Raw genomic sequence first — 288,358 nt, forward strand, 5'->3', positions numbered from 1 at the left:
TCACACACTAGGGACCCACGCCCATGTTCCTGTTTCCTTTTAACCCTCCTTTCAGCCTGTAGGGAAACAGAATTAACCCCGGAGTGGAGTTACTTTCTATCATGGAGTGAGCACAACCTGGGCGAGACGTACCGGCCGTCATAGATAACCCCGGTCACAGTCTCACATACCCCCCCCTCAGTTCAAGCGAGCGGGGTTGAACTACTGCCATCAAACACGGGCCGCGGGACAAGGCATCGGCGTTGCCCTGCAACCTACCGGCCCGGTGTTCAACCGTAAACCGGAAGTTCTGCAGAGAAAGGAACCACCGGGTAACCCGGGCATTCCGTTCCTTGGCGGACCTCATCCAGACCAGCGGAGAGTGATGAGTCACCAAGCGAAACTGCCGTCCCAGCAGGTAATAGCGTAGGGACTCCAAGGCCCACTTGATCGCCAGGCACTCCTTCTCCACTACGCTATAATTCCGCTCGGGAGGAGTGAGCTTCCTACTTAAGAAGGTGACGGGGTGTTCCTCCCCCTGAACCACCTGAGACAGCACTGCCCCCAGGCCGACCTCCGAGGCGTCAGTCTGTACTATGAACTCCTTCCGGAAATCAGGGTTGACCAGAACGGGCTGTCCTCACAGGACCCCCTTCAGGGCCCGGAAGGAGTCCTCGGCCTGCGGAGTCCAGCGCACCATGACGGACTTCTTGCCTTTGAGAAGGTCCGTCAAGGGGGCTGATAGTCCCGCAAAATCTTTTACAAACCTCCTGTAGTACCCCACGATACCCAGGAAGGCCCTAACCTGCTTCGTGGTCAGGGGTCTAGGCCACTTCTGGATCGCCTCAACCTTGTTAATTTGGGGCTTAATCACTCCTTGGCCTATTACGTAGCCCAAGTAGCGGGCTTCCGTGAGCCCCAACGCACATTTCTTGGGATTGGCTGTCAATCCGGCTGTTCGGAGCGCATTCACCACCGCTTGTACCTGTTCCAAGTGGGTCTGCCACTCAGAGCTGTAAATAATGATGTCATCAAGATACGCTGATGCATACGCATGGTGGGGTTCCAGCACCAAGTCCATCAACCTCTGGAACATGGCCGGAGCGCCATGTAACCCAAAAGGCAAGACAACATAGTGGAAGAGACCCTCCGGCGTAACAAAAGCGGTTTTCTCCTTGGCGGACTCCGTCAGTGGCACCTGCCAGTACCCCTTGGTCAGGTCGAGCGTGGTGAAATATCGCACCTGTCCCAGCCTATCAATCAGCTCATCCACCCGGGGCATGGGGTAGAGATCGAACTTGGATATTTCGTTCAATCTCCTAAAGTCATTGCAGAACCTTAAGGAGCCATCGGGTTTTGGTATTAGGACAATGGGACTAGCCCATTCACTCCGGGATTTTTCGATGACCCCCAGGCGTAGCATTGTCTTCACTTCCTCTGATATGGCTTGTCTTCGAGCCTCCGGCACCCGGTATGACTTCAGGCGTACCTTCAGGTGAGGCTCGGTGACAATGTCATGTCGTATCAGACTGGTCCTACCAGGCAGCTCGGAGAAGACATCGGGGTTCTGCTGAACCAGCCGTCTGGCCTCTCACCTCTGTTGCTTGGTGAGGGCTTCTCCAATCCTTACTTCCGGTTCGTCCTCTCCGGAGGTCGCTGGAGCCGGGTTTGAATGACCCGAAGAGGAGGGAGATGGGGAAAAAGCAACCTTCAGGCTTTCCCGGTCCTGCCAAGGTTTTAATAGGTTGACATGGTATATTTGTTCAGGTTTCCGCCTACCGGGCTGCAATACCTTATAGTTGACCACCCCGACTTTTTCCTTTATCTCATAGGGGCCTTGCCACTGAGTCAGGAATTTACTCTCCGCCGTGGGGATCAATACCAACACCCGATCCCCGGGTTTAAAGGTCCGCACGGTGGCTTGTCTATTGTAGCGGCCGCTTTGCGCGGCCTGAGCCTCCTGTAAATGCTCCTTCACAATTGGCATGACCGCGCTTATGCAATTCTGCATTCCTAAAATGTGTTCAATCACACTTTTATGGGGGGTGGGCTCTTGCTCCCATGTTTCCTTTGCCAGGCCCAACAATCCCCGGGGATGTCGCCCGTATAACAACTCAAAAGGCGAAAACCCCGTGGATGCCTGTGGCACCTCTCGTATGGCAAACATCAAATAGGGAAGCATCATATCCCAGTCTTTCCCATCTTTGGAAATCACCCTTTTGAGCATGGTTTTCAGGGTTTTATTGAATCATTCCACTAAACCATCCGTCTGAGGATGATACACAGACGTACACAACTGCTTGATCTGGAGTAGCCGGCATAGCTCTTTGGTCACTTTAGACATGAATGGGGTCCCCTGATCCGTAAGGATCTCCTTGGGCAACCCCACCCGGCAGAACACAGCAAACAACTCCCGAGCTATAAGCTTCGCCGCAGTATGTCTGAGAGGTATCGCCTCTGGATACTGGGTGGCATAGTCAACGATCACTAGGATGTGTTGGTGCCCTCGAGCAGACTTTAGGAGGGGCCCCACCAGATCCATCCCTATCCGTTCAAAAGGGACTTCTATAATGGGTAACGGTACCAACGGACTGCGAAAATGGGTCAGGGGTGCGGTAAGCTGACACTCCGGGCAGGTTTCGCAGAACCGTTTTACCTCCCCAAAGACCCCGGGCCAATAGAACCTTTGTAATATTCGCTAATGCGTTTTCTTGACCCCTAGGTGGCCACTCATCAGGTGTTTATGAGCCAAGTCGAGGACCCGCCAGCGATACGGCTGGGGCACCCCCACGCCCCGTATTTCATCTACCCGGTAGAGTAAATCCTGCTTAAGAGCGAAATGGGGGTACCTTACCTGGGCACCGGGCAGCTGTGCCACCCCGTCAATTACTGTCACCCGACTCCGGGCATGTATTAATGTAGGGTCCTGGAGTTGGGCAGTCCCAAACGTATCCGGGGACGCCTCCAACTCCGGGATGCGTTCGACCGTCTCAGCCTCTCCTGCCAATACCTCTAGGTGTGAACAAGGGGGACTTAAAGAATGAGAGCGATGGCGCCAAAGAGTATACTGTACAGTTGCTAAGGTGGGGCCCCGACATGGGATATTCACCACACTCGGGGATATGAACACACACACAAAATGCGCCACACACTACCACGTGCTTGAACACATATACCACCCTCAGCACACAGCTCACCACACATACACCAACCTCGCCACATAATCGCCCTAAAACACACACAAGTCTGGTATTATCCTTCAAAAATAAAAATCTGAGTAATAAGCAGCCAAACTACAAGAACAACAAATGTACCACATAGGAAATACGGCAGCTGTCAGTCACATGACCTGTCTATTTTGTGTATGTGTGAGCTAATATATACTGTCAGGGGGGAGGGCTTTCTGTTGCCTGGAGATTTATCAGGCTGCCAATAGCAACCAATCACAGCTTAGCCTCTACTTTGCTACAGTCAATTAATCTGAGCTCTGATTGGTTAATATAGGCAATAATTTAATAATTACATTTCTATCTATTTGTTTTGTGGTTTTTGTGTGCAGAATACATTTTTGTTAAAACACTCTATTGTGTTAACAGCAGTTATTAACCTGGGCGAAGCCGGGTAGTACAGCTAGTGTATATATATATGTGTGTGTGTGTGTATATATATACATATATATATATATATATATATATATATATACATATATATGGAATGGAGGATTGTTACTATATAGATCAGATGCCCTAGAACACTTTGATAGAAGACACCCTCGTGCCCACCTTATAGAAAATGACAATCCCCCCCTTTCACATAGTGTGCCGCCATTGCCACCCTTTCACATAGTGTGCTTCCGTTGCCTGCTGCTAGTGAACAAGTCGGCAGGCACCTCCACAGAACAGGTCACTGGTCTGTCTCCACTCTTCAGGCTGCTGGACTCCAGCATGACCTGCAAGAACGCCGTCTGCCGTCACCATTATAGAGGTCGCTCCTCTTCAGCAGACAGGTGGGCAGGACTCCCTCAGCCACGCCGCACCGTGTATGTTGCTAGTACATCCTACCTAAGGCTGCCACCTGGAATTTTAGAGCCCTATACTGCCAAAATGTTCGAGCCCCCTTCAGACTCCGCCTCCACCACAGCTCCGCCTCTACCCCTCAAAACTTTGGCAATAGACAAAAGTTGTTTCCAGCATATCACGTCCAAGAAATAAGGTTAAAAACAAATTTTATTCCATAAGGTTAAAACCAACACTAGCATGGATGGACGTCCACGAAGTATAAAACAATGTCTGACACGTTTCACACCTAAAAGAGGTTCTTAGTCTTAGACATATCCTGCTAGATTTGCACAAGTTATGGAATAAAATTTGATTTTAACCTTATTTCTTGGACGTGATGTCGGAAACAACTTTTTTCTGTTGCTGGACTTTGCCTCTTTGAATACGGAGCTGACCTCCCTGCACCATCCCCCAGACAAAATATTCAGGTGATGCATTTACCGGATGAACTTAGATCCTCCCTCGAACCTTCCACAGTCCCACCATCACTCTTGGAAAATCTCCAATTCTGCAAACACTAATCAAACATTAATCGCTAGTCGTCATTTTGACAGCCTGAAAAAAGCTGCATGCACCATTTCTCAGGTCATCAAAATGATGAGCCCCAGTCAGAATTGTCAGCCATATGCGTATAGCTAATATATAAAGCTGAGTGTGTATATGTGGCGCCCTGGACTAGCCAGGTCGTCACAGGTAACACACGCACACCCCCACCCCCACTAGACAGTAACATTAGCCAAACACAAAACCCTTGTTGCCTCCCTCCAGGGTCTGATGTCCACACCAGGTGGGGCGGAGCCAAGCGGTTGGCCCCGCCCACCGAGGAGTTCACAGGCCTGGAGGTAGGAAAAGTGACAGTTGAGTTGAGGAGTTGAGTGGAGGAGGTTGAAGTGAGAGGAGCAAAGTGGAGAGTGTCTGGGTTTGTGGCCCAGGCACTGACAACAAGGTTGGCAGACGGTGGTGGCCGTCTGCAGGAGTGGTGAATCAACGCGGAACCGTAGGACCGGGGTCGGGCGGTGGCCCACCGGTACCGACCGGGGAGCGAAGTGAAGCCAGCACACACAGGCAGGGCCATCGGACCCCGACTAGGCTTGGAGTCGCCATCAACAGTCAAATCTGAGTGTGACAGGAACCCCAGGGGATTCCTAACAGCCAAAGACCCGTTAGAAGGCAACCGTCCGCACCGTGAGGATATACAGCTACCGTCTAACACTAGAGACCCAAGGGCCAGCGCCTGCGGGCAAACGGGCTCCTCCGGCACCCATACACCGGGGAGTGGACTACCGTTGGGGACCCATCGTAGTCAGAACAGTACACAAAGGTGCAGGGAAAGACAGCCGCCATCACCTGTCCGGGGAGAGACACAGCAGCCGGCTGCGGAACCCATCCATCCAGCCATTTGGTTTACCGAGGACTTTGTGCATCTCTTGCTGAGTGAGTACAGTCATGGCCAAAAGTTTTGAGAATGCTACAAATATTCATTTTTACAAAGTCTACTGCTTAAGTTTTTCTAATGGCAATTTGCATATACTCCAGAATGTCATAAAGAGTGATCAGCTTAACAGCAATTACTTGCAAAGTCAATATTGGCTAAGAAAATGAACTTTAACCCCCAAAACACATTTCAACATCATTGCATTCCTGCCTTAAAAGGAGCAGTTAACATTGTTTTAGTGATTGTTCCATTAACACAGGTGTGGGTGTTGATGAAGACAGGGCTGGCGATCAATCAGTCATGATTAAGTAAGAATGACACCACTGGACACTTTAAAAGGAGGCTGGAGCTTGGTATCATTGTTTCTGTTCAATTAACCATGGTTATCTCTAAAGAAACACGTGCAGCCATCACTGCTCTGCACAAAAATGGCCTAACAGGGAAGAGTATCGCAGCTACAAAGATTGCACCTCAGTCAACAATCTATCGCATCATCAAGAACTTCAAGGAGAGAGCTTCCATTGTTGCCAAAAAGGCTCCAGGGCACCCAAGAAGGACCAGAAAATGCCAGGACCGTATCTTAAAACTGTTTCAGCTGCGGGATCGGACTACCAGCAGTGCCGAGCTAGCTCAGCAATGGCAGCAGGCTGGTGTGAGTGCTTCTGCATGCACTGTGAGGCGGAGACTGCTTGAGCAAGGCCTGGTTTCAAGGAGGGCAGCAAAGAAGCCACTTCTCTGCAGAAAAACCATCAGGGACCGACTGATATTCTCCAAAAGGTACAGGGAGTGGACTGCTGAGGACTGGGGTAAGGTCATTTTCTCAGGTGAATCCCCTTTTCGATTGTTTGGGACATCTGGAAAACAGCTTATTAGGAGAAGAAGAGGTGAGCGCTACCACCAGTCTTGTCTCATGCCAACTGTTAAGCATCCTGAAACCATTCATGTGTGGGGTTGCTTCTCAGCCAAGGGAATCGGCTCACTCAGTCTTGCCTAAAAACACAGCCATGAATAAAGAATGGTACAAGAATGTCCTCCAAGAGCAACTTCTCCCAACTGTCCAAGAGCAGTTTGGCGCCCAACAATGCCTTTTCCAGCATGATGGAGCACCTTGCCATAAAGCAAAGGTGATCACTAAATGGGTCATGGAACAAAACATAGAGATGTTGGGTCCATGGCCTGGAAACTCCCCAGATCTTAATCCCATTGAGAACTTGTGGGCAATCATCAAGAGATGGGTGGACAAACAAAAACCAACAAATTCTGGCAAAATGCATGCATTGCTTATGCAAGAATGGACAGCTATCAGTCAGGATTTGATCCAGAAGTTGATTGAGAGCATTCCAGGGAGAATTGCAAAGGTCCTGAAGAAGGGTCAACACTGCAAATATTGACTTGCTGCATTAACTCATTCTGTCAATATAACCTTTTGGTACTCATAATATGATTGCAATTATATTTCTGTATGTGATGTAAACATCAGACAAACACAATTAAAAACCAGAGGCCAACAGATCATGTGAAAATATAATTTTGGTGTCATTCTCAAAACTTTTGGCCATGACTGTACACCCGTGCCATTCGGCACCGCGCCGCGCTGCCCCTGCAACCCTGCACCTCACCAACCCTGCCTCCCCGTCTCTCCACCGGGCCCTGGGACCACCGACCCCTACCCACGGAGGGGGCAAAACAACATCCCAGCTGCTCCCCATCATCGCTCCCGGGATCCCCGTCACCAGCAGCGGTGGTGCCCATCTTCACCACAACCCGTGGGTGGCGTCACGGACTAAATCCCCCAAACCAACCACCCCTTTTCACTCACGGGCGAGGAGTGCAGCTCGAGTCCCCGGATCCGGCCCACCGCTCGAGCCACCGAGCAGCAGCAGCGCCGGACCTGAGCGTTAGCGAGCGCATCCGTTGGCGTCCTCCCCGCCCGCGACGTGTGTGTGTGTGTGTGTATGTGTATATGTATGTATGTGTATTGTGTGTGTATATGTACAATATGTATTTCCACTAAAGGAATCCGCACCGTCGTCACATTTACAATCACGATATGTTGCACAGACCCCCCATTTAACTCAGGGAACGTCATAGACTATGTTTTGAGGGAACTATTTCACACCGCACTATAGTTATTCGCCAAAAAACTTTCTTACATTAAAGTCAACGGAGCTGGAAGCTACAGGTCATTAATAGGAGCTGTGATTGGTTGCTATAGGCAACGAAGGACATTGTTAGTATAAGAAGCTTAGGTGTAAGGTAATATGATATCAGTGGAGAGAAGGACAGAAAAGGAAAGAGAGAAAGTGAAAGAGACCGAAACAGCCAGGGGAAGAGACAGACAGACAGAGACTGCCAGGCAGGTAAAGAGACAGACAGAGACTGCCAGTTAGGGAAAGAAACAGACAGACAGCTACAGCCAGCCAGGGAAAGAGACAGACAGCAAGGGAAAAAGATACAGTGACAGCCAGCCAGAGAAAGAGACAAACATACTGCCAGGCAGGGAAAGAGACAGACAGACTGCCAGCCAGGAAAAGAGACAGAAACTACCAGGCAGGAATACAGACAGACAGACAGAGACTGCCAGCCAGGGAAAGAGACAGACAGCAAGGTAAAAAGACAGACAGACAGACTGCCAGGCAGAGAAAGAGACAGACAGAGATGGCCAGCCAGGAAAAGAGACAGAAACTGCCAGGCAGGAATAGACAGACAGACAGACTGCCAGGCAGGGAAAGAGACTGCCAGGCAGGGAAAGAGACAGAAAGAGATTGAGGGAGACAGACAGGAAAAGAGACAAACAGACAGACTACATGCACATATACACACACAGCTCTACAACAGGCACATTTCCTTACACACACTATACATTACCTCATCTTGCAGCTCTTGATCGATGCGGCAGGAGAGCAGACACTGGGAGCTGCATGGAGGCTGCAGTAGCTGAATAACAGGACATGCGAAGTCACTGGTCATGTGATCAGACAAGGTCCTTCATCTCAGCCTCCTTTCTGCTCCAGTACATTTCCTGTCCTGCACCGATCATTACATAGATCAGTGCAGGAAGAGAGAGGGCAGCTGTCTATGAGCGACCCGGGCCTCTTACTGCCCTGATGGCAGCCCCGTCTCCTGGGGCCCGGTGAGCAGCAGAGGAATGAAAGAGGAGGGGGCCGGGCTGTCAGCGGCCCCGCCCCCTCCTGGCTCCTGCTCACTGGGCACATACAGGAGTCATGATTGTAGTACCCTAATGGTGGCCCCCGTCCTGCCGATGTGCTGCACGGTGGGCGGATGACCCAGCAGCTTAATGTTTCATGCGGATTATAATGGGGGCAATTAACTTTTCTGAGCATGGGCCCCCTGGAGCCTCGGGCCCCGGGCGGTATCCCAAATTGCCCTCATTATAATCAGCCTATGCCCACAGCCACCCCTGGAAATGGCGCATTGTTTCTTAGCTCCATTTCTAGGCACTTTATCTGGCTCGTCCAGCGGCAGTGGTGGCGGTGGCTCGCTGGGTAATAAAGGGGTTAATACCAGCTGTGTATTCTCAGATGGTACTAAGCCCAAAATTCATGGTGTCACGCCAAAATAGACATGGCCACCATGAATTTCCAGTCAAGATAAAAAAAAACAACACACAGAAAAATATTTTTATTAGAAATAAAACACAACACAATTAGTGACTCCATCTTTATTGAACTAAAGAACCCCCCCACTCCGCTGTAGTCCTGGGTCGAGGGTCCCGCGATGTCCAATCCGGATCCAATATCATCTGATCGGTTTGCTGAAAGGTCAGATGATGTGTCAGGTGTTCAAGGACCTGAATCACATGACACATCAGCTGATTGTATAAGGCTATGTGCGCACGTAGCGTTCTGTCCCTGCTGAAATTTCTGCAGCGATTTGAACAGCACACGTGCGCTTCAAATCACTGCAGAAAGAGTCCATAATGAAAAAAAAAAGCCGATTCCATGCGCTCTGAGTGCAGCCCCTCCCATAGACAGAGCGGGGACTGCATGCAGAGCGCACGGAATAAGTGACATGTCACTTCTTAGAACGCACGCTTCAGGCAGCAGCCGAAGCGCTGCGCTCTAATACGCCACGTGCGCACGTCTCCTGCATAACCTTCATAGATTATGCAGGGGACGCAGGACGCATGCAGTTACGCTGCGGTGCAGATCGCAGTGTAACTGCATGCAAATACGCAACATGCGCACATTGTATAAACGGCTTTTAGGCTATCAGCTGATGCATCAGTAGAAAAAAAAACAAAACTACACACTTCTGTGCAGACTCCGATCCGATTGCTGCAGGACCTGGCGGTAATCAGCTGATGCGGTCACCTGACAGCATCAGCTGATAGATTGTCGGCCGGGTGGTGAAAAGTCGCCCTCACCGCTAGACTTATGCGATCAGCTGATGCCGTCAGATGACAGCATCAGCTGATCACCGCCAGGTCCTGCAGCCATCGGATGTGTCCCTGGAGTCTGCAGACAGGTGAATATGATATTTTTTTTTCTACTGTTCACTTTTGATTTTGCAGCTGCTTCCCCCTCCTTTAGTACATATATCCAGATTTTCATTATTATTAGTTATATGTTATATGCTAGCTCAACCACTGAATACATCAGAAAGAGAACACCAGAGCACTTGCGCATATTCAAATATCCATAATTTTATTAACACACACTTGTATACATAAAAACAATGATGAAAAGCATACATTGACATTAAAAAATGAGGTGTAACAGTGTACAAAACACACACATAGATGCGGGGGTCATTATGCTGGCTGATGTCTAAGATCAGGGAAAACCTAAATTGGTCTTTGTTACATCCCTGTTGTGTTGGGTAACAGACATTAACTATATGGCAAGTGCTACCAGGATATCCAAGATTCAAGTAGGGGAGTACCTCTCCTGATATGGTGTCATTTGGTATCCTAGATGGGATAAATATTAATGGTATATTTATGCATCCTGGCCAACATGTCCTAATGCATTATCCACCTAAAAGATAATTTTAAAGTGCTTAGTGCATACCATGGGAAAATAAGTATCCTCACCGTTCAAGTTAGTGAATGTGGTTACTGTGTCTCATCCTAGTATATGGATATAGTAAAATACAGTCACCATATATATCTTTATAGGATCATGACATTTCAACATCATATATAGTTTGAAGCAGAAGATGCCTGTACATGTGAGTTGAAAGTCATCATTATAAAACTGCAATTCATATACAGCACAGCAATCCACATAAGTAAAAAAAATTTCCCATTAAATATAAGATGGCGAGGATATATTACCCATAGCAGTTTAGGTGGAATAATTCAGCTCAGCAAGACCTCCACCCCAATGTACATTTCGCATTAAGAGAGCTTCCTCAGGGGGCTGCTGTTTAATCGGTGCACCATAACCTTATATACTGCCAAACTTTCATCTAGTTTCACCTGCGCTCCCAATCTGGCGCATGCGCGCTGCCGTCCACCAACCCCCCAGAAGCGCCGCTTGTCAATGCTGCGCACGCGCTCCCTGTGGCCATAGCCTGGGCTCGCGCGCACACCCTGAGACAGCGGCGTCACTCGGGGGGGGCAGGCGGAGTGCAGCGCGCACGCGCTCGGGAGCGCACCTGGGATTACCAGTATCGACAGGGAACAGGGAACACCATCCTATTACAATCAGGATGTGTTCCATTCCACCCTGTGTATCATAGACCCCCGCATCTATGTGTGTGTTTTGTACACTGTTACACCTCATTTTTTAATGTCAATGTATGCTTTTCATCATTGTTTTTATGTATACAAGTGTGTGTTAATAAAATTATGGATATTTGAATATGCGCAAGTGCTCTGGTGTTCTCTTTCTGATGTATTCAGTGGTTGAGCTAGCATATAACATATAACAAATAATAATGAAAATCTGGATATATGTACTAATTGTGATATTTACTGTGTTTTGCACAGCATCCAGTAATAAGAAGATGGATTACAGAGCCAGAGAAAAAGTATGGCTCTCTAAAATGAATGAGGTGTTCGGTGACGAACCTACATCGGTGTCTATGGAGAGTAATGGAGAGATGCAGAATTGTATGTTTAGATATAAAGAGCTGCTGCGCAAAAGAACCAAAATCTGGTGGAATAGTTCCTTTTTAGAAAAATATTTGGAAAAAAACCTCATACCAAGAGGACTTAGAGTACAGGTTTTTCCTGCTTTTGAAGTCCTGGATGAATCATTTAGGGGCAGGTGGGAACAGGCGGCCACCACCTGTTCCAGGAAGTTCATGGAGCTGTTAGTTCAGCTCAATAGACAGTCAGTGATATGGACATTGAAATTGAACAACTGCAGAAAAAACTGCAGGATGGTTTGTCCAGTGAGGCATTGGTTAAATTCAATTTGGAAATCGAGGAGGAATCAACTAAGTGTGAAAAGGAAATATGTGAAACTAAAACGAAAAAGTTTCAAAGAGACACTATTGATCGCAATTCCAATAATGTCTACAAGTGGCATAAAAAACAAAGGGGAAAATGGAAACATGCCGGTTCTAGATCTGGATCATTCACATCCTGCACTTCCAATGAGGAGTTAGCTAACCAAGAGTTGGGATCCACGAGTGGTATGACTCTCAGATCAGTTGATAGGAGACAGAATAACTCCAATAAGAGCACCTCTTCAGGAATATACAAGAAGGGCTATAGGAAAAACAATACTAATAAACTTCAGGTGATTAACCTATCAGATCATGTATTAACAATAAACCAGAGGAAGCTACTTGAGAGGGGGCTGACTTTTGTACCCACTAATGATTTTGACCTTTTTTGCAGTGATCAGGGATGTCAACCTCTTCTCAAGGAAGCTAATCCTGAAGAAACTCCATCACAAGAACTATGATGATGATACAGCCCTTACAGAGTCTATGATAGAAGAGGATGCCCTACGAAATTTAAATTCCTTGTTGGAGGAGCAGGATGGGATGCCCAAAGGTAAATACCCAGAGTACTTATTCCCGAAATCCAAGGTCTTTCCCCCTCTGTCGGCATGCCCTGCCGTGGAGATCTTCGCCGAATTGGTCAAGCGAGACCTAGGGGAGATCCCCACCGCACGACGACCCGACAATCTCACCAGGGCTGAACGCACAGCCCTGAGGGAATTGAGGGCACTTGATGACATCAAGATTGACATTGTCATCAAGCCTGCCGACAAGGGGGGTAATGTGGTCTTATGGCCAAAGACATTATATGAGAAAGAAGCACAAAAACAATTGAGGGATAGAGCCACATATACTAAATTATCATCTAACCCAACAGTGGCCTTCTCAGCGGAGCTTGACCTCATATTTTATGATGCATTCATTCAGGGCATTATACCCAAGAAAATTTACGAAGGTCTAACTACTAAATACCCAGGACACCCACAATCTATTTTGTCCCTAAAGTCTACAAGAATGCCATTGAACCCCCAGGCAGACCTATTGTGTCTAGGATGGAAGGGCTGAATGATCCAGTGTGCAAATTTGTGGACTTTTACCTGAAGCCACTTGCTGAAGCCCTCCCTTCATACGTCCGTGACACCACTGACGTATTGAAGAGGATTAATGGCATAAATTTGGAAGATGACATGTACCTCGTGACTGCAGATATCGAATCTCTGTACACCTGTATAGACCATCAATAGGGTTTGGAGGCGGCCCGTTTCTTTCTCATGAACAGCAACTGGGATGGCTCCACATGTGAGTTAGTCCTGGCGCTGCTCGAGTTCATCCTCACTCATAATTTTTTTACATTTAAAGAACAATATTATCTTCAGCGGAGGGGCACCGCCATGGGGGCGGCCTGCGAGCCTTCGTTTGCAAACCTCTTCCTTGGGCCTTGGGAGAGAGATTTGTGGGGAGACGAAGGCGCGCCGGCAGAACATCATGTGCCCCTCTGGCTAAGATATATTGATGATATTTTATTTATTTGGAAAGGTAGTGAGGATGGACTCCAGCGGTTCATTGGACGTTTGAATATGAATGAGTATAACATCAAGTTGACCCATATGTGCAGTAGGGATGCGGTGGACTTCCTGGATATTAGGATAGAGGTTGACAGTAATAAACAACTGCAGACGGATCTCTTCAGGAAGCCCACCGCTGTGAATTCCCTACTGCATGCTGGGTCTAGTCATCACCACTCAACAATCAAAGCCATCCCAGTTGGCCAGTTCATGAGAACGAAGCGGATCTGCTCCACCCCTCAAAAGTTTGAACATCAGGCAGAGATCTTAAGGGAGAGATTCCAGTCACGAGGGTACAGTAATAGTCATTAAACAAGGCTACAATAGGGTAAAAACCTCTACGAGAGAAAGCCTCCTCCAGCTTTCCAAACAAACCTCTAAGGACAATGACTGCATAAGGTTTATTACGACCTTCAGCTCACAAAGTGAGGATATTAAGAAAATTTTGCAGCGCCATTGGCCAGTTCTTCAAACCGAACCATCTTTGAAAAAGTACTTACTTGATTACCCCCAGATGTCCTATAAGAGAGATAAAAACTTGAAAGATCTGCTGGTTAGAAGCCACTATGAGGCAACTACCAGCATGCCACTTGGCACTCGCCCATCAATTAGGGGATTTTACCCCTGTGGCGGATGTAAGGCGTGTGCCAACATGAGCAGATCAAAGACGTTTAGGTCCTCTGGGGGAGATAAGGAATTTGAGATCAGACAATACATCACCTGTTCAACTATGCAGGTCATATATTATGCGGTATGCGGATGCAACCTGATTTACATCGGGTTGACATCTCGCCAATTACGAGTACGGACGAGAGAACATGTCCGAGACATTTTGGCTGCAAAATCAATTCTTAATTCGGAAGAATTAAAAACAATCCCACGTCATTTCAAACTCAAACATGGATGCGACCCCTGTACCTTTAAGGTTAGAGGTATAGAGCGAGTATCAGTTGGAATACGTTGTGGTGATATAAATACAAAATTGCTACAGCAGGAATGCAAATAGATAACCCTACTGCAGACTGAGTCACCAACAGGGTTAAATGAAACCAATTCCTTTGCATGCTTTCTGTAATTTGGTCTTCTCCTCACTGAGGGCTGATCTATAAGTAATGCAGAACAAAATGTCCCCCTTATAAATCATACAATAATATAGAATAGTGGATTCTAACGCAGCAGGCTCGAGACATGCACATATATGTGCATGTGCATGCTGCACATATATGAATACATATATGTGTATATCATAGCATATAGTATGGCAACTACATCAATCTGCTATCTGAACCATTGCTTTCCTGCACTACTTTTAATCGATTTTAATATGTCATTTATATGTTTGTTGACAGCCACCATCTCTTCGCTACCTTAAGGAGAACCTTGCCTGTGAAACTGATCCCAATGGAATCATACTTAGAACCTGGAAGATACCATGCCTCACCCGGGACAAAGTTACTATAAACATTAATGATCTATGATACACAGGGTGGAATGGAACACATCCTGATTGTAATAGGACGATATAAAGATAACCGTACCTTGCAAACTCCCTGTATGTGTTCCCTGTCGATACTGGTAATCCCAGGTGCGCTCCCGAGCGCGTGCGCGCTGCACTCCGCCTGCCCCCCCGAGTGACGCCGCTGTCTCAGGGTGTGCGCGCGAGCCCAGGCTATGGCCACAGGGAGCGCGCGCGCAGCATTGACGAGCGGCACTTCTGGGGGGTTGGTGGACGGCAGCGCGCATGCGCCAGATTGGGAGCGCAGGTGAAACTAGATGAAAGTTTGGCAGTATATAAGGTTATGGTGCACCGATTAAACAGCAGCCCCCTGAGGAAGCTCTCTTAATGCGAAATGTACATTGGGGTGGAGGTCTTGCTGAGCTGAATTATTCCACCTAAACTGCTATGGGTAATATATCCTCGCCATCTTATATTTAATGGGAAAAATTTTTTACTTATGTGGATTGCTGTGCTGTATATGAATTGCAGTTTTATAATGATGACTTTCAACTCACATGTACAGGCATCTTCTGCTTCAAACTATATATGATGTTGAAATGTCATGATCCTATAAAGATATATATGGTGACTGTATTTTACTATATCCATATACTAGGATGAGACACAGTAACCACATTCACTAACTTGAACGGTGAGGATACTTATTTTCCCATGGTATGCACTAAGCACTTTAAAATTATCTTTTAGGTGGATAATGCATTAGGACATGTTGGCCAGGATGCATAAATATACCATTAATATTTATCCCATCTAGGATACCAAATGACACCATATCAGGAGAGGTACTCCCCTACTTGAATCTTGGATATCCTGGTAGCACTTGCCATATAGTTAATGTCTGTTACCCAACACAACAGGGATGTAACAAAGACCAATTTAGGTTTTCCCTGATCTTAGACATCAGCCAGCATAATGACCCCCGCATCTATGTGTGTGTTTTGTACACTGTTACACCTCATTTTTTAATGTCAATGTATGCTTTTCATCATTGCTTTTATGTATACAAGTGTGTGTTAATAAAATTATGGATATTTGAATATGCGCAAGTGCTCTGGTGTTCTCTTTCTGATGCTTCCACCTCCTGTCTGGACATGGCGCCGGACGGGAGGTGGAAGCAGGGGTGGCGGTACCGGGAGGATCCACTCTTCTGTGTTTACCAACACAAGGAATCCTCTTCCTGTACAAGTGATTGTACTACCCACCCCTTGCGTTTATAGCTGCGTTTATAGTCATAGCTTACGGTAAGTTCACACACTGCGTTTTTTTGACACTGCGTTTTTGTGCGTTTTTTTCCCACAAAATGCGCAGCATCTTAAAGAACGCATCAAAAAATGCGTTTTTTTGCGTTTTTGCTCACTGCGTTTTTATGTGTTCTTAAAGATTGTTAAAAAAAAAAAAAAGGTCTGATGTCATTTCCTTCTTCAATATGTTCTTCATTTTCCACTAGTGTATGCAGGAGGGCAGACAGCTGCAGAACTACAAGGCTCAGCATGCTCCATCCAGGACTGTATGCTGGAGGGAGAGGCAGCGGGAGCAGAACTACAAGGCTCAGCATACTTCATCCACTAGTGCATGCAGGAGAGCAGACAGCAGCTGCAGAACTACAAGGCTCAGCATGCTGCATCCAGGACTGTATGCTGAAGGGAGAGACAGGGGGAGCAGAACTACAAGGCTCCACATTCTCCATCCACTAGTGTATGCAGGAGAGCAGACAGCAGCTGCAGAACTACAAGGCCCAGCAACCTCCATCCAGGACTGTATGCTGGAGGGAGAGGCAGGGGGAGCAGAACTACAAGGCTCAGCCTACTTTTATTTATTATTATAGCGCCATTTATTCCATGGCGCTTTACAGTGAAAGAGGGTATACATACAACAATCATTAACAGTACATAACAGACTTGTATAGGGGGAGCGAGGACCCTGCCCGTGAGGGCTCACAGTCTATAGGGAATGGGTCCACTAGTCCACTTCATCCACTAGTGTAAGCAGCAGAGCAGACAGCAGCTGCAGAACTACAAGGCTCAGCATCCTTCATCCAGGACTGTATGCAGGAGTTTTTTGCCGCTCCAAAAAATGACATGGGCTTCGCCATATTTTTGTATGCTAGCCAGCTACAGCAGGCAGCTACGGGCTGCCCCCAACTCCTAGCTGCCTATTTGTACCCGGCTGGGAACCAAAAATATAGGGAAGCCCTTTTTTTTTTTTTTTTTCAATTATTTCACGAATTTCATGAAGTAATTAAAAAAAAAGTGATGTGGGCTTTGCCCAATTTTTGTGTCCAGCCAGGTACAACTAGGCAGCTGGGGATTGGAATCCGCAGCGCAGGGTGCCCAAGCTTTCTGTGCACCTCCGCTCCGCTGTGAATTCCAGCCTGCAGCAACCCCAGAAAATGACGCTTTCATAGAAGCGCCATCTTCTGGCACTGTATCCAACTCTTCCAGCTGCCTGGTGATGGGTGGCTCGCTGGGTAATAATGGGATTAGGGCTAGCTGTATATTATCAACTGGCCCTAAGCCCGATATTCATGGTGTCACACCAATATTAGACATGGCCACCATGAATTTCTAGTACAGATAAAAAAAAAAACACACAGAAAAATATATTTATTAGAAATAAACCACAACACAATTAGTGACTCCATCTTTATTGAAATAAAGAACACTCCTCCGCAGTAATCCTGGATCAAGGATCCTGCGCCGTTCAATCCGGATCCAATATCATCTGATAGGTTTGCTGGAAGGCATACCGATCAGATGATGTGTCAGGTTCAAGGGCCTGAATCACATGACACATAAGCTGATTGTATAAACGTCTTTTATACAATCAGCTGATGCATCAGTGCAAAAAAAAAACAAAAACTACTCACTTCTGTGCAGACTCCCGTCTGATCGGTACAGGAGCCGACGGTAATCATCTTATGAAGTCTCCTGATGGCATCAGCTGATAGTTTAGCCGGCCGGGCGGTTAAAAGCCGTCCTCACCGCTCGACTTATACTGTCAGCTGATTCCATCAGGTGACCACATCAGCTGATCATCGCCAGGTCCTGCAGCCATCGGACGTGTCCAGGGAGTCTGCACACAGCCGGAGCAGTGGTGGCGGTACCAGGAAGAGGAGCTGGGAGTGGACATGTCGGGAGTCTGCAGACAGGTGAAAATGATGATTTTTTTTTTTACTGTTCACTTATGATTTTGCAGCTGCTTCCACCTCCTGTCATGGCACAGGACGGGAGCGGACATGGCGCCGCACGGGAGGTGTAAGCAGGGATGGCGGTACCGGGAGGATCCACTCTTCTGTGTTTACCAACACAAGGAATCCTCTTCCTGTACACGTGATTGTACTACCCACCCCTTGCGTTTTATAGCTGTGTTTATAGTCATAGAAACGCTTAGGGTCCCGTCACATATAGCGACGCACCAACGATCCGACCAGCGATCCGACCTGGCAGGGATCGTTGGTGCGTCGCTACATGGTCGCTGGTGAGCTGTCAATCAGGCAGATCACCATAGCGACAAGCCACCAGCGACCCGTGTAACAACGCTGTGCTTGGTAACCAGGGTACACATCAGGTCACTAAGCAAAGCTTGGCTTGGATACCCGATATGTACGCTGGTTACCAGCGTACACCACTCTCAGGCTGCCAGCGCTGGCTCCCTGCACACGTAGCCAGGGTACACATCGAGTTACTAAGCAAAGTGCTTTGCTTGGATACCTGATATGTACCCTGGTTACCAGCTTACCGCAGGCTGCCAGCGCTGGCTACCTGCACACGTAGCTGTAAAAAGCTACAGTTACGCTTTTGGTGATCGAACCGTTATCGAACGGTAACTCAAACGGTCGAACGTTAAGCAAATCGTTCAAGTTCGTCGAATGACTCGAACATCGCCAAACACAACTCGAATTTGAAATTGGCGAACGGTTCAATTCGAACATTGCTCATCTCTAGTCCCTAACCATTGGTGTTGCCAAGAACCGCTAATCAAAATTCTAGGAACACTCTGCACCACACCCACCAGACACGCCAGTGAACGACCTGAGTGAAATAGGGTCGCCCACTTGGGCGGGTTGGTTAAGGGGGGGTCAGGAGTGTCAGGAGACAGACAGTCAGTAGAGTGTTGGAGGAGAGAGAGAGAGAAGGTTAGGAGCGGGGCTCCTTGGAACTAATAGGTAGTAGACATTTTTCTGGGCCTGGTAGGAGCTGGACCCCGGTCACAGGGAATCGTGACAAGGGGCGCGTACTGACGAGGAGGACAGCCGGCAGCCTTGTGCCATCACCAGGCAGGGGCCAGGGCACAACAAGGTACGTGGACCTTAGGTCAGGTAGTAGCTTCAGTCAACCTGACAATTTACCCGACGAGGACGGAGCCTTCAAGATCCGTTCTCCACCCACTCCAAAATCGGGGTACTAGCGCAACGAGGCGGATAGTACTTTCCACACATATGGTTCAGAAAATCCCAAGCGTGAACCCTGAGAGCAAGCTCCCTCAGTTAGCCATACTGGGGAGCGGGACCCGATTTAGTTTCAGACTAAAGGAACCAACTAGAAGACAAGGTGCCACGGGAAAAGGTCACATACTAACAGGCAACACCAACAGAAATGGGACCCAGGCGTGCTCCCCCTCAACGGCAGCAGTGTCCAGAACTTTAGTTTACTACATTTGTCGGTGTCAGCGTTATTGGACTGAGTTAATACGCAACTGACCCTTACCGTCCCAATGGCACATCCTCGTCACCATCACCGAGGCATTCCCTCCTACCCGTGGAAGGGTTAACACCTGGCTGCCCACACAATCGCCACCGGGTACTCCAAATCGCAGCGGTGGTACTCCATCTTACCGCGCACCACGGGTGGCGTCATGAACTTTCCACACCATCCCCTGTACATAACCTCCCTTCGTTTGAGGAGCCGCACGACCCCCCGGGTCCGGAGCCCTCTTGAGCCACCGCGGATCCGGATTCGAGCAGCCCGGCTGCTGATGCGGGGCGGCACAGATGGGCTATGTTTTGCCTTAAGCCAGGAGAGGTTTTTGTGTGTTTACTTTAAAGCGAAGTTTATGCTTGTTTTAAACTGCTGGATTTCAAAAGAGACTGTGATACTTGTGTTGCCTAAGCTACCTCGCATCGATGCAAGCAATTGATAACCCCAGATTGCGGTGTGCAATCTCCCACTATACTAATCCAACAAGTCTTAACAATAAATCCTCTAGTGCTTAGTATCCTAGAAATCACAGTGTCCTAAAGCAAAACTTCCAATGGTTCTCACTCAGTAAGATGGACCCCACAGCTCCTAAACCGTGTGATAGTGTGCTGCCCCCGTGTCAGCAGCCAAGCTGCTCGGATCCGGAGCCGCGGTGGCTCAAGGGGTCTCCGGACCCGGGGGTCGTGCGGCCACTCAAATGAAGGGGGTATTTACAGGGGATTGTGTTAAGGCGGCGTTACATGCTACGATTTATCGGGCGATATGTCGTCGGGGTCACGGATTTCGTGACGCACATCCGGCATCGTTAGCGACGTCATTGCGTTTGACACCTACGAGCGACTCTGAACGATCGCAAATAGGATGAAAATCGTGGATTGTTGACACGTCATCCATTTTTAAAATATTGTTCGTCGTTTGGAATTCAGCCGACATATTGGTACATTTGACACTCTCCCAACGACGAACAACATTCACATGACCGCCTTGGGCAAACAATATATCGCTGAACGATTTTGCATCGCTTGTGCGATCGTTATGTTTGACCGCGAATAAACGACCTATGTGCGATCTCGACAAATCGTAACTACGATCTGGGAGTGTCGCGTCACTCATGAGATCACACGATAAATCGTAGCGTGTAACGGGGCCTTTAGAGTTTGACGCCACCCGTGGTATGTGGTAATTTGGAGTACCACCGCTGCAGTTGGGGGTACCTGGGGGTGATGGAATGAGGCAGCCAGGTTTTAGAACCCTCCACGGGTAGGGTGGATGCCCCAGGAATCGGTGATGGTTTTTGGGGAGTGCCGTGGGGAGTGAAGGGGTCACTTGCGTACTCACTCAGTCCATTAAGCTGACACCAACAACTGGATAAACCAAAGTTCTGGATGCCGCTGATGGGAGCTAGTTCGGGTCCCGTCCCCAATGGTGCTGCCTAGTGATTCGTGTCCTGCCTCCTGGCACTAAGTTTACTTCTCTGTTGGTCCCGGTAGTATGGAACTTGCCGGGTCCCGCTCCCCACTATGGCTTAGTGTGGGAGCTTGCACTCACGGTTCACACTTGGGATTTTCTGGACCGCTTGAGTGGAAAGTCCTATCCCCCTCATTGCGCTAGTATCCCTATTTTGGAGCAGGTGGAGAGCAGATCTCGATGGCTCCATTCTCATCGGGTGAATTGTCAGGTTGCCTGAAGCTACTCCTTGACACAGGGTCCACGTACCTCGTTGTGCCCTGGTCCCAGCCCGGTGATGGTGCAAGGCCACCGGCTGTCCTCCTGGACAGTTCTGTGCCCCTTTCCACGATCCCCTGCGACCGGGGGTCCAGCTCCTCTAGGCCCAGACTACCATCTGCTACCTATATAGCTTCCTAGGAGCCCAGCTTCTGACCTCCTCTCTCCTTCACTTCCAACACACTTCTCTCTCTACTCCTGACACTCCTGACCTCCCCTAACCAACCCCCCAAGTGGGCGACCTTATTCAACTCAGGCCATCCACTGGTGTGTCTAGTGGGTGTAGTGCAGAGTGTACCTAGGATTTAATAAACTGATGTAGGCAACACCATGTAGTTGGGGACCCATAACCAAGAAGGAGGTGGATATTGCATGGGAGGGCTGATTGTGCAATACCCTGTGACAACCTGATAGTTCAGGGGCGTCACAATAGCGCTACAGTCCATCACTCAGTATAACATGACACAAGTACTGACACTTCAAAAAGACCTAAGTGTGAACAAAATATCTGCTCCTCAACGAGATGCACTCCCCATGCAATCTGCTCTGTGCAGCATGAGGATGGGGGCACCACACAACTGTCAGGGGGTGATGAGGGACGTCCCCATTTATGGGCTGCATGGTCGGCCACTGCGGAGGGATTGCCACTGCACTCCAAGTGGGAGTGATGAGAGAAGATGGAACTGATTATCCCCCACTCATGGGCCACGTGGTCAGCCGCTGCGGAGGGAACGCCCTTGCAGTACAGGCAAGGGTTGATGAGAGAAGACAGAATTGATCCCCCCCGATTCATGGGCCACGTGGTTGGCTGCTGCGGAGGGATTGGCCCTGCACTCCAGGAGTGACAGCCAGAATCTGAATGGTTAGATCTGATCATTGTATAAGGAGTCTTTGTAGGCTCAGTCATGTTCCTTTCTGTACCAAGTGTTATCAGTATTTTTCACGGGCCCTTATATTCTGTGGAGCTGGTAACATCACAGCTTTGGGGTGACTTGTGGGCCAAGCTCACACATTAATTGACTATTGGTAAAAACCGGAGAAACTTCTATTAGCTTTTTTTTGTATACAGTAGATACAATAGAAACTGATAATATGCTGATGGCAAAAATAGACAGGGCTCAGTCATGTTCCTTTCTGTATCAGGGGTTGTCAATATTTTTCACTGGCCCTTATATTCTATGGCGCTTGTAACATGTCAGTTTTGGGGCGACTTTTGAGCCAAGCTCACGCATTGACTGACTATGGGGGAAAACCGGCGAAACTAATATCAGCTTTTTTTTGTAAATAATAGATATAATAGAAATTGATAATATGCTGATGGCAAAAATAGACGGACGGATTAAAAAAATGGCAATCGGATCTACCATACTAAGGAAAATTAGTTGGTTTTGTGCAGATTAGAAAAAAAGTTCTGTGAATATTGCCTAATAATAAGTCATACAACGAAACTGAGCTCAGAAAATCTAATTCTAAGCTGTTGTTTGTTTTTCAGCTGCAGGCGTCAAGTACAGATAAAAGTTTTTATTCTCAGTATGTAACCGGCCTGCTATAACGCTCAGCCATTTCCACCAGCCCCATCGTTACTGTACAGAGTGGTGGAGCGCATACATGTACTCCGCTCCACTCTATAGAACAGGGGTGGGCAATTCATTTTCCCATGGGGCCGCATGAGAAATTGGGATGGTTTTAGAGGGCCGGACTAATATAATTTAACTCAATTATAATTATTATTATATATATATTATTATTATTAATATTAATTAATAATTAAGTTTTACCCAATACTGTATACAGTATATATACTATCCCTTCATATACAAACAGTAAGTTACGGACTGTGTGACCCCTCGTGGCCCTGCACGCACACATGTCCGTTTTTTCTCCGGCAGCACGGGTGTCACACAGACCGCACACAGATGTGATCTGTGTGACATCAGTGTGACAAGTACCAGAGAAAACACGGGTCTTTTTAATAAAAAGATTTTCTATATTTACCTCTCTCCAGCGCTGCTGTCTCTGGCTCTGCTGCCTCCCACTCCTTATCGCTGGTAATTATACTCACTGAATATTCACTGCGGTGAGCAGCTGGAAGTAGGGACAGCGCTGGGGACCGCTTCGCTGGGTGAATATACAGGTGTGTGTGTGTGTTGAGAACCTGGAAGCCGGAGCATCTCGGGGACTCGTTACAGTTCCCAATGAACTCTGATGAACCCATGAAGCTGTAGCGTGGGTGTCGCAGGGTGGTCATCAGAGTTCATTGGAAACTCTGATGACCTCCTGGAGGTCACTGTGCTTGCAGAATACTCACCTGTCCCTGCGGTGATGTCCTCAACGGTGCTGTGCCCGGTGCTGTCATCACGATGCTCCGGCTTCCAGGTCCTGAGTGCGGTGAATAATCGATGAATGAGCGGGGGTCAGGAGGGGGAGGCAGCAGAGCTGAAGAAAGCAGGTAAATATGGAAAATCTTTTTATTTCACAGACCTGTGTTTTCTCCAGTACCTGTCACATGTATGCAAACAGGTACCGGAGAAACGCAATCAGGCCCTGTAATGGCGGTATGGCACTGCAGGGGGCGGGGAGAGAGCACGTGGTACCCGATGTAACTCCAGTACCACTCGCAGTTACGGGTCTCTCTCTCTCTCTTTCTCTTTCTTTCTCTTTCTCTTTCTCTCTCTCTCTCTCTCCTTTCCCTCCTCAGGCACCTCCGTACGGGCTCCCGCTGACATCCTTCTTCTCTTGTATGGCCCCCCGCTGAGCTGCTTCCTCTCTCCATAGAGGCCCCGGCTGCTGCATCTTCTTCTCTTGCCGGGCGAGAACTTTTCAAATGACACACACGCGCGCCGTACTGACGACATCAGGGCGCGCGTGTGTGTCACAGAGAAAGTGCCGGCAGGCAACAGAGGACAGATTCCTGCGTTCCGCTGCTGCACTGTGCGGCGCTGCAGGATCTGTCCTCTGTTCCCTGCACGCCGGCACGCAGCGTGTGATGAGGGCAATCTGACCACGGGCCGTCCGGAGCCTGGAGCTCCGAACAACAGGTCAGATTGCCCTCATCAGTGACCGGCCAGCAAGGACGCCCGGAGCCAGGTGGGCCGGTCACAGAGAGTAGGCGGGCCGGATGTGGCCCGCGGGCTGCCCCTTGCCCAGGTCTGCTATAGAAGAATTTCAGGGCTGGAGTTTCCACTGGACAGATTCCCAGGAATCAGTAGAGCACTCCCTATACTGTGGAGACGGGATAACTACTATGGAACGTCTCTTTTACTAGTTTAAATCAATTACTAGAGTAAAAAAAAATAATTCAAGAATTAATGCAACAGAAATGCAATGAAATTAAAGAGAAGTTCATAATGATGTAAGTAAGGAAATGTAATGCTCTAATATGAGCAAACCTTGTAAGTTATATAATAATATCGATGTTTCCATATCCCTGATGACTGATTCATTTTATTCAGGCAGAGAGGATGCACGTAAAACCCATCTGCACACACAAAATATCTGTATACATAGATAGTTGTCATTTATTGGGTATCAGTCATGTATCATATTTTACAGTATAAAGATTCCATAATAGTGTTGACTGCAGTATTGTAGAGACTTCACCTAGTACCTCAATTTACCTCCCCTTCAGGTCCATCACCACCCCATACCCGTCTGAAAAACGCAAATACATTTGAACAGGAAGGAAGAAGCTGTGGTCACCGACACCGCCGCACTCCTCAGCAGTGTGTGCATGCCGGGCACACTGTCACACAGCAGGGCCAGCACAGCACAGAGCGCTGCATCCTGGTCCTACTGCAGCTAGTGTGAGTATGACAGGTAATGCAACCCAGTCTGCACACTGCTGAGCAGAGCGCAGAGCGGCGGTGACTGCAGATAGAGCGGCCCATTCCAGGCACCGGCCTACTACAGAGACCAACCCATCTGGCATTTGCCAGAATTGCCCTATGGTCAGGCCGGGCCTGGTCTGTCTCCTACTTCTAATTGAAGCAATATCAGGAACAAAGTAGATGTGGAACTGTTAGGGGTACTTTACACGTTGCGACATCGCTATCATCGGCTAGCGATGTCCGGCGTGATAGTACCCGCCCCCATTGCACATGCGATAGCTTGTGATTGCTGCCGTGGCGAACATTATCACTATGGCAGCTTCACACTCACTTACCTGGTCGGCGACGTCGCGGTGACTGCCGAGCAATCCCTCCTTCAAGGGGGAGGTGCGTTTGGCGTCACCGCGACCTCACTAAGCGGCCGGCCAATAGAAGCGGAGGGGCGGAGGTGAGCGGGACATAACATCCCGCCCACCTCCTTCCTTCCGCATTGGCGGCGGGACCCAGGTAAGGAGATGTTTGTCGGTCCTGCGGCTTCATACACAGCGATGTGTGGTGCCGCAGGAGCGACAAACAACATCGTATCAGTAGCAGGAGTGACATTATGGAAATGAACGACGTGACACAGATCAACAATTTTTGACTGTTTTGCGCTCTTTCATCGTCGCTCCTAGGATTTACACATTGCGATGTCGCTACTGGCGCCAGATGTGCGTCACAACAACCGTGACCCCGACGATATATCAGTAGCGATGTCGCAATGTGTAAAGTACCCCTTACTGTGCTGCTGAAGATATGACATGGATTTCCTGATGAAGAAGGGGCGAGATACTTCAAAAGGCGTTGAATAAAACCACCTTCTTTCAACTTTTCTACATTTATGTCATTTCTTCAGCAGCGCAGTAACAGTTCCACATCAACTTTGTTCCTGATCTGATTTGGCTTTTTTTAGCACGCGGACTCTGCAGATGCTGACTGCATGCTTTAATTCGGGTTGTGTGATGCACAACCCCATAAGGTGAGCACATTCCCTTATTACTCTTATATGTCCATTGGGTAAGACCCTATTGCGCTTTTCCTTCAGCTTTTAATTGAAGCAATAGACATATCTAGCTTCATAAATGCCCTCAGACATTTGATTTCTCTCAGAGGACATGTAAAGCATATCTGTTCTCACTGAAGACCCAACTTTGGTGGAGCTTGTGGTGAACTAAAGATTCCCTCAAAACCTGGATGGTAACCAAGTAGAAAGATGTCTTTCCTAACTGGGTTGCAAGTGGAACTTCAGCCCGTCTCACTCATTGCATAAGTGAGTCATTTGGGAGCACATGATTAGCATTGCTCGCAGAGTTCTCTATTCCATCTTTCTGCAACTAGGCCCGTCGAAGCTCACCAACGAGACTCTCTCTACTTTCATGGCAGAGGTAGTAGCCATTATAAACCGTAGACCACTGGCTCCCATATCCAATGATCCTGAAAACTCATCTGTGCTTATGTGAAGCCCCGCCGTTACCTTCAGGTCGCCTCAGGGTCTTCAGGGACTTCACGTGCTGGGAATCTTCCTGAAACAGGTGGGTCAGGTTGACTTCAATAGGACTCGTGATGCCACTCTCGGTTTTGCGGTCAGTGGGTGACCGCCACTGCAGTTTGGGGAGCGCCTGGGGCTAATGCAGCCTGGTGTTATGGCATCCCGAGAGTGAGGCTGGCCCCAGGGCTCAGGTGTAAGTGTGTAGTGCCGCAGGTCGCAGAGTAACTCACACACAGCCAGCAATGTCTTTCAGGGTTTTTACTCACTTTTCTGCTGGCACAGTGAGACAACCCGGGCGATGCTGTGATGCACCAGGAGGGGAACCAGGTATCTATAGGCTGACGTAGAGGTGACTACTGACTCACCTTCCTAGTGTACCGCCCCGCGCTCGGCTGCAGCCGAGCCGCTCGGATCCGGGCTCGTGTGTCGGTGGCTCGAGCGTCTCTGGACCGGGGGTCACGTCGCTCTGCAAGGGGGTTGGCGCTTTGCAGGGGGTTTTTAGGTTTAAAGTTCGTGACGCCACCCACGGGTTGTGGTGAATGTAGGCACCACCGCTGCGGTTTACTAGGTACCCCGGGGGAGATGGTAGTGCAGCTGTTGGTGTTAACCCCTCCATGAGCAGGGGTGATGGCCCCGGGACCCGATGGGGATGGTGTAGTGGTGCTTGGCAGTGCGCAGCCCGAGGGCACTGTGGTACTCACTCTGACAAACACATGGGAGTCTCCGGTAAACCAAATGGATGATAGTCGGTGCCTGCAGCCGGCTGCTTCGGTCCCCAAACGGGTTGATGGTGTCCGCCTTTCTCCTGCACCTTTTTGTAGAATTGGACAGCCGCGCTTCAGTGATGGGAGTCCTGCTCCCCAGCGTGTACGTCGGGAGAGACCATTTGCCCGCAGGCGCTGGCCCGTTGGATCTCATGGCCCTTGGCGGTGGCTGTTATCCGGAATCGGTGGGCTGTTGCCTTCTTTCGGGACTTTGGGTGAGAAAGGACCTAAAGTCCAGACCTCAATCAGTTAATTAACGGGGTCCGGTAGATTTGGGACCTCGTTTCAGGGTCTGAGTACCCCCACTTGTGCTCCGGTAACCAGTCGGTTCCCCGGTTCGGTACCGGCGGGCCACTACCCTGTCCCGGCTACCTACGGTTCCACCAGGCTGTCTTCCCGGCTCCTGCAGACGGCCACCACCGTCTGCCTCCTTGCCAAAGTGCCCGGGTACCTACCCAGGACACTGACAAATTTTTACTCCTCCACTTCACTGTCAAAACTAGATTGCTCTGCTTTTATTTTCCTGCCTCTGGGCATGTGAACTACTCCGAGGGCGTGGCCAACTGCCTGGCTCCGCCCCCCTGGTGTGGACATCAAACCCAGAGGGAGGTGACTAGGGTTTTGTAGGTTGGCTGCTGTCACCTTATTTGGGGATGGATGTAGTGCAAGGGCCTAACTGTGACTACCTGGCTAGTCCAGGGCGTCACACTAGCCCTTCTAGTTTTTGAGGTGACCTCGACTTGGAGTGTTCTGGGATCACCCAGGGAAGTTACAACTGCTCCTTCTCCCCTTTCTGGCCTGTTTGCTGACAGTGTGGACCAAGTATTGCCAGCTGCTTGCCTTTTCTTACTTATGGGCCCCCTTGTTGCTGTTGATGCTGCAGGCTCTGTGTTGTTCGGTGAGGTACATCCAGCACCCTCACCAGCAGGTTTAGCAGGCCGAGTAGATGGGTTCCTGCTCTGGGGACCGGTTTCCCCGTGCGGGCCTGGCCTACCGGTGGTTTCCTTACTCAGCCACCTCTTCACTAGGTGGTTTTCTGGCAGCACCACTTGGTAGCCGTTCTCCCCCGCCAGTAGCCACTACAGGTGCAGGGTCTGACTTGTGTCCACTCTCTGGCGTCTGCACACCAGACTCTGCTTCTCCACTCCTACTCCTCTGACTGCCACTGCACACTCTCTAGTTTCCAGTTACACCACCCACCACTAGCTGAGACACGGGAGCTCCGCCCCCACCTGGGTCTGCCCAGGGGTCCCCTCTAAGCTGTGTGTGTGTTCTTGAGTACTAAGTGTCTGTGTGTCCACACCCTAGTCAGCCTTTGGGATTACCTGTTTGTACTCAGTCAGCCTGAGTGCAATACTCAGTGGTGCCTGACCAGGTCAGGGGCGTCACATTTACTCCTTCAAGTCTCCTTATCCAGAGATTTGATGCAGTCGTAGCAACTCCCAGGGAGTTTACTACTAAGGAGTTGCACAACAGACCTTTTCTGGACCAAGTAGAGAAAGCAATACCTTTCCACATTACAGGCAAGAGACAAATTGCAAACTAGTAGGCCCAATACAGAGCCTGGAAACTTTGTCTTAGTAAAGAATACAAAGAATACTCTAAGAGAAATGAGGGGCCTCTAGCATTGGTGATGAAAATCTTCCTAAGCCAAGATGATACAGTCAGGAAGGTGGACATCAAGATCCCTAAGCAAAGCGGAAAGCTGTTTATTAGACCCATTTCTGAACTTATTCAGTTACTCTCTATATGAAATTATGTGGTATACTTGGGAAACCAGAAGGTTAGTGCCATGACTTTACAAGAATGTTGATTAACTTATATTTTGTATTGCAATTGAATTTAGTGCCTTGTAATAATTAATCAACAGCGCCATCTGTTGACATGTTCTCTCATTGCGTCTAGGCTATTAAAGTATCTTTTGTAGCCTGTGCAGTTTAACTTTTACTCCTCAGGCTCCGTAGTTTCCCATCAAACTTTGCATTAGCGTCACTCTCCTTTTTAGTAGTAGCCCTCTTAGTCCCTAGGATGATAGACATGCTGATTGTCTCTTGCTGGAGTTCAGCCCTTCCGGTTGCTCACAAGTCCATAGCACAGTCAGCGAGTTATTACGTTTCCCTGGTTAGCTCTCCCTGTATTATCTGGTGTAGCTGCTCTGTTTATGATGATGTCTTGCTTGACAGTCTCTTTTGTCTTTATGGCTATTCCTGCCATCTACATACAAACACAATGTCAGATAGAGGCTATGATCATAGATCATAGAGGAACATAGTGAACAGTGTAAAAAAAAAATCCTGAATCACTGTTTTTCTTGTTTCTGCCTCACAAAAAGTGAAATAGAAAGCAAATAGGGATGAGCGAATGTATTCGACACTATTCGGTATCCAGCGAATAATGGGTTATTTGAGGTATTTGCTATCCGAAGGCTAAAATGGTATTCACTTTAATACTTTTATTTTCATTTCTGACTTCCTGTCACCTTTTTCCAGCCAATGAACACATCTGATGTTGCTTGCCCTCACAGAAATGCCGCAGCCATCTTTGTTGTGGTGTTACTGTGATTAGCTTGGCCGCACAGCGTCATAGGGGCTATATAAGCCAGCGGCCATTTTGGTCAGTCGGTCTCTCCCTCTCTCTTTCATACTCACTGATCATGGGCGCGGAACTGCACAGCTGTCACACTGTGGCATTTTCTCCCACTTTTAAAAGTGCCAGCCGCTCATTATTCCATCTCGTATTCCCTGCTTCCCCTGCCTACCGTCGCCTATGATTGGTTGCAGTCAGACATGCCCCCACGCTGAGTGACAGCTGTCTTACTGCAACCAATCACAGCCGCCGGTGGGCGGGTCAATATCATGTAGTAAATAAATAAATAATTTAAAATAACGACGTGCAGTTCCCCCCCCCTAAATGATACCCAGCCGAGGTAAGCACACAGCAGCGGGCCGGTATTCTCAGGCTGGGGAGGGCGAGGGCCATGGTTATGGCCCCCCTCTCGCAGTCGAGAATATCAGCCTGCTGCTGCCCCGAGAATGTCGCATCCATTAGATGTGACAGTCCCGGCATGTCACCGGCCCTTCTCGATTGCCATGTTGCGGTGGCCTGATAAAGTGCTGAGTGAGAAAATCACATATACAAGTAAGAAAGCCGTTTGCAGCAAAGCATCTTACTACATACACTGAAAAAAGTCAGAGGGCTGCATGCTGCAAGACAGTAAAGCATGAGTATCACCACAGCACTACACTTAAAGTGAGGGAGCTTACCAGGATAAAACACCTTGCATGTGGACACACATGGGGACAAGTCCCAACACGTGTTTCGTGTGACTTCCTCAGGGGACCCTGCAGCCCTCTGACTTTGTTCAGTGTATGTAGTAAGGTGCTTTGCTGCAAACGGCTTTCTTACTTGTATATGTGATTTTCTCACTCAGCACTTTATCAGGGAGCAAGTATATACATTGTCTTGACATGTGGTCCCACATGGGGAGTTTTTCACCTTTTTGTGTCATTTTCCTAGTCATTATATATTTCTCTGTACTTTTATATCCCATGTACTCTATGTTCAAATAAATTTCTATGTTCATTATAGAGCTTTTTCCTGTTTATCTTTGTGATCATGGGATGTATGGATATATTTAGGCAAATTTAAAGACTTCTGTCTTTTCTCATATATCAAGATTAGTAATGGCAGCATCTATGACACGCGATCACTAATCTATAAGTAAAGTAAATAAACACAACACCAAAAAATCCGTTATTTGAAATAAAACACCAAAAAGCCCCTCTGTCACCACTTTATTAACCCCACAAATATCCAGGTCTGGCGTAATCCACACTGATTCAGCGACGTCTGAAACACGATACTCAATGCATCCTTATTCCGTGAACGATGCTGCAGGGGTAATTCCAGGTCATTTCTCACGGTCGGTGATGTCCACACATTACCACTCGCGAGAACTTCAGTGCTGCCGTAAAGCACAACTTAGAGTGATGTCACTGACCGACAGTGAGCCTGCGAGAACTCAGATCCAAGCTCCCGCAGGGCCACTTCTCCATCAAACATACTGTTGGGGGGGGGGGAAACACATACATCACAAATGAAAGCTGTAATATCTATCTATCTATCTATCGGATAGATAATGGATAGATAGACAGAGGGATAGATAGATAATGGATAGATAGATGGATAGCTAGAGGGATAGATAGAGAGATAGAGGGATAATGGATAGATGGATAGATAGATAGATGGATAGATCGATAGATCGATAGAGGGATAGATGGATAGATAGATAATGGATAGATAGATAGCTAATGCATAGATGGATAGATAGAGGGACAGAAAAATGGATAGATAAAAAAGGATAGATAGATGGATAGATAATGGATAGATAGATGGATAGAGGGATAGAGGTATAGATAGATAGATAAAAAAGGATAGATGGATAGTTAGATAGAGGGATAGATAGATAGAGGGATAGATAAAAAAGGATATATGGATAGATAGACAGGCAGATCGATGTCAAACACATATATAATGTCCCACTTCCCTGCATATTCTAAGCTGGCACCCTTTAGTGACTTTCAAGTGCCTTGTATTTAGCTAAAAAAATAAATAAAAAAAAAGTGAAGTGGTTTCCCCACCCATTTTTGATAGCCAGCTAGGGTAAAGCAGATGGCTGCAGCCTGTAGACCCCAGCTGGCAGCTTTACCTTGGTTGGGGATCCAATTTAGAGGGCCCCCAAGCTCTTTTTTTTATAATTATTTATAAATAATTTAAAAAAAAAAGTGGGGTTCCCCCCAAATTGGTTCACCAGCCAAGGTAAAGCGGACGGCTGTGGTCTGGTATTCTCAGGGTGGGAAGGTCCATAGTTATTGGCCCTTCCCAGCCTAAAAATAGCAGGCCGCAGCCGCCCCAGAAGTGGTGCATCCATTAGATGCGCCAACCCTGGCGCTTCGCCCCAGCTCATCCTGTTGCCCTGGTGCAGTGGCAAACGGGGTAATAAATGGGGTTTATACCAGATGTGTAATGTCACCTGACTTCAAGCCCAGTAGTTGATGATGTTATGGCATCTATCAGATACCCGACATCATAATCTGTCAGTAATAAAAATAGAAAAAAAAAAAGTAGACGAGAAAAAAAAAAAAATTATTTTAAAAAACACTCCCCAACCATTCCCTTTCACCAATTTATTGTAAAGAAAAACAAATCCCCTGTAATCCATTTTGGAAGTCTCACGACAAATCTGGACTTTCTAGAATATGGGGGGCACGCTCAGGGAACGTATCCCCCATTGCACATGCGATAGCTTGTGATTGCTGCCGTGGCGAACATTATCGCTATGGCAGCTTCACACTCACTTACCTGGTCGGCGACGTCGCGGTGACTGACGAACAATCCCTCCTTCAAGGGGGAGGTGCGTTTGGCGTCACCGCGACCTCACAATGCGGCCGGCCAATAGAAGCGGAGGGGCGGAGGTGAGCGGGACATAACATCCCGCCCACCTCCTTCCTTCCGCATTGGCGGCGGGACCCAGGTAAGGAGATGTTTGTCGGTCCTGCGGCTTCATACACAGCGATGTGTGGTGCCGCAGGAGCGACAAACAACATCGTATCAGTAGCAGGAGTGACATTATGGAAATGAACGACGTGACACAGATCAACAATTTTTGACTGTTTTGCGCTCTTTCATCGTCGCTCCTAGGATTTACACATTGCGATGTCGCTACTGACGCCAGATGTGCGTCACAACAACCGTGACCCCGACGATATATCAGTAGCGATGTCACAATGTGTAAAGTACCCCTTACTGTGCTGCTGAAGATATGACATGGATTTCCTGATGAAGAAGGGGCGAGATACTTCAAAAGGCGTTGAATAAAACCACCTTCTTTCAACTTTTCTACATTTATGTCATTTCTTCAGCAGCGCAGTAACAGTTCCACATCAACTTTGTTCCTGATCTGATTTGGCTTTTTTTAGCACGCGGACTCTGCAGATGCTGACTGCATGCTTTAATTCGGGTTGTGTGATGCACAACCCCATAAGGTGAGCACATTCCCTTATTACTCTTATATGTCCATTGGGTAAGACCCTATTGCGCTTTTCCTTCAGCTTTTAATTGAAGCAATAGACATATCTAGCTTCATAAATGCCCTCAGACATTTGATTTCTCTCAGAGGACATGTAAAGCATATCTGTTCTCACTGAAGACCCAACTTTGGTGGAGCTTGTGGTGAACTAAAGATTCCCTCAAAACCTGGATGGTAACCAAGTAGAAAGATGTCTTTCCTAACTGGGTTGCAAGTGGAACTTCAGCCCGTCTCACTCATTGCATAAGTGAGTCATTTGGGAGCACATGATTAGCATTGCTCGCAGAGTTCTCTATTCCATCTTTCTGCAACTAGGCCCGTCGAAGCTCACCAACGAGACTCTCTCTACTTTCATGGCAGAGGTAGTAGCCATTATAAACAGTAGACCACTGGCTCCCATATCCAATGATCCTGAAAACTCATCTGTGCTTATGTGAAGCCCCGCCGTTACCTTCAGGTCGCCTCAGGGTCTTCAGGGACTTCACGTGCTGGGAATCTTCCTGAAACAGGTGGGTCAGGTTGACTTCAATAGGACTCGTGATGCCACTCTCGGTTTTGCGGTCAGTGGGTGACCGCCACTGCAGTTTGGGGAGCGCCTGGGGCTAATGCAGTCTGGTGTTATGGCATCCCGAGAGTGAGGCTGGCCCCAGGGCTCAGGTGTAAGTGTGTAGTGCCGCAGGTCGCAGAGTAACTCACACACAGCCAGCAATGTCTTTCAGGGTTTTTACTCACTTTTCTGCTGGCACAGTGAGACAACCCGGGCGATGCTGTGATGCACCAGGAGGGGAACCAGGTATCTATAGGCTGACGTAGAGGTGACTACTGACTCACCTTCCTAGTATACCGCCCCGTGCTCGGCTGCAGCCGAGCCGCTCGGATCCGGGCTCGTGTGTCGGTGGCTCGAGCGTCTCTGGACCGGGGGTCACGTCGCTCTGCAAGGGGGTTGGCGCTTTGCAGGGGGTTTTTAGGTTTAAAGTTCGTGACGCCACCCACGGGTTGTGGTAAATGTAGGCACCACCGCTGCGGTTTACTAGGTACCCCGGGGGAGATGGTAGTGCAGCTCTTGGTGTTAACCCCTCCATGAGCAGGGGTGATGGCCCCGGGACCCGATGGGGATGGTGTAGTGGTGCTTGGCAGTGCGCAGCCCGAGGGTACTGTGGTACTCACTCTGACAAACACATGGGAGTCTCCGGTAAACCAAATGGATGATGGTCGGTGCCTGCAGCCGGCTGCTTCGGTCCCCAAACGGGTTGATGGTGTCCGCCTTTCTCCTGCACCTTTTTGTAGAATTGGACAGCCGCGCTTCAGTGATGGGAGTCCTGCTCCCCAGCGTGTACGTCGGGAGAGACCGTTTGCCCGCAGGCGCTGGCCCGTTGGATCTCATGGCCCTTGGCGGTGGCCGTTATCCGGAATCTGTGGGCTGTTGCCTTCTTTCGGGACTTTGGGTGAGAAAGGACCTAAAGTCCAGACCTCAATCAGTTAATTAACGGGGTCCGGTAGATTTGGGACCGCGTTTCAGGGTCTGAGTACCCCCACTTGTGCTCCGGTAACCAGTCGGTTCCCCGGTTCGGTACCGGCGGGCCACTACCCTGTCCCGGCTACCTACGGTTCCACCAGGCTGTCTTCCCGGCTCCTGCAGACGGCCACCACCGTCTGCCTCCTAGCCAAAGTGCCCGGGTACCTACCCAGGACACTGACAAATTTTTACTCCTCCACTTCACTGTCAAAACTAGATTGCTCTGCTTTTATTTTCCTGCCTCTGGGCATGTGAACTACTCGGAGGGCGTGGCCAACTGCCTGGCTCCGCCCCCCTGGTGTGGACATCAAACCCAGAGGGAGGTGACTAGGGTTTTGTAGGTTGGCTGCTGTCACCTTATTTGGGGATGGATGTAGTGCAAGGGCCTAACTGTGACTACCTGGCTAGTCCAGGGCGTCACACTAGCCCTTCTAGTTTTTGAGGTGACCCCGACTTGGAGTGTTCTGGGATCACCCAGGGAAGTTACAACTGCTCCTTCTCCCCTTTCTGGCCTGTTTGCTGACAGTGTGGACCAAGTATTGCAAGCTGCTTGCCTTTTCTTACTTATGGGCCCCCTTGTTGCTGTTGATGCTGCAGGCTCTGTGTTGTTCGGTGAGGTACATCCAGCACCCTCACCAGCAGGTTTAGCAGGCCGAGTAGATGGGTTCCTGCTCTGGGGACCGGTTTCCCCGTGCGGGCCTGGCCTACCGGTGGTTTCCTTACTCAGCCACCTCTTCACTAGGTGGTTTTCTGGCAGCACCACTTGGTAGCCGTTCTCCCCCGCCAGTAGCCACTACAGGTGCAGGGTCTGACTTGTGTCCACTCTCTGGCGTCTGCACACCAGACTCTGCTTCTCCACTCCTACTCCTCTGACTGCCACTGCACACTCTCTAGTTTCCAGTTACACCACCCACCACTAGCTGAGACACGGGAGCTCCGCCCCCACCTGGGTCTGCCCAGGGGTCCCCTCTAAGCTGTGTGTGTGTTCTTGAGTACTAAGTGTCTGTGTGTCCACACCCTAGTCAGCCTTTGGGATTACCTGTTTGTACTCAGTCAGCCTGAGTGCAATACTCAGTGGTGCCTGACCAGGTCAGGGGCGTCACATTTACTCCTTCAAGTCTCCTTATCCAGAGATTTGATGCAGTCGTAGCAACTCCCAGGGAGTTTACTACTAAGGAGTTGCACAACAGACCTTTTCTGGACCAAGTAGAGAAAGCAATACCTTTCCACATTACAGGCAAGAGATAAATTGCAAACTAGTAGGCCCAATACAGAGCCTGGAAACTTTGTCTTAGTAAAGAATACAAAGAATACTCTAAGAGAAATGAGGGGCCTCTAGCATTGGTGATGAAAATCTTTTTAAGCCAAGATGATACAGTCTGGAAGGTGGACATCAAGATCCCTAAGCAAAGCGGAAAGCTGTTTATTAGACCCATTTCTGAACTTATTCAGTTACTCTCTATATGAAATTATGTGGTATACTTGGGAAACCAGAAGGTTAGTGCCATGACTTTACAAGAATGTTGATTAACTTATATTTTGTATTGCAATTGAATTTAGTGCCTTGTAATAATTAATCAACAGCGCCATCTGTTGACATGTTCTCTCATTGCGTCTAGGCTATTAAAGTATCTTTTGTAGCCTGTGCAGTTTAACTTTTACTCCTCAGGCTCCGTAGTTTCCCATCAAACTTTGCATTAGCGTCACTCTCCTTTTTAGTAGTAGCCCTCTTAGTCCCTAGGATGATAGACATGCTGATTGTCTCTTGCTGGAGTTCAGCCCTTCCGGTTGCTCACAAGTCCATAGCACAGTCAGCGAGTTATTACGTTTCCCTGGTTAGCTCTCCCTGTATTATCTGGTGTAGCTGCTCTGTTTATGATGATGTCTTGCTTGACAGTCTCTTTTGTCTTTATGGCTATTCCTGCCATCTACATACAAACACAATGTCAGATAGAGGCTATGATCATAGATCATAGAGGAACATAGTGAACAGTGTAAAAAAAAAATCCTGAATCACTGTTTTTCTTGTTTCTGCCTCACAAAAAGTGAAATAGAAAGCAAATAGGGATGAGCGAATGTATTCGACACTATTCGGTATCCAGCGAATAATGGGTTATTTGAGGTATTTGCTATCCGAAGGCTAAAATGGTATTCACTTTAATACTTTTATTTTCATTTCTGACTTCCTGTCACCTTTTTCCAGCCAATGAACACATCTGATGTTGCTTGCCCTCACAGAAATGCCGCAGCCATCTTTGTTGTGGTGTTACTGTGATTAGCTTGGCCGCACAGCGTCATAGGGTCTATATAAGCCAGCGGCCATTTTGGTCAGTCGGTCTCTCCCTCTCTCTTTCATACTCACTGATCACGGGCGCGGCGCTGCACAGCTGTCACATTGTAGCATTTTCTCCCGCTTTTAAAAGTGCCAGCCGCTCATTATTCCATCTTGTATTCCCTGCTTCCCCTGCCTACCGTCGCCTATGATTGGTTGCAGTCAGACATGCCCCCACGCTGAGTGACAGCTGTCTTACTGCAACCAATCACAGCCGCCGGTGGGCGGGTCAATATCATGTAGTAAAATAAATAAATAATTTAAAACAACGACGTGCAGTCCTCCCCCCCCCAAATGATACCCAGCCGAGGTAAGCACACAGCAGCGGGCCGGTATTCTCAGGCTGGGGAGGGCGAGGGCCATGGTTATGGCCCCCCTCTCGCAGTCAAGAATATCAGCCTGCTGCTGCCCCGAGAATGTCGCATCCATTAGATGTGACAGTCCCGGCATGTCACCGGCCCTTCTCGATTGCCATGTTGCGGTGGCCTGATAAAGTGCTGAGTGAGAAAATCACATATACAAGTAAGAAAGCCGTTTGCAGCAAAGCATCTTACTACATACACTGAAAAAAGTCAGAGGGCTGCATGCTGCAAGACAGTAAAGCATGAGTATCACCACAGCACTACACTTAAAGTGAGGGAGCTTACCAGGATAAAACACCTTGCATGTGGACACACATGGGGACAAGTCCCAACACGTGTTTCGTGTGACTTCCTCAGGGGACCCTGCAGCCCTCTGACTTTGTTCAGTGTATGTAGTAAGGTGCTTTGCTGCAAACGGCTTTCTTACTTGTATATGTGATTTTCTCACTCAGCACTTTATCAGGGAGCAAGTATATACATTGTCTTGACATGTGGTCCCACATGGGGAGTTTTTCACCTTTTTGTGTCATTTTCCTGGTCATTATATATTTCTCTGTACTTTTATATCCCATGTACTCTATGTTCAAATAAATTTCTATGTTCATTATAGAGCTTTTTCCTGTTTATCTTTGTGATCATGGGATGTATGGATATATTTAGGCAAATTTAAAGACTTCTGTCTTTTCTCATATATCAAGATTAGTAATGGCAGCATCTATGACACGCGATCACTAATCTATAAGTAAAGTAAATAAACACAACACCAAAAAATCCGTTGTTTGAAATAAAACACCAAAAAGCCCCTCTGTCACCACTTTATTAACCCCACAAATATCCAGGTCTGGCGTAATCCACACTGATTCAGCGACGTCTGAAACACGATACTCAAAGCATCCTCATTCCGTGAACGATGCTGCAGGGGTAATTCCAGGTCATTTCTCATGGTCGGTGATGTCCACACATTACCACTCGCGAGAACTTCAGTGCTGCCGTAAAGCACAACTTAGAGTGATGTCACTGACCGGCAGTGAGCCTGCGAGAACTCAGATCCAAGCTCCCGCAGGGCCACTTCTCCATCAAACATACTGTTGGGGGGGGGGAACACATACATCACAAATGAAAGCTGTAATATCTATCTATCTATCTATCGGATAGATAATGGATAGATAGACAGAGGGATAGATAGATAATGGATAGATAGATGGATAGATAGAGGGATAGATAGAGAGATAGAGGGATAATGGATAGATGGATAGATAGATAGATGGATAGATCGATAGATCGATAGAGGGATAGATGGATAGATAGATAATGGATAGATAGATAGCTAATGCATAGATGGATAGATAGAGGGACAGAAAAATGGATAGATAAAAAAGGATAGATAGATGGATAGATAATGGATAGATAGATGGATAGATGAATAGAGGGATAGAGGTATAGATAGATAAAAAAGGATAGATGGATAGTTAGATAGAGGGATAGATAGAAAGAGGGATAGATAAAAAAGGATATATGGATAGATAGACAGGCAGATCGATGTCAAACACATATATAATGTCCCACTTCCCTGCATATTCTAAGCTGGCACCCTTTAGTGACTTTCAAGTGCCTTGTATTTAGCTAAAAAAATAAATAAAAAAAAAAGTGAAGTGGTGTCCCCCCCATTTTTGATAGCCAGCTAGGGTAAAGCAGATGGCTGCAGCCTGTAGACCCCAGCTGGCAGCTTTACCTTGGTTGGGGATCCAATTTAGAGGGCCCCCAAGCTCTTTTTTTTATAATTATTTATAAATATTTTAAAAAAAAAAGTGGGGTTCCCCCCAAATTGGTTCACCAGCCAATGTAAAGCGGACAGCTGTGGTCTGGTATTCTCAGGGTGGGAAGGTCCATAGTTATTGGCCCTTCCCAGCCTAAAAATAGCAGGCCGCAGCCGCCCCAGAAGTGGTGCATCCATTAGATGCGCCAACCCTGGCGCTTCGCCCCAGCTCATCCCGTTGCCCTGGTGCAGTGGCAAACGGGGTAATAAATGGGGTTTATACCAGATGTGTAATGTCACCTGACTTCAAGCCCAGCAGTTGATGATGTTATGGCATCTATCAGATACCCGACATCATAATCTGTCAGTAATAAAAATAGAAAAAAAAAAAGTAGACGAGAAAAAAAATAAAATTTATTTTAAAAAACACTCCCCAACCATTCCCTTTCACCAATTTATTGTAAAGAAAAACAAATCCCCTGTAATCCATTTTGGAAGTCTCACGACAAATCTGGACTTTCTAGAATATGGGGGGCACGCTCAGGGAACGTATCCCCCATTTGCTAGGAGTGCAGACCCTCCATGTGAGGAGTGTGGGTGCACAGAAACTGCACCTACTCTCCTCGGGTCCACACCAGCAGTGTGCGTGCAGCCAGCACAGCTCTCACTGAACACAAGAAGCTGAGCTGACAGCCACTCTCTGCGCATGCGCCCAGCGTTTATTGTGAAGGAGGAGGGGTCGCGGGGGATCAACGCTGCAAAAAGGTACAGACACCGGAGGAACACCGGGGAACACCGGGTGGGTATGGGGGGGACTTAGCTTGACCTGGGGAGGAGGTTTCTGTCGTATGTGTCATGGCACATGCAACAGAAATCAGAAGAAGAGGGTGAATGTGGGTGGCGCTATAGTATGTGCACTGCCATCTTGGATGATCGGGAGGGGGCAGAAATGCAGTCAGGCACCTTCTACAGGCTTTGTCCATACTGTTTCTGCCTATTCCCATCCATTTCAGCTTCTTCCTCAGTCACCACAGCTCATCGTTAGGTCCAACATGAAATTATTCTGGATTCCCATAGACTTACATTGGGGGTCGAATATTCGCGAATACTCGAATAGCGGTGAGGTATTCGCCGTATATTCGGCAAAGCGAATAATAGGGTATTCGATCATCCCTAAAAGTAATCCAAAAACATTGTGTGGCCCAACATTGTACCAATAAAAACTCCAACTCATCCTGCAAAAAACAAGTCCTCACATGACTCTGTTGGCCGGGAAAAAACTATAGCCTTCAAAATTCGGTGCTGCAAAAAACCTTTATATCGTTTCCCAAAGGTCGCAGTAAGGTGCGGTTCACAATTTGCACATTGCACCTTTTCATTTTATATTTTGCATACAATGAACATGAGATGTATATGTTTTATATCATATAACGATGCACAATATATATATATATATATATATATATATATATATATACACATATATATATATATATATATATATATATATATATATATATATACATATATATATATATATATATTTATATACAGGCCTTGCAAAAGTATTCGGCCCCCTTGATTTTTTCTAACTTTTCCCACATTTCAGGCTTCAGGCCTAAAGATAAAAATTTAAATGTTATGGTGAAGAATCAACAACAAGTGGCACACAATTGTGAAGTTGAACAAAATTTATTGCTTATTTTAAACTTTTTTGAAAAATAAAATACTGAAAAGTGTGGTGTGCAATATTATTCGGCCCGTTTACTTTCAGTGCAGCAAACTCACTCCAGAAGTTCATTAGGGATCTCTGAATTATCCAATGTTGTCCTAAATGACTAATGATGATAAATATAAGCCACCTGTGTGTAATCAAGTCTCCGTATAAATGCACCTGCTCTGTGATAGTCTCAGTGTTCTGTTTAAAGCACAGAGAGAATCATGAAGACCAAAGAACACAATGGGCAGGTCCGTGATACTGTTGTGAAGAAGTTTAAAGTCGGATTTAGTTACAAAAAGATTTCCAAAACTTTAAACATCCCAAGAAGCACTGTGCAAGCGATCATATTGAAATTAAAGGAGTATCATACCACTGCAAATCTACCAAGACCCGGCCGCCCATCCAAACTTTCATCTCAAACAAGGAGAAGACTGATCAGAGATGCAGCCAAGAGGCCCATGATCAGTATGGATGAACTGCAGAGATCTACAGCTGAGGTGGCAGAGTCAACAATCAGTTATACATTGCACAAATCTGGCCTTTATGGAAGAGTGGCAAGGAGAAAGCCATTTCTCAAAGATATTCATAAAAAGTGTTTTTAAAAGTTTGCCACAAACCACCTGGGAGACACACCAAACATGGGAAGAAGGTGCTTTGGTCAGATGAAACAAAATCAAACTTTTTGGGCACAATGCCAAACAATATGTTTGGTGTAAAAGCAACACAGCTCATCACCCTGAACACACCATCCCCACTGTCAAACATGGTGGTAGCATCATCATTGTTTTGGCCTGCTTTTCTTCAGCAGGGACAGGGAAGATGGTTAAAATTGATGGGAAGATGGATGGAGCCAAATACAGGACCATTCTTGAAGAAAACCTGTTGGAGTCTGCAAAAGACCTGTGACTGGGATGGAGATTTGTCTTCCAACAAGACAATGATCCAATATCAATCTCCTCCTTTGCTGTGCTTTGTGCCTTTCATTCACTATTCTTGTACCTGGTCTTTTTAATTATTTAATTATTTATTTGATAAAAGTTACATTTTATTCTGGCTAATTGCTTTTGGTCATTCCTGGTTTTGCAATAGCCTTCCATATAGTATAAAGGGTCCCACGTAACCCTTCATATATTAAAATTCACCTCCATGGTCATTCATGTATTATAATGCATTTCCCATAGTTATCCATGTATTATAATTCACCCTATAGTCGTCCATATATTATACTGCACCACATAGTCCTCCATATATTATAATGCACCCCCATAGTCCTTAATGTATAAAATAGCTCTCATAGCCCTCCAAATATTGTAATGAATTTCCCATAGTTATCCATGTATTAAAATTCACCCCGTAGTTTTCCACATATTATAATTCACCCATTAGTACTCCATATATCATACGGCACCACATAGTCCTCCTTGTTTTATAATAGAACACCATAATCCATGTATAAGGTAGCCTCCATAGTCCTCCATATATTGTAATGTAGCCCCCATAGTCCTATATGTATTATAATGCAGCCCCATAAACCTTCATATTGTATTTAGCAGCCCCATACTCCTCCATGCACCCCTATATTCCATGTATAGGGTGTCCCTCATTTTGTATTATGCAGCCCCATACTCCTCCATGTATAATGCACCCCTATAGTCCATGTATAAGGTGTCCTTCATGGTGTATAATGCATCTCCATAAACTTCCATGTATAATGCAGCCCCATAGACCTCTATGTATAATGCAGCATCATGGACCTCCATGCATGTATAATGCACCCCATTTAGTCCATGTATAAGGTGTCCTTCATGTTTATTATGCAGCCCTATAGGGTTCCATGTATAATGCAGCCAGACCCCCAGGCCTCCATGTTTCATGCAGCTAGCCCCCCCCAGGCCTCCATTATCTCTCCTTCAACATAATGTTCAATGTGATCAAGAATATAAAGTTGTTCAAAATGCGTCATTTGGCCACGTTTTAATTTTGAGATGCCTTAATCTTTTTAACTATCGTGTTTTTAACGTAATGGAATAAAGCAAGGCATTTATTTCATCAGTGCTGGATTCAAACTCCTTTTCTCCATGTATCATGTAGCCAGCCACCCAGGCCTCCATGTATCATGCAGCCAGCCCCCCCAGGCCTCCATGTATCATGCAGCCAGCCCCCCCCAGGCCTCCATGTATCATGCAGCCAGCCCCCCCAGGCCTCCATGTATCATGCAGCCAGCCCCCCCAGGCCTCCATGTATCATGCAGTCAGACCATCAGGCCTCCATGTATCATGTAGGTAGACCCCCGAGGCCTCCATGTATCATGCAGCCAGACCCCCCCCCCCAGGCCTCCATGTATCATGCAGCCAGCCCTCCCAGGCCTCCATATATCATGCAGCCAGCCCCCCCAGGCCTCCATGTATCATGCAGCCAGCCCCCCCAGGCCTCCATGTATCATGCAGCCATCCCCACAGGCCTCTATGTATCATACAGCACCCCAGGCCTCCATGTATTGTGCAGCACCCCCAGGCCTCTGGCCACCGTGTACTCACTGATTTATTAAAATAAAAAACAAGTACTCCCCCTCTCTCCTCCTTCCACCACTGCTCTGTCCTCACCACTCCTTGTTTCACCACTGCTCCGTCCTCACCTCTCTCCTCATTTCCCCGCTGCTCCGGTCAGCATCCTCCCATCCTGCGCTCTGTGCTCTCAGCACAGTAGTCGCAGAGGAGTGACGTCCCTGCGCAGGTATGGAGGGAGAATGATGATGCATGGAGCGGTGCCGGACGCTCGATGCTTTATCATTGCTGTATGCGATGATGGGGGCCTGGTGGTGCCGCCGCTGACATCGGGCAGGGAGGCCTGGTGTCAACGGCGGCACTGGGTCCTATAGCAGCTGCATGGTCTGCGACAGAACAGCGCAGCTCCTCTTTCACAGAAAGGAGCTGGCTGCTGATCTGCTGGGCAGCCACGGGCCCCTAACCTCCGGGGCCTGGTCACAATGGCAACCCCTGCGACTGCGGTAGTTACGCCCCTGGCTGAGACCCAAGCTGTGTCAGAGTACATAAAGGAGAACTTGGAAAGAGGCTTCATATAAAAGTTTTCCTCACTGACTGGAGCCAGATTCTTCTTTGTCATAAAAAGGACAGGTCTCTTTGGCCTTGTATAAACTTTAGAAGTCTTAAGGCCCCATCACACACAGAGATAAATCTTTGGCCGATCTGTGGTTGCAGTGAAATCATGGACATATTGTTCCATTTGTACACAGCCACAAACCTGGCACTGATTGTCCACAATTTCACTGCAACCACAGATCTGCCGCAGATTTATCTGTGTGTGTGACAGGTGACTCGCCCACCCCAGGGCTATGGGACACCCGATGCCGGGCCGGACTAGGCCGGGGGACGTCAGTGGTGGCTGGACCCGACTCCGTACCCTGGTGGGGTCAATTAATATGGCTTCAGTGGGGGTGATTAAAGTTTGTATTATTCGTGACGCCACCTGTGGTTTGCAGCTATTAAGCCGCCGCTGCTGTATGGGACCTCCGGGGTGATGGAACGGCAGCAATGGTGGTACTGCTCCCCACAGGTGGAGCTGGGCCCCGGGGCAACAGTTGGTGCTGGTAAGTGTCGATGTAGTGATGGAATAGTGCAGGCGGAATAACGGAGACAACACCAGGGGGTGCAATTTCAAGATGTTTACTCACAGTTCCTGGGCTGCAGCACACTGGTGCCTTTGGACTGCTGGAACCCACTGTCAGGGACGTCCGCCGATCCTGGGTAGATCTTGGAATGAAAGCCGGTGCACCCCTCTATGTGTTCCTTTCTTCAGCTGACTCCTTAAGCCTTGACCTTGTTGGCTGAACCTGGCTCGGCCTCCACTACAGCCTCCGGGCCAGGGGCTTGCCTGTCGGTAGTTTTACCCCCTTTCCAGAGGTTCTGCTGTGGGCTGTGGCCCGGGGAGTTTGCAACTTCCCTGGGCCTCGGTTTTTACTTTTGGAGTTGACTTCTCCTCCTCCGGTTTCTAGGGACTGTCTCCTGTGTGCAGCTTGATCCCTCCACCGATGTTCCTGTGGAACAGGCCACAAGCCTGAAAGCTATCTGTGGCCCTGGAATCCCTTCTTTTCTCTACTTGGTGTCACCTGGACCTTCTGAGTCCCAGGGTCTTCACCAGGAAGCGTCACTTTCTTCTCTTGCTCCTGACTGACTAGAGCTCTTTCCTACTGTCTCTCCTTCTCCTCTGCCTCCCGCAGAACTCCTTCCTTCTCCCTCCACTTCCACTTCGTCTCTCTAACTGCTTACTCCTGACCTTCCTTGTCTACTCTTTACTCGACTGGCTCCTCCCACCCACCCAGTTGCTAAGCTACCACCCTGTGGGAGCAGGGATGGGTCTTACGGCCCCTCCCAGCATGCAGCATAGGAGGGTTGCTGCCACTGTCCCTGGTCCCTGTGTGTACCTCACAAAGGGTGTAGTGCAGATTTGCCTGTGGACAAGTAATTGAGTTCACTCCTTTCCTTACCCAGGATGGGACATCACACCGCTGGATGGGGTGCAATGTTCCTGTGGCGACAGAAGCGTCAGGGGCGCCACACAGGGCCTTTAATCAAATCAAGGTCAAGAACAAATATCCACTGCCATTTATACCAGAATTATTTGACCAACTTCGAGGTTCCAGGTTTTTCTCCAAGCTTGACCTCCATGGTGCATACAATCTGGTCCAGATACGGTCAGGTGATGAATGGAAGATGGCCTTCAACACCCGTGATAACCACTATGAGTATTGAGTAATGCCATTCGGGTTCAGCAATGCTGCTGTGGTCTTTCAGGAATTCGTCAATGACATACTCCAAGATCTGCTCTACACATATGTGGTGGTATACCTGGACGACATTCTTGTATTTTCACTGCACCTGCCTACACACAGGAGTAATGTTCCTCAGGTGCGTCAGAGGTTAAGGGAGAGCCATCTATACGGTATGCCAAATACAAGTATTGTCTCTCTGAGCAGTCCTCTCTGCCTTTCTTAAGCTACATTATCTCAGATACAGGTCTGAGGATGGATCCGGACAGGTTGTCAGTGGTACTGAAGTGGTCTCGTCTTGGCGGTCTGAAAGCAATTCAGCCATTTCCCGGCTTTGCCAATTATTATAGGCAATTCATCCCATGGTTCTCGTTCCTGGTCCTTCCCATCTCACCCGCAGAGGGCCGAATCTGAAAGAGTGGACCACAGAATCAGAAGATGTCTTTATTTCCCTCAAGCAGGCCTTCTCTTTGGCCCTGTAGCTGCATAGACCGGACACTATCAAGCAGTTTATCCTAGACGTGGATGCTTTATCCTCTAGTGCTCCTCAGGCAAATGTCAGCTATGGGTAAGACTGTAACTTACAGATTTTTTTTCCAGGACCTTCTCGCCAGGTGTACGAAACTATTCAATTGGTGACCGAGAGTTGCTGGTGATTTAATTGGCCTTGGAGGAGTGGCGATACCTTCTGGAGTGAGCAGTGCATACAGTCATCTTTACCGATCTTAAGAACCTGACCTATCTCTAGTTGGCTCAAAGGTTAAACCCACGCCAAGCCTGGTGGTCGCTGTTCTTCGCTTGCTTCGACTTCGTACTGTATTTCCGCCAAGCTGAGAAGAACATCAAGGCCAATGCACTGTCACAGTCATTTCTGTCAGCCAATCAGGAGGAGGAGCCTCAGCACATTCTGAAGCCTTTCAGTATGGCGACAGTGGCTCCTGTAGACGTGTCTCAGGCAGACAGGAAGTGAGTTCTTCAGTGGGGTTATTCTCCAGGCTGGCCAGCTGGGCAGAAGAAATGATTGCAGCTGATCTTGCGGCTTTATTGATGGAAAACACTGCAACAAGATGTCCTGGAGTTTCTTTCAGCCTATCCATCAGGTGCCGGCAACAAGACCCCGAAGAGGATTCCTCCTCGGCCACTGCCACCTGTACCGGTGACATCTGCCCCTTGGCAGCATATTGGGAGGGACTTTATCACCAACCTGATGAAGTCCTCCGGTTGCACCACCATCTGGGAGGTTGTACACAGATTTTCTAAAATGGCCCAAGCTGCGTCACTAACCGGATTGCCCTCTGCGCCAATGCTCGCTGAGCACTTCATCCAGCATATTTTCCAGCTGCACAGTCAACCGCTCTACATTGTGTGTGACATAAGTGTCCAGTGTACATCTCAATTCTGAAGTGCCACCTGCAAGCTGCTGGATATCACTCTCGACTTCTCAACGGCCTACCATCCGCAGTCCAAAGACTAAGTGGAACAGATAAATCAGATCTTGATTAATTTCTTGCGGCACTTTGTCAACAAGCATTTTAGTGACTGGGTCAAGTTCCTTACTTGGGCAGAATTATTGTATAGCAATCACATGAGTGAATCCTCTACCCAATCTCAGTTTCACATAGTGTATGGATGTATCAAGATATTCTCCAACAACTCCTCCCTGAAGCATTCCTCCATCTGTATGAGGAGGCATGTGGACAAGTGATGTCTAGACCCTCCTTCATTACGACCCAGAGACAAAGTATGACTCTCTTCCAGATACATTTGCCTCAAGGTGCCTTGCTACAAGTTGGGTCCCCGCTTTATTGGTCCTTACAAGGTGCCCCTGCGGATTGAGGTGTCCTACAAGTTGAAGCTCCAGCCCTCCCTACAAATCCCCAACTTCCATGTGTCCCTCCTCAAACCTGTCATGCTGAGCCATTATTACAGGGATCCAGGTACCTTGCCTCCTCCGGTCAGTGATGAAGACACCTTTGATGCAAAAGCCATCTTTGCTGTAAAAGAGGTGTGAGGTAAAACCTATGACTTGGTGGACAGGAAAGGGTTTGGTCCTAAGGAAAGGTAATGGGAGCCAAGGGAGATTAATGCCCCTCTTTTCCTTAAGAGATTCCTGCAAAAGAGGGGTGTAGGTGTGCCGCCTCTGTGTCAGCAGCCGAGCTGTTCGGATCCAGGTTTTCAGTGGCTCGAGGGTTTCTGGACCAGGGGGTCGTGCGGCCACTCAAATGATGGGGTATTTACAAGGGATAGAAAAGGAAAAGAGTTCCAGCGCCAGGAATGAGAAAATTAAAAATCCATTTTATTGTGCCAATGCATATTAAAATTCCAGCAGGTACAGCATATCAGTCGGATGACAGCAGAACAACGCATTTCGACGCCTCAGGTCTTAATCATGAACATGATTAAGACCTGAGGCGTCAAAACGCGTTGTTCTGCTGCCATCCGACTGATATGCTGTACCTGCTGGAATTTTAATATGCATTGGCACAATAAAATGGATTTTTAATTTTCTCATTCCTGGCGCTGGAACTCTTTTCCTTTTCTATTATTGATTGACTGCCAAGTCAAATCCGTGCGCAGGATTTGGAACACACCAGCAAGGCAGTATGGTGAGCTGGATTACCCCTTCTCCCTCTGCCATTTACAAGGGATGTTAGAGTTCGTAACGCCACCCGTGGTGCGCAGTAACTGGGGTGAATACCGCCGCTGCCATTGGGGAGTACCTGGGGTGATGACTGGGGCATCCAGGTGTTGTAACCCTCCACGGGTAGGGGGGAATGCCCTAGGACTCGGTGTGTAGGGTAAGGCCGTGGGATGCAGGGGTCACTCTTGTACTCACTCAGTCCATTAAGCTGACACCGACAACCGGGTAAACCAAGTCTCTGAACACCGCTGCTGCTGAGGGGAGCTAGTTCGGGTCCCATCCCCAATTGTGCTGCCTGGTGATCCATGACCTGCCTCCTGGCACTAAGCTGCCATGGTACCTCCAGATGCCATGGTACCACAGATCCATGGGGGCTGCCCCATGTTTTAGTTTCTGTGAAGCACCTGAAGGGTTAATAAACTTCTTGGATGAGATTTTCAGCAGGTTGAGAGGTACAGTTAGAATGGTGTCACTTTTTTTTTTGTTTATAACATGGGCCCCTCAAAGTCACTTTAAATGTGATGTGGTCCCTAAAAATTTTATATTTTTTATAAATTTTGTTGGAAAAATTAGAAATTGCTTATAATCTTTTAACCCTTCTAACTTCTTAACAAAGAAATATGTTTCAAAACTTGTGCTGAGACATGTGGTAAATGTTGTTTATTACCTATTTTGTTTGACATAACTCTCTCATTTAAGAGCATTAGAAATTCAAAGTTTTAAAATTTCTAAATGTTCCCCTATTTTCTGATATTTTCACAAATAAACACAAAATATTGTCCTAAATTTACCACTAACATAAAGTACAATATGTTACGGAAAAACAATCTCAGAATCACTGGGAGCTGTTGAAGCTTTCTAGAGTTGTTACCTCATAAAGCGACACTGGTCAGCATTGAAAAAAATCTTCAGGTCAGAAAGATGAAAACAAGGCTCGGGGGTGGAATGATTAATAGGACCAAGGGACCAAGTCAGGGATCAAGCTGCACAGAAGAATAGTCAGAGAGGTGGGTCCCCAATGGCTTCTCTCCGCACACTGCCAGAGGTTGCCAGGTCTCTTACTCCATGTGTGTAGCCGCTGGGAACCCAAATGTCCGACTAGTCTACCATGCGTCTTGTTCCGGAGGCTATTAAACTATGTTTTTCTCTTAAGTCCTGCTGCGTTTCATAGTCAAACATACAGTACCTGGCTGAAATCTTACATGCTGTGTCTGATACCTGCTGCGCGTAGATCTGAAATGTGCAAGCTGTCAGGTTCGCTTTAAGAGCCAAAAAATATTTGTTCCATGTCTATAGAAAAACATCAAGGTAAATCTAATCTGTAAAGTTCTAATCAACAAGCTTTCCTAACATATATTTTTAATGTTCCTTATTAATCTTAGGTATGCAAATATTTGTCAGTTTACTAAGAGAAAGTATTACAATGACACTAAGGTAAAAATAATTTGTTTAGAGCCAGCCAGAGTTTTATGAGGCTACAATGAAATAAGTGGAAAATGGACAGTACAATGTAGTGTCAGTGACCTTATCAACCTTTCTTCCTGCTGCATCCTGCACCCACTCCTTTCAAACTTACATTTTAAAGAGAGTGAGTAAATTGCAGTAGAATGTGTCATAGTCTTTAATGCATGACGCCCATGCAAATTTAACTTTTAGAAGGAGGGGTTTGGGGATGAGGTATTTTTTTTCTCAATGGAAAAGATGTGAGTCAAGATGTGTCATCTTTTGAAGAAAAAAAAAACAACACATACACACATAGTGAGACTAGCTTTCTTCCATCAGTGGAGTATATAAAGCCCCAATTTGTAGTGGTGTGAGTTCAAATGCTGACACATATATCCACTTAAGTCAGTTACACTCACTCTCTCCCACTATCGGACACTGGTAATTTGAATTCTGGGATTATTTTGCTATTTTCTACCTCTGAGCTAAGGAGTAGGTGATTTAAAGTGGAACCCTGATAAAGGTGGGAAACAGTTTGTATAATCCAAGAAAGATATTTGGGAACAACAAAAACTGAAAAGGAAAATTACAGAACAGGGAAGATTTTACTAAAATAACTTATTGAAGCAGCACAAAATATGAAAAGTAAGTATATCTACTTTAAATGTATGATTGCTAAGTTCCTTTTGTGTATATTTTGCAACTATAGTTACTAACATAAATGCTGTAAATGTCAGGATTCCATGGTATGCCTTAGACCTGTTTTACACCTATGAGTGAACATTTTGAATACTTTGATTTAGGGCATCCTTATGAACTCTTTTGCTTGGTACCCAGAGACACCTCTTGAGAAATCACCTCAACAAAAACAAATTTAGAATCTTTATGGGCTCATAGTGCCACCTGCTGTCTAAAAATGAAATTCTTCTATGTATTTCTTTCAAGAAAGGAATTCAAAATGTATGTCTTAATAGCCTTAAAGAATTTGTTATATAAATTTGCACATAGAAAGTAAAAACAAAATGTAATTGAAAAATTACTTTTATACTGTGACAACAGCGTTGTATATTCATAAAATTTTTAATGCCACCAAATCAATTTAGAGGTCTTTAGAATTCAGAAACCAAAGAGTAAAAACATTAATCTATTACATCAGGTTCAAAATAACAGTGTCCATCTACTATAAGCTTCAACATTTTTCAACAGTCCAGCTGGTTTTGTAATTTACTATTATCACCCATATTCTATTAAAGAGAATAACTTTCATATATACATGTAGTCCATAAAATGTATTTAGAACACACAGTGAGTTATCAGGCACTTTCACTGGTAGTAGTTTTAATCCTGCTAATGTGTCCTCTTAGTAATATAATGTGTAGCATTAAATATTGTCATTTTTTTTGTGGCTGTTACTTTCTATTTGGTTAAAAAAAGACAACACTTTTTGGGCATCTCATAAAGTGGTAACAAACTAGCTGATATGGCAACATACTTTTTTGTGGGATTAAAGTTAAAATATCCCTGACAGGTGACAGATGTTGCCTAAACCATGATCACCATGTATCAGTCACTAGCTGAATGATTTCAGCCAGGCATGTTTGACTCTGAAACGCTGCGGAGTTTCAGTGGAAAACATTCCTTAAAAGCTACCGTACCTTTTCAGAGTCTAACATACAAGAAAGAAATTGTGCAGCCAGTGTCTGATGCATATTTTTCCTTGACTGGGCAGAGTTTATCAGCTTTCGGGTTCCCTTTAATTTGAGTAATGTTCAGTTATGTTACATTACTGTACTATGTTTTCATGAACAAATTGAAATTTGTGATAAATCACAAAACATTTCCACTTCTTGCAAAAAAGCCAACAGAATAAATTTGTCTGGTGGTCCGGATTCATTAAGAGGCACATGCCTTAATTAATCAGGTGTGTCTGCCCCACTATAAATCTTACTCCAGTCAATGGCTGGAGTAAGGTTACTGGAGTAAGGAATGCCACAACTCATCATAAATTAGATTAGCTGTGTTGTCATACCCCTGTTGCTCCCCATTATCACCACAGCTGCGTCCACTTTGGGGGAGCTGGGCAAAACTGGCATAATGCAAAAAGTAGTGCTTAGAAACAGATTCTGTAGTAATATTATATTATGCCTAAATTGTGAAGTTTTACGGTACATTTTATGTAATGATTACAAATCATATTTTGTAATACATTTCATTACGGGACTTGTCCTATTTTATAACCCAGAGCTGCATTCCCAATTCTGTTTACTGCTGCTGGAAACAGTCAGCAAAATTGTCAAGAGGTGAGTCCATATATTCTTAATGGAACTCTTAAAAGATGGTCATATCAGATTAGTGTACATTTTATAATTCATCATTACTGCTAATCACTCAGGGAGTAAAAGGGAATCTGACAGCAAAATTTCACCCTCCAAACTATTTATATGTTCATGTAGTTCTTTCAATACTTTTACATGGCTAGTCTGGTCCTCAATTATTAATAAATCAGTATTTGAATTGATAATTTATAGGGAAATAAGGCTGCAGAGCTACTACAGATCTTCCCCACTCAGTGCCACCTTCTCCTGCTTGACTTAAGCTCCTTTGCCTGAAGTCACACAACATAGAGGCTGTCAGAAGCAGCAAAACAGCCCCAGACCATCACATTGCCACCACCATATTTTACTGTTGGTTTTATGTTCCTTTTCTGAAATGCTGTGTTACTTCTACATCACATGTAATAGGACATACACCTTCCATATAGTTCAAGTTTTGTCTCATTAGTCCACAGAGTATTCTCCCAAAAGTGTTGGAGATCATCAAGATGTTTTCTGGTAAAACTGAGACAAGCCTTTATGTTCTTTTTGCTTAGCACTGGTTTTCCATGTGGAACTCTGCCATGCAGGCCACCTTTGCCCAGTCTCTTTCTTATGGTGAAGTCATAAACACTGACCTTAACTGAAACAAGTGAGGCCCGCAGTTCTTTGGATGTTGTTGTGAGGTCTTTTGTGACCTCTTTTATGAGTTGTTTCTGCGCTCTTTCGGTAATCTTGGTCTGCCGGACACTCCTGTAAAGGTTCACCACTGTTCCATGTTTTTGTCATTTGAGGAAAATGGTTCTCACTGTGTTTTGCTGGAGTCCCAAAGCTTTAGAAATTATTTTAAAACCTTTTTGCAGACTGATAGATCTCAATTTCTTTGTCTGTCTTTTGATCCTGAATATCTTTGGATTACGGCATAGCTAGCTTTTAAGAATCTGTTCGACTACTTCACTTTGTCATGCAGGTCTTATTTAAGTGATTTCTTGATTGAGAATGGGTGTGGCAGTAACCAGGCCCGGGTGTGGCTAGGAAAATTGAACTCCGCTTCCCAAAGATGTGATAGACCAGTTAATTTATATTTTAAGGAGGGAGGGGGGGGGTCATTTTTTCACACAGGGTCCTGTATGTTTGGATTTCTTTTTCCCTTAATAATAATAATGACCTTTATTTATATACTGCATTTTGTATTTACTTGTGTTGTCTTTGTCTAATATTTAAATTTGTTTGGTGATCTGAAACATTTAAGTGTGACAAACATGCCAAAGAATAAGAAATCAGGAAAAGGGCAAATACTTTTTTACACCACTGTACGTCCAAGGTCGTTTTTATCTCTTTAATGTGGGCTTGCAGGGCAACTCCACATTATTCCCTGCACTTGTCTACTGATCTGATCTAATCTCATTTGTGTGAGCTTTTTGTGTGTTTTTTCTTTTTTATACACTTTATTTAACTTTTGTTTTCATTTTTTATACTTAGTCCCACTGTGGGACATGAATATTTTTCACTTTCATCATTGGTCTAATGTACTGCTGTACTCCTGCCATACACTGGGGTCATCAGACGACCCCATGGTTCCATGGCAATGATTGGCAAATGCGATTATCATCACAGGAGTCTAATCCTACCAAAAGGGGGTCTTTTAACCCCAGTTAAACCACGTAGATACCGCTGTTGTGATTGACAGCAGTATATAAGGAGTTAATTGCCTCTAATCGATTCCAAAACTGGTCAGGGCCGATGCCCACAGGTGTCAGCTATCATTTCACCCATATGGTAGTGCTATTTACTTATCCCTCAGTGCTGCTTTTAATGGTGCTGAGGAATAAGGCCCCTGAATGATCGCCATTAAAAAGCGTATCAGCGATCGTAAAGTGCTTAAAGCAGCTCAAAGCCACTAAGGGGTACTTCTTACATAGCGAGATCACTAGTGAGATCGCTCATGAGTCACGGTTTTTGTGACGCAGTAGTGACCTCATTAGCAATCTCGCTCTGTGTGACACTGAGCAGCGATCTGGCCCCTGCTGTGAGATCGCTGCTCATTATACACACTGCTGGTTCATTTTTTTGATGTTGCTCTCCCGCTGTGAAGCACACATTGCTGTGTGTGACAGCGAGAGAGCAACGATCTGAATGTGCAGGGAGCAGGGAGCCTGCGTCTGGCAGCCTGCGGTAAGCTGTAACCAAGGTAAATATCGGGTAACCAAGGCAAGCCCTTTCTTGGTTACCCGATATTTATCTTGCTTACTAGCGTCCGCCACTCTCAGGCTGCTAGTGCCGGTACCTTGCTTCCTAAACACGTAGCTGGAGTACAGATCTGGTAAATAAGCACAGCGGATTGCTTATTAACCCGATGTGTACTCTGGCTAGGAGTGCAGGGAGCCAGCGCTAAGCGGTGTGCGCTGGTAACAAAGGTAAATATGGGGTAACCAAGAGCTTGGTTACCCGATATTTACCTTAGTTACCAAGTGCAGCGTTGCTTCCACGCGTCGCTGCTGGCTGGGGGCTGGTCACTGGTTGCTGGTGAGATCTGCCTGATTGACAGCTCACCAGCGACCATGTAGTGACGCACCAGCGATCCTGACCAGGTCATATCGCTGGTGGGATCGCTGGAGCGTCGCTAAAGTGTGACGGTACCCTAAGGCGGGGTTTGCACACTAAGACATCGCAGGCCGATGCTGCGATGCCGAGTGCGATAGTCCCCGCCCCCGTCGCAGCAGCGATATGTGGTGATAGCTGGCGTAGCGAAAGTTATCGCTACGCCAGCTTCACACACACACTCACCTGCCGTGCGACGTCCCTGTGGCCGGCGACCCGCCTCCTTGTTAAGGGGGCGGGTCGTGCGGCGTCACTGCGACGTCACAGGGCAGCCGGCCAATCAGAGCGGAGGGGCGGAGATGAGCAGGATGTAAACATCCTGCCCACCTCCTTCCTTCCGCATATCCTACGGAAGCCGCAGTGAGGCCGGTAGGAGACGTTCCTCGCTCCTGCGACTTCACACACAGCGATGTGTGCTGCCGCAGGAGCGAGGAACAACATCGGACCGTCGCGTCAGCGTAATCATGGATTACGCCGACGCTGCACCGATGATACGATTACGACGCTTTTGCGCTCGTTAATCGTATCATCCAGGCTTTACACACTGCGATGTCGCATGCGATGCCGGAAGTGCGTCATTTTCAATTTGACCCCACCTACATCGCACCTGCGATGTCGCAGTGTGCAAAGTGCCCCTAAGTCATTTTAAACAATTTTAAAGGGAATCTATCAGCAGGTATTTGCTACCTCATCGGAAAGCAGTATGATTGAATCCAACGATGTATCACTTAGATGACTGGGTGCAGCAGTTCAGACATAATCAAAGATTTTAGTTTTAGCAATGCAGCAGAGCTGAGTAATTATCAAAGGGGGGGCTTTGCCCCCCTGTACCTCCCCTACCTGGGGGTCTTACTCCCACACTCCCACTTCTATTATAAATAACTTCATGCCCACGTGGACTTAAAAATATAATGTTTATTCTAGCTGGAAACGTCGGACGGCATTTTGCCTACCTTGAAGGAGCCTATACACTGTAGCATCTACCATCAGTAACGCGGTATAAAAATAAAGAAATAAAACAATTTGAGCAGGGTCTCTGATACCAAGCACAGATAAAGCACATGGCTACAGGCTGCAGCCCCCAACCCTGCGCTTATCTTGGCTGTGTAATAAAAGAAGAGCAACCGCATGTGACTTTTTTTTTTCTCGAGTGCTGAATCCGAATCAAGCACCGGGAATCCAAGGCCTGGGCCCGACACACGGGCAACTTTGAAACCATGCAGATCTGGGCTTTTACAGTCTGGGTCCACCCATCACTAGTTATAGATACTTATATAATTCTAAACTAAAATATGTACAATAACATCCTGTGGAATGTATAACAAAAAATAAACAAGTGAAAATTGTAATTAGAAGCATAAGATGCATGTATATGTTTATAGAAGATTTATAATAATCTAATATATAAAGCTGAATGTGTGTGTGTATGTGTGTGTGTATGTCCAGGATTGGCATCCGCACCATCGCAGCTACAGCCACAAAATTTTGCACACTCACACGTCTGGACCCCGAGAGCGTCATAGGCTATGTGTCGAGGGGAAATTTTAACCCTGCTCTTTACAGTTATTCGCCAAAAAACCTGCCTCCATTAAAGCGAATGGAGCTGGAAGCCACAGCGCAGCCAGAACTTCAGAAGAATGCGCAGCCACACCCTTATATGGAATGTTGGCGTGTCACAATGCAGCCAGGGTAAGAAACAGACATAGACAGGGTAAGAGACAGACACAAAGAGACAGACAAAGAGACAGACTGACTGGGAAAGAGACAGACAGGGAAAGAGAGGGAAAGAGAGAGACAGGTAAAGAGACAGACACAGAGAAACAGACAGACAGGGAAAGAGAGGGAAAGAGACAGACAGGGTAAGAGACAGACAAAGACAGGTAAAGAGACAGACAAAGCGACAGACACAGGGAAAGAGACAGCGGGAAAGAGGGAAAGAGACAGATAGGGAAAGAGAGGGAAAGAGACAGACAGGGAAAGTGACAGAGATAGATAGACAGACAGGGAAAGAGATAGATAGACAGACAGGGAAAGAGACAGACAGACAAAGAGAGAGAGAGAGACAGAGAGATATATACAGAGGGGGAGACAGACAGAGAATGGGAGAGAAACAGAGAGACAGTTACTATCCCGGGCAGCGCCGGGTGCTATGTTGTGAGGCGAAATTTTAACCCCGCACGTTCCAATTTACCAATCAATTTTGCCCCTATTTACATAATGGGGAAAAAATGAAACGAAAAGTATTGGGGGCAAATTGACAGCTGCCAGATGTGAACAAGGGTGACTTAAAAAATGAGGCGATGGCGCCAAAGAGTATATACCGTACAGTTGCTAAGGTGGGGCCCTGACATGGGATACTCACCAGACTCGGGGACATGAACACACACACAAAATGCGCCACACACTACCACATGCTTGAACACATATACCACCATCAGAACACATCTCACCACACATACACCAACCTCGCCACATAATCGCCCTAGAACACACACAAGTCTGGTATTATCATTCAAAAATAAAAATCTGATTAATAAGCAGCCAAACTACAAAAACAACAAATGTACCACATAGGAAATACGGCAGCTGTCAGTCACATGACCTGTCTATATGTGTATGTGTGAGCTAATATATACTGTCAGGGGGAGGGCTTTTTGTTGCCTGGAGATTTATCAGGCTGCCAATAGCAACCAATCACAGCTTAGCTTCTATTTTGCTACAGTCAATTAATCTGAGCTCTGATTGGTTAATATAGGCAACATAAATTACATTTATATCTATTTGTTTTGTGGTTTTTGTGTGCAGAATACATTTTTATTAATACATTCTATTTTGTTAACAGCAGTTATTAACCCGGGCGAAGCCGGGTAGTACAGCTAGTATAATAAAAAAAAGATACAAAATGATAAGTATTAGTAGCAGTATTAGTTTACTGAGGTAGAACCACAGTGCTCGTTGACACCAATATTAATATCCTCATCATCAGCAAGTAGCATAAGTTAGTAACTCCACTGTGAGCAAGCTTTTGTCACCAAGTCATCCTCAGATATAGACTTTTGTCAGGTGATAATGTATCGATATAACACAGATTATATGTTACTCCCAAATGCATACTAAGGCACAGACTTATGTTTCCCTACTCTCCACTAGGAGAAGCTTTCCCCATTAGCCCTTCTGTAAGGGGCTGCTCATCCAGCAAACTCAGATTTCCTGATTTGCACCGATGAAGGGGCAAACACTCAAAAACATGTGTCTGCAGATTAAGGCTATGTGCCCACGCTGCGGAAAATGCGCGGATTTTGCCGCGGAAAAGCCGCGGATTTTCCAGAAATCTGCAGTACAGCTACTCCCCATCCATTTCTATGGCATTTGGGAAATGCTGTGCCCACGTTGCGGATTTTTCCGCAGCAGAAATCGTGCGGATTTTCGTGCGGAAAAATCTGCAGCATGTCAATTATTGTTGCGGATTTTCGTGCGGATTTTGCCTATTCAATTGAATTAAAAAAAAAACAAAACGCAAAATCCGCAACAAAATCCGCATCAAATCCACGTCAAATCCGCACAAAATCCACACCTATGAAAAGGTGCGGATTCTGGGGGAAAGCTGCGGATTTTGATGCAGAAAAATCCACAGATACAGAGTCCCGTGGGCACATAGCCTAAGTGTCTGGTTTGGAATCGTATCTTCCGTCATGTGTGGAAGCTTATTAAAGGGTTGATATTGACTTTTATGACCGCTACATCCATTTGGTGGCACTAGAGTTTGGGCTTTCTCTCTGAAGAAGCTATTTGCATATTTACATTCCCAAAGGCAGATTGCCTGGCTTGGAAATCTTCTTACGCCATCTTGGCAGTTTTACCTTTTACCAACATTAACATTTTTCAGCTGCATTTGTGATGTAGGTTTATAGAAGAATTATAAATTACTCTATAACATTATCTATTGAATAGATTATGTGTATTTTTGTTATTTTCTTTTATTCTGTAAAAGATTGTTCCCATTAAAAAGTTTTAAAAAAAAGGTTCTTCACTATGCAGACTTTAATTTTCTTTATACTGCAGAGTTCTGCTTAATTTTATATGACAGTAACTTAAAGACAACACAACTTTTCTGAAATATTTGTGATCCTCCCACCCTACCACCGGGATTTCACCTTCTCTGTAAACTTCTGTATAAAAGCATTTATTATACTAAGATATTAACTATCAGAGAGCTCAGTGTAAGGTCAGTCTCTTCTAAAAAGCAAAAGCATTTTGCTTATTGCAGCATATTTAGTAGCAGACTTACTGTCTCTACTACTGGAAGAACATGAAGTGTTCCAATAAGATTTGGTTTGGTTGGAAAAAGAATGGCCCATTCAATGGCACCTCCTTCTAAATGCCATTTTCCTTGCTCTTTACAGTCTTCTTTCCATAAAATATTTGACTTCATCCAGTCTCGCCTACTTGGAAAGCTTGAACATCATCAGTGTTTCCGAATTTTACTCTAGCCTTTCTCTGTCCTTTTTTTTCCCCTCTATTACATTGCTTTACCTCTTTTACGGCATGGAGGAATTGCTATGGAGACATAAAGATGTTCTCACATGGCAAGAATTTTTGTTGGACGTCTCAACTCAAATGCTAAACCCATTCACCGGTCAACCCCGCCTTACCTAATGATGTCCTCATGGGTCTGTTCTAATGGGTTTGTTGAATGACTGCCTGAAAAGCATGTCTCTGCCAGTTGAGCTGGCAGAAAAAAAAATATCTGCTTTATTCTTTATGTTAAAAACATAGGAATACATTTTTTTCTAACTATGCTTTAAGCATTTTTAAGGTTTTTAGCATTATCTATGTACAGTCTAAAGGACAGGATTACATGATATTTAAATAGGTCAGGTATATAAAAACATTGAAAGATTCACTGCCACAGTTTTAAAAGTATTTTGTCAGAAATTCAAAATACTCACACACTTAGGACTCCTGTAGACGTCCATGGATTACGGTCTGAACATAGAAGTCTAGCAGGCTGCTGAACTCAGGTCCTGGGTTGCGTGGTCTATGTTTAGACCATAATCCACAGATGTCTGCAAAAGCCAAAATATGCCGAAATTCTTGAAAGGTGGAGATAGGTGAATTTGTTTAAAATTAATTTAATTCGCCTTGAATTTTACAAAAAAAATAGCTGGGAAAATGGCATAAAAAATTAATACTCACCTTGCCATTAACGCTTCCAACTTATTTCTGCCTTCCCACCCATAATGTGTGTCACAATATCAGAGGCTCACTTGGAGCTGGATGCTCAGAGCAAAGAACGCTAAAGAGGATGTTGCACAACTGGGAAAGGCAGAAAGAATAGCCCGGAAACGGGGAGAATCAGCTCGCTTTCACAAAGGCGAAACACTTGAGTGGCAAATTGTGTATTCTGACAAATTTTTGCAATTTAATGAATTCGATTCCCTAAAGATTTGTTCATTACTAGGGGAAGGGAAAAACTGTAATAAACAGAAAGAATAACATATACAAAGGCTGCTTTAAAGCCCCAGCAAATGCAAGTTCATGCTAGTAAAATGTATTTTAATTCTAAATTCAAATTCACAAGCCATACATAGCAATAATATCTTGTTAAAGAGAATGTCACTAGATTTTTCTTACCTCATCTGAGAGCAACACAATCTACGGGCAAAGATATTGATTCCAGCATTGTATCACTTTTTGGCTACTTACTGTAGTTTTGATAAAACACTTTCTTTTATCAACAGATAGTGAATGAGAAGACCAGTAAACCTAAAGTTATCAATATTTATAAGCTCTGTCTATCCTCTCTGTGCCCACCACTGACTTTAGAGATTTCTACCTATGCACAGTGTAAGTTAAAAGCTGTCAATAACTGTTTTGGGCTGGGTTATATAGAGCTCAGCATTCAAAGGACTTGTAGTTTTTAACAGGTAAAACACTGATTATATCAAAACTTCAGTAAGCAGCCTAGTAAATGATAAATCATTGGAATCATTTTCCCTGTCCTTACATTATGTTGCTTCCATATGGCGCAACAAAAACCAGGTGACACTTTCAATGTTTAGCCCCTACTACACTGTACAATACATTGCAAATTAAAAGGAATATTTTGTGTGATTTGGACATGCTTAAATGGCCACCTATTTTGTACTCTGAAACATGGTTTGAAAAGCCAGATGGCTACAATGCACCTAGGATGACCAGTCTGAGACAGCTTCCCAGAAATTGCTCCCTTCCCTGCTCCTGTAGTCTGATAGGTCTCATTCTATACACACACATAGTGATAGACCAGTCAGTCTATGTTAGCGGAGCGGGGAGTAGTCATTAAAGAACTGCTTTGGACTAGTCATCTGGCAAGTATGGTGTTTGGTCACTTTTTCAAAGTATGTTCATTCTGAAATGCCACATAGTTTCAAAGAAAAACATACACAGACCAACCAACCATCTGTGATACACCAGGACAGTACCAAATTTGGGCAACTATCCTGCTGGAGAATCAAGGGTATGTCTTGCCTTTAACTGTAACTTTGTTCTTTGTACACAGATACAGTTGACACAATAGTGAAAAAGGGGACAGACAAATTTCTGCTCCACCATTTCTTGTCGTTGAACACTGCAGGACTTTCAAGGACATTGAGATCATGTGATATTCTCAAGTCCCAAAACTGAACAGCAGGAAACAGATCAGTCACAACAGGAGCAAAGAAATAAAAAAATACACAGGCAAGTAGAATGTTTGTGTTTAGGTCACGGTGGGAAATTCATACCGTGGGTCCATTATACTGTGTGGAAGGTGTTGTGAAGACATGTTAATTTAGGGGACTGTAGAGGCATTGTACTATATTGGAGTTCTGGAAAGGCAGTTGTGGGGGGAAGGGTGTAGTGCCATCATGCTGTGTAGAAGGGACTGTGGGAGTATTGTATGTATTGTACTATCTGGAGAGCCATTTAGGGAATCATACTTTATGAAGGGGCACTGTGGGATTTATACTTTGTGTGGTGGGCACTACTCAGAATATGAAATTGGTATCATACTTTTGTGGAATACTAATGACCTACAACAGAAACAACATTTCTACGCGGGCACATATAAAATAATTGGCGAGGTTGAGGGGTATATCCAGGACTTTTAATAAAAAAAAAAATCACTAAGCACTAACAAGAAGGTAATAGCTTCCTATCTGCCTGTTGTGCTAGGCATCATTCTTCGCTGGCACAGAGTGGTCACAGATTGCTCCTGCCACCGATAAATTGGCTTCATCAATGGAGTGGAAGCTTCTTTTCTGCTCTGCTTTGTAGACAGGGCGGTACTGCCGACATCACACTGATTAACAGCCGGCTCTCCACTGCCTAAATAGGGGAGCCGAATATCAATCAGCATGACATTGGCAGTGATGCCTGTCTACAGAGCAAAGCGAATGAGAAGCCACCTCTCTGTAGTTGCGACATCAGCGGAATCTGCAGACTCACCAACAGTAAGTGGTCTGTGACCGTTCTGTACTAGTGAAGAATAGCACATAGCACAACAAGCAGGTAGGTGTCAACTTCTTGGCTCTAAATGCTTTGGCACATTTTTTTTTTTCTAAAGTCCCAGATATACCCTTTAAGGAAATGTGAGCATAAAACATAAACAGAAACAAAGGGGAGGAAAAGTATAATCCTAGCAATCATTCCAAGAATAAGAAAAAGGCATCCAGCTACATGGGACAATCGTTGTGAAGAAATGTAAAAACAGATAAGAATCTAGAGCATTTTTTGTTGAACAATGTCTATCTTTGGCCTCCTCCATAACCAGGACATTTGCCTGAAGACCTCCTGTATAACCTCCTGACTCAGAGTCTGATGACTTAAGAAATCTGTTATCAAGCTGTCTACCCCCTTCAGATGAACTGCAGACAAAAAGAGAAAATAGACTTCTGTGAGGGAGAAAATCCAAGATGAAATGGATATAGAAAAAAGATGATCTTGTCCATACCTTCCTCTCTATGTACGTTACTGCTGTGGCATAGTCTTATAGGATTTTCACATTTCTCCCCTCTAATTGCTCGAGGAATTTGAACAGGGACAGCAGAACTACTTGCAGTTCCTTGGGTTTCTGAAACTTACTTTCCAGGGAATAATCCCACACTTGCTATATGAAGAAAGATTAGGCTGCTCAAACTGTAAGGTTTATGATGTGATGGTAGTAATTTATTTATATTTTATTTTACTTGTTTATATAGCACCATTAAATTCCACAGCCCTTTACCGACATCATTATCACTGCCCTCATTGGAGCTCACAGTCTAAATGCCCTATCTGGACCTAAAATCCCTGTCTTTGGAGTGTAGGCGGAAACTGTAATATACTGGGGTAAACCCACACAAACACAGGGAGAACATGCTAAGTAATATCAATAGGATTGATATCCTAAGGGGTCCATATGGGTTCCATTTTATGTCAGACTTTAGACCAAAAATAAAAAAAGTCTGCATGCAGAAATTTTAATTCCATTCTAAAAACTGGAATAAACGGAACCCAAACATACACCATAATTATATCAATATATCAATGGGCCCTTTCCGCAGAACTGGCACCTCTCTAACCAAACCCCTAGACATCTGTCACCCCTCTTAACTTTAAGCTTCCTCCTAAACAGGAAGTGCCTACCAATGATATGCATGTGTGAAGCCCCACAGGTGTTGTGTCGGTGTCAGTGCGTTACCTTCAGGGACTCCACGTTGCTGGATCTCCGTCACTGGTAGGAAATCTTCGGTTTTGATCGTGACGCCACTCTCAGATTTGCGGTCAGTAGGGACCGCCACTGCAGGTTGAGGGTCGCCTGGGGCTGATGGTATGTGCAGTTAGATGTAGGAGCCTCCTGAGAGTGAGGCAAGCCCCAGGGCCCTGTGTAGGTTTGTAGTACCACAAGTCGCAGAATGACCACACAGGCAGGATGTCTTTCAGGGTTTTTACTCACTTCAGGTGGCAGGGTGAGTAACCCGGGCGTAGCTGAGATGAACCAGGTAGGAACCAGGTATCCTTCAGGCTGACTTTATGAGGGTGACTACTGACTCGCCTTCCTTAGCCCTTGGTGGTTTGGGGTGACCCCGACTTTGAGTCCCTATGGGGGTCACCCAGGGAAGATGCTGCAGCCTCTCTCCCCTTGTTGTTTGCCGTGTGCTTGTTCCCCGGACCAGGCCACTCCAGCCTCTTGCCTCCTATGACCTATGGGCCCTAACTGCGGTTACGTGGCTGCGGCTTTTGTGGTGATGTGGTGTGGGCTTTGAGAGCCCCACACCGGCAGGTTTAGCAGAAGAAAGCTGGATCTATCTTCGCTTCGGGATCTGCCGCCCGGTTGGGCCTGGTGCTCTCTAGCAGTCTCCTTACTTCCCACTCCGTGCACTCTCTAGCTGAAGCTGGCTTTCAGGCAGCACTCCTAGTTGACCGTTCTCCCCCGTCTGTAGCCACTGCGCGGGCGCTGTTAGACAGCAACAGCCCCACAGGTCTGCTCCTCACTGAGCCCTATGGAGTTCTGCCCTAACTGACTCACTGCCCCTCCTCTCCTGTTCTTGCCTACGCCACCTAACAACCAGACTCTCCACCACACCCCTTGAGAGGAGATGGAGGCTCTACCCCCTCCACTATTCCAGTGAAGGTGAAGGCTTGCCCCCTCCTGGGATCCCCAGGGGTCCTCTCATGGGTACATGTGTGAGACCTGATCACTATGCGCCTGTGTTCCACACCCCTGTCAGCCTTCTGGATTACCTGTGTTGTACTGTCCCCAGCATGGGTGCAGTACTCAGTGGTGCCTGACCAGGTCAGGGGCGCCACATTCCCCCTTAGTTATCACCAGCACGTCCTCGGGCTGCAAGACAACATTTTAAAATGCATAAAACATTAAAACATGTAAAACATTTTTAAAACCACCATGTATCAGAGATCACCACCCTCCACCCACAAGTCCGTTAACCCACCCAAAACCCTCTCAGGAGGCAGGTCACCGGTCCTTTTGGTAACCAGATCTGGGCCATCTACTTCCCCAGACCTTTCCTCCAATCTTCCTCTCCCGTTGGCCGCGACTTCAGCCACTTCTGGCAGGATGTAGAGGCGGCTTACATGGGCTGGTGGTTTCAGGGTATACCTGGCCTGGTGGATCCGCGCCGTCAGCCTCTTCTGGCAGGATGCCGAGGCGGCCTCCACAGTTGGTGCTGACCAGGTACCCTCTTTGTGGTGGTGAGCCAAGGCCCCATAAACAGGCGTGCTCTCTGGTCGCAGGTGAGCCAAGGCCCTATATACGGACGGGCCCCTCCTGGTTGCAGACGAGCCAAGCCCCTAAACAGGCTGGCCCTGGTGGTGGTGCCACTGGTGTAACTATTTACACTGCGAGAGTTTGTGGCTATAGCAAGTTCATAGCCTTAAAGTTTATTTCTCACAATAGTTTTTGTGGGCGCATTTCTTAAACGTTGCAAACAAAACTTGTCAAAACTTCAACTGGTAACTTGCTGTATTTCTTTACTTCTCTCTACTCTACTCCTCCGGTTCACCAGGGCGTGGGCATGTAGGGCACCGGCACCTGTGACTTTCTTGCTCTCCGTCGTCGTCCGTGGTTGTTTCATCTGTAGGATCTTTGTCTGTGGTTGTTTCATCTGTAGGTTCTTTATCTTTCCTTTCTTGGTCTTCGTCTGTTTCCTTTTCTGCATCTGTTTCTTTATCTCTGTCTTGTCTTTCTTGTCTTTCTTGTCTTTCTTGTCTTTCTTGTCTGGGACATGGTGCTACGTCTAAGGCATAGTAGCCCCTTTCTCCTTGATGCAAGGTGAACTGTACTAAGTCCCCAATTTTCAAATTTCTGCCTGAATGTCCTCTGGGCAGGTGGGCTTGAACATCTCTCCGATTTACAAATATGCCCTCTTTTATTCCTTTTACTACAATAAAGCCGTATCCGCTTTTCAAGTTGAAGTCCTCTACTATTCCTCTGTAAAGGGGTCCTCTAGCCTGGGCTTGGGACCTTCTTAGGCACCTTTTCTCCTCCAGGTCTCTGGCTGTGACCTCCCTCTGCTCTGGAGACTGTGGTGTTGGAGGACGCTTTGTTCTGCTGCGCCTTGTCTTGCGGGCTGGGTTCATGCCTGCAGGCTCCCAGGTGAGGTCTTTGGGCTGATCTTCGTCTGCTGACGGTGTCAAGTCTTCCTCCTCCCAGCGGGAATAGGGCAGCATCTCCGGCTCTGGGTAGGGGTCTGCTGCGGTTGGCGTCGGAGTCAGCCCTTCTGCTTCCGGGCCTCCTCTCCCCCTTAGTTCTTCTTGGCACTCCTTTGGTGGCAGTGCTGGGGATGGGCTTTCTTCAGCTGGTCTGGGCGGTGGACTCTCTGGCGCGGCTGCAGGGGTTGCCTGAATCTCCTTGGGGGTATGCGGAGGGAGCAGATACCGATCCACCATCTCTTGCGGGAACTGGGCCTCTAGGTCAGCCTTCAGCTTCCAGTATTCAGGGTCCTCTCCTATCAGGGTCTTCCTAGCAGGGACCTCTCTGGACTGGGGAGCGGTGTCTGCTCTGGCCTTGCAGGCCGGGGAAAATAGTGATGCAATCTCTTGGCGGGCCGCGCCCTGTATGGCGACGGCCTGGTCTTGGCGGGCCGCGCCTGGCATGGCAGCGGCCTGGTCTTGGCGGGCCGCGCCTGGCATGGCGGCGGCCTGGTCTTGGCGGGCCGCGCCTGGCATGGCGGCGGCCTGGTCTTGGCGGGCCGCGCCTGGCATGGCGGCGGCCTGGTCTTGGCGGGCCGCGCCCTGGCTGGCGGCGGCCTGGATCAGTGTCGCTGTTGCAGGGGGCTCTGTGCAGGCTGGGCTGGACGTCGCTGCAGCGATCGGAGCTTGGCGGGCCGCACCCGGCGGGGCTGCGGCCTGGTTCAGCATCTCACTTGCGGCGCGGACGAGTGTCGCTGCTGCGGTGGGGTCTTGGCGGACTGGGCTCAGCAGGGTGGCAGCCTGGGTCAGTGTCACACCTGCGGCACGGATCAGTATCGCAGTGGTAGTCGGACCTTTGCGGGCCAGGCGGGGCATGGCTGCGGCGGCCTGGATTTGGCGGGCCGCATCTAGCGTGGCTGCGGCCTGGTTCGGTGGCGCCGCGCCGGGCGCCTCTTCCGGGACCGCGGGCGTGGCAGCAGGGGTCGGGGCACTTGCGCTGGCCGGGGCATCACTCGACTCACCCATCTGTGGCAGCATCGGGGTCTGCGTCGTCGCCGCTCGGTCTGACATGCGTCGCGCGGCTCCCTCCTCGTAGGTCCGCACCGCCGCAGCCATCTCCAGGAGCTCCGTGCGTTCTTCCCTAAGCTGTCGCACAATCCCGGCCTCCAGCCGGTCGCAGAAGATGGCAAGCTCCCGGCACCACCAGGCAGCAGTGCCTGGTTCTGGGTATCCGCGTCTGGACTCCATTTCCTCTAGCACGCTACTGGCTTCTTCTCTGCTCCGCCGTCTCTGGACGCTTCCGCTTTCTTCATCAGCGAGGTCAGAACTCTGCAGGGGATCTCTGGGTAGCCACACCTCTTCGTGGGCGGTAACTTCTTCCAGCGCGGGCTGCTGTTGTTTTTCAGCGCGCTTTTCATGGTGGCAATATGGCGGCGCTTCCAATTTTTCAAGCGGACCGCCCAGGCACATGGTCACCTGTCTGAACAGGTCTAGTCCTTATCCTGTTCGTGACGCCAGATGTGAAGCCCCACAGGTGGTGTATCGGTGTCGGTGCGTTACCTTCAGGGACTCCACGTTGCTGGATCTCCGTCACTGGTAGGAAATCTTCTGTTTTGATCGTGACGCCACTCTCAGTATTGCGGCCAGTAGGGACCGCCACTGCAGGTTGAGGGTCGCCTGGGGCTGATGGTGTGTGCAGTTAGATGTAGTAGCCTCCTGAGAGTGAGGCAAGCCCCAGGGCCCTGTGTAGGTTTGTAGTACCACAAGTCGCAGAATGACCACACAGGCAGGATGTCTTTCAGGGTTTTTACTCACTTCAGGTGGCAGGGTGAGTAACCCGGGCGTAGCTGAGATGAACCAGGTAGGAACCAGGTATCCTTCAGGCTGACTTTATGAGGGTGACTACTGACTCGCCTTCCTTAGCCCTTGGTGGTTTGGGGTGACCCCGACTTTGAGTCCCTATGGGGGTCACCCAGGGAAGATGCTGCAGCCTCTCTCCCCTTGTTGTTTGCCGTGTGCTTGTTCCCCGGACCAGGCCACTCCAGCCTCTTGCCTCCTATGACCTATGGGCCCTAACTGCGGTTACGTGGCTGCGGCTTTTGTGGTGATGTGGTGTGGGCTTTGAGAGCCCCACACCGGCAGGTTTAGCAGAAGAAAGCTGGATCTATCTTCGCTTCGGGATCTGCCGCCCGGTTGGGCCTGGTGCTCTCTAGCAGTCTCCTTACTTCCCACTCCGTGCACTCTCTAGCTGAAGCTGGCTTTCAGGCAGCACTCCTAGTTGACCGTTCTCCCCCGTCTGTAGCCACTGCGCGGGCGCTGTTAGACAGCAACAGCCCCACAGGTCTGCTCCTCACTGAGCCCTATGGAGTTCTGCCCTAACTGACTCACTGCCCCTCCTCTCCTGTTCTTGCCTACGCCACCTAGCAACCAGACTCTCCACCACACCCCTTGAGAGGAGATGGAGGCTCTACCCCCTCCACTATTCCAGTGAAGGTGAAGGCTTGCCCCCTCCTGGGATCCCCAGGGGTCCTCTCATGGGTACATGTGTGAGACCTGATCACTATGCGCCTGTGTTCCACACCCCTGTCAGCCTTCTGGATTACCTGTGTTGTACTGTCCCCAGCATGGGTGCAGTACTCAGTGGTGCCTGACCAGGTCAGGGGCGCCACACATGCTAAAAGCTTCATATCACTCTAACATTTACCTAGCTAACATATTTCACTATACAGCATTAATACATTTACAACACTCAAGATATTTTATCAGATCTTTATCTTACCTGGCGTCAATGCTAGGTGGCAGTGGCCTCAGCTCTCCTATATCAAAACACCATATCTTACATATACCATACACTTAATTAAGACTTTTCTTAGGACCACAGGGAATAGAAAACCACGATGGGGGTGGAGGTAAATGCGACCACCTCCTTCACATATATGTGATCATCTGATTACTAGATTGAGGAATAGAGGGGAACTGTGACAGTGTGTGATGCAGCCTGTAGTCATACAGAGTGAATGCAGACTATTAATTTCAGCCTAGAAAGCCCTTTTAAGTCCATTAGCTTTCCTCAGCTATCTAACTGCTGTTATGGCTGCAATAAGAAATGAAGTGAGTATTGGAATGGTAGCCAAACCTCAAAGACTGAGCTCAGCATTTTTAATATGTAGTTTGTAAAGAATTTAAAAGTAATTAAAATTTTGTAATACATTTCTTCAAAGCTTCTAAAGAGCATGGTATATTCATAATTATTAAAAAAAAAAAAAAACAGAAAAACCTTCTGGGTTTTTTTTCGTGTACATAGAACTTTTTGATCACTTTTAATTACAATGTTCACTGTTTAGCATATTGACATGTTAACTTTTGCTCTACAAGTCAATATAATATATTGATTTTATATAGAAGTGCTTGCTGGGCAAGTCAGTTGTCACTTCTCAACTTAAGTCTATGAGAGCAAAAAAGAGGCTCACATAGGCTTAAATTAAGAACTTGTGACCAGGGGCGTACATAGAAATCATAAGGTCCCATAGTAAAAGCTCTAAAGGCCCAGTCACACTAAACAACTTACCAGCGATCCCAACAACGATACAACCTGGTAGGGATCGCTGGTAAGTTGCTAGGAGGTCGCTGGTGAGATGTCACACTTAGCGACGCTCCAGCGATCCCACCAGCATCCTGACCTGGCAGGGATCGCTGGAGCGTCGCTACATGGGTTGCTGGTGAGCTGTCACACAGGCAGATCTCACCAGCAACCAGTGACCAGCCCCCAGCCAGCAGCGACGCGTGGAAGCGATGCTGCGCTTGGTAACTAAGGTAAATATCGGGTAACCAACCCGATATTTACCTTGGTTAATTACCCGATGTGTAAGAGCAAGAGTAAGAGTGTGTGCAGAGAGCAGGGAGCCGGCACTGACAGCGTGAGAGCGGCGGACGCTGGTAACGAAGGTAAATATCGGGTAACCAAGGTAAGGGCTTATTGGTTACCCGATGTTTACCGTGGTTACCAGCGTCCACAGAAGCCGGCTCCTGCTGCCTGCACATTTAGTTCTTGCTCTGTCGCTGTCACACACAGCGATGTGTGCTTCACAGCGGGAGAGCAACAACTAAAAAATGGTCCAGGACATTCAGCAACAACCAGCGACCTCACAGCAGGGGCCAGCTTGTTGCTGGATGTCACACACAGCAACATCGCAAGCAACATCGCTGCTACGTCACAAAAGTTGTTCCTTAGCAGCGATGTTGCTAGCGATTTTGCTTAGTGTGACGTGGCCTTAATTGCCCAACCCCTCCCCTTAAAAATATATATATATTTTATATTTGGCTGGGTCACATAATAGCATGTGTCACATAAATGCATATGATTGATTGCTCTCAGTGAAAGAAACAAAATTATAATCTTCTTCTTCTGATAACTTTAAATGGCTAACTAAAATAAAATAAATGATGTTACAAAGCAAGCTTTTGAGACTTCTCAGGTCTCTTCACCAGGCATGGTATAACAAAATATCCAAAGAGACACAAATATATACACAAACAGAGCACATAAATCACACATGTACATCAGTTGTACATATGTAATTTTTTTGAGGAAGGAGATATGATCTCTGAATCATGTAATAAATCATGATTTAACCATTATTACTGACCATCTTCTTTCTACAGGAATCCACTTCTATTTTATCTTTTGATGCCAACTGTATAATTACTTGCATACATTATAATAACCCTCACATAGCCCTCCATAAAGTATAAAGGCTCCCTCATTGCCCTCCAAATATTATAATGGCCCCACATAACCGTCCAAATAGTATAATGGCCTCCACGTAGCCCTCCAAATATTATAATGGCCCCGACATAGCCTTCCATATAGTATAATGGGCCCCACATTGCCTTCCATATAGTATAATGCACCCACTTTAGAACTTCATATGGTATAATGAGCCACACATTGTCCTCCATATACCGTATTTTTCGGACTATAAGACGCACTGGACCATAAGACGCACCCTGGTTTTAGAGAAAATAGGAAAATAAAATTTTAACCACAAAATGTGGTCATGACACACTGTTATGGGGCGAGGATCTGCTGCTGACACTGTTATGGGGGTAATGTCCCCAAATTCTCTACTAAGGTACCCCATCCTAGTAATGATCCTCCTACCTTGTATATGATCCTGCTCATAAACCCCCATCCTGCTCATATACCCCCATCCATCCTGCTCATATACCCCCATCCATCCTGCTCATATATACCCCCATCCATCCTGCTCCTATACCCCCATCCTACTATATGCCCCCATCCATCCTGCTCATATACCCCATCCATCCTGCTCATATACCCCCATCCTGCTATATGCCCCCATCCATCCTGCTCATATACCCCCATCCTGCTCATATACCCCCATCCATCCTGCTCATATACCCCCATTCATCCTGCTCATATACCCCCATCCTGCTCATATACCCCCCATCCTGCTCATATAACCCCATTCATCCTGCTCATAATATACCCCCATCCATCCTGCTCATAATATACCCCCATCCATCCTGCTCATAATATACCCCCATCCTGGTATATGGCCTGTATCCTGTGGCACAGAAAAAAAATAAACGTTTATACTCACCTTACCTCACTCCCTGCAGCACCAATCAGCTTCCTCTCTGTCTCAGCTGCAGCACCGCTGTGTGGAGCCGTCACCGTTGTCTGCAGCATCGCGATGTCTTCCTGTCTGTGCCGGTGGTCAGCTGATCTGTGTGGACACTAGCAGCGCACACAGCGATGACGTCATCGCTGTGCACACCGCTCACTACACAGATCAGCTGACTGGCACAGACAGGAAGACGCGATGCTGCAGGGGGACGGCTCCACACACAGTGATGGGTGAGTACACTGATTCACTGCACCCCGCGCTGATGATGATGCGCGGGGTGCAGTGAACACAGCCACACATGATCACTCCAGGCTGTAGTTGCCAGGGGTGATCATGCGGGCTGTTAATTATGCCACCCCCCCACCCATCCTCCCGCCCACCTGCCAGTGCCGGCTTCAGCGCTGAGATGATGGGCGGGAGGATGGGCGTGCATAAGTAATGAGCGGGCCCACTTGGTCATGGCAGGCTGCTGCAGCCTGCTCGTGCCCCCGGTGACCCGCTCCACCGCAGCACCCTCATTCCCTGCAGCCCTACATTCAGACCATCAGACCATAAGACGCACCTCCCACTTTCCCCCAACATTTGGGAGAAAAAAAAGTGCGTCTTATGGTCCGAAAAATACGGTAGTATAATGCTTTCCCCACAGTCCTCCATATAATATAATGCACAATCCATATTAATCCATATATTATAATGCACCCCGCATAATCTTCCATATAGTATAATGCACGCCTATAGTCCTCCATATATTATAATGCACCCTCCATAATTTATCATATAACATATAATGTACTGCAACCTCCATAGCCCTCGTTATACAAGGCACCTCATAGTCATTCATATATTATAATGCAACCCTTAGGGGTACTTTGCACACTATGACATCGCAGGTGCGATGTCGGTGGGGTCAAATTGAAAGTGACGCACTTCCGGCATCGCAGGCGACATCGTAGTGTGTAAAGCCTAGATGATACGATTAACGAGCGCAAAAGCGTCGTAATCGTATCATCGGTATAGCGTCGGCGTAATCCATAATTACGCTGACGCGACGGTCCGATGTTGTTCCTCGCTCCTGCGGCAGCACACATCGCTGTGTATGAAGCCTCAAGAGCGAGGAACATCTCCTACCGGCGTCACCGCGGCTCCCGTAGAATATGCGGAAGGAAGGAGGTGGGCGGGATGTTTACATGCCGCTCATCTCCGCCCCTCCGCTCCTATTGGCTGCCTGCCGTGTGACGTCGCAGTGACGCCACACGACCCGCCCCCTTAATAAGGAGGCGGGTCGCTGGCCAGAGCGACATCGCAGGACAGGTGAGTCCATGTGAAGCTGCCGTAGCGATAATGTTCGCTACAGCAGCTATCACAAGGATATCGCTGCTGCGACAGGGGCGGGGACTATCGCACTCGGCATCGCAGCATCGGCTTGCGATGTCGTAGTGTGCAAAGTACCGCTTTGTCTTCCAAATAGTTTAATGCACCCCATTGTCCTCCATATAATATAATGCACCCCCCCATAATTCTCTATATAGTATAATGTACAGACCATAGACCTCCAGCGGGAGCTGTTAGAGCTCTGACGTAGCAAGAAAATGATGAAGGAGGGAGTAGACAGCGGAGTGGTCCCTATTTTATACTTTTTCAACTGCATGGGCATCTGTGATGCCCATACAGTTTAAAGAGTGATGACAAGCTTGGGTCCCCTCAAAGCGGCTGCGTGGCCTGCCACCATTAGCAATACGCCATTGCTTAGTTCTGACCTTTAGCTCTGACATCTGGTCAGTCAGAAGCTGCGGTCATAAGATGGTGCAGTTTAAGGTCTAAGACACACGGCATGAAAATTGGCCCGAGTGGAGTGTGATAAAACATCGCATTCCACTCGGACCAATATTAGCCTATGTGTCAGCACCCATGAGCGATTATTTTCTCGGCCCCTATTGGACCGAGAAAACAATCGCAGCATGATGCGATTGTAATGCGAGACTCTTTCTCTCGCACCCTTTCAAGTCTATGGGGCGATAGAAAGATCGCACTGCACGGTGTACACCGGTGTACTGCGAGTGCAGTGCAAGAATGACAATAGCCGGCTACGGAGGAGAGAGGGAGATAAATCCCTACCTCCCCTCCACAGCGCCAGCCCGCCCCTCCTCAGCACTGGCACGCCCCTCCTCAGTGCCGGCCCGTCCCCCGCAGCTGTGGTCCGATCACATGATTGAACCTCAGCCGCAGTGACACCCGCATGACACTCGGCTCCTGCTGTGATGCCAGCGTGAGCCGAGTGTCATGCGAGGATCGCATTAGTTCCCGTGTGGCCCCAGCCTAAGAGGAGAAATGGAGAAGAGAGAATGATAGGGACTAATAAGATAAATGTAAGAACCTCAGTTCACATCAGGATTAAGACATGTATCAGAATTTTGTCTATATTTCTGGTGGCTGAATTTTATGGCTGGTATAGCGCAGTATGCTATAAACACAAGCTATGCAGCTATTGCAAACAAAGTTTTACTTTATTAGCTTACAAAATGTATGGATGCTGGATACCTTCAATTTTTTCTACCATATTAAGAAAATCACTTATTTCATGGGAAATATGGGCTGCATGGTTGCTCAGTTGAAAGCACTTTTGGACAATTTCACTTGGACTGTACAGTATATTCTCAATCTAATTAAATGCAATACCTACAGTATGTCTCAAAAGTGAATACACCCCTCACATTTTTGTAAATAATTTATTATATCTTTTCATAGGACAACACTGAAGATATGATACTTTGATTAGAGATGAGCGAGTACCGTAATATTCGTAATCGCTATAGTTTTAACGAGTACTTTGTAATATTCGTGTATTCGTTACGACTAGCGAGTACAATGCAAGCCAATCGGAAATACGAGTAATTTTCTGCTGGACCCAACAAAAAGGTCTGGGGGCCTGAGGAAAAAGCTGAAATGGATGGGAAAGTGATAAAACTGAATGGGGAGAGCCTGGAGAATATGCCTGCATGCATTTCTGACTCACATATGGTTTCTGGGAATGAGGATGTCACAGTATTATGCCACTTTTACAGATGCACAAAAACATCTACCAAACCTCAGCTAAATTGCATTTTCCAGGCCAAAAGTTTTTCCTGCGTAATCGCTAGTATATAAGGCTAAATAAACCAGGGAAGAAAAAAAATCCCTTTTAGCGTTTCTTCGCAGGTAGTGTTTTGGCTTCTTTTTTACTTTTACAATTGAAAGGGCCCTGACATACATTTTGTAGGTCCCTCTGTCATACATAATTTCTAGTTAGCTATTCCCCAGCACTTTACAAGGCCAGCTACAAAGTGCCTGTTGGTATGCTGATCTTTGACCTGAGGGGCCTCAAGTGGTCCTGTAAAATACATTTGGAGGGACTGCTGTTACTTATACATTTAGGCGGTCCCTCTCTCATTGAGACTCAGATACTGGAATACATACTCCATAGGAGTTTACAATGTGCCCATTGTGGCAGTGGGCTTTACCCTCCTCCTCCACCATGTCATTCTGCGACTGTCAATTACAGTTTTCAGAAGGCTTGCAGGTGTCAGGAAAGCTGATTTTGGTAAGGGCCCTGATGTGGCCCAGTAACATACATTTGGGAGGGACTGCTCTTACTTATACATTTGACTGGTCCCTCCCTCATTGAGACTCAGATGGTGGAATACATATTCCATAGCAGTTTACAATGTGCCCATTGTGAAATTGGGCTTTACCCTCCTCCTCAAATTTCCCGGTCTGGAACGTAAACGTGTGTGTCAGCCAGAACAGCGAGATCAGATTCTGTCTTGGATGGCAGACAACAAGGTATCTTTGCATTTCTCAAGCAGCAACAAATCTTCCACGATCACACAGTGTACTGTGGATTCACGGAAGGCTCGCCCATCCAATCCTTAACCTGGTCCTCCTTCCTCCCACTATCATCAGTCACAGGAGACATATGACCCCAAGCTTGGCCACTCTGTTGATCTGTTTGTATGTATCCTTTCGTTGGCTCTGGCCTCTGACCATGCAGGATTGAACAGGGACATAAGGAGGTGGCGTGCATTGATGAGACAAATATTTGAGGACCTAAGGCCAGAAAAAAAGCCACTGGTGCTCTCTAAATACCTCAACATAGAGCCATGAATGTCTAAACCTCTGGCAACAAAAGTCAATACACCCCTAAGTGAAAATGGCCCAATTAGCCATTCTCCCTCCCTGGTGTCATGTCACTCATTGGCTACATGCGCACACTGCAGTTTTTTCTGCACACAAACTGCAACCAAAACTGCACCCAAACTGCAACCAAAACTGCACACTGTCAGAGAGAGCCTGGAAATGTCCCAAAAAACGCTTGTAATGTAGGTGCGTTTTTGGTGTGTTTTTGGTGCGTTTTTGTCATTTCGTTTTTTTAAAGGAGAAACAAAATATGATAGGAAAAAATAATGGATAGATAGCTACAATAGATGATAGAAAAAATAGAAAGAATAGCTAGATGGATAGATAGATAATAAGAACATGTAGATTAAATAAGAAAGAACAGAAAGAATACATAGTCTGTCGCTCCACAGCTGGAGTCTTCCAGCTTTCACAGCAAACCACCCGAGTGACTGAAGTGAGCAGCGCGATCGGCGGTGTCGTCACTCAGGTGTTTGATGTCACAGCTCGAGTCCTCCACCGCTGATAGAGCGACTCTCTTCAGTGCTGTACAATTTAGACACGCCCACTGGCAGCTGTGATTGGTTGCAGTCAGACAGCTGTCACTCAGCATTGGGGCTCGTCTGACTGCAACCAATCACAGACAGAGGGAGGAGTTAATATGTATGAGGCTAATGAGCGGGTCGGTAAGAAGATGAGAGGTGGGGGAGCAGTGTGACAGCTGGTGATCGGTAAGTATGTACTGCTTGGGGAGAAAGAGAGAGAGCGCAAGAGAGACCGAGACACTGACACGGGCACCGACAATGACACAGCACCGACACTCACGGACACCACACTGACACAGCACTGACATTGACACGGGCACGACACTGATACAGGCACCGACACACGGACATGACACACGGACACCGGCATGTCAAAATCACTCCAGCATTGAGTTTGTCATTCTGGAACTAAGTTGGTGAGCTGCTTTTTTGTTGACAAAAACGCAGGTAATAGGCATGCACAATACATGCCAAACGCACCAAATGTTGACAAAAATGCAAGAAAGAATGAACATGCTGCATCTTTTTTGTCACAAACTTTTGACAAAAAAACCCGCTGACAACCTGCAATGTGTGCATAGCAAATATGACTTCTCATAGACTTTGCTGGGAAGTCAGAAGTCAGAAAGTTCTGACAACAAAACTGCACAAAAAAAGCGGCAAAAACGTGACAAAAAACGCACCGTGCGCATGTAGCCTTGCAAGGTCTCAGATGTGAATGGGGAGAAGATGTGTTAAATTTGGTGTTATCGCTCACACACTTACATACTGATCATTGAAAGTTTAACATGGCACCTCATAGCAAAGAATTCTCTGGGGATCTGAAAAAAAGAATTGTTGATGTATTTAAAGATGGCCTAGGCTATAAAAAGATTGCCAACCGAGCTGCAGCATGGTGGCCAAGGCCATACAGCAGTTTAACAAGACAGGGTCTACTCAAATCAGGCCTCATCATTGTCCACCAAAGAAATTGAGTGCACATGCTCAGCATCATATTCAGAGGTTGTCCTTTCAAAATAGACATATGTGTGCTGCCAGCATAGCTGCACAGATTAAAGGAGTGAAGGTTAGCCTGTCAGTGCTCAGACTATACGCCGCCCACTGCATCACATTGGTCTGCATGGTTGTCATCCAAGAAACAAGCCTCTTTTATAGATGATGCATTATAAAGACCACAAACAGTTTACTGAAGACAAGCAGAGTATGGATTACTGCGACCATGTCCTGTGGTCTGGTGAGAAAGACGTAAACTTATTTGGTTCAGATGGTGTCAAACGTGTGTTGTGACAAACAGCTGAGAAGTACAAAGACAAGTGTGTCTTGCCTACAGTCAAGCATGGTGGTGGGAGTGTTATCATTTGGGGTTACATAAGTGCTGCCTGCTGTGGAGTTCTTCAGTTTATTGAGCGAACCATGAATGCCAACATGTACTGTGACATACTGAAGCAGAGCATGATCTCCTCCCTTCGGAAACTGAGATGCTGGGCAGTACAACTAAGAAATTTAAGGTAATGCTTGCAAATAGTGGCCACACAAAATGTTGACACTTTGGGCACAATTTGGCTACTTTCATTTAACAGTTGTGACATTGCACAAAGTTCACACACTGTTTAATGAGGTTTATTCACATGGCTTGCTTCATAGAGGTAGCACAGGAAAAACTTTAATTTAAAAGTCAGTGAACAGCAGCTCTCTCAGAGGCTCCCTCTGACATACTGTCAAACAGACTAACTTCATCTTAACAGGTGATCCACATCTATGGGCGGAGGTATGTGGATGGCCAGACCTGCCCAGCTCTCCAGCCATCCGTACAATCTGACCCTGATATGCTCTAATAATGCGGGCTTCACACGGTACAATCTATCGTGCGATTGCACGAGTGATCGTACCCGCCCCCGTCGTTTGTGCATTACGGGCAATTAGTTGCCCGTGGTGCACAAAGTCGTTAACCCCCCAGTCACACGTACTTACCTCCCGGGTGACGTCGCTGTGAGCGGCGAACATCCACTTCCTGAAGGGGGAGGGACGTTCGGCGTCACACGGCAGCTGGCCAATAGAAGCGGAGGTGCTGAGATGAGCGTGACATAAACATCCTGCCCAGCTCCTTGTCGGCGGGATGCAGGTAAGTTGTGTTCGTCGTTCCCGGGGTGTCACACGGAGCGATGTGTGCTGCCACGGGAACGATGAACAACCTGACAGACGATTTTTTAAAAGTGAGCGATGTGTCAACGATGAACGAGAAGGTGAGTATTTCTGCTCGTTCACCGCTGTCACACGCTACGATATATCAGACGATGCCGGATGTGCGTCACTACCGACGTGACCCCGACGACACATCGCCCGATATATCGTACCATGTGACGCCCGCATAAGAGTTGTGGCAGGAGCCCTCTTCACGTTAACACAGCTCCCTGGCTCCCACATGGGTAATGGCGATCAGTGTAACTTTGGATCTTTAATCAGCACTGCTTTGACTTTGTGAACACGAACGGGGATTATAACAGGAACATCTATGCATATGTACTGTATATTGAGACACTGCTCTGCTAAGTGATTGCTAATCTGTTCTGTATCTACATGACATGTTTTGTACGCAATGTATGCATATGTATATTGAGACACTCCTCTGCTAAACAATTGCTGACCTTGCATACAATGTATGCATATGCATATGTATATTGAGACACTGCTCTGTTAAGGCCCCGTCACACTAAGCAACATCGCTAGCAACATCGCTGCTAACGAACAACTTTTGTGACGTAGCAGCGATGTTGCTAGCGATGTTGCTGTGTGTGACATCCAGCAACAACCTGGCCTCTGCTGTGAGGTCGTTGGTTGTTGCTGAATGTCCTGGGCCATTTTTTAGTTGTTGCTGTCCCGCTGTGAAGCACAGATCGCTGTGTGTGACAGCGAGACAGCAACAACTAAATGTGCAGGCAGCAGGGAGCCAGCTTCTGCGGAGGCTGGTAACCACGGTAAACATCGGGTAACCAATAAGCCCTTACCTTGGTTACCCGATATTTACCTTCGTTACCAGCGTCCGCCGCTCTCACTGTCAGTGCTGGCTCCTGCTCTGTACACATGTAGCTGCAGGACACATCGGGTTAATTAACCCGATGTGTGCTGTAGCTAGGAGAGCAGGGAGCCAGCGCTAAGCGGTGTGCGCTGCTCCCTGCTCTGTGCACATGTAGCTGCAGCACACATCGGGTAATTAACCCGATGTGTGCTGTAACTAGGAGAGCAGGGAGCCAGCGCTAAGCGGTGTGCGCTGCTCCCTGCTCTCTGTACGTGTAGCTGCGTGCGCTGGTAACCAAGGTAAATATCGGGTTGGTTACCCGATATTTACCTTACTTAGCAAGCGCAGCATCTTCCACGCGGCGCTGGGGGCTGGTCACTGGTTGTTGGTGAGCTCACCAGCAACTCGTGTAGCGACGCTCCAGCGATCCCTGCCAGGTCAGATTGCTGGTGGGATCGCTGGAGCGTCGCAGTGTGACATCTCACCAGCAACCTCCTAGCAACTTACCAGCGATCCCTATCGTTGTTGGGATCGCTGGTAAGTTGTTTAGTGTGACTGGACCTTTAAACGATTGCTGATTTTGTATGCATATGCATATGTATATTGAGACACTGCTCTGCTAAACGACTGCTGATTTGTCCTGTATCTGCATAGCATGTTTTGTACACAATTTATATTATGTAATTTCCTATGCACGTACTTCATGCACTTTAAATAATTTCTGCGCTCCCATTTAGTATTAGCCTAATAGGAAGTAGCATATGGATACCAAATAAAGTTTGTAAGACTATGCACATTTACTGTGGTACTATATGCCATTCCAGTGTGGATCTAGAAGCACATATAATGTTGCCAATTTACTATTAGCTGTGCTATCTGTGAAGAGGGCCCCTATGTTTTCCCTGTATCCATGTACTTTACCGTTGAAACATTATCTGTGAAATTGTTCATACATAAAAAACAATGTTTTTTAAATACTAAGTTATAATAAAATTGATTGCACTTTTGTAAAAGACAAAAATTTGGTGTAATGACTCTAGTTTTCGGATAATATCATGGATGTTTGAGTCTAACCCTATATGTATTTAAAATGTGGGTCTGGTAATTTCTGATGCTATACATATCTAATGCCTGATAGGAGCCACAGACTCAGACTGGCTGTAAGGGGAATCTAGTGAAAAGCCGCTCACAAAGCAGGACCCCAAGAACTCTGCAATCCTTTAACCCCTGTACAGGGATTTGGAATTACACAGAGCCTCAGAGATCGCTACCTGTGGTAGACTGTAATCCGTGGTCGTCAGGCAGGGTCAAAATCCAGGAGATGCATAACAGGAACACAATCGGCAGGCAAGGGCGTAGTAAGGGGACAAAGCAGGGGTCAAATTTGGAACTGGCAGCAAGGTACAAAACCGACAGGCAGGAGGGTAGTCAAACACAAGCAAGGTCAGCACACAGGAATCACAATACAAACAGCACATGAGCCAGGAGAACAGAAGTATCACTGGCAGTGATCATGTGACAGGAGAGGGAATAAGAAGGGTGTGGTGTCTTCCCATAGGCTGCACGTGAATGTTGGCCACTTCAGCCGGGAGACAAACGCCACCTACAGTCAGCCAGTGGTACTGCAGGTTCCAGGGAAACCCAGCCTAGTGGATGAGCGGAGCCTGTGCTCCGCAGAGCCACGGGCACCGACTCCTCTCCCATCACCAGCACTATCCATGGTGGGAACATAGCGTCGTCTGGCGATCGGAGCAGAAGTCGCAGGAGCGGACTCCGATGGGGACGTGACAACATACTACTGATGCCTGGCCTGACCCTTTTGGTGGCTATTTGAGATATATGGGTGTATGGGAACATCTTTGCTGATCTATTATGAATTTGCTTTGAACAATTTTATATTTACCAAGACATGTTATCGGATGGTTGGAATATCATGAGTGTGTAAATCTATCCAGATACTGGAAATTGGTCGGAATAAGTGTGGGTATTGCTTATTATTTACTGTAATTTTTGTAGGCCCTTCATTTAGATCAGCGGCACCTAAAAGATATTGAGTATAGGGTCATAAGGGCTAGCCATCATTGAGCGGGGGGCGAAATAACGCTATATTAGGGTGCCAACCTCCGAGGTCAGGAAGGAAGAGATTAGGGACATTTATCCTGGGCCACTTCCTTGATTTGTATGTGTAGCAACCTGGTTTTTTATATACACTTTTGGTGATTTTGCAAGTTGATAAATAAAGTTTGTAAAATTTAATGGGAGCTTTTTCTTCAATGTTAGTGTATATCAACCCTGTGTCTGATATTTGACTAGGTTTTTTGGGTTGGACCAGATGACCTAGGAGTAGAGATGAGCGAACCGGCCGTGGTTCGGCTCGAGTTCGGTTCGCCGAACGGAGGTCTCGTTCGAGTTCGGTTCGGCAAACCACTCAAACCGCATAGGAAACAATAGGAGGCAATCACAAACACATAAAAACACCTAGAAAACACCCTCAAAGGTGTCCAAAAGGTGACAAACAACTCACAACACAAACACATGGGAAAGTGACAAGAACAAATTCTCATGCGAAAACAAAAAAGCGTTACAAGGAAAAGAGGATGAGACACAGATATAGGCATGGCATGCCTTACTAAAATCATGTAAAACACCGCAAGGTTACTCCAAGCGGAGTCTCCCTTTTTTCCAAAAATTGGGCCACACACACCCACACAGGTAGATTTGCATCAAGCACATTCCAAAATACGCCATACTTAACCATCCCCAGGATGACACCGGGGTAGGTAGAAAAGTCTTTGCTGAACCATGACTTATTCATCTTGGCTCCTTTTTAAAATCACGGCAAGCAAGGGTTACTCCAAGCGGAGTCTCCTTTTTTCCAAAAATTGGGCCACACAGACACCCCTTCAGTGGCAGCACTTGTGCCCCAGTTGTACACTTCACAGGTAGATTTGCATCAAGCACATTAAAAAATCCGCCATACTTAACCGTCCCCAGGATGACACCGCGGTAGGTAGCAAAGTCTTTGCTGAACCATGACTTGTTCATCTTGGCTCCTTTTTAAAAACATGGCAAGCAAGGGTTACTCCAAGCGGAGTCTCCCTTTTTTCCAAAAATTGGGCCCCACACACACCCACCCCTTCAGTGGCAGCACTTGTGCCACAGTTGTACACTTCACAGCTAAATTACATCAAGCACATTCAAAAATACGCCATACTTAACCGTCCCCAGGATGACATCGGGGTAGGTAGCAAAGTCTTTGCTGAACCATGACTTGTTCATCTTGGCTCTTTTTAAAAAACACAGCAAGCAAGGGTTACTCCAAGCGGAATCTCCCTTTTTTCCAAAAATTGGGCCACACACACACCAACCCCTTCAGTGGCAGCACTTGTGCCGCAGTTGTACACTTCAAAGGTAGATTTGCATCAAGCACATTCAAAAATACGCCATACTTAACCGTCCCCAGGATGACACCGCGGTAGGTAGCAAAGTCTTTGCTGAACCATGACTTGTTCATCTTGGCTCCTTTTTAAAAACACGGCAAGCAAGGGTTACTCCAAGCGGAATCTCCCGTTTTTGAAAAAAATTGGGCCACACAGACACCCCTTCAGTGGCAGCACTTGTGTCCCAGTTGTACACTTCACAGCTAGATTTGCATCAAGCACATTAAAAAATACGCCATACTTAACCGTCCCCAGGATGACACCGGGGTAGTAAGCAAAGTCTTTGCTGAACCATGACTTGTTCATCTTGGCTCCTTTTAAAAAACACAGCAAGCAAGGGTTACTCCAAACGGAGTCTCCCTTTTTTCCAAAAATTGGGCCACACACACACCCACCCCTTCAGTGGCAGCACTTGTGCCCAGTTGTACACTTCACAGCTAAATTACATCAAGCACATTCAAAAGTACGCCATACTTAACCGTCCCCAGGATGACACCGGGGTAGGTAGCAAAGTCTTTGCTGAACCATGACTTGTTCATCTTGGCTCCTTTTAAAAAACACAGCAAGCAAGGGTTACTCCAAGCGGAGTCTCCCTTTTTTCCAAAAATTGGGCCACACACAGACCCACCCCTTCAGTGGCAGCACTTGTGCCCCAGTTGTACACTTCACAGGTAGATTTGCATCAAGCACATTCCAAATCCACAAGCATTTATTCTCCCCAGGATGACACAGGGGTAGTAAATTCCTTGTGGATCCATGACTTGTTCATTTTGATGAACGTTAGTCTGTCCACATTGTCACTGGACAGACGCGTGCGCTTATCTGTCAGCACACACCCAGCAGCACTGAAGACACGTTCAGAGACAACGCTGGCAGCTGGACATGACAAAATCTCCAAGGCGTAAGTGGAGAACTCTGGCCATTTTTCAAGATTTGAAGCCCAAAATGAGCAAGGCTCCATTTGCAAAGTCATGGCATCGATGTTCATTTGGAGATACTCCTGTATCATCCTCTCCAGCCGTTGACTATGTGTCAGACTTGTTGTCTCTGGTGGCATTGCAAACGAGGGTCTAAAAAAATTATGAAAAGATTCAATAAAATTGCTGTTACCAGCACCAGACACGGTGCTGCTGGTACGGGTAGCTGCTGGTACACCTCTGCATCTCGTTGGCCCAGGCTATACGTCATGACGTATTGCACCATGGCTCGACTGTGCTGCCACAGTCGCTGTAACATGTGGAGAGTCCAATTCCAGCGTGTCGGCACATCGTATTTCAGGCGATGAACCGGCAGACCGAAAGACTTCTGGAGTGATGCAAGTCACTCAGCAGCGGTAGTTGAACGGCGGAAGTGAGCAGACAGTTTTCGTGCCCTGTTCAGAAGGCCATCTAGTCTGGGATAGTGTGTTAAAAATTGCTGGACAACAAGGTTCAACACGTGAGCCATACAAGGCACGTGTGTCACCTTGCCCAGGCGAAAGGCCGCACCCAGGTTTGCAGTATTGTCGCACACGGCCTTACCAGGCTGCAGGTTGAGTGGAGACAACCATTTACCAAACTCAGGCTCCAGAGCTGCCCACAACTCAGCCGCTGTGTGACTCTTAGTTCCAAGACATTTCAAGCTAAAGACCGGCTGATGCCGTTGCGCTCTGCTGCCAGCATAGTAATGAGGGGTGCGTGATTCCTTCTGCGCAGTTAGAACGCTGGTGGCCTGACCAGGCAGGCTTGGGGTGGAGGTGGAGGACCCAGACGAGGTGGAGGAGGCAGCAGCAGTGGCGGAACTTGGACAGACAGAGGATTGACACACAAGTCGTGGGGACGGCAAGACTTGTGCAGCAGACCCTTCACCATCTATCACCATAGTTACCCAGTGCCCAGTCAGCAACATGTAACGTCCCTGTCCATGCTTACTGGTCCAAGTATCGGTGGTGAAATGCACCCGTTCACACAGAGTTTCTCAAGGAAGCGGTGATGTTGTGTGCGACATGCTGGTGTAGCGCAGGCACACCTTTCTTAGAGAAGTAGTGGCGACTGGGCATCTGGTACTGGGGCACAGCGACAGACATAAGGTCTCTAAAATCCTGTGTGTCCACCAGGCGGAAAAGCAGCATTTCGGTAGCCAAGAGCTTACAGAGGGATAAAGTCAACCTCTTAGCTTTCTCATGGGTCGCAGGAAATGGCCTTTAATTTGTCCACATCTGAAAGACAGAGATCTGGCTGCTGTGTGTAGACGGTGTTGAGTAGGGTGTCCCTGGAAAAATGCAGGTTTGTGAGGAAAGTGCAGGCGTAGACATGATGTTGCCTTCATCCAACGTTGGTGCTATTGATGTCTGAGAGAGCTGTACACACGCACTTGTTTCCCCTTCTAAACCAACTGACGACCTACCAAGCAAACTGCCTGTTGCGGTTACAGTGGTGGAACTTGTGCGTGGAAAACCAGGTGTGACAGCTGTCCCCACAGTCCTAGAAGATGAAGAGCGCGTGGATGCACTGGAAGGGGCAGGCGGTGGATGGTGCGCTCCGCTAGGCCACATTGCAGGACGGTGAGCTTCCCACTGGGACATATGATATTTATTCATGTGACGATTCATGGAAGAAGTTGTCAAACTGCTGAGGTTTTGCCCTCTACTAACAGAATCACGACAAATTTTACATATCACATGAGTTTGCGATCTTTTGCTATGTCAAAAAAGGACCAGGCTAGGCAAAGCTTAGAGGGCATGCGACCTGCTGATCCACCCCGACTAGTGCTCAGAGGCAGAGTGGTGGCTGAGGATGCAGTTGTAGACGTGCTACCAGTACTCCGACTCTGTCCAGGAAGGCACAAGGTAACTTCATCGTCAGTTGCATCCTCCTCCACCGCCTCTGTTGACCTCCTCGAGTGCCTGACTGTGGGTTGACAGTAGGTGGGATCTAGAACTTCCTCATTAATTGTTGTGTTTGCACTCCCCTCACCCTCAGACCGAGCCTCTCCCTGCCCTGACCGCATATTTAAGTTCTCATTCCAATCTGCGTCTCATCGTCATCAGTATGTTTCTCATTGTCTATTACAACAGGTGTTTCAGTTTGTGAATAAGGGTCAACATTATGCTCAGAAACTTGTTCAGCACGGCCTGAATCTGAGTCACAAAGGTTCTGGGCATCACTGCAGACCATTTCCTGGTCTGTACTCACTGTAGCCTTGGAGCAGACCTCTGATTCCCAGGCTATAGTGTGACTGAACAGCTCTGCAGACTCAGCCATCTCAGTTCCACCATACTGTGCAGGGCGGATGGAGACTTCAGAGCTGGGAGAAAGCAAGTGTGATTGGGATGACAACTCAGAGGACTGGTGTTTTTTGGATTCGGTAGTTGAGGTGGCGGAGAGGGCACTTGTTGGACCACTTGAGATCCATTCAAGCATTTTCTTTTTTTGGCCATCATCTACCTTTGTTCCAGTTGTTCGTGTCCGTAAAAAAGGGAGCACATCGGATTGTCCACGGTAAGTAGTAGACATCTTACTTTTGCTGGAAGATGGTCTATCTTCAGCAGATGTTAATGGAGCTTTGCCACCTTTCCCACAGACAAACCCTTTTTTTCCTTTTCCAACACGCCTCTTCCCCTTTCCACCAGCATCTGTCATTTTGCCACTAATTTTGATTGCAACATGATTGTGCACTTAAAATGTGGTAGTAAAAATTGAGAGGTTGTGTGGATTGCAGCGGTGGTCTAGCTTTATTAACAGCAGAATAAACAACAATAACTATCCCTGACAATGCAACTACGGCCCTTAAACTGGCAGCATAGTTTGCTATTAGAATGGCTTAGTAACAATGAGTTTCAGTGTGCAATGCAGAGGTGCCGCAAATATCTTTGCACCAGTGGGACAATAATGAAGTCCAACAGCCACTTTTAGGATGCCACTAAGTTTACTCAGTGTTTGCTAGTATAATGGCTTAGTAACAATAAGCTTGAGTGTGCAATGCAGTGGTGCTGCAAATAGCTTTTCACCAGTGGGACAATAATGAAGTCCAACAAACACTTTTAGGATGCCACTAAGAATCCTTAGTGTTTGCTAGTATAATGGCTTAGTAACAATGAGTTTGAGTGTGCAATGCAGTGATGCCGCAAATAGCTTTGCACCAGTGGGACAATAATGAAGTCCAACAGCCACTTTTAGGATGCCACTAAGTTTCCTCAGTGTTTGCTAGTATAATGGCTTAGTAACAATGAGCTTGAGTGTGCAATGCAGAGGTGCTGCAAATAGATTTGCACTAGTGGGACACTAATGGAAGTCCAACAGCCACTTTTAGGATGCCGCTAAGATTACTCAGTGTTTGCTAGTATAATGGCTTAGTAACAATGAGCTTGAGTGTGCAATGCAGAGGTGCTGCAAATAGATTTGCACTAGTGGGACACTAATGGAAGTCCAACAGCCACTTTAAGGATGCCACTAAGTTTACTCAGTGTTTGCTAGTATAATGGCTTAGTAACAATGAGCTGGAGTGTGCGTGCAAAGGGCAGGAGGGTACAGTGGCAGGGTTGTGAGTCTGTGTAGAGGAAAGGAAGCCTCACTTTATATCCCTCCTAATGGGGAAATGCAGCGAGGAAGTCCCTGACCTTAGCTACACAGACGCTCTTATCTGTTGCTGTTAAAATCTGTTTCCACGGACCTGACTGTCACCTATGGCTCTGAGCCTGCTGTTATTAGCCCTTACAAGGGCTAAAATAAACTTCTATCCCTATTCTGTATAGCGCTGTGTGTAGAGCGTACACAGCAGTATCGGAGACAGGAGCTACGCCAGCGGTGACTGACACCCAGACGCAGAAGGCAGATAATGGCGTCCTGACGGGCAGATACCCGTTTTTATAATGCAGGGACATGTGACATGGACATCCTATCACACATGCCGTTGCTTCTCTGGCTAAAAGTCCACTTAGCTGTGTGTGTGTCTGGGATTGGCTGACATGCTGGCCCGCCCCACTACACGCGCGCGCTTAGGGAAGGAAGACAAGGAAAAAAAAAAAATGGCGATCGCCATTATTCCAGCAGCAGTGATCTGAATGCGCTGTTCCCGCACACTATACGCTGAAATTTCATAATAGTGTAAGTCACAGAGTGACTTACACTATTACAGCGGAAAGCCAGCTAGTAATTAGCTTGGTTTTTTGCTGCTAGAACCATTCTCGAACGTAACTAGAACTATCGAGCTTTAGCAAAAAGCTTGAGTTCTAGTTCAATCTAGAACAGCCCCCAAAATCACTCGAACCGCGAACTGGAGAACCACGAACCGCGCTCAACTCTACACAGGAGGGAACCATCTAAAAAGCTCCTAGATGCCAGAATGGTATAAACACCATTCAAACAACCCTATTATGGAAATGGTATTGATGCCGCATTAACTGTATTGACTGTTATATCTTATACATAATACCCCAGTGTGGATCAATTTGGATCTGTTGTTCCGGGAACTTATATGGAAGAAGAAACATGCTTGGATCCGACTGGAGGTATTGCAGTGGTGGAAAGAGGAGGAAGGCCTGGCTGTACCGAATCCATACGTATATTTTATTGCTTCTCAGATGCAACACTTCTCAGCCTGGGGAAAGGAGGGGGCATATGATGTAAGTGGCGAATTAGTGAGTGAGGGATCAGAATGGAGATACCCACTAAGTCGGGTAGAGATGGGACGGAGACAGGTGAACAGAGTACGATACCCAACACTAGCCATGATCTTTAAGGTATGGGATAGACGCAAATCCCTTTTGAAAGTTAGCGGACCTATGGAGTATTGGCCATTATGGCGGAATCTGGACCTGCCAGAAATTCAAAATCTTGAAGGCTTTAAAGGGTGAGAAGATAGGGGGGTCTGCCCGGTGTCCCAGGTCCTGCACAATAATGTCCTTAAGTGCTTTGAGCAACTGCAAACCAAATTTCAACTCCCACATGCACTTTTCTATCAATATTTACTCAATATGCATTAGAGAGACAGAGGAGGTCAGGGCCCATGAATGTGACACATAACTCTACGCTGTATGCTTTAGCTACGTCTGAGACGACTAGAGGCCTTATATCTGAAATATATAGGAGGCTACTACCTGCACACCAAGATACAGTGCTGGCCAAAAGTATTGGCACCCCTGCAATTCTGTCAGAGAATACTCAGTTTCTTCTTGAAAATGATTGCAATCACAAATTCTTTGGTATTATTATCTTCATTTATTTTGCTTGCAATGAAAAAATACAAAGAGAAGGAAACAAAAATCAAATCATTAATCATTTCAGACAAAACTCCAAAAATAGGCCAGACAAAAGTATTGGCACCCTTAGGGGCACTTTGCACGTTGCGACATCGGTAACAATGTGTTACCGATGCTGCAGCGATAGTCCCCGCCCCCGTCGTAGGTGCGATATCTTGTGATTGCTGGCGTAGCGAATATTATCGCTACGCCAGCTTCACATGAACTCAACTGTCCTGCGACGTCGCTCTGGCCGGCGACCCGCCTCCTTCCTAAGGGGGCGGGTTGTGCGGCGTCACAGCGACGTCACACGGCAGGCTGCCAATAGCAGCGAAGGGGCGGAGATGATCAGGACGTAAACATCCCGCCCACCTCCGTCCATCCGCATTGCAGCCGGGATGCAGGTAGGAGATGTTCCTCGCTCCTGCGGCTTCACACACAGCGATGTGTGCTGTCGCAGGAACGAGGAACAACATCGTACCTGTCGCTGCATCGGCATTATGGAAATGTCGGACCCTGCACCGATGATACATAGCCACGCTTTTGCGCTCGTTAATCGTATCAAAAAGGATTTGCACACTACGATATCGACTGCGACGCCGGATGTGCGTCACTTTCGATTTGACCCCATCGACATTGCACCTGCGATATCGTAGCGTACAAAGCCCGCCTTAGCCTAATACTTGGTTGCACAACCTTTAGCCAAAATAACTACGAACAACCGCTTCCGGTAACCATCAGTGAGTTTCTTACAATGCTCTGCAGGAATTTGAGACCATTCTTCTTTGTCAAACTGCTCCAGGTCCCTGAGATTTGAAGGGTGCCTTCTCCAAACTGCCATTTTGAGATCTCTCCACAGGTGTTCTATGGGATTCAGGTCTGGACTCATTGCTGGCCACTTTAGTAGTCTCCAGTGCTTTCTCTCAAACCACTTCTAGTGCTTTTTGAAGTGTGTTTTGGGTCATTGTCCTGCTGGAAGACCCATGACCTCTGAGGGAGACCCAGCTTTCTCACACTGGGCCCTACATTATGCTGAAACATTTGTTGGTAGTCTTCAGACTTCATAATGCCATGCACACGGTCAAGCAGTCCAGTGCCAGAGGCAGCAAAGCAACCCCAAAACATCAGGTAACCTCCGCCATGTTTGACTGTAGGGACCGTGTTCTTTTCTTTGAATGCCTCTTTTTTTTTTCCCTGCAAACTCTGTTGATGGCTTTCCCAAAAAGCTCTACTTTTGTCTCATATGACCAGAGAACATTCTTCCAAAATGTTTTAGGCTTTTTCAGGTAAGCTTTGGCAAACTCCAGCCTGGCTTTTTTATGTCTCGGGGTAAGAAGTGGGGTCTTCCTGGGTATCCTACCATACAGTCCCTTTTCATTCAGACGCCGATGGATAGTATGGGTTGATACTGTTGTACCCTTGGACTGCAGGGCTGCTTAAACTTGTTTGGATGTTAGTCGAGGTTCTTTATCCACCATCCACACAATCTTGCGTTGAAATCTCTCGTCAATTTTTCTTTTCCATCCACATCTAGGGAGGTTAGCCACAGTGCCATGGGCTTTAAACTTCTTGATGACACTGCGCACCGTAGACACAGGAACTTTCAGGTCTTTGGAGATGGACTTGTAGCCTTGAGATTGCTCATGCTTCCTCACAATTTGGATTCTCAAGTCCTCAAACAGTTCTTTGGTCTTCTTTCTTTTCTCCATGCTCAATTTGGTACACAAAAGGACACAGGACAGAGGTTGAGTCAACTTTAATCCATGTCAACTGGCTGCAAGTGTGATTTAGTTATTGCCAACACCTGTTAGGTGCCACAGGTCAGTTACAGGAGCTGTTAATTACACAAATTAGAGAAGCATCACATGATTTTTAAAAAAAGTGCCAATACTTTTGTCCACCCCCTTTTTTATGTTTGGTGTGGAATTAAATTCAATTTGGCTTTTTGACATTTTTTTTTTTTTCATTGAAGACAAAGTAAAAGAAGATAATAATACCAAAGAACTTGTGATTGCAATTATTTTCAGGAAGAAACTGAGTATTCTCTGACAGAATTGCAGGGGTGCCAATACTTTTGGCCAGCACTGTAGATATCTGCTAATTGTCAAACATAAATGGGAGAGGTACTTAGGGCCCTTTTCTGAAGACCAGCGGTTTGACATACTGGAGCAGAATCCTAAAATGATGGTCTCAGAATGTCAGATGACCTCCCATTTGTTTCTTATTCACAGGGCATACAAGACACCTAGCTTCCTGTCCTGTTTAAGATAGGACTTAGGGGCACTTTGCACACAACGACATCGCAAGCCAATGCTTGCGATGCCGAGCGCGATAGTCCCCGCCCCTGTCACAGCTGCGATCTCTGGTGATAGCTGCCGTAGCGAACATTATCACTACGGCAGCTTCACATGGACTTACCTGCCCTGCGACGTTGCTCTGGCCGGCGACCCGCCTCCTTATTAAGGGGGCGGGTCATGCGGCGTCATAGCGACGTCACACGGCAGGCGGCCAATAGAGGCGGAGATGAGCGGGACGTAAACATCCCGCCCACCTCCTTCCTTCCGCATAGCTGGTGTGAGCCGCAGGACGCAGGTAGATGTTCCTCGCTCCTGCGGCTTCACACACAGCAATGTGTGCTGCCGCAGGAATGAGGAACAACATCGTAACATCGGTCATTTCCAAATTATGGAAATGACCGACGCTACACCAATGATACAATTGTGACGATTTTGCGCTCGGTAAACGTATCAAAAAGGCTTTACACACTACGATATCGCCTGCGACGCCGGATGTGCGTCACTTTCAAGTTGACCCCACCGACATCGCACCTGCGATGTCGTAGTGTGTAAAGTGCCCCTTAGACCAAATGCACAATGTGTCAGATGTGGACAGGATGATGCCCATTTAATGCATGTTATGTGGGAATGTGGCCAAATAGGTGAATTTTGGAAGCAGGCTCTGGGACTCATAGAACAGGTGTACCACATTAAAATACAGCCCTCACCTCGTATCTGCTTGGTGAATTTATGGGAGGAGGGAGTAGACCCAGATTCTCCAACGGCCCTGGGTATAACATGTATTGTCTACCAAGCAAGGAAGCTACTAACATATCATTGGCTGGATCCCGCACCTCTGACCATAGTGAAGCTTAAAAATAAGATGAACAACATCCTTAGATTGGAAAGAGGAGTCTATTTAAACAGGAAGGCACTTAGTAAATTTTATAAGATTTGCCAGCCATGGATGGAGGTATTGGGTCTTCCCTCTGGTATGTTGGTCCAGGATGCTATGTTAGACCATTTGTTATTGTGCAATAAAGGGAGTCATTTCAGTGATTGGGGTCTAGTTACTCCATAGGTTGTCACGGAACCATAGAGAACACCGCCGGGCGAGGATGGAGGGGACTGATCAAATGAACTGTTGAGGGAGAGGGTGGTGAACCTGGGTAAGAACATGCTATGAAGGGACGTGAACGTTAAATGATCTCAAGCTCGACAGATGTACTGTAGTGAACTTTATCTATAACTAGCTGTAGTACCCGGCATTGCTCAATGTCTCTCTGTCTCTCTCCCAGTCTCTGTCTGTCTCACTCTCTGTCTGTCTTTCTCTCTGTCTCTCTCTCTTTGTCTGTCTCTTTCCCTGTCTCTTTCCCTGTCTGTCTCTGTCTGTCTCTGTCTCTTTCCCTGTCTCTCTCTGTCTGTCTCGCTATCTCTTTCCCTGTCTGTGTGTCTCTTTCCCTGTCTGTCTCTCTATTTTCTTCCCTGCCTGTCTCTGTTTGTCTCTGTCTGTTTCTTTCCCTGTCTGTCTCTTTCCCTGTCTTTCCCTGTCTGTCTCTTTCCCTGTCTATCTCTTTGTCTGTGTCTATCTGTGGCTGTCTGTCTCTTTGTCTGTCTCTGTCTTTCCCTGTCTCTTTCCCTATTTGTCTCTTTATCTGTCTCTTTGTCTGTGTCTATCTGTGTCTGTCTGTCTCTTTCCCTGTCTGTCTCTGCTTGTCTGTCTCTTTCCCTGGCTGCCTCTTTGTCTGTGTCTGTCTCTTTGTCTGTGTCTATCTGTGTCTGTCTGTCTCTTTGTCTCTTTTTCTGTCTCTGTCTGTCTTTCCCTATCCATCTCTGTGTCTGTCTCTTTGTCTGTGTCTACCTGTGTCTGTCTGTCTTTCCCTGTCTCTTTCCCTATTTGTCTCTTTGTCTGTCTCTTTGTCTGTGTCTATCTGTGTCTGTCTGTCTCTTTCCCTGTCTGTCTCTGCTTCTCTGTCTCTTTCACTGGCTGTCTCTTTCCCTGGCTATCTCTTTGTCTGTGTCTGTCTCTTTGTCTCTGTCTATCTGTGTCTGTCTGTCTCTTTGTTTCTTTTTCTGTCTCTGTCTGTCTTTCCCTATCCATCTCTGTGTCTGTCTCTTTGTCTGTGTCTACCTGTGTCTGTCTGTCTCTTTCCCTGTCTGTGTCTTTCCCTATCTGTCTCTGCTTGTCTCTGTCTGTCTCTTTCCCTGTCTGTCTCTTTCCCTGTCTGTCTCTTTTCCCGTCTGTCTCTTTTCCTGTCTGTCTCTTTTCCTGTCTGTCTCTTTCCCTGGCTGTCTCTTTCCCTGGCTGTCTCTTTGTCTGTCTGTTTGTATGTCTCTTTCTCTGTCTGTCTCTGTCCGTCTCTTTCCCTGGTTGCATTGTGACATGTCAACATTCCATTCAAGGACATTCCATTCAACATTCCATTCAAAAGCCAGGGAAGGAGTCTTGCGAGGATAATTTCCTTCTGGGATAAGTGAAGAGTCACCGCGAGCTCAAGGAGAACCGGGTTTTGGCCGTTACAGCCGGAAGGAAGACTTCTGAAAGCCAAGGAAGGAGTCTTGCGAGGATAATTTGCATATTCCCAGTGCCTTCTGGGATAAGTGAAGAGTCACCGCGAGCTCAAGGAGAACCAGGTTTTGACCGTTACAGCCGGAAGGAAGACTTCTGAAAGCCAGGGAAGGAGTCTTGCGAGGATAATTTGCATATTCCCAGTGCCTTCTGGGATAAGTGAAGAGTCACCGCGAGCTCAAGGAGAACCGGGTTTTGACCGTTACAGCCGGAAGGAAGACTTCTGAAAGCCAGGGAAGGAGTCTTGCGAGGATAATTTGCATATTCCCAGTGCCTTCTGGGATAAGTGAAGAGTCACCGCGAGCTCAAGGAGAACCGGGTTTTGGCCGTTACAGCCGGAAGGAAGACTTCTGAAAGCCAAGGAAGGAGTCTTGTGAGGATAATTTGCATATTCCCAGTGCCTTCTGGGATAAGTGAAGAGTCACCGCGAGCTCAAGGAGAACCGGGTTTTGGCCGTTACAGCCGGAAGGAAGACTTCTGAAAGCCAAGGAAGGAGTCTTGCGAGGATAATTTGCATATTCCCAGTGCCTTCTGGGATAAGTGAAGAGTCACCGCGAGCTCAAGGAGAACCGGGTTTTGGCCGTTACAGCCGGAAGGAAGACTTCTGAAAGCCAAGGAAGGAGTCTTGCGAGGATAATTTGCATATTCTCAGTGCCTTCTGGGATAAGTGAAGAGTCACCGCGAGCTCAAGGAGAACCGGGTTTTGACCGTTACAGCCGGAAGGAAGACTTCTGAAAGCCAGGGAAGGAGTCTTGCGAGGATAATTTGCATATTCCCAGTGCCTTCTGGGATAAGTGAAGAGTCACCGCGAGCTCAAGGAGAACCGGGTTTTGGCCGTTACAGCCGGAAGGAAGACTTCTGAAAGCCAAGGAAGGAGTCTTGCGAGGATAATTTGCATATTCCCAGTGCCTTCTGGGATAAGTGAAGAGTCACCGCGAGCTCAAGGAGAACCGGGTTTTGGCCGTTACAGCCGGAAGGAAGACTTCTGAAAGCCAAGGAAGGAGTCTTGCGAGGATAATTTGCATATTCCCAGTGCCTTCTGGGATAAGTGAAGAGTCACCGCGAGCTCAAGGAGAACCGGGTTTTGGCCGTTACAGCCGGAAGGAAGACTTCTGAAAGCCAAGGAAGGAGTCTTGTGAGGATAATTTGCATATTCCCAGTGCCTTCTGGGATAAGTGAAGAGTCACCGCGAGCTCAAGGAGAACCGGGTTTTGGCCGTTACAGCCGGAAGGAAGACTTCTGAAAGCCAAGGAAGGAGTCTTGCGAGGATAATTTGCATATTCCCAGTGCCTTCTGGGATAAGTGAAGAGTCACCGCGAGCTCAAGGAGAACCGGGTTTTGGCCGTTACAGCCGGAAGGAAGACTTCTGAAAGCCAAGGAAGGAGTCTTGCGAGGATAATTTGCATATTCCCAGTGCCTTCTGGGATAAGTGAAGAGTCACCGCGAGCTCAAGGAGAACCGGGTTTTGACCGTTACAGCCGGAAGGAAGACTTCTAAAAGCCAGGGAAGGAGTCTTGCGAGGATAATTTGCATATTCCCAGTGCCTTCTGGGATAAGTGAAGAGTCACCGCGAGCTCAAGGAGAACAAGGTTTTGGCCGTTACAGCCGGAAGGAAGACTTCTGAAAGCCAAGGAAGGAGTCTTGCGAGGATAATTTGCATATTCCCAGTGCCTTCTGGGATAAGTGAAGAGTCACCGCGAGCTCAAGGAGAACCGGGTTTTGGCCGTTACAGCCGGAAGGAAGACTTCTGAAAGCCAAGGAAGGAGTCTTGCGAGGATAATTTGCATATTCCCAGTGCCTTCTGGGATAAGTGAAGAGTCACCGCGAGCTCAAGGAGAACCGGGTTTTGGCCGTTACAGCCGGAAGGAAGACTTCTGAAAGCCAAGGAAGGAGTCTTGCGAGGATAATTTGCATATTCCCAGTGCCTTCTGGGATAAGTGAAGAGTCACCGAGAGCTCAAGGAGAACCGGGTTTTGGCCGTTACAGCCGGAAGGAAGACTTCTGAAAGCCAGGGAAGGAGTCTTGCGAGGATAATTTGCATATTCCCAGTGCCTTCTGGGATAAGTGAAGAGTCACCGCGAGCTCAAGGAGAACCGGGTTTTGACCGTTACAGCCGGAAGGAAGACTTCTGAAAGCCAGGGAAGGAGTCTTGCGAGGATAATTTGCATATTCCCAGTGCCTTCTGGGATAAGTGAAGAGTCACCGCGAGCTCAAGGAGAACCGGGTTTTGGCCGTTACAGCCGGAAGGAAGACTTCTGAAAGCCAAGGAAGGAGTCTTGCGAGGATAATTTGCATATTCCCAGTGCCTTCTGGGATAAGTGAAGAGTCACCGCGAGCTCAAGGAGAACCGGGTTTTGGCCGTTACAGCCGGAAGGAAGACTTCTGAAAGCCAAGGAAGGAGTCTTGCGAGGATAATTTGCATATTCCCAGTGCCTTCTGGGATAAGTGAAGAGTCACCGCGAGCTCAAGGAGAACCGGGTTTTGGCCGTTACAGCCGGAAGGAAGACTTCTGAAAGCCAAGGAAGGAGTCTTGCGAGGATAATTTGCATATTCCCAGTGCCTTCTGGGATAAGTGAAGAGTCACCGCGAGCTCAAGGAGAACCGGGTTTTGACCGTTACAGCCGGAAGGAAGACTTCTGAAAGCCAGGGAAGGAGTCTTGCGAGGATAATTTGCATATTCCCAGTGCCTTCTGGGATAAGTGAAGAGTCACCGCGAGCTCAAGGAGAACCGGGTTTTGGCCGTTACAGCCGGAAGGAAGACTTCTGAAAACCAAGGAAGGAGTCTTGCGAGGATAATTTGCATATTCCCAGTGCCTTCTGGGATAAGTGAAGAGTCACCGCGAGCTCAAGGAGAACCGGGTTTTGGCCGTTACAGCCGGAAGGAAGACTTCTGAAAGCCAAGGAAGGAGTCTTGCGAGGATAATTTGCATATTCCCAGTGCCTTCTGGGATAAGTGAAGAGTCACCGCGAGCTCAAGGAGAACCGGGTTTTGGCCGTTACAGCCGGAAGGAAGACTTCTGAAAGCCAAGGAAGGAGTCTTGCGAGGATAATTTGCATATTCCCAGTGCCTTCTGGGATAAGTGAAGAGTCACCGCGAGCTCAAGGAGAACCGGGTTTTGGCCGTTACAGCCGGAAGGAAGACTTCTGAAAGCCAAGGAAGGAGTCTTGCGAGGATAATTTGCATATTCCCAGTGCCTTCTGGGATAAGTGAAGAGTCACCGCGAGCTCAAGGAGAACCGGGTTTTGGCCGTTACAGCCGGAAGGAAGACTTCTGAAAAAAGCGCGCCTAGCGGCGCGCGAATTTTAGCCTGTCTTCTTCATTGTGAGCGTGAGTGAGCAAAGTGTGAGCAAAAGTAAGTGTGAGTAGAATTGTTTGTATTTAGTTGTTTAATTACTTAACATTTGTTTAGTGCTATCCCCATTAGAAAATGTGCTCCACTATTGCTAAGCCGTTCGAGGGTGCATACTGTTGTTCGAGATGTGAGCAAGTTGCACATTTGGAAGCCCAGATACTGGATCTAAATGAGCAGCTGGCAACTCTGAGATGCATTAGCAATATGGAAAGGAGTGTGCTGCTCACTGAGCAGCAGCTTGCTGGGTCAGATGTGGGGGAGGATCGTAGTAGGGAGCGGCAGGACGGTGAGGTAGGTAGCTGGGTGACAGTTAGAAAGGGGGGTAAAGGGAAAAGTGCTAGGAAGGCTAGTCCTGAACTGACACACCCCAAACTTGGCAGATGAGGGGGATGTCATTACAGGGGTAGCATTGCTGCAGCAAGGCATGACCTCTGAACGCCAGAGGAGTGTCTGCTCCAGTAAGGGGGGGAATAGGAGTGCAGGGCAGGCAAGACAGGTACTGGTAGTGGGGGACTCAATTATTAGGGGGACAGATAGGGCAATCTGTCACAAAGACAGGGATCGCCGAACAGTGTGTTGTCTTCCTGGCGCTCGAGTTCGGCACATCGCTGATCGGGTTGACAGATTACTGGGAGGGGCTGGGGAGGACCCAGCGGTCATTGTACACATTGGCACAAATGACAAAGTTAGAGGTAGGTGGAAGGTCCTTAAAGATGATTTCAGGGAATTAGGTTGTAAGCTTAAAGCATGGACCTCAAAGGTGGTATTTTCGGAAATACTACCTGTGCCACGAGCCACACCAGAGAGGCAAAGGGAGATCAGGGAGGTTAACAGGTGGCTCAGGAATTGGTGTAGGAAAGAGGGTTTTGGGTTCCTGGAGAATTGGGCTGACTTTTCAGTTGGCTACAGATTCTATGCTAGGGATGGGCTGCATCTTAATGGGGAAGGTGCAGCTCTGCTGGGGCAGAAAATGGCTAGAAGGTTGGAGGAGTGTTTAAACTAGGAATGGGGGGCGAGGGTATTCACTTTATAGAAGGGGAATGTAGTGCAGATAGTGACCAGGGCACAAGTAATGAAATTGGGGGTGGTACGGGGGGAAGGGTTAGGACAGTTAATACAGTAAGCAGGAATACAGGTACAGAGTCATACGTAACGTGCATGTACACTAATGCCCGAAGCCTCACAAATAAGGTGGAGGAATTAGAATTAATATTGTTGGAAGAAAATTATGATATAGTGGGGATATCAGAGACATGGCTGGATGAGAGCTATGACTGGGCTGTTAATTTACAGGGTTATAGCCTATTCAGGAATGACCGTACAAATAAGCGAGGGGGAGGTGTGTGTCTTTATGTAAAATCATCCTTAAAACCCATCCTGCGTGACAACATATGTGAGGGTACTGAGAATGTAGAGTCCCTATGGGTGGAGATAAGGGGAGGGAGAATGAATAATAAAATACTGATAGGGGTGTGTTATAAGACGCCGAATATTATGGAAGAGGTAGAGAATCTCCTCATAAAGCAAATTGATAAAGCAGCGAGTCTCGGAGAGGTAATTATTATGGGGGACTTTAACTATCCTGATATAAATTGGGGAACAGAAACTTGCAGTTCCAGCAAAGGAAATAGATTTTTGATAACAATGAAAGATAATTACCTTTCACAAATGGTACAGGACCCCACAAGAGGGGGAGCACTACTAGACCTTGTACTAACCAATAGGCCAGACCGCATATCAAATATACAAGTTGGGGGTTACTTGGGGAATAGTGATCACAAAATAATAAGTTTTCATGTATTCTTTAGTAAGATGTCTAGTAGAGGGGCTACAAGGACACTAAACTTCAGGAAAGCAAATTTTAAACGGTTGAGAGATGATCTTAGTGCAATAAACTGGGATGATGTACTAAGTAATAAAAGTACACAAAGCAAATGGGAGACTTTTATGAGCATCCTGAATAGGGCTTGTGCAGAAAATATACCCTATGGGAACAAACATGCTAGAAATAGGAGGAAACCCCTATGGCTAAATAGAGCTGTAAGGGAAGCAATAAAAGAAAAACAGAAAGCCTTAAAAGAATTAAAGAGGGTAGGTAGTGATGAGGCATTATATAATTATAGAAAATTAAATAAAATATGTAAAAAGCAAATTAAGTTAGCTAAGTTTGAGACAGAGAGACTCATTGCGAGAGAAAGTAAAAATAATCCTAAAATATTCTTTAACTACATAAACAGTAAAAAACTGAAAAGCGATAGTGTTGGCCCCCTTAAAAATAGTCTTGGTGGAAGGGGATGAGGGTAAAGCCAACCTGCTGAATGACTTTTTTTCTACGGTTTTTATACAAGAAAATGCCATGGCAGATGACATGACCAGTGATACTATAAATTCACCCTTGAATATTACCTGCTTAACCCAGCAGGAAGTACGCCGCCGCCTCGAAATCACTAAGGTTGACAAATCTCCGGGCCCGGATGGCATACACCCCAGAGTACTACAGGAATTGAGTTCTGTGATAGATAGACCATTATTTTTAATCTTCTCAGATTCCTTAATAACAGGGTCGGTACCGCAGGACTGGCGCATAGCAAATGTGGTGCCAATATTCAAAAAGGGGACAAAAACTGAGCCGGGAAATTATAGGCCGGTAAGTTTAACCTCTACGGTTGGTAAAATCCTTGAGGGTTTCTTGAGAGATGCTATACTGGAGTATCTCAAGAAAAATAACCTTATGACAGAGTATCAACATGGGTTTATGAGGGATCGATCCTGTCAAACTAATTTGATCAGCTTCTATGAAGAGGTAAGTTCAAGTCTGGACCAGGGAAATGCAGTGGATGTTGTGTATATGGACTTTTCAAAAGCTTTTGATACGGTGCCACACAAAAGGTTGGTACATAAAATGAGAATAATGGGGATAGGGGAAAATATGTGTAACTGGGTTAAAAACTGGCTCAGTGATAGGAAACAAAGGGTGGTTATTAATGGTACGTACTCGGACTGGGTCTCAGTTCATAGTGGGGTACCACAGGGGTCAGTATTGGGCCCGCTTCTTTTCAACATATTTAGAAATGACCTTTTTGGGGGCATGCGGAGTAGAATTTCAATATTTGCAGATGATACTAAACTCTGCAGGGTAATCAATACAGAGGAGGATAATTTTATATTACAGGGAGATTTATGTAAATTGGAGGATTGGGCTGAGAAGTGGCAATTGAAGTTTAATGTAGATAAATGTAAGGTCATGCACTTGGGTAGAGGAAATAACATTTATGATTATGTACTTAATTGTAGAACACTGGGTAAAACAGACACAGAAAAAGACTTGGGTGTATGGGTGGATGGTAAACTTCACTTTAGTGGCCAGTGTCAGGCAGCTGCTGCCAGGGCTAATAAAATAATGGGATGTATTAAAAGAGGTATAAGTGTTCATGAAAAAAATATAGTTCTACCTCTGTACAAGTCACTAGTGCGACCGCACTTAGAATACTGTGTACAATTCTGGTCACCGATATATAAGAAGGACATAGCTGAACTGGAGAGGGTGCAGAGAAGAGCGACCAAGATTATTAGAGGAATGGGTGGGCTGCAATACGAAGACAGGTTATTAAACTTGGGGTTATTTAGTTTGGAAAAACGAAGGCTTAGGGGGGATCTAATCACAATGTATAAATATATGAGGGGACAGTACAGAGACCTTTCCAAAGATCTTTTTACACCTAGGCCTGCGACTGGAACATGGGGGCATCCGATACGTCTGGAGGAAAGAAGGTTTAATCATAATCACAGACGAGGATTCTTTACTGTACGAGCAGTGAGACTATGGAACTCTCTGCCGCATGATGTTGTAATGAGTGATTCACTACTAACATTTAAGCAGAGCCTGGATGCCTTTCTTGAAAAATTTAATATTACCAGTTATGTATATTAGATTTTATGACAGGGTGTTGATCCAGGGAACTAGTCTGATTGCCGGATGTGGAGTCAGGAAGGAAATTTTTTCCCCATTGGAACTTGTTTGCCACATTGGGGTTTTTTTTGCCTTCCTCTGGATCAACATGTTAGGCTACGGGTTGAACTAGATGGACTTAGAGTCTCCCTTCAACCTTAAAAACTATGATACTATGATACTATGACGTGGCTGCGCATTGTGACACGCCAACATCTTCTGAAGTTCTGGCTGCATTGTGGCTCCCAGCTCCATTGACTTTAATGGAGGCAGGGTTTTTGGCGAATAACTGTGAAGCGCAGGGTTAAAATTTCCCCTCAAATCATAGTCTATGATGTTCCCTAAGTCATATGGGGTGTCTGTGCAAAATTTTGTGATTGTACATACAATGTTGCGGATTCCTTTTACGGATATACACACACATACTGTACATACCTACACTCAGCATTATATCTCACATTTTTGTTAATACACAAGGTTATATTGTTTAACTGTTCTTTTATGGAAAATCGAACTACTGTTGAAAATTTTACAGAGGATGGATTTTTAACTTTGACTAATACTGTGACTATGGTGTCGATATTGATGCAATGTGAGGTCTATCCATTTTGCTCTGTACCAACTGTTGTCTATTTAATAAAAATGATCTGATTTAATAAAGAGATTAAAAGTTATTGGTCCTAGCACAGATCCCTACAGTACCTCACTTCTTACTATAACCCATTTAGAGAATATCCCATTTATGATGACGTTTATTTCCTATCTTTTAGCCAATTCCTTACCCATCTGCATGTAGTTTCCCCTAGTCCTTGCTTCTGAAGCTTCATTATAAAGCTGTCATGTGCTACAGTATCAAATGCCTTTGCAAAGTCCAGATAAACCACATCAACTGCATTGCCAATATCCAGATTTGCACTTATCTCCTCAAAGAAACCCGATAGCTTTGTTAGATACGACTTATCTATCATGGATCCATGCTGATTGTCAGTTATTATATTATTTTCTCCAATATATTTTTGCATATCCACTTTTAAAATGCCCTCAAAAACTTTGCAAACCACTGATGTTAGACTGTAGTTAACTGGATCCAACCTCTCACCTTTCTTAAATATCGGTACCACCAGGGCCGGCTCCAGGTTTTTGTGGGCCCTGGGCGAAAGAGTCTCAGTGGGCCCCATCCACACATACATACACATACAGGTATACGTACACATACTTATTTAGAGAGAAATTCACAAAAACACATAAATAGACATAAATCTAGACAGTCATATACACTGACATACATAGATAGATACACATCATACACACACACACACACACACACACACACACATTATTTTTATATATTTATCCTGTATATATATTTCTAATATTGGGAAGACGGCAACAGCCTCACTCACCTCCCGGCTTGTCTAACAGACATGGCCGCACAGAGCACACTAACACTGCTGTATATACATCACAAGAGAGGCTGGGGACAAACACATTACTGGGGGAATATATATTACTGAGGAAAGGGGTATACAGCAATGGGGGGCATACAGCTCTAGAGGAGGGCAGTGACTGAGGTGGGGGGGGTGACATGCAGCTCTGGGGGTATACAGCTCTGAGGGGGTATACAGCACCTGGGTGGAGGGAACATACAGCTCTGAGGGGGTATACAGCACCTGGGTGGAGGGGACATACAACTCTGGGGGTATAGTAGTTTGCAGCCCCCCATATTGTGTTATGAAGCCCCCATTGTCCTCCATATAGTATTATGTAGCCCCCATATGCACTATGCAGCCCCCATATAACATTAAGCAGCCCCCATATAGCACAATGCAGACCTAGATAGCATTAGGCACCTTCATGTAGTATATAGCCCACTTATAGCACAATGCAGACCCAGATAGCAATAGGCACCTTCATGTAGTATACAGACTGTATAAAGCACAATGCAGACACATAGCATTAGGCACCCTCATGTAGTATACAGCCCCTATATACCACAGTGCAGAGCCAGATAGCATTAGGCACCCTCATATAGTACACAGACTGTATAAAGCACAATGCAGACACATAGCATTAGGCACCCTCATGTAGTATACAGCCCCTATATACCACAGTGCAGAGCCAGATAGCATTAGGCACCCTCATATAGTACACAGCACCTATATAGCACAGTGCAGAGCCAGATAGCATTAGGCACCCTCATGTAGCATACAGCTTGTATATAGCACAGCCTGTATATAGCTCAGTGCAGAGCCAGATAGCATTAGGCACCCTCATGTAGCATACAGCTTGTATATAGCCCAGCCTGTATATAGCTCAGTGCAGAGCCAGATAGCAATAGGCACCCTCATGTAGCATACAGCTTGTATATAGGCTATATACAAGCTGTATGCTACATGAGGGTGCCTATTGCTATCTGGCTCTGCACTGTGCTGTATACAGGCTGTGCTATATAACATAGCACAGCCTGTATACAGCACAGTGCAGAGCCAGATAGCAGTAGGCACCCTCATGTAGAATACAGTGATTAATACTCAGTGGCGTAACTAGAGTTTGATGGGCCCTGGTGCAAAATTTGGACCGGGGCCCCCCTCCACGTACACCGAGACTTAGGGTACGGAATAATGACACTGACACTTGGGGTACAGGATAATGACGCTGACACTTGGCTCTTACCCTCAGCACCCAGGTTTCCCATGATCTGAAATCCCTCTATCAGTACCCTGCTTTCCCATGTTCTGATATTCATCTTGTACTCAGCACCCAGCTTCCCCATGCTCTGCTATACATCTTTCCATCAGCACCCAGCTTTCCCATATCAGAGCATGGGAAAGCTGGGTGCTGAGAGATGTACAGCAGAGCATGGGAAAGCTGGGTGCTGAGTGAAAGAGCCTTTTTCCCTCAGGACAAAACATTTCCATCCCATACTTGTATCTTTGTCCCCCCTTGTATATAGATCTCCAAATACTATTATGGCCCCCACATAGCCTTCCGTATAATATAAAGGGTCCCACATAACCCTTGATATGTTAGAATGCACCCCCATAGTTAATGTATTACAATGCATTTCCCCAAAGTTCTCCATGTATTATAATTCACCCCATAGTCCTCCATATATTATACTGCACCACATAGGCCTCCAGTTTTATAACGCACACCCATAGTCCATGTATAAGGTAGCCTCCATATTCCTCCATATATTATAATGTAGCCCCCATAGTCCTATATGTATTATAAAATAGCGCCATAAATCATATTGTATTATGCAGCCCCATACTCCTCCATGTATAATGCACCCCTATATTCCATGTATAAGGTGTCCTTCATTTTGTATTATGCAGCCCCATACTCCTCCATTTATAATGCACCCCTAGTCCATGTATAAGGTGTCCTTCATGTTTATTATGTAGTCCCATAGACCTCCATGTATCATGCAACCAGCACCCCCAGGCCTCCATATATCATGCAGCCAGCACCCCCAGGCCTCCATGTGTCATGCAGGCAGCACCCCCAGGCCTCCATATATCATGCAACCAGCACCCCCAGGCCTCCATATATCATGCAGCCAGCACTCCCAGGGCCTCCATGTGTCATGCAGCCAGCAAAATAAAAAAAACAAGTACCTCTCTTCTCCTTCCGACCCTTGCGACCGCGGTAGTTACTCCCCTGACCCCATATCTCACACACCCTGCTCCCCATACAGTCTGCACCCCCATATCACACACACTACACCCCCATATCTCTCACACCCTGCTCCCCATACAGCCTGCACCCCCCAGATCACACACACTACACACCCATATGTCACACACCTTGCTCCCCATACAGCCTGCACCCCCATATCACACACACTACACCCCCATATCTCACACACCCTGCTCCCCATACAGCCTGCATCCCCATATACACACTACACCCCCACATCTCACACAGCCTGCACCCCCCAGATCACACACACACTACACCCCCATATCTCACACACTACACCCCCATATCACACACACTACACCCCCATATCTCACACCTTGCTCCCCATACAGCCTGCACCCCCATATCTCACACACACACACACACTACACCCCCATATCTCACACACCCTGCCCACATATCTCACCCTGCCTGTACCCCAACTTACCCCTCTCAAACACTCTGCACCCTTCACATCCTTCTGTTACAGTCTGCACCCCTCATATGCCACTCACCCTGCAGCTGCCCCCTTTCCCCTCATGTCCCCTCTTTTCTTATTACCAGTCATGTGTCCAAATCTCCTTCAAATCTCCTCTTGCTTTCTGCCCGGCCTCCTGTGTCTCCTCCCACACAGTCACATGGGCGTGACATCATCGCAGGTCCTGCAGGATGGATTATTCCGTCTTCTGTGCAGATCAGGAGCTCGTTATCGGCTGCAGCTTAGAAACGGCTGGTGGCCTCTCCAGGTCAGGGGCCCCTCTACTGACACTGGGCTCCCCTGACTCACAGGCCGGCTCCCTGACGGTCGCATTGTCGGCCACTACACAGCGGCACTACACATAGCAGCCGGCTCTGCAGAGCGGCTGCCGGGCCCCTATGTGTACTAGTGCCGCTGTGTAGTGGCCGGCCTGTGAGTCAGGGGAGCCCAGTGTCAGTAGAGGGGCGGCTCACTTCTCCTCGTTCCCCCGCTGATCCGGTCTCCTCGGCGCGTCGTCCATTGCTGTCGCTCGCTCTGACCTCTCAGCAGGCGCGCAGTGATGACGTCACCGCGGTCCTCTGCAGCGCTGTCAGAACGCCGACAGTCACAGCGGGGAGAATGATAAGAGAGAGAGCGCCGCTCACTCTCTCATCATTGCTCTCAATTGTATCGGCACATGCGATGCAATTGAAAGCGCGATCCTCGGCGGGGGGCGGTGACAGCACAGCCACCGGGCCCCCCTGAGTAGCGGTGCGCCACTCCTGCCAACACGAGTGGGCCCCCCGGCAGCTCAGGGCCCCGGCATTTGACCGGGTTTGCCGGGTGCTGGCGCCGGCCCTGGGTACCACGTCAGCCAACCTACAATCCTTAAGCCAGCTTTACACGTTGCAATTTCGCATACGATATCGTGTGCGATTTGCAACGCCCCATTGTATATGCAGCACGTTCAATTTGTTGAACGTGCCACACAAACGATTAACCCCCGTCACATATACTTACCTTCCATACGACCTCGATGTGGGCGGCGAACGTCCACTTCCTGGAGTGGGAGGGACGTTTGGCGTCACATCGACGTCATGCGGCAGCCGGCTAATAGAAGCGGAGGGGCGGAGCTGAGCAGGACGTAAACATCCCGCCCACCTCCTTCCTTCTGCATTACCGGCTGGGAGCCGCAGGAGGCAGGTGAGATCTGTTCATCGTTCCCGGGGTGTCACACACTGCGATGTGTGCTGCCCCGGGTACGATGACCAATCTGACATTCAATTCGTCAGGAATGAACGACGTGTATGCAATGAACGGTTTTTTGTTCAATCGCAATTGCACGTCGCTGTCACACGCTACAACATACCTTACGATGTCGGATGTGCGTCACTTACGACGTGACCCCGCCGACACATCGTAAGATATCTTGTAGCGTATAAAGCAGGCTTTAGGCACCAAACCTGTTATAAGAGAGTCTAAAAAGATGAGATTCAGTGGTCTGTCAATTCCTAAGCTCAATTCCCTTAATATCCATGGCTGAATGCCATCTGGCCCAGGGTATTTGTCAATGTTTAATTTGTTCAGACACAAGTGTACTTTTCTTGTGCTAAATTAGTTAAATCAAGTAGCAAAATTTGATTTTTGCTTTGTTAATGATCCCTGGAATAGTCCGTTACTTGCTGAACATGGATGAAAAGTGCCTGTTTAATATCTCAGCCTTTTCTTTGTCCTCTATAATTATCATGTTATTATTAGGGATGATCAAATACCCTAATATTCAATTCAACTGATATCCGGCGAATATCTCACCGATATTTGACTATTCGCAAATATTCGATGCCCAATGTAAGTCTATGGGAAACCAGAATAATTTTACGTTGGACCCAACGGTGACCTGTGGTGACTGAGGAAAAGGCTGAAATCGATGGAAAAAGGCTGAAACAGTATGGGCACAGCCTGTAGAAGATGCCTGACTGCATTTCTGGTGTCTTGGAATAACTTGTTCAGAGCAGCATGCGGCACTTCCGTAGTCGCCAGAACAGCTCTCAAACCAAAGTAAAAGAGGGGAAATTGCTAAGAAACAGTTTATAGTGCCTAATCACTGTAATAAAACGTCAAATCAAACCCCAACATCCAAAAAAACTACTGTAGCATATGTTCACACGTTTTGTTTTCTACATTTTTCCTTCTTTTTCGATTAGACAGGGCAGTAACTTATACATTATATTGGTGTCTGTCTCACACCTCCTTTTTTGGGACATATTTGACAGCACTTTAAAATATCAGCTACGATGTGCCTGTTGGGATGTTGACCTTGCCCTCCTCCACCAGCACCAATGGCTCCTGTGGCCCTCTACTCAAATGTAGGAAAAGCCACTGGCTGTCCTCAAATCTCAGACTTCTTAGGGCTCTCAGGTGGGCCCTGTAACATACATTGGGGAAGGATGGCAGACATTTGTAGTTTTTTGCGTCCCCTATATCATTAGTGTGAAAGTTGGAATAAGTACTCCATAACACTTTACAGTGCTATGGCCAATGTGGTAATTTGGGTGTTGGCCTTGCCCCCCTCCTCCTGCTCCTCCTCCACCAACACCAGCGGCTACAGTGGCCCTCTATTCAAATATAGAAAGGGCCACTGGCTGTCCTCAAATCTCAGACTTCTTAGGGCTCTTAGGTGGGCCCTGTAACATACATTGGTGAGGGATGGCAGTCATTTGTAGTTTTCTGTGTCCCCTATATCATTGGTGTGAAAGTTGGAATACGTACTCCATAACACTTTTCAGTGCTATTGCCAATGTGGCCATTTGGGTGTTGGCCTTGCCCTCCTCCTCCTCCTCCTCCACCAACACCACTAGCTAAAGTGGCCCTCTATTCAAATACTATTCAAATGATTCAGTAATTTATGTTTTATGGACAAATGAACGCTACGCTGGGACATCAGAGCTGTTGTTTTAGACAGTGTAGCCTCGACAGTGGTTGTGCCAGTGCATAATGTACAAAGGCTTGAAATATATTGCCCTGGGTGATTGGGCCAAACAATTACATCGTAGCAGCATAACAAGTTAGATTAGTCATGCGGTCTCATTAGATGATAGAAGACAAAATAGTATTGAATGAGAAACAATGGAACTTATTTGAACTTAAGAAATACAAATTTTGGGGCTACACTTATTATTGGGTCTTGTTAACAGGCGGCCTGAAATACTCTAGGGCAATCCACCTATGGTTCATTTTGATCATTGTCAAACTGTCTGCACTTTCCATTAAGAGTCATGTGCAAGTGTCTGTTATTATTGACCCCGCTGAGCTGAAAACACGCTCAGACAACACACTCGCAGCAGGGCAAGCTAGCACTTCCAAAGCGTATAAGGTGAGATCTAGCCAAGTGTTGAGCTTGGAAACCCAATAGTTAAAGGGAACAGTAGACTCTGAAAGCATGCTGATACACTCAGCTACATAGTCCCTCACCATCTTACTTAAGTGTTCCCTCCTTGTCATAGTTACCTCAACTGGTATCTGGTTCTGAGTTGACGGTTTTGTGAAAAATGGACCAGTTTTGGCACATTAGTCCCCTGCCTGTGTTGCTCCTACTATTCATAGCCCTCTCTTGTAATCCTGTTGTGTGACATGACACGGTACCTCTGATGCCAGCATGATCTGAGGGTAACTGTTTTATCAACAGCTCTACTACAGCCCTCTTGTATGTTTCCTTAGTACAATCCTTATTTGTGTCGAAAAGTAGCGAAACGAATTTGTCTCATCCTCATGATGCTGACCAAAGGTGGCCTGAGCCTGTTGGCCGAGGTTGTGCAAATTACTAGCAACCATTGTGAAGTCTAGATCCACAGACACCTCAGGTGCATTAACACTTTGGTCAGTCAGACCATCCAGAGAGTGTTTCAATAAACAAATCAGTGGACTGGTAATGCTGATAAGAGCATCATCACTGCTCACAATGTTGGTATAGTAATCAAAATTCTCTAGGACCTGACAAATGTCTGCAATCCATACCCACTCTGCAGTATTTATGACTCGCAGCTGCGACTGACGGGCATGTTCCAGCTGGAATTGGAATACTACCCTCTGCTGCTCATGGATCCTGGACAACATATGCTAGGTTGAATTCCATCTTGTAGGGAGGTCACACATTAATCTGAGACGAGGCAAGTGTAAGCGCTGCTGCAGCACAGCCAGGCCAGCAAAAGAGGGAGATAACTTGCGGAAATGGGCGCTAATATGTTGTACCTTAGTAAGTAGGTCTGGTATCCAGGGTATTTTTTGAGAAAGTGCTGAACTACTAAATTTACAACGTGGGCCATACAAGGAACGTGTACAAGCTTTCCAAGCATTAAAGCCTCCACCAGATTATGACCATTATTGCACACTACCATCCCTGAACGGAGGTCCAATGGTGCAAGCCACTCATCTGTTTGCTCAGTTATTGCTTTCAAAATCTCAAGTGCCATGTGTGATTTGTCACCGATACAGATGAGCTTCAGTAGAGCGTGTTGCCGGTTAGCCGAGGCAGTGCTGCAGAGATCCCAGCTGGGGAATGATGTCGACGGTTGGACACCGACGGATGTTGAGGAGGATGCACAGGAGCCAGATGAAGAGTAGGAGGGAGTTGTTGCTGTGCAGGAGTCTACTGAAACTGTGATTGAAGTGGGGCCCGCTATTCTGGGTGTGGGAATTATATACAGTGCCTACAAGTAGTATTCAACCCCCTGCAGATTTAGCAGGTTTGATAAGATGCAAATAAGTTAGAGCCTGCAAAATTCAAACAAGAGCAGGATTTATTAACAGATGCATAAATCTTACAAACCAACAAGTTATGTTGCTCAGTTAAATTTTAAGAAATTTTCAACATAAAAGTGTGGGTCAATTATTATTCAACCCCTAGGTTTAATATTTTGCGGAATAACCCTTGTTTGCAATTAAAGCTAATAATCGTCTTTTATAAGACCTGATCAGGCCGGCACAGGTCTCTGGAGTTATCTTGGCCCACTCCTCCATGCAGATCTTCTCCAAGTTATCTAGGTTCTTTGGGTGTCTCATGTGGACTTTAATATTGAGCTCCTTCCACAAGTTTTCAATTGGGTTAAGGTCAGGAGACTGACTAGGCCACTGCAACACCTTGATTTTTTCCCTCTTGAACCAGGCCTTGGTTTTCTTGGCTGTGTGCTTTGGGTCGTTGTCTTGTTGGAAGATGAAATGACGACCCATCTTAAGATCTTTGATGGAGGAGCGGAGGTTCTTGCTCAAAATCTCCAGGTAGGCCGTGCTATCCATCTTCCCATGGATGCGGACCAGATGGCCAGGCCCTTTGGCTGAGAAACAGCCCCACAGCATGATGCTGCCACCACCATGCTTGACTGTGGGGATGGTATTCTTGGGGTCGTATGCAGTGCCATCCAGTCTCCAAACCTCACGTGTGTGGTTGGCACCAAAGATCTCGATCTTGGTCTCATCAGACCAGAGAACCTTGAACCAGTCTGTCTCAGAGTCCTCCAAGTGATCATGAGCAAACTGTAGTCGAGTCTTGACATGACGCTTTGAAAGTAAAGGTACCTTACGGGCTCGTCTGGAACGGAGACCAGTGTGGTGGAGTACGTTACTTATGGTATTGACTGAAACCAATGTCCCCACTGCCATGAGATCTTCCCGAAGCTCCTTCCTTGTTGTCCTTGGGTTAGCCTTGACTCTTCGGACAAGCCTGGCCTTGGCACGGGTGGAAACTTTCAAAGGCTGTCCAGGCCGTGGAAGGCTAACAGGAAGCCCAGTAAGCCATAAGCCTTCCACTTCCGGATGATGCTCCCAACAGTGGAGACAGGTAGGCCCAACTCCTTGGAAAGGGTTTTGTACCCCTTGCCAGCCTTGTGACCCTCCACGATCTTGTCTCTGATGGCCTTGGAATGCTCCTTTGTCTTTCCCATATTGACCAAGTATGAGTGCTGTTCACAAGTTTGGGGAGGGTCTTAATTAGTCAGAAAAGGCTGGAAAAAGAGATAATTAATCCAAACATGTGAAGCTCATTGTTCTTGTGCCTGAAATACTTCTTAATACTTTAGGGGAACCAAACAGAATTCTTGTGGTTTGAGGGGTTGAATAATAAATGACCCTCTGAATAAACTTTTCACAATTTAAAAAAAAAATAAAAAAAGAAATAACATTCTTTTTTGCTGCAGTGCATTTCACACTTCCAGGCTGATCTACAGTCCAAATGTCACAATGCCAAGTTAATTCCGAATGTGTAAACCTGCTAAATCTGCAGGGGGTTGAATACTACTTGTAGGCACTGTATATCAGACTCTATACCAGCCCCCACCAGGTTCACCCAGTGTGCCGTCTGTGAGATGTAGCATCCCTGTCCACTTCCGCTTGTCCATATGTATGTGGTTAAGTGGACCTTCCCTGTTATGACGTTGGTGAGAGCCCGTTTGATGTTTACGGACACATGATTGTGGAGCGCGGTGACGACACAACATGAAAAATAGTGGTGGCTAGGCACAGAGTACCGATATTCTAACACCACCAAAAGGTCGCAGAACGCCTCTGTTCCCACAAGCCAATACGGCAACATTTTAAGGGGTATCTGTGAAGATGTAATTTACCCTCTCACTGTATATGCTGTGATACTATGTCATGATATGTATATTTCCCTGGTTGTATTAGTTGTAATTCATGTATTTTCTTGGGGGAGCTACTGGTCTCAATGTGTCTCTCTCATACAATTGTAGTCTTGGCATCTAATGTGATTATGTAAATAGCCTGTCTTCTTCTATCCAGAGTTGTGTATCCAGTCTGTAATTGCATTGGCCAGTGAAGGAATAGTCATTGTTCTGCACAGCAGGGGATCCATTCATCTACTGTGGCTGGCAGACATATTGGAGCCCTGTGATGGACCAAACCATTGATGAAAGGATGTGTGACCTCTACCCCCTGAACAAACATGGTGGGCTGGTCAAGGAGCACAGACAATGCATTTCCCTTTTTGTAACTTCAGAGGGAGATGAAACTAAAGAGAGGAAGGAGCTCCCAGCCTGGGTGGCTGTGGACACGGACGGAGCTAGGCCTGTGTGGCGGCCCGTGGGATTGTGTGGAACTCTTTGGACTACTGTAAGGACAATTGCTTTGTTATCCGGTCCGAGGATTGTCGGGAAGGGCCCCCGAATCTGTTTTACGTGGACTTATCGTGTGCTGTTCCAGTGTTCTTGTGAATAAACCTGTTGGATCGTCCCTCGGCCTCGTCCATCCTTTGCTCTGTTGTAAACCCCCGTCACAAACTGGTTGGCAGCGGTGGGATCAGAGCAGAAGGAATGGAGGACAATGGCTCAACATCAGGAACCAGCACTGCAGAGTACAAGACCTGGACTTTGGGGAGCCTGCAATCAAAGGCCCGTGAAGTAGGAGTTCGTTTCAAAGGACTCTCCAAGGAGCAGCTGATTGAGGCGCTAGAAGGAGTCTGTTCGCAAAATGACGTGGAGGAAGGATCCTCACAGCAAACGGAAGAAAGACGGCAGCCGGAGGTGAATACCCAAGAAAGTCAATGGGTTGTGTGGTACAAGGAGGAGATGGCACTGCTTGGAGATGAGGCCACCATAGAAGATAAGAGGGAGGCCATGCGTGGAGCTAAAGAGAAGGAGCGCAGGATGGAGGAGATGGCACTGCTGGATAAGGAGCTCGCTGTGGAAGCCGCGAGAGGTTCCAGACAGACTGTAACCCCAGCACCCATCATGAGGGAACTTCCCAGGGTGTCCCGCAAAGACTTTAAGCCGTTTAATGAGGCTGCAGGCGACATTGAGGGCTTCTTCCAGGACTTTGAGCATCAGTGTCGATTAATGGAAGTCCCGGACAGGGAGCGTGTCCGGCATCTGGTTGGGCTCCTAGAGGGGGGAGCTGCTGAAGCCTATAGAGCTATGGACCCTCGGTGGAACTGTGAGTATGCGGATATTAAACAGACTATTCTAGAACATTATGCTGTGACCCCAGACACTTACAGGACTCAGTTCCGTGCTTTAGCCTGTGATGGGGAAGTGTCTTTTAAGATATATGCTCATAGACTCAAACAAATATGTAATCGCTGGCTGGAGGCAGAGGAGGCCTTATCTTGGGAGACCTTCCTGCAGGTCATCCTAAAAGAACAATTCTTTGCCCAGTGCCCCGCTGAGATCCGGGAATGGGTGCGTGAGAGAAAACCAGCGACAGTGGAGGAAGCTGCTGCTCTCGCTGATGAGGCTCTCACCATCAAGCCTCAGTGGAGGGTTCTGTTGGAGGATGGAGAGACGCCTAACAGCTCCACAACACCGGATGCCCCCAGTTATTCTGTCCCCATTGTTCCCCGTTCCTCTAAGCCACCACATGTTGATACCCGTGTTAATGTGCCTCCAGTTGCTTCTACTGCACTTTCTGGAATACGCCGGGGAGAGGAAGTAACAGAGCGCAGGTGTTATGTTTGTAGGCATCCCGGGCATTTGCAGGCCTCATGCCCAGCCAGGCCATGGAGGAATCATCCTCAAACCCCTACAGCACCTTCAGGTGGGAGCCGGCCTCCAAGTTCCCCTACCCCTTACCCAAGAGGACGCCTTGGATGGAGGGAGACCCAGCTCAGATGCTATCAATGTGGACAGCCAGGGCATCGGCAAGTCTCCTGCCCAGCTGTTCAAATGAGGACTGATCCTTCACCCAATCGGATTGTTAATTATTTACAGCCCAGTGCCATGGAGGAAGATGTGGCACCGTTATGTGAGGACTGGCCTAGTGACTCAGCCCCCCATGTTGCACCACCAGGAGTTTACGGGGTGCGACCCGCAGTTATGACGACTTCTGCTCATCGAGGTAAGCACTTGCAGGAGGTTGTGCTGGATGGACAGAGACTTGTTGGATTTTGTGACTCGGGTGCTTTCCTCACACTGGCTGATCCCCGAGTGGTTCGGCCTGAGGCAATTCATAGAGGACCTGGGATTGTTATTGAACTGGCTGGTGGACAATGGAGGACTATTCCCACAGCCACTGTGGATCTGAACTTTGGTTTTGGGGTCAGGCGATGTGTGGTTGGGGTGATGGGTGGTCTGCCTGCAGCTGTTCTCCTGGGCAATGATGTGGGAGAGCTACGATGCCAATTCGTGGCTGCATGAAGCCACATGTAAGTAACGCTCTGCCTGTGTGTACTTAACCAGTGACCTGTAGAGGTCCCTAGTACGTACACAAGTTGGGAGGGGGAGGGATTGTGAAGATGTAATTAACCCCTTACTGTATATGCTGTGATACTATGTCATGATATGTATATTTCCCTGGTTGTATTAGTTGTAATTCATGTATTTTCTTGGGGGAGCTACTGGTCTCAATGTGTCTCTCTCATACAATTGTAGTCTTGGCATCTAATGTGATTATGTAAATAGCCTGTCTTCTTCTATCCAGAGTTGTGTATCCAGTCTGTAATTGCATTGGCCAGTGAAGGAATAGTCATTGTTCTGCACAGCAGGGGATCCCTTCATCTACTGTGGCTGGCAGACATATTGGAGCCCTGTGATGGACCAAACCATTGATGAAAGGATGTGTGACCTCTACCCCCTGAACAAACATGGTGGGCTGGTCAAGGAGCACAGACAATGCATTTCCCTTTTTGTAACTTCAGAGGGAGCTGAAACTAAAGAAAGGAAGGAGCTCCCAGCCTGGGTGGCTGTGGACACGGACGGAGCTAGGCCTGTGTGGCGGCCCGTGGGATTGTGTGGAACTCTTTGGACTACTGTAAGGACAATTGCTTTGTTATCCGGTCCGAGGATTGTCGGGAAGGGCCCCCGAATCTGTTTTACGTGGACTTATCGTGTGCTGTTCCAGTGTTCTTGTGAATAAACCTGTTGGATCGTCCCTCGGCCTCGTCCATCCTTTGCTCTGTTGTAAACCCCCGTCACAGTATCAATCGTGCAATGTGTGTAGCTATGGTTTCGGCCCTTGGGTGTGTAACGGGGTATTTTCGCTTCTTTTCGAAGGTCTGTGGTATGTGGTATGGACAACTGAACGAAATGCTGGGACATTAAAGTGGATGTGGGCGTTGATGATTGAGTTTGACCAACATCAGGTTGGGAGAAGGCACCACCTTCTTGCACACCAGTTTAGGAAGCAGGCAGCTGAGGGGAAGTGGCAGAGTTTTGAGTCTGGAAATCATTTTTTTTCACCTAGAGCTTTCAACCACCTAGTAGTGTGCTTGACTAAGATATGGTTTCTCATGGTGGAGGTGCCCAAGCTGGAAGTATTTCTGCCTCTGCTAAGCTTGGTGTGACAGATTTGACAAATGGCAACCGTTTGGTCCAAAGGACTCTTGGAAAAAAACTCCCACACCATCGCAGCACAGACCCTTGGACTCTGAGATGGTACAGGTGGTGCACGGACCCTTGGACTCTGAGATGCCACAGGTGGTGGTGTCATGTGCACAGTTCATTGACCTCTGGCAGTGGTCGAAACTCTATCTTTTACAGCCTTTTTGCGAACTATGGGCACATGCTCCTCTGCACTGCTGCTCTCGCAATTCATGCCACCCGTCCATGTTGGATCAGTCACCTCATCATCGACTAGGTCATCTTCAAATTTCTGAAGGTCAACATCTTCGGTAATGGAGGTTTCAGGCTGACCTGAGGGCAACTGTGTCTCATCATCCTCCAACACTTCCACCTGATTGCCCGGCATGTCACAGCCAACAGCATGGCTTTCTTCTGGCCTTGGGTGCTCAAAGATCTGTGTATCACTGCACACCACGAACTCACCTGCATTGGTGGTGTTGCACTGTGAGAGGCAAGAAAGGTCAAAGGGTCCCATAAACAGTTCCTCAAAGTAACTTGCTTTGGGGTCCTATGTTGCCTTAGAATACTGATGTTGTGACGAAGGAGGACCAGGCTGAGGATTCGATGGCCCAGCCTCTGTGTGGACCCTTGGGATTTGCTACTTGACAAGTAACTGGAGGCATTTTTTGCTAGCCAACTCGTTACCTGTTCGCACTGTTCAGGGCGTAAGAGTGGTTTCCCACATGGACAAGAAAATTAGGATAGGAAGGTGGAGGTAGATAAAGCAGGAACCTTTTTCTTTGGCTCGGTCACACTGCTTGTGTGACGCCCTGGAGCCCAGGAGTCACAGGTCATTACACACACCACACACACCCTCCCCACACTAGGAAGGTAACACCTGTCAATTAAGCCCTGATTGCCTCTCTCAGTGCTAGACAGGCACACCAGGTGGGCGGAGTCAGGCGGAAAGACACGCCCACCGAGGAGTCTGCTGGGCTGAGACAGGAAAAGCAGTTGAGTGTAGTTGGGAGTAGTTGTTGGAGGTAGTTAGGAAGTGGTAGTGGAGGAGTACAGTCGTGTGACACACAGCACTGCTTGGGGCCTGGGTAGGAGCCCAGGACCGATACACAGTCAGGCAGGCAGACGGCAGGGGCCGCCTGCAGGAGACCGGGAACACGTCCGGTGGAACCGTAGGGACCGATGCTGGGTTGGAGCCCACCGGACCCGAATCGGGGAGCCAACAGTCTACCGGAGCACCAGGAAGGGTACTCAGACCCTGACTAGGCCGTAGGCCACCAGATAGTTAAATTCACTGATTGAGGTCTGGACCTCACGGGGTCCTTTCCCACCCAAAGTCCTGATTGACGGCAACAGCCCAAAACTGACTGGATAACAGCCACCGCCAGAGGCCATAAATCCGAGGGCCAGCGCCTGCAGGCAAAGGAACTCCCACGACATACCCGCCGGGGAGCGGACCACCCGTGCTTAGGCACCGTGGTCCACACAAGCTTAGGTGCAGGAGAAAGGAGGACCCTGTCACACCGTCCAGTGCTGCAGCCGGCCGTGGGCCACCTGTCTTCCACCTTGCTTGGTTTACCAGCGCCTCTGAGTGACTTAATTGTGAGTACCACATCATCGCATCGCACTGCAGCACGGCGCCCTGCACCACAGCTCCCCCGCTACCGGGCCCCGGGACACACCGCCCCTACCCATGGAGGGGTTAACAACCGAGCTGCGCCCTGCCATCTCTTCCGGGAGCCCCACCATCTTTACCGCTGCGGTGGTGTCCCATATCACCACAACCCGTGGGTGGCGTCACGAAAACAACCCCAACACCAGCATCCCCGCATCCCCCGCGTGCAGCGCCAGCCTCCCCTTTCAGAGCAACGTGACCCCCGGGTCCGTGAGAGGCTCGAGCCACCGCCAGCAGTACGAGCATGGATCCGAGCGGCTCGGCGGCCGCAGCCGAGGCCGCAGGGCGGTACACTTGGGCGACCACCACTGTCACTACCACCTCGTCCACGGCCCTTACCGCCTCTTTTTCCCATTTTTTTTGGTTTGATTGTTTGAAAGTGAATACTGTAATGTGACCTTACAGGCACTGCAACAACACTGATGCCGGGTTGTTAAACTTGTGTTAATAGTTTCCCACGAAAGCTGTTTCTGTAAGTCTAAAAACCGCAAGGTACCTTTATTGGACAAAGTACCACTTGGTGGAATCAACAAAGATGTTGTGAATGTCTTTCAGCCTTAAAAAAACAACAGGGTTTGACACCACGTTTATTTTAGTATTGGTTTTTGGCACTCAGACTGTGTTTTAGTAAGAGCAGGGTACTATGTAGGCTCTGTAAGATCTGAAGACACCACCACCAGGATGCTATCTTGGTGCTATAACAGGATTTTGCTTCAGGCAGGAGAAGAGGCACTGACACCGAGTATTAATTAAAAATTTTGTAACACTGACACTTTGTTTTATTAAGAGCAGGACACTATGTAGGTTCTGTAAGATATGAAGACGCCACCACCAGGATGCTAGCTTAGTGCTATAATGGTATTTGGCTTCAGGCAAAAGTAGAGGCACTGACACTGAGTATTAATTAAAAATTTGGTAACACTGACACTGTGTTTTAATAAGAGCAGGACACTATGTAGGTTCTGTAAGATATGAAGCTGCCACCAGTATGCTAGGTTGCTGCTAGTAAGGTATTGGCCTTGAGTAGAGTTGAGCGCGGTTCGTGGTTCGTGGTTCTCCAGTTCTAGGCTCGAGTGATTTTTGGGCTGTTCGAGATCGAACTAGAACTCGAGCTTTTTGCTAAAAGCTCGATAGTTCTAGATACGTTCGAGAACGGTTCTAGCAGCAAAAAGCAGGGCTTTTTACAGCTACAGTGAGCAGGAGCCATCGCTGGCAGCCTGCCACAAGCTGGTAACCAAGATAAACATCGGGTATCCAAGCAAAGTGCTTTGGTTAGTAACCCGATGTTTATCTTAGTTACGTGCAGGAAGCCCACACTTTCCCGCTCAGCTCGCTCCACCCCCTCCTGCCCGCGGCATGTACACATACATACACAAACACACACACACACACACATCCACCCCCCCCCCCCGCCCGCCCGCCCGCTCGCTCGCTCGGCTTACCTGCGGTGATGAAGTCCCGCCATCCCGACCTCAGCGCTGTCACTGTCCTCCATGGCCGCCGCTTGTCACATCACCTATCGCTTCCGACCCGAGACTGACACTGGCGGTGACGTCACGGACCTCTCGCGATACTTGATGTGAAGGCGCCGGTCATTGACCTCAGTGACAGGGGCTGTCAGTGTGCTGGAGATCAGCGCAGGTAATGTACCTCACTGACAGCAGCACTTGTCACCCCCCTGCAGTGACCTGGGCTGACCCATTGATGTTAGCTCAGGTCACTGCACTGCTCTCCCAGCCAATGGGGAACATCCTGCTCTTCATTGACTGGGACAGTGTGCATCGTCATGGCAACCCCTTGGATTACACCAGACCTGGATTTGTTTTTCAATCTAATAAATTGGTTAAAGAGGGAATGTTTTGGGGAGTGTTTTTTCAAATAAAAATGTGTTTGTCGTCTATTTTTTTTTTATTACTGACTGGGTTGGTGATGTCGGGTATCTGATAGACGCCTGACCTCACCAACCCCAGGGCTTGATGCCAGGTGACATTACACATCTGGTATTAACCCCATATATTACCCCGTTTGCCACCGCACCAGGGCGCGGGATGAGCTGGGGCGAAGCACCAGGATTGGCGCATCTAATGGATGCGCCACTTCTGGGGCGGCTGCGGCCTGCTATTTTTAGGCTGGGGAGATTCCAATAACCATGGACCTCCCTAGTCTGAGAATATCAGGCCCCAGCTGTCTGCTTTACCTTGGCTGGTGATCCAATTTTGGGGGACCCCTACGTGTTTTTTTTTTTAATTATTTATTTAATTTAAAATAACAGCGTGGGGTGCCCTCAGTTTTGGATTACCAGCCAAGGTGAGGTTGCCAGCTGTGGTCTGCAGGCTGCAGCCGTCTGCTTTACCCTAGCTGGCTACAAAACTAGGGGGAACCCTACGTCATTTTTTTTTTTCATTTTTTTGGCTAAATACAAAGCTAAGCACCCCTTAGTGCCACATGAAAGGTACCAAAGGGTGTTCCACTTTTTCTCCATTTTTTTCTCCACTTTTTCTCCACTTTTTCTCCATTTTTTTCTCCACTTATTCTCCACTTTTTCTCCTCTTCTTCTCCACTTTTTCTCCACTTTTTCTCCTCTTATTCTCCACTTTTTCTCCACTTTTTCTCCACTTTTTCTCCACTTTTTCTCCACTTTTTCTCCTCTTATGCTCCACTTTTTCTCCACTTTTTCTCCTCTTATGCTCCACTTTTTCTCCACTTTTTCTCCTCTTATGCTCCACTTTTTCTCCACTTTTTCTCCTCTTAATCTCCACTTTTTCTCCACTTTTTCTCCACTTTTTCTCCACTTTTTCTCCTCTTATGCTCCACTTTTTCTCCACTTTTTCTCCTCTTATGCTCCACTTTTTCTCCACTTTTTCTCCACTTTTTCTCCTCTTATGCTCCACTTTTTCTCCACTTTTTTCTCCACTTTTTCTCCTCTTATGCTCCACTTTTTCTCCACTTTTTTCTCCACTTTTTCTCCTCTTAATCTCCACTTTTTCTCCACTTTTTCTCCACTTTTTCTCCACTTTTTCTCCACTTTTTCTCCACTTTTTTCTCCACTTTTTCTCCACTTTTTCTCCTCTTATGCTCCACTTTTTCTCCACTTTTTCTCCACTTTTTCTCCACTTTTTCTCCTCTTATGCTCCACTTTTTCTCCACTTTTTCTTCACTTTTTTCTCCACTTTTTCTCCTCTTATGCTCCACTTTTTCTCCACTTTTTCTCCACTTTTTCTCCACTTTTTCTCCTCTTATGCTCCACTTTTTCTCCACTTTTTCTCCTCTTAATCTCCACTTTTTCTCCTCTTATGCTCCACTTTTTCTCCACTTTTTCTCCACTTTTTCTCCACTTTTTCTCCTCTTTTTCTCCTCTTATGCTCCACTTTTTCTCCACTTTTTCTCCACTTTTTCTCCTCTTATGCTCCACTTTTTCTCCACTTTTTCTCCACTTTTTTCTCCACTTTTTCTCCTCTTATGCTCCACTTTTTCTCCACTTTTTCTCCACTTATGCTCCACTTTTTCTCCACTTTTTCTCCACTTTTTTCTCCACTTTTTCTCCTCTTAATCTCCACTTTTTCTCCACTTTTTCTCCACTTTTTCTCCACTTTTTCTCCACTTTTTCTCCACTTTTTTCTCCACTTTTTCTCCACTTTTTCTCCTCTTATGTTCCACTTATTCTCCACTTTTTCTCCACTTTTTCTCTACTTTTTCTATGGTCGGTCTACCCATTAGCTCTGCCATGCATAGTGTAGCTCTACACCTACTGCACATGTTACTTTATGATTGACATCTCTTTCGTACCAGAGCTGTCTAAGTCTACTCTGACCCCATATTTGTCATTACTATATTGTCCTTGTACTGTATTATGACATTTGTATCATGTGTTTCATTTCTTGCTGTGTTGCAATTTTTTTGCTGCATCCCAATTGTACCTCTACATTGTTCGAGTTTATGTTATTGTTCTCTCACTCTTATGTGATACTGATTATTGTCATTTTTCATGATTACATGCAGATAAGTCCAATCTGACGAAGGCTCAGGCCGAAACGTCATTTGTAACTTGTTTTGGACAAAAACATATATGCTTATGAAAAAAAAATTTTCTTAATACGGACCAATAAAGAGTGATTTTGCATTACTATCCGTTGTGACTTACTGACTTAGTCTGGGAGATATAGAGTGCCGAGGTTACTCACTAATTTTATCTATTATTACCTCTGAGCACCTATATACCAGTGAGCAGAGCTTCCTCTACAGTAGTTCTCCTGATTAGGCATGCCCTTACCTCATGAGCAGGGCATTGCAGCTTTGGTAGCAACCATTACGACATGGACTCTGCTGCTGTGGACCCGGGGAGAGTGAGTGCAGATTCATTGCACCCACACTCCTCACATGAAGGGTCCGCACTCCTAGAAAATGGGGGATACGTTCCCTGAGTGTCTCCCCCCCATATTCTAGACGGTCCAGAGTCGTCGTGGGACCCCTTTATTTTTTTTCTTACAATAAATTGGTGAAAGAGGAAATGTTTTGGGGACTGTTTTTTCAAATAAATTTCTTTTGTCGATTTTTTGTTTTTGTTAGTACTGACAGTTTATGATGTTGGGTATCTAATAGACGCCATGACATCACAAACTGCTGGGCTTGATCTCAGGTGACTTTACAGCTAGTATCAACCCGATTTATTACCCCGTTTGCCACTGCACCAGGGCACGGGATGAGCTGGGGTGAAGCGCCAGGATTGGCGCATCTAGTGGATGCGCCACGTCTGGGGTGCCTGCGGCCTGCTATTTTTAGGCTGTGAAGGCCCAATAACTATGGACCTTCCCACCCTGAGAATACCAGACCACAGCTGTCCGCTTTACCTTGGCTGGTGATCCAATTTGGGGGGTCCCCTACTTTTATTGTGTAATTATTAATATTTATAAAATAATTATAAAAAAGAGCCTGAGGGGACCTCCACATTGGATCCCCAACCACGGTAAAGCTGCCAGCTGTGGTTTTCAGGCTACAGCCGTCTGCTTTACCCTAGCTGGCTATCAAAAATGGGGGGACCCAACGTAATTTTTTTTTTTTAACTATTTTTTAAATAGAAAAAATTAATGGGCTTCCCTGTATTTTGATTGCCAACCAAGGTAACGGCAGGCAGATGGGGGTGGCAACCCATAGCTGTCTGCTTTATCTGCGCTGAGAATCAAAAATACCGCGGAGCGCTACGTCATTTTTTTAAAGATTTATTTTTACAGCACTGTGATGTCCAGCAATCAAAATACAGGGAAGCCCATTTTATTTTTAGTTATTTAAATAAATAATTAAAAAAAATATATGTTAGCTCCCACTGCATTTTTTGTATTGCTAGCTAAGGGTAATCCAAGCAGCTACTGGCTGCTAACCCCCACTGCTTGGTGTTACCTTCACTGGCAATGGAAAATCCAGGGAAGCATTTTTTTTTTTTTTGCCAAAAAGCTACAAAAAAAGGACGTGAGCTTCGCCATATTTTTGTATGCTAGCCAGGTATAGCAGGCAGGTGCTGGAAGAGTTGGATACAGCGCCAGAAGATGGCGCTTCTATGAAAATGCCATTTTCTGAGGTGGCTGCAGACTGCAATTCGCAGCAGTGGGGCCCAGAAAGCTCAGGCCAACCGGTGGTGCGGATTCCAATCCCAGCTGCCTAGTTGTACCTGGCTGGACACAAAAATGGGGCAAAGCCTACGTCATTTGTTTTCTAATTATTTCATGAAATTCATGAAATAATAAAAAAAGGGCTTCCCTTTATTTTTGGTTCCCAGCCGGGTACAAATAGGCAACTGGGGGTTGGGGGCAGCCGTACCTGCCTGCTGTACCTGGCTAGCATACAAAAATATGGCGAAGCCACATAATTTTTTCAGGGGGGCAAAAAACTTCTGCATACAGTCCTGGATGGAGTATGCTGAGCCTTGTAGTTCTGCAGCTGCTGTCTGTCTGTATGGAGAAGAGCAGACAGCAGCTGCAGAACTACAAGGCTCAGCATACTCCATCCAGGACTGTATGCAGAAGTTTTTTGCCCACCAAAAAAATGACGTGGGCTTCGCCATATTTTTGTATGCTAGCCAGGTACAGCTGGCAGCCACGGGCTGCCTCCAACCCCCAGTTGCCTATTTGTACCCGGCTGGGAACCAAAAATATAGGGAAGCCCGTTTTTTTTAATTATTTCACTTATTTCATGAAATAATTAAAAAACAAATGACGTGGGCTTCGCCCTATTTTTGTGTCCAGCCGGGTACAACTAGGCAGCTGGGGATTGGAATCCGCAGCACAGGTTAGCCCGAGGTTTGTGGGCGCCTCTGCTGCGGATTTCAGTCCGCAGCCGTCCCAGAAAATGGCGCTCTCATAGAAGCGCCATCATCTGGCGCTGTATCCAACTCTTCCAACAGCCCTGGAGCCGGGTGGCTTGTTGGGTAATCATGAGTTAATACTGGCTTTGTTTTACCAGCCAGTATTAAGCCAGAGATTCTTAATGTCAGGCACGTTTGACCCGGCCATTAAGAATCTCCAATAAAGGGTTAAAAAAAGACACCACACAGAGAAAAAATACTTTAATAGAAATAAATACACAGACACATTAGAGACTCCATCTTTATTACCCCTGTCAGCCCTCCACGATCCTGCTCTTCTGTCTTCTTTCTTTCTAGTGTAGTAGTAGTGACGATTGTAGTGAGGGGCATCACTTGGGGCTGGGGAACCTCCATCCTAACTACAATGCTCACTACAATCGGGAAGCAGCGTGCAGCCTTCACTCCGTGAGTGATCACTGCTGGCTGCTAGCGGTAACGCTGACAGACGCGTTACCATAGCAACGGTGCTCCCGGAGCCGCGGTTAGCGGTGACGTCACCGCTAACTGCGTTGCTATGGCAACGGTGATCTCCGTTAATGACCGGCTGTGTCAGCCGGTCCCTAACGGAACGGGGAGTCGACCGTGTGCTAGAGCATGTCGCCGGTACACGGCGATACACATATGTGCACCGTGTACCGGAGAGATGCACTCGCAGGTCCTACATGACGTGTCATAGTCATGTGACCAGTCTGTAGCCAATGAGATAATAGCCACGTGACTGGTCACATGGCTATTTTGACGTCACGATAGGTCCTGCTTCTCTGCTGGCAGTGCAGGTCACCGGGAGGATTCAGCGATCATCGGATGGAATAGCGGCAGGAGACAGAGTGCAGAAGGGATCGCGAGGACCGGTAAGTGTTATGGCAATGTTTATTAACTGTTTGTGTACATTTATAATGCATTTTTATGTGTTTGTGATTGCCTCCCATTATAGCCTATACGTTCGAGTTCGGTTCGTCGAACGTTCGACGAACCGAACTCGAACGGGACCCCCGTTCGGCGAACCGGCCTCGAGCCGAACCGGGACCGGTTCGCTCATCTCTAGCCTTGAGGCAGAAGTAGAGCCACTGACACTGAGTATTAATTAAAATTTGGTAACACTGACACTGTGTTTTAATAAGAGCAGGACACTATGTAGGTTCCGTTCTGTAAGTTATGAAGCCGCCAAAAGTATGCTAGGTTGCTGCTAGTAAGGTATCAGCCTTCATGCAGAAGTAGAGCCACTGACACCGAGTATTAATTAAAATTTTGGAACACTGACACTGTGTGTTAGTTGCAGTAGGTCACTATCTAAGTTCTGTAAGATATGAAGCCACCACCAGGATGCTGTATATTATGGTATTTGGCTTCAGGCAGAACTACAGGCTGTGACAGCAATTTTTTTTTCTTTTTTATATTTACACTATTTTTTTAGCAGGGTACTATGGAGTTTATGTACGCTATGAAGCAAACATGAAGCCATGAAGCCAAGGAAGCAACTGTGCTGTTATGAATTGAGATAGTGGCTGAGAGGTACTACACTACACCTGAACCCATTGTTTTGTCAATTTTGGGACCTTTTTTAGGAAGTTGTAATACCTATTCCTAGCAGAACACACACAAGGGATGTAGTAGTGCTGGAATTGTTGATTATTAGTAGCAGATGTCAGGACAGCTTTAAATCTCTCCCTGCCTGGGAAAAAGCTTTCCCTATATTACTCACTGGAGTAACAGATCATATGCAGCACTAATAAGAGGATTTTTTCTTTTTTTGGCAGTTTAAAACAGGAACGGATCTCACCGAAAAAAGCAATGCACTACCATTAACCCTATAGCTATTTCTGCGATTTCTTTATCTGCTAGCACCTAATGCACACTATCTTCAGCCCTTAAAAGGACTATTTTGGATTTTGCAGCAGGAACGCGATATCAAACAACGCATTGCACTGTCCCTATATCTGGTTCTACGATTTACACAGCTGCTAGCAGCTAATGCTAAAAATCTTCAGCCCTTAGAAGGACTAGTATTAGTTGGCTGTAGAAACGCTTTCCCGCACACAGTACAGTCTATCTACACCGCCAGTTCAGGAATTAATGCGTGCACAAAATGGCGGCAGCCTTATAGCCCCTATGACGCTGTGCGGCCAAGCCAATCACAGTAACACCACAACAAAGATAGCTGTGGCGTTACTGTGAGGGCAAGCAACATCAGATGTGTTCATTGGCCAGAAAAAGGTGCCAGGAAGTCAGAAATGAAAATGAAAGTATCAAAGCGAATAGCATATTAGCCATCGGATAGCGAATACCTCGAATACCCCATTGCCCGTTTGATACCGAAGAGTGGCGAATACATTCGCTCATCCCTAGTTATTATCTTTTAAGAAGCTGGTACCATCCATTGCTTTATTTTTGCCATTGATGTTCATGCATTTTAGTATGCTTCACAAAACTTATTCACACTGAAAAAAGTGGCTATAGTGGACACAAATGGGCTGATTTATAATTAACTTAACACCTTTTTTCTTGAGTAAAAATTATTCTATACTTAGTTTTGTCTTTTTATTTAGTTATTTGACACTATAGGCATGGTTTTCAATATCCATTCATTAGTCTTATTCATCATTTGTGAAATTTTGAAATGTTGCAAAAAGTTTCAAAATTTCATAGTTTTAAGGTTGAAGGTAGACTTAAGTCCATCAAGTTCAACTCATGGCATAACTTGTTGATCCAGAGGAAGGCAAAAACCCCATGGGGCAGGCACTAAGCTCCATGTTAGGAGAAAAATTACTATCCGACACCACATACAGCAATCAGACTAGTTCTCTGGATCAATGCGAAATCACAGAATCTAGTGCAATTAAATTGTGTTATATTTTTCAACATAGGCACTTAGGCCTTTCTTACATTTTAGTGATGAATCAACCATTACAACATCATGTGACAGAGAGTTCCATAGTCTCACTGCACTTAGAGTAAATAATCTGCAAATGTGTTTATCATTAAACTTTTTTCCTATAGATGTAGAGGATGCCCCTTTGTCCTAGTTGCAGGCCTAGACGTACAAAGATCATTAGAAACGTCTCTGTACTGTCCTTTTATATATGTGTACATTGTAATAACATCACCTCTAAAGGCCCCGTCACACTAAGCAACATCGCTAGCAACATCGCTGCTAACGAACAACTTTTGTGACGTTGCTAGCGATGTTGCTGTGTGTGACATCCAGCAACAACCTGGCCCCTGCTGTGAGGTCGTTGGTTGTTGCTGAATGTCCTGGGCCATTTTTTAGTTGTTGCTCTCCCGCTGTGAAGCGCAGATCGCTGTGTGTGACAGCGAGACAGCAACAACTGAATGTGCAGGCAGCAGGAGCCGGCTTCTGCGGAGGCTGGTAACCAATGTAAACATCGGGTAACCAAGAAGCCCTGTACTTGGTTACCCGATATTTACCTTTGATACCAGCCTCCGCCGCTCTCACTGCCTGTGCTGCCGGCTCCTGCTCTGTGCACATGTAGCTGCAGGACACATCGGGTTAATTAACCCGATGTGTGCTGTAGCTAGGAGAGCAAGGAGCCAGCGCTAAGCATTGTGCGCTGCTCCCTGCTCTGTGCACATTTAGCTGCAGCACACATCGGGTAATTAACCCGATGTGTGCTGTAACTAGGAGAGCAAGGAGCCAGCGCTCAGTGTGCGCTGCTCCCTGCTCTCTGGTTGCTGGTGAGCTCACCAGCAACTTGTGTAGCGACGCTCCAGCGATCCCTGCCAGGTCAGGTTGCTGGTGGGATCGCTGGAGCGTCGCAGTGTGACATCTCACCAGCAACCTCCTAGCAACTTACCAGCGATCCCTATCGTTGTTGGGATCGCTGGTAAGTTGCTTAGTGTGACTGGACCTTAAGCCTTGGCTTTTCCAAACTGAATAACCCCAAGGTTAACAACCTGTCTTGACATTGCAATCCACCCATTCCTTAAATAACCTTGTTTACGCTTCTCTGCACCTGCCCTAGTTCAGCTATGTCTTTCTTATACACTGGAGACCAAAATTGTACATAGTATTCTAAGTGTGCTCACACTAGTGTCTTGTGTAGGGGTAATACTTTTTGTTTTTCTCATAAGCATCTACACTGTGTGCAGACTTATTGGGCACATGAGTATTTTGATCACATGATAATTTTTATACATGTTGTCCTACTCCAAGCTGTATAGGCTTGAGAGCCAACTACCAATTAAGTAAAACAGGTGATGTGCATCTCTGTAATCAGGAGGGGTGCGGTGTAATGACATCAACACCCTATATAAGGAGTGTATACTTATTAGGCAACTTCCTTTCCTTTGGCAAAATGGGTCAGAAGAGAGATTTGACGGGCTCTGAAAAGTCCAAAACAGTGAGATATCTTGCAGAGGGATGCAGCAGTCTTGAAATTGCCAAACTTTTGAAGTGTGATAACAGACCAATCAAGCGTTTCATGGCAAATAGCCAACAGGGTCACAAGAAGCGTGTTGGGCAAAAAAGCGCAAAATAACTGCCCATGAATTGAGGAAAATCAAGCGTTAAGCTGCCAAGATGCCATTTTCCACCAGTTTGGCCATATTTCAGAGCTGCAATGTTACTGGAGTATCAAAAAGCACAAGCTGTGCCATACTCAGGGACATGGCCAAGGTAAGGAAGGCTGAAAAACGACCACCTTTGAACAAGAAACATAAGATCAAACGTCAAGACTGGGCGAAGAAATATCTTAAGAAACATTTTTCAAAGGTTTTATGGACTGATGAAATGAGAGTGACTTTTGATGGGCCAGATGGATGGGCCAGAGGCTGATCAGTAAAGCGCAGAGAGCTCCACTCCGACTCAGACGACAGCAAGGTGGAGTTGGGGTACTGGTATGGGCTGGTATCATCAAAGATGAGCTTGTGGGACCTTTTTGTGATGAGCATGGAGTGAAGCTCAACTCCCAGACCTACTGCCAGTTTCTGGAAGACAACTTCTTCAAGCAGTGGTACAGGAAGAAGTCGGTATCGTTCAAAAAAAACTTGGTTTTCATACAGGACAATGCTCCATCACATGCATCCAACTACTCCACAGCGTGGCTGGCCAGTAAAGGTCTAAAAGATGAAAAAATAACGACATGGACCCCTTGTTCACCTGATCTGAACCCCATAGAGAACCTGTGGTCCCTCATAAAATGTAAGGTCTACAGGGAGGGAAAACAGTACACCTCTCGGAACAGTGTCTGGGAGGCTGTGGTGGCTGCTGCATACAATGTTGATCGTAAACAGATCAAGCAACTGACAGAATCAATGGATAGTAGGCTGTTGAGTGTCATCATAAAGAAAGTTGGCTATATTGGTCACTAATTTTTTGGGGTTTTGTTTTTGCATGTCAGAAATGTTTATTTCTAAATTTTGTGCAGTTATATTGGTTTACCTTGTGAAATAAACAAGTGAGATGGGAATATATTTGGTTTTTATTAAGTTGCCTAATAAGTCTGCACAGTAATAGTTACCTGCACAAACAGATATCCTCCTAAGATAGCCAAATCTAAAAAAAAAACACTCCAACTTCCAAAAATATTAAGATTTGATATTTATTAGTCTTTTGACTAAAAAATTTGACTCTTGATCAATAATAAAAAAAAAACAACTAAAATACAACTTGCCTAACAAGTCTGCACATGGTGTATGCCTCTTTTAATGCATCCCTTTATTTTATTTGCCTTTACAGCAACTGACGGACACTGGTCAGTAAAGTTGAGTTTGCCGTCCACCCATACACCCGATACTTTTTAAGTGATAATTTTACCCAGTGTTTTACAATTTAATACAGAATTATAAATTCTATTTCCTCTGTCCAAGTGCATGACCTTACATTTATCCACTTTAAACTTCAATTGCCATTTCTGAGCACAAGCATTCAGCTTACATAAAATCTTCTGTAATAATAAATTATCCTCCTCTGTATTGATTACCCTGCAGAGTTTAGAATCATCTGAAAATATTGAAATGATACTCTCTATGCTCTCTACAAGGTCATTAATAAATATATTAAAATGTAGCGAACCCAATTGTGAACCATGTGGTACCCCACTGTTAAAGGGAACCTGTCAGATGCAATATGCACCCAGAACCACAAGCAGTTCTGGGTGCATATTGCTAGTCCCTACCTAACCATCTCTGTATACACTAGCATAGATAAAGAGATCTTTAGAAAAAGTATATGTAAATATTTTTTATCCTATGGTAATGAGCGAGGGCAGTAGTCCCAAGGGCGTTGCTTCCCTTACTAGTCACCCCCATTAGCATGTTAGTACGCCTCTGTGGGCGTGCTAACATGCTAATGAATGCGCAGCATCAGAGGAGATCTCATTCGCCTATCCACCGCCATCGCCGCTTGATGTTGGATTTCAGCTCAGTGAGCATGAACCCGGAGGTTCGGTTATGTGCACTGGTTCAGTGTGAAGCCAGGGCGCATACACCCAGCTTCATAGTGTGCATGACCCAAACCCCGGTGTCATGCGCACTGAGCGGAAATCCAGCATCAGATGCGATGACGGCGGAGATGTGAGTGAGATCATCCTTTGACCCACAGGGGCGTACTAACATGCTAATGGGGGCATCTAGCAAGGGAAGCAATGCCCTTGGGGATACTGCCCTCGCTCATTAGCATACGATATAAGATCTTTAGAAATACTTTTTCTAAATATCTCTTTATCTATGCTAATGTATACAGGGACTGACAGGCAGGGATTAGCAATATGCTTCAAGAACTGCTCATGGTTCTGGGTGCATATTGCATCTGACAGGTTCCCTTTAACTGTGACGCAGTCCAAGTGTGTTCCATTAATAACCACCATTTGTTTCCCATCACTGAGCCAGTTTTTAACCCAGTTGCATATATTTTCCCTTGTTCACATTGCTCTCATTTTATGTACCAACCTTTTGGGTGGCACTGTATCAAACGCTTTTGAAAAGTCCATATACACAACATCCACTGCATTTCCCTGATCCAGCCTGGAACTAACCTCCTCATAGAAGCTGAACAGATTAGTTTGACAGGACCGATCCCTCATAAACCTATGCTGATTGGAGATGATAAAACCTGTTCGGTTCGCGTTTGCTAATTTCAGATTTGGTGCAAGCCTTGGCCAGATCGTTCGGGATCAGCTTACCAAACACTTTGCTCAAAAGTCGGCAATGTTCAGTAAGTGTTTGCAGAAAACCCACTCCCGGCCCCATCACAGCCATTTCAAGTATTGTGAAATCACTTTAAGAAATAGGAAGCAAAAGAGTTAAAGCACAATATACTTACCGAGTCTCCCAGTGGCTGTAACTGCTCCCGCGGCTGTACTTCCGGGAACACTGATTATTCCTTATCCATATTCACTTTATTCCCCACCAACGTCTCTGATTAGCTGCAGTCAGACCCCACCCCCTGACAGTGTCTGTGATTGGTTGAAATCTATATTGTGGTATAAAATAAATAAATAAAGCCCATTGCCACAGGTTTCAGCCCCCCAGTTGGTTGTGTATCAAAATGTGAGGAACCGCATGCAGCTCTTTTTTTTAATTGTTTAAATTAATAATTTAAAAAAATGGAGTGTGGTCCCCCTCAATTTTAATACCCAGCCAAGATAAAGTCTGACAGCTGAGGGCTAGTATTCGCAGGCTGGGGAGACCCATGCTTATTAGGGCCCCAGCCTAAAATTAGCAGCCTGCCACTGGCAAGGATTGCCACATCCATTAGATGTGACAGTCCTAGAATTTTACTAGGCTCTTCCCGATTGCCCTGGTGTGATGGCAATCAAGGTAATAAGGGGTTAATGACAGCTTTCAGCTGCCACTAAGCCCTAGATTAGTAATGAGAGGCGTCTATGAGACCCCCCATTACTATTTTGTAAAGCAACACAAACACCAAAAAAATCCTTTATTTTATATAAAATACAAAAAACACCCTCTTTCACCCCCTTATTAGTCCCCAAAACACCCAGGTCTGGCGTAATCCACATGATATCCCACAATGATTCAAGCGCTGCTACATCTGAAGACACAGCAAGTGGCCATAGAACATGACCATCCACTGTGAGCTTCAGGCAGAGAGTGAGCCACGCAATAACCGGTGATATCACTCAGGTGATTTGCGGTCACAGCTGGAGGTTTTCACGTTCCTCCACCTGTGATCGCAAGTAACATCATATGAGGTGACCTCATTAAACAGAATGACCTCAGTGGGACTTACCTGCGATCACAGGTGGAGGACCGGGGGAACTTCCACCTGTGACCACAAATAGCCTGAGTGATGTTACCGCTCATCGCGCAGCTCAGACATTCTTTGGCTGAAGCTCACAGTGGGTGGTTTTGTTCTATGGCCACTCACTGTGACTTCAGATGGAGCACAGCTGGAATCGCTATGGGACCATGTGTTGATTACCTCGGACCTGGGTGTTTGGGGGGTTAATAAATTGGTGAAAAAGGTTGGGTTTTTGTATTTTATTTAAAATAAAGGATTTTTAGTGTTATTTAGTGTTGTGTTATTTCTTTTCATTTACAGATTAGTAATGGGGAGGTCTCATATCTACCTCCAATTGTAAATCTAGGGCTTAGTTGCAGCTGTGAGCTGTTATTATCCTCTTATTACCCCAATTACCACCGCATCAGGTAATCTGGATGAGCCAGATAAAGTACCGGGATTGTCCCATCTAATGGATGCAACAATCCTGGGGGGGCTGCAGGCTGCTATTTTTAGGCTAGGGGATCCAATAAGCATGGGTCTCCCCAGCCTGAGAATATCTTCCCCCAGCAAAATTGGGCTATCAAAATTGGGGGAGACTGGACAACATTTTTTAAATTATTTATTTCAATAATTTTAAAAAAAGCCACATGCGCTTCCTTTTATTTTGATACACAGCCAAGATAAGCAAACGGCTGGGGGCTGCAGCCTGTGGCTGTGTGCTTTATCTGTGCTGGGTATTATTATAAGGGAGACCCTACAACAATTTATTTATTTATTTTTACTCCAATCTACGGTGACTCACAGACAGGTTCTGTGATTGCAAGCAGCTGTCACACAGACTGGGGGCGCTGTCTGAATGCAACCAATCACAGATACTAGGACTGCCGATGGGTGAGGGAAGCAGCAAATAGCCCCAAAAGAAGAATGAGCTACCCAAAAGCAGTTACAGCCGTGTCAGAGATTCGGTAAGTATAGCGCACATACTCTAATCCTGGTATCGCTTCTACCACCATTTTTAAGCTCTGGAATCTGGTCCCCTTAGACTTATATGGGGACCGGCGTCTGGCCAGATACCCAGGATCAATTCCAGGCCAGACCTGGTTTTTTTTTTTAGAATTCGGTTAGTCCAGCCGATCCCGGATATCTGCGAGTTTGCCTATCACTGCTAAACATACTATAGTTCTGTAAATTAACAGCCCAGTTGTAGCTCTTGTCCAGGGAATATCTCCATTATCCCCACCATATCATCATTTTTTTTACAACAAAATTTATTTCTAATTCCTCCATCTTGTTGGTGAGGTTTCTGGCATTAGTGTACATGCACTTTATATTTCTCTGTACCTCTATTCTTGCTTAGTGTATTGACTATCCTAACCCCTCCTTTCATTACTTATGACCAAGTCACTATCTGCTCTATCTGCCTCTTCTCTACAGTAAATGCCCCCCATTCCACTCCCGAGTTTAAACACTTCTCCACCATTATAGCTATTTTCCCCTCAGCACATCTCTACCCTACAGCTAAATAGGAAAGGGTTCTTTACAGTTAGAGCTGTCAGACTGTGGAATGCCCTACCACAAGAGGTAGTAATGGCAGATACTATAACAGCTTTTAAAAAAGGGCTGGATGATTTCCTCAGTACACAAAACATTGTTGGTTATAAATGACTTAGTGACTAAATCTAGAACTGGTGGAGGAAGGTTGAACTAGATGGACCTAGGTCTTTTTTCAACCTAAGTAACTATGTAACTATGTAACCCTCCCCATTGAGGTGCAGTCTGTAGCCAACAGAGAAGTAGTCCCAGTTATAAAGAAACCCAAAACCGTCCTTCTGCATAGTTACAATGCAGCATCCTATAGCGGCATAAAAAGTCATATCCTGTTGAAACATTCTAAAGTTCATTTAAAGGCTTGTGCAATTTTTTACTCTAAAAGATGCAAAAAAGAAAAAAACATAAGCCCTGATGATTTTGTATCAGTTTATCAAACATTGAGCACCATTTAAATGATTTTCGTGCTAAATTCACAAATGTAAAAAGAAAGACAAGACAAAAAATGCCCTCTAAAATGTAAATGATAAATCTGAGCCAAAATGCAGTATTAACAGCAGTTATGTTTCTTTCAACATGAAATTGAAAAAAAGGAAGACAGATTAAAGAACAAGCCACAATTTTCACATTTGTTATCTAGCAGCTAGAATTGAATCCTCTGCCAAGGATGCCAGGAATATATGTCACAAAGAAGGGTAGAGCTGGAAACAAAAAACTATCCATTCATACATCTTCCCAGTAGTTTAGAGAAAGCTGAGCAAATCTTGAACTCCCTTGTTTCAGACTTTTAATATAGCTCATAACTTGCTTTGTTAGAGTGAATTAACTTGGTAAATGAATAGTATTGCCCTCCAAAATAAAACTGTCTATATAATATTGAGTAAAATTGATGAAAAATATATATTATATTACTAATGATTTAGAAAAGTATGCTAGTTATCTAATTGTGATATTAAAACACCTCTAACATGGCAGTAATGATAGACAAAAAACCTTTTTGATGTAACTTACACACTAGAATATAATTACACTAATAATTTAGTAGATATAATATATACATATCTGGGTGCAGATGTGAATATAATCAATACTTGAGAGAGCAATTATTCAGTAAGGGTAATATAGCCCTATTTTGAGATCAGGTTTGGGATTAACAGGTTTGAAATAGGGGATTTTGTGTTCTTAATATGCACTAGAAATTATTTTCCTTTCTGAACAGCTGCAGTTGCTTGGCAATTGAAAAAAATGTACCATTAGCAGTAAGCAATTTACATTTGTCATGTTCTACATTTGTATCACTTTCTTCATCTCTGGTGTTCTTTAGTAGGTATAAGAAACATTCCATTTTTGGTGGATGACAGCCAATATTCTGTTATCCAGCTGTTCTAGACCACTTAAATAAATATCAGCCCACACATCTTTTTCTCTTTTAATTAAGTGGCATATTTACAACAGTGGTTATGGCATTGGTTCCTTATTAGCTATCCCAGACAAGTGAGACTTTTACTCTAGCATGGATTTTTTTTATCAAGTTACTTTTCCACCACATATCCAGTGGCTTTTTGTTGGCTTCTGACATAATATTCCAATATTAATTTGTCCTAGTCATTATGAGTAAAAACCCTTATGAAAATTCATATGGTGAGGTTATTCATTTAAAGTTAAAACTTATAAAGATGGACACTAGCGCTTCCACAAGGAATGGGAAAGGGGCTATACTTACCTCTGGGGGTGTGGAGGTGATGCCAGGGAGGGGATACAGGACTGAAAATATCAGTGAATTATATAAAAAGAGGGGGGGGGGAAGCTGCAGGCACTTGGCAGGGTCTGCATAAACCTGTCTAAAAGAAGAAATAATTGAAAAACTACCGCGCTAACTGGATGACTGGGAAAAGGGAGTGAATGGGTAGACCTAAATTTAGGTATACAAATATGCAGGCACAGCAGGGAATTGGTAAACTATAAACTGATTTATTGTATAATAATTTAAGATAAAACACAAGTTTTAAAATCTAATATATAAAGCTGAATGTGTGTATGTGTGTGTGTATGTGTGTATGTCCGGGATTGGCATCTGCACCGTCGCAGCTACAGCCACAAAATTTTGCACACTCACACTTCTGGACCCTGAGAGCGTCATAGGCTATGTTTTGAGGGGAAATTTTAACCCCGCGCTTTACTGTTATTCACCAAAAAACCTGCCTCCATTAAAGCGAATGGAGCTGGGAGCCACAGTGCAGCCAGAACTTCAGAAGAATGCGCAGCCACGCCCTTATATGGAATGTTGGCATGTCACAATGCAGCCAGGGAAAGAGACAGACACAGGGAAAGAGACAGACAGGGAAAGAGACAAACGGAAAGTGACAGAGATAGATAGACAGGGAAAGAGAGAGACAGGGAAAGAGATAGATAGACAGACAGGGAAAGAGATAGATAGACAGACAGGGAAAGAGATTGAGACTGATGGAGAAAGAGACAGACAGTCAGAGACAGACAGGGAAAGAGACAGAAGAGACAGACAAAGAAATAGAGAGAGAGACAGAGAGATATATACAAAGGGGAAGACAGACAGAGAATGGGAGAGAAACAGAGAGACAGTTACTATCCCGGGCAGCGGATATTGTGTGCAGAATAAATTTTTGTTAATACATTCTATTTTGTTAACAAGAATTATTAACCCGGGCGAAGCCGGGTAGTACAGCTAGTTATAAATAAAAACAAAACAAAAAACCTCTGTGTGTATTGCTAACAGGTCCCAAGATTCCACTTCTGTCCCTAAGTTCCTCACCAGGTCCCTCTCAACAAAACCTCCACGCAGAGGTTTTTTGTTTTGTTTTTATTTATAATTTTAAAACTTGTGTTTTATCTTAAATTATTATACAATAAATCAGTTTACAGTTTACCAATTCCCTGCTGTGTCTCCATATTTGTATACCAAAATTTAGGTCTACCCATTCACTCCCTTTTCCCACTCATCCAGTTAGCGCGGTAGTTTTTCAATTAAAGTTAAAACTTTAAAGAATTTTACTTGTCTACAAAATTCTACTTTTTTTTCTTTTAAATCCATTTGATATTCTGTTTCTTATGGTAATTTGTCTCCTGTCCTGACTCCAAATCTGTTTTCAGAATTTTTCTATCGGGCAGGGATTTTCAGTAACACGAGTTTACATTTTTGAAAGTTTTATTTTTAACTTCTTCATGGCATTCATGGTATTCAATGCCACATGGCGTACTAGATACATCATGGATCGTGTCAAGTTAATCCCTGCCTGCTGCTGTGGGCAACCAGCAGCGATCGCTGCACATGTCAGCTGATTTGAACAGCTGACATGTGTGGCTATGAAGCACAAGTGGATTCGCTGCCCACTCGTGCCTGTTAACTCCTTACAGCGCGCTGTGAAAATGTCACAGCACAATGTAACAGCGCGCAACGGTAAGCATTCACTTACCCAGCTCCACCGGAAGTCACTTGATGTGATCACTTGGATCCGATGGTTGCCATGGTAGCACAGAGTCATGTGATGACTCCTGTAGCTACCATGAGTCAGTTCCTCTTACAGGCAGTAGAGGACCGTGTGTGAAAGGAGAGCTGCTTTTGTGCAGATCAGAGCAATGCTGCTTGATCTACAGGAAAAAATGAGCGATCAGACTGCTGATCATTATAGCCCCCTAGGGCTATACTTTTCATAGTAAAATGAAAAAAAGTTAAAAAACAAAAGTTTTAAGAAATTATAAAAAAAATAAAACTAACAGTTCAAATCACCCCCCCATTTGCCCCATTGAAAATGAAAGGGTCAAAAAAAAATATACACACATTTGGTATTGCCGAGTTCAGAAATGCATGATCTATAAAAATATAAAATCAATTAATCTGATCGCTAAACAGCGTAGCGGCAAAAAAGTTCCAAAAAGCAAAATCACGTTTTTTGGTCGCCTCGATTTTACGCAAAATTTGATTACAGGCGATCAGAACTTCTGCGCAAAAATGGTACCATTAAAAATGTCAGTTCAAGATGCAAAAAATAATCTGTCACTGAGCCATAGATCCTGAAAATTGAGAACACTATGGATGACAGAAAATGGCGCAAAAAAATTTGACTTTTTTTTACAAACTTCAGAATTTTTTTTTAACTCCTTCGATAAAAGTAAACCTATACATGTTTGGTATCTACAAACTCATACCGACCTGAGGCATCACACCGACACATCAGTTTTACCATTAAGTGAACACTGAATAAACTATCCTAAAAACAATCATGCAATCGCACTTTTTTTGCAGTTTTTTTGCACTTTTCCAGTACACTATATGGTAAAACCTATGGCTTCATTTAAAAGTAGAACTCGACCAACAAAAAATAAGCCCTTATATGGCAAGATTGACAGAAAAATAAAGAAGTTACGGCTCTCGGAAGAAGGGTAGCGAAAACCCTCCCCCCCAGAAAGACAGAAAATTGCCCGGGGGTGAAGGGCTTAACAGAAATTACTTCCAACTTTTAGTTTTTTAATTATTTAGAAATAAATATTTGTTCAATTTTCTTAAATATTTAGCTTTAGGCACATCCTTCTTTAGTCCCCAACAGTAGTCTGTGAGCATTTTTGGTCTCAATTTCCATTTATAACAGCTTTCAAATAACGCAATGTCTTGATGAGACTGTTCTCGTCACCGACATCTCCAAGGTTATTGGGAAAAACTCTACATACTGATAAGTCTTTGGCTTTGTGATCTTTTTTGTTTCTATGGTAATGAATGATACATCACATGAAAGCCTTATGTGTCTAATATATGTTTTCAAACTGTTGTGTTTGTTGTTTATGGCAACAGTGTTCTACACACGCGGAAAAACAAAATGGCAGATTCTAATGCGAAAGTCACAGTAACTGAGAGCAGAGAAGTGATAAAATTCTTGTTTCTGCAAGGAAAGCCAATGAAGGATATTCATGGTGATATGTTGCAGACATTGGGGGATCAATGACCTTCATATTCCACAGTTAAGAACAGAGCTGCCAAATTTAAAACGGAACACTTCAGCAACAATGATGAGGAACGTCCTGGACGACCTAGCATAGTGCTTGTTCCGGAGATCATCGATGCTGTGCACAACTTCATACTGGAGAATACAAATTTCAGCTAAAGCAATAGCAGACATCATGGGGATTTTCCATGAACGTGTTTGTGTCATTATCCATGAACCATTGGACATGAGGCAGCTATCTGCAAAGTGGGTCCCCAAATGTTTGACAACATATCAGAGAAGCATGTGAGTGAAAACTTCCCAGTCCATTTGTTAGCTATTCTGGACTCATAAGAACTTCCTGGATCAACTGGTCACTATGGATGAGACCTGGACTTATTTGTATGATCCTGAGAACAAGGAGCAGTCAAAAGAGTGTAGGCAGAGTGGTTCTCCTCATTTAAAGAAGTTCAGGGTGCAAATATCAGCCACTAAGGTGATGGCATCTATGTTCTGGGATAAGGAGGGCATGCTGCTAGTGGACTTTTGGACCAATTGAAGCCAGCTCTGAAGGCGAAAAGGTGCTGCAAACTGTCCAAAGGAATCTTTTCCTGCAAGACAACGCCTCCGCTTACACTGCACAAGCGACCACGGCAAAACTGGTAGAGCTGGGCTTCCAGCTGGTTGACCACTCACCTTATCCACCAAATCTAGCTCCCTCTGACTATCATCTGTTTCCAAACCTTAAGAAACACCTCAAGGGTACCAAATTTCACACCATTTCTGATGCCATGGCTGATACGGATGCCTGATGTGAGGCACAACAGAAATCCTTCTTTTTCACGTCGCTGTCACACGCTACAATGTAACTTACGATGCCGGATGTGCGTCAATTACGACGTGACCCCGCCGACACATCGTAAGATATATTGTAGCGTGTAAAGCGGGCTTAAGACACAACCACTGAAGCACATGAGAACTAGGCAGCTGCAATTTACACAATTGAAATATGAAGCATTTCCATGGGATGGATAAAAACTGTGCTGCGCACTTGAGAAATTGAGAGGTAGATGAATAAAAAGTGCTTTATTTGTTGATACATTTTTAAGTCAACCAGATAAATAAATTGTTTAAAAGAACTGAGAGTCCTCAGTGGTGGATACCTTTTAATGACTAACTGAAAAGATGGTAATAATAGCAAGCTTTCGAGACTACATAGGTCTCTTCTTCAGGCTCAGTATAACACAAAATTTGAAGAGTCACATATTTATACACAACAGGACATAGAATGGAGCAGTAAATAAGACAAGTTATGTGAAGGAGAACTATCACTATGGCAAGAGGACAAACTGTTGTGGCCATAAATATTGCTGCAGTTCATAGATAAGCAGTGTGAAAGTTTTATTGTCCTCTGATTGGGGTCTGGTGCAGAGTTGGGATGCTCAGATGGTCTGAGGAGCACATTTCTTAATAAGTTTGTACTCCCAGACTCTTCTGTCTCTCTGGGACTTGAAATTTCCTTTCAATACCAGCAATTTCATGTCCATGATGTTGTGGTCTGGGTTACAAAAATGTTTGGCCCCAGGTAGATCTATTATTTTTTCCTTAATTGTGTGGCGGTGAGAATTCATCCTTGTCCTGAGCTGTTGTCCTGTCTCCCCTACATACAGACCCCCAGTTGGACATTTGGTACATATAATTAAGCACATCAAATTGGTTGTGGTGCAGCTGAAGGTACCTGGGATCTTGTAGTCCTGATGTGATCTGGGAATCTTTATCTTGTCCGTTGTAAATATAAATGGACAGGTCTTACATTTTTTCTGGTTGCAAGGAAGTGTTCCTGTTGTTGTTGGAGAGGATAGAGAGCTTCTCACAATGATGCTTCTTAGATTCGGGGGCTGTCTAAAACACAGACGTGGGGGGTATGGAAAAATAGATTGAAAAATAGGATGACGGTCCAGGTCATTTTCTTCAAAGGTGATGTCCTGCTGGGCAGGACACATCGCTGTGTTTGACACTGTGCGACAGGGTCACAGTGACTGCTGAGATCGTTATACAGGTCGCTACTGCGACCTGTATTGTTCCTGCATCGCTGGTAAGATCTGACTGTGTGACATCTCACCTGCGACCTCCCAGCGACTTACCTGCGCTCCCTATCAGGTCGCATCGTTTTCGGGATCGCTGGTAAGTCGTTGTGTGTGACTGGGCCTTAAGTCAACCAGATTAATTTAATCAGTACAACCACACTGATATGGTTGTCCTGAGAAACGTGAGGGAACAATTACTGAATAATTGCTCTCTCAAATATTGATTAGATTCACATCTGCACCCAGGAATGTATATCTAGCTGTCTTGATGAAAGAGTCTGGTTGACTCAAAATCGCACTGGAAAATACGCCACTTTTCATTCATCTACCTCTGGATTTCTCTTCAAATGGGCAGCACAGTTTTTATCCATCTCATGGAAATGCTTCTCATTGGTAAAGAAAAGTTATTTCTTGTATTTTTGATTCAAAATTGGAAATTAAGACAAACTTTGGGCCCCCATACTTGTTGCTGATCTTGTGTTATACTGCTCAAAAGTTGGCTCAACATTAAACCAAGGCACACGGCATTTTCTGTACCAAAGATAAAGGAGCGAGCCAAGAGACCATTCTACAGCTTGCTATTTCTGTGTGACAAAGATTGCTGGAGAAACAAGTAAAACAAGAAATTCTTTGAGATATCCTTCAGTAATTAGGCCTGCTTCACAAAAGTCAGAGCTGCCAGTCCCCTCTCCATCAATATCTTGGACCTTTAAACAGGTATAAGATTCAGATGCTGATTTGGTGGAATAAAAAGCTGATTGAGTAGGTCTTCATATTCTAGGCCATGAGTCTGGGAGCCTCACAAACTAAACCAGGTTGACCTAAATGGTTTACTTTGTGATCTAATCCTATGAAAAAGGCTTACAGTCTGGCACTTGCTGGAGCAGGGGAGCAAAACATATTCTTTTCACTATAGAGAGAGGGGGCTCTAACCTTTTTTCCTGTCTAAATCTGTGCAGGTTACTATGCAACTTGGCTTTCATTGTCTTCGCACCTGATCTATAAGTGTTTTGTAATTTTTCACTTTTTCATATTTAAATAAAACAATTATTAATAAAATTTACATTTTTGGTTTCGTTCTTCTGTTTCTCCTGCTTGTATCTTTTCAGTATAGGTAGCAGGAGCTTGAACACTTACAAGAGGCTGCTGATAAACCTTTGGCTTTACCCAGAAAGAAACGAGATTGGATGATGAAATTTTAGATTTATTCCACATGCTCTCCACTGATGACAACACACTTCTTACATCAGTATTCCAAGTTCTGTAAGCCTAGTAAAAAAGACGTTTGATAGACACCACATGTGCAGAGCACAGGCACCAGCACGCTTAATAGAGTGTCAGCAACTCATATAGTTAGTGTTTCACAGCCCTATCTGATATGCATTGGTTCAGGGCGTGACACTGCATGGCCCAGATATGCCTCAGTGTGACCCCTATGTCAGTAGCACGCACCGCACCCGACGCTGCCTCTGATATAGTGGAGTGCCCGCCCCCTCCTTTCTGACACGCAGTTAGGGTGAACCAATCACACAGGCCATCTCACCGCACCAATAGTGGCTGGCCACATCACCCGGAAATGCCATAGTGTCATCACAGGGGCTTCATAGCGTTGCTAGGATAATTATTCGGTGACAGATGTCCTACTCCTGTACATATAATACCCTTTTCTAGTATATAGAAGAGAGTCTAAATTGACTTCTTCCCCAGTCGTTCTGGGACATTTAGAACATCATTATACTAGCCTACAAATATATTTAATAGGCGATAGTGAGCTGATAACCTATAGTTTGGGGTGTTTATGGCTCTCCCTATACTAAAGGGACAGGCTTTGAAGTATTGATGTAAACCTGACCCTGGATAGGGAATTTCCACTATAGGAATCAACACTCCTAACATTCATTAAAGTAGGACTAAGTAAAGGTTATTTGGGAGAAGTGTGAATTCGGGGACAGATGTCCTACTCCTTCACATATAATATCCTTTTCTAGTATATAGAAGAGAGTCTAAATTGACTTCTTCCCCAGTCGTTCTGGGACATCTAGAACATCATTATACTAGCCTACAAATATATTTAATAGGCGATAGTGAACTGATAGCCTATAGCTTGGGGTGTTTATGGTTCTCCCTATACTAAAGGGACAGGCATTGAAGTCTTGTGGCCTTATTGTGTTGCAGTAGCATATATGGGTCTGCATAAGCATAATTATTGTTCAGGTCTGGACATGTTTTATAGAATTAACTGTAGCAGTTTTGACTGAAGTAACAACTACCAGTCTACCTTCTATTCTTGTATCTGAACCCGGTTATTTTTAACTGTGTGTTTCAGATAGGCTTCAAAATTGTGTGGAATTGTTATCAAAATTTTTTTAATAGTATTTATTAATAAAGGTTATATTTTATTGTACTGTCCACACAGCCAGTGAATTTGTCAGCGGGCATGTAGCAGAGCTGAATTGCCAGGGGACCGCACTGACAAAAATGCATCCAAAACGCATGTAAAATGCATCCAAAATACATGCATTTTGGATGCTTTCTTTTTATCAAAATGCAGTGTGAAGTCTGCCAGAGGGTGCGCTTTTTTCTGCACTGGTCAGGACGCAGTGTGCGCACATGCCCTAAAGGCCCTGTCACACACAGAGATAAATCTTTGGCAGATCTGTGGTTGCAGTGAAATCATGGACATATTGTTCCATTTGTACACAGCCACAAACCTGGCACTGATTGTCCACAATTTCACTGCAGCCACAGATCGGCCACAGATCGGCCACAGATCGGCCACAGATCGGCCAAAGATCGGCCACAGATCGGCCACAGATCGGCCACAGATCGGCCACAGATTTATCTCTGTGTGTGACAGGGCCTTAAAACTAGTCAACCATGTAAAAAACCTAGAGCTCGGTTTGTTACCAAAGTATGAAAACAAACCTTACTTCATTTATAACAATCAGAGCACTCAAAAAGTGAAATAAATTTATGACTGGGCAATGTAGGCTACATTTATTGGAAAAAAAAGCAAAATTATGGAAAATTGGTGCCACATAGGAAAATTCTGCTTGCATATTTAGAATTAACACAAAAATGCTTTAAGAATAAACAACAGTACTCATTTAACACAATTTTTGTTGATCAATGTTTAGTACAACAGCTCTTTTATTCACCTTTAAACTGATGTATTAATGAGGGAAAAAAATAGACAGAGATACATAGGGGATACAGGAAAGCTTCAAAGACTCATTTGGCCACAGGCCTATTATTGGTATATTCATAATATTTAATCATGTGGACGGGGTCTGAGCAACAGCTGAAGACAATCCATGAACACTTTAGATATCAACCACTAAGGACTCCCAAATTAAAAAAAAATTGGCAAGACTCATCTGGAATTAGGCAAAAAAAAAAAGAGAACAAGTTAAGCATCATTTTATTTCTGTTCTCTGCATAACTTTTTTGTGCAATATAGGTTTTACAGAATGTCTTACTGATACTGTTTTCTGGGTTGAGAAGAAAAGTCTGCAATCACTACGTGCAAACTGCCGAAACAGGACAGTGTGTGGTGCGCTCACAGTCCTGAAATCCTTGTATTCCCCAAACAAATGGGCAGTCACAAGAATGCATTTATGTGATTTACATACTAACATGTTCTTATCCGCTTCCTTCAATAGATCAATGAGAAAAACCAAGACAGATTATTTGACATATTACCACAACTATGCAAATCACATGTGGCTATGTGACTACATACATGCAAAAGGAGTACAGGAGAATCGAGAGAGTGTGCATATTGCAAGCGGCAATGATTTGGAACCCAGCAGTCAGAAAGTGTGACTGTAGACTGCTTCTCTCAACCCATAAAACATTTTACAATACTGAGCGCATCCTAATTATATGATTCTTCAATCAGACTACAATAAAATTTGTTTAATTTATCTTATAAATTGCAGTTATGTAATGAGAAACACATTAAATCTCTTTAATCTGTACCTCATTACATAATTACAATTTATAACGGGATTTACCCTTGTTATCTAATTACATTGGTCATGTAACAGTAAGGGGTGCTTCACACACAGCGAGCTCGCTGCCGAGATCGCTGCTGAGTCACGGTTTTTGTGACGCAGCAGTGACCTCATTAGCGATCTCGCTGTGTGTGACACTGAGCAGCGATCTGGCCCCTGCTGCGAGATCGCTGCTCGTTACACACAGCCCTGGTTCGTTTTCTTCAAAGCCGCTCTCCCGCTGTGACACACAGATCGCTGTGTGTGACAGCGAGAGAGCGACAAATGAAGCGAGCAGGGAGCAGGAGCCGGCATCTGGCAGCTGCGGTAAGCTGTAACCAGGGTAAACATTGGGTAACCAAGGTGGTTACCCGATATTTACCTTAGTTACCAGCATCTACAGCTCTCACGCTGCCTGTGCTGCCGGCTCCGGCTCTCTGCACATGTAGCTGCTGTACACATCGGGTTAATTAACCCGATGTGTACAGCAGCTAGGAGAGCAAGGAGCCAGCGCTAAGCAGTGTGCGCGGCTCCCTGCTCTCTGCACATGTAGCTGCATTACACATCGGGTTAATTAACCCGATGTGTACTGTAGCTATGGTAGGAGAGCAAGGAGCCAGCGCTCAGTGTGCGCGGCTCCCTGCTCCCTGCACACACAGCTGTGCGCTGGTAACTAATGTAAACATCGGGTAACCATACCCGATGTTTACCTTAGTTACCAGTCTCCGCAGCTTCCAGACGGCAGCTCCGTGCAAGCGCAGCGTCGCTTGCACGTCGCTGCTGGCTGGGGGCTGTTCACTGGTCGCTGGTGAGATCTGCCTGTTTGACAGCTCACCAGCGACCATGTAGCGATGCAGCAGCGATCCTGACCAGGTCAGATCGCTGGTCGGATCGCTGCTGCATCGCTAAGTGTGAAGGTACCCTAATTTCAACCCCATTGTTAAGAAAATGTTTTAAGCATAATTGTAAATCAGTATTTTAGCCTTGTGGTTCTGCACAATCTAATTAGTTTTATTATGCATAACGGTGTGTACTTCATACTGACAGTCCAGCCCAGCCCCCAATGTAGGTGTGAGTGGTTATAGCCTCTGCAGTGCTCCTCCATCATAATGTGACTGTGCGTAAGGCTTTACATTGATTACACTGATGTGTAAGAATATTTAAGTGTGCACTCATTTTATATTTCTAGTTATAAGAATCTTTATTTCGGATTATGAACATACAAAAACTTTACTGATACAATTGTATAACTTATTTGTTTTTGTTGTTGAACAATAGACTCACTTGTATCATTTATCCATAGTACAATTCCTGATTTATGTATTGTTTCCAATTATTATTTCTCTTATCTTTCCAGGCAGCTTCTACCAGATAGCTCTTGCTATTATGAGTGTATGTGAAGGAATTTGGTCAATTCCCCTTGTGAAGCCAAAGTCTTCAGACTCTAAAGTAGAATTTGACAGTGTATTGAACATGGCAAAGCATCTTTTAAGTGATACCAAGCATCTATACAACAACTTTGTAAGTCTATCCTTTAAAAATCATACTTAGTGATCAGTAAAAATAGGACCATATTCATTATTGCATTTGCAGCTTATTTGTCTAGTTTGTGGTTATCACGTTTTTTCATCTTCCCCTTATTCTTTTTTAATTTATTCCTTTTTAAAACAAATTGTTTAAATGAAATGAGTCCTCAGTGGTTGATACCTTTTAATGGCTAACTGAAAAGATGGTAACAAATACCAAGCTTTTAAGACTATTCAAGTCTCTTCATCAGGCTCAGTATAACGCAAAATCTGAAGAGTCACATATTTATACACAACAGTAAAAACAACAAGTTATGTGAAGCAGAACTATCTGTATGGGAAGGGGACAAACCGTTGTGGCAGCAAATATTGCATCAGTTCATAGATAAGGAGAGTGAAAGTTTTATTGATCTCTGATTGGGGTCTGTTCCAAAGTTGTGATGCCCCCAGATGGTCTGAGGAGCACATTTCTTAATTGATGTGTTATACTGAGCCTGATGAAAAGACCTGAGCAGTCTCAAAAGCTTGCTATTTATTACCATCTTTTCAGTTAGCCATTAAAAGGTATCAACCACCGAGGACTCTCAGTTCTTTTAAAAAATGTTTTTATCTCTACTGGCTAACACAGTACAAAGATACAGTATATTTTGCTTGCCTTTTTTTAAAGTAATTTGGAGTGATTTTGCATACATCAGATATTTTGGCGGAACGTTTTGCAACATTTTATTTGGAACATGCAACTTTTTTATGTTAAACAAAAAAAAAATTTTTAAGACAAAAATAAGGAGGATTTTTTTTATTTTGCACAAATTATATGAACCACGTGTGCAATTTTAAAGAATATGGTGCAACATAATAAAATAACAAATAGCAAAGGACAATTGCAGAAAATTAAACACAAACTTAAATGAGGTATCTGGCTTATAATTTACTTGGTCCTCTCTCCTGAATAACCTATGAATGAATGCACTGAATTTGTTTGTTCATGGCGATTTTATTAAAAGTGCTATACTGCAGTTATATCACTGAAATATTAACATAATACATATGTAAAATATAGGTTTAAGGGTTCTATGTTTTGCAAATTATTGTTTAAAATACAGAAGGTTAAAAATCATGATTAAATGTTTAATCATGTTGCAAGAAAATTGCAAAGGAGATTTTTTTTTTTCAAAATTTTTAACAGTTGGCCTTCTAGCAAACATACTTCTATGCTGATTAATGATATATAGGTCTTGAAAAATTACTCATATTCACGTCTGAAAGCACTCCACGGATTCATATTTTTATCTAATATTGGAAATCTAGAAGTGAGTTGTAAGCATAGAGGTAATAGAATCATAGAATGTGGAGTTGGATGGGATCTCAAGGGCCATTGGGTCCACCCCCTGCGAATGCAGGTTTTCCTAAATCATCACAGCTATATGTTTATCCAGCTTCATCTTGAAGATTTCCATTGATGGAGAGCTCACTACCTCCCATGGTAGCCTGTTCCACTCTCTGACTGCCCCACTGTCACTAAGTTTTTCCTAATGTCTAATCTGAATCTCCTTCCTTTTAGTTTCATCCCATTGCTTCTTGTACTTCTATGTACTAATCAGAATAGGGTAGTTCCGTCTGCACTGTGACTACCTTTCAGGTATTTATAGATCGCTATTAAGTCTCCTCTCAGCCTTCTCTTTTGCAAATTAAACATTCCTAGTTCTTTTAGCCGGTCTTAATATGATATGGTTTGCAGACCCTCTACCATATTGGTTGCTCTTCTCTGGACTTGCTTCAATATATCGATGTATTTCTTGAATTGGGGTGCTCAGAACTATATACAGTATTCCAGATGGGGTCTGACTAGGGCAGAGTATAGGGGAATAATGACCTCTCTTGATCTAGATTTCATGCTTGTCTTGATACATCCCAGAATTTTGTTGATCTTTTTAGCTGCAGCACCGCAATGTTGGCTCATGTTAAATCTAGGATCTACTACTATGCCCAAGTCCTTTTCAAATGTGCTATCGATTAGTTCTGTTCCTCCCATACTATATTTTTCCTTTCCACATTTCTTTTACCCAGAAGCAGTACTTTGCATTTGTCCCTGTTAAACACCATTCTGTTTGCCTCGTCCCATTGTTCGAGTGTGTCTAGATGCTTTTAATTACGCTTTCTTTCCTCTCTAGTGTTGGCTATTCCTCCTTTCTTAGTATCAGCTGCAAATTTAAAGAGTTCCCCAATAATTCCATTGTCCAGATCATTTAAAAAGATATTAAACAGTACTTGGCCAAGGACAGAGCCTTGCGACGCCCCACTTTTGACTTGCATGAAGGAACTACTTTCACAATACATGTATGGGTTTTCATTGCTGTATAACACTTTCTTTAAGTCATAAATCACCAAGGTATTTTAACCCTAGAAGGCATACCTGGGGTCTCCCAGGCCTGTAAGGTTACTTGTTTTCTTTTTTCTCCAAGATTACTTGTTAACTTAATGTTTTGAAATATTCACATCTCAAATAAACTTTGGAAAGTATTTCTATTTGAGTTGCTCCATGTTATTTGTGTACCGCCCTGAGAGGGGCCCGGCCGCTTCCTCCGCTTGCTCGGGCCGAGCCGCTCGAGGTCCGGGCTCAGGTTGTCGGTGGCACGAGCGCCTCCGGACCGGGGGCCACGTCGCTCTTGTTAAGGGGGAGTAGGCGATGGGAGGATGATGGTGGTCGTGTAACGGGTCGTGACGCCACCCACGGGTCGTGGTGACGGGAGAAGCACCACCGCTGATGTAATGGCGGGCTCGTCCGGGATCGGTGTTGCGACCGCAGCCGAGATGTTAGCCCGTCCGTGGGTAGGGGCGGTGTGTCCCGGGGCCCGGTGGGGGACTGTAAGAGTTGGTGGTTGTTGTAGTCGGGGTGCAGGGTGCCGTGCCACGGTGTAGTGTGTCGTGCCCAGATGGCACTGGTGTACTCACGATTAATTCACACTGAGTCACTGGTAAACCAAAGTTCGGTAGTGGTCGGTCCCCGCGGTCAGCTGCTGATGTCCCCTGTGGGGTTGATGGTGGCTCCTTTTCCCGTGCACCTCTGGATGTTTGTGTTTCGGCCCCCCTGCCTAAGCAGTGTTAGCCCGCTCCCCGGCGTTAAGCTGCCGGAGGAGCCCTCGGTTGCCCGCAGGCGCTGGCCCGTCGGGTGTTTGGCCCTTGGCGGTGGCACTCACCCGGACTCGGTGGGCTTTTGCCTTCTTTCAGGACTTTGGGTGTGGATTAACCCGTGAGGTCTGGCCAGCAATCAGTCAATTTCCCTATACTCAGTGGCTTCTAAGCTAGGACGGGGTCTGAGTACCCTTCTTGTTGGTGCTCCGGTACACGTTTGACTCCCCGGTTCAGGACCGGCGGGCCACAACCCAGGCCCGGTCCGTACGGTTCCGCCGGTTGCTGTACTCCTGCAGACGGCCACCACCGCTTGCCTGCCTGACGTTCTCTAAGGGGCCCAGGCTCCTACCCAGGTCCCTGACAGTCTCTCTCCTTTTTCACCTCCTGACACTGTCAACTTTGTCTGCTTGAACTTCCTGCTCCAGGACAGTAGTCTCCTCGGTGGGCATGTCTTTCCGCCTGACTCCACCCACCCGGTGTGCTCTACTCGCCCTGAGGGAGGCATCAGGTCTCCCTATCGGGTGACATGTGTGTGACCTCACAGGGGATGGGTGTGTGTGTGTACGTGGCTGATGTAATTACCTGTGACCCCTGGGGTCCAGGGCGTCACATACCCCCTTGGTTTAATGCAGACCTTCCGCGGGCTGCCCGACCAACTCCGGTTTATTTTTATTTTTCAAACTGTAAAACGGGAAAGAAAAACGGGAAAAACACTTACAATTATAATAACATTTCTACAAACTATGGTTATTGAAGGTCTTCCCTTAACGGGAGGCATTTTACTTTAACGTTTCAAACTTTATTAAACGGGAACGGGTCCATGTCCTTCCGCCTTTACCACCCAATCAACCTAGCCTTGATGCTGCCCCTAAGAAATGGGCAGCACTCCTTTTCCCCAGTCCAGAAACAGGAACACGGTAGGTCACCCAGGCGGGAACGGGTACAGTACAGCGCACCCGGCAGTTGTTAAAGGGCTCCCCGGAGGATGGTCACCGGTCCCGGTGGTGACCGGACCCCAGCCTCCTCTGCTGCGGGTCCTACCTCCAATCTGCCTCTCCGGAGGCCAACAGAACGGGAAGGCATGATAAAAGGGGCAGGATAGGGCAATATTTACAAGCCCAAAAGTTTTTGTGTGGCCGGCTAGTCCACGGCCTTGTCCATGAGCAGTCACTCACGCAACAAGATTTTAAAAACACACAAGTCCCAACGGGGACGGGTCCTTTTCAGTTACAACAGATTTCCATTTTACTCAGTGGGAGGTTCCTCTTCCTCAACCTCCATATCGGGGGTGTACGGTGGAGGAGGGGGCTGTCAGCCACTCTGAACATCTAGGGCAAACCAGCCCCTCTCCCCTCGGTGCCGGGTGTAGTGCACCAAGTCGCCAGTTAGGAGGTCACGGTCCGGGATGCCTGAACGGGAGATGGATGTTTACATCCCGCCGGGAAAAGAACACCTCCACTTCCAGACCAGGGTCGTACAAGAATCCCCAGCCCTTGTCCTTGTTGAAGTGCCGGACCTGGCCCTGGTGGGTGGGGCCCAATACCCAGTAGTCGGCGCTCCTTAGGTGCTCCTTCCCCTCGATGGTACGGGCTAACACCTCCTCTCTCTTCCTTTCACGGGCCGCAATCTCCCGACTCAACTGGCTGGGTTGCCGCTCCCAGTACGGTGGGTTTACATACCCGGGGTCTGCTTCGGTGGGGGTCTGGCCCAGCGGGTGCTCTCCAGTGTCGACCACTATCGACACCCTCGGAGGGGAGCGCTGCTGTGTCGCGGCCGGCTCTGCTGCCCTGCAGCTGCCTCCCCGCGGAACCTCAGCCGAGGCCCGCGACCCTGGAGCAGTTTGTTTCGCCTTCGGAGCTTTCTTGGCCGGGTGGGTTGCTGGGGCCTGGGTACCTCTGGGCGCGGCCACTTCCGGGGCCCTCGGCATCGCCTCCGGCTCAGGTGCCGTCCGGTAACGAGTCTCCTCCGGCAACGGGCTCTGCGCGGCGATGCGGGACGGGAGTCGCCATGCTGCACAGTGTAGGTCCAGGAACGGATGCAGGGTCCTGGAGTCCCTGCCTTTTTATCTTCTCGGTTACATCAGGCAGCCTTCTCGCCCGCCTCCCCCTTGGTTTTCTCTTAACACTCCTCCTTCGGGGGCGGGGCTTCTCTTTTCGCGCCTTCACTGCTCGGGGAAGACGACTCGAGCGGGAAACTTTCGTGCCAAGATGGCGGGACTTCATCTTTTTCGGCAGGACGCCGCTGACGGAAACTTCTAAGGCGCACTTTCCACAGGTAAGTGGACTGTCTGAATCCTGTTCGTGACGCCAGAAAGAGTATACGTGTACCGCCCTGAGAGGGGCCCGGCCGCTTCCTCCGCTTGCTCGGGCCGAGCCGCTCGAGGTCCGGGCTCGGGTTGTCGGTGGCACGAGCGCCTCTATACCGGGGGCCATGTCGCTCTTGTTAAGGGGGAGTGGGTGGTGGGAGGATGGTGGTCGTGTAACGGGTCGTGACGCCACCCTCGGGTCGTGTGACGGGAGAAGCACCACTGCTGCGGCTGCAGTAATGGCGGGCTCGTCCGGGATCGTTGTTGCAGCCGCAGCCGAGATGTTAGCCCCTCCGTGGGTAGGGGTGGTGTGTCCCGGAGCCCGGTGGGGGACTGTAAAGGCCCTGTCACACACAGAGATAAATCTGCGGCAGATCTGTGGTTGCAGTGAAATTGTGGACAATCATTTCCAGGTTTGTAGATGTGTACAAATGGAACAATATATCCATGATTTCACTGCAACCACAGATCTGCCAAAGATTTATCTCTGTGTGTGACAGGGCCTTAAGAGTTGGTGGTTGTTGTAGTCGGGGTGCAGGGTGCCGTGCCGCGGTGTAGTGTGTCGTGCCCGGATGGCACTGGTGTACTCACGATTAATTCACACTGAGTCACTGGTAAACCAAAGTTCGGTAGTGGTCGGTCTCCGCGGCCGGCTGCTGATGTCCCCTGTGGCGTTGATGGTGGCCCCTTTTCCCGTGCACCTCTGGATGTTTGTGTTTCGGCCCCCCTGCCAAAGCAGTGGTAGCCCGCTTCCCGGCGTTGAGCTGCCGGAGGAGCCATCGGTTGCCCGCAGGCGCTGGCCCGTCGGGTGTTTGGCCCTTGGTGGTGGCACTCACCCGGACTCGGTGGGCTTTTGCCTTCTTTCGGGACTTTGGGTGTGGATGAACCCGTGAGGTCCGGCCAGCAATAAGTCAATTCGCCTATACTCAGTGGCTTCTAAGCTAGGACGGGGTCTGAGTACCCTTCTTGTTGGTGCTCCGGTACACGTTTGACTCCCCGGTTCGGGACCGGCGGGCCACAACCCAGGCCCGGTCCGTACGGTTCCGCCGGTTGCTGTACTCCTGCAGACGGCCACCACCGCTTGCCTGCCTGACGTTCTCTACGGGGCCCAGGCTCCTACCCAGGTCCCTGACAGTCTCTCTCCTTTTTCACCTCCTGACACTGCCAACTCTCCTAGGTGGGCGTGTCTTTCTGCATGACTCCGCCCACCCAGTGTGCTCTACTCGCCCTGAGGGAGGTATCAGGTCTCCCTATCGGGTGACATGTGTGTGACCTCACAAGGGGTGGGGGTGTGTGTGTATGTGGCTGATGTAATTACCTGTGACCCCTGGGGTCCAGGGCGTCACATTTGCACACAGGCCTAAAAGGTCCCAGGTATGTGAAAGTGTAGATTTCTATGGTTGTGCGTTCTAGGGTTAATTAATCATAGTGCTATATTTTTTACATAATATTTATACCTGTGTGTTGCATCTTTTCATTTTTGATAACTATTTGTCATCACTTTATGAATACTGTCAATTTATATATATTTCAGATATTCATTATATCTATGTGGGTCTTTTGATTATTTTACTGGCTGCATCCCAATGCAGATTTTCTTGTAGGAAACAAATGGTGGTGCAATTTGCGCATTATTTTTTCTATGCTATACTTTCCAACAAAGATTTATAGCATAATATTAAAATATAGGAAGCGCATTTGATGTTTTGTATGTGTTTTTCCTAGTTTTTGAATTGTATTTGTTTAATTCACATTTTGGTTAGGACTATATTAATATACAAGCTAATTCCATTGGTATTTTCATATTAAGGGCTATAATTGTTTTTAAAACCAACATTTTAACACAATAAATACATAAAGAAAAAAGGTATTTTAAAATTGTGAAACCTTTTTGCTATAATACTTTGCCTAATGCTTTTTCTAAAAGCCCCGTCATACGCAACGACTTATCTAACGATATATCGCCGGGGTCACGGATTCCATGAAGAACATCCAACATAGTTAGCGACGTCGTTGCGTGTGACACCAACGAATGGCCGTTAACGATCAAAAATACTCACCTTATCGTTGACACATCGTTCACTTTCAAAATATCGTTGATTGTAGAGGTCGCAGGTTGTTCGTCGTTCCCGAGGCAGCACACATTGCTACGTGTGACACCGCGGGAACGACGAACTGCAGCTTACCTGCGGCCGCTGACAATGAGGAAGAAAGGAGGTGGGCGGGCTGTTACGGCCGCTCATCTCCGCCCCTCCACTTCTATTGGATGGCTGCTGTGTGATGTCGCTGTGACGCCGCACAAAACGCTCCCTTAGAAAGGAGGCGGTTCGCCGGCAACAGCGACGTCCCTAAGCAGGTAAGTCCATGTGACGGCTCCTAACGATTTTGTGCGCCACGGGCAGCAATTTGCCCGTGACACACAAACGATGGGGGAGGGTGCTTTCACCAGCGATATCGCAAGCGATATCGCTGCGTATAACACCCCCTTTACTCTATGCAATTGGTAGATTTCTTATTTGTGTACTCATATCCGTACGTTATGTCTATTTTGCAGAAAATCAAGTACCCTTATGAAGGAGAACACAAGTTAGAAAGTTTACCAGTACTGTCAATTAATGCTGCAGAATTGTCTACTATTCAGGTAAATATTTTGGTTGAGATAGTTTATTTTCTGTTTCTCTATCATTTAAAAAATTTTGTGTTTCACAATTATGGATAAAAAGTCCATCTAGAAGCATGCCTATTTGATTAATAAGAATTAAGAATTGCATAAAAGCAGAAGTCGGGAAGTCTGCAGCTATTTTAGGATCAATCTGGATAGTTAGAGAACATCACAGCTCACAGTATAGTGTGACGCCCTGGACTAGCCAGGTAGTCACATACATACCAACATACACCCCCCCACCCTAGACAGTTACAACAGTCAACCAAAAACCCTTGTTGCCTCCCTCCAGGGTCTGATGTCCACACCAGGTGGGGCGGAGCCAGGCAGTTGGCCTCACCCACCGAGGAGTTCACAGGCCTGGAGGCGGGAAAAGTAGTAGATGAGTTTAGGAGGTGAAAGTGAGAGGTCAGAAAACTGCAAGTGTCTGGGTCGGAGCCCAGGCACTGACAGCAAGGTTGGCAGACGGTGGTGGGTGTCTGCAGGAGTTAGCGGAACTGTGCAGAGCCGTAGGACCGTGGCTGGGTGGTGGCCGACCAGTACCGAACCCGGGGAGCGGAGTGAAGCTAAGCACATAGGCAGGGCCATTGGACCCTGACCAGGCTTGGAGCCGCCAACAATAGTCAAATCCGAGTGTGACAGGAACCCCAGGGGTTTCCCAACAACCAAGACCCGACAGAAGGCAAAAGTCCACACCGTGAGGATATACAACCATCGCCACAGGCTAGAGATCCAAGGGCCAGCGCCTGCGGGCAAAACGGGCTCCTATGACACCTATACGCCGGGGAGCGGACTACCGGTGGGCAACCACAGGAGTCAGAACATTCTAAAAGGTGCAGGGAAAGAAAGCCACCATCAGCCGTCCAGGGAGAGCACAACAACACTGCAGCCGGCTGCGGGACCCGTCCATCCGGCCATTTTGGTTTACCAGAGACTCTGTCATTGATTGTCTGAGTGAGTACACCGGTGCCGTCCGGCACCGCGCCGCACTGTCCTTGCAACCCTGCATCCCAGCCATCCAGCCTCCCCGTTACACCACCGGGCCCCGGGATCACCAACCCCTTACTCACAGAGGGGACAACATCCTAGCTGCTCCCTACCATCTCTCCCGGGATCCCCGTCACCAGCAGCGGTGGTGCCATCATCACCACGTCCCTTGGGTGGCGTCACAAACTCTCCCCCCAAACAAACCATCCCTTTTCACTCATGGGTGAGGAGCGCTGCTCGAGTCCCCGGGTCCGGCCCACCGCTCGAGCAACCGAGCAGCAGCAGCAGAAGCCCCGGACCCGAGCGTGGCGAGCGCGTCCCCTCTGCCCGCGACAATAGCAATAGAGATAGGAAGAAGAAAACCACTAAGGCGGGGGCCAGAGGAGGACTAATGTGATCCTTGCATGACACTCGGCTCACACTGGCAGCACAGCAGGAGCCGAGTGTGATGCGAGTGTCACTGCGACTGAGATCCAATCATGTGATCGAACCTCAGCTACGAGGGGCGGGTTGACTCTGAGGAGGGGAGGGCCATCATTGAGGAGGGGTGGGCCGGCGCTGCGGAGGGGAGGGATGTATCTCCCTCTCTCCTCTGTTGCCAGCTATTTCCATTCTCGCCCTGCACTCACGGTATACCGGTGTACTGCGAGTGCTGTGCGATTTTTCACTCGCCTCACAGACTTGAATGGGCGCAAGAGAAACAAGGATCGCATTGCACCCACAGCATGCTGCGATTGTTTTCTCGGTCTGATTAGGGCTGAGAAAATAATCACTCATGGGTGATGGCACATAGGCTAATATATGTCCAAGTGGAATGCGAGAAAACATCGCATTCCACTCGCTAAGATTTTCATGCCGTGTGTCTTAGGCCTTAAACAATAGCTACATTCTACAGATAGTACAGTATGTGTTCTAAACCAGCAGAAGTGAAGAATAGTGTAGTTTTTGAAGAAAAGAGAATGCCACAGAGATTCAGAAACAACAAAAATGTTTTCAAGGTTATTTAGTAATTTATTGGTGAGTAGAGATAGACAAACCTGCAGATGTTCGGGTTTGGCCGGACTTAAAAAAAAGTCTGATTTAGTACAGTACTTGAGCCCGAATATTAGCCTGGAAGCAAAACACTATATAAGTCTATGTAGACCCGAACTTGGACGCTATAAAATGGTGATAGAGCTAAGAGGCTGTAAAACAGGAGAATTATATATACAAAGTGTTACACGTCGTGGCTCTCTTATTGCAAGGAATGAGGTGGTCTCCCATTCCTTGTCGGCCACGAGCCCTCCTGCTCAGCAGCACCAAAGGTCTGGGAGACTGTGCAGTCTGTAGGAGTTGCCTTCTCAGAGACACAGCAGAAGGGTGACACCTAGTGGTTCTCCCCTTGCAAGGAATGGAGCGGTCTCCCATCCCTTGCCTGCCACGAGCTCTCCTGCTCAGCATCACAGAGGCTCTGGGAGGTTGCGCAGTGTGCAAAGAATAGATGCTTAGGGAAGCAGCAAGACTTCCCATGTCTCTGCACATTGTGAAACCGGGGATCCCGCTTTTATGACCCAGAGGCAGGAAGATGAGCATGTGCTCCACGTGACGTTTTCTGATTCGCTCACTGATATCCCACGGCCCCATGACGAGGCTGGTGATGTGCTGAATCCTGACTGGCTGGGCCAGGACGTCCCGAACCCTGATTGGGTCACGCCCGTCTCGCGCCCGCCCTTGGGTGGAGCTACACCTCCTTAAAAGCTCCCCCTGCCATCATGGCGGTGTGCGACTGTCCTTCTATGTTTGGATGTCTGGCAGCGTGCTGCCACGCCACTGCTTAGGCATTATTGTCTTTTGTGGGCTTTGCCCTTGCTGCTCAGGCAGCACCTAGTTTGCAGGTCTTGCCCCTGCCTTGCTGCTCCGGCAGTATCCCATTTAGCAGGCTGTGTTCCTGTCCCAGGTGAGCTCCTCGAGTCTGTCGGACTCACTTGGTTTCTGAAGCACACGTGCGTGGGCACCTTTGTGCTACCCCTGTGCCATATTCATGTGACTCCCGCTGGCACATGTGTGTAGGCACCTCTGTGCGTCCCCGTGCAACAGGTACACCGTACGAGAAGCCCCGAGCCATACAACCCTCACGGGTTAGGGCGGACCGGTGTACATAGATCGTCTGTGACGTTCCAGACGATCACTAGCAGCAACCCGCTCACTCTTTCCTGACCATAGCAGCGGTCCCTTACACCGCACAGTGGTCCTTGACCGGCGGAAGCTGTCCATTTCCCATCTTGGCACGCTTCCCCGGGTCCCCCTCGTAACACAAAGTCTCCTGAGCAGCTGTCACACTGCCTCCGGGTTCAAAGAAATGTGATTGACACATGGGAGACTCGATAAGTAGAATTCTCATGTTTTAATGTTTCTTGTTTACTTTTTTGTTATCCTGGTGACCGAACCTGAACACTAAGGGCTCGTGCGCACATTGCGTAATATCATGCATTTACGCTGCGTTTAGCACTGCAGCGTAAAAGCATGCGTCCTGCGTCATCAGCACAATCTATGTAGATTGTGTATAATCCGTGCGCACGTTGCTTTTTTGAACGCAGCGATTTGGATGCTAAAATTTTGACCCAAATCCGTGCGTTCAATAAAGCAGCATGTCAATTAATTTGTGCGCTTTGGATGCAGCTCCCACTCTGTCTTTTGGAGAGACAGCATCCATAGCGCATGAAATCGGCATGTAATCTGCTGAAACGCTGCATCCATTACGCAGTGTTTCTGCAGCGATTTGAAGCGCACATGTGCTGTCAAATCGCTGCAGAAACTTCAGCATTTACGTGCAAACAAGCCCTAAGACAGACGTCCCTGAGAAGTCCGTGTTCAGGGTCCGTGTACGGACACTGGGTGTCCGAAACAGACCCCAAACTTTACAGTTTGGGTTCGCCCATCACTATTGGTGAGATGAACAGTAAGTGTTTGTACTCAGATAAGGCTAAGTTCACACTTCAGTTGTTTTGCATCAGTCACATGCGTTGCTTGACGCATGTGAATGATGCGTTGTACAACGGATGACAACGGTGACAAAGAAAAGAATTTCTTTGTCGGACTCCGTTGTGTGCTGGGGGCGGAGTTCGGGGAGCGGAGCTGAGGACGTCAGTGCCGCGGTCTGCATGGCTGGGGACAGGTGTGTGTGTGTCTACATGCGTGTGTACATGCGGAGAGTGCGTGAGGGGGCGGAGCGTGAGGGGGCGGAGCCGTGGAGCTGAGGACGTCAGTGCCGCGGGGACTGCAGGGCTGGGGACAAGTGAGTGTGAGTGTGAGTGTGTGTCTGAGTGTACACATGCGGCGTGCGGGAGGGGACGGAGCCGAGTGGTGAAGTGTCGGCCTCCTTGCACACTGTATCCAGGGTAAATATCGGGTATAAGCAAAGCACTTTTTGCTTGGTTACCCGATATTTATCTTGGATACCAGCTTAGCGCGGGCTCCCTACACCCGTAACCACTGTAAATATCGGGTAACTAACCAAAGCGCATTGCTTGGTTACCCGATGTTTATCCTGGTTACGGGGGCGGGGAGCCAGAGAGTGCATGCGCAGCGAAATCCTACGGATCTCGCTGCTCAAAAAACGTTACATGCTGCGTTGCTCCCGCCCGGCGGTCAGTTAAAAAACAACTGACCGCGACGCAGCGGATGCAACGCAGCATCATCAGTCACAATTCGTCACTAATAGAAGCCAATGGGGAAAAACAGGATTCCTGCAAAATATTTTCCAGGATACCGTAATTCCTCAAGGCGACGGATTGTGACTGATGCAAAACAACTGAAGTGTGAACTTAGCCTAAGATGGGGGTAGAAATATAAGGATGATGATGAGGATGATAATGATTGGTGGACAGGGCCTGGGAATAACATCAGGTTGAGAATGAGTTATGTCATCAGTGATGGGAAGTGCAGTGTTCCTCTCTGCCATCAGCTGCCCCATAACGCGATCACGAGGCTCCCATGGGCTGTCATAACAGTGCGGGGTCAAATGATGACCCCTGTCGCTGTCATGACTCACTTCCTGTGAGTGTCGGCAGAGTCCCCGTACTCACAGGAAAACAGCATTTCTGCTGATCGCAGCGCTCTAATCATCACAAGCAATCAGAGTGTGCAGGCATAAAGTCTCCTAAGGGGACTAGTAAAATAAATGGAAAAATGTAGAAAAAGAGTTTTAAAAAATATTGCAAAACAAAAAAAACTAAAAGTTTGAATCACCCGCTTTTTTGTCCCATTGAAAAGGAAACAATACAAAAAAAATATACAAATTTGGTATTGTTTAGAAATGCCCGATCTATCAAAATATAACTTCAATTTATCTGATTGGTAAAAGGCGTATTGAGAAAAAAAGAATTACAAACGCCAAAATTATGATTTTTTTTTTGGTTGCCGCAACATTGCATTAAAATGCAATAAGTGGCGATCAAAACACCACATGTTCTCAAAAATGGTAAAATTAAAAAGACAAGCTCGAGATGCAAACAATAAGCCATCACTGAGCCCAAGATCCTGAAAAATTCTAACACTACGAACCTCAAAATTGGCAACAAAAGAGCAATTTTTTTTTTCTAACAAACTTCTGTTTTTTTTTTCACCATTTAAATAAACATAAAACTATGTATACTTGGTATCTACGAACTCATACTGACCTGGGGAATGATATTACCAGGTAAATTTTATCATATAGTGAGCATGGTAATAAACCCCCCCAAAAAAAAACAATTGTGCAGTTGCACTTTTTTTTTGCAATTTCACCACACTTGGAATTTTTATCCCATTTTTCAGTACAATACGTGGCAGAATAAATTGTGGTGTTTACAAGTACAACTCGTCCCGCAAAAAAAGCTCTAATATGGCTATATTGATAAAAAAATAAAAAAGTTATGGCTCTTGGAAGAAAGGGAAGGAAAAAACAAATTCAAAAAAGAAAATTGCCGGGGGAGGGTGGGGGGGTGAAGGGGTTAAAAAGGAAATCTGTCACCAGGTTTTTGCTCCCCTGAGAGCAGCATAATGTAGAGACAGAGAGACAGAAACTCTGATTCCAGCAATGTGTCACTTACTGAGCTGTTTACTGTCATTTTGATAAAATCTCAGTTTTTTATGCTGCAGATTTAGCAGTTTTTTGAATGGGGAGCTCTATTACCCCACCCACAACACTGATTGACAGCTATCTGCCAATATACAGTGTACACAGAAAGCTGTTAATCAGTGGTGGGGTGGGACTAAGACAAAGTACTCCTCTAATGATAATCTTCTGCTGATTAAACAGTGATTATATCAAAACTACATTAAGCAGCACAGTAAGTGAAGCCACTGGAATCAGGATCTCTGTCTCTACATTATACTGCTCTCAGATTAGGTGGCAAAAACCTGAGGATAGATTCCATTTAATCATAGTATCATAGTATCATAGTTTTTAAGGTTGAAGGGAGACTCTAAGTCCATCTAGTTCAACCCGTAGCCTAACATGTTGATCCAGAGGAAGGCAAAAAAAAACCCAATGTGGCAAACAAGTTCCAATGGGGAAAAAATGTCCTTCCTTCGTCCACATCCGGCAATCAGACTAGTTCCCTGGATCAACACCCTGTCATAAAATCTAATATACATAACTGGTAATATTATATTTTTCAAGAAAGGCATCCAGGCTCTGCTTAAATGTTAGTAGTGAATCACTCATTACAACATCATGCGGCAGAGAGTTCCATAGTCTCACTGCTCGTACAGTAAAGAATCCTCGTCTGTGATTATGATTAAACCTTCTTTCCTCAAGACGTAGCGGATGCCCCCGTGTTCCAGTCGCAGGCCTAGGTGTAAAAAGATCTTTGGAAAGGTCTCTGTACTGTCCCCTCATATATTTATACATTGTGATTAGATCCCCCCTAAGCCTTCGTTTTTCCAGACTAAATAACCCCAAGTTTAATAACCTGTCTTCGTATTGCAGCCCACCCATTCCTCTAATAATCTTGGTCGCTCTTCTCTGCACCCTCTCCAGTTCAGCTATGTCCTTCTTATATATCGGTGACCAGAATTGTACACAGTATTCTAAGTGCGGTCGCACTAGTGACTTGTACAGAGGTAGAACTATATTTTTTTCATGAACATCCCATTATTTTATTAGCCTTGGCAGCAGCTGCCTGACACTGTCCACTAAAGTGAAGTTTACCATCCACCCATACACCCAAGTCTTTTTCTGTGTCTGTTTTACCCAGTGTTCTACAATTAAGTACATAATTATAACTTTTATTTCCTCTACCCAAGTGCATGACCTTACATTTATCTACATTAAACTTCAATTGCCACTTCTCAGCCCAATCCTCCAATTTACATAAATCTCCCTGTAATATAAAATTATCCTCCTCTGTATTGATTACCCTGCAGAGTTTAGTATCATCTGCAAATATTGAAATTCTACTCCGCATGCCCCCAACAAGGTCATTTATAAATATGTTGAAAAGAAGCGGGCCCAATACTGACCCCTGTGGTACCCCACTATGAACTGAGACCCAGTCCGAGTACGTACCATTAATAACCACCCTTTGTTTCCTATCACTGAGCCAGTTTTTAACCCAGTTACACATATTTTCCCCTATCCCCATTATTCTCATTTTATGTACCAACCTTTTGTGTGGCACCGTATCAAAAGCTTTTGAAAAGTCCATATACACAACATCCACTGCATTTCCCTGGTCCAGGCTTGAACTTACCTCTTCATAGAAGCTGATCAAATTAGTTTGACAGGATCGATCCCTCATAAACCCATGTTGATTCTCTGTCATAAAGTTATTTTTCTTGAGATACTCCAGTATAGCATCTCTCAAGAAACCCTCAAGGATTTTACCAACCGTAGAGGTTAAACTTACCGGCCTATAATTTCCCGGCTCAGTTTTTGTCCCCTTTTTGAATATTGGCACCACATTTGCTATGCGCCAGTCCTGCGGTACTGACCCTGTTATTAAGGAATCTGAGAAGATTAAAAATAATGGTCTATCTATCACAGAACTCAATTCCTGTAGTACTCTGGGGTGTATGCCATCCGGGCCCGGAGATTTGTCAACCTTAGTGATTTCGAGGCGGCGGCGTACTTCCTGCTGGGATAAGCAGGTAATATTCAAGGGTGAATTTATGGTATCACTGGTCATGTCATCTGCCATGGCATTTTCTTGTATAAAAACCGTAGAAAAAAAGTCATTCAGCAGGTTGGCTTTACCCTCATCCCCTTCCACCATTTCACCAAGACTATTTTTAAGGGGTCCAACACTATCGCTTTTCAGTTTTTTACTGTTTATGTAGTTAAAGAATATTTTAGGATTATTTTTACTTTCTCTCGCAATGAGTCTCTCTGTCTCAAACTTAGCTAACTTAATTTGCTTTTTACATATTTTATTTAATTTTCTATAATTATATAATGCCTCATCACTACCTACCCTCTTTAATTCTTTTAAGGCTTTCTGTTTTTCTTTTATTGCTTCCCTTGCAGCTCTATTTAGCCATAGGGGTTTCCTCCTATTTCTAGCATGTTTGTTCCCATAGGGTATATTTTCTGCACAAGCCCTATTCAGGATGCTCATAAAAGTCTCCCATTTGCTTTGTGTACTTTAATTACTTAGTACATCATCCCAGTTTATTGCACTAATATCATCTCTCAACCGTTTAAAATTTGCTTTCCTGAAGTTTAGTGTCCTTGTAGCCCCTCTACTAGACATCTCACTAAAGCATACATGAAAACTTATTATTTTGTGATCACTATTCCCCAAGTAACCCACAACTTGTATATTTGATATGCGGTCTGGCATATTGGTTAGTACAAGGTCTAGTAGTGCTCCCCCTCTTGTGGGGTCCTGTACCATTTGTGAAAGGTAATTATCTTTCATTGTTATCAAAAATCTATTTCCTTTGCTGGAACTGCAAGTTTCTGTTCCCCAATTTATATCAGGATAGTTAAAGTCCCCCATAATAATTACCTCTCCGAGACTCGCTGCTTTATCAATTTGCTTTATGAGGAGATTCTCTACCTCTTCCATAATATTCGGCGTCTTATAACACACCCCTATCAGTATTTTATTATTCATTCTCCCCCCCCTTATCTCCACCCATAGGGACTCTACATTCTCAGTACCCTCACATATGTTGTCACGCAGGATGGGTTTTAAGGATGATTTTACATATAGACACACACCTCCCCCTCGCTTATTTGTACGGTCATTCCTGAATAGGCTATAACCCTGTAAATTAACAGCCCAGTCATAGCTCTCATCCAGCCATGTCTCTGATATCCCCACTATATCATAATTTTCTTCCAACAATATTAATTCTAATTCCTCCACCTTATTTGTGAGGCTTCGGGCATTAGTGTACATGCACGTTACGTATGACTCTGTACCTGTATTCCTGCTTACTGTATTAACTGTCCTAACCCTTCCCCCCGTACCACCCCCAATTTCATTACTTGTGCCCTGGTCACTATCTGCACTACATTCCCCTTCTATAAAGTGAATACCCTCGCCCCCCATTCCTAGTTTAAACACTCCTCCAACCTTCTAGCCATTTTCTGCCCCAGCAGAGCTGCACCTTCCCCATTAAGATGCAGCCCATCCCTAGCATAGAATCTGTAGCCAACTGAAAAGTCGGCCCAATTCTCCAGGAACCCAAAACCCTCTTTCCTACACCAATTCCTGAGCCACCTGTTAACCTCCCTGATCTCTCTTTGCCTCTCTGGTGTGGCTCGTGGCACAGGTAGTATTTCCGAAAATACCACCTTTGAGGTCCATGCTTTAAGCTTACAACCTAATTCCCTGAAATCATCTTTAAGGACCTTCCACCTACCTCTAACTTTGTCATTTGTGCCAATGTGTACAATGACCGCTGGGTCCTCCCCAGCCCCTCCCAGTAATCTGTCAACCCGATCAGCGATGTGCCGAACTCGAGCGCCAGGAAGACAACACACTGTTCGGCGATCCCTGTCTTTGTGACAGATTGCCCTATCTGTCCCCCTAATAATTGAGTCCCCCACTACCAGTACCTGTCTTGCCTGCCCTGCACTCCTATTCCCCCCCTTACTGGAGCAGACACTCCTCTGGCGTTCAGAGGTCATGCCTTGCTGCAGCAATGCTACCCCTGTAATGACATCCCCCTCATCTGCCAAGTTTGCAAACCTATTGGGGTGTGTCAGTTCAGGACTAGCCTTCCTAGCACTTTTCCCTTTACCCCCCTTTCTAACTGTCACCCAGCTACCTACCTCACCGTCCTGCCGCTCCCTACTACGATCCTCCCCCACATCTGACCCAGCAAGCTGCTGCTCAGTGAGCAGCAGACTCCTTTCCATATTGCTAATGCATCTCAGAGTTGCCAGCTGCTCATTTAGATCCAGTATCTGGGCTTCCAAACGTGCAACTTGCGCACATCTCGAACAGCAGTATGCACCCTCGAACGGCTTTTCAAGGACTGCATACATGAGACAAGATGTACACTGGATCGCATTAGCAATAGTGGAGCACATTTTCTAATGGGGATAGCACTAAACAAATGTTAAGTAATTAAACAACTAAATACAAACAATTCTACTCACACTTACTTTTGCTCACACTTTGCTCACTCACGCTCACAATGAAGAAGACAGGCTAAAATTCGCGCGCCGCTAGGCGCGCTTTTTTCAGAAGTCTTCCTTCCGGCTGTAACGGCCAAAACCCGGTTCTCCTTGAGCTCGCGGTGACTCTTCACTTATCCCAGAAGGCACTGGGAATATGCAAATTATCCTCGCAAGACTCCTTCCTCGCAAGACTCCTTAATCATTTAATCGAACTGAACAGTGCAGGTTGGTTTAATGTATAGTGGCTGCGGCCAGATACTGTAGATCAGGTATTATTCAAAGACTTCAGAAATAAAGAAATCATCCTTCATGTGATAGTTTATTTAATAGAAATTCTATGGATTTTAGTAAAAATACAGATAATTTTTATTACAACTAGTTTACTATATGTGACTATTTTTAGTATACGAAATTAGATTTGATGTGACGGGAAAATGCTGCTTAAAATGTATATTCTGTAACCGACACAAGCAATGGCCTCATAATGTATAAACATAGTGCTGGGAAAATCTACAATTTGGGAAGAGCCACAGTCTGAATACAAAATAATAGTTACATTGTAATTACGGTAATCATGAATTGTAAATGCCAGTTCTATTTTTATAAATATTATGCATGTGAAATGATATCATGTTCCAAGCAAATAAATCTCACAGATTAAGCTGTGTCATTGAAGAATAACAATAAAATTGTCATTGGAGGCAATTTGCTCTTTTTAAATAGATGATGTCATATGAGCAGTTTTATGTTACATGGAATGCAATATTAAAAGAGCTTGATGTCACTGACAGCTGGAATCTTTTGGAAACAAATAGCAAACAAGGGGCTTCCTGCGCAATTCCTGACCCCAGGAAATCAATGCTTAGCAAAACTCCCACAATCATAAGCAATGTTCATCCAAGCAAGCAGTGAAGTAGAAATGATTTCCTGTCTCCGTTGACTGTCGTAACTTGGATGTATTACACATCTAAAGTCACAACAGGAAAATAGTCAAAACAACAGAGCTTCAACTAAAAAGTATAGTGCTGTAAAAAAAAGTGAGCTTTGTCTACACACGCACAGCTGTACAACTCCCCCAGACAGTGACCTGACTAAATAGTGTAAACGCAAACATGATTTTTTTTTTTCAGAAGTCATAGAAAATTAAGAATATAAGCAATGTGATTTTAAGTATCTGTCCACAAATGAATGAAGGTTTATTGCGTATGACAACTGTCTATCATTATCAGGGGCGGACTGGCCCACCAGGAGGTCGGGAGAACCCCCGGTGGGCCCCTGCTATTGATGGCCACGCCCCCTAGGCCCCGCCCCCCTACACCCCCTGGGCCCCTATGGATGTGTGTGAGAGGCCCCCCCCCCGGCCGGTAATTTCACTAATCATATCGGCACATTGCCGATATGATTAGTGACAAGCCCATTCCCTCTGCAGCGGCAAGCAGGGAGAGCGATCTCCCTGCTCTCACTGCTGTCACTGTCAGTGCCGCACGGCTCTGACTCATCTGCGCAGCGACACTGCAGGAGGAGGCAGTCTCAGAGCGATGACTGCTTCCTTCCTGTGCAGGTGCTGGCAGCATCGCGCTGCGGAGGACGGACCGGCGTCACCCCACTGGCTGCAGCAGTACGTGAGTATAGAAGGCGGGGGGCCTGGGGGAGGGTGCGGGGGTCCGAGGAGCGAGCAGGGGCCCCGGGGGGGGTGTGGGGGCCCAGAGAGCGAGCAGGGGCCCCGGGGGGTGCGGGGGCCCGGGGAGCGAGCAGGGGCCCCGAGGGGGTGCGGGGGCCCAGAGAGCGAGTAGGGGCCCCGGGGGGAGTTCAGGGGCCCAGGAAGGGTGTACGGGGGCCCCGGAGGGGGGGTGCGGGGTCCCGGGGAGTGAGCAGGGGCCCCTCATACTCACCTGTCTGCAGCCTCCCGGTGCCATGTCCGCTCCCGGTACCGCGACTCCGGCTGTGTGCAGACGGCCGGGACACCTCCGATAGCTGCAGGACCTGGCGCTGATCACCTGATGCGGTCACCTGATGGAATCAGCTGACAGTGATAGTGACAGCGGTGACGCCGGCTTTTTACTACCCGGCCGGCTAAACTATCAGCTGATGCAGTCAGGAGACTTTATCACCTGATTACCGCTGGGTCCTGCATTGATCGGTCTGACAGGAGTCTGCACAGAAGTGTGTGGGGTTTTTTTCTTTTTTTTTGCACTGATGCATCAGCTGATTGTATAAACGGCTTTTATACAATCAGCTGCTGTGTCATGGAATTCACATCCTTGATCCTGACACATCATCTGATCGCTTTGCCTTCCAGCAAACCGATCAGATGATATTGGATCCAGATTGGACGGCGCGGGACCTTGACCCAGGATTACTGCGGAGGGGGGTTCTTTATTTCAATAAAGATGGAGTCACTAATTTTGTTGTTTTATTTCTAATAAAAATATTTTTCTGTGTGTTGTGTTTTTTTTTATCTTTACTAGAAATTCATGGTGGCCATGTCTAATATTGGCGTGACACCATGAATTTCGGGCTTAGGGCCAGCTGATAATATACAGCTAGCTCTAACCCCAGTATTACCCAGCGATCCACCCGACATCAGGGCAGCTGGAAGAGTTGGATACAGCGCCAGAAGATGGCGCTTCTATGAAAGCGCCATTTTTTGGGGTGGCTGCGGACTGCAATTCGCAGAGGGGGTGCCCAGAAAGCTTGGGCACCCTGCACTGCGGATTCCAATCCCCAGCTGCCTAGTTGTACCTGGCTGGACTCAAAAATATGGCGAAGCCCACGTCATTTTTTTTTTAATTATTTAATGAAATTCATGAAATAAAAAAAAAGGGCTTCCCTATATTTTTGGTTCACAGTCGGGTACAAATAGGCAGCTGGGGGTTGGGGGCAGCCCATAGCTGCCTGCTGTACCTGGCTAGCATAAAAAAATATGGCGAAGCCCACGTCATTTTTTTGGAGGGCAAAAAACTCCTGCATACAGTCCTGGATGGAGCATGCTGAGCCTTGTAGTTCTGCAGCTGTCTGCTCTCCTGCATATACTAGTGGAGAATGAAGAACATATTGAAGAAGGAAATGACATCAGATCTTTTTTTTCAACAATCTTTAATGACATTGTTCACTGATAAAAAACGCATAAAAAAGCAGTGAGCAAAAACGTGGTAAAAACGCATCGCGTTTTTACCGCGGGTGCATTTTTGTGCGTTTTTCTGCCGCCAAAAACGCACAAAAAACACCTAGTGCGCACATACCCATGCAGGGAGAGGGGCCACATAAAATGGCAGCTATATGTGGCTATATGGGGAGAGGGGCCACATTAAGATGGCAGCTATATGTGACTATGGGGAGAGGCCACGTAAGATGGCAGCTATATGTGGCTATATGGGGACAGGCCACATAAGATGGGAGCTATATGTGGCTATATGGGGAGAGGGGCCACATAAGATGGCAGCTATATGTAACTATATGGGGAGAGGAGCCGCATTAAGATGGCAGCTATATGGGGAGAGGGGCCACATAAGATGGGAGCTATATGGGAAAAGGAGCACATGGGATGTGATCTGCTGGGGAAAAAGGCCATAATGGGATGGGATCTGCTGGGGAAAGAGGCCATAATGGGATGGGATCTGCAGGGGAAAGAGGCCATAATGGGATGGGATCTGCAAGGGAAAGAGGCCATAATGGGATGAGATCTGCAGGGGATAAGAGGCCATAATGGGATGGGATCTGTATGGGGAAAGAGGCCATAATGGGATGGGATCTGTATGGGGAAAGAGGCCATAATGGGATGGGATGTGTAGGGGGAAAGGAGCCACATGGGATGGGATGTGTAGGGGAAAAGAGGCCATAATGGGATGAGATCTGTATGGGGAAAGAGGCCATAATGGGATGAGATCTGTATGGGGAAAGAGGCCATAATGGGATGAGATAGGTATGGGGAAGGTCGTCCATTCCTATTTTAGCAGAGCTCCTTTAGTAATAATTTTTAAAAACTGTAGAAAAATCATTTAATACAATAAGAGTGACAGTGACTGGAACAACTAGTGCTGGACAGGAGAGTGCAGGTATTGGAGGGGAAGGAGATTTTACTTTAAATTACTTATATTTTTTGGTTGAGGAAATTGCGTGAAAATGGGTGTGGCTAACAGAATGGGTGTGGTTTACAAATGGGCGGGGTTTACAGAGAACCTGTTAAAAATTTCAATCCCACCCCTGCTATATACAGTACGGTAACTGCATGGTGCTGCTGGGCCCCAAGATTGATTTTTCCTGGTGGGCCCCAGGTACTCCAGTCCGCCGCTGATCATTATCACTTATCAAGTACTATAGACGTGAATTCAACAATATCTACCCATCTTTGTGTGGATTTTAGGTATCAGTATCAATTCCAAACACTTTGACGATCTATAAGGACCCCTTCACACGTCCGTGAAAAACACGCACGTGTGTTACGGGCCGTTTTTCGGGTCCGTGTCCTGTTTTTGTGTCCGTTTTTAGGGTCCGTGTGGCATCTGTGTGAATTGCGTATGCTAGCCGTGTTTGTGTGTAGAACGTCCGTGTGTGCGTGTGGAATGAACGTGTATGTGTACGTGGAATGTCCGTGTGTGTGATGCACAATGTCGTTTATAAATGTCGGCTGACAGCCGACAGAGTTGCGCGATGAGAATGAACTCGGGTGAACTTCACCCGACTTCATCCTCATACCGCGGCTCTGTCTGTGCCGCGTCCTGATTAGCGGTCACCTGTGAAGGATTCACCGGTGACCGCTAATCCCCCGAGTGACTGAAGTTTCCCCCCCTCTCTCATACTCACCGATCCCCGATCACCATTGCGGCGCTGCACGGCATTCACACTGCTGCAGCGGCTTTTACTATTTTGAAAAAGCAGGCCGCTCATTAAACAATCTCGTATTCCCTGCTTTCCCCGCCCACCGGCGCCTATGATTGGTTGCAGTGAGACACGCCCCCACGCTGAGTGACAGGTGTCTCACTGCACCCAATCACAGCAGCTGGTGGGCGTGTCTATACTGTGCAGTAAAATAAATAAATAAATAAATAAAAAAAACGGCGTGCGGTCCCCCCAATTTTAATGCCAGCCAGATAAAGCCATATGGCTGAAGGCTGGTATTCTCAGGATGGGGAGACTGACCGACAGACTGTGAGAGAGGGACAGACAGACAGAGAGACCGACAGAGAGACAGAGAGACCGACCGACGGACTCAGAGAGATTGACCGACATACACAGAAATAGAAAGAATGGCCGACATCACTAGAAATAAAAACACCAAATGGACACGGACTATAGGTAGATGCATACGTGTTTACTAACGTGTGTGCACATACCCATAGACTTTCATTCTGTCCACGTGTGCGTGCTCCGTGCAGATAACGGACATGCATCCGTGCAAAACGCAAACACATACGGATCACGGACACGCACACACGGACATAATGAAATAATGCACTTGTGACCACAATCATAGATTAACATTGGTGCATGTTTGTCCGTGTCTCCGGTATATACGGAAACGGAACAAACACGCACGTGTTTCACGGACGTGTGAAGGGGGCCTAAGACTGTGCGTGCTTTGGTTAGAACATAGAATAAATCTTAAGTTCCACTAGTGATACTGTTTTGTTCATACTAAAAATATAGGGCAAGGGGGATCAGACTTTTTTTTTTTTTTTGGTGAGTTAGGGGTACTTCTCACATAGAGAGATCGCTAGCGAGATCGCTTCTGAGTCACAGGTTTTGTGACGTACCAGTGACCTCATCAGCGATCTCGCTGTGTGTGACACTAAGCTGGCCCCTGCTGTGAAATCGCTGATCGTTACACACTGTTCTGGTTCATTTTTTGCTCGTTGGTCTCCTGCAATGCAGCACACATCGGCGTGTTTGACTATGGGAGACAAAGAGCACCGACTCTGTGTAAGCAGCGTACGCTGGTAACCAGGATAAATATCGGGTAAGTAAGCAAAGCGCTTTCCTTGGTTACCCAATATTTACCCTGGTTACCAGCGTACACCGCTTTACGCTGGCTCCCTGCACACCTAGCCAGGGTACACATCGGGTTACTAAGCAAAGCGCTTTGCTTGGTTACCCGATATTTACCCTGGTTACCAGCGTACACCGCTTAGCGCTGGCTCCCTGCACACGTAGCCAGGGTAAATATCGGGTAACTAATCAAAGCGCTTTGCCTAGTAACCCGATGTGTACCCTGGCTACGTGTGCAGGGAGCCAGTGCTAAGCAGTGTACACTGGTAACCAGGGTAAATATCGGGTAACCAAGCAAAGCGCTTTGCTTAGTTACCCATTATTTACCCTGGTTATGAAGCACAGAGTCGCTGTTGGCTGGTCGCTGGTGAGATCTGCCTGAGTGACAGCTCACCAGCGACCATGTAGTGACACACCAGCGATCCTGACCACGTCGTATCATGGTCGGAATCGCTGGTATCTCGTTTAGTGAGACGGTACCCTTACGTTTTGTGGGGTCATGTAGTTTACCAACTACTAATTAAATCTAAATAGAACCATTGTGATTTTAACTACATGTTTTTTACTTGATAAGAGTTCATGTAGAGCAGATATGTATATCCATAGTCCTCTAACTATGATTCTGGTTTGTGAAAAAAAAATATGGAAAGTAAAAGTAGTATATGAAACAGATTATAGATGTCAGCTGTTAAAGGGAACCTGTCTTGTGAAAATAGCTATTAACCTGCAGTTAATCTACAGGATAATAGCATTCTGAATCTGCCCAAGGCCTGCACTGAGAGCCCCGCTACTGGGAGGAAAAGAACTGTAATCAGCCCAGAAGCATTTGGATTCCAGTGATAGAGGAAGTGTCGGCAGTATTCAGTCACCTCTCTATGTATCGAGAGTGGTGACTGTAACCGTGCCCCGCACACTGACTTACAGCTGGTTCTAATGCTGAGTGAGCTGTCAGTCAGTGCAGAGAGTGCAATTACAGGTATCGCTCTCAATACAAAGAGCGGTGACTGAACCCTTACTAAGTTACTAGCACCTTCACTATGACTGAAAGAAGGATTAAAGTTCTTTTCCTCCAGCAGTGGGGCTCCAAGTGCAAGTGCTGGGCAGGTTCAGAATGCTATTTTCCTGCAGAATTAACGAGAGGTATGGGGTATGGGGCACCCCACGGGGTCTTGGGGAATACTCGTCACCGGGCTGGTGATGGAAGAGGATGGCACAGGTGGCCCTGCCTGGCTTCGTCACCCTGAGGTGGTCCACAAAAGGGAGAAGAGAAGATGGAGGAGGATGGCAGGGATGTTGGGAGTAGTAGTTGCCTCATGACACCACCTGTGGTATGCAGCCAGGGATTAGCCGCCACTGCGAGTGTTGTCCTCTGGGGCGGAAGGTGTCGCAGCCAGGATGGTTCAGCTCCCCACAGGTAGAGCTAGGCTCCAGGGAGGATGTGGTGAGGTAGTGTCGGTGGCGCCGGAGCACGGGGTGACTGCATCGGCAATAACGAGATGACACAGGGTGCTGCGGTCAAACTTCTTTTTACTCACAGTACTGTCGAACACCCTCGGAGTGCCGGTTTTCGCTGTGATGGGCCCCAGTCGATCCTGGAGGCCACCACTGGTGTTGTGAAGTGCAAGACCTTCCTTCCTTGGACTTGTAGTGTGGATCCCTGTGGTGTGAAGCTACTTGGGGACCCCTGCATTTGGTAATTAAGTTTCTGTCCCGTTCGCAGGCAATGCAAATCAAACGTGGGCCGACCGTGGTCCTGACTCCTGACACTGGATGCGGCTGTGCCCCGGGAACTTTTGTGTCAATAGGGACGTGAAATCCCCTTGTAGTGCAGATTCTGGTGATGCAACTTGAAGTGTGCGCCACTGTCGCGGGCAGGGGGGTGCGCCGCTGCTCGCGCTGCATGCTCGGGTCCGGTGCTGCTGCGATGGCTGCTCGGTGGCTCGAGCGGTGGGCCGGACCCGGGGACTCGAGCGGCGCTCCTCACCCGTGAGTGAAAGGGGTAGTTTTGTTTGGGGATTTGGTCTGTGACGCCACCCACGGTTTGTGGTGAAGGTGGGCACCACCGCTGCTGGTGACGGGGATCCCGGGAGCGTTGTTAGGGAGCAGCTGAGATGTTTTCCCCCTCCGTGGGTAGGGGTTGGTTGTCCCGGGGCCCGGTGAGGTGACAGGGAGGCAGGGCTGGCGAGGTGCAGGGTCACGGAGACAGTGCGGCGCGGTGCCGGACAGAACTGGTGTACTTATTCAGCAACAGATACACGCAAAGTCTCTGGAAAACCAAACGGCTGGATGGACGGGTCCTGCAGCCGGCTGCTGTGGCTTCTCCCGGACAGTTGATGGCGGCTGTCTTTCCCTGCACCTGTTTATGTGTTCGGCTCCGATGGCTTCCCACCGGTAACCCGCTCCCCAGCATATAGGTGCCGGAGGAGCCCCTTTTGCCCGCAGGCTCTGGCCCTTGGAACTCTAGCTGTGGCGGTAGCTGTATTTCCTTTCTCTGGTCGGACGGTTGCCTTCTATCGGGTCTTGGCTGCTAAGAAAACCCTGGGGTTCCGGTCACTGACGGATTTGACCTTTAACGGCGGCTCCAAGCCTGGTCGGGTCCGCAGGCCCTGCCTGTGTGTGCTGGCTTCACTTCGCATCCTGGTTAGGTACCGGTGGGCCACCGCTCATCCCCGGTCCTACGGTTCCGCATTGATCGGCCTCTCCTGCAGACGGCCACCACCGTCTGCCAACCTTGCTGTATGTGTCCGGGCCACGCACCTTGACACGGTCAGTTTTGCTCCTCCACTACCACCTCTCTAACTGATATTCCTTCCTTTTCCCGCCTCCAGGACTGTGAACTCCTCAGTGGGTGGGGCCAACCGCCTGGCCCCACTCCACCTGGTGTGGACATCAGCCCCTGGAGGGAGGCAACAAGGATTTTGTGTCTGGCTGATGTGCCTGCCTTAGGGTGGGGGTGTGTGTTGCAGTACCTGTGACGACCTGGCTTGCCCAGGGCACCACACCACCCTAGGGCTGTGAACCTTGAACTGCACTGGTACTGAGGGAACTATTGACCTCAACCTCCAGCTACCATGTTGCTCCTTTGTCTCACCAACTCCACCTGTCTTCTCCTGCTTCTTCCAGTCGGGCCGGTTCTAACTGGGGAAGCCCTGAAGCACGCTCCCCAGTGACCATGTTCTTCTGTGTCCCAGACTATTCTGAAGTAAAAGTATCTGTGTTCTCTCACTCCCCTCATGTTGCCCCCACCTTCCTGATGACTCACCAGTGGCTAGGAAAAACCCATTGGTATGGTGACCACTTCTAGCCCAGTTCCAGTGTTGTGTAACTGCTGGCTCACTTACTGACTGAGTTGTGTAAGTGATGAACACCAGTGGTTAACCTCTTCCTTACCCGAGATGAGTAAAGCACCTAAATGAGATGCAATACCCTGTGGCGACTGAGCCTCAGGGGCACCACAGGTATATCTAGGCTTTCTTGCACCCTGGGCAAGAATTCTGTTTGGCACCCCCCTAACACCTCCCGCGGTTTGGGTAGTCGTCATGTGACCGCTCATTTATATATGATTTGCATACTTAGTCATGTGCAGATGAGCTGCTCTTCCTAACTGCACACAAGAAGGAAAAATCCAGTTCACTTGTATTTAACCTGCTGGATTTCAATAATTTTCCTAAATAAAAGATGGACTTTTAATTTATCTGTCCAGCGCTGGATTTTTCTTCAATTGCTCTTCCTAACTCTCTCAATGTTCAATGAAAAACAGAGAAGTAGAAAGAGAAGCTAATTGTTACTTGACTAAATATGAAAATTGCATATGAGTGGAGCAGCCATGTGATGATTGCTGGACCCTACAATCAGAGCTGAATCCTGACTGGGAGTATATTAAACGCTGTTAGGATTGGGCTACAGTGCTTAATTTTATAATTAAAGGGGTTGTCCAGGTTTATAATGAAAGTCTGCAGTCCGTCTAGGTGGCTGCAGGCTTCTGAATTCTCACAGTGCAAGCGCTGCACACTTTTAGAATTCTCCCATGCCAGAGGCAAGAGTGGACGGTCATGTTAGTCAAAGTATAAACCTCATTGATTTGAATAGGAGCGAATGTGCAGCATTAGAAACACATGACTCTAACTGAATATAGCCAAAACAAGCTGTGGAAATAGTACAAGCTGCTGGTGAATATGGGGCAGAAACAGTCCCTGCCCCATGCATATCGCCACGAAAATGGCTTTCTCAAGGGCAAGAATAAGGCAGATACGCTTGGGGCTTGGACTGCTTCTGCCCCCTATTCACCAGCAGCTTGTACTATTTCCACAGCTTGATTTGGTCATTGCACAGGTTGTTGTTTTTGTTTTATTGTTTTCTTTCTAGTTCCTTTGGCTCTCTCTTCAGTTAAAGCCATGTGTTGCTAATGCTATTCAGTCTTACAAACTACGCATTTGTCACAGTATCTATTGTTTGACCCTTAAGCTGGGTTCACACTAAACGACAGCGACAACGACGTCGCTGTTACGTCACCATTTTCGGTGACGTAACAGCGACCTTGTAAGTCGCTGTTATGATCGCTGCTTAGCTGTCAAACACAGCAGAAGCAGCGATCATAAGGTCGCTGTGCTACATGTTCAGAGAGCAGGGAGCCGCGCTTAGCGCTGGCTCCTTGCTCTCCTGCAGCACACATCGGGTTAATTAACCCGATGTGTGCTGCAGCTACATGTCACAGTTCAGAGAGCAGGGAGCCGCGCGCACTGCTTAGCGCTGGCTCCTTGCTCTCCTTGCTACAGTATACATCGGGTTAATTACCCGATGCATACTGCAGCCACATGTCACAGTGCAGGAGCCGGCACTGGCAGCAAGAGCGGAGGCTGGTAACCAGCGTAAACATCGGGTAACCAGGGAAAGGTCTTTCCTTGGTTACCCGATGTTTACGCTGGTTACAGATTACCGCAGCTGCCAGTGCCGGCTCCTGATCGCTTCATTTCGTCGCTCTCTCGCTGTCACACACAGCGATGTGTGTGTCACAGCGGGAGAGTGACGACCAAAAAATGAAGCTGGACATTCAGCAACGACCGGCGACCTCACAGCAGGGGCCAGGTCGTTGCTGGATGTCACACACAGCGACAGCGACGGGACGTCGCTGCAACGTCACAGAAAATGGTGACGTAGCAGCGACGTCGTTGTCGTTGTCGCTGTGTGTGACACCAGCTTTACTATAGCACGGTTTTGGTTTTATTTTATCTTTCACTGCTAATTGAGGAGTAAGGCATAGTTTACTTGATCTGCCACAGTGATTTCTAGGGTTTGGTGTATTCTCGTATAACATTTACTGTCACTGTTCAGCATTGTAGGTTTTTTTTCTTCTTTCTATTGTCTATCATGCTGTAAGTTTACTAATTTTTTCAACTTTTCAACTGTTATTTTAATTATGTCATTGTTGCATTTATATATATATAGATATATATATATATCTATATATATAGATATATATATATATATATATATATATATATATATATATATATATATATATATATATATATGGTGTTCGGTTCATTAGCAGTCCATACATGTTTTTTTTAATGTTTTCAAATTGTGTCTGGTACATTTTTAGTATTTTTTGGCTGTTGTAATAAAATTTGTTATATGCACTACTTATGTGGTGATCCCTTGTTTTTGGCACACCTTTTTCCCTTTTCCTACCAGCCTATATACTACCCCCATCACCCTCTGTTGTTCCTCTTTATCTTCGGTGTCTTTAGCTCACACTGGAGCACTCACCACCAGCCTTGTTTGCTGCCTCTGTGGGCTACGGTGCCAACGAGTGATCTGATCACACGATTGATGTCGCGATGAGCCGAAAGTGCTGGCGGTCAGAGGTTTCAATTTTACTGGCGTCTGTGAGACACAAGTTCAATTGATCACAGGGAGCCGCGTGCCGCATTTCCTCTGACTTTCGGATGTTAGGATGCACATTCCTCGCCGGCCCCCCCTACATACACTTCAGAATAACCCCAATTCTGTAGGTTAGTAGCGTTTTTTCAAGTGACAGGTTCCCTTTAAAGAAAGGACATCTGCATTTCCTATCAGCCAGGTATGATTTGCTCTGAAAAGCTGTGACATTTTAAAGTTTATTGATCTGGCTTATCGCTCTAGTTGATTGAAAAATGTATTTGAAATTTATTCATTGGGAGATACCAGTCAATTAACTAAAAAGCCAGCTGTTGGCATTGTTGGACTAGTCAAATCTCTTCTTATAGTCCTCAGCCTGATCTTAAAACTATATTGTCTCTGAAAGCCTTTCAGAGAAAAACATACCTAACTGCAATAATGCAGCCAGGCTCTGATACATGTTGATCATGGTTTGGTCAGCATGAATTTATTGACAGGTTCCCTTTGGTGGTTTTACTGAAGAAGAAGTGAGGATCACTTTGAAACGCTTTTAAATAAACCACCGCATTCAACATCTGGTTATACGACCACAACAGTTTGTCCCCTTGCCATACTTATCATTCTGCTTCACATAACTTATCGTCTTTACTGCTCAATTCTATGTCCTGTTATGTATAAATATGTGACTCTTCAGATTTTGTATTATACTGAGCCTGATGAAGAGACCTTAGTAGTCTCGAAAGTTTGCTATATACAGTGGAACCTTGGTTAACGAGAACATTCCGTTCTGGGAGTGTGCTTGTTAACCAAGTTACTCATTCAGCAAAGCAAGATTTCCCATAGGAAATCATTGCAATGCAAACAGTTCGTTCCACAACTTGTTAAATCTCCCATCCTGGTCCTCTATTGTGCCATTCCACACACGTTCAAACACGCACAAACACGCACAAACACACAAGTACGCACAAGCACGCACACACACATTTTATGCTCACCTTACCTTCCGTTCCATCGTCGGCCTGCTGGATCTTGTAGTTAGCTGGTACGGGCTGTGTATCGGGTAACCAAGGCGACCGATGCGGGACTTTCAGCTCCCAGCACGCTGACATCAAAGGCAGGAGCTGCTTGCCTCTGATTTGCCAGAGAGCTGCCTTTGAGTAGCACCTGACAGGGGAAGTTCCTCCCTCATCACCGATGGTTACTGGATACACATCCTGGAGCGGCAAATTACAAGAACCATGAGGCCGGCGATGGAACGAAAGGTAAGGTGAGCATAATGTGTACCTTCCGTTCCCTTGCTGGCCCCCTGGGTCTTGTAGTCCGCAGGTACAGCATGTGTATCAGTCGCGATGGTTACCCTATACGTGTGTCGCGGGAGGGGATGCTGCGCTCACCCACTGCTCGGGTCCGGCTGCTGCTGCTGCTCGCTCGGTCGGTGGCTCGAGCGGTGGGCCGGATCCTGGGGACTCGAGCGGCCCTGGGAACTGTAGCCTTGGCGGTGACTGTGTTTCCCTTCACGGTTTGAGCTGTTGCCTTCAATCGGGCCTTGACTGCTGAGAAACCCCGGAGGTTCCCTTCGCTAATGGATTTGACCAGTTTTACGGCGACTCCTAGCCTGGTCGGGGTCCGTAAGCCCTGCCGAATGGTGCTGGCTTCTCTTCGCTCCCCGATTCGGTACCGGCGGGCCACCGCCCGTCCCCGGTCCTTGCGGTTCACGTCAATCAGCCCCTCCTGCAGACAGTCACCACCATCTGCCAACCTTGCTGTCAAGTGCCCGGGCCACGCACCCGGACACGGTCAGTCTCCTCCACTGCCACTTCACCTCTCAACTCCTCAAACTCCAAAACTGATCTCACTTCCTTTTCCCGCCTCCAGGACTGTGAACTCCTCGGTGGGTGGGGCCAACCGCCTGGCTCCACCCCCTGGTGTGGATATCAGCCCCTGGAGGGAGGTAACAAGGATTTTTGTTTGACCTCGATGTGCCTAGTCGGGGTGTGGGGTGTGTTGTTGCAGTACCTGTGACGTCCTGGCTTGTCCAGGGCGCCACATTCCCCCTTAGTAAAATGCAGACTGTCTGCGGGCTGCCCGTCCATCACCGGTTTTATTTTTGTTTTATTTAACTGTAAAAGATAGAAAGAAAACAGTAAAAACATGTAAAAATCACAATATTTCACAACGGTACGGCTTCCGCTCTTCTCCCACCCAAACAACCTGGCCCTGATGCTGCCCCTAAGAAGTGGGCAGCACCCCTTGAACCCAGTCCAGAACCAAGCTGCCCGAGCGGGTACTGTCTCTTTCAGGGGACCCGCGTCCATGGGGACCCCTGAACCCCCGGAGGATCGCCACCGGTTACGGTAGTGGCGGGCCTGGGCCATCCCTTTCCTCCAGGCCCATCCTCCCAAATCAGCCTCTCCGGAGGCGGTAACGGTGTAAGCCAACAACTAATTACATCCCACTAAGTTTGTGGTTGCCCTACCAGTTCTCGGGCTTGTCCGTAAGAAGTCCCTTACGCAACGGTTGCAGAAAGTCCCTGCAGGGACTAGTTACCGGCAACGGCCGGTTTAATCACGGTTCCAATCAAGTAAACTTCGGTTGATCATCTTATCATTCAAAACTTCTATTTGTACACTCAACACACAACCCCTTTTAAAGAGTAGTTTCCCTGTACCTAAGTGGGGGTCTACCTGGTTGGGACGGGTGGACCTTCGGGGCCCAGTGTCAGTGGTGGCAGGCAGTGGGGCAGAGGGAACAACTAGTTCCTCCTCCCTGGGCACTGGCTCGTGGTCGATCACTTCCATCACTTCTTCATCCACGGGTTGTGGGAACAGTATCACTGGAAGAATCACCGCGCCGTTCTGCGTAGGCCAGTCTGCCGGGAAATCACCCATCATGGTATGGATTACCTCTTTTTCTTTCTCCGCCGGTCTGGGAACTGGAGCTTCAGCTGCTACCCTCAATGGTGGTGGGCATGTCTTTAGATGGTCCCGGGAAACCGTGGCCAAGGTCCTCCCCTGGTCACGGCTGATCTGGTAGGCCTTCCCATTCTCCCATCCAGTGGGCTGTACTACATACGGGGTCTTTTCCCATTGATCATCCAGCTTGTGGGTCCTTCTTTTTCGCTTCAGCACTACATCCCCAGGCTGGAAGGGACCGGCAGTCGCCTTCTTGTTGAAGCACTGCTCCTGCTGTCCCCGACTCCGGCACAAGTTCTTTTCAACATATTCCTGGACCTGTCGGTACTGTGCTCTCCGCCGAGTGTCCCATCCAGCTGTCGAAGGGAGTGCTTCTGGAGCTTCCAACCCCATTTCCAAGTCCGCTGGTAGCCTGCCGGGGCGAGCCCTCATCAGGTATGCTGGAGTGCATTTCGTAGAGCTGGAAGGTATGTTGTTATACATATCGACCAGGTCAGGTAGCTTCTCCGGCCACAGGTTCCGCTCTTCCAGCGGCAACGTCTTGAGGAGGCCCAGGACCAAGTGGTTCATCTTTTCACACATGCCATTGGTTTGGGCATGGTAAGGCGTGGTCCAGATTTTCTTGCAGCCGTACAACTGGCAGAATTCTTGCAATACTTCTGCTTCAAAGGCCGGACCCTGGTCGGTAAGCACCCTCTCGGGGTACCCATGCGGACGACAGAAATAAGCCTGGAACGCTCTAGCGGCGGTACGGCCAGTTAGGTCCTTAACTGGGACAACCACCATGAACCTTGAGTTGTGGTCTACAATGGTCAGAGCGTAGGTGTACCCACTTCAGCTGGGGGTGAGCTTCACATGGTCGATGGCAACCAGCTCCAGCGGTTGATGTGTAATGATCGGGTGTAGGGGCGCCTTCTGGTTGGCCTCGTCCTTCCTTCTCAATGCGCAGGGGCCGCATTCTCGGCACCAAGCCTCCACAGATTCCCGCATCCCACTCCAATAGAACCACTCTCTCAACAACATTTCCAGCTTCTTCCACCCGAAGTGCCCAGCACCATCATGGTATGCTTGCAAGACAGTGGGCACGTTAGCCTGGGGAATCACTAGCTGGCGAACCTTCTCGTGGGTCTTCGGGTTAATCAGCTCACGGAACAACTTCCCCTGGTGCAGGTACAGCCGGGTCCGTTCTCGCCACAGACGTTGGGCTTTGGCAGGGGCGGCAGGGTCTATCCCAGCAGAACCCTGTTCCACCAGGGTCTTGACTAGGCGGACAGCGGGTGCCTGGTCCTGAGCTTCCTGCCACTCCTGACTGGGCAGCAGGTCCAGGTTCACCCGTTGCTGATGGACATGCACTTTCTTAGTTAGCGGCTGGTAAAACGCAGGCAACTTGATCTCTTCGAGGTCGTCGTCCTCTGGCCCCTCTTCCGACAGGTGGGGCATCCGGGAGAGTGCATCAGCATTAACGTTGGTACGGCCGGCCCGGTACTTGATGATGAAATCGTAGTTGGCTAACCTGGCCACCCACCACTGCTCCAACGCGCCCAGCTTGGCTGTATCTAGATGGGTCAGCGGGTTATTGTCTGTGTAAGCGGTGAACTTGGCTGCTGCCAGGTAATGGCGGAACCGCTCGGTGATAGCCCACACCAGTGCTAAGAGCTCAAGCTTGAAAGAGCTGTAGTTCTCAGGATTCCTCTCAGTCGGTCGGAGATTTCAGCTAGCATAAGCGATCACCTTCTCCCTTCCGTCTTGGACCTGGGATAGAACAGCCCCCAAGCCCACATTGCTGGCATCGGTGTAGAGGATGAATGGACGGCTGTAGTCGGGGTACGCTAGGATTTCCACTCCGGTCAGAGCCGCTCGCAGCTGGCGGAAGGATTCTTCATGCTTTTCTTCCCACACCAATGGGGCTCCTAGGGGTCTACCACCCTTGGTCTGTCCCACGAGGAGGTCTTGCATGGGGGCAGCCATCTTTGTGTACCCCTTAATGAAGCGACGGTAATATCCCACCAGGCCCAGGAAGTGCCTCACTTCCCTCACTGTGGTCGGTCTCGGCCAGTCTTGGATGGCGGTGATCTTCTCGGGGTCGGGGGCGACACCCTCTGCACCCACCACATGTCCAAGGTACTGCACTCTGGGCTTCAGCAGATGACACTTTGAGGGTTTCAACTTCATCCCATATTTAGCAAGGGACGTGAACACCTCAGCTAGGTGCTCCAGGTGGGCTTCGTACATCTGTGAGTACACAATCACATCATCTAGGTACAGTAAGACGGTCTCGAAATTTAGGTGTCCCAGACAACATTCCATCAGCTGTTGGAAGGTTCCGGGAGCATTGCACAGCCCGAACGGCATGCTGTTGAACTCAGAGTCCCATAGGAGTGGCGAAGGCAGTCTTCTCTCGGTCTTCAGGCGCCACGGCCACCTGCCAATACCCACTGGTGAGGTCAAGGGTAGAGAAGTAATTAGCGGTTCTCAGCGCGGCCAGGAACTCTTCAATGCGGGGCAGAGGGTAAGCATCCTTATGCGTTATCTGGTTAATCTTCCAGTAATCCACACACATCCGCATGGTGCCATCCTTCTTCTTAACCAGCACCAACGGGGCGGCCCAGGGACTACAGCTGTCCCTAATAACCCCCGCCTCCTTCTTTGGCGCATTGGTACTGTGCAGGGGGAATAGGCCTGTATCTCTCTTTAATAGGGGGTGTCCACCGGTAGGGATGTGGTGTTGGACCCCTTTAATCTGCCCAAAATCTAGAGGATGTTTGCTAAAAACTCGCTCATACTCCTGTACCACCCGGTATACCCCTTCCTTGTGATGTGTGGGGGTATCATCAGTGCCAACGTGTAGCTCTCGACACCACTCGTCTGACCTCCCCAGGGAGGGGTGAGAACTGGCAGTAGGCGGTGAGATCGGGGGAACGGCCTCATGGATGGTGTGGGGATCTAGAGTGAGCAACTTGGCAAGGGTAGCGTACCGGGGAAGCCTAACCTCTTCCTCCCCACAGTTCAACACCCTTATTGGCACTCTCCCCTTCTTGACGTCTACCACCCCTCGGGCGGACATTACTGTGGCCAAGTGTTCGGAGGGCATGGGCTCTATCATGGCGGGGTAGTCTCGCCCTTGGGGCCCTACCGCTGCCCTACACCAAATCATCATCTCACTCCTGGGAGGCACAATCAAAGGGGCCGCATACATCACTCTCACTCCTCCAATCTCTCCTCCTGTCGAGTTCACATGCTGGCGATACATCAGAGCCCGGATCTCACGCTGCACAGCTCTCTGTCGACTCCCCGCCGCTGTGGCGGCCAGCTGCTGCAGTAGGGTCAGCACGTCACTCATACAGTGCTCCATCACATTAGTCCCTAGCACTACCTTCGGGTTATGATTACTGGGTTCATTCATTATCACAATCAAACCCTGGTGTTTCAGTTCAGCTCGTCCCACAGTCATGGCCACTTGTTTGTACCCCACTTGGGTCAATGGGAGTCCATCAGCGGCAATCAGTGTCATACTGCCATCTGGGGGGGCTAGTTCGTCCTTTCCCCAATACCGTTGATACAGCGTGTATGGTATTTGTGGTTACCTGAGATCCAGTGTCCAGGAGAGCCATCAGCGGGATGCCGTCCACTGCCAGGGGAATGATGAGCCGAGCTCCGATGTACCGGTCCCACCAGTCAGGGGGGCCACTGGGTTCTACTCCTGAGGATTGGCCCGTGGCCCCAGGGGTTGCTCGTTTAACGGACACCATCGGGAGTAGTGGCCGGGCTTGCTGCACCTGTAACAAATTGGAGGTCCATACCGTGAGTCATTGGCCCTTCTCCGCTGCATCCAGGGGACATCCTCAGGGCTGTCGGCGAGCTGCATCTTCCCCGGGGGCTGGGACCTGGTCGGAGGCTGGAGTGCAGCGAGGATCTTGGCGAGGTCCCTATCCATGCGGCGGACTTGGGCAGCCAGTACCTCCATCATTCCGCTTGGGGCTGCAGGTACCGGAGGCATTGGGAGGGCAGGGGCCACCACGACGGGAGCCGTCTCAGCTGGCCATGGGGCGGCCTCAGGGACCTCCAATGCTGGGGGCTGCAGAGCTTTAATGGCCCGTTCCTTTAACACGGCAAAGTCCACATCAGGGTGTTCTAGGGCCCACAGCTGGAGTTGTTTGCGGTCCTCCGAGGACCTCATCCCCTGTACAAACTGCTCCACTAACATTTTGTTGCTGTCCGCATCGTTGATGATGTCTACCCGCTTCAGTGTGCGGAGGGCGGTTTGCAGACGCAAGGCGTAGTCCCGAATGCTATCCGCAGGCCGTTGCTGGCATTGATAAAACTGCATCCGCAGCTCGGCTTCGGTATGGGTCTCGAAAGCAGTCTGTAGCTTCTCAAAGATGGTGGCTACAGAGGACCGGTCCCCCTCAGCCCAGGTCTCCGCCTCCTGCTCAGCCGCGCCGGTTAGCTGCCCCAGCACTACCGCTGCACGTTGCTTATCAGTTAGGGCGTACAGTTATAGTAGCGGGCTACGCTTCTTCCGGAAGATCTGCAACGCGTCAGGTTTCCCATCGTACTGCGGCAGCCAGGTAGCTCCGGGCACATAGGGCAAGGAGAACGGCATGACCTGAGCGAGAGCTGGGGCCACGGCGCCTCCTGCCAGTGTGGCCGGGACCTGGGCGGGCCCATTCCCATCCACAGGTGCCACTGCGGCTACGACCGCCAATCCTCCAGCGGCTCCGTCGGGCGCAGACATCTTGTTTCCGTCCCCCTTAGTTTTTTTCCGGCTCCTCCTCTACAGGGGCGGGGTTTTGACTTTCGCGCCTCCACTGCTCGAGGAGACGCTCGAGTGGGGACTTTTCGGGCCCAAAATGGCGGCTTCTCAAAATTTTCGGCTGGACACCTCCAGCGGTCACAAGGCGCACCTTTACCAGATGGCAGAGCGGTTAGATCCTGTTCATGACGCCAAGTTGTCGCGGGCGGGGAGGGGAGGGGACGCTGCGCTCACCCACTGCTCGGGTCCGGCTGCTGCTGCTGCTCGCTCGGTCGGTGGCTCGAGCGGTGGGCCGGATCCCGGGGACTCGTGCGGCGCTCCTCGCCCGTGAGTGAAAGGGGGGGTGTTTTGGTTTAGGGATATTGTCCGTGACACCACCCACGGTTGTGGTGAGGTTGTGACACCACCGCTGCTCTGGACGGGGATCCCGGGAGCGATGACGGGGAGCAGCTTGGATGTTGTTCTTCCCCTCTGTGGGTAGGGGGATTGGTTGTCCCGGGGCCCGGTGAGGAGGGATGGCAGGCGGGTTACGGGGCCTGGTGAGGTGCAGGGTCGCAGGGGCAGCGCGGTGCCGCACGGCACAGGGGTACTCACTCAGCCAATGATGAATACAAAGTCTCCGGTAAAACAAACGGCTGGATGGACGGGACCCACAGACGGCTGCGGTTGTTCTTCTCCCGGTAGGTTGGTGGTGACTGCCTTTCCCTGCACCTGCGTTATGTTCTCGGTTCTGGTGGCTTCCCACCAGTAACCCGCTCCCGAGCTTGGATGGATGCTGAGGGAGCCCCTTTTGCCCGCAGGCTCTGGCCCTGGGAACTGTAGCCTTGGCGGTGACTGTGCTTCCCTTCACGGTTTGAGCTGTTGCCTTCAATCGGGCCTTGACTGCTGGGAAACCCCGGAGGTTTCCTTCGCTAACGGATTTGACCAGTTTTATGGCGACTCCTAGCCTGGTCGGGGTCCGTAAGCCCTGCCGAATGGTGCTGTCTTCTCTTCGCTCCCCGATCCGGTACCGGCGGGCCACCGCCCGTCCCCGGTCCTTACGGTTCATGTCAATTAGCCCCTCCTGCAGACGGTCACCACCATCTGCCAACCTTGCTGTCAAGTGCCCGGGCCACGCACCCGGACACGGTCAGTCTCCTCCACTGCCACTTCACCTCTCAACTCCTCAAACTCCAAAACTAATCTCACTTCCTTTTCCCGCCTCCAGGACTGTGAACTCCTCGGTGGGTGGGGCCAACCGCCTGGCTCCACCCCCTGGTGTGGACATCAGCCCCTGGAGGGAGGTAATAAGGATTTTTGTTTGACCTCGATGTGCCTAGCCGGGGTGTGGGGTGTGTTGTTGCAGTACCTGTGACGTCCTGGCTTGTCCAGGGCGCCATACGTGCAAGTTCCAGGAGGCCGGCGAGGGAACAGAAGGTAAGGTGAGCATAATATGTGTGTGCGTGAGCGCGTGTTTGTGTGTGTTTGTGCGTGCTTGTGTGTGTTTGTGTGTGCTTGTGTGGACTGTAAGAGCGGGTTATAGCGCGGTGGATGTACGGAACCGGAAGTGTGTGCGGTGAGTATTTTGCTCGTACAGCAAAGCTTGCTCATAAATCGAGTTAGAAATTTACAGCAAGCTTTGCTTGTTAGGCGAAATACTCGCTAACTGGGTTACTCGTTAAGCGAGGTTCCACTGTATTACCATCTTTTCAGTTAGCCATTAAAAGTTATCAACCACTGAGGACTCTCATTTCTTTTAAACAATTTTTTTTTATCTCTACTGGCTAACACGGTACAAAGTTATATTTTACCATTCTCCAGCAGGGAAGAAACAATCACATTGTCCTTCTGGTTCCATTTTGGAGGTCCCATTAGTATCAGGCCCCTTGTAAATAACATCTAAGAGAACCACTCTCCCATAAGTTCTATAAAGAGGATCAGATAGTAACCAAAGTAAATAACATTTTTTTAAGGAAATACTAGGAATTGTTTATGCTCAGCCTTGAGTCAAACTCTTATTTTCCTCCCCCTTTGAGCTTCAAAGACTTACAGGAGAACAGATCACTCTGAACTGTTTGTCAATTAGGTGCCATATCCCAGGAATTAAGAGCAAGTCGTGAAAGCTTCAAAGAAAAGAAAGGATGAGCAATTCACAGTTGCAATTCCCTTATTAAAATCCTCTGTAGACTATTTAAAAGCACATAGTATGGGTTGCAGAGCTCAAGCAGTAAACCACACAGTGAACAATTTAAACATTGCCACCATTTTAGATTTAGTTTGCTACCTAGAACAAAAGTCTCATTCTTTACAAGATTCCGTTTGGTAACTTACGTAATGCTAGGGTTAATAGAAATCTACTACTACCTTACACTATGTCTAAGGCCCGTTTCACACGTCAGTGAAAAACAGTGATGTTTTTCACTGGCGTGTAAAACACGCACATGTCCCTGCGTGTGCCGTGATTCACGGCACACGTGGGTTGTCTAAGTGCAATCCGGGCTCCGTTCTCCGTGGCTCGTGATTGCACTTAGAAAACTACTCACCTGTGCGCGCTCCCGCTGTCCATGGTGCTGATCGCTCCCGCGGTGCAGCATCCGGCCGGCGGTGACCCCCGCAGCAGCTGCTTCCGGGTCGGCTGTGTCGTGCATCATGAATATGCGCGACAATAATGAGCCAGCTCAGAAGCAGCCTGCAGAACGGGCTGCAGAGGACATCGCTGGACGCCGGGTGAGTTAAAATGTTTTTTATTTTAAAAGCACGGTTTTTTTCTGGCACGTGTTTCACGGACCACACCACTGCGTGGTCCGTGGAACATCAGTGATGCCAGAAAAAAATGGACATGTCTCCGTGCGGCAAACACGCACACGCGGGTACGCCGCACGGAGACACGTGCAGTGAAAAATCACTGACGTGTGAGCAGACCCATTCATTATAATGGGTCTGCGTATGTCAGTGATTCTGGTACGTTTTAAAAAAAGCACAAACGTACCAGAATCACTGACGTGTGAAAGGGGCCTAATGCTTGCACTGCTAGTACGGTAGTTCATTCTATGCCATTTTCCCACATTAGTTTTAGCTATTTAGAAACAAGAAATAGGGTCCTATGCCTTGAAATTTTCCATGTGATTGAGTCAGCCTCTCCTATGTGACTGAAACAAGGTAACCCTTCATCTGCCAGCAGTGTTCTCATTTTCAACAAACGGCTGCATAAATATTACCTTTAGAACGTCACCCCGGCCAAATTAATGTATATGAAATTACTCCACATTCTGATTTGTTAAAAAATGTTCTTGCACAAAACTTAGGGCAGCTTTGCACGTTGCAACATCGCACGTGCGACGTCGGTGGGGTCAAATCGAAAGTGACGCACATCCGGCGTCTCTTTCGACATCATAGTGTGTAAATCCTAGATGATACGATTAACGAGCGCAAAAGCGTCGTTATCGTATCATCGGTGTAGGCTCCGACTTTTTCAAAATTACGCTGCCACAACAGGTACGATGTTGTTCCTCGTTCCTGCGGCAGCACACATCGCTGTGTGTGAAGCCGCAGGAGCGAGGAACATCACCTTACCTGCCGCCGGTGGCTATACGGAAGGAAGAAGGTGGGCGGGATGTTTACATCCTGCTCATCTCCGCCCCTCCGCTTTGATTGGCCGCCTGCCGTGTGATGTCGCTGTGATGTTGTATGACCCGCCCCCTTAGGAAGGAGGCGGGACGCCGGCCAGAGCGACGTCGCAGGACAGGTGAGTGCACGTGAAGCGGCCGTAGCGATAATGACCGCTACGGCAGCAATCACATAATATCGCACCTGCGACGGGGGCGAGGACTATCGTGCTCGGCATCGCAAGCATCGGCTTGCGATGTCGTTGTGTGCAAAGTACCCCTTAGACTTCTAGTCTCAATCCTCTATGATCCATCCGTAATATTATATATGCAAATAGTAAATAAACACTATTCAATGTAATTGTTTAATCCACTTAATTGTGTTTGTTTTTGTTTTTTTGAAGGATGAATAAGATATTAGTAACATAAAAATGAAAACCAAAATATCTTTTTTTTAAGAATTGTTTATGGGGCAATAGAAGGGATCAAGAAATGGGACACATACATAGCTCTCAACCATCCCAGATTAAGCAGGACTGTCTCGGCAGTCAGGGCTTAAGTCCTGACTTCCTCTCACCTCTTCTCTCCATAGCTCTTCCTGCTGAGGGGCAAAGCAAGCATCTCTCTGCATGTAAATTAAACACCCAATTCTCTTCCCTGGTATGGTTTCTCTGAGACTTGAACTCATGAACTTGTCCATGGTCAACAACCCTACCAGCAAGCCACTACTCATGCTGTTTTACAGGCAGGGAACACAGAAACAGGTTGTATAGGTACATAGAGATACATCTGTACATAGCAGTGTATTTATGTACCTGTAGTTAAAGGTGAAAAAATAATCAGATTGTTTTGTTCCTATAAAATAACTGAAAAAAAAAATTGTCAATTTCTTTCTAATTGCACGATTGTCCCTGTGACTTGAACCGACAACCTCTATAGTTGCAGGCTCTACAGGCAGATTGTACTGGTACATACATATACATTGTACATAGTAAGGAATTTCTACTTCTCTGTAGCCTAGAGAGAGAATAAAAATTACTAAAGAATAATAAACTATTTAAATGCACTTTTAACCCCTTTACCACCTGGCAATTTTCCATTTTTTGTTTTTACCTTTTTCTCCCCTTCTTCCAAGAGCCATAACTTTTTTAATTTTTCATTAATATAGCCATATGAAGGCTTGCTTTTTTGCAGGACGAGTTGCACTTTTGAATGACACCATTCATTTTAAATCATATTGTATTGGGAAAAAAGGGGAAAAAAATCCAAGTCCAGTGAAATTGAAAAAAAAGTACAATTACATGATTATTTTTGAGGAAGGGTTATTTACCATGTTCACTATATGAAAAAACTGACCTATGATTTCGCAGGTCAGTACGAGTTCATAGATACTAAATGTGTATAGTTTTACATTTATCTAAGTGGTGAAAAAAACATCAGAAGTTTGTAAAAAAAAAAAAAAAAAGAGTTGTGCTTTTGTTGCCATTTTCCAAGACCCGTAGCATTCTAATTTTCAGAATCAGGGGCTGTGGGAGGGTTTATTTTTTGCACCTTGAAGTGACATTTTTAATTATATTATTTTTGGGTAGATGCAATGTTTTGATCGCTTGTTATTGCATTTTAATGCAATATTACTTTAACCATAAAATGTAATTCTGGTGTTCTGATTTTTTTTCCATTATCTCTTTACCATCAGATTAATTGATTTTATATTTTGATAGATCATGCATTTCTGAATATGGCAATACCAAATATGTGTATTTTTTAATTTTATTATTATTGTTTTATATTGTATGGGACAAAAGGGGGGTAATTTGAACTTTTAGGGCTTTTTTTATTTTTTCATATTTTTATAGACTCTTTTGTTTACATTTTTTATTGACTTTATTAGTTCCCTTAGGTTACTTGAAGCCTGTACTATGCAATCGCTTCTGCTGTTCAGAGTGCTGCTTCAGCATCACTGTGAGCAGCAGAAATACTGTTTTTCTGTGAATGCCGATGCTCTGCCGACATTCACAGGAAGTGAGTCATGACAGCAACAGGGGACAACAGCTGACCCCCGCTGTCATGACATCCCATCGGCGCCCCGTGATCGGTCACGTGGGCTACCGATGGTAGCAAAATAAGGTGTGATCCCCGCAGGAATGCGTTAGATCACGCCATCAGAGTTTGACAGTGCAATCTAACTAGTTAACATGCACAGGAGGATCAAAAATCCCCCTGTACCTGGTAGCTGCACGTCTGCTGATCTGATCAGCAGACAAGTGTGGAGAATAATATGGGTTCTTTGTGCAAGCCCGCATTTAAGGGACAGATATGACCTAGGATGTATAGAAACATCCTAGGTTATAAAGGGGGTTAAAAAAATAGACATCACAAATCAGAAAATAACAGACATATTTGGTGTAACTGGAATTGTGATGAGATTATTTATGGTGATCAGTAAATGACGTAAAAACATGGTGTCACTGATTATTTTTCTCTATTAACCTCATATAAAAAGTAATGAAAATGTAACGCTAAGACCCATGTTCCCACGAAGTGTAAATGCTGTGTCTTGTTTACTGCATTTTTCTGCACGTTTTTGCACCACACAACACATTAACAATCTTCTCTGCTTATTGCATGTTTGCTGCGTTTCTTGCTTCTTGCTTTTCCCCCCTTATTTGATGCATTTTTCCTGCAGATGTGAATCCGTATTTTTAATGATTTTTAATAGTTCAGAAAAGCTTTGATTCTGAGCTTAAAAATTATAGGGATTTTTTTACCTGCATTTTTTCAGGCTTTACAAAGAAGAAAAAAAAAAGCACCAAAAGAACACAGTTCAGCAGTGTCTTTCGACGCACAATGCATGGAGAGTTTATGAAATCACATCTATTGTACTTGGACATTTAATCATAGAATGTTAGGCTGCGTACACACGATCTGGACATGTTTTGGACTCCGTGTGTTTCTGCTGCTTCCAAAACGCATTGTGCAAGCACAGTAGATGGAATGTATAGAAACCTTATACCTACTATGCTTCTTTTATATACAGCGTAAACTTACATGCGGCATGGCTTTCCGAACTGCAGCATGTCAATTTTTGCTTGTGCAGACACAAGTTTTCTCAGTGGGAGAACACAATGAAATTACAGAGCGCCCAGAATCCTGATCGCGGTCATGGACACTCCATTCTCTCGCGGCAAACACTAGCGTCTCTACAAGAGAAACCACACTGCATCTAGAACGCAGTGTCTCCTGATCCTGTTCACATGTCCTTAGAGTTGGAAGGGACCTCCAGGGTCATCGTGTCCAACCCCCTGATGCAGGATTCACTAAACCATCTCAGACAGATGATGCATCGGGGGTGGAAATTTCATGAAATCACATCCAGTTTGCTTGGACATGTAGGCCGTGTTCACATGTAGCGTAAATGTTGCCTTTTTTCTGCTGCTTTTTGGCAAATAAATTCTGCTGTGTTTAACTGTCCAAGCAAAGTGGATGTGATTTCATGAAAACTCTATCCACTGTGCTTCTAAAGATGCCGATGAACTGTGCAGTTTTAGTCCTTTTTTTCTCAAGAGGCTTCTATATGGAGCCTATAATAAAGCATGGAAAAAACTGCAGTTACAATTAAAACCTTTCTGTACTATAAAAATCACTTAAAAATGTGGCTTCATATCTGCACCAAAAACATACCAAATACAGGGGAGAAGGCATAAAAAATGCATCAAAAATGTAATATTCAGAGAGGTTGTAAGGCTATGTGCACACTTTGCGTCGTCCTACTTGCGTTTCAGAACACATGTTTTGCCTTTAATTGATTTTGCCAAAGTTGCCTTTTTCAGAAATTTAGCGCTGAAAACGTATGCGTATTTACCGCGTTTTTTATGCGTTTTCAGCGCTTTTTACATGCTTTTTCACCTGCGTTTTGACAGAAGCGTTTTGAACATCAAGACAATGCTAAATAAAGTTTAATCTGTCAAACACAATGAAAAAAGAGAAAAAAAAGGAACACATAATTTTTGAATTAATAAAGAAAATAGATATATTTAATAAAATTATTGCGGTAATATAATATTTATCGGAAAAATAGCAATAATTTTTATTTTTTCTATAATTTAATTGTCGGACTATATGTGTGTGTAAAGGGACATATGAAATCATTATTTTGATGTGTAAAAAGCATGCGTTTTTGTAGTCCAAAACGCATGTTTTCTGCACCTAAAAAGCAGGTAAAATGCTGGAATTTGGAGGATTCTTTGTTTTTGCCATTTCTCATTGACTTCAATGTTAGCAAAACGCACCCAAAATGGCAAAAACAATTGCAAGGGTCCTTTTCTGGACGCACGGTTTTTGCCCAAAATTATGGCAATTTTTAGATGCGTTTTGAAACGCAAAGTGCGGACAAGAAATCTTGATTTCACATTTACTTTAATGGAAAAACAAAACGCATGTGTTTTGGCATGAAAATGCTGCAGTTCAAAACGGACCTAAAAAGCACCAGAAACGCAGGTGGAAACGCAAAGTGCGCACATAGCCTTAATGTGTAGTTTGGTGAGGACAGCTGTAGAAAACAAAAAACACAGTATTTATGCAACAAGTGAACAAGACCTTAAAGACCCAAAATTGACAAATGTCATATAATTAAGCTACATAAAGATGAGAAAGTTCTAGCTGTTGCACAGACTATGAATAAAAGAGCAAAAAAAAAAATCATAGGTCCCAGCTAGAGATGAGCAGGATTCACAGATAATGATAAGCCTGGCTAATCAAAAGCTGTGCAGGGGACGGCAGACGGTAAGAGATTCCCGGGTCCCTCTCTCTGTCTCTATTTGCCTCTCTCCTTTGTCTGCCTGTCTTTCTCTCACTCTCTCTGTCTCTCTGTTTCTCTCTCTGTTTGTCTGTACACCTCTCTGAAGCCAGGAGACGTACACCTGGCTTCATAGTGCGCATGACCTGAATTACGGGGCATTCTTATCATGTGCAGTGACCCTAAATGCGTTGTTCTGAAGTGGTGACAATGGACACAGATACGTTTACGATCACTGCTGATGACTCTGGGCAATGGGCATTGAATAGCATTTCAGCATGCCCCTGTGGGCATGCTAAGATACTAAGAGGGCAGAATGAGTGCAGGAACTAATGACCTTGCAATAAGCCCTGAACTGATTAGCAGATCATAAAGAATTTTGACGAATACTTTTTCTAAAGATATCTTTATCTATGCTAGTGTATACAGAGATGGTTAGGCAGGGATTAGAAATATGCACCAAGAACTGCTCGTGGTTCTAGATGCATATTGCACCAGACAGGTTCCCTTTAACCACCAGGTAGGATGCAATTCAAGAAGAGGTTATCTGGAACACCTCATTGAAAGGAAATAATGTTTATTAATTTGTACTGTTACATTTTTTTCTATGACTATGATGAGTGACTTGATGCTTTTTAATGCAACTTTATTTCTTTATTTTTATAGATACCAGCTGGTTTAACAAAGCTCAGCTCAGAACTGTTCATATACCAGAAGCATTTTGATTGGCTGAAGAAAGCTGCACATGTTGTCCGTCACTTAGATCATGAATTTATCAGCATTCACAATCGCATAGAAAAACTGGTGAAAAAAATAGACTTTTTGGTAAGCAAATGGTTACAGCTGCAAACTGGTTTAACTACTTAATTACTGAAAGGTTTACCCCTCTTTTTTTATCAGCACACTGGCCTTTGATACTGAATTAACATGCATATATTTGATTTTAAAATCATGACATAGCACAGGTTTTACATTTAGATAGTTAATTACATTTTATTAAAAAAAATATATGAATGGAAAAAAGGCAAAGAATTCTGAAAAAAATGTTTAATCAAACTGTTTCTAAAATAAATCTATTTAATTGACCTGTCAGGACTTAACAAAATACTGGAAATGGCTTGTGCACCTATAAATATATCTTTTTACTAGAGCAGAGCTCAGACAACGTGTTTAAACATGTATGTGAAAAAATTGTACAGATGTTATCAGTGTATTGGATCTGAGTGTCATTAGTGCTTGATCCATGTGTCCATTTTTACCATCATTGTTTCATCAGTGATTTTAAAGTATAGATTAGTGGTAACTGACCCTGAACTGTAAAGTTTGGGGTTAGTATTGGACAGATCGGGTTTCGATGCTGAATAAAGTTTGTTGAAAGGCTTCAGCGCAGCCAATCAACAAGCTTTTTGGCTGTGAGCACTTCTGGAGTCATCAAAGCCATGCCAAGTATTGGCATAGCTGTGTTTGGTCAGCACATCATGTGACCCATTCTGTATAAACACCAGATCATGGTTGGCGCAGGCATTGTATCCTAAACCTGGTGCAGATTACCTTACTAGAGCTTGGTGCAGAGTGCCCTAACAGAGCTTGTGCAGAGTACTGTACTTGAGCCTGATGTAGAGTACCCTAACAGAGCATGGTGCAGCCCAAATGAAACATCTTCCTTTGGTGTCCGCAGGCGACAGGACACTTGGCTTGGCATAATTTCGTAGACCCAAGTACCACTAGACAAATGGTCAGGTCTGAACAAATAGAGACGGTAAAGCCTGCTTTACACGTTGCAATTTCGCATATGATATCGTATGCGAATTACAACGCCCCCATCGTATGTGCGGCACGTTCAATTTGTTGAACGTGCCGCACAAACGATTAACCCCCGTCACACATATTTACCTTCCATACGACCTCGATGTGGGCGGCGAACATCCACTTCCTGGAGTGGGAGGGACGTTCGGCGTCACATCGACGTCACACGGCAGCCGGCCAATAGAAGCGGAGGGGCTGAGATGAGCGGGACGTAAACATCCCGCCCACCTCCTTCCTTCCACAGAGCTGGCCAGGAGCCGCAGGACGCAGGTAAGATCTGTTCATCGTTCCCGGGGTGTCACACGCTGCGATGTGTGCTACTCCGGGTACGATGGACAACCTGATGTTCAATTCGTCAGGAATGAACGACGTGCATGAGATGAACGGTTTTTCATTCAATCGCAATTGCACGTCGCTGTCACACGCTACAACATACCTTATGATGCCGGATGTGCGTCACTTACGATGTGACCCCGCCGACACATGGTAAGATATCTTGTAGCGTGTACAGCGGGCTTTATAGATTGGATGGCTGAGCATGCCTCCAGTTTTTTCACTTTGTCTTCCAGCCAGTCCCCTGCTGAAATGGCAGAGTTTGCATGTGTTTTACATCTCACACCCATTAAAATCAGCCAAATAGTCTGAGCCCCAAGTCATGCAGCAGTCGCTTCAGCTTTTTGATAACTCCACTGGCTGGAGTCCCATGGAACATCCATCTGGCCCTGCCCCAGAAGTGTAAGAGATTGAGTGCACTAATGCCCAACTCTTTGTTGTGTCTGAGAATGAGTTCATGGGCGGGCTAGTGCATATGATGAGCTGACCACCGCAGCACCTCTGATGATGATGGCTTTCTGCATATAAACCAGGATGGGCTCAGGATTAGGACATATATACCATGATGAGTCCAGGATGATTACATATATACCAGGATGGGACCCAGCATGAGGACATACTGTATATACCAGGATGGGAAATATATATAACAGGATAATGACATACATACAAGGATGGGTGCATGAATACCAGGTTGGGGAACATACAGTATATACCAAAATGGGGCCTAAGATGGGAAACATACAGTACAGACCAAATGTTTGGACACACCTTCTCATTCAAAGAGTTTTCTTTATTTTCATGACTCTAAAAATTGTAGATTCACATTGAAGGTATCAAAACTGTGAATTAAAACATATGGAATTAAATACTTAAAAAAGTGTGAAACAACTGAAAATATGTCTTATATTCTAGATTCTTCAAAGTAGCCATATTTTGCTTTGATTACTGTTTTTCACACTCTTGGCATTCTCCTGATGAGCTTCAAGAAGTAGTCACCGGAAATGGTCTTCCAACAGCCTTGAAGGAGAACCCAAAGATGCTTAGCACTTGTTGGCCCTTTTGCCTTCACTCTGCGGTCCAGCTCACCCCAAACCATCTTGATTGGGTTCAGGTCTGTTCACTGTGGAGGCTAGGTCATCTGGTGTAGCACCCCATCACTCTCCTCCTTAGTCAAATAGCCCTTACGCAGCCTGGAGGTGTGTTTGGGGTCATTGTCCTGTTGAAAAATAAATGATGGTCCAACTAAATGCAAACCGGATGGAATAGCATGCCACTGCAAGATGCTGTGGTAGCCATACTGGTTCAGCATGCCTTCAATTTTGAATAAATCCCCAACAGTGTCATCAGCAAAGCACCCCCACACCATCCCTCCTCCTCCTCCTCCATGCTTCACGGTGGGAACCAGGCATGTAGAGTCCATCCGTTCACCTTTTCTACAAAGACACGGTGCTTGGATCCAAAGATCTAAAATTTGGACTCATCAGACCAAAGCACAGATTTCCACTGGTCTAATGTCCAGTCCTTGTGTTCTTTAGCCCAAACAAGTCTCTTCTGCTTGTTGCCTGTCCTTAGCAGTGGTTTCCTAGCAGCTATTTTACTATGAAGGCCTGCTGCACAAAGTCTCCTCTTAATAGTTGTTCTAGAGATGAGAAGGTGTGTCCAAACTTTTGGTCTGTACTGTATATACCAGGATAAAGAACATATATACCAGGATGGAGACATATTTACAAGGATAGGGCCTAGGATGGGGGACATATATACCAGGAGAGGAGACTTACATACCAGGATGGGAGACACATATACCAGGATGGGAGACATATTTAACAGGATAGGGGACATACAGTACAGACCAAAATGTTTGGACACACCTTCTCGTTCAAAGAGTTTTCTTTATTTCCACGACCGTGAAAATTGTAGATTCACATTGAAGGCATCAAAAAATTAATTATGAATTAACACATGTGGAATGAAATACTTAACAAAAAAGTGTGAAACAACTGAAAATATGTCTTATATTCTAGGTTCTTCAAAGTAGCCACCTTTTGCTTTGATTACTGCTTTGTGTGTCCAAACTTTTGGTCTGTACTGTATGTACCAGAAAATAGACAAATATACCAGTATGGAGGACATATTTACCAGGATGGGAAACATATTTAGCAGGAAGTGTCCCAGAATGGAGGACATTAATACAGGATTGGGGACATTACTACATAATAATGTGGGAGGGGGAAACTTGTATATCAAGTGTCAGGCTAGTATCCCTGGGTTGGTCCCCAGCAGTCTTTAAACTATGCTTTTCTATGAAACACCGCAGTGTTTCAGAATTAAACATATGTGGCTGAAATCATGCAACTTGGGGATTGGACAGCCTGTATCAGGTGTCAGGTTTACTTTATTAAAACCATTTGAATAATTTCCAGCCTAGGAAAATTATCTTCACAAGGAGAGTGACCACTATTAAAGCCAATACAATATATTAGGGCTCAATATACTCTACACTCATGTTTAGGATATACACTTTAGCTCAAAATCTTTTCAAAATGTATACTCTCAATATAGGGAAATTTAATGTCTTAAAATAGCATAGTATCATAGTTTTTAAGGTTGAAGGGAGACTCTAAATCCATCTAGTTAAACCTGTAGCCTAACATGTTGATCCAGAGGAAGGCAAAATAAACCCAATGTGGCAAACAAGCTCCAATGGGGAAAAAATTTCCTTCCTGACTCCACATCCGGCAATCAGACTAGTTCCCTGGATCAACACCCTGTCATAAAATCTAATATACATAACTGGTAATATTACATTTTTCAAGAAAGGCATCCAGGCTCTGCTTAAATGTTAGTAGTGAATCACTCATTACAACATCATGCGGCAGAGAGTTCCATAGTCTCACTGCTCGTACAGTAAAGAATCCTCGTCTGTGATTATGATTAAACCTTCTTTCCTCAAGACGTAGCGGATGCCCCCGTGTTCCAGTCGCAGGCCTAGGTGTAAAAAGATCTTTGGAAAGGTCTCTGTACTGTCCCCTCATATATTTATACATTGTGATTAGATCCCCCCTAAGGCTACTTTCACACATCCGGTTTTTGCTCTGCGGCACAATACGGCGCTCTGCAGAAAAACCGCAACCGTTTTTTTTGCCACCAGTTGCGTTTTTTTTTTGCATAGACTTATATTAGTGCCGTATTGTGCCGCATGGGCTTGCGTTCGGTCCGGTTTTTGCCGCATGCGGCAGATTTAGCCGATGCCGCGGCCGGATGGAACGTTGCCTGCAACGTTTTTTGCCCCGGCAAAAAAAACACATGCGCCGCATCCGGACGCTGCCGCGCATTTTTCAATGCATGCCTATGGACGCCGGATGCGGCGTAATGCAGAAAAAACGCATCCGGTCGCCGCATGCGGTTTCTTCCACTGCGCATGCTCAGTAGCATGCCGCAACCGGAAAAAAACGGACGGGCCGCATGTAAAAACTTATGCAAAGGATGCGGTGTTTTCGCTGCATCCGTTGCATAGGTTTCACAGCCGGATTGAGCCGCACTGCTCAAACCGGATGTGTGACAGTAGCCTAAGCCTTCGTTTTTCCAAACTAAATAACCCTAAGTTTAATAACCTGTCTTGGTATTGCAGCCCACCAATTCGTCTAATAATCTTGGTCGCTCTTCTCTGCACCCTCTCCAGTTCAGCTATGTCCTTCTTATATATCGGTGACCAGAATTGTACACAGTATTCTAAGTGCGGTCGCACTAGTGACTTGTACAGAGGTAGAACTATATTTTTTTCATGAACACTTATACCTCTTTTAATACATCCCATTATTTTATTAGCCCTGGCAGAAGTTGCCTGACACTGTCTACTAAAGTTAAGTTTACCATCCACCCATACACCCAATTCTTTTTTCTGTGTCTGTTTTACCCAGTGTTCTACAATTAAGTGCATAATTATAAATTTTATTTCCTCTACCCAAGTGCATGACCTTCGATTTATCTACATTAAACTTCAATTGCCACTTCTCAGCCCAATCCTCCAATTTACATAAATCTCCCTGTAATATAAAATTATCCTCCTCTGTATTGATTACCCTACAGAGTTTAGTATCATCTGCAAATATTGAAACTCTACTCCGCATGCCCCCAACAAGGTCATTAATAAATATGTTGAGAAGAAGCGGGCCCAATACTGACCCCTGTGGAACCCCACTATGAACTGAGACCCAGTCCGAGTACGTACCATTAATAACCACCCTTTGTTTCCTATCACTGAGCCAGTTTTTAACCCAGTTACACATATTTTCCCCTATCCCCATTATTCTCATTTTATGTACCAACCTTTTGTGTGGCACCATATCAAAAGCTTTTGAAAAGGCCATATACACAACATCCACTGCATTTCCCTGGTCCAGGCTTGAATTTTCCTCTTTATAGAAGCTGATCAAATTAGTTTGATAGGATCGATCCCTCATAAACCCATGTTGATACTCTGTCATGAGATTATTTTTCTTGAGATACTCCAGTATAGCATCTCTCAAGAAACCCTCAAGGATTTTACCAACCGTAGAGGTTAAACTTACCGGCCTATAATTTCCAGGCTCAGTTTTTGTCCCCTTTTTGACTATTGGCACCACATTTGCTATGCGCCAGTCCTGCGGTACCGACCCTGTTATTAAGGAATCTGTGAAGATTAAAAATAATGGTCTATCTATCACAGAACTCAATTCCTGTAGTACTCTGGGGTATATGCCATCCGGGCCCTGAGATTTGTCAACCTTAGTGATTTCAACGCGGCGGCGTACTTCCTGCTGGGTTAAGCAGGTAATATTCAAGGGTGAATTTATGGTATCATTGGTCATGTCATCTGCCATGGCATGTTCTTGTATAAAAACCGTAGAAAAAAAGCATAACATATCACTGTTTCATTTTCATTACCTAATTTCTATAATAATTTCTTTCAGATGACAAAGATGAATATAGCACGTGTTAGTGACCCACCTCTACCACAGCTTCCTAATACAACCACCCAGTGGGGTGTAGTGCAAACCGGACATGCAATTTTCCATCATTTTCACCTTTTCTTGGACTATACTACTCGTGTTGTAGTTCTAATGAAAAATAAGTTGTAGAGAAGACTTGAAGATCTGCTCCAGAAATGGTAGAATCGCATTACTAAGAAAACGTGCCTTTATGTAAAAGAAAAAGACATTCCTTGAGTCTGAAAGTTTTAGAAATCTTTCAGAAAAAAAATCCTCAATATTTCTCTATTGTGCTTGGTTAATAGAGCAGGTACATAACAAACTTATACACTTTTTTATGCATGGTAAACTGATGACTCCTATCTATTTATAATGCAGTTTATTTATTTATTTATTTATTTTCATTAATAATATTTAATTTTTTTAATGTAAGTTGACATATGGTTTTGTGGGTTTTTTAATGATATGTTGTTATTCGTATTATATTTAATTATGGGTTACTGCCTTTTTTCAAAGAAATCATTCCAATCATGTTTTTAATTTATGAATAGCTTCAGAAACAGGACAGCAATGACAAACTGCAGATTATTTTCAACAAGTCTTACTTTTTGATTTAGCTAATGTTTTATGAAAATACTAAAAGCCACATAAAAGATATGCATGGAAAGAATACAGCGAGATCAATAATACTATTTGATTATGTTTGGGTATTATTTTCCATTTTAGCATACACAGACTTTTTCAAAAATCATATAGGAGGTCTGCTCTCCATATGTCTTTTTAAATAAGGCCTCATTCATACCTCAGTAATTTTTCTGGTGTGAAAAACTGTCAGTGTTTTTTACGATTTTCAGTATTTCAGTTTTTACTTTGTGTTTCATCGGTTATTTTTTTTAATGAAAAAACAGTAAATATATAGCACAGCTTCTCATACGCTTTGCAATGTTAGAAATGGAATGCACACCGATGTCAATGAAATTCATGGACCCATATAAAGTGGGGGGAAAAAGTATTTAATCAGCCACCAATTGTGCAAGTTCTCCCATTTAAAAAGATGAAAGAGGCCTGTAATTGACATCATAGGTAGACCACAACCATGAGAGACAAAATGAGAAAACAAATCCAGAAAATCACCTTGTCTGAAGTGGCAAGATTTTTTTTGCAAATTATGGTTGAAAATAAGTATTTAGTCACCTAAAAACATGCAAGATTTCTGGCTCTCACAGACCTGTAACTTCTTCTTTAAGAAGCTCCTCTGTCCTCCACTCATTACCTGTAGTAATGGCACCTGCTTGAACTTGTTATCAGTATAAAAGACACCTGTCCACAACCTCAAACAGTCACACTCCAAACTCCACGGTGGTGAAGACCAAAAAGCTATCGCAGGATACCAGAAACAAACTTGTAGCCCTGCACTAAGCTGAAAAGATGGAATCTGCAATAGGCAAGCAGCTTGGTGTGATTAAATCAACTGTGGAAGCAATTAAAAGAAAATGGAAGACATACAAGACCACTGATAATCTCCTTCAAACTGGGGCTCCAAGCAAGATCTTACCCCGTGGGGTCAAAATGATCACAAGAAAGGTGAGCAAAAATCCCAGAACCACACGGGGGGACCTAGTGAATGAACTGCATAGAGCTGGGACAAACACCGTAACAAAGGCTACCATAAGTAATGCACTACGCCTTGAGGGACTCAGATCCTGCAGTGCTAGACGTGTTCCCCTACTTAAGCCAGTACATGTACATTAAGCCCATCTGAAGTTTGCTAGAGAGCATTTGGATTATTCAGAAGAGTATTGGGATAATGTCATATGGTCTGATGAAACCAAAGTAGAACTGTTTGGTAGAAACACAACTCATCATGTTTGGAGGAGACAGAATGCTGAGTTGCATACAAAGAACACCCTACCTACTTTGAAGCATGGGCGTTGCAACATCATGCTTTAGGGCTGTTTCTCTGCAAAGGGACCAGGACAACTAATCCGTGTACATGAAATAATGAATGAGGCCATGTATAGTAAGATTTTGAGTGCAAACCTCCTTTCATCAAAAAGGGCATTGAAAATGAAACATGGCTGGGTCTTTCAGCATGATAATGATCCCAAGCACACTGCCAGGGCAATGAAGGAATGCCTTTGTAAGAAGAATATGAAGGTCCTGGAGTGGCCTAGCCAGTCTCCAGATCTCATCCCCATAGAAAACCTTTGGAGGCAGTTGAAAGTTTGCGTTGCTCAGCGACTGACCCAAAATATCACTGCTCCAGAGGAGATCTGCATGGAGGAATGGGCCAACATACCATCAACAATGTGTGCCAACCTTATGACGACTTAGAGAAAACGATTGACCACTGTCATTGCCAACAAAGAATATATAACAAAATATTGAGATGTTTTGTTATTGACCAAATATTTATTTTCCACCAAAATTTGCAAAAAAAATCTTGCCAAATCAGACAAGTTGATTTTCTGGATTTGTTTTCTCATTTTGCCTCTCATAGTTGTGGTCTACCTATGATGTCAATTATAGGCCTCTTTCATGTTTTTAAGTGGGAGAACTTGCACAATTGGTGGATGACTAAATACTTTTTTACCCACTGTACTTGTATGATTAATTTTGATTCATGATTCAGATAAAAATGGATAGTTACAATTTTGATCTGGTCTGCAACAATACATGCGAGCTGCTCCATAGATTATTTATAATTGTATTTGTTCTATCAGTGAAAAACAGGTGTATTTGGTTCATGGACAACTGAATGATGCTTAAAATCTATCAGATTGCAGCAGGAAAAAAGAAAAACGTAGTGGTTGCTTACTCTCTCCCTTATCCTTGATTTAAAAAATAAGTAAAGGAAAACTAATATCCCAAATATGATGTGAAAGGGGTGGAATCTAATACTTGAATCTTGAAACATTGAGAATTATAGAACTTGATTTTTTTTTATTTATTTATTTATTCAAATCTAAAAAGCTAGTGTTTGTTTCAATCGTATTCATGTGACTAAACGCACTAGACTGCAAAAGTTTTAGGCAGGAGTGGAAAAAAATGCAGCAAAGTAAAAATGTTTTCAAAATAGAAGACTTTGTTTATTTTTATCAATTAGCGAAATGCAAAGTGAATGAAGAATAGAGAAACCTAAATCAAATAAATATTTTATGTTACTAATGTTTGCCTTCAAAACAGCATCAATTTTTCAAAGTACACTTAAGCCTGCTTTACACGTTGCAATTTCGCATACGATATCGTATGCGATTTGCAACGCCCCCATCGTATGTGCGGCATGTTCAATTTGTTGAATGTGCCGCACAAACGATTAACCCCCGTCACACATACTTACCTTTCATACAACCTCGCTGTGGGCGGCGAATGTCCACTTCCTGGAGTGGGAGGGACGTTCCGTGTCACAGCTACGTCACACGGCAGCCGGCCAATAGAAGCGGAGGGGCGGAGATGAGCGGGACGTAAACATCTCGCCCACCTCCTTCCTTCCGCATTGCTGGCCGGGAGCCGTAGGACGCAGGTAAGATCTGTCCATCGTTCCCGGGGTGTCACACACTGCGATGTGTGCTGCCCTGGGTACGATGAACAACCTGACATTCAATTCGTCAGGAATGAACGACGTGCATGCGATGATCGGTTTTTCGTTCAATCACAATTGCACATCACTGTCACACGCTACAACATACCTTACGATGCCGGATGTGCGTCACTTATGACGTGACCCCGCCGACACATCGTAAGATATATTGTAGCGTGTAAATCGGGCTTTACACATAGTAAATTTTGTAGGATTCTACCTATGTGTACGAGTAACCAATTTTAACAAATACGTGATAATGATCATCATTTTCATGTTTGTTGAAATACAGACTAAAACACTAATAGCTGTGTAAGTGCTCGTGCGCTCGTTGCGTAGTAGCATTCATGCGTTTAGCACTGCAGCGTAAACGCATGCGTCCTGCGTCCCCAGCACAATCTATGTAGGTTGTGCATAATCCGTGCGCACGTTGCTTTTTTGAACACAGAGATTTGGATGCTAAAATTTTAACCCAAATCGGTGCGTTCAAAAGAACAGCATGTCAATTAATTTGTGCACTTTGGATGCAGCTCCCACTCTGTATATGGTGGGGGCAGCATCCTGAGCACATGAAATCGGGATTTATTCTGCTGAAATACTGCATCGCAGTGTTTCTGCAGCGATTTGAAGTGCACATGTGCTGTCAAATAATCGCTGCAGAAATTTCAACATTTACGTGCGAACAAGCCCTAAGGTTGGTTTCAGACGTCCGTGTTTTAGGTACGTGTGACATCAGTTTTTAAAACAGATGCCACAAGTACCCATGTTATTATTTTCACACAGACTGTTTGACCTCTCATGGCCCCGCGCACACACACGTAAGCATGTCCATTTTTTCTCCGGCAGCACGTGATCCGTGTGACATCAGTGGGACACATACCGGAGAAAACACGGGTCTTTTTAATAAAAAGAATTTCTATATTTGCCTCTCTCCAGCGATGCTGTCTCCGGCTCTGCTGTCTCCCGCTCCTTATCGGCGCTCATTATTCTCACTGAATATTCAGTGCCCTGCGAAGCTTGAAACAGCAACATCGCGAGGACTTCAGTGCCGGAGACCGCATCGCTGGGTGAGTATACAGCAGTGTGTCTGTGTGTGTGTGCGTGTGTGTGTGTTCAGTGTATGTGCGTGTGCGCTATGTGTGTATGTGCTCAGTGTATCCATGTGTTTCTGCTTTGTGTGTATACATATGTGTGTATATGTGCTCAGTGTATACGTACGTGTGTGTGTGTGTGTGTGTAACGAGAACCTGGAAGCCGGAACATCGCGGGGACAGCATTGGGGACACATCACAGTTCCCAATGAACTCTGATCAACCTGTGAAGCTGTAGCAGGTGTTTCGCAGAGGTCATCAGGATGTCATCAGAGTTCATTGGGAACTCCACTGACCTCCTGGATGTCACTGTGCTTGCAGAATACTCACCTGTCCCCGCGGTGCTGTCCTCGGTGGTGCTGTATCTGTCGCGGGCGGGGAGGGGACGCTGCGCTCATCACGCTCGGGTCCGGCGCTGCTGTTACTGCTGCTCGGTGGCTCGAGCGGTGGGCCGGATCCGGGGACTCGAGCGGCACTCCTCGCCCGTGAGTGAAAAGGGGATGGTTTGGTTTGGGGATGTTGTCCGTGACGCCACCCACGGTTGTGGTGAGGTTGGGACACCACCGCTGCTCTGGATGGGGATCCCAGGAGCGATGACAGGGAGCAGCCGAGATGTTTCTCTCTCCCCTCCGTGGGTAGGGGGATTTGGTGGTCCCGGGGCCCGATGATGGTGACTGGAAGGTGGATGGCGGGGTTTGGTGAGGTGCAGGGTCGCGGGAGGGCAGCGCGGTGCCAGACGGCACGATGGTACTCACTCAGCCAATGATGCAGACGGAGTCTCTGGTAAAACAAACGGCTGGGTGGACGGGTCCCGCAGCCGGCTGCGATGGTCACCCACGGTAGGTTGGCGGTGACTGTCTTTCCCTGCACCTGTGTTGTGTTGTCGGCTCCGATGGTTTCCCACCGGTAGCCCGCTCCCCAGCGGTGTATTCGCCAGAGGAGCCCCTTTTTGCCCGCAGGCTCTGGCCCTGGGAACTCTAGCTGTGGCAGTAGCTGTATTTCCCTTCGCGGTTGCCTTCAGTTGGGTCTTTGCTGCTGGGAAACCCCGGAGGTTTCCGTCGCTGACGGATTTGACCGGTTTAATGGCGACTCCAAGCCTGGTCGGGGTCCGTAGGCCCTGCCGAGTGGTGCTGGCTTCTCTTCGCTCCCCGGTCCGGTACCGGCGGGCCACCGCCCGTCCCCGGTCCTTACGGTTGTGCGTCAATCGGCCTCGCCTGCAGACGGTCACCACCGTCTGCCAACCTTGCTGTTTCTGTGCCCAGGCCACGTACCCAGACACGGCCAGTCTGCTCCACTACCACTTCCTCAACCCTCAAAACTGTTCTCCTTTCTTTTCCCGCCTCCAGGACTGTGAACTCCTCGGTGGGTGGGGCCAACCGCCTGGCTCCACCCCACCTGGTGTGGACATCAGCCCCTGAAGGGAGGCAACAAGGATTTATGTGTGTGACTGATGTGCCTAACCGGGGTGTGGGGTGTGTTGTTGTAGTACCTGTGACGTCCTGGCTTGTCCAGGGCGCCACATATCCAGCGCTGTCCCCAATGTTGATCCAGCTTCCAGGTCCTGAGTGCGGTGAATAATCCATGAATATAATGAGCGTCGCTCAGAAGCGGGAGGCATCAGAGCTGAAGAAAGCAGGTGAATATGGAACATCTTTTTATTTCACAGACCTGTGTTTTCTCTGGTACCTGTCACACGTATGCAAACATGGATGTCACACGTGTACCACACGTGTGACACACGTATGACACACGTATGACACACGTGCGACCATAACCATGCGTGGTACCTGATTAAACACAGATGTCTGAAACCAGGCTTTGAGGCATAAAACTGGGAGTGGAACAACCAATCTCTGCTACAAAGGTAAGGTTGTGGAAGACAGTTTCATGTCACAGGAAATACACCATTACAACACCTAGCACAGAAATAAAGTAGTTTTATTGCACTACAAAGGTCTCTGCCTGGCAAAGCTCTCAGCGCAAGCTGGGGTTTCAAGATGTGCAGTTTAAGCTGTTTAAAAGAAGTACCAAAATATGGGCAATGTTGCGGATAGTAGGTGGTGCAGTCATTAGCCAAGGACACTTAGTGCAGCATATGAAAGACACATAATGCTTACTTCCTATTGAAATTGGAAGATATCCAGCGGTGCTATCAGCTCAGAAATGGCAGAAACCAGAGGTACCCTACTACAACCATATACTGTTTGGAAATGGTTCGCCAGAAGTGGTTTTCATGGAGGAATTGAGACCAAAAAGTCAATTTTGACATGAAAACATATACATTATTCCTGTTCTTACTCGTCTTGTTAGTTCCACCAAAACTCAGTCTAGCAATACAGTCCAATCCAAGACAGTCGCTTTCCTTTTCTGTGGCTCCATGTCTATTCTACTTGTAGAGGGAGAGGGTCAGGATGTTTTCCAGTATGGTCAGAGTAGAGCCTTTAGCTCTCAGACCCTTTGAGAGACTCCACTCATGAAAGTCACTCACTCTATGCACTGGCCAGTCTTGGCCCGTTACCTTTGAGCTGTATGCTACTTGGGGCCTTGCTGCTAGAGTTCCATCCTCCAAAACCTTCAGTCTGGGGACACTCTTTTGAAAGGTCAATGTATAGATTGAACGCACTGCTGCACTCTGTGTCTCGGTTAACACTTAAGATCACTTTCTCTCGGTTCTGGTCTCCTTTCTCCTTCTCTTGCCACAGGTCACCCACTGCGCGCACCCTTGACAACCCTCAGACAATTCATCTGCTCCTATCACACACTGGGTTCCAGCTCCTTTTCTAGAAGAAAACCGTCTCTTTCCCTATCAGCTGACCCCTCCCATTGTGGGTTAGTCCCAATTCTTAACTGTTTGTTGCCCTACAATCTGGTAACCACATATAGTCTTGCTCTATATTACACAATACATAACAATTTACATATTACATTATTTACAAAGACACAGGACACAATCCACATGACATCACAATGATGCAATTGGTGCCTTGAGGGAAAGCAACTCAACAGCAATCAGCCCATTTCCTTACACATGCAACACCTTCAGGGAGACGTTTGATGGCTCTAACTTTATTCTGCAATAGTAGAACTATCCCAAACATACATCTAAAGTCATTGAGAACTATCTTCACCATAAATAAGAACAAGGTGTGCTGGGAGTGTATATGGCCAATACCGAGGCATGCTCTCATCATCATTGAGTTTGTGTAGGATTAAAGAGGGAAATGTTTAAAGCTACAACATCAAAAGATCTGTGATTTGTTGTCCATGATGTTGGCCACATCCTCACTGGCATGTTCCTTCAAAAGTGTGTGCATGTGTACTTAGAAGAATTTATGCTATGTTGAAAGCAGTGACATTACACCAAATATGAATTTGATTTAGATTTCTCTTTTCTTCATTCCCTTTGCATTTTGATAACTGATAAAAATAAACTATGTTTATTTATGTTTATTGTTTAACACTTCTATTTTTTTTTAAATCAGTTTTTCCGCAGCACTGTATATGATTTGCAAATTAAGTCTTAAAACAGCTTTATATAAATCATACTTTAACATCATTGTGTAAATATGTATAATACATTTTTGTTACAAGTTATTTTAAAAGCAAGTTTTCAAGCAATTCGTAGACCATAAACTTTTGACCGTGGGCAGTAATATTACGTCCGATTGGTCATAGTGTTACTGCCCGCGGTCTGCCGCCATCAGCAACAGGAGATCGGCGCACATCTCAGCTGATTTTTACATTAGTGACTGAAAAATAATAAAGTTACGTCTCTCGGAAAAAGAATGGCGAAAAAAAATGGAAAGCGAAAAATTTGCCGGTCGTGAAGGGGTTAAAGTGGTTTATCTACAATTTAAAGCAGGGAATGGCATAAAATAAAATGAAACGATAAAAAAAACCCAGTTAACTCTCCCGCTGCTCCAGCACTGTTATTTTGGTGCTTCTTACCAGTCTGTGTACTTTCGCTGCAATAATATTATATGACCACTGCCGACATTCTGTCTCCTCATTGGTGATGTCTTCATGAATGGCCAAAAGACAGCTGAGGTCAGTAATTTGCTGCAGTAGTTACATGGATATATGACACGATCAGGCATGATCATTGCAGCAAAGGAAGCAAAGAGTGACCCAGACTACTGGTATAGAAATAACTAAGGAATGTTGGATTTCAAAAATGAGCATTGATTTTTTTTTTATATATATATATATATATATATATATATATATATATATATATATATATATATATATATATACATATAGTTTGACTGGGGTAGCATGAGCACATCTGGAACATTGACAACTCGAGTATTACATTACCCTCATTCATAGATTTACCTTTTCTTCTATATATTAGTGAACTAGGTAGTTTGTCATGTTAATGAGGAGATGCTGCTTTTGTCTGTACATGAAGAACCAAATGTATTGTGCCAACTACTCCTCGTGTTAATGATGGTCATGTCTTCCAAACTTTATAAACACGAAGAGGGAAGATATGTATTGTGGCAAGTACACAGTGATTATGTCCCTATTGTATCCCATTACTGTTCTTACCCATGGTATGCCAATATAAAATACTAGAAGGTGGCCCGATTCTAACGTATCGGGTAGTCTAGAATGTGTATGTAGGTTAGCAGATTGAATAATAATATAATCAGCAAGTCTTGAATAATGATGGTTCATTTTTTGCTCGTTGGTCTCCCGCTGTGCACCACGCATCTGCATGTTTGACAGTGGGAGACCATCAATCTGAATGGGCAGGGAGCCGGCGTACACTGGTAACCATGTTACACAATCGGGTAACTATGCAAAGCGCTTTGCTTAGTTACCCGATGTGTACCATTTGTTACCAGCGTATGTCGGTAAGCTGATAACCATAGTACACATTGGGTAACTATGCAAAGCGACAGTGCTGGTTTATTTTTTGCTTGTTGGTTTCCTGCTGTGCAGCACGCATCGACGTGTTTGACAGTGGGAGACCAACGATCTGAATGGGCAGGGAGCCGGGGTAAGCTAGTAACCATGGTACACATCGGGTAACTATGCAAAGCGGTTTCCATAGTTACCCAATGTGTACACTGGTTAACAGCATACGCCGCCTCCGGCACACGTGTGCCGAGAGCCGGTGTAAGCTAGTAACCATGTTACACATTGGGTAACTTAGCAAAGCGGTTTCTATAGTTATCCGATGTGTACCATGGTTACCAGCCTACGCCGGCTCCGGCACACGTGTGCCGGGAGCCTGGGTAAGCTAGTGGTTTCACACATCCGGCTTTTCTCCACTTTGTCGGATCTGGGGCGCTGCCGTAGGCTGGTTTCAGACGTCCGTGTTTTAGGTACGTGTGACATGCGTTTTGTAACACGGATGTCACACGTACCCATGTTATTCTATGATATGCCTCACACGTCCGTGTTTGCACACGGACCGTGTGACTTTTCATGACCCTGAACGCACACACGCAGGCATCTCGTGCAGCATGGATGTCACACGGATCGCACACTGATGTGATCCGTGCGACATCAGTGTAAAACATACCAGGGAAAATATGGGTCTTTTTAATAAAAATATTTTCTATATTTACTTCTCTCCAGAGATGCTGTCTCCGGCTCTGCTGCCTCCGGCTCCTTATCGCCGCTCATTATACTCACTGAATATTCAGTGCCCTGAGGAGCTGGAAGCAGGAACAGTGCTGGGGACTTCATTGCCAGGGACCGCATCGCTGGGTGAGTGTACAGCAGAGTATGTGTGTGTGTATACATGCATGTGCGCTATGTGTGTATGCGCTCGGTGTATCCATGTGTGTCTGCTATGTGTGTATATGTGCTCAGTGTGTGTGTATACATGCATGTGCGCTATGTGTGTATGCGCTCGGTGTATTCATGTGTGTCTGCTATGTGTGTATATGTGCTCAGTGTGTGTGTATGTGTGTATACATGCATGTACACTATGTGTGTATGCGCTCGGTGTATCCATGTGTGTCTGCTATGTGTGTATATGTGCTCAGTGTGTGTGTGTATACATGCATGTGCGCTATGTGTGTATGCGCTCGGTGTATCCATGTGTGTCTGCTATGTGTGTATATGTGCTCAGTGTGTGTGTGTATACATGCATGTGCGCTATGTGTGTATGCGCTCTGTGTATCCATGTGTGTCTGCTATGTGTGTATATGTGCTCAGTGTGTGTGTGTATACATGCATGTGTGCTATGTGTGACATGGACGTCTGAAGGCAGCCGTACACTGTGTACACTGGCTGCGCCGCAACTTCCTGGTCACATGACAACACGTGATCGGAGCTTGTCGCGCGGCAACTGTAGTGTACACAGTGCACGGGAGCGTGCCGGATCCGACAAAGTGGAGAAAAGGTAAGCGACAGCGCTGACGTGTGCCGGGAGCTGGGGTAAGCTAGTAACCATGTTACACATCGGGTAACTAAGGAAAGTGGTTTCTAAAGTTATCCGATGTGTACTATGGATACCAGCCTACGCCGGCTGTTGGTCAGCTTTTCTCGCATCCAGAATCTGGATGCGAGAAAAGCGACAGCATGCTGTGTATTCATGCTTAAAACGGCAGAGAATCGCCAATACAAGTCTATGGGTGCGATAAAAAAACGGACGTCACACGGACGCCACACGGACCATCCTAGTGACATCCGTTTTTATGGATACAATTCTATCATGTAGCATAGAACACTGTAAATGTTCCTGTAATTGACTGTAAATGACTAATAGCTGCTGTGTAAAAAACGGATTGCACACGGACAGCATACTACCAGCACACTGAGAGCACACTGATGACAAGTGAGTAAAATTCACCCGACTCTCGCAAACGAGAATGGGACCATTTTTTAATATGTTCGTGTGACTCCAGCCTAATAATATAAACCTATGGAGCCTCATTCCGACTCTCTAAAGATTTACATTGTAAAGGCCACTTTTGAGTAATGTCAGTGCAAAATGACTTAGAGATTCAGCAGAGAGGTAGCGTCACTTTGAAGCAGAGCCAAATGGCGCTGGATCTTGGAAAGAGTGGCAGTATATAAATACACACACTACATATCATTTATCCCCCCCCCAACAAAAAAAAAGGATACATTTTTTGTGGCGGAGATCTAATGTGCTGGATGTGAAAGATCTAGTGTAGAAGCCATATACAAATCAGATTGTTAGTGATTTGGGAGGGTGTCAATTAACTTGGAATGGGATGTCCCAATGCATATCTTGAATTACATATGACTTGATTGCTAAAGTTCTCGTGATTGCCACGAGCAGATCTCTACAAAACAAAAACAAAACAAAACAGATCTTTACTATACTGGGGGGGTAAATGACTTTATAGCCATCGATCTACATTCATATGTAATTTTCTGACAGGTTCCCTCTAACAAAATTTTTGGTCCATGTCGGATATGAAGATAGAGATAGACTGCAATATGTTTGGTATTTATTTTATTACATTGAGTAATGCGTTTTGTCTCTGCTGTTCTTTTAACAGTTATCTCAGGTTTCTGGAAAATATGCCTGGCACCACAGCATCACAGTACAATACAACATTTCAGCATTCATTACATAAATTATTTTTAATATTTATGCTTGTGTGATTCTCCTAACATTTGGTTAACATCATTCTATGATTTTCCTCTTGTTTTTGTTCACCTTCTCACTTGTGGACTGTTCTGAAAGGGTGTGACACACCAAGCAGCCCAGCACTCACTCCTTCCACTTAGAGATTTGCAGAAATATTATGCCTTTTTATAACAAACTGCCTTTTCTCAACTAGACCGGATGACATATCTGCAGTACAATCAGTAATTCATAAAGAATTGAGGACACCTAGCGGCAGCTTGTGTAAATTCACATTTAGGTATTGACTCCTCTTGATTGTAAATTAAAGTAACTGCTGTTGGAAAGGTTTTTAATATTAAATTCTAGTAAAACATTGTTTTACAAACTTAGACTTCTGCTTACTATTTTAAGGTTAAGCTTTAAAATCGGGAATTCAGATTTTCTTCCATTTATTGTTTAGACTGCTGAGTATGATGAATGATTTGCTGGGTTCACACTGTACAGCACTATTTTAACTTTCAAAGAAACACAGATATGTTCTAGACTGTTAAAAAAAATCTTTGCACAAACTTTGTTTCGTATGACATTTCATTTTCTAGTTCAATCATGTTATTTATAACTATTAATCAATCTTAGGTGTAGGAAAATGTCATGTTTAATTCCAATGGACCTTACTTGCATTGTATTTTTATATTAATAATGTTTTCTATTATTCTTTGTGTATCTGTTTAAGTATTTAAGACTTCAACCCATGCATGGGACTTAAAGTCAAAGTTTTGAAGATCCTACTTTCTTCTTAACAGTTTACTTTTCAATTACTTATTTAATATGGTTGTATTAATTGTGTTGTCTTTTACTCCGTTTAAGAGTGTAAAAAAAAATGAGGGATTTTATATGATTAACATAAAATTCTGCAATACATTACATTATATGAAACAGCTCTAAATCTAATATTTATTGTACAATACAGCTATTTTTTACCCAATGGACCTCTTTCTAACCATCAAAAGCATTAAAAAAAAGTATTTCACAGTACAGCATACATTAATAAAAGTTAACTTTATTTCAGTCCAGTTCAGTTCAGTATTCAAGACACAAGACAGGAGATCAAAAATTGCTGTTGACTTTCATGCTACAGCTGCACCAAGATAAAACGATTTTTTTTGCTTTTTTAATAACCTCTTCTTCAGGACAGAAACTACTACTAATGACATGTGCAGAGCCAACATACAAATAATGGAATCAAATGCAAAAAAAGCACAATGTTCCAATGTCATGTCATAAAACCATGTCCCATGACATTGGAGCAACTTTGTGCTTTTTTTTTTTTTTTAAAATGAATCCATTATATATTTGTATGTTTGCTCAGCATTTCATTAGTTCATTTTTATCCTGAGAAAGAAGCTACGACTTTGAAAGTCGTAGACTCAATGGTTTGCTCTGCACATGTCATTTGTAGTAGTTTCTGTTCTGAAAAAATTATTACATTGAAATGCGTAGACTAGAGATGAGCGGACATGAAATTTAAAGGTTGGTGATCGTAGCAAACAAAGAATTTACTAAAAAAAATATCAGTGTTTGAGTTTGGGTGTTTTACGTATGCTGACCACTGAAGCATGTATCGCTGTGCTTGGGTACGCTTGGTGCTCGGCACAATCCAAGCTGCTTACAGTGTGCACAAAAAAAACAAAAATAAAAAATGGAGAAATACCCACCCACCCTCCCTGGAAGTGTTTTGTTTATGGCTGACTGTATGTGGGCAGACAGCCGAAGTGTCTTCCAATAAAGTTTGAGTCAAGTACGGGTCCAGAACAGAAGATTGTCTAAAGTTCGGCTGAACCCGCAGAACCTGAACTTTCACAGATCCGCTCATATCTAGCGTAGAGTCAATAAACTACTTGGATTACATATCTGGTTCATTCTCCATCAGCAGAGTGGATTTTTCACCCCTTCTTTTCAGGTATATTGTCTTTAAATAGCCACAGATATAGATTATAAAACAATAGAGATCTAATCCTCCTGGTTCAGAATACAAAATCATGTGACTTGTGACCATAGTGGACAATTAAACACATAAAATAACCAGTCACAATGGTGTTCTAAATCACAAGATCAAAGCTATTCAAAATGTATCAATAAAAACAAAAGGTATGCATAAAGCCAGTGAGAATAAATTGTCTTAATGTACAAAATATAGATCTTTGACTCATTTTTTTATTATTAATATGAGTATCTCTTTCAATTGGCACTGCTCTCCTAATTCAGGAACAGTTTTTCTTTTTGTTATTTCTATGCCCCTCTATTTGAAATTCAAGCTCACCGGGAATAAAGTGCATCCAATCAGGAGAGCATATACCACACAACCTCTTTGTAGGAATTTGCATTTTTTTCCTCTATGATGCTGGCCAATCAAAACATGGCTGCCTCATGGAGAAGAAAAAGTAAATTCCCATAACAAGATATATCTATAAAATGCATCTGTATACTGTTTTGATTTGTTCCACAGTTTATTGTGCACTTTGGTAACATGATATGTGTGGTTAGGTATTCTGAATTAGGGTCAATGTTCTATCATTATATTGCATATTTGTTCTATTTTCATTTATACATTGACAAAAGACCCACCCTGAATTGCCAAAGTAAATTTTCCTGTCCGGTTTTCAACCTTGGACTTCAAAGTTTAATTTACATGTTGTGTCTGCAGCATTTTAGTGTGTTTTTAAAATCATTGCAAGATGATTGCCATGAATACTGCAAAAAAAAAATGCAGCGCAATATGTGAATGCTGCATAAAAGATCAAAACATACTTTATATTTATGAACACGTACTGTCTGTGGACTACTCTATATAATGGCACAGCCCACTACCTCTATGCATCCATGTCATGTGACTGCTTACCACCAAATCGCACCTCATCCCACATTGTCACAATTCGGCAATCTGCAGTCACATACAGATTGAGACTGGACAACTCATTTAACTTTTCTTTATTGTGTTAAATTAGGATCTTATTTATTTTGGAATCTTTCATTTGAACAAATAATAAAGTCCCATGAACCCAATAACAGTAAAATTATTTTAATTTGAAAATGTTTGTATTATTTTGTAAATTATTTATTTATTATATTTTGTATTGTAATTATTTATTAATTTGTATTTTGTAACTTTTAATATCTTAATAAATAAACTGATTTTAAAATCATGACATTTTCATGTTTGGAACAATTTGTTACTCTTTATCACCTACATCCTCTGTAGTAAGCACTAGTAGCATCATAATTATGTAGCTCAGATATCACATAATAAAATGAAAAGTAAAGAAACTATAAAATATGCAGACACACAAAGACGATTTCCCAGAATTAAAGTGAATCTGTCAACAGGTTTTTTCTACAGAATCTTTTAGCAGCATAATATAGAGACAAAGAGACTGATTCTAGCGATGTATCACTTATTGGACTGCATGCTGTTGTTTTGCTATAATCTGTTTTGTCTGATTTAAATGGAGCAGAGCGAAGACCTCTGGGCTTTGTATAACCCTTGCCACACCCCTAATTGGCAGCTTCTTGTGTTAACTATGAATTGTCAGCATGCTGCCAATCAGTTGTGGTGAGGCTGGGTTACACAAGTTAGCCTGGCTGTCCTGGCATGGGAGATATAGTCCTCTGATGATAATATCCTGCTGATAAAATACTGATTTTATTGAAACTACAACATACAGCCCAGTAAGTGACATATCCCTTTAATCATGATCTCTGCCCTTACAATATGATGCTCTCAAATTAAATAGCAAAAACCTGCTGACAGACTCCCTTTAATTTAAAGGAATGGTAGAGAAGTTGCACATAATAAGTAACCAGGTCTCTGCTGCAAAGGCCAAAACATAATAAAAGGGAGGTGCTCTTTAGAGCAAATTCAGACAAGCTTATCAAAAATGGTCCATTTTTCATCCAGAAAAAAACCCCACACTATTATTCATCCATGTGCAATCCATATTTCTATTTTTTTTTACATGCATATGATATCCATATGCCATATCTTCTTTTTATATAATCAATTTACTACATAAAAACATGCCAAATACAATTTTTATGGATAGAATTACAATGGATAAATAGAAAATGGATGTCAAAAGGATGGTGTCCCTATGGCATCAGTTTTGTTAAACCATCCGCTAACTATAATGCGTGCATTTATTCTGAAAAACAAATCAAAGTAGAACATTCTGCAATTTTGTATCGATAGACTATGTGCAAATACGTTCATGTGAACTACCCACATGCAGGGCAGGCGTTAGCACCTGGTCCACCCATTAATTTAGAAGGAAAGCGCTTGACCAAAAAATGGCACCCACTCAAATATTTTATGAAAATATAATATCAGTATTATTTGTGTATACATTTTAAAAACACATACAAAACACATGGAAAACATACATTTTAAAAAAACACCAAAAATATACTGAACCCAATCCAAACTAAAGTCCTCCTATTATGGAGTAATAATCCAGAGATTTTACCATAAATAACCACAGATAAGTTGTTTAGAAGCACATGAAAGACAAAACAATTACTTAGGTCAGTACAGAGGCGTACATAGAAATCATGGGGCCCCATAGCAAAAGTCTGAATGGGGCCCCCCCATTAAGAAAAATACAATAAAATATTAACATAGTAAACAGCATATAAGTTGCTGGGGGGGAACATACAAGTTACTGAGGGGCCAGTGGAGGGCATACAAGTTATTGGGGGGCATATATACACAAATTATGAAATAATCTTTATTCTAGCCACGCTATACATCTACCAGTCCAGTAAGTATACTATTACTGTGCGCGGCTCCGTCTGCAGAGCACCAGTCTAGGCAGTGTTGTGTGCCTGTCCTGTTTTGTGACTGTGTGTGATGCCTGACCCTCACAGAGCACCACAGGGCCTGACGCTCACTGAGCACCGCAGGGCCTGACGCTCACTGAGCACTGCAGGGCATGACGCTCGCAGAGCACCGCAGGGCCTGATGCTCGCAGAGCACGACAGGGCCTGACGCTCGCAGAGCACCACAGGGCCTGACGCTTGCAGAGCAGCGCAGGGCCTGAAGCTCACAGAGCAGCGCAGGGCCTGACGCTCGCAGAGCACCGAAGGGCCTGACGCTCACAGAGCATCACAGGGCCTGACGCTTGCAGAGCAGCACAGGGCCTGACGCTCGCAGAGCACCACAGGGCCTGACGCTCGATGAGCACCGCAGGGCCTGACGCTCGATGAGCACCGCAGGACCTGACGCTCGATGCGCACTGCAGGGCCTGACGCTCGATGAGCACCGCAGGGCCTGACGCTCGATGAGCACCGCAGGGCCTGAAGCTCGCTAAGCACCGCAGGGCCTGACGCTCCCTGAGCACCACAGGGCCTGACGCTTGCTGAGCACCGCAGGGCCTGACGCTCCCTGAGCACCGTAGGGCCTGACGCTTGCTGAGCACCGCAGCACCTACAAACAGTGGAATCAGACGCAGGGAACAAACCAAATATCTGCAGAGTAAACAGTACTAAAAAATATTCCTATCAAAGTGTCTCACGGTAATTACTGATACATTTACTGCCGGCGGAAAAATAATTAAATAATACAAATCTATAAATATCTACATTTCTTTTTAGTAATGCATCAACAAACTAGTCATACAATTACCAAATAACAAATACTACATACAGTAGTGATACTGAACAGCACCCACCATACCAAAACCAATAACACTACTATACACTACTTTACAATGACCAAATATTACCACCACATAGTCTGAATATAAGCACCGGCACACTAAGGGATATCATGAAAAAGAGTCCAATATGGTGCTCAAAATTTTTTTTATTTGAAATGAGTATTTTTGTCCAACGTTTCAACCTGTTGAGGGTTTTCTTCAAGGACTAATTAGTAGAGATGAGCGAACCGATCCCGGTTCGGCTCGAGGTCGGTTCGCCGAACGGAGGTCCCGTTCGAGTTCGGCTCGTCGAACGTTCGACGAACCGAACTCGAACTGCATAGGAAACAATGGCAGGCAATCACAAACACATAAAAACACCTAGAAAACACCCTCAAAGGTGTCCAAAAGGTGACAAACAACTCACAACACAACACAAACACATGGGAAAGTGACAAGGACATATACTCATGCGAAAACAAAACAGCTGCACAAGGAAAAAGAGGAGGACACACAGATATAGGCATGGCACGCCCTTCTAAAATCATGTAAAACACCGCAAGGTGACTCCAAGCGTAGTCTCCCTTTTTTTCCAAAAATTGGGCCCCACACACACCCACCCCTTCAGTGGCAGCAGTTGTGCCCTAGTTGTACACTTCACAGCTAGATTTGCATCAAGCACATTCAAAAATACGCCATAATTAACCGTCCCCAGGATGACACCAGGGTAGGTAGCAAAGTCTTTCCTGATCCCAGCTCTGTTCATCTTGGCTCCTTTTAAAAAACACAGCAAGCAAGGGTTACTCCAAGCGGAGTCTCCCTTTTTTCCAAAAATTGGGCCCCACACACACCCACCCCTTCAGTGGCAGCAGTTGTGCCCCAGTTGTACACTTCACAGCTAGATTTGCATCAAGGACATTCAAAAATACGCCATACTTAACCGTCCCCAGGATGACACCGGGGTAGGTAGCAAAGTTTTTCCTGATCCCAGCTCTGTTCATCTTGGCTTCTTTTAAAAACAATGTAAGCAAGGGTCACTCCAAGCGGAGTCTCCCTTTTTTCCAAAAATTGGGCCCCACACACACCCACCCCTTCAGTGGCAGCAGTTGTGCCCCAGTTGTACACTTCATAGCTAGATTTGCATCAAGCACATTCAAAAATACGCCATACTTAACCGTCCCCAGGATGACACCGGGGTAGGTAGCAAAGTTTTTCCTGATCCCAGCTCTGTTCATCTTGGCTTCTTTTAAAAACAATGTAAGCAAGGGTCACTCCAAGCGGAGTCTCCCTTTTTTCCAAAAATTGGGCCACACACACACCCACCCCTTCAGTGGCAGCAGTTGTGCCCCAGTTGTACACTTCACAGCTAGATTTGCATCAAGCACATTCAAAAATACGCCATAATTAACCGTCCCCAGGATGACACCAGGGTAGGTAGCAAAGTCTTTGCTGAACCATGACTTGTTCATCTTCGCTCCTTTTAAAAACAATGTAAGCAAGGGTTACTCCAAGCGGAGTCTCCCTTTTTTCCAAAAATTGGGCCCCACACACACCCACCCCTTCAGTGGCAGCAGTTGTGCCCTAGTTGTACACTTCACAGCTAGATTTGCATCAAGCACATTCAAAAATACGCCATAATTAACCGTCCCCAGGATGACACCAGGGTAGGTAGCAAAGTCTTTCCTTTTTTTTAATCCAATCAATTTTTATTGTAGGAAGTTACATTACAAAAAAAAGGAGAAATTCAGGTATCATTGGCAATAATACACAAAGAAAACAACGCTGTAACATGTGGTAGTGTCACCTTTGATTATGATTCACATTTCCTGTCACACCACCACCAATCATGTCTGATGCAAGTTGCAACTTTTTTAGGTTAATCAATACCCAATACGTATAGAATCAACCTACCAATTTACTCTTTAATCCTCAAAATGAGGGATCCAAACAACCAGAACCAGAGAGTAAGAAAGGAAGATAAGAAAAGGGAGGGGAGAGAGAGGTGGGGGAGAGGGGGAGAACCATGGATGGTTGCAAGGAGGCAACCAGGGAGGGGGAGGGGGGAGGGAGGGAATTGGATGGCGTTATGGGGTAGCCCGAGCAGTAACAACAACAGAGATTTAAACACCTTGACTATTGACATGTGGTATGGGTGAACACCCTGCGTAACACACACTTTGAGCCTATTTGACCCGTTTTTAATTATCAACAGTTTGCCCTGGAAACAGATGCCTGACAGGGGACGCATGTACAGAGTTTAACCACGTGTCCCAAATCTGAAGTATTTTGTTTTTGGCGCGGATGGAGTGAGCCAGACAGCATTGGAGATTAATTCGGTTATATAGTTCAACTAATGTAGGCGTCTTTGGGGATTTCCAGTGCAAACTTATGCAATATCTGGCAGCTACTAGAATGTGAACTAATAAACCCCTGGATTCCCAAGAGAACTCCTCTATACCCACGTTTAGCACTGCCAGAGCCGGATTCGGATTAATACGATTGCCTGTCAGCTCACCCATCAGGCCAAACACCTCCAACCAGAACGAGAAAACCTTGGGACAAGCCCACCAGCAGTGACCAAGAGTACCTCTTTGGAGGCAGCCCTTCCAACAATGTGGCGAATAATTTGGGAGGAACTGTGCTAAGTTGGCTGGGGACCGATACCATCGCAGGTGTACTTTTTTCAGTTGCTCCAGATGATTTATACACTTGGAATATTTTTGGATATTTGCTGATGCCGAGTGCCAGTTTGAAGGTGAGGTAGAGACACTCAACTCCACGTCCCATTTATTCATATAAGGAGATTTTTGCTCTTCGGGGGGGTTATTGAGCCATTTGTATGTCGAGGAGATACCTTTGGATTTAATTATCTTTTTAAATACTATCAAATTAGGGACAAAGCCCGGGAATATTTATAAACAGTAGAGGTACGTTATTCCCATTAACAATATTTTATTAAAGATATAAAACACACCATCAGTGTAAAAATAGACCAACAGGTCACAGTGAAATAAATACAGTAAACACATGCAGAATATAAAATTCCAATTTCTGTGGGACCAGAGGGCTCAAGACTTAACTTGGAAACAGAAATACATTCAGGCAGCGCCACAAATAGGAAGTTTTTGGATGCTTGCTGTCCATGAACGTCCAGATAAATGTAAGTCAGTGCTCTCCAGGCGTCCCCTTGTTTCTTGTAAAATCAAGGAATGGCAACTATTTCATTCAGTTTAGCAGAAGTGAGCCATTAAATTCAAGATTTACATCAATCTCCACCTCGACGCGTTTCCCCACATAATAAATATGTGGTTCATCAGGAGGCTACAAAACAGATAAGCTCTATCAGCAACAGGTTGGAAAAAATGTTCACCTAGATTGCACACTCATACATTACATCACAAATAGGCATGTAAGATAACAGAACAACACAGTAATACAAAACAGTAATACAATAGTACTTGCCCAGGGAGAGAGGGGTATTTAGATGTGCAGATCCATGGCGCCCATCACACAGGATCCACGGCTAGTCAGGCAATGCTGAAAGAAATGTACTGCCATAGTCCAGAGAGGCGTCATGGAACTGCACATCGCTTAGAGATTTAAATAGCCCACGGTCTTCTGATCAGCTGTAGGCGGTCAAGGCAATCATGCTGATGCCGATATCGCCACATGTGCGCATGCCTAATAAAAATGCGCACACCTGGGAAAAACCCAGGAGACTGATGTATTAGAGGCGCCTCCGTCCGCATCACAACTGCGCCTGCCCAGATTCTCATTGGCAGCATGCATGTGCCGACGGAGGCCCTCCTGTGCCAAAAGGTAGGTGGATGTAAACAAAAGAACGGCGCATGTCTGAGGATCATGGAAATCGTGACGCCCACAGAAACGCCGCCGTCCACATCACCACTGCGCCTTCGCCAATCAACAGGCAGCGCGCACATGTGGACGGAGGCCTCAGGATGCCAAAGTTAAGAAGAGGTAAATAGAAGCACAGCGCATGCGCCAAAAAACCAACGGAGCCTGCATATAGATAATAAGATAGTGCAGAAAACCGTATATATATGCGCAGGCGTAAGAAAAAAGTACTTTGTGCCTCTTCCATAAATACAATATTAGCCTTTAGCCCCCATTAATATAAATATACCCTTAGTTATATTGATAACGATAATAGTGATTAGTGGGTCCCTTAAATTGGGGAGAATATAGATAAGAAAGCTAATGAAAAGGACGCCACGACAGACATGACCCTCATTTATGACAATATATACCACATGGGCGTCCATGATCATAAAAAAGACGCCATGTCAGATCGAACCCCTAGTAGGCACTTAATTTACATAGGCATAGTATGAAATTTGATGAACAAACTGATAACATAGTGATACATCAGGTACTGTCAAAAATTCAACAGAAATACAGACATTCCTAGTCAGACATATCCCCCACTAAGTGAGGGTACATCTGTAACCGGGTTCCCATAGCAAGGACTAAAATGCATAGATATTCACCAACAATATGGTCCATTCCAAAAGGAAAGGAGGTTTGCAAAGTAGAGCAAATCAGATTTAAACTAAACAAATTTTGACACCGCTTCAAAGCTAAGTGGGAAGGAAGCAACCAAAGGAGAGCTGTTCATTCAGCCCCCCTGGGGTTAAAGATCCCATTTTAAATATCCAAGCGGATTCCTTCTGCAATAATGTCTTATCAAAATCCCCTCCCCTAAGGTTGGGCTTCACCACCTCCAAAATGGAAAATCGGATTTGGGCCACATCCCCCCCATGTATCATATTAACATGGCGGGAAATTGAAGTGTCTCGTTCATTCCTAATATCCGAAAGATGTTCACCTACCCGCCTCCGGAGTTCTCTTAGGGTCTTACCTATATAGTCAAGGGGACAAGTACAGGTAGCCCTATAGACAACTCCGGAGGTTTTACAATTGCCAAAATCACGCAAAGGGAAAATCTTCCCTGTAGCTGCACTGATCACCCTCTTACATTGTTCCATAGATCCACAGTATTTACAATTCCCACAACGAAACATCCCACAGATGCGTCTATCTAACCAAGTCCCCTGTGGTCTAGGTCCCTGGTACATGCTATGTACTAGCTTGTCACCTATGGTACGACCCCGCCTGTAAGTGATACTTGGAAACTTATTGATATGCTTCACCAGATCAGGGTCAGCCGTCAGAATCTTCCAGTGCTTTTTTATCACTGAAAAGACTCTTTCGGACTGTACATCATATGTACCAATAATACGTGTGATGTTATGATCATTATCACGGACTCGTGGGACCATGATGTTATGCCTCTTGGTATTCTTAGCAAAGGCATAGGATTGCTGAATGATCTTTTTTGGGTAGCCACGGTCTAGAAATCGACCGAACAGGTCAGTGGCCTGTGCCTTAAAGTCTTCTTCCCTAGAGCAGTTTCTGCGTATTCGCAGAAACTGCCCTTTAGGAATACCCCTCTTAAGGGGAATGGGATGGTGGCTATCCCATTTCAAAAGGGAATTGGTCGCTGTGGGTTTCCGGTGGGTCAAGGTGTGAATCTTACCCCCCTCATCTTTTTGTATGACCAGATCCAAGAAGGTAATGGATGTCGGGTCGCAGGTGTGGGTGAATCTCAGGCCTAGGGAATTGTTATTGAGGCCCTTCACAAATGTCTCAAACTCAAAAATAGACCCTGTCCAGAGGATGAGAATATCATCAATGTATCGGACCCATAGTCCGATACATTGATGAGGTTCCCCATCCTCTCCCCCAAAAACTACTGTTTCTTCCCACCAGCCCAGGTACAGGTTAGCATAACTGGGGGCACAAGGGCTCCCCATTGCTGTACCCCTGAGCTGGTGGAAATACTTAGTGTTAAATAAAAAATAGTTATGATACAGGGTAAAGGACAGGAGCTCTCTAACAAACCTATTATGCCTCACACAATCCACAGCCCTTGATCTCAGAAAAAAATCAACTGCCCTGAGTCCCAGGTCATGGGGAATGGAACTGTAGAGTGCCTCGACGTCAATGGAGGCCAGGATAGTATCCGGGCCCACATCGACGTCTTCAAGGATTTGCAGAAGGTGGGGGGTGTCCCGGACATATGAGGGGAGGGATGTAACGAAGGGGCGTAAAACCTTGTCGACATAGTTGCCAACATTCTGGGACAAGGAGTTAATGCCTGCCACAATGGGCCTACCCTTCAAAGGTTCAAGACCCTTGTGCACCTTTGGAAGTGCATAGAAAACTGGTATCACTGGGTGTTGCGGTACCAGATATTCATATTCACCCAGTGATATCAGGTTATTCTGCCTAGCCTCACTGAGTATAGTGTGGAGAATATCAGTGTAGGCTTTTGTGGGGTCACATGTTAACCGTTCATAGGTATCCAAATCATCAAGCAAGGCGTGACACATGTCAAGATATTTCGTGTGGCTCAGGACCACAAGATTACCGCCCTTATCTGATTGCTTGATGATAAGATCCCTATTTTTTGATAGTCGGTCCAATGCCTGAAGTTCACCTTCCGAAAGATTAGACCCTATGCCATATAGAGACTGAGGTATTTTTTGGAGGTCCTCTTGTACAAGTTTTAGAAAGATATCAACACTAGTACAATTGGTGGTAGGAGGAGATTTTTTACTTGGTCTCTTTAAATCAGTAAAGGGACCATCACCCCTTCCCCTAAAGTTGTCCCTAAATAGATCAGAAAGGGACTGAAAACATTCAAAGTCCTCCTCTAAAATACCCAAGTCCCTACATTGTTCCCTAGTGTGGTGTTCAAAAAACAATTTCCACCTAAGCTTTCTTCCAAAGAGTTCCAGGTCTTTAATCCAACCAAAACAATCGAACCTATTAGAGGGAATGAAACCCAACCCCTTAGATAACACTGTATAATCTTCATGAGATAAAGGGGTATCGGAAAGATTTAATATCCTCCCCTGGCTTGATGGGCTCTGGTATGGGGGTACTGGCCCCCCATATATCGCTGCTCCAAAAAAGAAGAAGAACCAGAGGGGCCAGATGGCACGTGCTGGGGCCCCCGATGCCCAAATTGGCCCCCTTTTCTTTTCCTTGATTTCCTTGGGCCTACCCATGGATGAGGGTTATGAGGTAATACAGCAGAAGAATTTGTATTGGTCCTAGATCTCTCGGAATCTGACGTATCCAGATCCGAGGATGATACTGCTGAAGGTTGTCTAGTGGGAGGTTGGAAAGCCCTATCTTCCCTATATTCTGCTAGGTCCCTAACAAACTGAGAGTGTTTCCTCTCTTTAAGGTTGTTTTGAAATCTTTCTACTGAGGTCTGCAACAACCCTTCCCTTCTGATAAAATCTGGGTCACTTTTTAAGCGTAGAATACTATCAATAGCCGTATTCAACGCAGTGGTAGATGTTGCAAAGAGCTTTTTCTCCTCATCAAGTAACAAATTCATTAGCCTTAAGGAGGATGCTAGAGATTCCTTCCGCCACAGGATCAAAAAACTCTCAGATGCTGTTCTTGGGGATGGATGTATATTAATTCTAAGCCCCCTAGGGACGATTTGATGTTTAAGATAGTTTTCAAGGCCTTTAATCTCCCACCAAGACCGGATGTTATTCTTATAAAGGGCCAATAGTTCCTTGAAGGAATCTTTCAAAGTAGAACCCGTGTTACTAGAGGAAAATTCCTCAGTAGAAAACACTTGGCTGGCTTCCTCAACCCAAGATGCTGTATTAACGGGACCTGTTAGAAATCCTGCCATACTTCACAAATTAGGTCTATCAAATTAGGGACAAAGCCCGGGAATATTTATAAACAGTAGAGGTACGTTATTCCCATTAACAATATTTTATTAAAGATATAAAACACACCATCAGTGTAAAAATAGACCAACAGGTCACAGTGAAATAAATACAGTAAACACATGCAGAATATAAAATTCCAATTTCTGTGGGACCAGAGGGCTCAAGACTTAACTTGGAAACAGAAATACATTCAGGCAGCGCCACAAATAGGAAGTTTTTGGATGCTTGCTGTCCATGAACGTCCAGATAAATGTAAGTCAGTGCTCTCCAGGCGTCCCCTTGTTTCTTGTAAAATCAAGGAATGGCAACTATTTCATTCAGTTTAGCAGAAGTGAGCCATTAAATTCAAGATTTACATCAATCTCCACCTCGACGCGTTTCCCCACATAATAAATATGTGGTTCATCAGGAGGCTACAAAACAGATAAGCTCTATCAGCAACAGGTTGGAAAAAATGTTCACCTAGATTGCACACTCATACATTACATCACAAATAGGCATGTAAGATAACAGAACAACACAGTAATACAAAACAGTAATACAATAGTACTTGCCCAGGGAGAGAGGGGTATTTAGATGTGCAGATCCATGGCGCCCATCACACAGGATCCACGGCTAGTCAGGCAATGCTGAAAGAAATGTACTGCCATAGTCCAGAGAGGCGTCATGGAACTGCACATCGCTTAGAGATTTAAATAGCCCACGGTCTTCTGATCAGCTGTAGGCGGTCAAGGCAATCATGCTGATGCCGATATCGCCACATGTGCGCATGCCTAATAAAAATGCGCACACCTGGGAAAAACCCAGGAGACTGATGTATTAGAGGCGCCTCCGTCCGCATCACAACTGCGCCTGCCCAGATTCTCATTGGCAGCATGCATGTGCCGACGGAGGCCCTCCTGTGCCAAAAGGTAGGTGGATGTAAACAAAAGAACGGCGCATGTCTGAGGATCATGGAAATCGTGACGCCCACAGAAACGCCGCCGTCCACATCACCACTGCGCCTTCGCCAATCAACAGGCAGCGCGCACATGTGGACGGAGGCCTCAGGATGCCAAAGTTAAGAAGAGGTAAATAGAAGCACAGCGCATGCGCCAAAAAAACAACGGAGCCTGCATATAGATAATAAGATAGTGCAGAAAACCGTATATATATGCGCAGGCGTAAGAAAAAAGTACTTTGTGCCTCTTCCATAAATACAATATTAGCCTTTAGCCCCCATTAATATAAATATACCCTTAGTTATATTGATAACGATAATAGTGATTAGTGGGTCCCTTAAATTGGGGAGAATATAGATAAGAAAGCTAATGAAAAGGACGCCACGACAGACATGACCCTCATTTATGACAATATATACCACATGGGCGTCCATGATCATAAAAAAGACGCCATGTCAGATCGAACCCCTAGTAGGCACTTAATTTACATAGGCATAGTATGAAATTTGATGAACAAACTGATAACATAGTGATACATCAGGTACTGTCAAAAATTCAACAGAAATACAGACATTCCTAGTCAGACATATCCCCCACTAGGTGAGGGTACATCTGTAACCGGGTTCCCATAGCAAGGACTAAAATGCATAGATATTCACCAACAATATGGTCCATTCCAAAAGGAAAGGAGTCCCACATAAATTGGAATTTTATATTCTGCATGTGTTTACTGTATTTATTTCACTGTGACCTGTTGGTCTATTTTTACACTGATGGTGTGTTTTATATCTTTAATAAAATATTGTTAATGGGAATAACGTACCTCTACTGTTTATAAATATTCCCGGGCTTTGTCCCTAATTTGATAGACCTAATTTGTGAAGTATGGCAGGATTTCTAACAGGTCCCGTTAATACAGCATCTTGGGTTGAGGAAGCCAGCCAAGTGTTTTCTACTGAGGAATTTTCCTCTAGTAACACGGGTTCTACTTTGAAAGATTCCTTAAAGGAACTATTGGCCCTTTATAAGAATAACATCCGGTCTTGGTGGGAGATTAAAGGCCTTGAAAACTATCTTAAACATCAAATCGTCCCTAGGGGGCTTAGAATTAATATACATCCATCCCCAAGAACAGCATCTGAGAGTTTTTTGATTCTGTGGCGGAAGGAATCTCTAGCATCCTCCTTAAGGCTAATGAATTTGTTACTTGATGAGGAGAAAAAGCTCTTTGCAACATCTACCACTGCGTTGAATACGGCTATTGATAGTATTCTACGCTTAAAAAGTGACCCAGATTTTATCAGAAGGGAAGGGTTGTTGCAGACCTCAGTAGAAAGATTTCAAAACAACCTTAAAGAGAGGAAACACTCTCAGTTTGTTAGGGACCTAGCAGAATATAGGGAAGATAGGGCTTTCCAACCTCCCACTAGACAACCTTCAGCAGTATCATCCTCGGATCTGGATACGTCAGATTCCGAGAGATCTAGGACCAATACAAATTCTTCTGCTGTATTACCTCATAACCCTCATCCATGGGTAGGCCCAAGGAAATCAAGGAAAAGAAAAGGGGGCCAATTTGGGCATCGGGGGCCCCAGCACGTGCCATCTGGCCCCTCTGGTTCTTCTTCTTTTTTGGAGCAGCGATATATGGGGGGCCAGTACCCCCATACCAGAGCCCATCAAGCCAGGGGAGGATATTAAATCTTTCCGATACCCCTTTATCTCATGAAGATTATACAGTGTTATCTAAGGGGTTGGGTTTCATTCCCTCTAATAGGTTCGATTGTTTTGGTTGGATTAAAGACCTGGAACTCTTTGGAAGAAAGCTTAGGTGGAAATTGTTTTTTGAACACCACACTAGGGAACAATGTAGGGACTTGGGTATTTTAGAGGAGGACTTTGAATGTTTTCAGTCCCTTTCTGATCTATTTAGGGACAACTTTAGGGGAAGGGGTGATGGTCCCTTTACTGATTTAAAGAGACCAAGTAAAAAATCTCCTCCTACCACCAATTGTACTAGTGTTGATATCTTTCTAAAACTTGTACAAGAGGACCTCCAAAAAATACCTCAGTCTCTATATGGCATAGGGTCTAATCTTTCGGAAGGTGAACTTCAGGCATTGGACCGACTATCAAAAAATAGGGATCTTATCATCAAGCAATCAGATAAGGGCGGTAATCTTGTGGTCCTGAGCCACACGAAATATCTTGACATGTGTCACGCCTTGCTTGATGATTTGGATACCTATGAACGGTTAACATGTGACCCCACAAAAGCCTACACTGATATTCTCCACACTATACTCAGTGAGGCTAGGCAGAATAACCTGATATCACTGGGTGAATATGAATATCTGGTACCGCAACACCCAGTGATACCAGTTTTCTATGCACTTCCAAAGGTGCACAAGGGTCTTGAACCTTTGAAGGGTAGGCCCATTGTGGCAGGCATTAACTCCTTGTCCCAGAATGTTGGCAACTATGTCGACAAGGTTTTACGCCCCTTCGTTACATCCCTCCCCTCATATGTCCGGGACACCCCCCACCTTCTGCAAATCCTTGAAGACGTCGATGTGGGCCCGGATACTATCCTGGCCTCCATTGACGTCGAGGCACTCTACAGTTCCATTCCCCATGACCTGGGACTCAGGGCAGTTGATTTTTTTCTGAGATCAAGGGCTGTGGATTGTGTGAGGCATAATAGGTTTGTTAGAGAGCTCCTGTCCTTTACCCTGTATCATAACTATTTTTTATTTAACACTAAGTATTTCCACCAGCTCAGGGGTACAGCAATGGGGAGCCCTTGTGCCCCCAGTTATGCTAACCTGTACCTGGGCTGGTGGGAAGAAACAGTAGTTTTTGGGGGAGAGGATGGGGAACCTCATCAATGTATCGGACTATGGGTCCGATACATTGATGATATTCTCATCCTCTGGACAGGGTCTATTTTTGAGTTTGAGACATTTGTGAAGGGCCTCAATAACAATTCCCTAGGCCTGAGATTCACCCACACCTGCGACCCGACATCCATTACCTTCTTGGATCTGGTCATACAAAAAGATGAGGGGGGTAAGATTCACACCTTGACCCACCGGAAACCCACAGCGACCAATTCCCTTTTGAAATGGGATAGCCACCATCCCATTCCCCTTAAGAGGGGTATTCCTAAAGGGCAGTTTCTGCGAATACGCAGAAACTGCTCTAGGGAAGAAGACTTTAAGGCACAGGCCACTGACCTGTTCGGTCGATTTCTAGACCGTGGCTACCCAAAAAAGATCATTCAGCAATCCTATGCCTTTGCTAAGAATACCAAGAGGCATAACATCATGGTCCCACGAGTCCGTGATAATGATCATAACATCACACGTATTATTGGTACATATGATGTACAGTCCGAAAGAGTCTTTTCAGTGATAAAAAAGCACTGGAAGATTCTGACGGCTGACCCTGATCTGGTGAAGCATATCAATAAGTTTCCAAGTATCACTTACAGGCGGGGTCGTACCATAGGTGACAAGCTAGTACATAGCATGTACCAGGGACCTAGACCACAGGGGACTTGGTTAGATAGACGCATCTGTGGGATGTTTCGTTGTGGGAATTGTAAATACTGTGGATCTATGGAACAATGTAAGAGGGTGATCAGTGCAGCTACAGGGAAGATTTTCCCTTTGCGTGATTTTGGCAATTGTAAAACCTCCGGAGTTGTCTATAGGGCTACCTGTACTTGTCCCCTTGACTATATAGGTAAGACCCTAAGAGAACTCCGGAGGCGGGTAGGTGAACATCTTTCGGATATTAGGAATGAACGAGACACTTCAATTTCCCGCCATGTTAATATGATACATGGGGGGGATGTGGCCCAAATCCGATTTTCCATTTTGGAGGTGGTGAAGCCCAACCTTAGGGGAGGGGATTTTGATAGGACATTATTGCAGAAGGAATCCGCTTGGATATTTAAAATGGGATCTTTAACCCCAGGGGGGCTGAATGAACAGCTCTCCTTTGGTTGCTTCCTTCCCACTTAGCTTTGAAGCGGTGTCAAAATTTGTTTAGTTTAAATCTGATTTGCTCTACTTTGCAAACCTCCTTTCCTTTTGGAATGGACCATATTGTTGGTGAATATCTATGCATTTTAGTCCTTGCTATGGGAACCCGGTTACAGATGTACCCTCACTTAGTGGGGGATATGTCTGACTAGGAATGTCTGTATTTCTGTTGAATTTTTGACAGTACCTGATGTATCACTATGTTATCAGTTTGTTCATCAAATTTCATACTATGCCTATGTAAATTAAGTGCCTACTAGGGGTTCGATCTGACATGGCGTCTTTTTTATGATCATGGACGCCCATGTGGTATATATTGTCATAAATGAGGGTCATGTCTGTCGTGGCGTCCTTTTCATTAGCTTTCTTATCTATATTCTCCCCAATTTAAGGGACCCACTAATCACTATTATCGTTATCAATATAACTAAGGGTATATTTATATTAATGGGGGCTAAAGGCTAATATTGTATTTATGGAAGAGGCACAAAGTACTTTTTTCTTACGCCTGCGCATATATATACGGTTTTCTGCACTATCTTATTATCTATATGCAGGCTCCGTTGGTTTTTTGGCGCATGCGCTGTGCTTCTATTTACCTCTTCTTAACTTTGGCATCCTGAGGCCTCCGTCCACATGTGCGCGCTGCCTGTTGATTGGCGAAGGCGCAGTGGTGATGTGGACGGCGGCGTTTCTGTGAGCGTCACGATTTCCATGATCCTCAGACATGCGCCGTTCTTTTGTTTACATCCACCTACCTTTTGGCACAGGAGGGCCTCCGTCGGCACATGCATGCTGCCAATGAGAATCTGGGCAGGCGCAGTTGTGATGCGGACGGAGGCGCCTCTAATACATCAGTCTCCTGGGTTTTTCCCAGGTGTGCGCATTTTTATTAGGCATGCGCACATGTGGCGATATCGGCATCAGCATGATTGCCTTGACCGCCTACAGCTGATCAGAAGACCGTGGGCTATTTAAATCTCTAAGCGATGTGCAGTTCCATGACGCCTCTCTGGACTATGGCAGTACATTTCTTTCAGCATTGCCTGACTAGCCGTGGATCCTGTGTGATGGGCGCCATGGATCTGCACATCTAAATACCCCTCTCTCCCTGGGCAAGTACTATTGTATTACTGTTTTGTATTACTGTGTTGTTCTGTTATCTTACATGCCTATTTGTGATGTAATGTATGAGTGTGCAATCTAGGTGAACATTTTTTCCAACCTGTTGCTGATAGAGCTTATCTGTTTTGTAGCCTCCTGATGAACCACATATTTATTATGTGGGGAAACGCGTCGAGGTGGAGATTGATGTAAATCTTGAATTTAATGGCTCACTTCTGCTAAACTGAATGAAATAGTTGCCATTCCTTGATTTTACAAGAAACAAGGGGACGCCTGGAGAGCACTGACTTACATTTATCTGGACATTCATGGACAGCAAGCATCCAAAAACTTCCTATTTGTGGCGCTGCCTGAATGTATTTCTGTTTCCAAGTTAAGTCTTGAGCCCTCTGGTCCCACAGAAATTGGAATTTTATATTCTGCATGTGTTTACTGTATTTATTTCACTGTGACCTGTTGGTCTATTTTTACACTGATGGTGTGTTTTATATCTTTAATAAAATATTGTTAATGGGAATAACGTACCTCTACTAATCTTTTTAAATACCAAAGCTTTTGTTGTAGGTAACAGAGGCTTTGACTTTGGAGGAAATTTAGAGGCCAGAAAATGACTAATTTGGATGTGTTGATAGAAACAGCCCTTTAACCCCTTTACGACCGCCGATACGCCTTTTAACGGCGGTAAATAAGGGTACTTTTTCCGATCCGCCGCTTTTTAACGGCGGTCGGAAAAAAGGGTCTAGCGCCCCCCAGAGTCAGAAAATTTCCGGGGTCTCAGCTGCCGGGGGTAGCTGAGACCCTGGAGATCATGATTCGGGCCGGTTTTTCCGGTCCCCGCTCACCTGATGACCGGTATACACCGTATACCGATCATCAAGTTATAGTAAATGACCGCGCCGGTAAAAAATGATTTATCTCCCATCTGGCATGATCAAACATGCCAGATGGGAGATAAATCTTTTTCCCGGTTCCCTCCGGTCCCCCGGTGTCCCCAAAGTGCCCCCCCCGACCCCCAACCCCCTCCCGAAAATCCAAGATGGCCGCGCGCACCGCCGATCACAGCAGCGCGCCGGCCGCATTTCCACTGTTCCTATGGTTTCTGTCGTATGTGCCATAACACATACGACAGAAACCTGCTCCCTAGGCCCCGCCGGGTCCCCCCCTACCCCCCCCTGGTGTCCCCCGGTGTCATACATACCTGTCGCAGCTCTGATCCCCCGCGGCCCCCTCCTCCGGCTCCTTCTCTGCAGACTCCGGTCACATGTGCCGAGCAGCTGACAGCTTCCTGTGTTCAGAGACGCTGGCTGCTGCTCAGCACTGTGCAGCTGTGACCCGGGGAGAGTGGGTGCAGATTCTTTGCACCCACTCTCCTCAAATGGAGGGTCTGCCCTCCTAGAAAATGGGGGATACGTTCCCTGAACGTGTCCCCCATATTCTAGAAGGTCCAGAGGCGACGTGGGACATCCAAATGGATTATTGTGGATTTTTTTTTTTTTCTTTTCAATAAATTGGTCAATCAGGGAATGTTTGGGGGAGTGTTTTTTCAAATAAATTTTTTTTTGTTGTCAATTTTTTTTTTATTACTGTCAATTAGTTATGTCGGGTATCTGATAGACGCCGTGACATAACTAATTGCTGGGCTTGATGCCAGGTGACATTACACACCTGGTATCAACCCCATTCATTACCCCGTTAGCCAACGCACCAGGGCGCGGGATGAGCTGGGGCGAAGCGCCAGAATTGGCGCATCTAATGGATGCGCCACTTCTGGGGCGGCTGCGGCCTGCTATTTTTAGGCTGGGAAGAGTCCAATAACCGTGGCTCTTCCCATCCTGAGAATACCAGACCCCAGCTGTCAGCTTCACCTTGGCTGGTGATCTAATTTGGGGGGACCCCACGTTTGTTTTTTTTTTTTAATTATTTATTTATAAATAATTAAAAAAAAAAAACAGCTTGGGGAGCCCTCCAAATTGATCACCAGACAAGATGAAGCTGTCAGCTGTGGTTTGCAGGCTACAGCTGTCTGCTTTACCCTAGCTGGCTATCAAAAATAGGGGGGACCCCACGTCATTTATTTTAATTCTTTTTTTTTTTTTTTGGGCTAAATACAAGGCTAGGCATCCTTTAGTGTCACATGAAAGGCAGGTAAGGGGAGCTTCCTCGTTCCTGCGGCGTCACACATAGCGATGTGTGCTGCCGCAGGAGCGACGAACTACATCGTTACTGCTGCAGTAACGATAATCGAGAATGGACCCCCATGTCACCGATGAGCGATTTTGCACGTTTTTGCAACGATGCAAAATCGCTCATCGGTGTCACACGCAGCAACATCGCTAATGCGGCCGGATGTGCGTCACCAATTCCGTGACCCTAACGACTCCGCATTAGCGATGTCGCAGCGTGTAAAGCCCCCTTAACAGTGAGAAATTTTTTGATACAGCAACAGTTTTGTGAAGTACCTGTGGATTCAAAATGTTTACTATACTCCTGAATAAAATCCTTGAGGGGTCCAGTTTCCAAAATGAGGTCACTTGTGGGGGGTTTCTGATGTATAGGTGCCCAAGGGGCCCTGCTAATGTGACATGGTGCGCGCAATTTACTTCAACTTTTCCAAAATTCAAATGGTGCTCCTTCCATTCCAAGCCCTCCCATTTATCCAAACAAAGGTTTTTGGCCACATGTGTGGTATCCCTGCGCTCACAAGAAATTAGATAACAACCTGTGGGGTACACGTTTTGTTGTTGCCTCTTGAAAAAGTGAAAAATGTGTCGCTAAATCAACATTTTTGTGAAAAAAATGAAAATTTCAATATGGCAACCTAAGCTTATCAAATTCTGTGAAGTATTCGTGGATTCAAAATGCTCAATATACACCTAGATTAAAGCCTTGAGGGGTCTTATTTCCAGAATGGGGTCACTTGTGGGGGACCTCCACTGCTTAGGCACCTCAGGGGTTCTCCTAATGCAACATGGCGTCCGCTATTGATTCCAGCCAATTTTGCAGTCAAATTGCACTCCTTCTCTTCTGAGCCCTGTAGTGTGCCCAAACAGTTGATTTCCACCACATACAAGATATCAACAAACTCAGGAGAAATTGCGCAATAAATTTCATGGTGATTTTTTTCCTGTTACCCTTGTGAAAAAAAAAGCTACCTGGTTGAAGTAACAATTTTGTGGTAAAATTTTATTTTTTTATTTTCATGGCTCAACGTTATAAACTTCTGTAAAGCACCTGGGGGTTCAGGGTACTCACCAAACATCAAGATAAATTCCTTGAGGGGCCTAGTTTCCAATATGGGGTCACTTGTGGTGTTTTTTTGCTGTTTACGTACCTTAGGGGTCCTCCAAATGCGACATGGTGCCCGCAATCTTTTTCAGCCAAATTTCCTTTCCAAAATTCAAATATTGCTCCTTCCGTTCCAAGCCCTCCCATTTCTCCAAACAAAGGTTTCAGACCACAAGTGAGGTATCACCGCGCTCATAAAAAAGTGGGTAACAAACATTGGGGTCACATTTTTGGAATTACCTCTTGAAAAAGTGAAAAAATTGATGCTAAAGCAACATTTTTGAGAAAAAAATGAAAATTTTCAATGTGACAACGTAACGTTATCAAAATCTGTGAAGTACCTGTGGATCCAAAATGCTCACTATACCCCTAGATAGAAGCCTTAAGGGGTCTAGTTTCCAAAATGGTGTCACTTGTAAGGGGTTTCTGCTGTTTAGGTACCTTGGCGGACATGTAAATGCAACATGGTGCCCGCAATCTATTTCAGCCAAATTTGCTTTCCAAAATTCAAATATTGCTCCTTCTGTTACGAGCCCTCCCATTTGTCCAAACAAAGGTTTCTGACCACATGTGGGGTATCGGCGCGTTCATAAGAAAGTGGGTAACAAGTTTTGGGGTTCATTTTGTTGTGTTATTTCTTCTAAAAGTGAATAAATTTGGGGTAGAGCAACATTTTAGGTAAAATTTTATTTTTTGCTTTTTTTCATTCCACTTTGCTTTAGTTCCTGTGAAGCACCTGAAGGGTTAATAAACTTCTTGGATGTGGTTTTGAGTACTTTGAGGCGTGCTGTTTTGAGAATGGTGTCACTTTTAGGTATTTTCTGTCACTTAGGCCTCTCAAAGTCACTTCAAATGTGATGTGGTCCCTAAAAAAATGGTTTTGTGAATTTTGTTGAAAAAATGGGAAATTGCTGATGAACTTTGACCCCTTCTAACTTCCTAACCCCAAAACATTTTGTTTCAGAAATTGCGCTAATGTAAAGTAGACATGTGGGAAATGTTATTTATTAACTGTTTTGTGTGACATAACTCTCTGGGTTAAGGGCATAAAAATTAAAAGTTTGAAAATTGCAAAATTTTCAAAATTTTCATCAAATTTCCGATTTTTTCACAAATAAAAGCAAAAAATATCGTTCTAAATTTATAACTATCATGAAGTACAATATGTCACGAAAAAACAATGTCAGAATCACCGGGATCCGTTGAAGCGTTCCAGAGTTATGACCTCATAAAGTGACACTGGTCAGAATTGCAAAAAATGGCCTGGTCATTAAGTACAAAACTGGCTTCGTCCTTAAGGGGTTAAAGAGGGGTGTTCCCGTACTATTTCATTAAAGGGGTTAACACCCAAATCAGAGTATAGATCCGCCAGCACTGTAATGCCCGATCCCTCCCACCTGGCCAGATTCAAAAAGGGGATTTGAGATTCCAACGACTTGAGGGAAATCTCTGAAAGAGGAATCTGAATCTTATGAATCAAGTCATTTCGCCAGACCTCCAGGGAGGCTGACATGGTGGGAACACACGGGGAGAACCGTGAACGGCTCAAATATTCTGCTTCCATCATTCTTCTGACCGAGCCCTGGCGGGACAGGAAATTTTCAATCTGAGCCCATCTATGTGAATTACCTGGACGCCACCATTCCTTTAGTGATTCAATTAGTAAGGCTTTATAATATGCCGTTATGTTTGGGGTGCCCAATCCCCCTAAGTCATATGGGGGGTATAACACTTTACCTGCGACCCTAGCCCTTTTATTACCCCAGACAAATTTGTTAGTCAACGATTGAAGTTTCATCAGGGTTTTGTGAGAAATTTTGATGGGAAGGCATCTGAGCACATACAATATTTTGGGTAAGAAAACCATTTTAAAGGACTGTATCCTGGCCATCCAGGACAATGATATTTTTTCATATCTTCCCAATTCCTTTTCTAAATTTTGGATCAGAGGTTCCAAATTTTCTTTAATTAACATCTGCGATGGTGTCAGCTTAATACCCAAATAAGGTATCCCCCTGTCGCACCATTTGAATTGAAAGGCCCCCTCCAGCGCACTCCTGGCCTCCGCCGGTACATTAAACGGCAGTATCAAAGACTTTGCCGCATTAAGCTTATAATACGACACTTTAGAAAAGTTTGATAATGTGTTCACCACTGCTGGAATCGACACTGCAAGGTTAGAACAGGAAATTATCACATCGTCTGCGTATAAAGCAAGTTTATGTTCAAATTCCCCAACTCTTATACCAGAAATGGCTATGTTTTTTCGTATAGCTTCCGCCAGAGGTTCTGCCACTAAAGCAAAAATAGCGGGAGACAATGGACACCCCTGGCGGGTGCCATTACTTATTTGAAATTTAGATGACAGAAACCCCGATGCCAACACTGACGCATTTGGGTAAGAGTAGAGGGCTAGAATGGATGACTTGATGTTCCCCAAGAACCCGAATTTTGTTAGAACTCTCTCCAGGTATCCCCAGTGCACCCTGTCAAAGGCTTTTTCAGCATCAAGAGACAGGAATGCACTGGGTTCACCCGATATCTCCACCAGTCCAATCAAGTCAAGCATCCGTCTGGTGCCATCCTTAGATTGCCTCCCTGTCACAAACCCAACTTGATCTGGAACCACTAAGGTCGGGATCACTTTGTGAAGTCTATCTGCCACTAGTTTGGCATAAATTTTAACATCACAATTTAGGAGTGAAATGGGCCTAAAATTACCCGGGGTGTCTGCAGGTTTCCCTGGCTTGGGTAGCGTGATAATTATCGCTTCTAAGTTGTCTGGAGAAATTGACCCTTTATTTTGCCAAAAATTGAAGGTTTTTGACATAAAGGGGGACAGAGTGGATGTAAATTGTTTGTAATATTCGTATGGCAGCCCATCGGGGCCCGGGGCAGAGTTAGACTTAGTCATTTTGATGGCACCTAGGATTTCATGTGTAGTAAAGGGAAGATTAAGTTCCTCTAATTGCTCATCTGAGACCCGGGGAAGATCCAGGGTGTCTAGGAAACCCTGTATATCCACTTGAGTCGGCTGTGACGTATTGGAATCATATTTTAGATTATACAGGGCCTCATAGTATTTCGCAAATGCTTCTGCTATTTCAATGGGATGTCTAGTGATTGTTCCGTTCGGGTCCCTCAGGAATTCTATTTTAGATTGGATCTCACGTTTTTTCGTCCTTCTTGCCAATAAGGACCCCGCTCTATCCCCCATAGCATAAAATGTCGATCTATTTTTTTTAAGATTATGTTCGTATTTTTGCAGGAGTAGGGATCTTAGTTGGAATCTATGGGTTACAATTTCTTTAGTCAAGTTAGGGGATGCTTTGGCTTTATTCAGGGATTCAAGGTGATGAATACGGGTTAATATATATTTAATATCTGCGTCTTTTTTCCGTTTTTGGATGGAGGCTATTTTTATGAGCTGCCCTCTGACTACGGCTTTATGAGCAGCCCACAGGGTCTCGTCAGAAATTTCCCCATTATTATTAAGTTTAAAATATTCTGTTAACACTGACTCTACTTCATCATGTACCTTCTGCCTACCAAGCAAGCTGGTATTCAGTCTCCACCTAGGGGAATTTTGAACATTAAAGCTACCCTGAACAGACAAAGAGATCGGCGCATGATCTGTCCAAGTAATTAAACCAATATCAGCTGCCACACAATTACTTATAGATTTGCTGTCGACCAAAAAAAATCAATTCTACTGTATGAGCGATGCCTGGAAGAGAAGAATGTATAGTCTCTTTCTGATGCGTGCAAATATCTCCAGATGTCATGAAAATGGAATTCATTGATGAGATGCTTAAGTTCCTTAGCATGTGGGATGCTGGTGTTGGAGCAATCCATGGAGCGTATTACAGGTATATTAAAGTCTCCACAGATGATTTCCGCCCCTGTGGCAGTATCTTTGAATGCTTGGAAAAATTTCCTAGCAAAGTTCAATTGTGATGAATTTGGGGAGTAGACCGTTGCCAAGGTATAAGGGACGCTGTTGATATAACAAGACAAAATAATATATCTTCCATCCGCTCCATAACTGACATTTATCAATTTAAAGGCCACTGAGTTCTTTATTAAAATGGCCACTCCTCCTCTTTTTTTTGAGTCATTAGCAAAAAAGGTGTGTTGGAAGCTTGGATGAAGTAGCCGTTTATTATCTGTGGAAAGAAGGTGGGTCTCCTGAATGCACGCTATATCACAATTAGATGCCTTGACCTCTCTCCACATCATTGACCTTTTTGCTGGGGAGTTGAGTCCGTTCACATTAATAGACAATATCTTAATTCTCATATTGGAGCCGCAGGGGGGGTTGAATTCCCAGGAACGCCATCAGGGATGAGAGGGGCTAGACCAGCAAGGAATTGAGAGAAATTTCCAGAAAAAATTAAGGAACATTTGTGAGAAGAGGAACAAAAACAAAAAAATTCCAACAACACCGGTTTGCCCCGAGTAGGGTGCCCGGTGTATAACCGCTCGCCATAGGCGAGAACATCAGGGGGGCTACGTGACATCCCGTGTCACAGGAGCAGGGACAGCAGGTGCCATAAGCAGGAAGGAGTCCCAGCTAAGCTACTGACCATTCAGGGTTAATCCTGTCTGGAGGGCCTCTATGATTCTCCTGCCCACCAGGGTTTGGTGGGTGGGCTATTCCCCAGTCATCCAGCAATTTGCCCAGCTGAGAAGGAGTATGACATATGTGAGTGCCTCCATCTTTGAAAATTATCATCTTCACCGGAAACCCCCACTTGTACTTGATGTCTTGATCTCTAAGGAGTTTAGAAAGGTGGGCAAATTCTCTTCTTTTATTAAGAGTTGCAGCAGAAAGATCTGGGAAGATTTTTAGTCCCATGAAAGTGTCTGGCAGGGCTGGATTTCCCCTCAGTGTGTGCAGCACAGCTTCTTTTGTTTTATAGAAATGAAGTCTAGCCAGGACATCTTTAGGCAGAGCTGGATCTATGCCTTTGGCTTTAGGGACTCTATGAATCCTGTCCACTATCAGGTCTCTGGTGTCCCATCCAGGGAGTATAAGCTGCAGAAACTTGTGCAAGTATTCCTGGAGGTCTTTATCTGCTACTGATGAGGGAATCCCTCTGATTTTTAGGTTATTTCTTCGGGATCTGTCCTCTATATCACTGATTTTAAGTTTTAGTGCCTCCACCTCCTTTTCCAAAGCTGTGTTAGCATCTATCAGATTGTTATGTGATGTTGCAAATTCAGCCATCTTAGTTTCTACATGCTCTGTGCGATCCCCTAGAGACCTGATCTCTTCCTTCAGCTCTCTTACTATTTCTCTGAGATCAGCCTGCAAGGAAGCCCTCAGCGTTTTCAGCAGAGCTTGCATTGTTTCCTCTGTCAGTGGAATGGCTGTGCAGCCTCTTAAACAGCCTGTTTCTCCCTGTGAGGAGTGGGAAGAAGCTGAGTGTGAAGCCATCTTGCTTGGTGAGCAGAGATCCCTATCCAGGGGGTAGAAGTCTGTCAGTTTGGCTGGAGTGCCAGTCTTTTTAGGTCTCCCCTTAGGCATAGCTGGGGGCTGGGGTTACTCACACCTCCTGTAGCTTGTAATCCTGTTATCTGTGAGCTGATAAGAGCCGGTTTATCCTGCTGTCAGCACAGAGCTCTCCTTCAAGCAGCCATCGCCATCAGCGTGCAGGCCACGCCCCCCCGCAAAGTCTTTCCTGATCCCAGCTCTCTTCATCTTGGCTCCTTTTAAAAAACACAGCAAGCAAGGGTTACTCCAAGCGGAGTCTCCCTTTTTTCCAAAAATTGGGCCCTACACACACCCACCCCTTCAGTGGCAGCAGTTGTGCCCTAGTTGTACACTTCACAGCTAGATTTCCATCAAGCACATTCAAAAATACGCCATAATTAACCGTCCCCAGGATGACACCAGGGTAGGTAGCAAAGTCTTTGCTGAACCATGACTTGTTCATCTTCGCTCCTTTTAAAAACAATGTAAGCAAGGGTTACTCCAAGCGGAGTCTCCCTTTTTTCCAAAAATTGGGCCCCACACACACCCACCCCTTCAGTGGCAGCAGTTGTGCCCTAGTTGTACACTTCACAGCTAGATTTGCATCAAGCACATTCAAAAATACGCCATAATTAACCGTCCCCAGGATGACACCAGGGTAGGTAGCAAAGTCTTTCCTGATCCCAGCTCTGTTCATCTTGGCTCCTTTTAAAAAACACAGCAAGCAAGGGTTACTCCAAGCGGAGTCTCCCTTTTTTCCAAAAATTGGGCCCCACACACACCCACCCCTTCAGTGGCAGCAGTTGTGCCCCAGTTGTACACTTCACAGCTAGATTTGCATCAAGCACATTCAAAAATACGCCATACTTAACCGTCCCCAGGATGACACCGGGGTAGGTAGCAAAGTTTTTCCTGATCCCAGCTCTGTTCATCTTGGCTTCTTTTAAAAACAATGTAAGCAAGGGTCACTCCAAGCGGAGTCTCCCTTTTTTCCAAAAATTGGGCCCCACACACACCCACCCCTTCAGTGGCAGCAGTTGTGCCCTAGTTGTACACTTCACAGCTAGATTTGCATCAAGCACATTCAAAAATACGCCATAATTAACCGTCCCCAGAATGACACCAGGGTAGGTAGCAAAGCCTTTCCTGATCCCAGCTCTGTTCATCTTGGCTCCTTTTAAAAAACACAGCAAGCAAGGGTTACTCCAAGCGGAGTCTCCCTTTTTTCCAAAAATTGGGCCCCACACACACCCACCCCTTCAGTGGCAGCAGTTGTGCCCCAGTTGTACACTTCACAGCTAGATTTGCATCAAGCACATTCAAAAATACGCCATAATTAACCGTCCCCAGGATGACACCAGGGTACGTAGCAAAGCCTTTCCTGATCCCAGCTCTGTTCATCTTGGCTCCTTTTAAAAAACACAGCAAGCAGGGTTACTCCAAGCGGAGTCTCCCTTTTTTCCAAAAATTGGGCCCCACACACACCCACCCCTTCAGTGGCAGCAGTTGTGCCCCAGTTGTACACTTCACAGCTAGATTTGCATCAAGCACATTCAAAAATACGCCATAATTAACCGTCCCCAGGATGACACCAGGGTAGGTAGCAAAGCCTTTCCTGATCCCAGCTCTGTTCATCTTGGCTCCTTTTAAAAAACACAGCAAGCAAGGGTTACTCCAAGCGGAGTCTCCCTTTTTTCCAAAAATTGGGCCCCACACACACCCACCCCTTCAGTGGCAGCAGTTGTGCCCCAGTTGTACACTTCACAGCTAGATTTGCATCAAGCACATTCAAAAATACGCCATAATTAACCGTCCCCAAGATGACACCAGGGTAGGTAGCAAAGTCTTTGCTGAACCATGACTTGTTCATCTTCGCTCCTTTTAAAAACAATGTAAGCAAGGGTTACTCCAAGCGGAGTCTCCCTTTTTTCCAAAAATTGGGCCCCACACACACCCATCCCTTCAGTGGCAGCAGTTTTGCCCTAGTTGTACACTTCACAGCTAGATTTGCATCAAGCACATTCAAAAATACGCCATAATTAACCGTCCCCAGGATGACACCAGGGTAGGTAGCAAAGTCTTTCCTGATCCCAGCTCTGTTCATCTTGGCTCCTTTTAAAAAACACAGCAAGCAAGGGTTACTCCAAGCGGAGTCTCCCTTTTTTCCAAAAATTGGGCCCCACACACACCCACCCCTTCAGTGGCAGCAGTTGTGCCCCAGTTGTACACTTCACAGCTAGATTTGCATCAAGCACATTCAAAAATACGCCATAATTAACCGTCCCCAGGATGACACCAGGGTACGTAGCAAAGCCTTTCCTGATCCCAGCTCTGTTCATCTTGGCTCCTTTTAAAAAACACAGCAAGCAGGGTTACTCCAAGCGGAGTCTCCCTTTTTTCCAAAAATTGGGCCCCACACACACCCACCCCTTCAGTGGCAGCAGTTGTGCCCCAGTTGTACACTTCACAGCTAGATTTGCATCAAGCACATTCAAAAATACGCCATAATTAACCGTCCCCAGGATGACACCAGGGTAGGTAGCAAAGTCTTTCCTGATCCCAGCTCTGTTCATCTTGGCTCCTTTTAAAAAACACAGCAAGCAAGGGTTACTCCAAGCGGAGTCTCCCTTTTTTCCAAAAATTGGGCCCCACACACACCCACCCCTTCAGTGGCAGCAGTTGTGCCCCAGTTGTACACTTCACAGCTAGATTTGCATCAAGCACATTCAAAAATACGCCATAATTAACCGTCCCCAAGATGACACCAGGGTAGGTAGCAAAGTCTTTGCTGAACCATGACTTGTTCATCTTCGCTCCTTTTAAAAACAATGTAAGCAAGGGTTACTCCAAGCGGAGTCTCCCTTTTTTCCAAAAATTGGGCCCCACACACACCCATCCCTTCAGTGGCAGCAGTTGTGCCCTAGTTGTACACTTCACAGCTAGATTTGCATCAAGCACATTCAAAAATACGCCATAATTAACCGTCCCCAGGATGACACCAGGGTAGGTAGCAAAGTCTTTCCTGATCCCAGCTCTGTTCATCTTGGCTCCTTTTAAAAAACACAGCAAGCAAGGGTTACTCCAAGCGGAGTCTCCCTTTTTTCCAAAAATTGGGCCCTACACACACCCACCCCTTCAGTGGCAGCAGTTGTGCCCTAGTTGTACACTTCACAGCTAGATTTGCATCAAGCACATTCAAAAATACGCCATAATTAACCGTCCCCAGGATGACACCAGGGTAGGTAGCAAAGTCTTTGCTGAACCATGACTTGTTCATCTTCGCTCCTTTTAAAAACAATGTAAGCAAGGGTTACTCCAAGCGGAGTCTCCCTTTTTTCCAAAAATTGGGCCCTACACACACCCACCCCTTCAGTGGCAGCAGTTGTGCCCTAGTTGTACACTTCACAGCTAGATTTGCATCAAGCACATTCAAAAATACGCCATGATTAACCGTCCCCAGGATGACACCAGGGTAGGTAGCAAAGTCTTTCCTGATCCCAGCTCTGTTCATCTTGGCTCCTTTTAAAAAACACAGCAAGCAAGGGTTACTCCAAGCGGAGTCTCCCTTTTTTCCAAAAATTGGGCCCCACACACACCCACCCCTTCAGTGGCAGCAGTTGTGCCCCAGTTGTACACTTCACAGCAAGATTTGCATCAAGCACATTCAAAAATACGCCATAATTAACCGTCCCCAGGATGACACCAGGGTAGGTAGCAAAGTCTTTGCTGAACCATGACTTGTTCATCTTCGCTCCTTTTAAAAACAATGTAAGCAAGGGTTACTCCAAGCGGAGTCTCCCTTTTTTCCAAAAATTGGGCCCCACACACACCCACCCCTTCAGTGGCAGCAGTTGTGCCCTAGTTGTACACTTCACAGCTAGATTTGCATCAAGCACATTCAAAAATACGCCATAATTAACCGTCCCCAGGATGACACCAGGGTAGGTAGCAAAGTCTTTCCTGATCCCAGCTCTGTTCATCTTGGCTCCTTTTAAAAAACACAGCAAGCAAGGGTTACTCCAAGCGGAGTCTCCCTTTTTTCCAAAAATTGGGCCCCACACACACCCACCCCTTCAGTGGCAGCAGTTGTGCCCCAGTTGTACACTTCACAGCTAGATTTGCATCAAGCACATTCAAAAATACACCATAATTACCGTCCCCAGGATGACACCAGGGTAGGTAGCAAAGTCTTTCCTGATCCCAGCTCTGTTCATCTTGGCTCCTTTTAAAAAACACAGCAAGCAAGGGTTACTCCAAGCGGAGTCTCCCCGTTTTCCAAAAATTGGGCCCCACACACACCCACCCCTTCAGTGGCAGCAGTTGTGCCATAGTTGTACACTTCACAGCTAGATTTGCATCAAGCACATTCAAAAATACGCCATAATTAACCGTCCCCAGGATGACACCAGGGTAGGTAGCAAAGTCTTTCCTGATCCCAGCTCTGTTCATCTTGGCTCCTTTTAAAAAACACAGCAAGCAAGGGTTACTCCAAGCGGAGTCTCCCTTTTTTCCAAAAATTGGGCCCCTCACACACCCACCCCTTCAGTGGCAGCAGTTGTGCCCCAGTTGTACACTTCACAGCTAGATTTGCATCAAGCACATTCCAAATCCACAAGCATTTACTCTCCCCAGGATGACACAGGGGTAGTAAATTCCTTCTGGATCCATGACTTGTTCATTTTGATGAACGTCAGTCTGTCCACATTGTCACTGGACAGACGCGTGCGCTTATCTGTCAGCACACACCCAGCAGCACTGAAGACACGTTCAGAGACAACGCTGGCAGCTGGACACGACAAAATCTCCAAGGCGTAACTGGATAGCTCTGGCCATTTTTCTAGATTTGAAGCCCAAAATGAGCAAGGCTCCATTTGCAAAGTCATGGCATCGATGTTCGTTTGTAGATACTCCTGTATCATCCTCTCCAGCCGTTGACTATGTGTCAGACTTGTTGTCTCTGGTGGCCTTGCAAAGGAGGGTCTAAAAAAATTATGAAAAGATTCCATAAAATTGCTGTTACCAGCACCAGATACGGTCCTACTGGTACGGGTAGACTGTTGAAGATGACGAGACCGTCCCATGTTTGTCAAGTTACAACTGGGAGATTCACTCCCTGCACCTGCACGGTTGTTTGGTGGAAAAGCCGATCTAAGATCGAGTAACAGCTTCTGCTGATACTCCTGCATACGTGCGTCCCTTTCTATGGCTGGAATTATGTCACAAAATTTGGACTTGTACCGGCGATCTAATAGTGTCGCAAGCCAGTAGTCATCATCACTTCTAATTTTGACAATACGAGGGTCATGTTGGAGGTAGTGCAACAAGAAGGCACTCATGTGTCTTGCGCAGCCATGCGGACCAAGTCCACGCTGTGTTTGTGGCATAGAGGTGCTAACCGTTCTTTCTTCCTCTGACATCTCCCCCCAACCTCTTTCAACTGAAATTTGACCAAGGTCTCCCTCATCTGCTGAGTCTTCCATGTCCATGGACAGCTCGTCCTCCATTTCTTTATGTTCTCCTGCACCTTCCTCAACATCTCGCCTGCTACCATGCGCCCTTGTTGATCCCTGTCCCCCATGGTCCCATGCCTGCCGCGTTGGTGATGATGAACGTCTGGACCTTGGTGATGTTGTTGTCCTTTGCGCATATGAATCCTCCTGTAGTTCCTCCCCTTCCTGTTGTCCCACCCCCTGACTCCGAATAGTGTTTAGCGTGTGCTCCAGCATGTAAATGACTGGAATTGTCATGCTGATAATGGCATTGTCAGCGCTAAACATATTCGTCGCCATGTCGAAACTGTGCAGAAGGGTGCATAGGTCCTTGATCTGAGACCACTCCATCAGGGTGATCTGCCCCACCTCTGCATCTCGTTGGCCCAGGCTATACGTCATGACGTATTGCACCAGGGCTCGGCGGTGCTGCCACAGTCGCTGTAACATGTGGAGAGTTGAATTCCAGCGTGTCGCCACATCGCATTTCAGGCGATGAACCGGCAGGCCGAAAGACTTCTGGAGCGATGCAAGTCGCTCAGCTGCGGCGCTTGAACGGCGGAAGTGAGCAGACAGTTTTCGTGCCCTGTTCAGAAGGCCATCTAGGCCGGGATAGTGTGTTAAAAATTGCTGGACGACAAGGTTCAACACGTGAGCCATACAAGGTACGTGTGTCACCTTGCCCAGGCGAAGGGCCGCACCCAGGTTTGCAGCATTGTCGCACACGGCCTTACCAGGCTGCAGGTTGAGTGGAGACAACCATTTATTAAACTCGGACCGCAGAGCTGACCACAACTCCTCAGCTGTGTGACTCTTATTCCCAAGACATGTCAAGCTAAAGACCGCCTGATGCCGTTGCGCTCTGCTGCCAGCATAGTAATGAGGGGTGCGTGATTCCTTCTGCGCAGTGAGAACGCTGGTGGCCTGACCAGGCAGGCTTGGGGCGGAGGTGGAGGACCCAGATGAGGCGGAGGATGCAGAAGCAGTGGCGGAACTTGGACAGACAGAGGATTGACACACAAGTCGTGGGGACGGCAAGACTTGTGCAGCAGACCCTTCACCATCTATCACCATAGTTACCCAGTGCCCAGTGAGCGACATGTAACGTCCCTGTCCATGCTTACTGGTCCAAGTATCGGTGGTGAAATGCATCCGTTCACACACAGAGTTTCTCAAGGAAGCGGTGATGTTGTGTGCGACATGCTGGTGTAGCGCGGGCACACCTTTCATAGAGAAGTAGTGGCGACTAGGCATCTGGTACTGGGAAACAGCGACAGACATAAGGTCTCTAAAATCCTGTGTGTCCACTAGGCGGAAAGGCAGCATTTCGGTAGCCAACAGCTTACAGAGGGATAGAGTCAACCTCTTAGCTTTGTCATGGGTCGCAGGAAGTGGCCTTTTATTTGACCACATCTGAGGGACAGAGATCTGGCTGCTGTGTGTAGACGGTGTTGAGTAGGGTGTCCCTGGAAAAATGCAGGTTTGTGAGGAAAGTGCAGGCGGAGACATGATGTTGCCTTCATCCAACGTTGGTGCTATGTCTGAGAGAGCTGTACACACTCACTTGTTTCCCCTTCCAAACCAACTGACGACCTACCAAGCAAACTGCCTGTTGCGGTTACAGTGGTGGAAGTTGTTGGTGGAAAAACAGGTGTGACAGCTGTCCCCACAGTCCTAGAAGATGACGAGCGCGCGGATGTACTGGAAGGGGCAGGCGGTGGATGGTTCGCTCCGCTAGGCCGCATTGCAGCACGGTGAGCTTCCCACCGGGCCATATGATATTTATTCATGTGACGATTCATGGAAGAAGTTGTCAAACTGCTGAGGTTTTGACCTCTACTAAGAGAACCATGACAAATTTTACAGATCACATAATTTGGGCGATCTTTTTCTATGTCAAAAAAAGGACCAGGCTAGGCAAGGCTTAGAGGCCATGTGACCTGTTGATCCACCTTGAATAATGCTCAGAGGCAGAGTGGTGGCTGAGGATGCAGTTGTAGACGTGCTACCAGTACTCCGACTGTGTCCAGGAAGGCGCAAGGTAACTTCGTCATCAGTTGCATCCTCCTCCACCACCTCTGTTGACCTCCTCGAGTGCCTGACTGTGGGTTGACAGTAGGTGGGATCTAGAACTTCATCATCAATTGTTGTGTTTGCACTCCACTCCCCCTCAGACCGAGCCTCTTCTTGCCCTGACCGAATATTTAAGTTGTCATCCCAATCGGGTATCTGCGTCTCATCTTCATCAGTATGTTCCTCATTGTCTATAACCACAGGTGTTACAGTTTGTGACAAAGGGTCAACATTATGCTCAGAAACTTGGTCCTCACGGCCTGAATCAAAGTCACAAAGGTTCTGGGCATCACTGCAGACCATTTCCTGTTCTGTACTCACTGTAGCTTGGGAGCAGACCTCTGATTCCCAGGCTATAGTGTGACTGAACAGCTCTGCAGACTCAGCCATCTCAGTTCCACCATACTGTGCAGGGCTGATGGAGACTTCAGAGCTGGGAGAAATCAAGTGTGATTGGGATGACAACTCAGAGGACTGGTGTTTTTTGGATGCAGTACTTGAAGTGGCTGAGAGGGCACTTGTTGGACCACTTGAGATCCATTCAAGCATTTTCCTTTTTTGGCCATCATCTACCTTTGTTCCTGTTATTCGTGTCCGTAAAAAAGGGAGCACATCGGATTGTCCACGGTAAGTAGTAGACATCTTACTTTTGCTGGTAGATGGTCTATCTTCAGCAGATGATAATGGAGCTTTACCACCTTCCCCACGGACAAACCCTTTTTTTCCTTTTCCACCACACCTCTTCCCCTTTCCACCAGCATCTGTCATTTTGCCACTCATGTTGATTGCGACAAGATTGTGCACTGAAAATGTGGTAGTAAAAATTGAGAGGTGGTGTAGATTGCAGCGGTGGTCTAGCTTTATTAACAGCAGAATAATAAAGAATAAATATCCCTGACAATGCAACTACGGCCCTTAAACTGGCAGCATCAATTGCTAGTATAATGGCTTAGTTATAATGAGTTGGAGTGTGCAATGCAGGCAGAGGTGCTGCAAATGTCTTTGCACTAGTGGGACTATAGCAAAGTCCAATAGCCACGTTTAGGATGCCACTAGGTACACTGAGTGTTTGCTAGTATAATGGCTTAGTTATAATGAGTTGGAGTGTGCAATGCAGGCAGAGGTGCTGCAAATGTCTTTGCACTAGTGTGACTAGACAAAAGTCCAATAGCCACGTTTAGGATGCCACTAGGTACACTGAGTGTTTGCTAGTATAATGGCTTAGTTATAATGAGTTGGAGTGTGCAATGCAGGCAGAGGTGCTGCAAATGTCTTTGCACTAGTGTGACTAGACAAAAGTCCAATAGCCACGTTTAGGATGCCACTAGGTACACTGAGTGTTTGCTAGTATAATGGCTTAGATATAATGAGTTGGAGTGTGCAATGCAGGTAGAGGTGCTGCAAATGTCTTTGCACTAGTGGGACTATAGCAAAGTCCAATAGCCACGTTTAGGATGCCACTAGGTACACTGAGTGTTTGCTAGTATAATGGCTTAGTTATAATGAGTTGGAGTGTGCAATGCAGGTAGAGGTGCTGCAAATGTCTTTGCACTAGTGAGACTATAGCAAAGTCCAATAGCCACGTTTAGGATGCCACTAGGTACACTGAGTGTTTGCTAGTATAATGGCTTAGTTATAATGAGTTGGAGTGTGCAATGCAGGTAGAGGTGCTGCAAATGTCTTTGCACTAGTGTGACTAGACAAAAGTCCAATAGCCACGTTTAGAATGCCACTAGGTACACTGAGTGTTTGCTAGTATAATGGCTTAGTTATAATGAGTTGGAGTGTGCAATGCAGGCAGAGGTGCTGCAAATGTCTTTGCACTAGTGTGACTAGAAAAAAGTCCAATAACCACGTTTAGGATGCCACTAGGTACACTGAGTGTTTGCTAGTATAATGGCTTAGTTATAATGAGTTGGAGTGTGCAATGCAGGTAGAGGTGCTGCAAATGTCTTTGCACTAGTGGGACTATAGCAAAGTCCAATAGCCACGTTTAGGATGCTACTAGGTACACTGAGTGTTTGCTAGTATAATGGCTTAGTTATAATGAGTTGGAGTGTGCAATGCAGGCAGAGGTGCTGCAAATGTCTTTGCACTAGTGTGACTAGACAAAAGTCCAATAGCCACGTTTAGGGTGCCACTAGGTACACTGAGTGTTTGCTAGTATAATGGCTTAGTTATAATGAGTTGGAGTGTGCAATGCAGGCAGAGGTGCTGCAAATGTCTTTGCACTAGTGGGACTATAGCAAAGTCCAATAGCCACGTTTAGGATGCCACTAGGTACACTGAGTGTTTGCTAGTATAATGGCTTAGTTATAATGAGTTGGAGTGTGCAATGCAGGCAGAGGTGCTGCAAATGTCTTTGCACTAGTGTGACTAGACAAAAGTCCAATAGCCACGTTTAGGATGCCACTAGGTACACTGAGTGTTTGCTAGTATAATGGCTTAGTTATAATGAGTTGGAGTGTGCAATGCAGGTAGAGGTGCTGCAAATGTCTTTGCACTAGTGGGACTATAGAAAAGTCCAATAGCCACGTTTAGGATGCCACTAGGTACACTGAGTGTTTGCTAGTATAATGGCTTAGTTATAATGAGTTGGAGTGTGCAATGCAGGCAGAGGTGCTGCAAATGTCTTTGCACTAGTGTGACTAGACAAAAGTCCAATAGCCACGTTTAGGATGCCACTAGGTACACTGAGTGTTTGCTAGTATAATGGCTTAGTTATAATGAGTTGGAGTGTGCAATGCAGGTAGAGGTGCTGCAAATGTCTTTGCACTAGTGGGACTATAGCAAAGTCCAATAGCCACGTTTAGGATGCCACTAGGTACACTGAGTGTTTGCTAGTATAATGGCTTAGTTATAATGAGTTGGAGTGTGCAATGCAGGCAGAGGTGCTGCAAATGTCTTTGCACTAGTGTGACTAGACAAAAGTCCAATAGCCACGTTTAGGATGCCACTAGGTACACTGAGTGTTTGCTAGTATAATGGCTTAGTTATAATGAGTTGGAGTGTGCAATGCAGGCAGAGGTGCTGCAAATGTCTTTGCACTAGTGGGACTATAGCAAAGTCCAATAGCCACGTTTAGGATGCCACTAGGTACACTGAGTGTTTGCTAGTATAATGGCTTAGTTATAATGAGTTGGAGTGTGCAATGCAGGCAGAGGTGCTGCAAATGTCTTTGCACTAGTGTGACTAGACAAAAGTCCAATAGCCACGTTTAGGATGCCACTAGGTACACTGAGTGTTTGCTAGTATAATGGCTTAGTTATAATGAGTTGGAGTGTGCAATGCAGGTAGAGGTGCTGCAAATGTCTTTGCACTAGTGGGACTATAGCAAAGTCCAATAGCCACGTTTAGGATGCCACTAGGTACACTGAGTGTTTGCTAGTATAATGGCTTAGTTATAATGAGTTGGAGTGTGCAATGCAGGCAGAGGTGCTGCAAATGTCTTTGCACTAGTGGGACTATAGCAAAGTCCAATAGCCACGTTTAGGATGCCACTAGGTACACTGAGTGTTTGCTAGTATAATGGCTTAGTTATAATGAGTTGGAGTGTGCAGAGGACAGGAGGGTACAGTGGCAGGGTTGTGGGTCTCTGGGTAGAGGAATGGAAGCCTGCCTTTCTATTCCCTCCTAATGGGGAAATGCAGCGACGAAATCCCTGACCTTTGCTACACAAACGCTGTCGCTGTTTTCAGGACCTGTCACCTATGGCTCTGAGTCTCTGACCCTGCCGGTACGAGCCCTTAAAAGGACTGATGGAAAGTGCTATCCCTATGCTGTCCAGCGCTGTGTATGGAGCGCATACAGCAGTATCGGCGATAGGACTCAGGACGTAGCTGCGCCAGTGATGTCTGACACCAAGGACGCAGAAGAGATAATGGCGTCCGGACGGGCAGATACTCGTTTTTATAATGCAGGGACATGTGTCATGGACATCCTATCACACATGCCGTTGCTTCTCTGGCTAAAAGTCCACTTAGCTGTGTGTGTGTCTGGGATTGGCTGACATGCTGGCCCGCCCCACAAGATGCGCGCGCTTAGGGAAGGAAGACAAGGAAAAAAAAAAAAAAAATGGCGATCGCCATTATACAAACAGCAGTGATCTGAAGGCGCTGTTCCCGCACACTATACACTGAAATTTCATAATAGTGTGAGTCACAGAGTGACTTACACTATTACAGCGGAAAGCCAGCTAGGAATTAGCTGTTTTTTTGCTGCTAGAACCGTTCTCGAACGTTTCTAGAACTATCGAGCTTTTCCAAAAAGCTCGAGTTCTAGTTCGATCTAGAACAGGCCCCAAAATCACTCGAGCCTAGAACTGGAGAACCTCGAACCGCGAACCGCGCTCAACTCTACTAATTAGTGATAACAGAAGAAAAGAAAGGGATACAATGTTACAACAGTATAATGTACACAATTGTTGCATAGTAGGGACATGTATCACATACATGAGAAAACATGAGCAAAATTCTTTACAAAAACATAACAAGCATTCCATATATTCCAGGGTCGCCGATATGACACCTGCCTCTATATGACACCTATAGTGAACATAGTTGTTAGGGCCAGGTGGACGGGCAGACCCAGGAGGTGGATCCACTGGGCCGAACTCCTTGATGAAGGTAAGGGGTCCGGTAGCTGGAGCACTACGGTTAGCAGGACAGTCCGAGCAGCAGAGTAGAATGGAGAAGTCCCTGGGACCACGGAGTCACTGATGGTAGTCCGGGTGACGGAGCTCAGGTTCGGAAACCGAGATGTTGTCAGGCGGAGTCCGGAACCGATGGAGCGAGAGCACGGGTCACCACAGGGATCAGAGATGGAACGGACTGTCAGGATGGCAGATAGTCAGCGTTCGGGGTTCGGGATTCGGCAGGACCGGATGGCGAGGCAGGACCGGCTCTAGAAGAGAGAGAGGTGAGTATCTCACAGGAACACAAGGAGACCTGACTCCTAGCTTGGGAAAACACAAAGAACAGGCCCCGCCCACTTGGACACTAACCCCTTTATACCCTGTACCTGTGTGCTCAATTTCCTGTCAGTGGACGCTGGCCCTTTAAGAAAGGGTCAATGACCGCGCGCGCGCCCTAATGCGCATGCGCGAGGCCCAGGTGCCAGAAGCCAGGGCAGGGAGCGGTGAGGAGGAAGCAGGAGAGCCGGGCTGGGGCTGAGTAGCCGACGGGCGCCGGGAGCGGGGACCAGGACGCCTGGGAACCGCAGGCAATGGAGGCTGGAGACCGGGGAGCGACGGACGCCGGACAGAGGAACCGGGGAGCGACGCAGGGAAGCCGGGAAGCGTGGCAGGTGAGCCGTGGAGCAGAGCAGGGGACCCGGGGAGCGTGACAATAGTGAACATTTGGATATTCTTCTGATTTCACAATATGGCTGTGACCTCTTCTCTACTCACACCAATAGATGTCCCAACACCCAAAACTGGTCCTCTTAGGTAGGCCGACAACACAATCCCTTATTGTTCCCCATGGTCATTAGTACCAGCTCTCAAAAGTAACACTTTATGTTTCACCTTTCTCTAGTACCATTTTGGACATTAAAATCTGTTTCTCCTAACGTGACTTGGTGCTTACTTAAGAACTTTAGTTTCATCCTACCATAGGTATGTTTTTACTTTTTATCCACGCAATATGTACAATCACATTATACTAATCCCAGATGGGATGCGTTTCATATTACTACAATTTGTTCATGGGTGATTCTCATGTATACTTTATATGGAATGCTTGTTATGTTTTTGTAAAGAATTTTGCTCATGTTTTCTCATGTATGTGATACATGTCCCTACTATGCAACAATTGTGTACATTATACTGTTATAACATTGTATCCCTTTCTTTTCTTCTGTTATCACTAATTAGTCCTTGAAGAAAACCCTCAACGGGTTGAAACGTTGGACAAAAATACTCATTTCAAATAAAAAAAATTTTGAGCACCATATTTGACTCTTGTTCATGATATCCCTTAGTGTGCCTGAGTATATTTTCTATATTACCTGTTTTTCTCCAGAGCACCTACCATTATTCTAGTGGTTGAGCCAGGTTTTACCCTGAATATAAGCACCATCCTGTTACTGAGAAAAGGCCACTGCACGAAGACCAGTTGGTTCACACCGCAAATCCCCCCCAGTACAGGGATAGTACACATAATGATGTCACAGTACAGGGGTAATACACACAGTGATGTCACAGTACAGAGATAATACACACAGTGCTGTCACAGTACAAGGATAATACACACAGTGATGTAACAGTACAGGGATAATACACAGTGATGTCACAGTACAAGGATAATACACACTGTGATGTCACAGTACAGGGATAATACACAGTGATGCCACAGTACAAGGATAATACACACTGTGATGTCACAGTACAGGCATAATGCACACTGTGATGTCACAGTACAGGGATAATGCACACAGTTATGTCACAGTATTATTATTTATTATTATAGCGCCATTTATTCCATGGCGCTTTACAAGTGAAAGAGGGTATACATACAACAATCATTAACAGTACAAAACAGACTGGTATAGGAGGAGAGAGGTATAATACACACTGTGATATCACAGTACAGGGATAATACACAGTGATGCCACAGTACAAGGATAATACACACAGTGATGTCACAGTACAGGGTTAACACACAGTGATGTCACAGTACAGGGATAATACACACAGTGATGTCACAGTACAGAAATTATATATATACAAAAAAGGGGTGCACACCCAGAATAAATCAATAAAACTGAGTGCAGCATCCTGCATGATCACAATACGACCAAAACAGAAGAAGAAAAAAAGCTCACACATAATGGATGCCCACACCAGAAAATGGAAATGCTAGATACGGCTTCATGCTTTTAAAGGGAACCTGTCACCAGATTTGGTGTCTATAACCTGTGGCCACCACCAGTGAGCTCTTATATACAACATTCTAACATGCTGTATATAACAGTCCAGGCCGCTGTGTAGAACGTAAAAAATCACTTTATAATACTCACCTGTATCGCCCCCGTTGCAGCAGCCGAGTTGCTCGGATCCAGAGCCGCAGTGGCTCGAGAGGCCTCCGGACCTGGGGGTCTCGCGCAGACACTCAAAGTAAAAGGAGAGGGGGAGTATATACAAGGGGATTAGGAAAGTTCGTGACGCCACCCACGGTGCGTGGTATGTTGAGGTACCACCGCTGCTGTTGGGAATGCCCGATGGCGGTGGAATGGCAGCTAGCTGTTTTTAACCCCTCCGTGGGTAGGGGGTTTTTGCCCCGGGAGCCCGGTGATCAGGGAGGATGATGTAGGGGCTGCCGTTGGGATGTAGGAGAGGGATTTGCAATGTACTCACACAGTCCTGAAATAACCACACCGACAGCTTGCAAACCAACGTTCCGAGCACCACTACAGCTGGGAGGGAGCACGCTGGGGTCCGTGCCCTTGGTGTTGCGGTTGGTCCGTAGCCCTCTCCTGGCACCTGTGTTTTTTCTGTTGGACCCTGAAGCCTAAAACTTGTCGGGTCCCGCTGACCCGTGTGGCTAACGGAGTGAGCTTGCTCTCAGGGTTCACGCGTAGGATTTCATCGGTGCGCTAGTACCCCAATTTTGGAGCGGGTTGGGGATGACACTTGAAGTATTCACCCCCGTCGGGTAAATTGCCAGGCTGCGTGGAGCTACTTCCCGGTCTAGGGTCCACGTATCCCGACGTGCTCTGGCCCCTGCCCGGTTATAGCTCAAGGCCGCCGGCCGCCCTCCTCGGCAGTCCGTGCCCCTTGACTATATCCCCTGTGACCGGGGTTCCAGCTCCTACCAGGCCCAGACCAACGTCTGCCACCTAATACACAGGAGCCCTGCTCCTCTCCACTTCACTCCTCACTCCTCAACTCTCAACTGCTCAATGGTCACTTTTCCACTTTTTCCTCACCAACCCCCATGTGGGCGGCCCTATTCCCTTCAGGCCCCCCAATGGTGTGTCTGGTAGGTCAAAATGGGAAGTGTTTCTAGGGTTTTTGAAGGACCAAAGGACCAGGACCCATAACCAAGGAGGGTGGATACTGTGCTGAAGGGCAGATTGCACAATACCCTGTGACGACCTGATAGGCCATGGCGTCACACCCCTAAAAGGCAATGCGGTGCAGACTGGTCGGGTGGGTGTCTCCGTTCTCCGGTACCGGTGCCTCCTCTTTTGGCCATCTTTGTCCTCCTTCTTCTGTAGCCAGGGTGCATAACACGTCCTATATCATCCACACTCGCCAGCACTGAGGTCCTGCGCAGGCACACTTTGATCTGCCCTGAGCAGGGCAGATCAAAGTATTGTAGTGCGCCTGCTCAGGACCTCAATGCTGGCGAGTGTGTATGACCAGGACGTGTCATGCACCCATGCATGTTAGAATGCTGTATATAAGAGCCCACTAGTGGTGCCCGGAGCTTATAGTCACCAAATCTGTTGACAGGTTGCCATTAAAAGCATGAACAAATCCCAATTGACAACCTCCGCAAAAGTGTGATAACCTACTGTAATACAATATCCATATACAGTTAATGTATATAATTCAATACATGGAATAAATATATGCAGTGCCACACAGCTAGCACAGAGACATACGTATAACTAAATTCAACTTATTCTGTAATAAACCGGATATGGGCACTGCAGAGTAGGATTAGTATAGAAGAGAAGACCGTCAGATAGCCCTGAATAATGCTCTGTGCAACCAAGCCTGGAGCAGACCCAATATATCAGATAAGCAATTATGATAACCCACTCTTATAATATGCCCATAAACAATAATGCACAATAACAATACATTGATTAAATATGCGAAGTGCTACACAGCCAGTACAGAGTCATACATATAGCTTCATTACAGGCTATTATAGCTCAATGCTAACATGTCAGGGCATCCATGTGATCCAATCAAATAACGAAAAAAGTAATACATAGGATCCTATAGCCAGTAAGATGATCCACTGACCCAGGAGCTATAAATCCCTGAACAGATATACATATGGGGCAACGAGTGCAAAAATATGCCAAAAAGAACAGAAATATACATGTGCCGGGCTAAGTGAAGGGGGTGGAGGACTGGAATAAACGCTCTGTGCGGTAAAGCATAAAGCGGGCCTGATGAGCCTGATATAGGTGCTGCAAAAGATTATTAAGGGTATTTTACACACTGCGATATCGCTAACGATTTATCATCGGGATCATGGTATTTGTGACGCATATCCGGCGTCGTTAGCGGCATCGCAGCATGTAACACGTACGAGCGACCTTAAACGATCGCAAAAGAGACAAAAATCGTTGTTTTTGGAAAGGTCGTCCAAACACCAAAAATCATTGTCTCGTACGTAGCGATGTTGTTCGTCGGTCCTGCGGCATCACACATCGCTATGTGTGACACCGCAGGAGCGATGAACATCTCCTTACCTGCCTCCACCTGCAATGCGGAAGGAAGGAGGTGGGCGGGATGTTACGTCCCGCTCATCTACGCCCCTCCACTTCTATTGGCCGGCCGCTTAGTGACGCTGCAGTGACGTCGCTATGACGCCGAACGCACCTCCCCCTTGAGGGAGGGATTGTTCGGCGGTCACAGCGACATCGCTGACAAGGTATGTGCGTGTGACGCTGCCGTAGCGATAATGTTCGCTATGGCAGCAATCACCACATATCGCTGGAATGGCGGGGGCGAGTGCTATCGCGCTCGACATCATTAGCAATCGCTAGCGATGTCGCAGCGTGTAAAGTATCCCTTAGAGTAAAAGGGAAACCGTCAGCAAGCCAAAAGTAAACGCTCTGTGCAGCGCTCCGCAACAGAGCATGAAGCAGAGCCAATATACCAGATGTGGCACTGCAGAGGGGGTATCAGATTAGGAGGGAAGCCCCACGCTTATGGCAGCGATACATGGGGCTTCCCTCATACTCTGATAAACCTCTGCAGTGCCACATCTGGTATATTGGCTCTGCTTCATGCTCTGTTGCACAGCGCTGGTATATTGGCTCTGCTTCATGCTGTGTTGCACAGCGCTAGTATATTGGCTCTGCTTCATGCTCTGTTGCACAGCGCAGCAGAGAGCATTTGCATACGACTTGCTGATGGTTTCCCTTTTAGTACAGAGATATTACACACAGTGATAACACAGCACAGGGCAGTTTCTGTAGTGTTACAGGCAGACATTTGTACATTATTATACTCACCTGCTCCTGTGCTGTGAGAGAGATGTCAGTGGCTTCTCCCTCCACTTCCTGTGGCTCCTCCTGGCTGTGTTCAGATCCTGTCCTCTACTATTTCTCTCTGGTGCTTTTGCTCTCCCTTCTTGTTTGCTTAGTTCTCTGTTTCCTCAGCTTCTTTTGCTCTGTTGTCTCCTTGTTAGGTCTGTGCTTATTCTGCTGCTCTGTTGTCTCCTTGTCAAGTCTGTGCTTAATCTGCTCTGTTGTCTCCTTGTCAGGTCAGTGCTTATTCTGATCTGTTGTTGTTTTCTTGTCAGGTCTGCTGCTCTTTATCTTGCCCTATTTAGCTTTCCAATCTCTTTTCAATCACTTGCGCTGTACTGAACAAGCTCCGCCCCCTCTCCTGATTGGCTGTTCTCTCCCCTGGCAGCTCTCACAGCTCTCTGGCTGGTAGAAGTCGCTGCCTGGCCACTCCCCCCTCTACAGCAGAGGCCGCACTGTGCAATGTGGATGAGTCTGATCCTCTGTGTTGGCACCTGCAGCTATTCACACAGTGCGGGCCCCTAATCAGCTGCTTGGTGACAGCGCAGGGCAGCCCACCCATGCTGGGAATGGAGAGTGAAAGTGCACACACCACGTGCATCCGCTCCGGGCCCCTTTAGGTCACGGGCCCCGTAGCAGCCGCATGGTCTGCCTCTATTGACGGTACGCCACTGGGTCAGTATAACCCAGTGATCTAGTGGTCAAAACAGCAAACAGCAAAATCCATTAATGTGAAAAAAGCAGAAGTTTTGCCATAGTGACCATCTCTATCTAACTAAAATTCTCCTATTATAGAGTAATCATTCAGAGATTTTAACCCACTGCCCCTGATGATGCTGCACTAGCGACACATGGCGGGCCAGGTTTCTTTGAGCCTCCTGTATTATTGGTTAGAGCAGACTCGGGCAAGGGGTGGCCCGCGGGACAGATCCGGCCCACCTACTGTCTGTGAACGGCCCGCCCGTCTTGCTGGGAGTTGGAGGTGTCGCCTGAACTACGATTTTATGCCTCAGCCCCGCTCTCACTGCCGGGAGCTATGTATCCCGCAGTGCAGTGATAAGCAGCTGCGACGGCCCCACTCTGCAGGTTACGCCCCCTCTTGCTGCCAGTCACGCCCCCTCTGAATGCTGATCACACTCTCTGGATGCCTTCTATGGCATTTATGCTGCTAGCCATGCCCCCTTTTGATGTCGTCCACGCTCCCTCAGTGCTGGACACACACACTCCTCGGATGCATTCCTTGTCTCCTGTTGCTGCTCTCTCGATGCTAGTCACGCCCCTTTGCCTGCCCCTTCTACCCTGGCATCCTCACGTGACCGGCTCATCTCCACAGCGACCACTTCAAAAACGTCTGTTCTGCAAACTGAGGTAATGTGAGCCAGCAGCAGCAAGGAGAGTGCAAAGTGGCTACAGGAGGGGAGAGTCCAGCACTTGTGTCTTCTCAGATCCCCCCTGTGCCTGCCATAGAAGAAGCAGACACACAGGTGACTCAGAGAAAGCAGCCAGAGGAGCCTTCAGGCTCTGCTGCTGCAGTGCTGCCTGCCTGTGCCCTCAGCGCCCCAGGGCCAGTATGTATGCCCCACTAGCCACCACTTTCAGTATGTATGCCCTACTGGCCACCACTATCAGTATGTATGCCTCACTGGCCACCACTGTCAGTATGTATGCCCCACTGGCCACCACTGTCAGTATGTATGCCTCACTGGCCACCACTGTCAGTATGTATGCCCCAGTGGCCAACAGTGTCAGTATGTATGCCCCACTGGCCACCACTGTCAGTATGAATGCCCCACTGGCCACCACTGTCAGTATGTATGTGTGACGCCCTGGCGCCGCCAGGTTGTCACACAGTAAATGCCCCGCAAAACACCTTCCCTCACAGGGTTACATACAGCCGACCTGAAACCCTAGTCACCCCCAGGCACACCAGTGGGAGGACCAGGCGGATGGAGAACACCCACCTAGGGGTCTGGAGTTCAAGTGGTGTAGTAGTGGAGGAGGTGAAGTTCAGATACCGAGAGCAGATGCGCCGGGGTTGGAGCCCCGTTGCATTGGTTAAATGGCAGACGGTGGTCCGTGTCTAACAGGAGACGGGAAGACGGCAGCCGGAGATCTGAGGTGGACCGGGGCAGGGTTGGAGCCCGCTGGTACCGACCCGGAGAACTGACCCGGAAACCGTGCACAGAGGGGGTACTTGGACCCTGAAGCCAGGACCGGAACCAACGGCCTAGCTAATTAACCAATTGAGGGCAGGATTATAGGTCCTGTCCCAACCAAAGTCCCAAAAGCAGAGAACCATCCACAGAGAGGGATAGGGCATCCGTCAGGGCCCGATAGATCCCAAGGGTCAGCGTCAGGGGGCACAGCTCCCAACAGAAGTACCGGGAGCGGACTCCCACGTTCCACACTGGGAAGTCCACCACATCACAACACAGTGCAGAGGAAAGTGACACAGACCACCAGCCCGGGTGGGGGAGCAGAGTACACCCGGCCGCGGCGGCCGGCCACCAGCACCTTGGTTAACTACTGGACTTGTCTGATTTATTTAACCGTGAGTAAGCTGAGACTCCCTGGTCTGAGCAGGCGTGCCCTCCCCTGCATCAAGTCACTGGGTCCCGGGGCAACCATCCCTACCCACGGAGGGGTTAACAACCAGCTGCCATTCCATCACCCCCGGGTGTCCCACAACAGCAGCGGTGGTGCCATACTTCACCACACACAGTGGGTGGCGTCACAGACTGATTACGGCAAATCCATACAAATATGTCCCCCTTTCATTTGGAGTGTCCACGTGACCCTCGGGTCCGGAGAATCCCTCGAGCAGCTCTTTAAAGTTGGAGTTCATAGCACTCGACTGGGCAATAACTGAGAAGTTCAAGCATTACCTGGCTTCTGCAAAATTTACTGCCTACATGGACCTGACCCACCTGGGTACGGCGAAGCTTGGGGCCCCAGAACAACGCTGGGTGGCCCGGCTGGTGAACTATGACTTCACCATCAAGTACAGGGCCGGCCGCAAGAACACCAATGCAGATGCTTTGCTTCCGATGCTGCACCTACCTGATAGAGGGTTGGATGAGGATGAGTTTGAAGAAATTGAACTAACTGCGTTTCATCAACCCGAGAGTGAGAAGGACGCAAAATCATACATTGGCTAGCAGCAGTCAACCTTCGACCTGTTACCCCACCATGGTTGGCAGGAGGCCCAAGATCAGAAGCCTGCGGTGCGGCTAGTCAAGACGCTAATCTCCCAAACCAGTTCCAGGTTAGAGCCCAGTGCCCCCGCAGAAGTGCAGCGGCTGTGGAAGGAAAGAGACCGCTTGTACTTGCAGCAGGGCAAGCTGTGCCGAGGGCTAATTAACTCGAAGACACACGAGAAGGTCTGCCAGATCGTAGTGCCGCAAGCATATGTATTGAAGGTCTTATTGAAGGTATATATGGTCTTGAAGGCTTATCATTATGGAGCTGGTCATTTTGGCTGGAAGAAACAAGAAATGCTGCTGAGGGAGCGCTTTTACTGGAGTGGAATGAGAGTCCATTGAAGCATGGTGCAGGGATTGTGGTCCCTGCGCGCTAAGAAGAAAGGATGGAACCAGTCAGAAAGCCCCGTTACAGCCAATTGTCACTCATCAGCCGCTGGAGCTGGTTGCTCTGGACATGTCAAGCTCACGCTGAGCCGGAGAGGCTACACGTATGCCCTTACCATCATAGACCACTACTCCAGGTTCATGGTGGTGGTACCCATCAAAGATCTAACAGCTCACACCACAGCGAGGGCCTTCCAGGCATACTTCTGCCGGCCGCATGGTTACCCAGAGAGGGTACTTACAGACCAAGGCCCTGCCTTCGAAGCGGAGATCTTCCAGGAGTTCTGCAACCTGTACGGATGTAAAAAGATCCGGACCACACCCTATCATGCCCAGACTAACGGGATGTGTGAAAAGATGAACCACCTGGTCCTCAATCTTCTTAAGACTTTGCCCCTTGAGGAGCGGAACCTGTGGCCTGAGAAGTTGCCCGATTGGGTGGACATGTATAATAATATTCTTAGCAGTTCCACTAAGTGCACACCCGCGTATTTGATGAGGGCGAGGCCCGGAAGACCGCCGGTGGATCTGGAGTTGGACGTCGAAGTGCCTGAGACTATCCCACCAGCCACCAATTGGGACGCCAAGCGCCAGAAGCAGTATCGACAGATCCAAGAATATGTGGAGAGAAACCTGCACCAGAGCTGAGAAGGGCAAGAGTGGCGTTTCAACCGGCGAGCCCAGGCTACCCCCTTTGAACCTGGGGATGCAGTAGCACTACAGAGGAGTGTAGAGGAAGAGAAGGTTGCACAAGCTGGATGATCAGTGGGAAAGGACTCCCTACGTTATCCAACCCACTAGTCGAGAAGATCAGAAGACATACCTTGTCAGCCGCGATCAAGGGAGGACTACGGCCACTGTTTCCAGGGACCACTTGAAGAAATGTCCGGAGCCCCTGAAGATGGTGGAGAAGGTTCCCACTCCCACTCCGGGCACGGATGAGAAGAAAAAGGTGATCCATACCGTAATGGGTGACTTTCCGGCTGATTGTTCCCGTTATAATGTCCCCACAACCTGTGGAAGATACAAAGCCGGAAAGGCCTATCAGCAATACACTGACACCTGCACCACGGGATGCACCTACACCACACCCCCGTAGGTCTTTACCAGCTGTACCTGACATTAGGGAAGAGGAACCCGTCACTCACTCTATCCCACCAGTCCTAAGTGAGAGTAGGGGGCTGAGAAGGTCCACACGCCCTAACTTAGGTCGGCCACCGCTTAGATACAGAGAAACTGAAGTCTAGTGAGTGGTCCCTTCTTGCTGTGTAAATAGTGTGTGTGAGTGAATCCCAATCAACCGAATACTTCACCTGATTAATAGAAGATGACTAGGTAGCAGATTCCCGGCTACCCCAGTTATGTGTCCCCGTTGGGACAGTTCTACAGTTTTATAGTTCCACAGTTTTAAAAAATATGGACCACGGCCGTGAACTGGAAGGCCAACCCAAGAACTTTGGGGTTTTGTAAATAATTCCCGTCCACCTTATTGCAGCACCGACCCGGTCTCTGGAGAGGCCGATTGGAGGAAGGCCTGCAGTGCCCGTCACCATTGCAACCGGTGACTACCCTCCAGGCAGTGGGACCCGTAACAAGGACTGCCGGGTAAGGAACTTTTTACCCGGCCCGTGTGGGCGCTACCTGGACCTGTTCCTGGACTTGGGCAAAAGGGTGCATACCTGTTTTAGGGGTGGCACCAGGGAACAGGTTGTTTGGGTGGCGGGGGCGAACAGAAGGTGGCCCGGTCCGTTCCATTTGTAACGTTTAAGATCTGTGCCTCCCGTCAAGGAAAGAAGTGTTTCACAATGTTTTACATGTTTTACTGTTAAAAATACACCTTTTTCCATCCAAACAGATGCAGTTTTAATAAATGTTGGTGGTTGGACAGCCCGCAAACGGTCTGTATTAAACCAATGGGGAATGTGACGCCCTGGCGCCGCCAGGTGGTCACACAGTAAAGGCCCCGCACAACACCTTCCCTCACAGGGTTACATACAGCCGACCTGAAACCCTAGTTACCCCCCCCCAGGGTAGGACAGGCACACCAGTGGGCGGAACCAGGCGGATGGAGAACGCCCACCTAGGGGTCTGGAGAACCCGGGGCGGGAAAAGAGTCTAGTCTAGTTTGGAATACCTATAATCAGCAGGACATTCATCCCAAAAATAACTTATGTAGAAGTAGAGCTCAGGAACACAAGCAAACATTAACCTCAAAATATTCCATAAACATGATATGATAAATAATCAGTATTTTATTGATTAAAACTATACACACATTTTAAAAACAAAAACATAGACCAGACAAATGAGGGGAAAGGCAAAGGTACATATAAAGGATGGCCTATAGAAAAATGCAATGGTACAGACTTTCTTTAATTCACCAGTGTAGAATGCTGTTCATGATATTAATCACACATGTGCTATATAGAGTTAAATAAATAAGCAAACACTGCGCTAACATTTCATGATACAAATCAGATGTATGTAGTATACCACAAAGTGCAAGGTGCAAAAAATAATGATAGTAGCAGCCTGCACTAACACTTTCATAGTATAGATGTGCTATTAAGCATACAATAAAGTGCAGGGTGCAAGGAACATAGCAGCATACATAAAACCTGAGGTAGTAAAAAATTAGCAGCAGTTAAACCAGTATAAGAATGACCAAAAATTGCTCAAGCCATATCCAGAGATTAGTAGCCAGCCCTCACCAGACACCCCAACGACCGTTTCGCTACCGCTTCGTCAGGGAGTGAGGTGGGGAGGTTTTTGGGTGCTCTACTTGTGGTGGCAGCTGTATCCTGGAGACACCATATTATCGGGCGGCGCAGTTCGCGCATGCGCAAAGCCCCGCTTCCGCGTCTGGAAGTCCACCCGCGTACATCAAGGGCGACGCTGTCACCGTTGATGACGCAAGCAGAACAGCCACACACGGATCACGGCCCGCGCATGCGCGCTGCACCGCACAATGTCATCCGCCGCCATCTTGGTAAAGGTATAAGCCGTGCATCATTGCAGAGAGACATCCAAAGAGAACAGAATATATAATCCAAAATGTTCTTGCATATATTACATATGTACGTTTATCCTTACAAAGTGATATTTTATAATATGGAAGGCATATAATGTATAATAATGTATGCGCAGATATAAAAATAAAATCATAAGTCAATCAATATTTTTGGCAATACAAAGTTCAACTATAAAGCCTGGACTAAGAGAACAAATATCAATTCATAAGTAAATCAATATATCTGACAATATGTATAATTATCGGATCTTTGAATATTATTAAGAGCAAGCATGCATAGACAATGACAATCCATATATCTCATATAGTCATATCTATATATATAATTGCCTTATTCTGTCTGTCTGTCTGTCTGTCTTGCTCCAAAATTGTGTCCTTACGGTGACACAAAGCTGATTGGCCGCTGGGCTCACCATGGCCCCGCCCCCCCGCACGAATTGGCCGCTCGCCCAGGCAACTCGCCCACGCCCCGCCCCCCTCACGCAATGCACGCTCGCTCTGGCCCCGCCCCCCGCACGCATTCCCCGAACCGACCGACACAGAGCCACGACTCCCAGGTGAGTACTGTACCCCCGGGAGCCCACATCAGCGTACGCCGCCAACCCAGCCGACACATACCCTCGCATTGCTGGGGTTGCCGCCGTATGCTGGTGTGGGCTCCCGTGCGAGCGGGGGACGGGATACGCTGGTAACCATGGTAGCATAGTTACCAGCGCATCAAGGTCCTGCAGTGGCGGAACATACACACACGCACGCACACACACACACACACGCACGCACACACACACACACACACACGCACACACACACACACATCAGATCACACTCACTCTCACACACACCTCACACACATCACATCGCATCCACACACTCACAACATCCTGGGATATCGCTTGCTTCTCGGCGGCGATACTGTGGAGTGACCTTCCAGGACCTGCCGGAGGATCACATGGCCAGAAGCATGTGGTATCTCCGGATGTTGTGAGTGTGAGCGCGTATGTGCAATATCGTCAATGTGTGTGTGCGTGAGTGTATGCGATCGGGTGTGTCTGAGTGTATGCGATCGGGTGTGTGTGAGTGTATGCGATCGGGTGTGTGTGAGTGTATGCGATCGGGTGTGTGTGAGTGTATGCGATCGGGTGTGTGTGTGTGCGATCGGATCTGTGTCGGCAGAGAAGCACGGCGTGCTGGAGGAGGCTGGGAGGAGAGAGGCTGATCCTGGGGAAGGCTGGGAGGGGGAGGCTGAGAGAAGAGAGGCTGATGCTGGGGGAGGCTGAGGCTGGGGTAGGCTGGGAGGAGAGAGGCTGATGCTAGGGACAGAAAAGGCTGATGCTGGGAGGAGAGAGGCTGATGCTGGGAGGAGAGAGGTTGATCGTGGGGAAGGCTGGGAGGGGGAGGCTGAGAGAAGAGAGGCTGATGCTGGGGGAGGCTGAGGCTGGGGTAGGCTGGGAGGAGAGAGGCTGATGCTAGGGACAGAAAAGGCTGATGCTGGGAGGAGAGAGGCTGATGCTGGGAGGAGAGAGGCTGATGCTGCGGGCAGAGAGGCTGATGCTGGGAGGAGAGAGGCTGATGCTGCGGGCAGAGAGGCTGATGCTGCGGGCAGAGAGGCTGATGCTGGTGCAGCATGGGGGATGGAGCACGATGGGGGGTGCGCAGCATGGGGGATGGAGCACGATGGGGAGTGCGCAGCATGGGGGATGGAGCACGTTTGGGAGTGCGCAGCATGGCGGATGGACCACATTTGGGAGTGCGCAGCATGAAGGATGGAGCACGTTTGGGAGTGCGCAGCATGGCGGATGGACCACGTTTGGGAGTGCGCAGCATGGCGGATGGAGCACGTTTGGGAGTGCGCAGCATGGCAGATGGAGCACGTTTGGGAGTGCGCAGCATGGCGGATGGAGCATGATGGGGAGTGCGCAGCATGGCGGATGGACCACGTTTGGGAGTGCGCAGCATGGCGGATGGAGCACGTTTGGGAGTGTGCAGCATGGCGGATGGAGCACGTTTGGGAGTGCGCAGCATGGCGGATGGACCACGTTTGGGAGTGCGCAGCATAGCGGATGGACCACGTTTGGGAGTGCGCAGCTTGACGGATGGACCACGTTTGGGAGTGCGCAGCATGGCAGATGGAGCACGTTTGGGAGTGCGCAGCATGGCGGATGGAGCACGTTTGGGAGTGCGCAACATGGCGGATGGAGCACGTTTGGGAGTGCGCAGCATGGCGGATGGAGCACGTTTGGGAGTGCGCAGTATGGCGGATGGTGCACGATGGGGAGTGCGCAGTATGGCGGATGGAGCACGTTTGGGAGTGCGCAGTATGGCGGATGGAGCACGTTGGGGAGTGCGCAGCATGGCGGATGGAGCACATTTGGGAGGGCGCAGCATGGCGGATGGACCACGTTTGGGAGTGCGCAGCATGGCGGATGGACCACGTTTGGAAGTGCGCAGCATGGCGGATGGAGCACGTTTGGGAGTGCGCAGCATGGCGGATGGAGCACGTTTGGGAGTGTGCAGCATGGCGGATGGAGCACGTTTGGGAGTGCGCAGCATGGCGGATGGAGCACGTTTGGGAGTGTGCAGCATGGCGGATGGAGCACGTTTGGGAGTGCGCAGCATGGCGGATGGACCACGTTTGGGAGTGCGCAGCATAGCGGATGGACCACGTTTGGGAGTGCGCAGCTTGACGGATGGACCACGTTTGGGAGTGCGCAGCATGGCAGATGGAGCACGTTTGGGAGTGCGCAGCATGGCGGATGGAGCACGTTTGGGAGTGCGCAACATGGCGGATGGAGCACGTTTGGGAGTGCGCAGCATGGCGGATGGAGCACGTTTGGGAGTGCGCAGTATGGCGGATGGTGCACGATGGGGAGTGCGCAGTATGGCGGATGGAGCACGTTTGGGAGTGCGCAGTATGGCGGATGGAGCACGTTGGGGAGTGCGCAGCATGGCGGATGGAGCACATTTGGGAGGGCGCAGCATGGCGGATGGACCACGTTTGGGAGTGCGCAGCATGGCGGATGGACCACGTTTGGAAGTGCGCAGCATGGCGGATGGAGCACGTTTGGGAGTGCGCAGCATGGCGGATGGAGCACGTTTGGGAGTGTGCAGCATGGCGGATGGAGCACGTTTGGGAGTGCGCAGCATGGCGGATGGAGCACGTTTGGGAGTGCGCAGCATGGCGGATGGAGCACGATGGGGGTTGCGCAGCATGGCGGATGGAGCACGTTTGGGAGTGCGCAGCATGGCGGATGGAGCACGATGGGGAGTGCGCAGCATGGCGGATGGAGCACGTTTGGGAGTGCGCAGCATGGCGGATGGAGCACGTTTGGGAGTGCACAGCATGGGGGATGCAGCACGATGGGGAGTGCGCAGTATGGCGGATGAAGCACGTTTGGGAGTGCGCAGCATGGCGGATGGACCACGTTTGGGAGTGCGCAGTATGGCGGATGGAGCACGTTTGGGAGTGCGCAGCATGGCGGATGGAGCACGATGGGGGGTGCGCAGCATGGCGAATGGAGCACGTTTGGGAGTGCGCAGCATGGCGGATGGAGCACGATGGGGAGTGCACAGCATGGCGGATGGAGCACGTTTGGGAGTGCGCAGCATGGCGGATGGAGCACGTTTGGGAGTGCGCAGCATGGGAGATGCAGCACGATGGGGAGTGCGCAGTATGGCGGATGAAGCACGTTTGGGAGTGCGCAGCATGGCGGATGGACCACGTTTGGGAGTGCGCAGTATGGCGGATGGAGCACGTTTGGGAGTGCGCAGCATGGCGGATGGAGCACGATGGGGAGTGCGCAGCATGGGGGATGGAGCACAATGGGGGGTGCGCAGCATGGGGGATGGAGCACGATGGGAGGTGCACACCTCCCCCCAACACAAACAGACACACACACACGCGCACTGCACAACACACACACACACTGGGAGCCACAAACACCGCCCTACACAGACACCCACACACACAGACAACGCTGCACACACACAACACCCAACTCACAAACACCGCGGCATACATAAATATACGCACATACCGCACAACACACACATTGCACAAAACATACCTCCCCCCAAAACACACCACACACACACAAACCGCGCAACACACACACAACGCTACAGACACACAGCGCTCCACAAACAACGCAACACACGCAACACACATACAACACCGCTCTCACCCCCCGCCACACCCAGACAACACCCAGAACATGTACAGCGCCCTACACAAACACTTGGTAAGTACACACAACAACATCTATATATAGTCAGGGCCAGAAATATTTGGACAGTGACACAAGTTTTGTTATTTTAGCTGTTTACAAAAACATGTTCAGAAATACAATTATATATATAATATGGGCTGAAAGTGCACACTCCCAGCTGCAATATGAGAGTTTTCACATCCAAATCGGAGAAAGGGTTTAGGAATCATAGCTCTGTAATGCATAGCCTCCTCTTTTTCAAGGGATCAAAAGTAATTGGACAAGGGACTCTAAGGGCTGCAATTAACTCTGAAGGCGTCTCCCTCGTTAACCTGTAATCAATGAAGTAGTTAAAAGGTCTGGGGTTGATTACAGGTGTGTGGTTTTGCATTTGGAAGCTGTTGCTGTGACCAGACAACATGCGGTCTAAGGAACTCTCAATTGAGGTGAAGCAGAACATCCTGAGGCTGAAAAAAAAGAAAAAATCCATCAGAGAGATAGCAGACATGCTTGGAGTAGCAAAATCAACAGTCGGGTACATTCTGAGAAAAAAGGAATTGACTGGTGAGCTTGGGAACTCAAAAAGGCCTGGGCGTCCACGGATGACAACAGTGGTGGATGATCACCGCATACTTTCTTTGGTGAAGAAGAACCTGTTCACAACATCAACTGCAGTCCAGAACACTCTCAGTGAAGTAGGTGTATCTGTCTCTAAGTCAACAGTAAAGAGAAGACTCCATGAAAGTAAATACAAAGGGTTCACATCTAGATGCAAACCATTCATCAATTCCAAAAATAGACAGGCCAGAGTTAAATTTGCTGAAAAACACCTCATGAAGCCAGCTCAGTTCTGGAAAAGTATTCTATGGACAGATGAGACAAAGATCAACCTGTACCAGAATGATGGGAAGAAAAAAGTTTGGAGAAGAAAGGGAACGGCACATGATCCAAGGCACACCACATCCTCTGTAAAACATGGTGGAGGCAACGTGATGGCATGGGCATGCATGGCTTTCAATGGCACTGGGTCACTTGTGTTTATTGATGACATAACAGCAGACAAGAGTAGCCGGATGAATTCTGAAGTGTACCGGGATATACTTTCAGCTCAGATTCAGCCAAATGCCGCAAAGTTGATCGGACGGCGCTTCATAGTACAGATGGACAATGACCCCAAGCCTACAGCCAAAGCTACCCAGGAGTTCATGAGTGCAAAAAAGTGAAACATTATGCAATGGCCAAGTCAATCACCAGATCTTAACCCAATTGAGCATGCATTTCACTTGCTCAAATCCAGACTTAAGACGAAAAGACCCACAAACAAGCAAGACCTGAAGGCTGCGGCTGTAAAGGCCTGGCAAAGCATTAAGAAGGAGGAAACCCAGCGTTTGGTGATGTCCATGGGTTCCAGACTTAAGGCAGTGATTGCCTCCAAAGGATTCGCAACAAAATATTGAAAATAAAAATATTTTGTTTGGGTTTGGTTTATTTGTCCAATTATTTTTGACCTCCTAAAATGTGGAGTGTTTGTAAAGAAATGTGTACAATTCCTACAATTTCTATCAGATATTTTTGTTCAAACCTTCAAATTAAACGTTACAATGTGCACTTGAATTCTGTTGTAGAGGTTTCATTTCAAATCCAATGTGGTGGCATGCAGAGCCCAACTCGCGAAAATTGTGTCACTGTCCAAATATTTCTGGACCTAACTGTATAACAAAAATCATACATGAACTACAGAATACGTAAATTCTAGAATACCCGATGCGTAGAATCGGGCCACCTTCTAGTCAGTACATAATCAGATAAAGAAATGTTTATATTAGCATAAACCAACAGTTGGGATGCTCACATTCCAAATTCTCTCGGATGCTTAACAACCTACAAGGGGGCAACACAGAGCACTCTCGTGATCAGATCCCAAGAACCGATCCAGATCATATATATGAGTGCCCAACTATAATTATCACAGGAAGGAAAAAACCACAAAAACCTACCCACCAAGAAGCAAAAAGCTCTATGAATAGGTGGAAATAAAGAAAAGGGGATAAAAATTGTACATCGTACAGCATATCAAGAGAAAATATATGGATGGTAAGGGCAATGAGACCAAGAGAGAACAAGCATTTCATCGAATGTAAGTATGTGGATAGAGGGAGCAAAACTACAGAAAACTGGAGAAACCCCACTGGTCATTAAGACCCCTTGGTTTCATACACTTCAAAAGTGTGATCCACCTGCATTCTAACTGACTGAGTTTTTTGAAGAGGTCTCCTCTTCTATTACCTGGATAAAGTCGATCTATCCCACTGAATCTCAGTAGGTGTGACTGCCCAGGGTGGCAATCTCTGAAGTGTCTAGCAAGGGGTTTAAGTTTTGCAATCGTAAACACCTGGTCTGCGGGAACCTTCTCTGCTGCCCTTATATCTCTAATGTGTTCCTGTATACGGACACGAAATTCTCTTGTAGTCATACCTACATACTGTAGGTTACATGGACATTTCGCCACATAAATAACCATTGATGTTTTACAGTTAATAAAATGCAAGATTCTGTATTCTCGTTCATTGTTGGAATCTGAGAATACACTAACCTTAGAGACATAATGGCAGGCAGTACAGCCCCCACGAGACCAGCAACCCCATTTATGGCCTTTGGAACCAAATAGAAAATTAGATGGAGAAGGTAAATGATGACTATGCACTAATAAATCCCTTAGGGTTTTCCCCCGTTTTGCAACATAATAAGGTTTCTCTGTGACAATCTCAGCCAGAGATGAGTCCTCTCTGAGGATAGGCCAAAACTTAGTAACTGCATTGGTAAACTCTCGCCATCTGGATTGATAGTTAGAGATGAAGCGAGTGATGTCCTCCGATTCTTTCTTCTTTTTAGAATATAGTAGTGAATGTCTCCCAATATTCTTGGAGGCCTGATATGCATTATTGATATTATCAATACGGTAACCTCGTGAAAATCTCTTTTTGAGCTCTTCCGCATGAATCTCAAAATCTTTGTCCCTGTCACAAATCCGTCTGGTACGAATAAATTGTCCCTTAGGGATTGCTCGGATGATGTGAGAGGGGTGAGCAGAGCGTGCGTGTAGGAGAGAGTTCACACTAGTGTCCTTTCGAAAGACGGTGGTATGTAGATGACCCTCTGTGTCGGCCAAAATGTGTAGATCCAAAAAGTCGATAGTGGTTTGACTGATGTAATATGATAACTTGATGTTCCACGAATTTGTGTTAAGATGGAGAAGAAATTGGTCCAGGAGTGATCTTGTACCCTGCCAAATAAACAGCACGTCATCAATATAACGGGTCCACAATATGACCGACGTACAGAAGTCATCATTATTTTGTATGAATTCTCTCTCCCATAATCCCAAGAAGAGGTTAGCGTAGCATGGGGCACAAGCTGCCCTCAATGCCACGCCCCTCTTCTGTAGGTAAAACCTATCCTTGAAAATGAAATAATTGTGTAATAACACAAAATTCATCAAGGACAAGAGAAATTCCACCATTTTGGGATCCAAATCCCGGCCACAGAGAAAGAATTTCAAAGCAGACAAACCCAATTGATGACTAATACATGTGTACAAAGATTCCACGTCACAAGTGACTAGAAACATGTTGAGAGCCATATGTATTCCCTCCAATCTTTGAAGGACTTCAGTGGAATCTCGCCCATAAGAGGGCAGTTCCATAACGATTGGTTTGAGGAAGTGATCCAAAAGTCTGGAGATAGGTTCCAGGAGACCCCCATTTCCAGACACAATTGGTCTGCCTGGGGGATTGTGCAGGTCTTTATGCACTTTGGGCAATAAATATAGTGTGGGCACTGAGGGGTTCTTGGTCTTCAAACCTTCCCATGTTTTTTTAGGGAGAATACCATCCCGATATGCATCATCCAAAACTATCCCCAACTCAGTTTGAAATATTAGGGTAGGATCTTTTTGTAGTTTCTGATAGCATAAGGGATCCCCTAACTGTCTAAACACCTCCCTCTCATAAAGCTCATTCGGCCACACTACAATATTGCCCCCTTTGTCCGCTGGCTTGAAAGTGACTCCCTTCATCCTCCTCAGTTCCCCCAAAGCCTGTATCTGCTCTGCGTCGCCCTTGATGTACGCGGGTGGACTTCCGGACGCGGAAGCGGGGCTTTGCGCATGCGCGAACTGCGCCGCCCGATAATATGGTGTCTCCAGGATTTTCATTAGATACAGCTGCCACCACAAGTATTTAGAGCACCCAAAAACCTCCCCACCTCACTCCCTGACGAAGCGGTAGCGAAACGGTCGTTGGGGTGTCTGGTGAGGGCTGGCTACTAATCTCTGGATATGGCTTGAGCAATTTTTGGTTATTCTTATACTGGTTTAACTGCTGCTAATTTTTTACTACCTCAGGTTTTATGTATGCTGCTATGTTCCTTGCACCCTGCACTTTATTGTATGCTTAATAGCAAATCTATACTATGAAAGTGTTAGTGCAGGCTGCTACTATCATTATTTTTTGCACCTTGCACTTTGTGGTATACTAAATACATCTGATTTGTATCATGAAATGTTGGCGCAGTGTTTGCTTATTTATTTAACTCTATATAGCACATGTGTGATTAATATCATGAACAGCATTCTACACTGGTGAATTAAAGAAAGTCTGTACCATTGCATTTTTCTATAGGCCATCCTTTATATGTACCTTTGCCTTTCCCCTCATTTGTCTGGTCTATGTTTTTGTTTTTAAAATGTGTGTATAGTTTTAATCAATAAAATACTGATTATTTATCATATCATGTTTATGGAATATTTTGAGGTTAATAGTCTAGTTTGGAGTTCAAGTAGTAGTGGAGGAGGTGAAGTTCAGATACAGAGAGCAGAGGCGCTGGGGTTGGAAACCCGGTGCATTGGCTAGGTGACAGACGGTGGTCCGTGTCTAACAGGAGACGGGAAGATGGCAGCCGGAGATCTGAAGTGGAGCAGGGCAGGGTTGGAGCCCGCCGGTACTGACCCGGAAACCGTGCACAGAGGGGGTACTTGGACCCTGAAGCCAGGACCGGAACCAACGGCCTAGCTAATTAACCAATTGAGGGCAGGATTATAGGACCTGTCCCAACGAAAGTCCCAAAAGCAGACAACCACCCACAGAGAGGGATAGGGCATCCGCCAGAGCCCGGTAGATCCCAAGGGTCAGCGTCAGTGGGCACAGCTCCCAACAGAAGTACCGGGAGCGGACTCCCGCATTCCACACCGGGAAGTCCACCACATACCAACACAGTGCAGAGGAAAGTGACACAGACTACCAGCCCGGGTGGGGGACTAGAGTACACCCAGCCGTGGCGGCCGGCCACCAGTACATTGGTTAACTACTGGACTTGTCTGATTTATTTAACAGTGACTAAGCTGAGACTCCCTGGTCTGACTAGGCGCGCCGGCCCCTGCCATCACCATCCCCTGCACCAAGTAACCGGGTCCGGAGGCAACCATCCCTACCCACGGTGGGGTTAACAACCAGCTGCCATTCCATCGCCCCTGGGTGCCCCACAGCAGCAGCGGTGGTGCCATACTTCACCACACACCGTGGGTGGCGTCACAGACTGATTACGGCAAATCCCGTACAAATACGTCCCCCTTTCATTTGGACTGTCTGCGTGACCCCCGGGTCCGGAGAATCCTTCGAGCCACACTGCGGATCCGGATCCGAGCAGCCCGGCTGTTACTGACATGGGGGGTGGCACATATGCTCCACTGGCCACCAGGGCCAGTATATATGCTCCATAGGCCTCCAGGGCCAGAATGTATGCTCCACTGGCCACCAGAGCCAGTATGCATGCTTCACAGGCCCCAGTAATGTGTATGCCCCCTACTGACCCCAGTAATGTCTATGCCCCCCACTGACCCCAATAATGTCTATGCCCCCCACAGACCCTCAATAATGTCTATGCCCCCCACTGACCCCAGTAATGTCTATGCCCCCCACTAACCCCAGTAATGTCTATGCCCCCCCCACTGACCCCAGTAATGTCTATGCCCCCCACTAACCCCAGTAATGTGTATGCCCCCCATTGACCCCAGTAATGTGTATGCCCCCCACTGATCCCAGTAATGTGTATGCCCCCCACATTTTCATTGAATCTTTGTATTGTTTAACGTACTGTTTGTTTATGAAGGGATAGTATATATACAGTATTGGGTAGAACTGAGCTAATTATATTAGTCCGGCCCTCTAAAACCATCCCAATTTCTCATGCGGCCACATGGGAAAATTAATTGCCCACCCCTGGGTTAGAGATTGTTACTATGGCAAAATTCATGTTTTTTTCTCACATGAATGGATTTTGCTGTTTTGACCATTAGGTCACTGGGTTATATTGACCTAAGAAATTGTTTGGTCTCTCATATGTCTCTAAACAGCTTATATGTGAATATTTATGTTAACATCTCTGAATGATTACTCTATAATAAGAGAATTTTAGTTAGATAGAGATGGTTACTACAGTCATGGCCAAAAGTTTTGAGAATGACACCAAAATTATATTTTCACATGATCTGTTGACCTCTGGTTTTTAATTGTGTTTGTCTGATGTTTACATCACATACAGAAATATAATTGCAATCATATTATGAGTACCAAAAGGTTATATTGTCAGTTAGAATGAGTTAATGCAGCAAGTCAATATTTGCAGTGTTGACCCTTCTTCTTCAGGATCTCTGCAATTCTCCCTGGCATGCTCTCAATCAACTTCTGGACCAAATCCTGACTCATAGCTGTCCATTCTTGCATAAGCAATGCTTGCATTTTGCCAGAATTTGTTGGTTTTTGTTTGTCCACCCATCTCTTGATGATTGCCCACAAGTTCTCAATGGGATTAAGATCTGGGGAGTTTCCAGGCCATGGACCCAAAATCTCTATGTTTTGTTCCATGAGCCATTTAGTGATCACCTTTGCTTTATGACAAGGTGCTCCATCATGCTGGAAAAGGCATTGTTGGGCGCCAAACTGCTCTTGGACAGTTGGGAGAAGTTGCTCTTGGAGGACATTCTGGTACCATTCTTTATTCATGGCTGTGTTTTTAGGCAAGACTGTGAGTGAGCCGATTCCCTTGGCTGAGAAGCAACCCCACACATAAATCGTTTCAGGATGCTTAACAGTTGGCATGAGACAAGACTGGTGGTAGCGCTCACCTCTTCTTCTCCTAATAAGCTGTTTTCGAGATGTCCCAAACAATCGAAAAGGGGGTTCATCTGAGAAAATGACTTTACCCCAGTCCTCAGCAGTCCACTCCCTGTACCTTTTGCAGAATATCAGTCGGTCCCAGATGTTTTTTCTGGAGAGAAGTGGCTTCTTTGCTGCCCTCCTTGAAACCAGGCCTTGCTCAAAGAGTCTCCGCCTCACAGTGCGTTCAGAAGCACTCACACCAGCCTGCTGCCATTGCTGAGCTAGCTCGGCACTGCTGGTAGTCCGATCCCGCAGCTGAAACAGTTTTAAGATACGGTCCTGGCGTTTGCCGGTCCTTCTTGGGCGCCCTGGAGCCTTTTTGGCAACAATGGAAGCTCTCTCCTTGAAGTTCTTGATGATGCGATAGATTGTTGACTGAGGTGCAATCTTTGTAGCTGCGATACTCTTCCCTGTTAGGCCATTTTTGTGCAGAGCAATGATGGCTGCACATGTTTCTTTACAGAAAACCATGGTTAACTGAAGAGAAACAATGATACCAAGCTCCAGCCTCCTTTTAAAGTGTCCAGTGGTGTCATTCTTACTTAATCATGATTGATTGATCGCCAGCCCTGTCCTCATCAACACCCACACCTGTGTTAATGGAACAATCACTAAAACAATGTTAGCTGCTCCTTTTAAGGCAGGAATGCAATGATGTTGAAATGTGTTTTGGGGGTTAAAGTTCATTTTCTTAGCCAATATTGACTTTGCAAGTAATTGCTGTTAAGCTGATCACTCTTTATGACATTCTGGAGTATATGCAAATTGCCATCAGAAAAACTTAAGCAGTAGACTTTGTGTGGCCCGCTGCCTCCCCCCTAGAGCAGAATGAGTCTACAAGATCTGTATGGGCCCCCCAGAGCTGTATGCCCCCCACCAGATTTGTATGTCCCTCACCATGGCTGTATGGGCCCACCCACCAGAGCTGTATGGGACACCCACACCAGAGCTGTATGGGGCTCCCCACCTGAGCTTTATGTACTCCCACACCAGAGCTGTATGGACTACCCTACCCGAGATGTATGTGTGACGCCCTGGACTAGCCAGGTAGTCACAGTTAGGCCCTTGCATTACACCAATCTCCAAATAAGGTGACACCAGCCAACCTACTAAACCCTAGGCAACTCCCTCTAGGTTTGATGTCCACACCAGGGGGGCGGAGCCAGGTGTTTGGCCACGCCCTCTGAGGAGTTCACAGGCCCAGAGGCAGGAAAACAAGTGCAGATGAGTTTTGACAGTGAAGTGGAGTGGAGGAGAAAATCTGTCAGTGTCCTGGATAGGAGCCCAGGCATTTTGGCTAGGAGGCAGATGGTGGTGGCCATCTGCAGGAGCCGGGAAGACAGCCTGGTGGAACTGTAGGTAGCCAGGACAGGATAGTGGCCCGCCGGTACCGAACCCGGGAACCGACTGCAAACCGGAGCACAAGAATGGCTACTCAGACCCTGAAACGTGGTCCCGAATCTACCAGACCCCGTTAATTAACTGATTGAGGTCTGGACTCTAGGTCCTTTCCCACTCAAGTCCCGAAAGAAAGCAACAGCCCACCGATTCCGTATAACGGCCACCGCCATGGGCCAAGAGATCCAACGTGCCAGCGCCTGCGGGCAAACGGGCTCTCCCGACACACACGCCGGGGAGTGGGACTCCCGTCGCTGAAGCGCGGCTGTCCATTTCTACAAAAAGGTGCAGGAGAAGGCGGACACCATCAACCAGTTTGGGGACCGAAGCAGTCGGCTGCGGGCACCGACCATCATCCATTTGGTTTACCAGAGACTCCTGTGTGTTTGTCAGAGTGAGTACCACCGGGCCCTCGGTCTGCGCACCGCCAAGCACCACTACGCCATACCCATCGGGTCCCGGGGCCACTACCCCTGCCCACGGAGGGGTTAACACCAAAAGCTGCACCAACATCTCCCCCAGGGTGCCTAGTAAACAGCAGCGGTGGTGCCTACATTCACCACAACCTGTGGGTGGCGTCACGAACTTTAAACATAAAACCCCCCTTCAAAGCGCCAACCCCCTTGCAAAGCGACGTGACCCCCGGTCCGGAGGTGCTCGAGCCACCAACACATGAGCCCGGATCCGAGCGGCTCGGCTGCGGCCGAGCGCGGGGCGGTACATATCGACTCTTCTGGTGTCACGAACAGGATTGAACCAGTCCACTTACCGGTGGAAGTGCGCCTTGAAGTCAGCGGTGATCCGTTGGGAAAATTGCGAAATCCGCCATCTTGCCACTATATTGTGGCACGAAGATTCTCGCCTAAGCCGTCTTCCCCGCAGAAAGAGCACAAAAGCGAAGCCCCGCCCCCTGGGAACAGAGAGTGTCGTAGAGTGTGTGGCTGCAAAAGAAGCTGTGCGGAACGTGTACTGTGAAAAGACCAAGGGGGAGAAGCGGGAAGAGCTGATGTAACTGCGGCTGATCGGTGCAGGGACGCCAGGACTCTGCCAAAACACGTTCCTGGACACCAACGCGGCAGGATTTGTCGGAAGATCCAGGCCCAAGTCCACTTCATGCTGGCGAAGTGGACGTCGGGGATGAAGGGTCTGGCTGCAGCTGTCCGGGCGCGCGAAGTGGAGATGATCTCGGAGGAGCGGGTAAGCAGTGACCCACGCCCCTATGTCCCACAGGGATCGGCCGCTGCGGCTGAGGGACCCGGCTTGCTCCCATCCACCACACCATCTCCCTCGTCGCCCGTGCCCGAAGCCAATGCCCCGACCGACCCGCTGCCTCAGTCCGTGGCAGCGGAGCCCGTACCATCTACGGGGGAGGACCCAGCTACTGGGCCCTCAGGCCTTACCGTCACCATCGCTCAAGTACCGCCGGCGACATCCCATCCGGCCCCGAGCATGGCCGCGATGGAGATGACGACGGCACAGGCTGACCTGGAGCAGGCCACTGATCAATGGGGCCCACGGCAGTATGAGAGGCCGGTCGTAGCCGGCGCCGAGGGCACCCAAGTGGGCCTAGCTCCTGGGCAAGAGAGCAGATGTGCATGCCCACGTTTATTCTGAAGAAAGTTGAAGCGGTAGCGGTTCCCGGCTACCTTACTGCCAGTCCACATTGGGACCCTGTTGATGTTCCAGTTAACCCTCAAAGTTAAAGAATCCGGTTGGAGGAGCAGTCGTACCCGCACCGCCGGCAGCTGAAAACGGAGTCTTGTTGGACAGTGTTGCCCGTGAGTGAAGGTGGCATTGGGGGCTCGTGCTGTCCGGTGGTGGACTGTGGAAAAGCTGCAGGAGGAAGTTGTACTGAAGTGAAGTGTTGTAAATAGCCCCTTGGACCCTCCTATCCCGTCCTACAGTCTCCGGAGAGGCCGGTTGGAGGAAGGGCCTGCGGCAGAGTAGGCCGGGGTCCCGTCACCAGTGCGACCGGTGACAACCCTCCGGGTCAGGGGTCCCCTGGACGTAGGGCCTCTTAGAGACTGCCGGGTATGGAACTTTGTACCCGGCCCGTTGTGGGCAATACCCGTACCTGGGCCTGTTTCCTGGACTGGGGAAAAGTGGTGCTGACCTGGTTTTCTTAGAGGCAGCATCAAGGTGCAGGTTTGCTTGGGTGGGCAAGCGGAAGGACCCGGTCCCGTTCCCGTTAATAAAAATGTTATAATGTTTGCAACTCAAAAAAGTCCGTGGAGCCTCTGTTAGGAGTCTCAACACAGAAACCAGCCAGATATCGCTCCGGGAAGGACCCAGCCAAGGGGTGGCTCTTTTTAGGAGACCACTATAACCACCATATTAAGTGGCCCTTTTAGTCAATATCCAACTTTTTGACAAGTTTAAAGATATGACAAGGGAAATACGAAGGCCAGGTATCCATCCACAGACAGCTGTTTCGGGGTATTGCCCCTCACCAGTATGGAGTAGGATTCTGGCCAGGTGGGAACAATGCCTATTAGACCAACAAGACAAAACAATCACTGATCTCGGGGAGACCAGCCAGAGAAAACACTCCCGGCAGCCAGCGAGGGTGCTCAAGACAGTGAAATCCTAGGTACATTGCCACCTGGGAAATATGCAAATCAAAAAAGTCCGTGGAGCCTCTGTTAGGAGTCTCAACACAGAAACCAGCCAGATATCCTTCCGGGAAGGACCAAGCCAAGGGGTGGCTCTAATGTTTGCAACGTTTAAGTAAGCTGCCTCCCGTAAGGGAAGATTCTTGAAACCAGCTTGAATGTAAATAATGTTATTATACTTGTATTTGTGTTTTTCTATTTTTATTTTTTACAGTTACAAAATAAACCGGTGGTGATCGGGCAGCCCTCGGACGGTCTGCATTCAACCAAGGGGGAGTGTGGCGCCCAGAACTAGCCAGATATTCACAGTTAGGCCCTTGCATTACACCAATCCCCAAATAAGGTGACACCAGCCAACCTACTAAACCCTAGTCAACTCCCTCTGGGTTTGATGTCCACACCAGGGGGGCGGAGCCAGGCGGTTGGCCACGCCCTCCGAGGAGTTCACAGGCCCAGAGGCAGGAAAACAAGTGCAGATGAGTTTTGATAGTGAAGTGGAGTGGAGGAGAAAATCTGTCAGTGTCCTGGGTAGGAGCCCGGGCACTTTGGCTAGGAGGCAGACGGTGGTGGCCATCTGCAGGAGTCGGGAAGACAGCCTGGTGGAACCGTAGGTAGCTGGAACAGGGTAGTGGCCCGCGGGTACCGAACCAGGGAACCGACTGGAAACCGGAGCACAAGAGGGGGTACTCAGACCCTGAAACGCGGTCCCGAATCTACCAGACCCCGTTAATTAACTGATTGAGGTCTTGACTCTAGGTCCTTTCCCACCCAAATCCCGAAAGAAGGCAACAGCCCACCAATTCCAGATAACGGCCACCGCCAAGGGCCAAGAGATCCAACGGGCCAGCGCCTGCGGGCAAACAGGCTCTCCCGACACACATGCCAGGGAGCGGCACTCCCGTCGCTGAAGCGCGACTGTCTACAAAAAGGTGCAGGAGAAGGCGGACAACATCAACCAGTTTGGGGACCAAAGCAGCCGGCTGCGGGCACCGACCATCATCCATTTGGTTTACCAGAGACTCCTGTGTGTTTGTCAGAGTGAGTACCACCGGGCCCTCGGTCTGCGCACCGCCAAGCACCACTACACCATACCCATCGGGTCCTGGGGCCACCACCCCTGCCCATGGAGGGGTTAACACCAAAAGCTGCACCAACATCTCCCCCGGGGTGCCTAGTAAACAGCAGCGGTGGTGCCTACATTCACCACAACCCGTGGATGGCGTCACGAACTTTAAACCTAAAACCCCCCTTCAAAGCGCCAGCCCCCTTGCAGAGCAACGTGACACCCGGTCCGGAGGCGCTCATGCCACTGACACACGAGCCCGGATCCGAGCGGCTTGACTGCGGCCGAGCGCGGGGCGGTACATATGGACCCCCCCACCAGAGCTGTATGGGGCTCCCCCACCAGAGCTTTATGGAGTCCCCCCACTAGAGCTGTATAGAACACCCACACCAGAGCTGTATGGGGCTCCCCACCAGAGCTTTATGGAGTCCCCCACCAGAGCTGTATGGGACACCCACACCAGAGCTATATGGTGCCACCCACCAGAGCTGTATGGGGTCCCCACCAGAGCTGTATGGGGCTCCCCCACCAGAGCTTTATGGAGCCCCCCACCAGAGCTGTATAGGCGCCCAGAGCTGTATGGGCCCCCCACATCTTCCTAAATGATGTGTCATGTGCATGCCCCCCAGTAATGTCTATGCTCCCCAGTAACGTCTATGCCCCCCAGTAACATCTATTCCCCCAGTAATGTATATGACCTCCAGTAATATGTATGCCCCCCAGTAATGTGTATGCCCCTCAATAATGTGTATTCCTCCCCCCAGTCATATGTATGCCCCCAGTAATGCAAAAGCAATATAACTTAGGAAAACCAGAGAAATATAGTAACACTAAAATAAATTAATTATATTTTTATTACAATCTGGACTTACAATAATAAGTAGGGATGAGAGTGTATACGCGTTACTACTCGGTATTCTCCGAGTAGTATGGTATTCGGGCTACTCGTTACTCCATGAATATCCTTGCAATTACTCTTTAGGTATAGCGAATGCAATGTAAGTCAATGGGAAATGTGAGTAATTGTCTGCTGGACCCTACAAAGCGGTCTGGGGGCTGAGTAAAAGTTTGAAATATATGCATGATTCTGTGACGCCCTGGCCTATCAGGTCGTCACAGGGTATTGTGCAATCTGCACATCTGCACAGTATCCACCCTCCTTGGTTACGGATCCTGGTCTTTTGGTGTTGCTAACAGCTTGGCCAATCAAAATCCTGGGAACACTTCCCACTTGAACCTACCAGACACACCATTGGGGGTCTGAAGGGAATAGGGCCGCCCACATGGGGGTTGGTGAGGAGAAAGTGAGGACAGTGATAGTTGAGAGTTGGGAGTTGAGAGTTGACAGTGGAGGAGTGTGGAGGTGAAGTGGCTCTCGTGAGGAGAGGCCACGGACGAGAGCTCCTGTGTACCAGGTGGCAGACGTTGGTCTGGGCTGGGTAGGAGCTGGAACCCGGTTGCAGGAGACAGTGTCAATGGACATGGACTGCTGAGGAGGGCGGATAGCGGCCTTGAGCTATCACCGGGCAGGTGCCAGGGCACGACGGGGTACGTGGACCCCAGGCCGGAAAGTAGCTTCACGCGTTCCGGTAATTTACCCGACGGGGGTGAAGACTTCAAGTGTCACCCCCATCCTGCTCCAAAATCGGGGTACTAGCGCACCGATGGGATAGGACTTTCCCACTACAGTCCAAAGAAATCCTACGCGTGAACCCTGAGAGCAAGCTCACTCCGTTAGCCATACGGGTGAGCAGGACCTGGAGAGTTTCATACCAACGGGTCCAATTGAGTCTACGGTGCCAGGGACAGGGCCGCGGACCAACAGCAACACCAAGGGCACGGATCCAGGCATGCTCCCCGTGGGCTGCAGTGGTCCTCTTAATTCTGGTTTACAAGCTGTCGGTGTGATTAATTTGGGATTGAGTGAGTACATTGGAAACCCCTGTTCCTATTCCCCCACGGCACCCAAACACCGTCTATCATCAATGGGCCCCGGGATGCAAACCCCCTACCCACGGAGGGTTAAACATCAGGCAGCCACACCATCGTCACCGGGCTCCCCAACAGCAGCGGTGGTCCCCCATTACCACGCACCGTGGATGGCGTCATGAACTTTCCAAAAAAAACCTGTACATATCCCCCGCCCTTCTTTTAATCGAGTGGCCACGCGACCCCCCGGGTCCGGAGACCCTTCGAGAAACCGCGGATCCGGATCTGAGCAGCAGCCGCAGCCTGGCTGCTCGCACGGGGGCGGTACACCTCAAAAAACCTGGTGTCATGAACAGGATACAAGCAGGACCCACTTACCTGGGTGACGTGCGCCTTGAAAGCCGAAGACCGCAAGTCAAAATTCTGTTTTCCACCAATTCCGTCATTTTCCGGCATTTTTTCACGCCAAAACCCCTCCAAGAAGGCACGCAAAGATTAAGCCCCGCCCCTTGTCTTCTTGAAGAGGCCGGAACCGGAAGTTCCCAGAGGGCCACGGTCAGCGAGAGAGTGCTGCGAAAAGACGGTGGGGGCGGGCCAGAATGTGTTACTAGCGGAAGTGGAGCAGGGACGCCAGGACTCTGTCACAACGTTCCTGGAAGACGCAGTGGCAAGATGGCGGAGCGAGACTGGTCCCCACAGCGTGCTGTCCCCGGGACCGCGGCATGGATAGAGGAGGAAACAGAGCAGCTGTGCCGGAGGATGCGGACGCAATTCCTCTTCATTCTGAACCACTGGAGGGAAGAGATGAGGAGTCTGGCGGTGGCTTCAACTTTTTCGGCTGGACGCCGCTGATGGAAACTAAGGTGCACTTTCCACAGGTAAGTGGACTGTCCGAATCCTGTTCGTGACGCCAGAAAGAGTATACGTGTACAACCCTGAGAGGGGCCTGGCCGCTTCCTCCGCTTGCTCGGGCCGAGCCGCTCAAGGTCCGGGCTCGGGTTTGTCAGTCGCACGAGCGCCTCCGGACCGGGGGCCACGTCACTCTTGTTAAGGGGAAGTAGGCGGTGGGAGGATGGTGGTCATGTAACGGGTCGTGACGCCACCCACGGGTCGTGGTGACGGGAGAAGCACCACCGCTGCGGCTGAAGTAATGGCAGGCTCGCCCGGGATCGGTGTTGCGGCCGCAGCCAAGATGTTAGCCCCTCCGTGGGTAGGGGCGGTGTGTCCTGGGGCCCGGTGGGGGACTGTAGGAGTTGGTGGTTGTTGTAGTCGGGGTGCAGGGCGCCGTGCCGCGGTGTAGTGTGTCGTGCCCGGATGGCACTGGTGTACTCCCGATTAATCCACACTGAGTCACTGGTAAACCAAAGTTTGGTAGTGGTCGGTCCCCGCGGCCGGCTGCTGATGTCCCCTGTGGGGTTGATGGTGGCCCCCTATTCCCGTGTACCTCTGGATGTTTGCGTTTCGGCCCCCCCTGCCTGAGCAGTGGTAGCCCGCTCCCCGGCGTTGAGCTGCCGGAGGAGCCCTCGGTTGCCCGCAGGCGCTTGTCCGTCGGGTGTTTGGCCCTTTGGCGGTGGGGCTCACCCGGCCTCGGTGGGCTTTTGCCTTCTTTCGGGACTTTGGTTGTGGATGAACCCCTGAGGTCCGGCCAGCAATCAGTCAATTTGCCTATACTCAGTGGCTTCTAAGCTAGAACGGGGTCTGAGTACCCTTTTGTTTGGTGCTCCGGTACACGTTTGACTCCCCGGTTCGGGACCGGCGGGCTCCAACCCAAGCCCGGTCCGTACGGTTCCGCTGGTTGCTGTACCGGTACTCCTGCAGACGGCCACCACCGCCTGCCTGACGTTTTCCAAGGGGCCCAGGCTCCAACCTGGGTCCCTGACAGCTTTATCACTCCTGTCAACACTCTCTCTAGAACTTGTCTCTACTTAAAACTAACTGTTTCTACTTCCTGCCTCAGGACAGTAGTCTCCTCGGTGGGCATGCCTTTCTGCCTGACTCCGCCCACCTGGTGTGCTCTACTAGCCCTGAGGGAGGCATCAGGTCTCCCTATCGGGTGACATGTGTGTGACCTCACAGGGGGTGGGGGTGTGTGTGTATGTGGCTGATGTTATTACCTGTGACCCCTGGGGTCCAGGGCGTCACATACCCCCTTGGTTTAATGCAGACCTTCCGCGGGCTGCCCGACCAACTCCGGTTTATTTTTCTTTTTCAACTGCAAAATGGGAAAGAAAAAAACAGAAAAACACTTACAATTATAATAACATTTGTACAAACTATGGTTACTGCAGGTCTTCCCTTAACGGGAGGCATTTTACTTTAACGTTTCAAACTTTATTAAACGGGAACGGGTCCATGTCCTTCCGCCTTTCCCACCCAATCAACCTAGCCTTGATGCTGCCCCTAAGAAATGGCCAGCACCCCTTTTCCCCAGTCCGGAAACAGGAACACGGTAGGTCTCCCAGGCGGGAACAGGTAAAGTGCAGCGCACCCGGCAGTTGTTAAAGGGCTCCCCGGAGGATGGTCACCGGTCCCGATGGTGACCGGACCCCAGCCTGCTCTGCTGCGGGTCCTACCTCCAATCAGCCTCTCCGGAGGCCAACAGAACAGGAAGGCATGATAAAGGGGGCAGGATAGGGCAATATTTACAAGCCCAAAAGTTTTTGGGTGGCCGGCTAGTCCACGGCCTTGTCCATGAGCAGTCACTCACGCAACAGGGTGTGAAACGGGGGTTTCAAACACAAGTCCCAACGGGGACGAGTCCTTTTAGCTGCAACGGGGGTCTGCTGCCTACTTCTCGTCGTGGGCTGGTGGTGTGGAAGCTGGGACGTGCAACGGAGCACCCACACAGGATTCACGGGCCTCACCGCAGCCGGGCCCAGCACCTTGTCTGGCCGGTGGGTCGGGGGAGGCTGGATCCTGCCGGGGTGCATTCTGCAAGACGGGCTCCTCGTTCGCCCGCACCGTGGCTGCCATCTCTTGTATCCCCTGATTCCAACCCATAGCCTGTTGCATTGACTCGACCCGCACCTGAATGCAGAACTGTGCCAACCGGTTCGCCAGCCACACTGCCGTCCCTGGCGGCCACAGGTCCTGGGCCGTCTCCACCTCCGCGTCTTGGGCAGGCGCCGTCCCGGGGTCCCCCGCGGGAACTGTAACTTCCTCTTGTCTGCGGGAGGTCTTTTCTGCGGGCGGATCTCCTTGTGCCGGGACCGCGGCCTCCGTTGTTGGTGTAGGCACCACCGGGCCAGGTGGAGGGAGGCCAGCAGCCGGCGCAGGCAGCAGGGGAGACTCGATAGGAGCCGGGGGCAGACCGGGTCCCTCAGCCACAGCGGCCGGTCCCTCAGGGACATAGGGGCGCGGGTCACCTACCCACTCCTCCAAGATAGCCTCCACCTCATACAACCGCGCGGCTGTAACCAGATCCTCCACCTCGGCCGTCCATCGGGCCATCAGGCGGCGTAATTCCACTTGGCTGCGGCGACACGTCAGCATCGTCTGGGCCTCCAGCCACGCTGTTGTTCCGGGCGCGGACTCTAAACCCTCGGGCTGCGCGGATGGGGCGGACATGTTGCCTCTGCGCCGGCGGGGTCCAGGAACAGAGCGGATGCAGGGTCCTGGAGTCCCTGCCTTTTTATCTTCTCGGTTACATCAGGCAGCCTTCTCGCCCGCCTCTCCCTTGGTTTTCTCTTAACACTCCTCCTTCGGGGGCAGGGCTTCTCTTTTCGCGCCTTCCTGCTTGAGGAAGACGACTTGAGCGGGAAACTTTCGCGCCAAGATGGCGGGACTTCAACTTTTTCGGCTGGACGCCGCTGATGGAAACTAACTAAGGCGCACTTTCCACAGGTAAGTGGACTGTCCGAATCCTGTTCGTGATGCCAGAAAGAGTATACGTGTACCGCCCTCTAAGGGGCCCGGCCGCTTCCTCCGCTTGCTCGGGCCGAGCCGCTCGAGGTCCGGGCTCGGGTTTGTCGGTGGCATGAGCGCCTCCGGACCGGGGGCCACGTCACTCTTGTTAAGGGGAAGTAGGCGGTGAGAGCATGGTGGTCGTGTAACGGGTCGTGACGCCACCCACGGGTCGTGGTGACAGGAGAAGCACCACCACTGCGGCTAAAGTAATGGTGGGCTCGGTGTTTCGGCCACAGCCGAGATGTTAGCCCATCCGTGGGTAGGGGCGGTGTGTCCCGGGGCCCGGTGGGGGACTGTAGGAGTTGGTGGTTGTTATAGTCGGGGTGCAGGGCGCCGTGCCGCAGTGTAGTATGTCGTGCCCGGATGGCACTGGTGTACTCACGATTAATCCACACTGAGTCACTGGTAAACCAAAGTTCGGTAGTGGTCGGTCCCTGCGGCCGGCTGCTGATGTCCCCTGTGGGGTTGATGGTGGCCCCTATTCCCGTGCACCTCTGGATGTTTGCGTTTCGGCCCCCCCTGCCTGAGCAGTGGTAGCTCGCTCCCTGGCGTTGAGCTGCCGGAGGAGCCCTCGGTTGCCCGCAGGCGCTGGCCCGTCGGGTGTTTGGCCCTTTGGCGGTGGGGCTCACCCGGTCTCGGTGGGCTTTTGCCTTCTTTCGGGACTTTTGCTGTGGATGAACCCCTGAGGTCCGGCCAGCAATCAGTCAATTTGCCTATACTCAGTGGCTTCTAAGCTAGGACAGGGTCTGAGCACCCTTCTGTTTGGTGCTCCGGTACACGTTTGACACCCCGGTTCGGGACCGGCGGGCTCCAACCCAAGCCCAGTCCGTACGGTTCCGCCGGTTGCTGTACCGGTACTCCTGCAGACGGCCACCACCGCCTGCCTGCCTGACGTTTTCCAAGGGGCTCAGGCTCCAACCTGGGTCCCTGACAGCTCTATCACTCCTGTCAATACTCTCTCTAGAACTTGTCTCTACTTAAAACTAACTGTTTCTACTTCCTGCCTCAGGACAGTAGTCTCCTCGGTGGGCGTGCCTTTCTGCCTGACTCCGTCCACCTGGTGTGCTCTACTAGCCCTGAGGGAGGCATCAGGTCTCCCTATCGGGTGACATGTGTGTGACCTCACAGGGGGTGGGGGGTGTGTGTATGTGGCTGATGTTATTACCTGTGATCCCTGGGGTT

General features: G+C 46.8%; 1 protein-coding gene across 1 annotated transcript; it reads left to right on the forward strand.

Annotated features, from left to right (window-relative positions):
• Window positions 1–46,063: 46,063 nt before the first annotated feature.
• Window positions 46,064–200,019, forward strand: IL11 (interleukin 11). Its single transcript, XM_075327262.1, has 8 exons — window positions 46,064–46,216; window positions 46,826–47,043; window positions 50,101–50,152; window positions 60,816–60,921; window positions 146,002–146,165; window positions 154,162–154,248; window positions 193,427–193,585; window positions 199,852–200,019. The coding sequence occupies exons 1-8, from the start codon at window positions 46,064–46,066 to the stop codon at window positions 200,017–200,019; spliced, it is 1,107 nt and encodes a 368-aa protein (XP_075183377.1).
• Window positions 200,020–288,358: the final 88,339 nt, after the last annotated feature.

Source organism: Anomaloglossus baeobatrachus, chromosome 11 (genome assembly GCF_048569485.1).
Source record: "Anomaloglossus baeobatrachus isolate aAnoBae1 chromosome 11, aAnoBae1.hap1, whole genome shotgun sequence".
Classification (NCBI taxonomy): Eukaryota; Metazoa; Chordata; class Amphibia; order Anura; family Aromobatidae; genus Anomaloglossus; species Anomaloglossus baeobatrachus.

What these genes read in the sequence shown, in the direction of transcription:
- IL11 (XM_075327262.1), top strand. Translation starts at nt 46,064, where the DNA reads ATGCCATTCGGGTTCAGCAATGCTGCTGTGGTCTTTCAGGAATTCGTC. An exon ending in AGCATCTATACAACAACTTT is followed by an intron (nt 146,166 to 154,161) that starts GTAAGTCTATCC and finishes TCTATTTTGCAG; the next exon opens with AAAATCAAGTACCCTTATGA. An exon ending in CAGAATTGTCTACTATTCAG is followed by an intron (nt 154,249 to 193,426) that starts GTAAATATTTTG and finishes TTATTTTTATAG; the next exon opens with ATACCAGCTGGTTTAACAAA.